Below are 242454 nucleotides of genomic sequence, written 5' to 3' on the forward strand. Positions count from 1 at the left end.
GGTATCTGCTCCACCGTGGACCTCCATGGGCTGCAGGGGGACAGCCTGCCTCACCATGGGCTTCACCACAGGCTGCAGGGGAATCTCTGCTCCGGCGCCTGGAGCACCTCCTCCCCCTCCTTCTTCCCTGACCTTGGTGTCTGCAGAGTTGTTTCTCTCACATCTTCTCACTCCTCTCTCCAGCTGCAATTGCTGCTGCGCAGTAACTTTTTCGCTTTCTTAAATCTGTTATCCCAGAGGCGCTACCACTGTCGCTGATGGGCTCGGCCTTGGCCAGCAGCGCATCCATCTTGGAGCCGGCTGGCATTGGCTCTATCGGACACAGGGGAAGCTTCTAGCAGCTTCTCACAGAAGCCACCCCTGTAGCCCCCTCGCTACCAAAACCTTGCCACACAAACCCAATACAGGCAGTAGGAGCACATCTTGAATTTTCTGCTTCATTTGAATGATCTTTTATTTAGTTTGAGAGAAAACACAGAGATTTAATGTAACAGGAATAAACAGAATACTATTGCATGAAAGCTAGAGAGGAGAAAAGATTAAAAGAGCAAGTTAAAATTAATTAGCAAAACTTATCATCTTCAAACCTTCTTTCACTTAGTTCTTGATTCCATAAATAAGTTTTTTCACTTGATTACAAATAGACAAAATTGTTATAGAGGTAGAAATCAAGCAAATGCATCTTTTAGCACATTCATAACACTTTGAAAACCATGTGCTTTGAACTGAGGAAATTTTTGTCAGGAGCTGCCAGGTAAGCCAGAAGTTATAGCAAACAGTGCTGGCAAAAAAAATATCCATCACCTAAGTGGAAAGGAAAATAATGCTTTTAGATGCTAAAGTGTGAAATAATTCTGTGACTTCGTATTTAATTTCCATCTACTGACCTTTTCCTATGAAGGGAATACAATCCAGTTTCTCTTTATCTCAGGAACTATCTTCAGACACTCTATTTTTAGCGTCTGTCTTGTAGAGATCTTTTCCGATTGGAATAATTTCATTAGAGAGGACATTCAACTTATAGCCAGGAAACCAAAATGCTACGCCTTAACTTCAGTTTGGTCTTTGGCAAATAATGAAAACTTGACAGCTTCAGTTATCCAGCTGTAAAAAATAATTTTTTTTGAGGCCTTAGAGGAGAATTGCAAGACATTAATTGTGTATATTGATTTATATCAGCTAAAAATAGGATTAGAACCTCTCCATTGAGCAAAATAGCTTGTTTCCCCTGCCTATTGAAAGGACCATTACCTTCTCTCCATCAATTCTCTCTTTCTCTCCTTTACCTCTTCATCACCTGGAGGACTCATCCTTTCTCAGTTTTGCTTATTCTTCTGCCCTCCTTTCTGTAATAGTGAACAGTGATGATGACGTTTGCCTCTTGAATTGAGGAGCAAAGGAAGGTGCCTGCTGGGAATAATGTAGTCCTTATCTGCATGCATAGTAGTTGTGCCCTCAGTTTTCATCTGAAAATTATTTTGTCTGAAAACTCAGTCATCTTCCACAGATGCTGCTGACATTTGTGCCTTCCTCCAGAGCAGAAATATTTATTTTCAAAATATTCAGACAACCTCATGAAACAACTTGGAACCTGTCATGTTTCATAACACAAGACAAATGTATTTTCACTAACTATATGGGAATCTCTGCTTAAGGTGCTTGGAGTGAGCCTTCCTAAAGCAAATAGAAGGTTTTGTGGAAAATGAACACATTGACCTTTAAAATCATATTTAGAAAACAAGACAGCTTTTGAAATAAATTCAGTCTAGTTACACCATGATTTATTTAGCTGTATAACCTTGCAGTACTGCACTATCCACTACAATTGTCCATATCTTTTCAGATATAATTGATAGGACTTTTCATTCACTTTATTGATGAATGTCCACTTTACAATAGCTTTGCACTAATGCCCTATTGACATAAATCAGGTCATCTTTTTTTTTTTTAAATAAAATTTTCAAATTCCAGACTACTTTTCTGTAAAAATAGCTGCAAAACAAAGCAACTTCTCCTCTTATACAAGTCATCTAACACGCCTCAGCCTCTCTTAAGTATCTTCAGGTCACCTTCCATAATCCATTCTCCTTAAGTCTGTTTGGCCTCATCCATTTTTTCCACTGTGTCCAGAAATACACTGGACAGTCAGTAGACTATCTATTGAAAAAATGTCACCACAGTTCACTTTACTCTCAAAACATTTTACCACTTCTCTTTTCCTCCAGTTTCAGACAAAAAGCAGTGGGAGGAAGCACAACAGCGAAGCTTCCTCAACAGCACAGTGTAAGAATTTGCACTTTGGTATTTGTTGTCTACACAGGTTTTCTGCTGTCACTGTAAAGATGAGCAGGTGTCAGTCAAGAGAGCAGGTGAAGAAAGGATGGAGCCTCAGAGAAGTGATGTTTTTCCCTTAAACCAAAGATGCTAGGGAAATCCTCAGGATCTGTTTTTTTCTACTACTTGTGAAGTAAACTGGAGATGCTGTGGCAGAAACCAGTCTTTCCAGGCTTCACCCAGCTGTAAAGTATACGGTACTCAAACACCTTTGCAAGCAGTGAAGCATAGCAACTGATATAAAGACAGAATTAATCTCCACCAGTGCTAAAGATGTCTTGTCTTTGATGCTATGCTTTTAATGCCTTAATAATGATGCCTCCTCACCTTCTCTAGTAACAGATTTGCCATTATGTATAGTACAGCACTTTTAGTTGCGAGTACAGACCACCCGATTCCTCCACAATACAGATGTGATTTCCATACAACAGAGTTAGAGCTGCTGTCTGACCTGTGCTGCAACTGTGAGCTGGTATGCTGTGCAAAGCAAAACTTTCTTCCTAGGCATCCAATCACCATATCAACTCTTCCAAACTCATTGCATTAAGCTCCCCAGAGTTTTTGACCTAGACAATATTGTCTATCAAACTTGTGCATATATGAACAGCAGAAAAACAACCTAATGACCTCAGCAAAATTTCCGTTGCTTTTAGAGAGCAAGAGACGGTGCATGTGAGACAGAATAAGCATGTTTACAACAATATGTTAAAATATAAAGTGTATTTCAGAATGAGACTAAAAATACAGATCAATCAATAAGCTGCAAAAACACCACAGACAGAAGAAATTCCCTAAAAGTCAGGATTAATAACTGTAACACCTAGTATTTATAAGACTTTCCTCAAGATCAAGAAGTAGGCACCATATAGATTGTCAAATAGGATATAATTGGCAGAGCTAGAAACCTAGTTCCATGCCTCAAAAACAAGCTCAGTGGAAACAGTTCATATAAAATTAAGTTTCTTCCCATAATCAAAAACACATTTTACTTCTAACTCATAGGAAAGTTAAGTTTATTTCTGGATTATTTTCATTTTCTTCAGCCCTACCAACAGAGCCTCTGTGGTACCTGCTCTGGATCCTCAGTCAATGTCTCGTTGTTGATTATCTTCCTCCCACCATCCCTGCGCCCAGGAGGAGGTTTCAGCCATCTCTTCTTGCAAGGATTTTTTTTTATTTTGTTTCAGCTGTTCTCCCATCCTAGAACTGAAACTGTTCTGAAACACTTGAACAGAGCAGTCATATCTCCACTTCATCCTCACTTGCTATCTAAACAACTTGAAGTCTTTTAGTATAACTCATCAAATATTCTCTCTTTTCCTGTAATCCAGTCTCAGTTTGAATGAATCTTTCTTAAGCAACAATTATAAAAGCAGCAGATACCATTATTATGTATTAACTGACATGTACAACAACTTGAATATTTCCTTGCCTTCACCAGTAATACTTCCCTTGAAATTTCCAAGAAAGACTTTTGCTTTTTCATGGCTGTATTACATTCTTGGTTGAGTAACTTTGTAAGTGAGGAATAGTCAAGTTTTCCTTTTCCTCTGCCATGAGTGTGTCCGGCTATTCCCACTTTATAGAGGACAATCAAATACGCAAATTTTTGCTTTGCTCTATTAAATTTCTTCCTCTCTTTATTATCCCCATGCTAAAAGACAACCAGTTCTTCTTTCATAATGTTAGTACTCTCTTATACATCTTTTATCTCTTTCTGACTTCTCTTGGCTTTCAAAAATAATTTTAAAACATGCATTAAAATAACAGAAATGCGTCAGTAGTTGTCTCAGGTAACTTCTATCCTTCTAGACCAGAGGTCATATCTTTGCTATATGTTAGCTCTAGTTTAGCAGATTTATTTCAGAACCAGCAGATGTGCACCTTAACATGCCAGTTTTTCCTCTGTGCTGGGGAAGAGCTGGAATCACTATGCCTTTCCTATAGATGAGCCTAAGGTTAGGGTTAGGAGAAAGAAAGTAGTTAGAAAGTACAACTCAAAGCAAACTAAGTGATGATGCTACTGTTTTCTCTGAGCAGTATTTAATCTCTCAGCAGAATGTGGTCCCTGGCCTGTAAATCAGCTCAGAGTTCAGGCTGAAAAAAAAATGAAAGTCCAGAGCTACATTTCTAATTGGGGATGGAAATGTGCTGCAAAATGAAACTGAGCTGCAAAAGTAATTCTGTGAAAAGAGACTGTCTGTTCCCTTTGAATGCATTAGCTCTGTATTTTAAATTTATACCTTGCTTCCAGCTGCAGCAGCATCTGTACTTTTATTTTTGTCTTTCTCAACAACCGCATTCACCCTTTCAGCAGGGCTAACTATCCCATCTTTAAGAATTATGACCATGCCTAAGTATTAAGTCCCTTAGTCACATCCTAAGTGGATTCAAACAATGCAATTTACTTGGGCATAAAGCCATCACTGTTAGCAAACTCTAGCTAATACAGGACACTGCAGCTGGTCTCCTCAACCACTGAAGCAATAGCAACCTATCCTTCACAATCTACACTGATTTGTCATAGAACAGAGAGACAAATTCTAGACCTGAGCTCTTCTACTCCAGGCACTTGGTTTCCCAAAACAGCCCAATTAAAAGATCACTGAACATCTTTGAAAAGATGTTTGAAAACTCTTACTCCAGCTCCTCATTTTAAGATATTCCTTAATGGTCCAGTTCAAATCCTTAAAAGCCAATGGAAAGGCTCCCACTCACTTTAGTCAATTTAACTTGTCCCTGGACTTCTCTTCCACAGTTTTTAAGCGAGTGGAAAAGAAAAATAGATGAATACAAATCACATGGTTGTACTAAGTAGACTTCCAAGTCAAAATAAAAAGCTGTCTGCAATTAAAGAAAAGCAACAGATAAACTGGAACTTTTTTGGAGTCTGGAGGCTCCAAAATAGCAGGACAAAAATGCCTGGGGCATTAGAGAAAGAACAGCCTAAACAGACTTAGGGAAACTGCTCTTTCTGGACCAAGAATGCTAGACAGAGTTTATAAACCTGTCCAAGTCATTTTCTCATAGGACTACCAGTGCAGGCTAGGAGTTTCGGTTCGGTTTTGGTTTTCAACTGTAGGCAGATTAAGAAAAAGCTTTCTCTCAGTGTATTTTATTGAAGAAAAATTAAATAATTCTTCTTAACACAATAACTTATGGTATTTCAGAAACAAATGAGTAATTTTAGAAATAACGTGAGAAATCTTAGTTCATATTACAAAAGTGCAGAGTAATAAAACTGTGCAGAAGTTCTGGGATACGGTCTTTGTGAAGCCACTTGCTTGCAGAAGCAACTCAACCACAGTGATGTGCTGAATCGATTTTTGTCTCTGGAAACAATCTTGCATGACACAGGTTAAACCCATCCCTTGCCCTAGCCCGTTTCCCCTTCTCATACTTCCATGTATGACATTACTAATATAGCTACCAAACAACTCAGGCAAGGCAGTGCCCAAAAGTTTTGTTTGGATTAGGAAACGGTAAGGTCTGAAAGTTTCAAATATCATGCAGGTTCTCCACTGGTACTCACATAAACCTTAACTTAAAAATGGACACATAGCAATTTATTCAACTGAGAATTCAGACATGTTGGTTTGCATTTAATCTTCAGAACATGTTTGTTAACAGAAACATCAAGACAGAAATTAGCCGAGAGCATTGGAAGGAAATCAGCAAATACAAAGTATAGATGAAAAGAGGACAATATAGACACAAGCATTTTATGCTGGATGTTATTGTAACTTAGTTCTTCTTTACTTCAGTTAGATTTACTGGAAAGAACCCTGAACTTCATTCAAGATAAACATCTGTTGTACCATAACTATCTTCCTTGTTAGGTGACAACAGTAGATGAGCTACACACAGAGAAAAAACAACATTACTGAGGTTGCAAAGCCAAACTCTCAAAAGTTAAGAAATACCAGATTTAAGGTTGCCTAATGCAGCTTCTGTATTATGATACAAGCTTTAACTATGCAATTGCATTTTTTTCCCAGACCTCATGCACTGTACAGGATGGGTAGTTCTTCTGGCAGAATTTCTTCTATATTATGTTTTATACATATTTTTTCCAACATCTTACCCCATGGCTTTACTCGATTATAAGGCCTTCAAATGTTTCATGAAATAACCTTTACTGCACTCTAAAAAGAGAGCTGTCATTTTACAATGAGAGGCACATTAAGAAAGGAAAGCAGAAAGGTTAAACAGCAAGAGCCAGACCTGCAAAGTGATTTCACTCATTTAAATAAATAGGAATTTAAGCAAGTAAAGTAGGCAACTCAAAATTAAATTAAGAAATTATTTATTAAAAAAACCCCAAAACAACAACAACAAAAAAAATCAGAGTATTTTGGGAACTTAAAAAATTAAAGTTGAAATCTACACTGTTACTTAAGGTGATTTATTCTAGCACATTTCTGGAAGAGAAACCATGTTATCTTGTTTTTAAGAGAGACATATAAGAGCTGCCTTCCCAGTGTGATTCAGTGCAGGAGTAACATCATTAGTTTTGTCTGTGGCCTGCTTCTGAGGGCTATTTCCCCTCTGTTTTGCCAGAAAAGTGACAGGTCTGAAGTATCAGGCAAGTTTAAAAAGTGTTTTTCAGGCAGACCAAATGGCCCTGAGACAGAATAGAAACCATACTGCTTTTTAGTTGAGATTTTGAATTCCCTTTCTTTCTTTTTCCAATGGTCAAATGTAGCCATATCTTGAACAATGCTTTGTACCTTCAACATTGAAATCTCTGTAGCCTTTAAAGACAAAGCCCGATGAGGCAGGGAGTCAATATTAGCCATTTGTTGATCTAGTGCTTCTGGCTGAGAACAGCCCAGCTGATCAAATGCTGCAGAAAGTGGAGCCAGAGTGAGCAAGGATGAAGCAGCAATGCATTTTTCTCCTGAAAAAGCACATTAGACCCTGTCTCCATCTATCATTTTGAGATCCATCTTACTTTTCACTTAAAAAAGCTTAGCAGAAGCAATTCAATACTATTACGTTAAGCATTTACAGTGAAGAAATAAGCCTTCAGAAGGTTATGCCACCTGCCAAGTTCTGATCTTTTCACTGGTCATGCAAGGTGAAGCAGTGAAAGAAGTTGGTGTTCTCGGGAAGGTAAACAGCTCATTTACCTTTCGCAGTAGAGGCTCCCAAGGTAACCATATCTGAATGTTTGCTTTGAATTCTAAAAGCTTTATATGTTATCAATAAATCAAGGGAATGGAATAAAGCAAGAAAATGTAACTGGGAAAATTATAACTTGGAAGCATATCAGACAATAATTTGTGGGTATGCTCCGCTCTTGCAGGAATAAAATCAGAGGTAGTTCTGCCATTGCAGTACTGCATGCATGGGGAAAAAACCAAGAAAAATGTCTTCTCCTGTTCTAAACAGTCAGTAGCTCTATTGGTTACTGATCTGATATTGACTGATCAGTCCATTGACTGTAAATGGGAGCCAAATGGGGCTAGAAGGATGCTGCAGCACTGTGCCTGCACATGGCAAGCAACGTACTTTTCAGTCAAGAGGTCACAGGGCAGGACAGCAGGCTGTTGACAGCTTTTTCCAGGGTCTGAAGTGTAGTGGGTTGTAATGACCACAGCTCCAGAGGGAAGGAAGAAGATCCACTAAGGCTAGGGGATATTAAACAGCTGTGATACAAAGCATTCTCAAAGCATTCACGTCTCACCATTTCTACCAAGCTACTGAGATTTTTGATCTGGACTATGAACAGTCTGGATGGCAGAGGTCACTCTTCTTTCTCAAGGCTGCCATATACAAGTGATAGTAAAGTAAGATCTTTTTCTTCAACCCAATATTAACTATACTACTAAGCACCACAGCAAAAAGAAAGGCTATCCCAGCCTTCATTCTGCAGAGCTCCTGCCCATGCGTGCAAGCACACTCTGTGCCTTCTCAAGTTCAGCAACAAATTCTGCAATGTCTCTCAACTGCCTTATGCTGAAGAACTGGAAGAGAATTTCCTGAGGGTAATACATCTCATTAATGGTCCCACCTCGGCCCCCACACAGCCCCCTGAAGAGGGGGAGCCAGCCCTGATGAAGAGCTGGCAGGGCGAGTGCACTCGGTGCTGCACGCCAGGGCTGCCTGCAGCAACAGCAGCTCCTCCAGGATGCTGCGGGAGTGAAACACAGAAGTATTACAAAGACAGCCAAACGGAGAACTTGGCTCATTTAGTTAACTCATTAACTGAGTTAATCGCGTGATAATGATTTCTTACCGTATCTGTATGGGTAAAGACAGATATGAAAAAAATAGCCTGCCAAGTGAAGCTTACACAGACAACATTGCTTGTCAGTTCATATTGTTTAGAGGGCTAAATGCGACAGCCATTTAGCTTGACTAATTAGCAATGAGATCTTACCTGAGTACCAAGTTGGGGATTTACATGGCCTTGTGCTTCCTTGGAAAAGTTTCCAAACCATATCTACATAAAATGAGATGATAACCACCAGTGCAAAGACGATGCTTTTCATTTTTTCTGGTAGCAAAAATAATTTAAAACCACTGAAGCAACGAACAAAAATAATGTGGCTTTGCCAAGTCTCAGCTAAAAAATAAGAAACCCACTGATGAAAATCCCATTGAAGTAAAGCCCATCCAGTGAGGGCAAGAGGGCCCCACAGACCTATAAAATAAAATTTTATATCCCTCAATTTGTATCCCTCTATTTAGAAATGCTTTTCCTGCTAATTGTAGTGAGTCAGCCTATCCACCTCTCTGTGTCACTTTAATTATTTATATTATAAATAATTATTTTCTTTTCAGATAAGTAAAGTATATTTGCACACCTGACTAAATAGGAAGCTCTGATTTATTGACTTTGTTGCTACATGAATATGTAGCACCATTAGAAGAGGGAACTAAGAAAGTTAAGAAAAGAAGAGCTATAAGACGACCAAGGAAGTTTCAGAGATATAAGCAAAGCCATTTTCTTTATACCAGCAAATTTTGTGCTGTATTTAAAGGATGTGACACTATGATTCAATATCATTGCCAAATTGGAATAATTATGCCTGTGAATCACCTATTTCAAAACATAATTCCTACTTACCTTGAAATGAAAAGAATGGAAAATCTAAACAAATAAGGGCATGTGGTTTCCTGGTATTTTTCCATAACATGCAATGCATTGGCAATCAAAAACTTGACAAAGCACAGGGACACAGAATTTAACACCGCCTAAGAGAACTAAATTTCAAATGGGCGTGGAGGATGCAGAGTCTGCCAGCTATAACCACTTGGGAGAACACACGTCCTTAACACAAGGCCTCTAAGACCTCGATATAATGGGATAACAACAAACTATAAGAAAACTCTCTTGCTCTGCAAAAGAACAAGCTGTTGTTCAGAGGGAAGGAAAGGCTGTTTGTTGTATTACTCAGAAGAGATGGACTAAGAGCTGGTAGAGGACTGTTTTAAGAGAACACCTCTACAGATGTTGTAAGAATTGTGGAAGTCACCCTGAGACTGTTTCTGCTTTTGCTCAGCAGAGTAAACAATCTTGCTCAGCCTGGTGTCAAAAAAAACCTGCACAGCAGGAGTGGTTGGTTCATCATACATTTCCTCTGACCCTGCTTGGATGTTTTTTAATAATTACTTTATCTACTGGATGTCCAATTTGGAATTTATAAATGGTTCTAGGAGATAAGCCGGGACTCCTACTTTCCCCTTGTCAACAATCCTAATTACTAGTGAGCTAGACTGTCCTTTTTTTTCCTTAAAAGTTGAGAAAAAAATTAATTCAACAATTTGTTCTTCATAAAACAAGTCACCTTCTAACATTAAAAAAAAAAATTTTTTCAGAAAAAAGAATCCACTCAAAAAATACATTGAGAGTAACTTTAAGGGACTCTACTTCATCTTTTAAAGACCAATTTCTGTATCTTCTTGATGCATCAGGATGAGGTGTTTCATGCTTTTCCAAGTTTTTTTTCCACAGTTAACTTTCCATAAGTTACCCTTATATCCACTTGAAAATTCATTTTCAATGCCTTCATGTAATCAAAAATCAAAGGGCAGAGTGGGGTGGGGTGGCTTTTTAAAAAAACAAATCAAAACAAAAAGAGAACTGTAAAAAATCATGCATCTGTTGCCAGAAGGGAAATCTGCTCAAAACATTTATCGTACCAAAATAAAAAAATCGCGCAAAAATTATTTCTGCTGAATCTAAGCACAGCTGAATAGAGGAGCAACATGAAGACAAACGACAGTCAATAATGGTAAATGCAAAGAGCTGTAGGTGAGGAGGAATTCTCACAATTACTTCTGCATGTTGTTGAGTTCTACACTGATCATAAGTGCATAGGCAGAAGATAAGGTCGTCACTGTGCACAGATTAAAGTATTTGCTCAGCTTGTACCAGGTATAGAAGGCAAAAAAAAGTAGGGTTCATAAGAAATGAGATAGCAAATACTATTTTTAATATTATAGTACTGTTATACAAACCCTCTATATTCATTATATACACCACTGTGAAATATTAGGAGGCATTGTCATCTAGCATCTAAGCTGGGTTGCTCAAATTAGAAGATCAGGTTCTCTAAGTCAGTTCTCTGTTTGAAATGGGCCTTAATAAGGTCGAGAAAGAATAGATGTTTACCGCAAGCACAGGAACATACAGAGTAGTATAAAACAGGATGGAAAACAGAAAAGATAACAATCCCTCACACCTTGTTCAAATTGCAGTGAAAGTAATGAACAAAGTTCTTTCATTTCAGTGACATTGGGACCAAGATGCAAAGCATAGATGAGCCACCACTAATTGACAGAGGACAGGAAGAACATCTCCGGCTTCCCCCCAGCCCTGCGCAAAACCAAAGTCACCTGTTGTTCATTATTGTTTACTTGTACAAGAGTTATGCATAGCTTTTAAAAAACAAATACAGGGCAAATTATGGTATTTCTCTGATCTGGTAAATCAATACTGTGCTTCACATGACTGATTCCATCTACTAATAAATAAAAACTTCAACCCGTATTCAAGACTAACACTTTTATTTGAGCTTGTGGTTAACTAACCGCATTGTTCAGTCTGTCTCTATGTCCTGGGTCTACCCAGAAATAATCCACAGAAATGCTATAATAAAGGTTATTCCCATTGATTATCTTTGATGGAAAATGCAATGTTCTAAGGGAAAAAAAAAACCCTCTAGGCAATGCCATTTAAAGAATTTCAGTGAAATGTTGACTGCTGCTCCACTCCCCCAAAAGAAAGCACATACCCAGGACACATTCACATAGCAGACCCTCTGCCAGTTTGGTCATGTCAGAAAGTTCCCTGGGAAAGACAGAGCATACATGGCCATACCACTCCCTTAGTGAGCCAAAAATAAAAATCTGAATAACTGCAGCTCCAGCATAAGCAGCAATAACAAAAGATTTCAAACTGATCTTTTCAGTTCTGGAGATTATCTGATTGCAGATTGAAATAATTTTTCAGTACTGTATAAATCTGCAATGAATATCATGTAATTTTCTTCAAATTTTTGTTCTATCAAAGGTATGAAGTCTGAAAAGGACCAATATGTAGAACTTAAATATTGTCACTGTCTGGCCTCCTCCATCTAGAAAAAAAAGCAAGCCCCAAATTTCTCAAATTAAATCTCCAATTAAGAAAAAATTATAATCTGTAAGAAATATAAATGAAATCCAACATTCCTTGACAATGTGTGAACAAATTACTGGGAACAATTTTACTGAACTCTTTCATCTTCCCATGTTTTCTTTTATTTGTTTTAATGTCTAACAGCTTTTATTAAATTCACCTCTAACTGCTATGCTTTTCATGATAGTATTTGTTTTCACTTGGAGCTAGCTTAAATTAATTCAGCAACTATTAAGTATTTCTAACCAAACCACATGTATGACAATCACACTTACTAAGCAAAGGGCCAAGTGGCAGATCCTACAGTCTGGTGCCGTTAAAACAGTGACTCAGACATGCTGATCCAGTCTAATTCCAGAACATTCTGCTTTCTAAAATCAGGGATGTTCAATCCACATTTCAGATTGCTTCAACTCACTAAGGAGGCATACAATCATTTTTATTTATTATAAAACTTGCTAAAAGAAGTCAGGAATTGGTTTTTCCTTCTTATTGCCACATAATTGCCTTAAGATGCATGTGCAACCTTAAAAAACATTCTTATCCATTGGATTTATTAGCTAATTCACATGAACCACAATTAAAATAAACTGAATATATTTCTAGAAATCTAAGTTAGGATTCCTGCTGCTTTTCATTATGAAAACTAGAGTCACAGTTTGAAGAAGGTTCAAAAGATCCATATTAAAACTTACATACCTTAAGTCTGCTAAATAAACTACTTCATAAGAACTACCAGAGGCCAGTTGAAAAGCAATCTCTATAAAGGGATAAGAAGATGTTTCTGCACTTATTCTTGTTTGACCCAGAATATTTCTTTTAAAACATTGGTTTTAAAATCCAATCTTGATTTTAAAATGTAGAAGGGAGAATCCATCAATGTTTTTTATGTCATAAGTGGTTAATTAACCTCAAAACTGTCAAGATACATTTTTCTTTGAATCTGAATTAACTTCGATTAACTTTATTCTTCTCTCATTAAAAAGTTTTATGTATGTTTTATCAAAACTAGACTAGCAAATCTCTTTGTTTTCTTTGTGATCAAATTAAAGGGTCTTCACTTCCTCTTTGATCTGCTGAGTAGGAGTTCCTAAACCTTTTAAACAGAGGAATAGAAGACAGACGCTCTCCTCTCTTCTCAGGTATTTGCCAATCTCTAAAGTATTGAGAAAAGTAAACATGTAGTCCATGAATAATTTAACATTTCTTTTCAAAAGGAGCTAAAGATTACCTAAATAGAAATAAATTATTCAATGAAAAAATTCTCATTGCCAGCAATTACGAATATTGCAAACCTACAGCATGTGCATGCATTTGGTTCTCAGAAAACCTGTGAATTTATGGTAACATGAACAGTTAGATCAAAACAGGCAGCATCATACTAAACTCATGACAAACATACCTCTTCAAGCACTCACGCTCTGTAGCCTTTAGAGGTCATGGACTTACAAGCAACTAGTATAACAACAATCTAAGAAATCTGTGTGCATTTCACATCCGATGAAATGGAAACAACTAGATCAGTATCGTATTTTGTGTGATTCCAATATACACAGCAATTGCTTCTGATGCTTAATTAGGACAGACAAAATTTAAGGGGCAGGTGGGTAGTCCAGCATTGATAGAGGACATCCAGAGGAACTAGGCAGTTTCAGTGTTAGACTGGACCTGAATTCACTGAACACCATTGAACTGATCTTTCAACCCAGTTCAAGAAAATGAAACTAAGAGACACTGGATGAAAAGTTAATGAAGAGTACAGTCACACAATCTGCTCTAGGTATGTCAGCACCCAGGGTTAGCAGGCTGCCTCTTTATTTAGGGAGTACAGGCTCCAAGCTTTGGTGTGTACCAAAATTAGCTATGTAAAGCTGGACAATCAAACTAATGACCCCTTAAGGAGCAGGCATGGAATAGCTGGACTGTTATATATTCACATCTGAGATTATTCCTATCTTCTTTACAAGATGTTTACGTTTAGGTCTAAATAAATGTTAAAAAAGAAAAGGGGCGGGTAAGGAATGTACCTAATCAAGGACAAAGCCTGTAGTCAGGAATAAAGAAAAAAGGCATCTGGTTGCAATAAAACAGAAAGCAGCAGTATTTCCAGCACCTGCAGAAAAAAGTAATCTTCATCTGAAGGAATTCAAGGGTGCAGAGAAGACAATAGTCTTCTGGTACTAAAACCGCAAAACAGTGAGCAGGAAGGAAACAGATTTCTTGGGGTAGAAATGAAGAGTATTCCCTCTAGTTGTGAAATGCTTGGCAGCAATGTCTCCTGCATGCTGAAACATGTCTAATTTGCAAAGTCCAGGAATATGCAAATGAGTGAGAGTCATTAAGATTAAATATGAGTTCTTAAGGCAACACAGGATAATGCTAATCTTTAAGAATTGCACTATACTGTGCTTGGAGTATCAAATGGAAGATATTTCAAGTAACTAAATTATGTGTATTTCTAACCATTAATTAACCTGTTCTAAATGACATTTCTCCAGTTAAATTGTTTTTAACATTTATTTAGCATAACCATCTCTTTTCCAAATTTGCCGTGGTTTTCTCAGTTTTGAGGAAGTTTTTCTTAACATCATCTTCATTTGAACTCTGCAATAGCATAGCTTTTCTCTAGTAGCGATCTAGTTTTTGTATTCCAATAGAGCAGAGAAAGCAAGCAGAGAGGAGCAGCAATGCATTAACGAAGTGTGAAATACTGTGTACATTTGCATTCTACTAGATAACCCACAGCAGCGACCTATGCTTTCCCTATTACTTAGCAGTATCGGGAGGTAGCTTGCGCAGGAAGAGCTTACAGACCAGCAGTTGCCATTACTCAGAAATCAGCTGTATGAAGCCACGTTTGTATTGCCTCGAGTCAAAAGCGCAATACTCCCACTGACGTGGATCTTTAAAATTGCAAAATGAATCTAGTAATTGCCTTTTTCATTATTGCCTCATACTGGCTGAAGACACATGAGCAACATTAAACACATTATCAGCTCTTAGCCTTATTAACCAGTTCAATGCAATAAAAGCAAAAGAGTTAGGGCCACCATTCCTTTTAGTACAAAAGCTAGAATCACAAAAGAGGACTTGAGAACTCTCTGTTAAATCGATATACTTTGGGTCTGCTAAAGAAATAATCCTTTCACATGACAAAAGTGCACAGACCAACCACTGAGCAATTTTTTGCACGATAGAAAGATAGAATGGATCGTTATAATCTTCCAGTCTGACCTCCTGAATAAATTGGGCCATAAGACTTTTATGTATTCATCTTGTTTGAATTGGAGCATTTCCTTCAGAAAAGCATCCAGTTCAGATTTTAAAATGTCCAATAAGGGGGAATTTATTACAATCTTTATTAAATCATTCCACTGGCAAATCATTCACACTTTTTAAGATGTGCCTGCTTGGAATTTAAATTGTCTAGACTTAAATTTAATTGCACGGATCTCATTATACCTCTGCCAGCCAGACAGGAGAGCTGCTGTTATCAAATCTCTGCTTCACATATGGTCAAGCTACTCCTTTATCTTCTCCTTAGTAAACTTTGCTGGATCCCACTGCAAGGAAAGGTTCCAAATCTCAGAGTTCTTCTCTTAGACTTCCCTGATTAATAAACTTCCAGACCTGCATGTAGCCATTGTACTGTGGGTAATTACAGGTTGAACAATTTCCTATTCCTCCGTTCAGGCAGCAAAAAAATCACCTTTATAATGTTGCACTGGGAGCTCCCTTTCCCTCAGAGTCCTTTTCTGAGTCATTTTTTCCCAAGACAGCCTTCCCTCATAGAAAAAACACTTCCCTGTTTTGTTTCCAGCAGCACGATTTTAGCTCTAACCATATTAAAACACATAGTTTGGCTATACCCAGGGCAAAATGCAATCGTTATGTGGCTGTTAGGTAGCAATAGGCCTGGCTGTACAGCCACGTACACATTACCTTATATCTGGGAGCACATGTCACGTTGTGCTAAGGAGAAGCTTCTCAGGGAAGCCATGCAAGGATAAAACCATGTCACCAAACAGTCCACATCATCCCAAACACCCACCTCTGCAGTATTCATCGTACTTTCAATCTTTGTGTAACCTCTCTTCATTATTTGTAATGTTTTCTACTGAATCACTCCTGAAATGTTAGAACCAAGGACTAAGCAGCATCTTTGAACTCACACAGCCACTCGCTGGCAGTAACGCACCACCAATCACACACTGAGAGGAACCAGCCAGCTCTTCATCTCCTAGTCCATGCTGTGCTGATTCCTCCTTTTGCTCCTATGGAAGGGGTGACTATATTACATCAATTAGTTTTCCCTTAATCAGATTTAGAGATGTAAATCTGCTGCACAAGAAAAGCAAGGAATACATCAAAAATTACTTGAGAAGCATGTCTTCCGTTTGCTGATGCCACTCCAGGTCAGACCTGCAGCTTCATAACTCTGCACCCAGGGGCCCAGCAGCGTGCTCAGGAGAAGAGGGGAGCTCCTGGTGAACAGGGCAGGGGAGCAGGAGGGAGCAGGGAAGGCAGCAGGCTTTGACATGTTATGGCTGTGGAAAACACTCTTCTCCTAGGTCTTTCCCTAACACTTTGGTGTAACCTCAGCAGAAGGGAAAGTTCAGAGGGTTGGAAATCTCTCTGATGAGTATAATGAGCATATGAGTGTAACTCATGACTGGAAACAGTATCTTATATAATTCTTGTATCTTATACAATGCTTCCTAAGCAGAATTTATTGTCCTGACAATATTGTACTGATACAAGATGATTTGGAAACAGCTGCAAAGCATTTACTAAAGATAAAGCCAAAACAAATAATTAACTGAAGCATGAGCTCACCAAGCTTTGTCTTCACAATTACAATCTTTAAAATGTAGCAGTCAACTGAAATACGTTTCTGCAAATATAGGAAAATTTATGGGGGGGGTGAGAGGAAGAATTTGGAAAGAAATTGAAGTATCTGCAGTACATACTGGCTGGCATTTTTGTTCATTACTTACTAAATCTCAACTTAACTTACTTATTTCAGAGTTTCAAATATGTTCTGATTAATGAATTAGCACTAAGAACACAGTCCTGAGGTATTTATGAAATAGCTAAATACCCGGTCTTTACATTTAATCAATGGTCAATACACTAGCTGTTAAAGGTAAAGCTGCACCGCATGTTAATGTACTTATACGTAGTCTTGCCTGTTAACATAGCTGTAAAAAAGAAGAGAAAAAAGACTGAAAATAGAAAATAAAAGGTTTATTGTCTTTAAACATGAAGGAGGTGTATATAGAATGGGCTTAAGAAGTAATCAGAAATTTCTGCAGATTGAAATGCCTGGAACACGAAGAGACTGTCACTCTCTACTACCATTTAAATTGGCTTTTATATATATTGTGTTGTAGATATCCACAATGTAATTTTGAGGCCTGACAAATACTGAGACCTAAAACACTCTCCATAAGTAATGGAAATTATTCTGTGGAACAGAAATACAGCTCTAATAGTATTTTTGATGTTCTTTTTCTTTAAGTGTTGATTCTGAGAGAAAATATTTAAAATATTCTAAAAGATTTAAAATCTTCAGCTTTCAAATAATTTCCAGCTTTTACCTATATAGTCTTGGGAAAAAATAACAGGGATGTGCATACCTGTGAGTACTTTTTGCGAGGACAGGGAGGGGGGTTCATATCCATAGTAAACAGAACAGCTGTGACCTTGAAAAGATCACATGAAAATGTACATCAGGACATACATCCTCCAGCAAAAGAGTCTGCAGATCGCAAGGAGGCTGCACAATAGCTAAGCAGCACTGTATTCAAGCATGCTGCTCTCGAGCTCTCTGGACTCTCCCAGTACGCATCCCTCAGATGCAGAGCACCGTTTTGGCCGTTCTGCTTTCCTCGGTGCCAGGGGGAATAAAGGGGAACATTCAGAACGAGCATCAGTCATTTTTCCCAAGTATAACCTCACAGCCAGCACAAGAGAAGATGAGATCCATTCACTTTAACTCTTCAGAGACAGGAATCCCATTTTGCCAGAGAAATGTATTGACTAATGACTATAAACAAAGAGGATCTGAACTTATTCAAGGTAAACAGCTGTTCAGCAGCCACACCTGAATCAAGAGCTTCCTCTAAGAATCACTTGGCTGTTTTTCTTCTGATTTTTTATTTAGATTTGGATTGTTTTGAGTAGTACATCTGATCGTGTTTTATTTAAACAAGGCCAAGAACAAAGGCATAACATAACCATCACAGATGTAGTTAGAAACTTTCAATTCACGTGTTCTGTTAAAAGCAGTTGTAGTTATACTTCTGGGATACAGGAACAGCTATACGTAAATGTAAGGTACCACAATAGAAGCACTATTACCTTTATATCATGAGACTTACACCAGCTTACATAGGAAGATCAAACTGGGGAAGACATTTCTTATAATAGAAAGAGCCACAAGGAAGCTTACAGTTAGGTCAAGAAACGGCACTTATGTTGTTTGAGGTTTTTTTTTAACTGAAGAGAATTAACCCATTAAAGCACCTTACCTGGCAACACAGTAGATCCTTCATCTCCTAAAGCCCTTTATATCACTATCCACACCTTTCAGAGATATGCTAAGAGCTCAGACAGAAATTATGAGATGGATGCGGGAATTACCAGATCAGTACTAAGGTGTTATGCAAGAGGCTAAAATTGCCCAACTTTCAAAAATGACTGAAAGTCATTTTATTGCTCTGACTGGATCCTTGATAGTATTTCTGTTAAGCTGGCACATTCAACGAACCAAATTGAAAAAATGGACTTACTTTTCTTTTTTTTTTTCTTTACATTTTGGCAAGCTCTCTGCTCTAATAAAAAACACACCTTTTTACAAACATTTCTCTCTCAGAGGCTAATACAGATTACTCTGTGTGGCAGTTGTTCAACTTATCCAGCCCTGTTATTAAATTGGTATGTGGTTCACTTTCACACATTTGGCAGATTGTCCTTTTTCCAGACCATATTTTTCTAATCGTCCTTTGTGTTTTGATGCTTCATATCTTTCTAATCTTTCTCCTATTTTCCTTTCCCTTTGTCAATGGTTTGGGTCCCAGCCTCTGGCTGCAGCATGTTCCCAAAGCTGTTTCTCGGAAGATATCCTGATATACTCCTGGGCTTTTGCCCACATAGTCTGCTCACATGGCTTTATAACAAGAGCTGGGTATGAAACTGTGTCCAAAAAAAGAGAAAGAAAATCAAAATTTTAATAGTATTTCTACTCTAAATTGAAACAACCCCAAGATCTGATAAGGGAGACAATCACATATTCTACCAACTTGCTGGGGGGTATTTGCCAGGAATATGACCAACCTGCTTCCAGACTCTCTTTTCCATGATTATGAGGTTCAGTTCCCTAATCAATTTCCCACTTTGGTTAAGTGCACATCTTAAGTCATTAGGCCTTCTAGGCAGATTGAGCTATTCTGCTTTTTACAAGTAATAAAATATTTATTTCATCAGCTTGACTGTGCACCTTGCAACGAAGTGATTGGCTGTTCTCTGGCTGAAGGAGTGCGTAACTCCCTGTATAAAAAAATATTTTCAGCTATCAAACTGAATCAAATGGTTTTAGAAAAAGTTTTGATTTTGACAAATTAGATTTTTCAGCTTAAAAAAAAAGTCTATCAGACCAGATTTATCAAAAGAATAAATCTAGCTTACGTGTAACCATCTCAACGATTATCATTTCAGATAGGGTACTGCAGCACTTAAGCATGTTTTCTAAATAGGCATTGCTGCTTAAGAATATGGGGAATTTCACTTACAGTACACAGTAGTTATCTGCATGCATTTTAAATATTCTGCTGCCTTCACATTTATAATCCATTTATAACTCATTTTGTTTTCCTATTTCTGGCAATATATTAATAATTTGGCAGTAAAAATTCATGTTTTACCTGCATAGAATAAAAGTGGCTTTGCCTCTGATTCACTCTGATTGCATCTGTGAGATTGTTAGTAGGCCATTTACTCCACCACTGCCTCAGCTGCATGACGTGTAGAATAATGATAGTATATAGCAAGATTTACTATAGAAAAGGACTTTAAGATTTAATAGAGAAAACATTTTAGAGGGCAAATTGTATGGAGTATGAATTTACATAACCCAGTGTTAAATGATGCATTTGTATACAGCATGTAAAATATTTGATCGATACTGCATTCATTCAATGGTAAGAGAGGTGGATGAGAAAGCATCCCCCACCACAGCAAAAAATGCTTTTTTGAACTTGAGTTGAAAAATCCTGTTCCTCTACTGCCACGAGGCACTGCCAGAGAGCAGACTACACCAGAAAAGACTGACGCAAAGGAAACAGGGAGTACCTCAGCCTTTCCCGCATCCTCCATCAGCAGGCACCCCCCACAGCCCTGCCCTCCCTCAGGAGCAAGTGTAAGGTGTGCAATCCGGTCACTCCAGTGGCGCAAGGTACCGTCTTCTGGAGCTCACCATCACCACCACTGCACTGAGGCAATCGGTCCCAAAGCGGTGCCCCCGGGCTCCCAGCGTGCCATTTCACATCAACTGCTGCACTAGCTGCCCGGGCCCTGTTTGCACACCCCGTGCACAGCGCTCTGGTGCTGGTGAATAGTAAGCAGGACACAAGTCTCTCTACCGGTCCCACACCCTGATTGCCTTCCCAGCTGGCTTTCAGTTCCCAGATGCAACAGACTCACGGCATGAACGGTGATTTGGCTGCACGCTCCTTTGTCCAGTGCCATGCTCCAAGCAGGAAGCCTAGGCACAAGCCCCACGTGGATGCAGAAGCCCAACATTCACCATGGGTTTGACACATTAACGTTTTCATTCAAAAACATCAAGAGGAATCAAATACATTAAACATTTTTATCAGAAGCTGGCCCTCCTTGCCACTCCAAGATCCTTGCAAGAGAGACTGCTTGAATTGACCAAAACACAGGAGTGCTGCGGTACGTATACCCCACCTGCACAACAGCACCCTTCCTCAGGTGCTCTGGACAAGGTCTTATAATGCTACCTCATGCTTTTCAGGCCACGTGAGAGCTGAAGCCACATCATATGGGAGTTTCCTTGTGAAAGAAGAAAAAAAAGTACTCCAAAAGATCTCTGTTGTGCAGATCAACCTAGTATAGAAGACTCGAGTTTTTTTTTTCCCTCCAGAAAAACAGATGTCATCAGCCATATTTAAAATAGATTCAGGCAAAGAGGTAGAAAAGTTTTACTTTTGTGAGCATGAACTCTTAAAGAAATAAGTAAATCCACAGAGAAACTAGAAGCAGGACTGATCTCTAGGAGAGGCAAGTGCAAATCAGGACACTGTGGAAGACACTGATGCCTCTTGCACTGAGACTAAAGCTCAGAGGAAACATTCATACAGTGGCATACCTTATTTTAGCCATTTTTGTACTTTGTCATACAGGCTTGTTGAAAAAAGAAAGGCCTACATTTCTTATTTTTTTATTTGCTTTTAATAATGTTGTTTTACTCCTTTGCTCTGCCTGGAAGAAAGACAGATATTCCACTGTGGAAAAAAAGGACATTAAAAAAAAAAAAAAAAAAAAGAGGTGAGATACCAGATTGAGGTTAAAATAAATGAGGCCCAGAGACGTCAGTGGATATATTAGCCAAGTGATAACTGCAGATCAGCTCTAATGAGCTGAGATTTTTTCCTGCAGGGTATGAGTTACTCTGTGAGTCAAAGGAATATTTTTAAGTGACAAATAAAATGCCACAGAGGAATTAATTGTTGCATTGTTAACTACTGATTACTCATACATATCACAATATGTGGCTGACTGATGTCATCTTTTAAACTCCCATCCCACATGAACATAATGAGGAGGCAATTACAAGAAGCTGGCTGGAAGTAATCTGAGGGAAGAGGCACGAAGCAGAAACTGCTGAAAAGGTTGTTTTAATCTTGACAGAGAAGGAAGTGTCATTCCACATTTTCCAGGAGAAATTCTTACCTGCATCTTCATGAACTCTGACAAAGTAAAGATCATTTCTTTGTTCCCGTATGTTTGTAAGCAAATACAACGCTTTTTTTCTTGTAAATCATACTGACTAAGAGTTGATCATACAGAACTGAGGGAAAACAGTCTAGGGGAAAAACCACTCAGGGTGAAGGCAGATCTGAGTCGTGCAGCTCACTCTGTCCAACATGTTCTGTGAGACACAGGCAAAATATTGAAAATCTTCATTCCCTGAGGCATTTGGAAAAAAAAAAATCTACTGTTAATCTCTAGTTTTCAGTTCCCTAGTTATTTTGCATTATGCTTTTGTCTATACATCGCTAGTCTTGGCTTAGATTATATGCTCTTCAGGACAGATGCTTGAGAGTAGATTTATGTACTTCCTCAGACAGTGGAAACCTGATATGAAAATCTAGGTTTACACTACAAACAATAAAGAAGAATTATTTTGCCAGACAAAGTAAATACATTCCTGTTCCATAAATTGAAGTGTTTAAATAGAAATATTTTTTTCTGCTTCCTTAACCCTGTCATCAATCATCACCCCCTTATACATAATTCATGGTGATGGGCTGTAGAAAATAAACTTCTCAAATTCATAAAATCTGCATTGTCTGTCTTCTTAAATGTCTCATAGGACCTGTCTTCTATCTGCACAGTGACAGTATCAGGTATAAATAATTTCAGTTTGGTTTTTAATGCTTTTGAGCCAGTTGCCATGGATTCTAAAGTACTTTCTGTGATGATTTTTGAGGGTAATGTTTTGAGAACTATTTATGACAGATGAGGATCTCTTGCAACAATTCAACACTCCAGTCTAGCTTAGTTTTTTGGCAATTTTTTCTACATGGTGAGATTTAAGAAGATAACAATTTCAGAAGATGCATAAAGAAACAGTATGAAATCCTAATTAATTATAACAAACAGATTTCTGTTACCCACCTCTGTTTCTATGCAAACTAGCAAACACCAATTTGGTAAACGGGAAAGCCAAGGGATCTTGGATGTGAGATCATGGGAGATGGAGTGGCACTGGGAAGAAAGAAGATTGCAATCCTGCTATCAAGTTCACAGTCCAAATGGTTCAAGGTTATTCATTATTTTATTCATTCATTTATTCAAGTGTTCTCAATAAGATTCAATTCTTTCTGCAGTAAAACAATTCAATAAAAGGAGTTTAATGCTTAGAGTAAAATGACTGAATTATGCACATAACACTACCTGTCTCATACTAATCCTAGCTGGCTTTTTTGCTATCAGGCCTTATTACTTACTCTGAATATGGGAATGACGATTTAATAAAACTTCCCAAACTCCTGCTTGCCTTAGAGCTGAAGCAGTTAATATAGCAGGATGGTAATTTTTTTTTTTTTTTAATCAGTCAACTTCCATGCTCCAATATCGAGATGACTTTTGCCGTTGCGTTTGTTATGGTGGAAATATTAATAGATACCAGGCAGTCTATCGTTCACATACAAGGAATAACATCTATAAAAATAGTGTGATAAGACCATTCTTTCAGACTCATTGGCAGGAACAGTGAAGCCCCAAATACAAGATATGGCTGGAAAGAATAGAAAAATGAGCTGTAGTGCAAAGTCTGACAAAAGCCAAGCTGGGTGGAATAAGCGACTCCCTTATTGTTCAGTGTTGTTTGGCAAGCTTAGATGCAGAAAGGAGAAGAATGAAAGCTGTAAGCAAATGAAACTGTCAAAGGCATGATTCTGACATGGAGCAAAGATGAAGAAAATAAAGCATGTTGGAGAAAGCAGTTTGGAAACAATGAGCAAAGCAACTACCCCCCACCCTCAAACCATCGAAATAAACCAGGAATTTACACACTTCACTCATGCCATCAACATTTCTTTTAAAAATAATGCTGCAAAGCTGTAAATACGCATTCAGGCCCTTCTATGAACATTAACCGCCTTCTTACTAAAACCAGCATTGACTACAGGCTTGTTCATCAAGCTTATAAAGCCATATTTTTATGCAATGAAAATTGTCGTCATTAAGAAATACTGCAAAGTGGTCAGGCTGATTATCACACATTCCACCTGCAAGTAATAAAGCAGCCTGCCTGCAACTCCACTCTCACATTTCCAAATGCCATATAAATAAGACATAACAATGATTTGCAACAAATCTTGAAAAATATTCTCTTCCCTATAAATACTATTGAGACAGGCTATTTTTTTGCATGTGTATGAACACATTTAATTGAAAACCCAAGGCAGCTGTTACACTGCTATTCATTTTATTATAGCCATAAAAATAATGGATGTTCAACACAGAGCTGAATACAGATTACAGCCAAAGCTATTTACTAATTCCTTTTCCCCTGATCATTCAAGAGACTAACCACAAATTTGAAAGGCCGGAAATACAGGGGAAGAACATATTGTAGTGAGTTTAGCAGGGTACAAATCTCAGATATTTTTGTATTTACTAGGGACTAGAAATCTAGACAATGGAGAAAATAGCATCCCGAACAACAGCCTACAGCACAACCAATGGACACTGCATCCTTTCTTCATTCAACCATAGCTAGAAGCTAAGCAGAACTTAGCTCTTCCCCCTCATATGTCCTGGACAATTCAGTGCCTACACCTGAATATTGCTGAAGACCAGAACTTCTCTCAGCTGCTCCTGGGGATAGAATGAAACCTTGGCAGACTCCTTCTCCGCACTCAAAAAGTTGTAGTGCTGGCTTTAAGCATAGGTCTAGGACAGTAAAATGACTGTAGTGCACCAAATCCATACAAAAATCAGTATCCAGCTGCGAACACCAAAGGAAAAGTCAATAGGACCAGTAGCTATTGGTGGAAGTGATTCATCCCGAGCCCCAGCAGGAGTAGCAAGCTTAACACTCCAGAGACGACATCTTCCCTTCCCTGACACTGTTCCCCTTCTTTTGGCACATAGTAGGAAAGCCTTGGCTTAGCCATCTCCCTCCACACCTTTGGAGCAGCAAAATCCAAAATCACCTACCCTGCTGAGAGACCTCAAGCAGACTTTGGCATTGCACTTCAGTCAAAAAGGCAAGTTCCTTCAGTCTTAAAAGACTCCCTATAATCCTACTTGCCTTTTCTAAACCTGTCCACGTTTAAATGAGCCTGGGAAAGTTCAAAATACCTGGTAATTCAACACAGCCAAAACAATTCTTGGGACTGGAAGGAACCTACTGGGGGATCACATCTTGTTTGCTGGTACTCCAGCAACTGTATCATATAAACTGTCTTCAAAAAGGTTAAAGTTCTGCCCTAAAACGAGCCTGGTTTTTGTCCCCATACTCTTCCATTGCGCTGTTCCATTTGTGGTTAGAAGTCCTCCTCAGTGTTTCCAGACTGAAGGCAGTTCATGGCCATGTAATACGCACCTGTATTTTTGGCAATGCAGTTGGTTAGCTTGAAGAACTCTTCTCTCTTCAAGATTTTTGCCATCCTAACACACTTTTTTGTTGTTTTTACTGTGCCAAAGAATGCAGGTTCTTCAGTTTGATCTTTAAAGATTCTCAGGATCACCTTATTAGGCCTTTTTTCTAAATCTGTCCAATGTTTATTTAAACAGGAGAAGCCTGCACTAAGCACATTGTTGCGGATAAAAATCTCACCATTGCCCTGGATAACAACATTACCTCCCAGCTTCTCCTGGATTTCGTCCCTGTGATGCACACAACAGTAATTTTTTTCCCCAGATGCAGCCCTCTGGTGGCTTACATTCTATGAATGACTAGTGCATCAAGGTATTTTTCATCTATCATCTCAAATGAAGAATTTCCCTCAGTTATTAGTCCCTGAAGTTATGACCTTTCATTTTAAACTATTAATATGCTATTAGTCAAGTTTTAAAGGCCATCTTCTTGGATAATATTCCTTTATTCTTTTTAGTTATGTTGTCTTTCCCAGTTTGTGTCATCAGCAATCTCATTAACATAAGCCTATTCTTTGTGCCAAGGTCTTTTTTTTTTTTTCCTTTTAAAAAAAGGAATCAGTCCCAAGATCAATTCTTGAGAAAGTCTTCTGGGAAACTCTCTAGCTCAATAGTTTGATGATTAGCACAACTCAAGAGTTGTTTCCCTCTCAGGCAATGCTTTAGCTGCCTTGGACCTTATGGACCAAACCACCAATGTGAGCTGAGTTTCATGAATCTTTCCTTAGTGGCAATTCACTCCAGCCAAGAAACTTGCCAAGAAAGTTACACATTCAATAGATAGTACACAGTTCACTATATTTGAACAGATAAGTAACATTAAAGTTATATTTACTTATCTGTGATATTGAAAGGTAAGTATTACTTATTCTTTACCAAATGAGAAAGCATTTGTACTGGTATCATGTTGATCTAGAGCTTCACCTCAATTCACAATGCTTCTGGTCCTGGAAAGAGGTCGTACTTGTAACTTTATAACATTTGTTTTGATCATAGTTGGTCCCTTTCTTTCCTGGTTCACTTTATAGATAATGAAAACATATCAACCATGAAACAACATGCTATTTTGTTTTGTTAACATAGAAAGGACAAGGTCAACCTCTACTTTTGTAGTCCTACAGTTAGAATTTGTTCACTACCAAGTTTGTTCATGCTAATGACAAACATCCATTGGGCATTTCAGGTATTCTTACCAACAGAGCTGAAATTTATGTCATTCTGTTGATCAGTTTCTGTATCTGATAATTAAAAATTTAGCTTGCTTAGAGATATTTCAAAAAGGCTTACTGGTTTCAAAACTTAAGCTTAGCAATTAAAATTATCTGTAAAAATACTCATTGGAAACAAAATCCGCATTGTGAAAATAAGGATGTTTGGAAAGGATGTGTGAAGGGTTTTGATAGAGATTTCAATATTGTGAATGCCTGGAGAATATGACTTGCAATGGATTTACCATGCTTTCTTTCCCGTTTCAAGCCAGACAGTGTTTATATGTATGAAGTACAAATTGGTGCCTTTACTGGAAGAGTTGTCAAGTGAAAGGATTAGACAAATCGTTGTTAGATCATCTGTGTTACAAGCACAACTTGTAACCGTAAGTCTGTCATTAAAAGCTTTTTCCACTAAACTAAAAGTTTTCCTCCCTGGCTGTTCACCATTCTGTAAACTTATTTCCTTATTAAAAGGACAATGAAAAAGATTTGGGACTATTTAATAAAACACTCTTTTCAGTAAGCAGAAACTTGCATTCTTAGATAATGCCAGGTATTGTGGTGCAATATGTTTCTTCAATTAGAGCTCATCTGAAACTCAAATACCTTATTTCTTTTACGTAGTTAATTAATGCAGTTCATGCTCCAAAAAGAAACATTAATAATAAAATGTTTAACCATTCATCCCAAAAGAAGACAGGAAAAACCAAGTCAATATAAAGCATATTTAGTAATCAAAAATTTGAACATTACAGTGAATCTTGTTTTCATTCCCTCTGCCTCCATGAAAAGTTCAGACATGCAACGGCTAGAGAAACAAAACAGAAAAGCTTTGGGGACCGTTGTTTGTAACCTTTAGGTTCAGACAAGTGTATCTCCCTCCAAAGAGAAAAAAAATTACAGTTAATTTCCAAGATAAAACACCCAGGCTTACACAACTCATTAGACATTAATTTATATGCTACAGTCATGAGCCCACATTCCTAGTAAACATTAACAGGGCAGGATAGTGGGTGCACCTTGGCAAGCAGTCAAGGAACCGTAGAAGCAGGTCTGCTGACCAAAACCGTTGGGGCCAAGGACCCAACATCCACACTAATCCTATATCAGGGATTTACTTTGAACTAGCTCTAGTCTAACCCATAGACTCAACTTCCCTTAGCAGAGGGAAAGCTTAGAAACTAAAGTATCCAGCCAGTGCTCTCCCATCTTTACTCGTTCATTTATACCCCAGCCAGTCTGGTGTTAGGAAACTGGGGAGAAGGAAGATAGGACCAGTTCCTCACATGTACCAAAAAATGATTATCCTCATAACTGCAATGGCATAGCACTTCATCCTATGCGAAGAAGCTCACTTTTTCTGATCCACTACCCTGCCTGCCCTGTTGTGAGCTCCTGTGCTTTGCACATAGTTTTATGTATCAATTTCCAGAGACCAGGCTCAGCAAACACCACTAGGACAGCAAGATTAAAGGAAGTGAGACGAAGATTTGGGAAGAAAGGTTTGGATTTGTTCCCATGGTCAGTCATGTTCTTCATTTGAGCTCTTGGAAAACTTCTACCTTATGCCACGAGCTGGGGTTACCTGTTGAGCTTCTGAATAGCAGTTATTCTTTTTTCCACAGTGATGATTTCCTAATAATTTACAAAGCATTCTCAGTACGTGGTGATTGTTTTGGCATGATTTTCAGACAAAAGATTTTACCAGATATCATCTTCCCTTTTACTCTTCAGCATCCTACACGCAGGTCACTGCAGCAGAAGTACTGCAGTAACGACTAAAAAGTGGAACTGCCAGATACCCTTTCATTTCAAGAAATTTTTTCATTTCAAAGAAAAGTAGACATTTATTTCACCCTGATTTTTTCCTCTTTCAAATACTATATAGTAAAATTAAGTTTATGACAACTCGAAAATCTGCATTAGTTCTCAGGAAACTGGGAGAACCCCACAGACTAATGATTCAGCTACAAAACCAACAGCTACATTTTTCTGAAAAAGCTCTGACATAGCAATAGAGATTTAGGTAAGGACTGCCGTTATTTAAAGAAAACTGAAAAAGCTGTTCATAACCTCTCTGTTTACAAGCAACAAGAGTTGAGAGATAGGGCAGCCTAAACACATCAGGAGGTTGCTTCTGTTCGATCCACAGACCTTGTGCTGTTCTATTTAAAGCCAGTGCATGTGTTTCAATAAAAAAAAAAGAGATATTTTCTTTACATTTACACCGTCTCAATCTTTTTCTTCTTTTTAGTTGTCATTCCCTGAATCTCACACATTGAATATACCTTTTCTGAGGACAAAGTCTGTACTGCAGACTGCATATTTTTTAATCAAAGAACTGTTACTATTTACAAGTATCTTGAAGAAATGCTGAGGATTTTCCCTGTCTCTGACTTCCAAGACTGTAAATTTGGTCATATTTTCATAAACTAAATCACAGCTCTTTCAAAGTATAAAACATCTAAAGGCAAAATGCCTTACAAACATAGGGAGTCAGAGAATTGGAAAAGAAAATACTGAATATAAATTTCAGATTAAGCTCTTATTGCTAGAGTTGAGTTCTGAAGTTCATGGCAAACATGCATTTGATTTCAAAAGGGCAAATAGTCAACACTCTGACTTCTAATTGTTCCGAAATATCTCCTGGCAGAAAGAAAACTAAGAGTGATATATCATTTTACTACAATATTCAGACTTTGGAATAGAAATTCTCGGAAGTGTTTTCATGAAAAACACTATGCAATTTGAAAAGTAGCAGAAGTTCACATTAAAAAGCAGGAAAAAAAAAATCTACAATTTGCTTTTTTGTCATCACAGCCAGCATTTTAAAAACTTTATACCCTGCTTTAAATCTTGCCTGATAGCTTTTTCTTAACAAAATATTATAAATTAGCTTAACTTTAAGATTAATATTTCACTCTCAAATACAAAGAACATTTTCAAAGCTTTATATTACATTTATCTAAAAAAAAGGAAATAGACAAATTGTGAAGAAAATCATACACAGAAATAAGAATATATGCATTACCAAATCAAGGTGCAAATCTGAATAGCAGACAGGATTTTCCCAAATACACTGATCATATTAATACCTATTTGAATAACAACCGCATTATGAATAGGGCTGCATAAAATCAAATTTAACTGAAGCAACATCTGGCATACTCAAGGTGTCACAAAAGATATATCTGTAATTTGCAAAATTAGTTCCTTTAAAAGTGTGAAATATTCTTCACTCATCATATTTTTAAGATTATGAGCTCAGAACTTTATGAACACCAGATTTCATTAAATCCCCTTGTTGCATCTAAAGACTATTGCTTACAGAGAAAAATAGTGGTGTATTTTCCATCATCTTCAATATAGCAGTAACTCTGGAAGTAAAGGCACAAACAATTGCATATATCTGCCAGCTCCCTGCAAACTGTGCACCAAATTGTAAGAATAAGGAATCAGTTACTTTTAGATTAGCATTCAGGCTGAGTTACTACCTTGTCTCATTCCACCTCAGATTTTGAGGGACCATTCACCAACATTCACCTCCACCTACAACACACACTAACAAGATGTTTATAGCCCTACTCTGATCAGCACTTACATTAACTAGAACTAGTGCTTCAAATGAATTTGGGAGATTTTTGTAGCGACATTTAATGACATTTGCACCCTACAAAGCATGCAAAGGCTTTAGTGTCGTTATTGACTAGGTTTTAAAGGGGTCTGCAGGCTGTATTTCATTAGTAAAACAACATTAATTTACTACACAAATCATTACAAAGAGCAAGAAGTATTTATCATACTTTATAAGGTAGTTTGATTTTCATGTGACAACTTATTCATGCATAGCTGGAAAATGCAAATAATCTACTAAATTGGCTAGTGGTACCATTATGTCTTATGTGCTGGAAATAGTGTATGCGTAAATGAGAACTCAGAAAAATTATTAAGATATATACTTTGTTGCAGTAAATGCTAGTAAAATTGCAATCGCTATTTAAATCTTAGTTCTGAAATAAACTCCACAAAGATAGGCCACTATGACAAGAGACAGCTCTGTGCAGAATTAGAGCTTCAGAGATTATTTTTATCTCGCTATTTTATCAGTGTAATGAGACAAAGTATCCTCTGAGGATAAATCGATTGAACAACATTAATTTCTTAAATTAAAATGAACAGCCAAAACACATGAGGGGTTATCTGCTACAGGTAACATTTCATGTATTGTTTTATAATACAACTCTTCCATAGTACATTTTTTTTTTGCTGTTTAAGAAGGGATTCTTAACTTTAATTGATTTTATAATCAGTGGCATGTTGGTTACTAACATTAGTGTACATAAACATTTCCGCAAAAATTGACATTTGAGTTTTATATAAAACAATTTAAAACAAACAGAGAATTCTTGACACCTCATATTTCCTTTTCACCTAAAAGAAGTTTAAAGAATAAATGACATGGCCCACAACACTTTAACTCTTCATTACCAAGAGTACATTAGTTAAAGTAGCCCTGTGCAAGACAGAGAGTGTGCTCAACTGCAACAGTCTGGGCTCAGACTTGCAATTATTAAATACAGAGAAACACTATCCACCTTGTGCTCTCTGTCCTAAAATTACACTCCTTTCTCAAAATAATACATCCTCATGGCCCCAGTTAAGCAATGGAATGTATAAAATTTAACCACATCCTTACAAAGTTTCTTTAATTTTATTTTCAAGTTTTACTAAAATTCAAATTTTCTTGTAAAATTATATATTTTTACTTCTCATAACTTGAGAATAGCCTAAATTTGTGTATCTATATGTATTTCTACATACAGAAATTGATAATGATCACACTTGTTTGAAGATACATATAGATTTAATCCCACACTGGTGATGTGAGGCACTAGTACAATTAAGAGAAATTTTGACACCTTTGAACTTCTTAAATACAATAAAATGTATGACCTCCATACCACTCTGTACTACTCATTTCATAAAAAGAAATATCTATATTATGTGAAAGCTTGTCCTTAAATCAGAGATACAAGAGCAAAATATTCACAACAGCATTTATAAAATTGGAAATTATCCCCATTGCAAGATCACTGAACAGTATCTTTAAGACTTCATGCAATATTTCATAACTAGAAAAAAAAATACTCACTTATTGTAACATGTGCAAAAGACTGAAGTGGAGTTTAGGAGCCTTCCTAAATAACATAGTAAAGAGAACGAGGACCTGTTCTTCCAATGATACTTCAAAGTATCATGGTTTTAGACAAAAAAAAGTAACTGACATAGAACGTGTAAAATTATTGGCATAGACTTTATTTTAAAGAGATCTCTGCAAGATGGTGAAAGACATTTTCCTCAGAAGAAAAGTAACTAGGCAGTGATTTAGAAAAAACTTTTGTAATACTTATTATTTTATATGCTTATGCAAATATAAAAATACTAAAAAGCTACGACACCTTCCCAGGTCAGGCCCCACATTCTTGTTCATTTTCAAGGACACTCATGACGTGTTATTTGGCTATAATAATCACTTGAAAGTAGCTTTTTCTAAATAAATGAGCAAATATCTGTCTTGATTAAAACCAAGCACAATAAAAACTGATAAAGAAACTAGTTATGAGTAAAAAAAAAAAACCTTATTTGCACTGCTCTTCATTAAATACAGAGTGAAGAGGAGGATAAATGCAGGCGTAGCAGATGTGTTAAGAGACATTTTTAATAATCTGATGTTTATTAGTAAAATATTATCAGTTAAAATAAATGTTTATGTACAATATAATTGGAAATCCTAACATCTAAAATTAGTTATTAATGTATTTTTCAGGATTTAGGGATGCATTTCATCCAAACTGCAATTGTTTGTGACTTTACAATAATATCATCCGGGTTTGAACACCTTCAATGTCTCTCCTATGTTGCCATGTTGAAAAAAAACAGACAAGAGGGAAACTCCATAGGATCTCAGCAAATCATTTAGCATATGCAAAGATCAATTAAGCACTTAGTCATACACTATAGTCTCCAGTGCCAGATCACAGATATTATTCAAATATATGAATAGTAATCAAAATTAACATTTGTTTCTTCCAATGCAGTTCCTATTGCAATAATATGGCATCTGAACAAAGCAGCAGCTTCCTGGTTTAAGCATTTCTACTATATTTATTCATCTCAGTAATACCCAGACAGCGTGTATTATGACTCAAATGGAAGCAAGTCTTTTTCATTCAAAGATCTTGGTTCTCATGTTTCAGAGGAATTTTTTTTTTTTCCTGAACCCAGGTTCTTCAGAAACAGAGTAGCTTCTTCCCAGCTCTGTCTACTGAAAAGACTATGTCCAGGCCAAACCGTAAGAAAAGCTAAGGCTTTATGTTTTCCACAGCCCTTCGTGTACGTGAATACATAAGGACAACAGAAGACCAGGGAACTGTAGCATGTAGCTAGATAGTTTTTCAACAATTTTCTAAACCTTTCTAAAGAAGAGATAAAATAATCCAAACTCTTTGTTGCATGTCTAATACTCTTCAGAATATTGATATCAAAGTGTATGTACAATAAAAAATACCTAATTTTCATAAAACGTCTGTATAAATATATCTCCTTGACACACGCCTCACAGTGATTTCTACATGTAAATGAAATGTTTGTTTTAAATGTGCAGTTGTCAGAACTTTGGGTTTATCTTCATATTTCTATTAGAAAACTTCCTTTGCAAAAGAAAGTCTCAGATAAGAATACTTATACAGAGCACCCTGGATTCATATCAATAAAAGTATTAAAATTCTGATGTACGTATTTGAAAACCATTTTGTATTTTCAAATAGGGATTGATAAACCGCACAGTTCTCATTCCAGTCGTCCTTGCTTAGCGTCACCTATTGCTCCCCATACATCAAATACAAACTCATCTGGAAATGCAAAGTCTCCAAGAGTTTCATCCAATGCCACTGCAAATTCATCTGGGTTTTTCTTGTCTCTTCCAGCTTCCACTATTGTTGCAGCTAAAAAGCAACAAAACAAAATAATGTAATTATCATGAAAGTGACAACTAACATATACGGCCAAGATAGTTTTTGAACGTCTGTTTTCAAAACCAGGTAAGGTCAGCTTAGGGAGATGTAAAGCTTACCTACTGAACCTAGGATTCAATAGGAATTATGTACTTAAATCCCCCCACAGTAGCTACATTCTGCTCTGATAAACAGGAGAGCTTCCTTGGAGTGCTCGTTATATATTCTTCTGTTTGTTTGGCAGAGGTTTAATTTTTAATTCAATGAACTTTCATTTTAATTCTATTAAATTATATTCTGTATTCATTACTGAAGGCACATGAAGCATGGGTGCAAAAACAAGGTTAAGCACAACTCTTCTGCGATAACAAGACCCGTGCCAGTTCATCACCAACTTTAGTGAGTTTGATATGAGCTTGCTGATCTAAACCAGAAGATCAAAAGGCAAACCTGAATGTTTTTTTCCTCTAAACAATGAAGAAAAGATCTCAGCAAGTCCGAATTTAAAGTGGCCAAGTTTTTCACACAAAGCCAAAAAGCATAGGGTTTGAACATGGAAAACAACATACAGACTGCATAATAGATACATGCAACCAAGCTAGCATGCATGGGCTTTCTAGCAACAACCCATGTTTTATGAGTTTAAATATTTAAATGTTGAGCATGACCTGCATTTAGAAAGGAGTAATGATAAATGGGCCTAAACAAAACACTTGAGTACCCTACTTTAGGAAACAAGAATTCAAATACTAGGCTCAACTAATGTGTTGTGTAAAATACAGAGAAAATTAAAATCTGGTTTGTTAGGTATTGGACACAGTATGTTTGCAACTGCCTGAAAGAAGTCGTGCTCTCAAGAAACTACCATATGAGCTCAAACAGATTTGCTTCATTTTTCAGCTTAACTTTATTTAATCTTAATTAGCTTAATTTTTTAACCCAAAACACACCTCCAGGTAGTAAAGAGACTGAGGCATTTATTGTGAGCCACATTATTCATCTGCTTGGATCTACATTTTTTTCCATGCCATCCAAACTAAGAAGTAACGGATTTCAGTGCATGAGTTTGCTTCAGTTATTACCACCTCCAGCTCTGAAAAGCAAATCTTTAATTTACAGCACCCTCAAGGCTGGGAATGTTTGTGCTTATGCCACTAGGAAGTGAAAAAGATCAAAATTATTTCTGGAAGTCTCGGCCAGGTGGTTCAAATTGTGCAAAAGCAAGGGAAAGGCCTTGCTGCTGTGCACAATAAAGCGGAGCCACCAAAGACTAGGAACATCTTGGTACCCAGGAAAGTTAAAGCAGAGAGGTCTGATACAACAGAGGTAGACTGATATCTTGTATACCCATGCTGTCCGGCATTTTCTCTAATACCCAAGTATCAGAATTTATCAAGTTTTAGACTTTAGTTTGGAAATGGCTACACTGGGGTCACTGCTTAGGACTCAGTCCTTAGCTGCTGTGCTCATTCCTCATCTTTAGCCACTGCACAGTTTCTCAGATTCTAGGATAAACCACAAGTCTATCCCAAACAACACCGGATGCTGGCAACCCAGGGATATTAGAGCAAATGAAAACTGTGAGGGCTCAAATCGCTGTCATGGCACCTGCACCTCCCTGAAGGATGAAAAGCGTCAGCACAGGAGTTTCTCCTAGTTAAGCGAGGCCAGGAGAACTACTGGCAGCAGGCTATCATGGTTTGAGGGATGCAGAAGGCTCTGTAAAACAGACTCAGCACAAACAGCACTGCTGAATGCAGTTTATTTTCTGAGCTGTGTCTCTGCTCCACAGCCTCTGTTCACAGTCACAAGAAATGACGGTATTGCACAATAGATGAAACCCTCAAAGTCTGCTTCACTTCATGATTACTTTACACACCTGCCTTAAACTGCAAGATGTCCTCCATCTTTTGTTATACATCAAGTAACTACCACTTTCTTCGTAAGCATATCAAATTCAAGTGTCACACTGAAGGATTTGATAGCTTCTAGCCTTTTCTCAGAGGGATATCCAAGTGGAAAAGATGTATTACAGTGCCTGAGAACGGGAAGGAAGTTCTGAAGCCACAGAAGACCATCTTCTCTGGGACAGTCTGCCATCTACTGCATGCACTGTGTTGTATCGACATGGCAAAATTTCTCTGACAAAAAGGAAAAGAAACTTCCTCTGTTCTGAAGTTTTATTAAATGTATTTAATATTATTTTCTTGACCTGAAACTCAACTCAAGTTTAATGACAGTTATGAACTTCTGGCAAACTGCGTTTGTTGTTATGCAAACTTATAACAAGCTGTGAGCAAACTTGAGCCATATTCCACATTGTAGACGTCAGCAACAGTAGTTCTGAAGAAATTTGACGTTTTGGTTTTAACTACGTTCAGACATGAGGCTCCAAACAGAATTGCAGTGTGCCAAACTACACAAAGCAGTCCAAGGAAAATTTACGTAAATCTTGACAAATAAACTGCTGTGATCGAGACAGTTCAAGTGTAACCCAGCTTCCCGGGCACCACTAGTGGTTCTCAAGGACTCTCAAGACCTGTTTCCCTGCCAGAAGAAACCCTATCCCTGTTGCGCTGATGCTTTCTGTGTCCCCTGTGAAGTTCCTGGGACACTGACTCAGAGCAGTCTGCACGGGAAACAGGCATTAAACAGGGGACTCTTGTTCCTGACAAGCCGAAGACAAATATTTGTCCTATTGACGCCACCCTATATCCCCTGACACCGTGGCATAAGAAGGTGCTTACAGAGAAGCAGCCCTGGAGGTAACAAGGTGAAGGGTGTAATTTAAACTTCACAGATTTCTGGATATGAACCAGGACATGAAGTTACTCTGTATAGACACTGGGAGAGGGTGGGAGGGAGAAGAGCTGTGCAAGGTAACACAAGAGCAAACGTGTCTAGATATAGTTACTCAAGATATTAAAAAAAAGTTGCCATCAACAGAGTGAGGATCTGGACAAGTGTTCCAGCAGAATGAATGGGAGCGAGGAATTTAGCCAGTTTTAAGATAAATTGGTCAAGATATATGAAAGAGCCATATGACACAGACAGCAGCGATAACACAGCATTATAATATAGTCCAACTGCCCTAGTTGAAACCTCAGAATTACATGGTAATAAACTCTGTCATTAACAGAAAATGTTACTTCAAACATAATTTTCTTTAAAGATTGAGCTTCCCAAATTATGAAATAGAACCTTAAAAATAGTTTATTATAGATTTACCAAACTTGAAAACAAAATCCACTAAACTTAGATAATCAAGACAACTTTCAACCCAGTCAAGCAGGAGTCAGAATGTCACTGCCGTGCAAAAGCAGCAGCCTCAAATAAAAGCGTTTTCATCTGTGTTCAGCAACTGTAATCAGCACTACCAGGGTACATTTAACGTGCTATATTTATTAAAGCACATTCCCCTTCCCAGATTCACCTGATGTAATGAAACACGCTTCTGTGGAAAGATTGCAGGATCCTCCCTGCTGGGGCGTACGTTTTCGACAGCTCGGTGCTGACCTCTAGCGTCAGCGGAGCCGTATTACCCTACAGCAAATCCCAGCGCAAGATGCACGCCATCCTTCCTCATCCTCACACCCAAGTTGTACCACCGATGTACACGAATGTGCAAAGCTGAACCCCGCTTCACTAGTTTCATACATACAGAAACACTAAAGCTGACCGGTCTTCTCTATCACCCAGTGTACACATTCTTGTTTCCCCAGGCAGTTAACACAGACGTGGGATGGCATCCCCTGGGCGGCACAGCTGGGCAGAACGTGCATGTTTACACAATGACATTTGCAATGCATAATTCCCAAGGCAAATCAAAAACTACTGATTGCCAAGGCATTTAGCAGATACTTGCCAACTTGAAGAAAACTTTACTGGTTCTCAGAGGGTGACAGCTCCATGCCAAATTGCCTCCACTCCCCTCCCTTTCCCCCACTGCTTCTTGTAACAGCTGCACAATAAGTGATTACAGGAATTTTATTCCAATAGAATATTTTTCCACACTCCAGATAGCCCCAATTGTTTTCAGATTTTTTTTTTTTTAAATCTCACTTCAGGCAATGCTCATACCTGAGAAATTTTTACATAAAATGTGAAAAGTTCAGCAAACATAAAAGTGACGAAAGGAATTAGAAGTCTTCTCAACTTTAACTGAGAAGCTCAATATCAGGCTCCCAGAATATGAACAAAGAAGTATGTTGGCTTTTTAAACCTAGTCCATTTAAAATAACTTCAAAGATCTTTCACAAAATCCTTATTTTCACTTTTGATAGATCACACACGGCACAAGACATGAAAGCTATGATCTGCCTGCCATTGTTATTATCTACCTTACATAGTGGTTTTGCTACCTATATCCTATCCTGTAACTTCTGAAAAAACTTTTTCAGAAGTCTTAACAGAAACTTCAATATTTATTTAGCTGTAATGCTATCAGAAGCTTTGCCTTCATCAAAAGTTAACAAGTATTATTATTCTGGCCTGACACTTTAAAAGAGCTAAAATTCACATTCAGCTTCCTTATGACATGACAGAAAATGAAGCGTGTCATCGCAGTTTCCAGTGTTTAACGTTACTTGATTTGAGTTTCATGTTGAAGATTGTCAGATCTGGCACTCAAGGAACCATTAGAAATATCTTTCTTCTTGTTTCTTTTTATTAAGTACTAATTCTTCTTGAAGCGGAGAAGTTCTCTTGTTAACCAGACTTGCTAACTTTCCCTTTTTCACAAAACTGCCATTATTCTCTCAGAGTAAATGAACAGTCATAAACAATATACCCCAGAGTGTATACAATAAAATCCTTTGGGAAAGGAAGTCTGGTGACAGAAGGAGCAGAAAACAACAGATTCAGGGAGAATAACACTTTAGTCAAAGCATTTCAAGATAAAAACATCCATCCAATATTGCTGGGTTGGATTAGTAAGCCAAGAGAAGAAGCTGTTAGGACATTTTGACTAGATGGTAAGGTTGAAAAATGAAGTCAAGAGGGGAGAAGTAGATTTGAAATTCTTCTAAACAGAGATGGAGAATATGCAAAGATATGTAATGTCTAACAATATTACAGGGAACAACAAAAAGGAAACAATCATCCAAAAGCATAAAAATAGAACAAAATGGAACAAAATATCGGTGGATGAAGAGCTAGCCAAAAGATGCTGAAAGAAAAAAGTTGGATGGGAAGCCCTTTTTGCCATCATTTTTTCATCAGTAGCATTCTGGGGTTGAATCCCACAGATCCAGGGTTCCTCCCATGCAGAATCTTTAGGATCAAATACAGTCCATAACAATTCAAGCCTCACTGATTTAAAAAATAAATGCCACCAGTATTTTTCACTAACACTGCTTCCTGAGTCCCTCCTATTAATCAACTGTTCATGTTCCTTTACCAGAAAGCACTGACAGGATTTAAAATAACCTGAATTATCTCTCAATGGCTCATTTATGTTTTAAAGAAGGCTGAAGTCAAGCCTTGGCCCAATTTCTAATGTGCCCATAAAATGGCTGAGGAATACATTTCCAGAGCCAAGTGTCCCTTCTGCAGATTAAGTCCCGTTTTCAGTAAAATGAAGAGGTAAAAAGGTAAAAGTGCATTCAAAAGGCAGGTATGTAAATCTCAACAGCATTTGGATCTCTGAAAATAAAAAACTGTGCCAAAAAAAAAAAAGTGCATGCATTTCCATTAAATGATTTCCAAGCATTTTGCTCCAACTTAGCGATTTGTGTGTAGATTTAGTCAGCCATTCTTGAAACTGTCAAGATACTTAACTATGCAAAAATTAAGGGCTTTATCTCATCTTTAATTCTGTCTGTAATTTTACATTATTTTTTCTTTCCTTTCTTTCTAACTTCTGGCTTAAAACTGGGGCACTGTTTTAGAATTCAATCACACCATGGAAGTGTCATTTTAATGGAGATGAAAGAGCAATATTAACTGACATCCAAAGCTTCTGACAAACAGAACTGCATGGGAGTGAGCAATGATTGAGATCTTAATCACTTGTCGGCTGTCGCATTGTGATGACTTGCATTTTCAACTAATCTGGCTTGAGTAATGAGTGAAATTTCTAGCTGAGTGGTGATTGGCATTCTCTGAATTAATCCTTTCCTCATATTTCATTTTTCATGGGTGACTGATCACATCCAGTATATGAAAAACTGACATGTGTTAATTGAACGGATTTGTGACAGGTGATTAGCTCTCCTTTCCTAAAGAGTCCTAGAGCTGTTTAATTGTTTAAAAATGATAAAACTTTATTTTTTTTCTCATCACCGTTGACTCTAAGATTTGAACTTTAGGAAATGGCTTCAAAGGTGCAAACTAAAGCTACGTGAACCTGTAGTCTTTGATTCCTGACAGTTTCTCTTTGTTTCACTGCCTTTTTGGGAGGAAGAGAAAGAAGAGGTGACGGGCAAAACAACAACCCAGTTGGGAAGAAGAGGGTAGCTCTGAGGACAAAGACTTCTTCCTTCTTTGAGTATTCTTTTAAGGCATTCTTTGAAACTTTCCAAACTACATACTGAAAGATGAAGGACATTAGATCTTTTGGGGGGGCAGGGAGGGAAATCAAGGAATTCATGGGAAAACTCTACCAGGTGCTTGGCAATCAACTCAGCCATACGTGCTGAAAGCTGAACTCCTGAAGTCTACTGTACAAGAGCCATCCTGTTAGGGTACTGAGAGCCAAAAACACAGGGAACACCAGTTCCCATGGGAACTTGCTTCCCTGTCCCAGAGCAGAGCATAACACCTCAACATCGCAAGAAACCATGCTCTAGCCTAGGATCTCAGGGTTCTGGGCTATGAGCACCAAAACCAGAACACCTATAGCTGCTTATTCCTGTAGGGCCGGGAGCCTGGGGACCTTGGATGTAACCTGCAAGGACAGGAGCCTCCAGAAGCCTGGCTTGAGCCAGGACTGCAACAGCTGCAGGACAAAAACAGCTCCCAGAGGGACGGCTGGCACGAGACTCGGAGCTTTGAAGCCTGAGCCAGAGATGGACCAAGCGGCAGAGGCTGCAGGAGAGTGACAGGACATGGGATCCTCCCTAACCTAAACAGAGGGTCAGCACCACACAGCGCTCCCGGGAGCACATTACAGGGCAGGGGCATCACATACGAGAGTTGCTGGGAACAGAATTTTTGAGAATTTTTAGTTTTCTGGAAATTGGAAAGTTTAGCTATTACCTACAAAACAGAATTCACAAGTTTTGGGCAGCTCCGCTCCCTCTTCTATGCCAGGAAGCCCACCTCTACCTTAGGCTGGGGGACAAATAATACTTTACCTACAATTTTTCCTGTGAGAAAACTAGTAGAAGCTGCCAATCAGATGCTTGCCGGTAGGAGCAGCCAACAAAGGACTTTGGGCTATTCAGATAAATCTCCTGTTGTTCTCATTCCTTTGTGCTAACTGCTGCCTGTCCAACCCTCCTGCTTTGCCCTTAGCTTCATGCCAGACCTATTTTCTCTTCTGCTTTGCCTCCTCCACTTCTCTCCCATAAAAGCTTTCTTTTCAAGATCACTTTCCATTTAGCTTATCCTTTCCTAATTCTTGGCTGATTTTTTTAGATATTACCATAACAGTAAATACCTTCCTCTTTGCCTCAGTATTAGCAGTTCCACAAGATCGTATGAGGACTACACCAGCCACAGCTGGCTACAGCGGCACTTCTTACTCAGCTAGACTGCAGCTTCTTCCCATACAAACAGAAGTTCCTATTTAGCTGTTGTCAGATTAAGAGAGAAGCAACAGCTGCAAGGACAAGTTTGGTGCAGTTTTAAGGAACTTATGACACTGGGGTTGAATAGTTTCTTTCATTATAAATTGATGATTGTGATAGCTAGTAAATATTCTGGAAAATTTCCCATGTTCTTCAGAACACAGGCTTTAGAGAATTTGATAAGTCTGTGCAATTACTCTGTCAGTTCCCTTGCTAAATAGTTGCCCTTTCACTGATGAAGATCTCAGATTCAAACTTTGGTGATCAACTTTGATGTGTCTAAGCCAAGGGGCAAAAGAGCAAAAAAGCAAATAAACATGCTTATCCTTAACAACCCTTAAATGTGGTATGCACAAGCTCCACTAGAAAATATATGCCAGAAAGAATACAGTGATGACAGTTAATAGCAAACAACTAAATAATTCATGCAATAGTGTATAGACAATGTGCAGGAAGAATAGAGGATTAATTAATTACATCATTAAGGCCTGTAGTGACAGATTCTTTCTTTTATCAGACACATATTTGCAGAAATACAGGCAAGTTTTTGAGACTGCAGGCTGGACAAATTTTGCTTCGCTTACATCCAGAGACTAAAATACTCAATAAATTTGAGACCACAGAAAATGAGAAATTATTTAATCTTGTAATAATGTATCTGTTAAAAACTCACCTAATTCGATATCTCTTATCCCCATGTATGTTTCAAGAAGCTCATCCACTTTTTTAATTGCTTTTTCTTCAACTTCAGTTGGCTTTGTTGAAATAAAGGGAGAAAAAGAGCAAAAGTATGATTATATCCATGCAGATTTCAAAATAACCATCAATTCACCACTGATTCTCCTTACTCCCATCCTAGCCACCTAGACTTAGAAAACCTACAAGTAAAACATGTTATTCCACTCTCTTTCCCTCTTCTCACAAACCTGAGCCTTCCTCCTAATGTCAAGCCACACAGCTCTCACATTCAAATTAAACAAGGGCCTTGCATCTCCTTACAATACAGATCTTCATCAAATCCTCATCAGCTTTAGAGGAACCCAGAATAAATGACATTTCTTCTTCCAAACCCTAATCCTGGTTTTACACATATTCATGTCAACATATGTTATTAGCCTCTCCTAACAACAACCCTTACACCAGCCCAGCACACTTCGCAGTGTCAGAAACAGAACCAACTCTTCAACCGTCCCCCCCGCTTTTTTCCCCCTTCCCTCTTTTCAGCACTCCTTGGTCTAATCTACCTTAAATTCATCCATGTAATCCATGACATCTAAATATAGGCTCTTTGTTTCCAGATTGCTCAGCCCTATCCTATCCCTGCTAGTCTTCAACTTTATAGAAGCATTTCTCCCTGCAGAAGGCAGTCATCTTCTTAAGGCCCGCAAGCTTTGTAACATCCAGATTTTTCCTTCCTACTTTACCTTATCAGCCTTGGGGAAGAATAAATCAGGTGCTAGATCATTAAACTATTCAAGGGTCTCAAGATAACCATACCATTTCCTCCACAGTAGCAGGGCCTTTGGTTCTCAGCCGAAGTGTTTCTCTCCCTCTGGAGATTTTAGCCTCTGGCAGAGTTCCACCTTTGGACCTTGGTTCCAGCTTTTCTAAAGACAAAACAAACAACAACAACAAAAAAAAGAAAAGAATACCAAACAAAACTAAGTATACAGTACATCAGAATATGATGTATCTGCTTTGGCTATTACATTACCTTCACTTTTTATTCTAATCAAGATCTAGATGTACGTAAAAGTTTAATTATAAATTAACTGTATTCTAAGTATAGCTTTGCTGACAATTTCTTGTCTTTAAACTTTGATAGCCGCTTGACTACACTGAAGCTAGGACTTCCATTGACCAATATATCTATGCAGGCCTATTGCACTCTACTTCATATGTGCACTTTGTATAATTTTATTTCCCTATTCTACAGAAAAGTAGAAGTATTTATTACTTAATATTAGACAATGGCTGAAGTCATCAGCCAAATGTTGATTTATCCTGGTCTTTACAGGCAGACTATGTAGAAGGTTTAGCATTGCAACATTTGCATCTTTCACTGATGCAACGGTGCAAACACTACTGCTAAACAGGTCGTGATGAGCCACATTGAGCTGAGCTAACAATTTGATTACTAGCAGTCACACAGGTGAAATGTCCGTAAGTAGATCTGCAGGAGTTTTTCCACTGGTTTCACCGAGGTCATGATTTCGCACCTGATAAATCTCTACCAAGAATATCTGGGTTTACCCAAAGTTTTCTTTATCTGAATTCAGCTTTCCTTGTTTAATCTTGGGTAAGGGCACCCCAGATAGTAAATGGAGTATGGAATCATTTAAGATTTGGCTTTCTTGTTCTAGGACATAATTTTACATTCAAGACTGGCAAGGCTTTAATTTACTTACTGACATGGGAGTTACATAGTTAATCTGGAAAGTGCTAGAAGAGAGGAAATAATTTTGCAGAACTGTTTTTAACTGTGCTGTTTTCTCTACCAGATTATTCCTCCTAACAGCAGGCCTTTCTAATAAGCTCTCCCTGAAGGCAAGACTTTAACATGCTATATTAATTTTGCCCAGGTAGATTCCAACTCATCATTCTTGCATAAGTAGTCAAAAATCCAGATTATTCTCCTAAAAAAATCTTGAAAAGTAATTTTTAATTGCTTTTATTTTAACAAATAGATATGGCACAGTCTCTTACATATATACTTAGGATCAACACTTTTCTTTAATCCTTTTATCGCTTCAAGGACAGTTTAAAACATCCTTAAGATTGTCATCATTTCTGCTAGACTTGTTTCAAAAAGTCATTCTAGTTCTGTCACCATTAGCACCTTAAAACTTATGATTTGACATAACCTTTATTTGCAATACTTCAGACCAAAGCTCTCTGGCCATCACAGAAACTATTTTTCATATTCATGTAATTTAAATTTAGAGTTTATGTTATGCTGCCTTTACTTTGTTTCTATTAATTTTTCACCAATTCATAGAGGGCCAGCTTGTGACTGGTAAGGACCAATCTTATTCAGACAAGTCTTTAATTCTGTGCTACAAGCCTTGCCTAGAGTAGCCGAGGCAGCCTGTGTGCCCATGGTAGAAAGATATCCGACCAGTAAATTATACTTATTTCGCATTCTGCTGAGAGGAAGAAAAACAAAAGTTAGTAATTTCACACAGAGGCTTGTCTCTTATTTCTATACCCTCACAAACTTGTGTTGAAACTAACAGGAATTCAGCACCTACTTGTCCAGCAGGATCTGGATCTTGTTTGTCATCTCCTCTGGGGCTATTCTCAGCATGCTGTAGCTTAAACACTATCTTGAATAAATTTGTGCCTAAAGCCTAACTGCACCTAAGGCTAGAGGCGGGATATTCTAACATATTGGGCACTGCAACTTGTAAATTAATTTCTGTAGGGTAAAAAATAATGTGCATCTTCCAAAAATCTGTCTAAAAACCTCTGATTCCCTCTCAGTTCAATGTCAGATAAAAGGTATTGCCACGGAATTAGCAGGTTTCCTTCTCCACATCACAGGCAAACTACAAGGTATCTTAATTACCTGACTAAAGTAATTACTATTAAATAATGGCTGAAGTCATCAATCAAATGCTGATTTACCCTGGTCTTTACAAACAGACTATGTAACACATTTAGCATTGAATACAAATTATAGACCCATATTAAAAAGGTGTTCCTGTATTACTAATTGCAATACTATACGTATGTAATACTACTTTAGCGTAATGTATAACACACGCATTTACTTAACAGGAGTATCAACTTATATCCAAACGCATTAGAGATTAACTCATAACCCTCATTCTTCACAGAAGCACCAAAAGCAAAAAGAAATCTTCACATTTCTCTCATTTTCAATTTCTGCTGCTATTCTGACACCAAGTGTCAAGATTGGTGTATGACAGCAGTTGTAAACTACTAACAGGTTAAAAAAGCTTTGAAAAATAAACATTTCAAACTTTTGCTGTGGTGAAGATGGTGATTTTGAACTTGCTGTTAGTGCACGTGTGCACAAAGACTCATACACACTTATAATTTAGCAGTATTTTGAAGTTTTTATTACAGAAAAATGCTACACAGTTTGGGGAGGGGAATATAAAAAATTGAGAGAATAAAAATTAAAACTCAGTCTCTATTTTGACTCCCTGAGCTACACCTAGGTTTTTTTGTTTGTTTACCACATTGATAAAAGTACTATACATAAGGATTAGCGGGAGGTATGCTTTCCGCCTATATAAGTATCACTTTCTCAGAGCGTGCAGGTGGTAGGTAGAGACAGAGCTTTCCCATACTGCTTTCTTCCAATTCTGAATATACCTGCTGTATGATTAGAGATCCACAAAAAAGTTGGGGAGAGGGAGAGCAGGCAGGCATGCAGCAAAGGAGGTGCTCTAGGGAATCCCAGACAGTGTTTTCTGCAGCATCCTTTTGCATTACAGAGCACAGTCACCAGTAAAGGGTACAGAAATAGAAAAATCTGACACACAGATGAACAGGGATTACGTAGCAACAGAGGAAAAGAGGAGGTTTGAGGATCAGCACATTAGTGAAGTGATCCATGCTTTAAAACTGTATCTATGAAACAATTCCTGTACTTATTTTGCATCATCGTGTAGTGGCAAAGGAGTGGAGCAACTGAGACTCAGGCTGAGGCAGCCCACACCAGGATGACTGCTGGAGAAAGCAAGATGGAAGAAAATCCATTCATAAGTTTCCCACTTCAAAGAAAACAAATGCACTTTCTTGCAGCTGTTATGTTACCTTGGGTGGACATCTGGCTGCTATCTGAAAACAAACTTAAAATGCAATGCAATGCAATGTTGGGATTTCGATATCCAGTGAACAAGGTGGACAGTCAGGTCACTCACCAAATGCTTTCCTAGGCTCTATCAACTCCAGCTTAAACATCTGACCTTTCTCCAGATCTTTTAGCATTTTGGCAACTTCATAATGCCGACGATCTGACACATTTTTTCCATTTATAGTCTCTATGTGATCACCCACACAGATCATTTTGGTTTGGTCCATAAGGCTACCTTCTGTGATTCGCTATTGTTTAAAAAAAAAAAAAAAAAAGAATTAGAAACATTTCTTTAAAATGTAAAGAGGCGACACCACAGAGTTTCAAGAACGTCAGTTAACAACATCAATACCATTGAGCTTATTATACCAGCAGTGTGTTTTGTCTATAGGATTTTTGTAAAACATATTTTGGAAAGCATTATTTTTCAAACAAAGTATTTTAATAAACATTGAATATAAAATCAACAGGGGAAAAAAAAGGAATGCAATCACACTTTAGAAATTAAGGCTTCTGAATGAGCTAATATTTTTGTGCTTTAAAACTGAACCCAAATGTGTCAGTAATGTGAATGTTTGAGTTTTGGATTTTTATTTTGATTTAATAGCTTGACAAGCATAGGAACAGAACTTTTCTCAAGTGTGGTCCAGGGACATAAAAAAATGCATGTGATATACTAAAAAATGACATACTATAAAGGGCTAGTCTTAATAAAACCCATCTATAGTGATAAAACTTCTACCATGTTCCTCATCATGCTATACAGCTGCATATTGAAGTATTTCCTCTGAAATAACAATAAAGAACAAGAAATTATTCTAAATGCCATCTCATGGAATACAAATACAAATGGTCTAAAGGTCATAAAATGTAACAGAAGTTAGTATTTATTGGTTTCGTGAAGTGGAATTTAAAAAGTGAGAAAAAAAATCTTTAGAGGATCTCTGTGATTTATCGAGTCAATTAAAGGACACTTTCAGTGATTCTGTTTATTGTTGTTATATGCTGTCATATTTGTTTATCATGTGCCTAAGTCACGTAAGCTGTTATCCTATGGCTATTTAATAGAAAAGCTACGACATAGTAGAATATCTTATATTTTGTACCAATATGAATTTCATTCTAATATCTTCCTGAATAACATACTTTTCAATAAAGACTGATGTTGTTCAGGCTAACTTTGAGTGAGATAACAGTGAGACAAGGGAGATAAACATATTACCACCCACTACTATAACACCTAGCCTAGCTGCATAACTATCTCAGAAACCTGCTTCTAGTCTATGTGCGCACGTCTGAGCCCACATATGTGCCTCCATCTGAGAGAGTCAGTGGGAAGTGTGATAGTGCTCAGTGTCCTATAATATACTGCAACAATTTTTAGCTTCAGGCTGAGTTTAACTCTTTCTAGTACTTTTTTCTTTAACCTAGATTAAAACCAAAAAGAAGCTGCATGGTGAATGAAGAGGGGGGTATCGTACACATACCAGAAACCAGGTCCCAAACGCATTTCTGTTACCAGGTGCCAGGATTCAAAAGCATGCCCACCAGACTTCAATTAATGTTTAGTCTATGTGTTGAATTAATTTTCATTTAGCTTTTCTTCTTCACTTGGATCCTAACACCAAAACTGTTTAAGTAATATTCACTGGCTATGTTATTTGTGTCACATCAAACATTTTTTTTCATATGACTTAGTTTTTATCATCACTCCAAGTCAACTGACCAGAGACAATCAAGCTACATTGTCACAGTAATTAAGATGCAATTGATATGCCTGTATTCCTAGTGCTTTACAGTCCATTTAGAAGCTAGGATCTATATTTCCTATGCAATGCCTAAAATTAATTGCGTCACCCCATTTTATAATGTTTCCTTATACACCAGTCAGTCATGCTTCAAGTTCTACTGTTATTCTTTGAATGGCTAATTTGATTCCATAATACATCTTCCCATCTGGCCATGTACCCAGAAACAAATTTGTGAAAGCAGAATGACACCAAGTTTTGTTCTTAGTAAGGCAAAACAACATTAGATTTCATAGAAAAAGAACCTGCAGTTCAGAGCGTCAGGTTTGAAAACTGGCTGGGTTATATATCAAACCTAGAAACTGCCCTGTAATTCAAAACGCAATAAAATTAGTACAGTCCATAACAGCTTTCAACAACCCACAGTTAGGTAAATTTAATATTAATTGTCAATTAATAATGGAACATAGTAACAATTTTTCAAGAAAAGTAAATATATAAACAAAAAGAAATCTATCAGACTTTAAAGTAGAGATAGACTCTGCTTAGTCATTTACCTAGACAACCAAGTATTAAAAAGATGCAGCTTTTACTTTTGCATATGTATTTTCTATGCTGTTTTAAAAAATCCATTAGCTAAATACGCAACAGCAACAATGTAAGCTCCTAGAAACGCCTTTAAACTGACGCATTCCCACGAAGACTGCACCATTTTCATTATACTGCTTATTATTAGACCAGTAAAAGGACAATGATCTATTTGTTCAGACAAGTTTTATACAATTTACTGGAAATTACAGCATGTCTTGCTAATGTGGTGAGGGTTTTCCAGTCTGCTCCAATTATGCAGTAGTCTATGTGATGGCTGTTCTCCCTCTCCATATTACCAACTAAGCACAGAGAGACTAACACTCTGTACAGTGCTGCACACGTGAACTTTAATCACTGAAGCACTGCTTTCAGTGCCTTCTTTTAAAATGCCACGTAAGCAGCAGCGTGACTGAATGTTACAGGCTGCATGGATGCTACCACTAGAAATTCAGAGTTCTGTGTCTATAAACATAAAAATGAGGCTATGATTTTGCCAAAATGCTTACTGAAACCTCCACTGCATCTCAACTTTCTCAAGCGTGATCTCAATCACGTTTTTCCACAACAAAGACAAGCAAACCTATTTCTAAACCATGTCTTGTTTTATATCCATGGTAGCTAAGGAATGAATAGAGAATACAACCTCTCCATGCAAGAACCTCTGTTTACAATAGCAATGAGAACAGCGATTGGGACAGCAGTAATCGAAGATAATTGCCAATGCCTCACTGATAATGGATAATTGGAGTAGATTAGAGCAAAGCATCTAAAAAAGGCAGAAAATGTGATACAGGTTCCTAATACCTAGTCTAGCAAGAAGGGTAGCACCATTTCGTCAGCCTCTACTCATCTCAAAACATACTATCTGGAGGTCATCTAGAAGATGAGGAGGAAAGCAATTATGATTAATATATTGTACATGTTACTGCCCATAGTTGCTACTCAACTTAATTGTGGTAAATTGTGTTAATCCATATCCTTAGCACCTTTTAATTCACCCTACCTATCTCAGGCAACAATATTGGAAAGCTGAAAAAGCACTATACTTGCACCTATTCTTATACAGCACAAAGACTTCTGCCCTGTGAACAGTCATAAAGACTGAAAGAACATGATCTCATTAACACAACTGACAGAGTTTCTATAAGCACCTAATCAATGACATTAGAAAATCACTTAAAAAAAGGAGGGGGCAGATGCAAGCAGTACCTAACACCTACCACCTCAGGGTAGGCTGGAAAACACAACGGTCACATTGTAAAGCTGATACACATTACAGAAGCAATGAACAAATGCGCTAATTTTGAACGACATGCAGTACAGAAAGAGCTGAACTAATTTTGAATGGTGTACCTAAAGAAAAGCAACTTTATTTTTTACTTACCATATATATGATAATAAAAGATTTTATGGTTCTAAAGGATCATTAAACCAATAATTAACCTGTTATAGTTACAGAAGCTTCTACAGAACAAAGTATTTCACTGGTAATTAAATTTACCTTTATAAACGCACAGCCAGTTCCGTTATCTGTAATGGTAAGCCCAAGCACATCATCAGTTTTAAGAATTTCCACTTCTTTTCGTTGTCCTTTTACATGGGCAAATATGAAATCTTCAAGGCCAATTTGTGCACCTAAGAGCTTGTCCATATCAGCTTTATGAGTGTTCAAAGTGCAAAACATGATCTGTGCAGGAGGAAAGCAAAGACATTAAGTTTAACGGTATATTAGGTTTGGTGAGCTTGATAGGAAGATAAAAGGAGAGCATAGTTCTGGCCCCTCTGACAAATCCATAGCTGAAATGATGATAACTCTCCTCCAGCTGCCCCAGGAGAGGTGATTGTCTCCATCCACGCACGTGACAGGAAGCATCAATAGCTCAAACTGTGCAGATAAGAGCTGGCAGGGAGCAAAGGCAAGAAACATATCTGTGTGAGCAGCCTCTCACAGCCTGTCTCAGCACACCAACTCTGACACAGGCATCTTGAGCTAGAGCAGAACAGCTTGTTCCAGACGTTAGAGTGAGCAAACCGAAGAGCCACCACCATCTTTTGCTTCATCGTTCACCCACCTCAAATTCCACAGGATTCAAACATCACTAGAGACTGCTTTAAAACATAACTGCTTGAAAGCAGTTTCATGGGAAAAAAAGAGAGCTTAGCAAAACAAAAGGGTCATGAGAGAGCATGAAATGTTTTATATTGCTCCATGTGTTCCCCTGTTAGCTCAGAGCACATTGCCTCCGATGGGTTTGCTTAGTTTCCTACCCTTCCTCCAGCATAAGCGGGGGTCATCTCTGTTCCAGCTTAATAAAAGCAAGGCTTAAGAAAAAGGGCAAATTGGTTCTTTATAAATCAGCCTTTCTGAGGGATTTCCCTTCAGCACCGGGTGTTAGGCACTCCTTTTTCTCCCTACATTTATGCTAGTGGTTCTTTAACAGGGAAGTTTATTGTCCTGGGCATAGGTAGGATGAGACTAACCCAGCTGTATTGCTCGGAGATAGAGATGATGCTTTTGCACGGTCTGCATGGTGGTGCTGCATGGAGGAATTTGGCCAGTCCGGGCAGGCTTTGGGCTTTCTGCTCTTTGAGTACAGGCTGTAGTGAACAGCCTAGCCAAAAAAGAAAAAAACAAACCCAGTGCTCCCCCTCACAGCTAGAGTAACTACACCTGCCTGACTCCTTTCCAAGCTGTAGCTGGAGAGGAGTGAGGGCTGAGAGAGGCTCCCACAGCCTCCTCCTGGGCAGCACTGGAGAGCACAGGGCAGCAGCCAAAATAGAGAAACTCTGTGCTACAGGAGAAACTTGGAGAATCCCTAACATCTACTTCACTGAGGCAAAGAGTGCTCCTAAAGACCATCTTTCAGGAGGAAGCAGTGGAAGAGGAGGAGACTTGCCACTCCATTTGGCCCTCCAGCACAGGTAGCAAAGCCACAGCTGCAAACCATCAGACAAAGGCTCTGCTGCCAGCAGTATGCACGTGGCTCTGACAGGACAAGAGATAAAAGTACATACTTTTCTACCCCCGCCTATATCTGCTGGACATTATTTTCCTTCAGAGTGCACCTTGGACCCCCTTGCAGCCCACTGCCCACACCAGCTCCACATTAGAAAGTGGAAAAAGTAGTGCCAACACATGAAAAGAAGTACACAGTGGGAAGCCAGCCTAGCATTTCAGAAAAACAGCAGCAGGATGTCGCTCTGTGTCCTTCATCTTTGCTACCGCTCTAGTGGCAGTCCCTGGGGAGCAGTGGGCCAGGCCAGCTGCCCCAAAACCCGGGCACAGACCTGTGCCCGCGGCCTGCCGAACCCCCTGGTGCTTCGCTGGAAATGGAGAGTCTCCTGCCTTCCTGGCTTCCCTCACAATGCCTGTAAAAGTTACCGGGTTTTCTGCACCAGAACACTTCAAATGCCTTTTCTTTCCTTCTGGCATCACTGGAAGACACCAGAAAAATTGAAACCAAATTCACCAACCTATTCAAATCTATTCCAGGTCAAATGAGGGGTGAATACTTTTCCTAGTGTATTTCACAGAGAGCATTTAAGTTTCTGAAGCTTTCTAGAACTTAGATTCTATAACTATGGGAGTTTTGGTTTTAAAACCTGAAAGTTTAGTAGTGAGATGGTGTTTCTTGATGAGGGGGGTCTTGTTTAGTAGTTGTTTTTTAAAACCAAACCAAACCAAACCAAACCCAAATAGCCCTACTTCAAAGGCTAGTTAATTGCTTATCTCATATAATCCATCAAACATCCACTGCAATCTAATGCCTTGCTTTAACAATGAGAGTCATAACAGCACACCCTTAACAGACATTAGTTTTATTCTCTCAGGTAATGCAAAGTTTTTCAGTTAACCAATACTCAAGCAGTAACGTCACCTAGAGAAATTCAGCTGGTTGTAAGTAGAAAATTACATTTTCTTTTATAAATAATGATCATCTCTAATCATCAGCTTTTTTTTTTTAACCAAGAAGGTTCAATTCAAACAGACTATATGAAGTTCACGTATACATTTTCAGCTCGCTCTCAAGCTACATAATAACTTGGCCAGCTTACAACTGCAACTCAGTTCTTGTTCTTACAATGAACAACAAGCACTATGTCTTTACACTTTAGACATTAGCATCCTTCATCTGACCTTGTCAGACAATCATCTAGTAACTACTGTCACACCTTTGAATAGATAAAATTGGCTACAGAGCAGAAATGTGATATTTAGAAACTCGATCCAGAGTTTCTCTTTTTAGACCTTCATCTGGATGGCATTCCTACTACAGCCTATAAGACTGCAGAATTTTCTGTGAGTCAGTTCTGTGCTAACCACAAGGCTGAGAGACCATCAGCCAGTCAAAAATAAAACTTAAATCATTCTTTATCCTCTTTAGTGAACAACTGCTTTTTCTCAGAACAGATATATGCAGAGTAATGTACTAAAGATGTATCTACCCAGGATAATATACAGTTACACCATCTATCAGTTACAGCACAGCTTTATTTGTACATGACTGAGACCTGTCAATCCAAAAATGATATTTTTTCGTAGCTTTTACGTAAGTTTAATATAGGTACCTAATAACAGCTTATACACTTAAATACTTAAACAACAGTTACTATAGTACACCTTCCAGTCACTCAAAGTTTGGTATATTTTTAATAGTAATTTTCTTACCCAGAAATGAAGCAAGAAAAAAATTCAATGTGCAATTTTCATTGTTAAGTCTTGTCTCTCTCTTCTTACCCTCAACCTTCATATGCATTTGATCTTTAACTCAGCATACCAATGCTGTGACATTTCATGCCAACTTTAGCAAGATATTATAAATCATAACTGTTACATCAGTCACAAAGTATCTAGGATACCTCCTTCACTAACAGAGTTATCTTGTGCAGCACACAGAACAAGGAAATTCCATTTGGCCGGCAGGGACTGGGGGCTTATGCACAACCTTGTAAAATAGAGTTGTCAGATAAGATTACTAACAGATTATTCCCTGCCTCAGTATTTTCAATAGGAAGAGACTACATTAGCCAATAAAAACAGGGTTACACTGTGTGTTATATAAAGAAACTGTATTAGCTAAGAAAAAGAGGGTTACACTATGTGTTATATAAAGTATATATGCAGTACCATATTGAATCTCCCATATACTAATTACATTCTCATCTTCCATATTAAGCCTACATCTTGAGAAGAACTAAAAAACAAGTTGAATGATAGATGACATACTCAGAAGCTATTAAAAGTGCTTTTAAAATCAGTAGATTTTACAGAGGAGATCATAATCACTTTCTCTATTTAAGAGGTGGGGAAATGGGAATTCTACTTCTGAGCAAGATGTAACACCCACTGACATATTTCCCTATGTAGACAGACGTCACTATATCATGAAATCACCAACGCATTTTGTAGGTACCTTACTCACTTTATCCTCCTCGAGGAAAACGTGGGAGCTTTGACTAGCTGCAGCAACAGGAAGCATAACCAAGTCCTCCAAGTTCTAGTGTGCTTTTGGTACTCTATCAGGTATGCAACTTTGCCTCCCCAAATACATTCAAAGTACTATAAAATAAGCATTCAGTGTTTTATTGGTTTTTTTTTAAATCCAAAGCACACAAGAATTACAGTCTAAGTTCTTCCATACAGCTTAAAAGTATTTGAAAAACAGATCATTAACACAGCAAGCATCACACGTAATACGGGTGTGAAATTTAAGCACTGCTTAGGGGAACAGCAAGCAAACAATTGTTGCCATAGGGTTGGGAGGAGGTGGTTTGTAGGGAGTGTTAAGTTTGTTCATTTAAAGTCTTCAATCTGTAGGCGAGATTGTGAGCAATTTGTTTCAACAGATAAGCATATACTCTAAAACTTCGAACATTCTGGTGATGAGGATGAGGATTTCCCAAGCTGACCCTTTTCTCTAATCTCCTAAAATACACTTCAGATTTTTTCTTGTTGTAAGGTCACTTTTATTCAGAAACCTAAGTTTCAGCAGTGGCTTATTTTTCAGTATTCTTTCATAAAAGTTTAAATTGAACAGGTTTAAATCAAATACTTCTATGAAAGTTTAATGTGTCACAGCCTCACAGTATACTTAACCGTTTAGCACCAGGAGGCAAGGCCCATGGAACAACAGCCCAGACACAAGCTCAGCAGCTGAACTCTTGTTACTGGAAGAGACAGAAGGAGCTGCATTTCTGCCTTTGGTGCTACTGAGAGGGTCTCCCTTTTCCTGTATTCCCCTTATGAAGCAAAATTCCTTCCACCGTGAAAGAAACCCCAACCTCCATGGGGCTGTGTGACAGACACACCCGCTGAGCATTCAACTTACCTCACCAGCCCCACCAGACTTCACCTTCCAAAGCAAATAAAATAATCAAAAGTGCAAATTATGAGTACACAAACCGAAAGTCCATATCGCTTCCGTGGTTTACCATTCCGTTCTCATCTGATCAAGAAATAGCCCTGCTACAGTTGCACTTTAATATCCACGTTCCCAGTGCCTGATTAGCTACTTTGAATACTTTAAAGCCCTACCATGTGCTCTCACAGGAGCACACCACCGCCAAATGCTTTAACAGACCCACATTGTCCTTTGGTCAGCGCTCATTTATTTATCATACAGGCTGCACTTAGCACCTTCGCCCTTACAGGGAACATAACATTCCCTGCTACATTTCCCGATAGTCACAGCGGAGTAGTAATCTTAAATGGCCAAGACCATATGCAAATACTTTTTCCGACTATACCCAAATACTTTTTCCAACTACTTTTCCTACTTCATCCTCTATAGAAAAAATGGGGGAGATATTTGTACTATTTCTGCAAGTAGAAACATACACATAACTGTGGATGGGTTTTGTTGGTAGTTAAGAATTGCATCTTTTTTTTTTTTTTTTTAGCTCCGTGCTTCCTTGTCGAAACCCTGTTGAAGAAATCAAGTTAAAAGTCAAGAACAATGTGATCTACCTCAAACAGCACTCATATTAATGATACAGGCAATGCTTTGCTAGAAGCCATCTTCACTCCTCCTCCCTGTGGAAAGAACATTCACGTTGGACCAGGAAAAGAAGAAATGCTGGTCATGGTAAAAGTCAGAGGGGTAGGCAGAAATGCAGGCTGAATGTCAGGTTCAAAAGGGATAACTGAGATACGTATTCACCTTGGAAGATGGATGAAGAATAAAATACCTAGACAAGAAAAAATGAGTACAGGAAAAGCCTCAGAAAGCTGCTGTTATGGCTCACTCCTTCAAAGATGCCTAGCAAACATCATAGGAGTGAAGGAGTGTCCCCTTTGAAGTTATACCTGTCTTGTTATACCTGTCTGAAGTTATACCTGTCCCCATCCTACCCTACTCATGATCCAGGTCTGCCCAGAAGTTTTTGTCAGTGTCTGTCCAACAAATACTGTGTTTTATACAAGCTTTCCTCTGTCACTGTTGGCAGTGAATCGCAGATCCTGGAAAGGATTCTCCAGCAGAAGCTAAACTCAGCTGGTCCTACGAGATGTGATACAAAGAGGAAATAAGGTGCTGTAACCATGCAGAGTCAAAAGGAGAAGTGACAGATTGCAAGTGTAGCTCATCCTTAACCATACTAAAACACTTCAGTAGGAACTTATCCAAGAATCCATACCCTTGCCTACACTGCAGTAAACTCACATATCATACTAAATGTATTCACTTCTGCAGCAGTTATTCAAATGCTCTCTACACTGAGCTCTTCCTCTCACTCCCCCACACTACTTTCCACCTCAGTCACTACAGGGCAGAGATCGCTGTGATAGTACCTGTTTCCGAAGGCATTCAAGTATCACAGTGCCCATAGGCTTCAGCATAGCTAGGTCACAGAAACTTTCCTAGACAGATAACACCTACAAATGGTATTTGAGTACCTCAGTGCCTTTCAGTTTGATGAGGTGTAGCTTCTGGCATTATTCTTTACACCCGACTGTCTGTCCAAAAGCAGCTTTAATTAATAGATAATACCATTTAAAATGTCTAGTCTTTCTTTACTTCCAGCAAGCTCAGTAGTTGCTAATATATTCACGTTTCATGGCACCCCTTGCTATTCACTGATCTATCCTATTTCATCCTGTCCATCCAAAATTTTGTTGCAAGACTCTCTGGTCCACGTTCTTCACTCTGCTGTGCCACCTTTACACCAGGAAATATTTTTGATCACTATTTTCATTTCATATAACTTAATTTCTTAAAGCCAACTGAATTTTTTGAGTAAAAGATTTTAAGTTCAGTGCCTCCAGCAATAATTTTCCAACCATTTTTACCAATAAACCACATTAAAAAAAACCAAAACAACCCAAAACAAAACAAAACACAAAAACCCCAAACAAATAGGAATGGGACAGTAGAGAGGAAAAGAGGAAAGAAGAAGCTTCTCTAGTTTAGCACAAGGCTGGCAATAGATGCCCGTGAAACACGTGTTGCTTCCTCTAAAACCTTTGGGGGTGTCAGATTATACATCTAGCAGGAGAAATGGGAGCGCACCATTCATACAAAATTAAATTTCCTGGTGAACGCTGTTCTTTCTCAAGTCGGTGGAGCCAAAAGATCAGCAACAAAAGTTCAACAGCGAAAGGAAGAAAACTAAAATAGAAGATAATCTGGCAATTATGAGAACTTGAGATTAAAAGGTATAACTGGACATGGAACAGAACAAAAGGGGAACAGCAGCTCAGTATGGAAAGAAAACAGAAGCAGAAGGTCAAAAAGCAGCTGGGAAGGTCTGGGACATAGGTGCATTGGCTGGCAATGGTACTGGTACTTCTTAGTTACTTAATGCAAGAATGACTAGTTAAACTGTATTCACTGCTACCGCCACTTCTTTTACAATTTACTGTTTGAAATGCTGCTAGGTCAGGCCACAGCAAACTCTCAGAACAAAGTCTGTAGTAGTAGTAGTAGTAGTGTTTACTACTTTAAAAGAGTCAGCTACAAATAAGAAAACAAGTAAAGCTGTATAGCCACATGCAGGCATAACGAAATGTTAGCGCTTTGTTTCAATTCGCCACTCAGAGGTTAAGGTTCATAGAACCTTGTAGGAAGAACTTGATGTGGCCACTACCTTTTAACTAAGAGAAAACAATGCATTTACAAACACAAATGAATCATTATCCAAACAAATGTTTAAAACTTGGCTCAGAAAAAAAGATCAAAAAGGCAGCAGGGTTAAAAAAAAATCCTGTTACAGATTTAAATAACCTCACTTAAACAGTGGGCCTTTTAAAAGTAATCACCTGGCAAAGAAGAAAACTTTCCAAACATCACATTCAGTTGGAATTTTAAAATGTAGTCAGATTTAAAGCATTTATACCCCCCCATTGCCTTCATCCTGGGTATTTAGCCTCATGAATGCGTTGATTTTTTTTTCTTTTTTTTTTTTTGAAACTGGAACGAATCACTACAGTCAATAATTCCTGCACTGGAAATAATTATTCCACTCAACTGTAATACAAATGTTTTGACCCAGTGCTTAAGAGTTGTGTTAAACAGCCGGCTGGCAACAGGTTAACCGAGACACTAGGGATATTTTGGTGAAAAGGACCATTGTTTTTCCGTGTAAAAGTTAAATGCAGTTATGCTCATCTCCTTTCCCGTACGGTAATGCTCATTGGGAAATAGCAAAAGGAACTTTTTCCCCCCCAAAATGGAAAATACCCACGTCCACAAAAATTTGCAAAAAAAAAAAAACCTGCCCAGGGGCAGTTCCAGCGCCGAGCTGCCCCCAGCTCCTTTTTGCGTCTTGCGAGGCCCCCGTCCGAGCCGCAGAGCGCAGCGGCACGGCGCCAGCACCGGGCGCGGAGCCCCCGCCGCACCGCCGCGCCCGGGCAATGCCCGGCTCCCGCCTCGGCGGGCCCTACCTCGGCGGGGTCGATGCGGAAAGCCTCGCCGATCTTCGCGTAGAGCTCGCGGGCGCTGCCGAAGCCCTCCACGCGGCCCGTGGGGCTGCCGTGCGCCAGCTGCGTGTGGAACTGCAGCCGCGACGCGCTCGCTGCCGGGGCCGCCGCCGCCGCGGGGGCCGGGGCCGCCGCCTCGCTCTCCACCAGCTTGAAAGTCTCCTTGGACTTGTCCTTCTTCTTGCTCCTCAGCCCCAGCGGCATCTTCCGCGCCTGTACCGGGCTCCCGCCGCCACCGCCGGCCACCCGCGCTGGACTCTGCCCCGGCGCCGCCCCGGCCCCGCGCGGCCATACCGCCGCCAGGTGAGGCCCGGGCCCGGCGGCCGCCCCGCCCCGCCCCGCCCGCGGCGAGCTCCCGGCCGCCTGCCCCGGAGCCGGTGAACGGCGGCGGACGGCGCTCGGCGCGGGAGCTGCCCGGCTGCGCCTCCTGCCCGACCCGCTCTTTCCCCCGCTCCCCTGACAGTTCGGGAGGGTACCGGGGCTCTGCCCTGCCTGTGCCCCCACCCCTTCAGCCTCGGCCACAGCGGGGTCGCGCACCGAGGACCCCCACAGCCTCTCCCCCCCGCGAAGCCACAACCGGCCGTAACTGAAGCAGACGAACACGGACTTGGGGCAGAAGCTATCCATACAAATAAATAATCCTTCCTGCCCATGATATTGGTTAGAAAGGGTTTGAAGTTTTTTTCTTCTAAATGGAAGCCAAGGGCACTTGGAACTAGACTGGGTTTGCCAAAGACTGGTACGGTCCATTTTCTGGCCAATGCAAAGACACCTCTTCCACTTTTTTCTAATTGTGTATTATATAAAGTGTATACTGTAAAGTGTATTTATATACCTTTAAAGTGTTTCCCTCAATTGTACACAAACCCAGATTGCAAAAAGTTTACCATCTTTCCACTCACTAGTTCAGTAATTTCTACTAATAATGAAGTACTAAATATTGATCAGAATAGGTTTATATCCAGGATATAAAAGAAAACATGAAGTATACAAGGCCTTCAGCCAACTCTTGCTTATCTACCACAATTGTACATAGTGTACCTATAAACCTCTAAGGATTAACAAACTGCTTATGTGGCTATTGCTTTAAGAGGCTTCCTATTGAACTGGACAACAGCTTTGAAATACTGAGATTTAACATATAAATATTTGAAATGTGTGTTTTCTAACATGTAGTAGATTTAAAATGTTTCCTTCTCCACCGTGGAAGAGAGAAATGTATTCTATAGAATGAGTTAGATGTTCACATGTTACAGAAGCCATCTTCTGTGCTCCAGTGTGCTCCAACACTCACCTCCGTGGAATTGCTCCATTTTCACTGGTGTACTGAATCCACTCGAGATGTGAAGAGTGGGAATTTCATGAGGCAACATCCAGCACTTCTAAAGGAATCTGCTATAAAGCTGCAGAGAGAAGCAGCATTGCCTTACCGCATCTTCTGACTCTCAGAATAAAAAAGACAAACCACTGGGGGGGGGGGGGGGGGGGAGGATTCTGGCACATGGAGTCAGACCAGGTAGGCAGAGAGAAGTGAATTACTAGGAGGCAGCCCAGAGTCAAAAGTTCTTAGCATAGCTAATCAGGGAGTACCTAGAGCATCTCAGAAAATACATACAACTTTTAAACTGCTCATGTTGTGGGGAAAAAAAGGCTTGAAGCCAGCTGGATTTCAGTCTTTCCAGACAGCATGTGGTAGATTGAACTGAATACTCAAAAATGCCTAACTTCTATCCAATTCTAATCAAAGACAATTGGATTCAAGATCGTTACTAATTTTCTAGTCATTTCCACCAATAAAAAAAAAACCACCACAGAATAAACTTACCATCACATTTTAATAGTTGACTTTCCAGTCCAGTTTGAAACCAGAAAACTGAAGATTTCTCTGAACTTGGAGAACTCTGTGGACTTTTTCCCGTTATTGGAACGCAATTCAGACAGCATCTTGGCATAAATTGGATGAGATTGCAGTGAGATGAAATGACATAGGTTAAATAACAGTACCAAACTGTTGACGTTCATTCTGATATTTAGGGGTTTTTGCTGTTTTGCAATTTTAAGTGGGCAATTTCTTTTAAAACATGCCTTTTTCCATTTACTAAAATGTATTACAAAGGAATTAGTGACATTGACAAGTATTTATGTCTTGTCTCTACCAATCTTGATCTCTACCAACTCATTCCTTATCTTCTGGTAAGATAATTGAACCAATGTTAAAAACAGTAAATACTGTTTACGGTCATTATTGATGTTAACAATTTAGTTAATGTAAATGAAAAGAGTCAAGTTTCCATATAGTGACATACAGAGGTTGTGCAGATTCATTTTATTCTAAAAACTCGTGGACATTGACATAGCCCTAACTTAGATATGTTGCAAAACTTTCTTCCATCTTTCATATGGAGATGGATGGAAAAAGACAGCCGAAGTTGTACAAGAACTATGCTGATCCTACTGACAGGTTGGAGCAACAGCATCAGCTTTTAACTATGGAAAGAAAAAATGATGAGACCAACAGAGCTGACCAAATAAACTGAAGATCACATCGTACTGTTTAATACAAACAGTATGGAGCATGTATATGCTATCATTACTTACATGATGTAACAGGTGAAATTAAACCTTTTTGTTGTCGTTTAAATCAGAGGAAGATAACATTGCACATATGCTAAATTATTCTCGAAAGCCAAACCTAGAACAGCATCTACATGAAATTGTCATAGCAGCTCCCAGCTTTGGCAAGAAACTGTAAAGAAGTGTTCAACACTCAGTTTCACCTGTCCATTACTGCTACATGTACTTATTTTTTGCTAAGCTGCAAATGCTATTTATTAATATTGCTCTGATCATGGATTAGCAGTTTCAACCATTTAGACTTAACCAGCATAACATAGTGTTGACTGAGTGATCTGTAGAGCTAGAAATGAGTCAGACTGCTGAGAACCTCAAAGAATAAAAGCCTATAATGGACATAAGACATTTTCTCCAACTACAACCAGTCCTGCTCTCAGGCTTCCTTGAATGTGTACCCACTAGGGAAATATCTGACAACATTAATTAACACACATCAAAACTAGATCATGAATCCAAATAAGCCTCCAGCAATTCAGGACAGTTAGGATCCAAAAATTACTTAAATTTCACTTTTTGTAAGTGACATTGTCAGACAGTTAACCATTTAAATAAAAATGTTAATAATCCATTATTAGCCTTGGTTTTAGAAGGAAAAATAAACCATGTACTAAAAAAAAAAAAAAAAAAAAAGGAAAAATGGGTTTCAGTCCTTTTATCCTGTAAGTATATTGCACACTGCAGTTTATCACATTCTTCAGTTTCTCAGCCACAGTAGTTGGGATGCGAGAATCGTGGCATGCAACAGCCATAAAGTTTGTGGAGAGAGTATGTGGAATAGAACAGAGTCATGTTACTGGATATGAAATGCCACAGTGCTATGCTGCAAACTATCAGTATATAAAATTGTTTCACTACACAAAATCTCTCTCTCTGTGACTTAGGCAGCTCTTACCTGCACCATATTATATCTTTCTGGTCATCCGTGTTCCAAATGAAGCAAGTGCTTAAAAGAATTACTGGTATGACCAGAGAACGAAGAGCTTCTTTTAAGATATTTCAGGACCTTACCTTGTTTAGTCTAATGAAAATAAGACTGAGAAGAAACATAGCTGGTGTTTATAAGTATCTATGATAGCATTAAATTGATACAAACTATCTAAACAAAAGAATGTTGATAAAAATAAAACTGAAATTTCCTACTCATAAATAATGTTAAAAACTATTTTTTTAAACCATCAGAAGATGCTGCAAAACAAGGCCCTTCAATAAGATTGTATTTCCTCCTCTATTTTAAGACAGGAGTTCAAATAGGACTGCCTGTGATAGGAGGGGACCAAACTCCATTACCAAAACTTACTGATACTCTGAGAGTTTGTCCATACTACATTAAGTATTCATATTTTGGCTTTGACACGTGAAAAACATCAACTGAAAACCCATGCAGCAGCAATAAACTCACTTTGCACACTGACATCAATTTTGCAATTGTGACTTGATAGGGAGCAGAAGGGGATCCCAGGGATTTTTATCCTGCTTCCTATTACTTTTAAAATCAGTTTGTTGGTATATGAGGAAAATACAAATACATGGTTTTCCTGGATTGCTCTCAGAAGTGGTTCTAGGTCCTTGTTACACTTGGCCACAGCTTTTCTGGCAAGGGCTGCTTCTCATTGAACCCAGTTTATCAGCCTTTCTTCGGATATAAATACAAGCAGTTGAGACACTTCTCTGGAGCATGCCATAAAGTACTTATTCAGGGAAATGCTATATGGCATTTCAGGAGCTGGCTGGGTAGGGATTTTGTTTTTTTAATTATGTAGGGCAGCAGGAGCGTGAAGATGATAATTTGTCCCTGATAAAGCAATCAGACATAACCGACAAGACTGTTGTTGTATAGCTCCTCCCTTCGGTAAGCCAGTAATTCCAGGGGAACAAAACAAGCACAGGTTAGTTATACCTTCTAGACCCAAAGGGAGCAACAGTAGACCTCTACTTTCACTCTTTAAATAGTAGAACAATTAATTGGAGGAGCCTGAAGGAAACAAATCATGCCATCTAATAGTCCATTGCTGAGCAATCTGACAAATGAAGAGCTGAGATTCTGTACTTCATGAGGGGATTAGTACTGCCATTTGCCCAGTTTGCGTGCCAAACAGTAAGTGAATATATGAATACCCTGGTTCTATAGGATTTGTTCAGTAAGCAATATAGTAAGAAATATTAATGTCAGCTGCAAAGGAGGACTAGCAGTTACTGACTGGAAAAGGAAAATAGTCTCAATGATATTTACAGTAGCATGTCCATGTCCTGTATTTTTTAGGTCTAGCATATGAATTCAAGTGCACAGAATTTCATGCTGAATCATAGCAAATTTCACTGGTGGGGTAAAGCCTATTCTACCCCCAAAGTATGTTACTAGTGAGTCAGACTGGCACATAAGATGTGCACGCTAGAAACGAATGGAGTGCATTTAGTTTGTCGGTTGTCTAGTCACCTCCAGACCTTCTTAGAAGCTTCATCAACTACATAAACTAATAAAGTGGGCCAGGAGAATCTGTCAGCACAAGAGCTGCCATAACCACTACGACTTGGAGCTCTGTAAGTGGATCCCCATGGGACTGATACTGTTGAAGTCAGGGGAAGGGACTCTGGATCTGGCAGGGAGTGCTTTTCAAATGCAAGACTGACCAGATCTTCGCAAACATACTTCTGTTCTTCTCCACAACCATATAAGTTTAGTGCCTTTCCCCTCCATTGTGCATTCCACTCTTTCTGCCATCCGATACTACAGATACCATTCAGTCACGCACATAATTCTCTCAAACCCCTATCTATGAAGTACTTGCTACTGGATAATCCTGTCAGCCAGACACACAGGTCATCATCAAGCACAGAAGTGCCCAAAGCAGTGAAATAACAGTCTGTCACGACAGGATGACAGACATTATGATTAACCAGCCTAGCACTTTTTAAAATCAGTTGTCCATGAACAGAGCAAAGCCGTTACAAAGGCTACAGACTTCACTCCTTTAGCTCAGTAACACCCCAGATACACAGTTCCTAGAATCACATTTTAAGACTGCATCATCACATTAGTGAGATCAAGTCATTGAGGAGTGTCAAAAGCATCTTAAGGGCTTAAACATCTGGGGGTTTTCTAGGACTAAAATATTTTGAAAGACTCAAGGGCTATAGGCTAAGAATAAAAAAAAGATTTAAATATGTCTAGGATCATACAGCCTTAACTAAACGCCAAGGAAAATAAGGTTTGGAAACCACTATTGTTTTCCTCTCTCAACAAAAACTTAATGCCAGCCAGCTGCACCCAGTATGTCTCCAAAAAAAAAAAATTAACACAAAGCATGACTCATTAATAGGGGAAGTTTAGTTTATGCAAGCATAGGGCTAGTAGCACTTACGAAGGAGAACTGATTCTTGGCCAAATACAACTCCCTTTCCAGACTGCTGATTTATTTTGGAATGGGCCCTCCAAAAAAAAAAAAAAAAAAAAAATCCACAACTAATAGCAGATTATCCAGTCAAGACAATGGTCTCCTCCAGTCTCTAAGCAAAACTATGCAAGGTCAAGAATTTCATGGCACACTGATACCTGTGCACAGCTCAACCAGGGTCTTTAAAACCAAGCCAGCTATAGACCTTTTCTTCACCCATGCTTTGACTCTTTAGCATTGAAGGCACAATCGGTACAAGAGCTTGATTCATTTACTGCACTATGCATCAATCTGATGGATGCCTCCTCCCTATGCTTGGATTTTTGAGAATCAGACATGGATACTGTTTTGAGCATTTACTAAAAATACTAGGACTATCACATCTGAGAATTAGAACACTGATAATCTCATTTGACTGATGATCATAATACATATCGCTCATATTCAGCACTGTTTGTGAGGTTTGGACTGAAGGTCATATTGAAAATAGGGGTGAATACTAGAAGAGGACATACAAATGAAGAGAAAGCTTCCACCCTATGAAAGGCAAATGGAAGTGAGTACATACAAAGTTACAAGATGAAGGTGGTAAGAACAACGTGGACACCCAACCCCAGTTAGAGAGTCTGTTACTTCCATAACAAAGTAAACAGGTAGGGACTCAAAACCAACCCAAACCCACAACATCTGTTCAACACACCACAAATAGGCTTCAACAAGTTTTCAGCATAGATAATACAAAAAAGGCTCAGTGGAAGAGTGGAATACTAATATCCTCATGACATCAGAAAGCCTGCTCTGCAGCAATCACAGAGTACCACTGCATGGCAGAAAGGAGAAACGGTTGTAATGTAGCTTGCCCTGCTCTTCCAACAGCTTGAGGTTACCCTAAAGCTTGATGTTGGGGAGACTAAAAAAGGTTCTTTAGAAGCAGAGGTTTTCAAAGACTTGTTGAATGAACTCCTCCAAAGTAACCAAATGACTTTTACTTTCTATGGCACCTAAGCAACCTTCAGGAGATCAAAATATCCTCCTCATCCCAACTTCATGAATGTCCATTTTATTTCCATGTATTTCAGTAGTTAGAGATATAGTAGCTGACTATTTGCCGCCTCCTCCCAAGTAGCCTTTATTAAATAATCAAGTGGTTTTTAAAACATAGCTTTTAAGCATATTTTTTGATTATAAAAATATTATTTTTTGTGAATCCTGGATTAGATAGATATTAATGCTCCCTCTCATATTTTGAAGTAATTCCACATGCTATTTTCTGAAACATATACTTTGTTACCTCTCCATAAGAAAAGAAATACAAGCATTTCATACTAGTCCTATAGTTCTGTATTTTGAGCATGAAAACAACTGGAAAAGTTTAGTTTGCTATACATATATATACACCTCTAAATACACAAGATACTGCAATTCCTCAATTCAACACTACTCCTCTTACCTGAAGATGGTTACAAAAAATAGTCCTAGCTGCTGTAACTTTTGTTTTGTTTTTACAAGTTCAACTGTGGTTACAAGATCCTGGATTACAAAATGCTCAATTCCATTAACTTTTAAACTGATAAACAGGTACTTTAGGATGATATGCTTTTAAAGTTGTGTAGCTTATAGCATCTGCCATCATAGCAAAAGATAAGAGAAAGTTAAAAACCAACTTTACACTTTTTACTGAAAAACCACATAAGAAATGCAATATAGAACATAGTGAAATGGGAATTTTTTGAACAAACAATATATACTGTTAACAATATGCGTAAGCACTAAGCAGCAAACTTTTTCCCTTTGTGATATTGCTCCAGCAATTGTTTAGTTCCTTGTAGATTTAGGACTACAACTAACTGACACTGTATAAAGAGATCTGCAGTTGAAAAATTTACTTGAACAGTATCTGCCAGAAGTTCTATTCCTTTGAGTAACAGAAATGGGATTCTCCTTGTGCTCATTAAAAAGTTATTGTAAATTAAATCCCAACTTCCATATGATTTACTTTCCCGCAGAAAATCACATATATGAAGATAACACTGCTATTTCTTAAGCTACCTAACAGAGCAGGTAACTACTAAATTTCCACAGGCAAAAGGCTGACAGCAAATCTTACACATTTTCTTATGAATTAAAAAAAAAAAAAAAACCCAAACTTTGAAAGTGTTGTTAAAGCACTGTATTATGGTTTTAAACTCAAGTAATAAAGCACGCCCACAAGGCATTTCTTTCACCAAAATCATGCTGCAATCAAGGGAACCAGCCCTATTACTGTATTATAAAACTAGACTGTTGCAGAGGGCTCTCCATTTCCCTATGAACCTTTTAACTCTAAAGACAAGTAACTCATATTCGTATTCAAAAAAGACTCAATTCAAGCATATGAAAGTTTATGGGCAACCCCTATCCCACTTTGTGTCTTAAGCAAACTTTCCTTTAGCTAGGACCTGGGCTTTTCCTTCTTCTTCATGGGAGTAAAGTTCAGCTTTTGAAAATAATGAATACTCGAGATCAGCACGATCTTTAAATACCTGCGCTAGCCAAATGCTTTTACAGTGTTCTTTGTGCATCTTTCCACTCAAGCATAGACCTACTCCCTAGGGATTCAAGCTGTCACGTCAGTACCACCCATCTTTGGGCTAAGCCTCATTTGCAGAACATGGCCCATAGCACTGTCTAATGAAAAGTGCTAAGTCCAAGTTCACAGAATCATTTAGGTTGGAAGGAACCTCTTGGGATCACGTAGTCCAACACCCCTGCTCAAGCATGGTCAGCTAGAGCAGGCTGCCCAGGACCACGTCCAGTCAGGTTTTGAGTATCTCCAGGGATGGTGACTGCTCAACCTCTCTGAGCAACCAGTTCCAGTGTTTGACCACCCTCACAGTAAAAAGGTATTTCCTTCTGTCCAGGTGGAATCCCCTGTGTTTTAACTTGTGTCCACTGCCTCTTAGTCCTGTCACTGAAAGCTACTGAGAAGAGCCTGGCTCGCCCATCTTCATTCCCTCTCATCACGTATTTATATGCAGTGATAAGATCCCCCACAAGCCTTTTCTTCCCCAGGCTGAAGAGCTCCAGCTCTCTCAGCCTCTTATACATGGCCCTGTGCTAGACCCGCTCCAGTAAGTTTCTATCTTTCTTGTACTGGGGAGCCCAGAACTGGCCTCAGTACTCCAGATGCATCCTCATCAGTGCTAAGAGTAGAGAGGAAGGATTGTCTCCCTCAGCCTGCTAGCAAAGCTTTGGCCTTTGTTGCCACAAGGGTGCATTGCTGGCTCACGGTCAGTTTGTTGTCCACCAGGACCCCAAGGTCTTTCTCAGCAAAGCTACTTTCCAGCCCGTCAGCTCCCAGGGTGTACTAGTGCCTTGGGTTCTTCCTCAGGGAGCAAGACTTTGCATTCGCCCTTGTTGAACTTTGTGAGAATACTCTGTCCAGTTCTCCAGCCCGTTGAAGTCCCTTTGAAAGGTGGTACATCATCTGGTGTTACCAGCCACTCCTCCCAGTTTTATATGATTTGCAAACTTGCTGAGGATGCACTCCGTCCCATAATCCAGGTCATTAATGGAGATGTTGAATAGTATTGGCCCCAGTATTGAGCCATAGGGTACACCACTACTGACGTGCCTCCAACTGGACTTTGTGCCACTGATTACACCCCCCTGTGCCCACTCATTTGGCCAGTTTTTAATCCATCTCACTTTCCACTTATCTAACCTGTACTTTATCAGTCTGTCTACTAAAGTCAAGGTAAACAACATGGACTGTTCTCCCATCATCCACAAAGCTAGTCACCTCACTGTAGAAGGCAATGAGGTTGGTCAAGCACAATTTCCTCTTTGTAAACCTATGCTGACTACTCCTGATCACCTTCTTGTCTTTCATGTATTTGGAAATGCTTCCCAGAAGGATTTTCTCCATCACCTTCCCAAGGATTTAGGTGAAGCTAGACTGGCATCTAGCTCTCCAAATTTTCCTTCTTGTTTTTCTTGAAGATAGGAGTGATATTTGCTCTTTTCCAGTCCACTGGAACATCTCCCAGTCTCCATGACCATTCAAAGATAATTAAGAGTGGCCTTGCAATGGCATTAGCCAGCTCCCTCAACACTTAGGGGTGCAACCTGTCAGGCTGACAGACTTCCAGTTTAAGTGCACCCTAATCTGGTCCTCCACCACTGAGGTTCCAGACTTCCCCTCTGGTCTCAGGGGCCTGGAATTCCTGAAGGCTTGTTTTACTGGTAGAGACTGATGCAAAGAAGGCACTGAGTACCTCAGCCTTCTCCATGTTACTTGTCACCAGCTTCCCTGCCCCATTCAACAGCAGGCCCACCATTTGCTGTTTATGTACTTGTAGAATCCCTTCTTGCTCTTCTGCCTGAAGGCCGAGTAACTATCCCATAGCAAATGGCTACCCTTGCTCCTCGTGCGACATGCCCTTTGCTAGACTCACAATGCAGTCCTCACACATTCTGGGGCAATAAACAAAATACTTTCATTCCACTGGGGAGCGGTTCAGGAGTCCAAGCTGATTTTTCCCAGCCTATGCTTTGTGCAGTGGAAGGTAACATACCAAAATGGTATCTTTCATGTTTTGCTCTTTAAAATATTTATATATTTGTGTATTTCTACTACTATTTCCAATTTCTGTATAAATGGGTAATGTTATAGATAGGGTAGGGATATAAGAAATAAAGTACTTGAAGGCTAAAGTACTGTATCAGAAAAATGCGCTGACTTTGTAAAAACCGACTACATTTTACGTTAGGCAAAATAATGAATAAACTTTTCTGATGAGGAAGATGTAAAATAAAATGAGTGGTTTTCCCTGTAAATTTTACTGCAGAAGTCATCTGTATGACTTGTACTTAACCCTTTTCTTCTCATGCAGCATTACAGTATTCCCCCCCACCCATCCCACAAAACAAAAAAACAAATATTCCACTAGTTGTTACAGATTGCACTTTTAAAGCACAGACTTGCCAGTCTTCTGCATTTCCAGTGTCCTATTTAAACAGTTGACATACACAGTCTTCGTTTTATGAAACTGGAAGATTTCGCCTAAGTACTTCTTTTGATGCTGGAGAAATGTTATCTGGGAAAATTACTTCAAACTCTATAATTAAGTCTCCACGTTGGTCAGGATTTTTGGGAAATGGCAAACCATATCCTATAATTCTTCTTCTCATCCCAGGCTTTACAACTTCGTTTACTGTCATGGGTATGGTTCTTCCTTCTATCGTTGGCACATTGATAGAGCTGCCACACAAAGCCTAGAGAAAGATTGTATCGTGAGAAAAAGAAATTGGTCAGAACTTTATTTGTACCTACAACTGAATTTGGATTATTTAGAAAAGACTAGCATTCTAAACAGTATTTCCACTGTGCACTACTGAAATGTCAAAATTCAAATACAGTGTTCCTCTCTTAAAAAGGGAAGGCTTCAATTTGTCATTGAATATCATGGAATTTACCAATCTTATGCATGGCCACTGGAGGGTAATTAAGCTTATACATCCTTCAAAGACTTTATCAAATAATAAAGTAGTTGAGCACAGAGTGAACTCTTCACTCATACTTCTCTAGAGATGTCCAGCTTCTCAGTTTCCATTGGAAATTTAGAGTCCTGTTCCATTTTTTGATTGTTTATATTGCACCGGGGTTTACTCTAATACACAATCAACCTATATTATATCAAATTGCAGAACAACATTTAAGTGTCTATAAGCAGAGGCATATCAAATTTCATAGCTCTCTGAGGTGAGCATTTGTGATGCTCAAAGAAAAGCAAACAACGATTTTGGTGCACCAAAATTAAAACATCACAGACCTTCTCCTGCTTTATCCAATAGTTTGTTTTCATTACTAGGATCTCTGATAATAACATTTTGATTCCTCCAACTTCACCTGATTCAGCACACTTAGTCTATACTGATAATGTCCAATTTACATAACAATGCAATGAGTCTAAATAGGCTTTTATCTATGAAGGAACTATATTACCCGCCTCAACATTAAATATTGTCTTGTCCCTCTCCTTCATCCTATTTTAGGTGCTTCACCTCACTTCAAATGTATTTTTAGTTAAGAATCCTTTAAGAAGGGAATTCATAACATACACAAAGAGCTTACAATGCAAGCAAGAGTTTATTTCTCCACCTAATGCTAATTAAGAAGAAAAAACACATCACACACTCAGCTACATTATCTTTTCAATGATGACCATGTCAAGGCTTCAGACCCTTAAGAACTCTGCTCACTTGTCTTTCTGATTTTTCCTTTTGAAAGCCAATGTGTTTTAACTTGGAACGGAACTTAAAAAAGCTATACCATTTTTGTTGTTATATATATAGCTCCTATAACACCTGTTCACAATAATTTATCCTCATGAAATCAATCTCTATGTACTTTGAAATCACACTGAAATAACTTATGACATAGAAAGGCAGGCTTAGAATTTGTTGGCAGTGAAAATATTTAAGACACTTCTACTTTGTCCTACAGAAGTAGCAGTCACATCACAGCAGTAAGGAGCATGCTATATTGGATGTACTTGTTAACTGTATTTGTGTTTGTTACTTCAGCCTAATACATTTTTAGCTAGAAAGGTAAAGTACGAACATCTAAGACATATCAACTCTTACTATTACCCTTCCACCCTCATTCTCTTCCACCTCTATAGTAAACAGCTTGAAATAATACTCCATTTTTATCAAAACAGCTATTGCTTCCACTATACATAACTGTGCTTTGCAGCCACACATTGATTTTACATGAGTGAAACTCTATTTAAAAAAAAACAAAACAACAAAAGTTTATTGCTGCCATACAGCTTGTGCAGCGTAGCCATTGTGTCATATTGTAACAGGTTTAAACGTTTAGAGTTCTACCAAAAGAGAAACCTACCTCCCTTAAGCTGATCTTAACAGGATAGATAATATTTGATCCATCTCTTTTGAAGTGAGAGTGAGGTTTATCTTTAATGATAAAAACAATATCAGCTGGAATTGTGTTGGGTGTTTCATCGCCTTCTTTTGGAAAAGTGATTTTGGTGCCTTCTTTCCATCCTCTTTTTATCTCAATAGTAAGAATTTTGTCCTCTGTTCGGACACTTCTACCATCTGGGTTAAGCCTTTTACGTGAAATCCTCATCCTTTTTGTGCAGCCATGATAGATCTCTTCCAATGACACTTTAAGTTCATGGATTACAGGGGGATCTTGTTTACGACGTAATTGGCTACCAACTGTATTTCTTTCCCTTGGAAAACCATTCATACTAAAACTAGTGAAGGATCCAAATGGATCACCATCCACTTCCATGTCTTCAGTGTCTCTGCCACCAGGCATCCTCCTTCCAAAGAAGATCTCAAAAGGATTTGTGCCACCAAAGAAAGCTGCAAATGTAGCATGTGGGTCGCCATGGAAGGAGTACCGGAAGGTACCACCCTGTCCATCAGGTCCTCCAGCTCCTCCTTTCAGACCTAAATAAGACAAATAAGCGAAGTTAAAAACAAATCAAATATTAGTATAAGCTTTCCTATTGTAGAGCACAATGATATCAGAAGCGATGAGTCAAAAAGGTCTTTGCAGTAGAGTGAAAGTTCTCCTTTTCAATCAGGACTCACCATCAGACTATGCAGTACCAACTAGTAATTCAGTAGCTTGAACAGCAACAAAGTTTCTGAAGCTCTAGAATGACTTCTGCTTCAGAAGAACAAGTATTCTGACACTGCCAATTTTATTTCATATGATCGAAGCCAGTTATTCAAAGAATTAGCATCTTAAAACAGAAGACAAGTCTGCTTGACTTGATCTTTTCTTGTTCTGCAAAGTCTGTTGGGAGTTGCATCCCTCCTCAAGATCACTTCTGGGGAAAATTATGCAGTATCATACGCAACATTTTCCATAGTCTCCATAGCTCAGCTTTAACTCAGTGTTAATTAGCTCTACCTCTGTTTTCCTGCAATTCAGTTTGAGTAAAAGGTAACATGCCAATACTCAAGCAGCCATATGCTTCCTTCATGTTCAATTTAGAATCCCAAACTTACCACAGCTTGTGTTCCTATGATATAAAATAGGTAAGAAACCTGGGAACTCTTTTCAATGCAGCCACAAATAAAAATAGCTTGGAAGTTCCTAAGACCCATTTGGGTACAAAAATCTTGTATATACTGTCACCGTCTCAGTGCAAAAAATCAGAATGTTCTCAAATAGCTTTGTTCTTTCTCTTCCACAAGGAGAGATGTACATCTCATTTCTTCCTGATAAGATTTCCCTTAGAATTCTCACTGGACAGTCCCTTGTACTTCCTGCTCTCTCATTCCAAACCCAGCTAAAATCAAATTTCTTAAATGCCTCTTTCCCAATAGGTGATCTCTAAGTATTTCCTCATAATAGTTAGTGCTCTCCTGCACCGACCATTTCAGGATACCTTCTCAAACCTTTACGATGAAAGACGGAAAGTCTTCTTAAGAGACTTTTATTTCTAAACTTACAATGTTTGGTTATTTTATTTTTTTCAATCTTACAGCAGCTCAGCACTACAGCTGCTATCCTACTTCCACAGCCATAAAAATGTGAAGGCTTACATTAATGAAGCATGCATTCCCTAAATTTGAAAGAGGGTTCTTTGGTTTGGGGGGGGGGGGGTGTGGGGGGGGGTGTTGGCTCAGTGTTTTAGACCTTCTATGCAAAAGCTTAATACGGGTTATCAACAGTAACCAAGCAAGACAGAATTAGAATGCTTTCCCCATCTCAATACTAGACCATATTAAAAGTACTTAGCAACATGTAGTACAACCTTCTGTCACAGCACTGTTAATGTCAAACAAGCAGATCAGTGGATTCAATCTGTGATAGCAGAAGGACACCTCCTGGAACAACTAGTCAAAAGTTATTGAAGGTACATCAAGCTCCTGGCTGTAAAAACACTGAGGTTTCCTCCTTCCTCCCACCCCACCCCCTGCCTTTCCCTCACAACTAGTAGTTACACTCTCAGATGCAACTGAAGAGCTTAGAGAGCAACTGAGGCATCAGGAGGTATCTCCAGATTCACCATTCTAAAAATTCATACTTTGGTTTAATATTATGCCTCAGATAAATAGAAATCTATGTTTTGAACCTCTGTCTTCAAGTATGCAATACTAGGATGCCAACGGCTGCATTGCTTTATATGCTTTACTTCAAGCTGTTTGGTAGAAGTGATTAAAATGGTATTTTGGGAAAGCAGTTAGGATGAGCTGCTGCACAGGAATCTAAAATGCAAATGAATCCACAAAGTAAATGGGTTTATAATGATATACAGAAAGGAGATAGGGAGTGAGAAGGAAGAAGTGCAAGCAGGTAAAAGAGGCAACAAAGGCCTCTGGTATCTACATAAACACTTTTTTCCTAGAATGTTTCAGTAACAGCACTAAAGCTTTGAACGCATGCAATGGAACAAAAGACCAAAAAAACTGCATCCTCTGTAGAAGCTGAAGGTCTTCTACATAAATTTATGGATGTTAACACGTGTATTAAGTCCTACGGATGACAGAGGACCAAATTTTATTATGCATTCACAAGAACCCACAATTTTCCCCAAAGTACTGCTATTTAAGTGTCCTCCTTTATATTAATAAAAAACATGGCCCTGAGTGAATGGCAATGAGTGAGTGGACCTACTTGTCACAATGGAAGTAATTGTTTAATGGGGAATTTCTGATACCATACATTACGGGGAGGGATGTTAACGACTTCCTCCGTTGCTCAATTATAAGACTGAAAGTCATGTTGGTAAAAAAATAAAAAAAAAGGCATCCTCTCCAGATAACCATTTTAGGATAAATATGACATTTCTGAGGCCTCATTCTCTTGGCATGTTATCACTGTTTACAATTAAAGCTAAAAAATTGTTCTGGTATTTCATGACATCAGCCAAATTCTTTCCTCTCCAGGCAAGAAGCCAAGGACAACTACAGACTGGACACCTGGGCTTCTGCTCAGAGGGGTTGCCCTGCCTAGATCAAGCAGACTGCTCTTCAGCAAAACTTTGAGAACAGAATACATCTCTTTTCAACTGCACCTCAGAAAGTGCTATGGCAAGGCAAGACAGCAGTAAGAGATCCCAGAAAGCTATTTATGGGTCATACAAACTTTTTCAATTCAGTAACTTTTTGCCTGTCAAGTATTTGGGATTTTTAAAAAACAATAAAAGCACATTAAAATAAGAAATTAAAACTAGATCAGCATTAAAACTCTGCAGAACATTTTACATTAAAAAAGCTGATCAGTCAAACTTCCAAGCAGTACAAATACATTGCCTAAAAATCAACACGTCATGTTTTCATGCATCATCTACGTTTATTTTGCTTCATTCAACATAATGAAAGTGACCGATCAGAGTACAACAGAGACTTACATACCTTCCTCCCCAAACTGATCATAAATGTCTCTCTTTTTGGGATCACTCAGCACTTCGTAAGCTTCTGCAATCTCTTTGAATTTTTCCTCTGCGTGGGGAGATTTGTTCTTATCTGGATGCCATTTAAGCGCCTGTTTTCTGTAAGCCTTTTTGATGTCCTCTTCAGAAGCCCCTTTTTCAATTCCCAGGATAGAATAATAATCTTTCCCCATCCTGAGTGTTGGAGGAATTCAGATTTTCCTTGCTATAAAGAAAGCAGTGTCCAGTGTCTTAGCAACGTAGAGATGCTAGAGAAGGAAAAATAAAAATCAAATTTGAAATTGAAACAAACAGAACTGTTACAAATCAACAAACTCTCCGATACATTAAAGAAACACTAGACAGCTTCTCCGTATTTCATTCCTTCCCCTGTTGCTCATTTATAAATAATTATACACACTGGACAAGACACAGCCCTCTTTAGAGTCCTCCCATCTACAGTACGTGTCTCTGCTCTTTCTAGAACGACAAATAATACAGGACGTCACTTCCCTGACTGCCCCAGCTGAACAGCCTGCACAGCTTTCACTCTCTCTCACACGCACGCGCGCGCGCGCACACACACAGAGAAAATGCTGAACTTCTGTTTCCTCCCTTCTCAAGCAACTAGAAGGTTTAAAGGTTTAATAGTGTGATACAGTGCCTTTCACCACCAGGGCTGAATCCAGTCAGCTCTAAAGACATAACTGCCCCAACAGAAATGCAGTAGCCCTTATAAAGTAATTATAGCATTTTACTTCACAGTTTCTACAGAGACAGCTGTACATATAACTGTTTTCCAAATATATCAACACGGATTTGTACCCTTTCCAGCAAAGTCTACAAAGTATTTTACAGCCAAGTTAACTACAAAGCTTCAGAAAGCGTAACTTCATTTCTTTAAAAATAAAATTAAGCCACCCTCAACCACAGCTGACTTAAGCAGTAAGAAATCAAATCTGAGCAAAAAATACCACTCAGTTTACCACAAGTCAAGCCACTCATTTAAAGCAGACCGAAACTGTTACCCCCTGCCCTGGCCTCCTTCTACACAAGAGGCAATATCAAGATTATTATACAAGTACGGCAATATATCAAGCAAATAGCTTTCATTTGATGAGATGTTAATAACAGAAAAATACCTGGTTCCTACACATTTGTTTTACAATACATAGTGCAAATTTTACTATTGAAGTATTTCTCATGCTCTGCAGAGGGAATGGTATGAAGTTTCAGCCTGCAAGACTTCTTTTGGATCTTAGTTAAGAGCTGTAAGTCCAGAAATTATCCCTACTTGTCAGTGTGGCAATAAACTTCAAGACTGATTAGCATAGTTTGAAAAATAACTCCTCCCTGTAGAAAAGTATTAAAATACACCAGTTTTGGTCATATCTAGAAGTTACCTGCATGAAGACATTTCTAGGCTCAATTATAAAGTTACTTGTATGAAGACAATTAGGCTCACTTGCCTTCCTTCTAATGATAAAAAAGTTTAAGAAAGGCAGCATATAGCAGCCAAGGGACCAAACTCAAGTGGAGAACACTAACCTTCTGATTCAGGGAGCATTATACTTGAAGTTGTTTTCCAGAACCTGCTCTAACTTAAAAGGGGGCTGGTCAGAAGAGACAGAAAATTTGTCCTTAACCAGAGAGTACTAGAAAAAGATTTGGGATTTCCACCCCCCCTTTTTTTTTTCCGTTTTTTCTTTAAATGTATCATCCCCCTATTCCTCACATCATACCTATTCTTTTCCAATTTCTGCAATAGAATTGACTAGATTGCCTCAATGTATCCAGGATTTGCTTAATTTTTTAATTTTTTTTTTTTTACATTCCCCTTGGAATAGGGGTGGGAAAGATGAAGACAGAATAAAGACAAGATTTCATCACAATATTTGAGAAAGCAAGAACTTTTGCCTATCTGTAGTTATTATTTCAAATGTAACAGAGGCCAAAGGGTATTGAAAGAAGGAATTGGCTCCCCTTGCCACCAAATCTCTCAGGACTTACTTGCATTTTTGGAACACTGGAAGCCACAAGGTTACAGAATCGATTATCTTTATAGCTGAAGGAGGAAGCTGTTGCTGAGCTCCACATGGAATAAAGCTAGTCTTTTACTAATCACCCTTTTCTTTTTATCTTTCTTTAAAAAGGGCTACTTTTGTTAATTTACGATTAGTACTTCAGGTAAATTCTTGTAGACCCATATCCTAAATCCAGCATTTTCTCCACTACGGAGTTCTGAAAGCAGTAGGTACAATAGCTTGAATTAAAACGGGACTTCAACTGATTTCATGTAAGATATAATACCACTCCCTAAGAAGCTTCTTTACTTACACATGTTTTAGTAGGCAATTTTAACCTTACTACGCTCAAGAAATGGTTGCAAATATGACAAATCACCATCCAAACCCAGCAGTTACGATACTCTGAACTACAACAGCAAATAAACTTCATCACTATTGACAGAATAGATTTAGAGCAGCCTTAAATTCTGTTGCAAAACTAGCAGTACAAGTACAAGGAGTTGTTATGCTCAGCTGTGCTCCCATGGTATGGTTTGAGCAACCTCTGGTGGGGTCATAACTTACATCACTTGAAGTATTCCCACCAGTGAGTGTCCAAGAAGGACCCCATGATGTTTGTGTCACGGTGTTGTCATATAATAGAACTGTCAGAACAGTAATAGCTCAGACTAGTTTCAGGACTGTATTTTTCATTACGTTTTCTAAAACCTCTGGTCGATCGAAGCGGCAGAGGGTGCATATGCTAGTTTAAAAAACAAGGTATAAGAAATTTTCCCCTTTGAGAATATTATATTAAACACTTATGTCTCCTTTTAAATATCAAAAGAACACTCAAGGAGCTGCAATTAGCAAGGCTTACCGCTCCCCTCCTTCCCCCATTTTGTAAAACATAGTAATTAATTTCCCAGGTTTCATTAAAAGACCCAATAGTCAGGATTTCTTCTTAAATCAAAAGTTTCTTCCCCTCGAATGGCAAAACTTACAGAACAAATTCTGGTAACAACAAAAGTTACACTGGGACTTCTTGCTGACAATCACAGTGAGTAAGTGTTCAGGCATCCTTTGCCTCCCTACAGAGGGGAACATGCTATTCTGGCATAAGCACCAAGTTATATCCTAATTAGACAAGTTATTCCCTAAAAATGAAATTACTTAAGATTCTGAGCAAGACGTACAGCAACGACTACATTACTTCTACTTCCTGCCCTGCATGAGATCTTCATGTCAGAATGAATTTAGAGATTCAGTCTGGAATCTCATGTCTTCTAAGAGTTAATGGAATAACTGGAGCACCTCCTTCCAGAAAGCATGTTCCTTCTTTTTCTCCATGCTGAGATCTTCCTTTTATCATATAATCAGAGATCTTTTGGAAATACAAGTAGGCTGCAGTTCCTCTCGCGTGCTTATCAAGTTCTTTAGACAATTTGTAATAGATTGAGAGATATGACTCTCTTAGAATTAGTGAAAACATTAGTAGTAGTAGTAAAAGATTAGCATGTACAAGATGAACATCTAGTGATCATGCTAATGATCATTTGGGTACATCCAATCACACCAGCACTTCTTCAGACAGTGAAATCCATCTGGTAAGTGTGATAAGTTTTTACATCTTCCAATCTTCTAGTATTAGAGCAGTTTCAAGGACAGAATGAAATGAGGCACCTGCACTGTATGCACACCTGCTCACACACAGTTCTAATTGCAGCATACTGGGATGCGTCCTCACCCTCTATTTGGACTTTTACCTTTTACTTAAAGGAGGGGTGGTTGCTGTGATTTGATTTGTTTAGGGAGCATTAACAGCACACAACCCAATAGATCCTATGTAGCCAAGGCTGGCCTCAGCTGTGACAAGCCAGCAGTAGTGCATCCTGCAACTTACTCAAGCCTCCCAGAAGCAAGCCACTAAACTAGGTATCTATAAAATTAGGAAGGCCATAATCTAAGACTTTGGTTAAGAGTACTCAGAAACTTCTGAGACATACAAATCCAGTAATGCACTTGGCTGTGACGCCACCTCAAAAACACAACAGATAAAAAACCCCACCATCAATTAGCTACCTTTCTTCCTCATTCTACCACATCAACATTTCTCTGACTGATATATCACATTATGAATCAATTAACCATCTATATCATCAGTTCTATGTTTACACAGTCTTCAAATACAACAGCGACATTTCATTTCAGGTACATAGAGAAAAAAGTTTTTATCATCACTGTAGTATCAAATGGTATCTATGAAGCTTCTGCTTATAGTCAATTCTGTAAACCAATTTTCTGCCAAACTACGCAGTCTCAGACGTGTCTTCCTGTTCTTGTAAGCTACTTTAGGGTACTCTTATTATGCACTGAGAAAGTTTGCAGCCTCTATTTGTTCAGCACTTCCTTACATCAGTGTTATTTGTTACAGTCCAAATTAAAAACCACATACCTAAAATGGGAATTTCAGTTCAAGCTTTTTAAAGTTGACTGGGGAAAAAAATTGGTGCATCTTCAACTGTAACAAATTACTAAAAAGCCGAATAGATGATTTATTAAAAAATTTTATTAATTATCAGGAAGACTGAATAAAATTTTGAAATCATACAGAACTTGCCTAATATAAGCCCACTCTTTATCTACAGAGGATTTTCTATGTTCTTTGATCAAAAACAAGAAAGTGACATTCACTTTTGTAATACAATACTTTTGCTTTTTTAATCTAAAAATGTTTATGAAATATACACTAGGAAGCTGAAAATTGTTCCTTCAACAGTTCACCTTCACTTCTGAGACTGAGTTTGACTACTCATATTCAGCATTCCACTTGAGTTAGTATTTCAGTGAAATAATTGTTGCTTTAAAATATCTTTCCCATTATTCTCTCTGAACAACTGTAGTTTAACTCACATACATATGATGTATACATCATAAGCTCGGCAGAACAGTAGGAGCAAGGTCATACCACTTCCAGGTCTTAGAATAGTTGTATTGATAATACTAATTTTAAATGAGTTGTTTTCTTTAAAGAAGCCTTCATAAGAACAACTGAAATAAATTAAGGGAACATTCACAATAATAGTTATACTGAACTCAAATTCTAGATTAATCATAAATTAGCACCAGTATAAGGTTATTTTAAGGAAAAGCTTCTAAGCAGAACAGTGTCATTATTCCTTGAAGTATCTGAAGTTGAATAAAAATGCTCATTATTTCCTTTAAATTAAGCCATTTCTTCTACATTCCTCACCTATTAAACCTCAGAAACAAAACTGAAAAAGACAGGACTATATCACAGAACAAGTTAAAGAGCAAACAAAACCACAAAGGCAAATTCCAGACAGATCACAACTATAAATACACATGTGCACCTAAATGTCAAGGCAGAGGAGCCAAATCCCTCCCCAGAAAAAGCTCTTCCACAATTAAGTATCATAATATTTGCAAACCCACATTAATAAATGGAATAAATCGACATTTGTCTACAGTAGTCTGAAGAAAGCACATCCATATACAATAGTAAAATTTCCTCTAAGATCATCCATTATTTTCCCAGAGAAAAAAAATTTTGACAGTGACTTTTCTCCCCACCGTCTTTAACTGTATGTAGTCGCTGACTGAGCTACGTTTATACTTTTGGACTGTGAATAAGACCTTATACATGCAAACCCCATTCATGAATTCATTAAATAGAGTTTCATTACAGAAATATTCAGTAGCTGGTCTCATATACAGAAATAAATTTTAGAGTTTACAACAGAAGTAACAAATAGTTGAAATTTTTTTATATATCTAACAGAAAATGCAAAGTGAAACCTGCAGAACGTAACAGTTCTTTCTAATCAGTCAATGGCCCTAAAAGAAAAGCTTCATTTTGTCACACACTTCATACCCAAGTAACTACCCACATTTATCAAATTTTTACTTCAGTTCTCTGCAGAAACATGCTGCTACTGTGGACGTAAACAGTCCATTGTACATAAGGATTCTGGGGCTGACTTTACACCCAAATAAATCATAAAAGAAAGTGAAATACCACATAAAAACTTTAAAAAATTAATAGAATTACAAAGTTACAATAGACAGTGACATTAACTTTGCTAAATAGCGTACTTGAGTCACTAGGCACACTTATTTTATATTTTCATATTGCATATATTGTGTCTTTGAAACACTCTACTTGTAAAAGATTCAAATTGAAATGCACCCCAAAGTATTTACCAGTTTGTGTACTACATAAATCATAATTTCTTTCCTGAGGCACATGCAACAGTGCAATTTAATGCAATTCACTGACAATTGCAGTTTACATTAAAAAGACTTGTTGACTTTTGACTTCCTCACAGATTAAAAAGGAAGAAATGTAGTGGGATAGGTATAGTCATGCTTTACAAAAATATCTGGCTTCCATTAGAGAGATATCTAAGTCACTGTGAAACAGTACTTCATAGGACACATACCTACTATACTTTCTATATTTAAAAGTCGATAGTATTGTCCAGAAAGATCTGGTCTGATTATTTTTGGTTCAACAAGAGATACTAAACGAAACTGCAGGATACAAAGTGATCCAAGACAATTAAATTCATTATATTTAAGTTATACCAGCCCTAGCTGGTATTTTCTATTATTTTCTATTTTATATTGGTAGTATCTGCTTCAAAATAATGTTTATAATATTACTGGCATATACATGAAGTTATGCTCCTGCCAACAGGCCAAAGGACATGTTTTTAAGGTCTTCTGTGGGAAAGCTTACTTTAAATATACATTCCAGAGCCAACATGAATTTACAGCTCAAGTTCAAATGTTAAATCTCAAAACGCATACTGCGATCACCCAGAGATATACTGTTACCACTTCTGAACTTTCAAAATTAATTTTTAAGCCTGTGATTCATGCAGCCTTCAATTTTATTTGGAAAATCTACATGACAAGACAGCAGGCACTGTTAGCAATTTTTTTTAAATTAGTTTTATTTTTCTTTTTACTTTTGTAACAACAGGCCAAAAGCTAGAAATGCTATGCACAACTGAAAATGTCCATCATACTTTCACATTAAAACTTACTATCGTTTATTATATATCAAGTTACAGGGTCGGGTTGTTCTCTTCAAAAAATTATTATTCCCACTATATTATGACCTATGTAGAAGTACATACAATACTAGAAAAAGAAAATACACTGATCTAAATCTCAAGTAGGTTTTATATCAAACTTGGTTACAACTATCTTCAAAAACATGACTAGGAGACTAATAACACATGCACACTGATCCGTCCTCACAACATACCAAACTTATATGTCATTAACATAAAGAATTGCTTTCTCATACCTGATTCCTGTCTACCAAGTCACAATCTCTACTAGAGCTGATGAACAAAAATACACTTGGAAGAATTTTCCAAATTTAACTTTCCACTGCTGAGAGGGAATGAACATCGTCTTGCAAGCAGGCAAAGTTCTTAGGACTCGGCTATGATGTATTGCATTGATGAAAACGCAACTAACTCCCCCTTCACAATGATGTGATTAACTACTTCAGTCAAGTACCAGACTGCACTTAGAAAAACAAAAGGAAACATCGGAAGTATGGTCACACAAAGCAACACACACACAAAGTATTTTCATCTACAGATTAAGGCTTCCCTCTTCTGAAAGAGTACAGATTCCACAAGTGCTTTTCAATTCCTTACTTAGATTCAGTGTCCATTTCAATTCCCACCCACACAAATTTCTGTAAAAGGACTCTTCTTCAAACAAGTTGATTGGTCAACCAGGAAAAATGCCAATCACGCAAAACTTTTAACAGGTTCCCTCACATTACTGACTACGCCTATTTACCACACTCACTGTTACAAACTTCAAGTAATTAAAGACACTGTTGCCATACACACTTTTGTAAACATCTATATGGAAAAGTCTACTGTGTTGGTAAGGAGAAATATCTTCTCACTGTTGTTACCAAAAAAAATCAAATTCATAAGGAAGTTGAAGTTCTGTTTCCGCCAAGAAAATGTTCTGTTTTGACAAGTTCTCCACAATTTACTAGTAAGTTACCAGTTTGGGGCAAAGAAAGCAGAAAAATATAGTAGTCAAAGTTCCTCCTTTCAATTTTACATATAAGCAGCCTGCATTTTTGTCCTAACTACTTTTGGTTCTGACTGCTATCACTCTAGGAATTTATCCACGACTCAAGGAATTCTGTCCTGAAACAGCCCATATGCAAATGAAGAGTTAGACTTAATCACACATTTATCACCCTGTACCAGTCAGGTTTCTGACTCCCATGCCACCAACCTTCCCATGTTGGTTATATAACAAGATATTAAATATGATGAACAGTTTAAGGCTTCATAATTGTTCCCTGTTTCCCTCCAACACTAGTTGCTTTTTATTTGATTGTATTAAGTTGTATAGCCTTTCCGGTAATTGTTTTAAGAAACAACATACTGCTGCAGTACAAGTCTTTCAGATTCTTAAGTGCTAACATACTCAGACCCTGAATATGTTTTCAATATTGTCACATAAGAGTATTTTATTGGTTACACATATGCTTTATACATATGCCACAGGCTTCCATGTTACACTGTTTTCTCAGCATGAACAGTACACCACATAACAAAATAGATATTGTTTACAAAAGCTAAAAAAAGTACTGATTAATTCTGATCACTGTCAAAAAGAATACAAGATTGCTTGGTAGTCAGGAAAAAAAAGCAAATTAAGTGTTAGAACGTACTAGGAAAGGAATAGAGAACAACACAGAAAACATTATTACAGTATCATATGAACAGTACAGTACCAGTAGTACATCTACGCCATAACACTGTGCAGTTCTGTTCCCCTCAACTCCCCAAAACCAAGTATAATTTTTTTTTTAAAATGTTCAGAGAAGGACCATGAAAGATGATCAAAGATATGCAAATGCTTCCACATGAGAAATAACTGTAGAGGTTTGAGTTCTTCAGTCTATAAAAAAGACAGAAAGAAGTCACAGAGGTCTACAAGGTCTACAAATGATGGAGAAAGGAGGAGGAGGCATGAACTGTTCATGGTTTACTCCCATCTAAGCCAGAGCCACTACATGAAACTAGCAGAAGCCGGTTTCAATAGAATTCCCTGCCAAAGGACACTGGAAACTCAAAAACGGTTTCAGTGGGACACTGAAAAAATACTATAGAAGAGATCGACTGCAAGTTTCTCGACAGAGAAGCCAGAGCAGGAATTCCCTGAGCTGCAAGTATTTGGAAGCTAGGAAGGTGGAAAAGAGGACCAAGTGTTTGCTTTATTCTAACTTTCCCTGAAGCGTCTACTCATGGCCACTTTTGAATGCAAATTACTGGGCTAAACAGACCACTTAATGGACAACCAGTTCAGCATTCTCTAGATGAGCACCCTCACTAGATTCATTAAAATCTCAATATAATGTAATTGAGCCACTTCCACGTTCTAAAGAATGAACACTTTCTAACACAGAAGCTTAAAATGTGAGCATTGGCAGTATGTAATCAACCTCAGCAACACACAAATGCTGTCCAAATGTACCGGTTCAGCCAAGTGCTAGAGGTCTGCTCCAACTAACATATTAAAAGAAAAGTGTTTGAGTACCCTTTATTCTAGCACGCTTCCTTGTCATATAATTGGAGTATTGTTTTGCATATGTTTTCAAAAAAACATCCAACTCATTTATTAGTACTGCCAAGGAGGACTGGTGGGAGCTTTTTTGTTTTGGGTTTTTTGGGGCTTGGTGTTTTGTTCTGGTTTTTTTGTTTTGCCTTTTTTTTTTTAATGTACATACACTAGAGGCACATTACTTAAAACTGACTTGAAATTACAATCCAGGGTACCACTTGCAACCATGCTGCCTCCTCTTTCTCTCCTGCCATCTCTCCATCTGTTCATATGAAGCAAAGTATCAGTTGCCTATAGGCTCTCAGAAAATTCACACACACCAAAAAAAAAATAAAATTGAAAAGATGTGTAGACCTCTACCCTCATGTTCCTACCTGCAGATCTGTTTATTATACAAACCTTGGAAAATAAGCAATGAATATTAAGTAGATCTGTATTGTTTTCCATCTAAGTGAAATAGAGAGGGGTGTTGTTTACAATAAACAGACTTTTTAAAACAGGTATTGAGTAACACTTGTAAAGATGTTTCTAATATTCCTGTTTTCAGTAAAAGTGAGGCTTAATTCAACATTAACATTCAATCGATTCAGCCCCACTCTTGCAGCACAGAAGGGGCAGAAATCTCCCTAAAAGTAGAGAGACAGAATAGCCAGCTCATACACTACTCCTTCTGCAGTCCAGCATTCTCCACCCGACAGACCAGGGCCAGCTGGCACAAACCAAAGTAACATTTGCTCTGGGCTAGCTGAGACTGGACACAAGGCCAGCCAGCTCAGACCCTGGGAACCGTGATTGGCTCCCTACCAGTTCTTCCACCAAATGAATCCTGGTGTAGGAGAACTTCTGTGACCTAATAGTAGTGCTATGTACTGATTAACAGGAAAAGGACAATGGAAAAATAGTGCTAGTTTCCATAATAACCCCTGCTGACTTTCCTTCAAGAAACTGGAACAGAAAAAAACTTTTTTTTAAAAGGCATTTTAAACGCTTTTACTTCAATACCTTACATAAAGTTAGTTATCACAACCACCTTATCACCCAGGAAACATTAGGATGGGCAGACTGTTTCATTTAATACCTGTTTCAATGGAAGCAGCATACAACAGCTCCTCTTTTAGCCTTTCACCTGTAGAAAAGGGAGGGTATCTGCCACCTATAACAATTTATTGGTGTTTACCTTAACTATGGTAGCAATTCCTTCATTCATAGCAAAGGAAACCTAAGGGGTTTCTTCCACTAAACAATATAATTAATAACCTGTTGTCTCAGCAAAGAGGCAGCAGCAGAGAATTCAGGGCACCTGTAGAATAAAGATAGTCCTTACAGGTTAGCTCTTGCTAAAAATCTCTGGGAAGTTGGCACTGGCGTGACTCAGATGTGACCTGATCTGAACCTGAAGTCTTTCTTTCCAATGATTCTCAGCCTATCACTAAGTATTTGGATTCATTCTATTTTAAAAAAACAGCCCAAACACACTGCCAGTTTGGAACATTCATTAGTGGAACATAACACATTATAGAAATATTTTCCTAACGGTGAAGATACTCTACAGGTTTATACTGAAGACTGATAGGCTCATATAGAGTTTTATCACTACTTCAGTCATGTTCCATAATTAAGGAACAGACAGAAGTCATGTCTGCAAGTTATTTTTTCTTATTGCAAAAGTATTACATTTTTTTTCTGACATAATTAAAAAGCTGTCAGTAAACAGAACAGCTGAGAGAAAAAAACTGAATAAACATGATACTGATCATAGTTATGGGTGACACGTAAGAGGGGGAAGGGTAGGTGGAAGATGCCTGCACAATCCCTATCCACAGTGTACTTGGTTATTTTTTTTTCCCGTAATAATGACAGAAATTAATAGTTTCCCGTAGAAAATAAACTATTTTCTCAGTCTTGATGAAGAGAGGAACTGCAAAACAAACAAATCCACTTGGAAAAGCGACTCAGCTACATTGCATTGTTTTTAATTGCTGTTGCACTCAAACAAGATGAAGGTTATTAACGCATTACCAAATAAGGAACTGCACACATTTTTGCTGTGGACATGTGATCACATTGTTCTTACATAAGCAAAAGGAGACGGTCACACTAGATGCTTTTTCCAGAGTGCGCTCATCAAAATCCCACCCAGCTGCTCTGATTCACGCAGCTAGTTTTACATGCAAGGCTGAAAACACACGCACTAAACTGTTGTATAAAGACAGGAATTTGAAAAGGAGATGTCGGAACAACTCTAACCTGAAAGGAGAACATATGTCAATAAGAATGTACTTCTGTTCACCTACAGAAGACAGAAATACAGGCAGCCCTAATTATATTCATCAGAATCCGCTGTAATAGAAGGCAAAATAGTTGCTCATTAGTCTTTCAAATGTTTCAACCACATCCCATAGCTCAAATCAGGTTTCTTAGTTCTTTCTTTCCCCCTTAGTCAACCTCGAAGAGTTTTGGGAAAAGAGGATGGAAGTGGGGAGTTTAAGAGATTAACTGCAAAGTAGGTCTATTAAATGACTTTATTCCTCTAGATTAAATGGTGCATGTCTAGCTAAGAGGTAAAGAAAGTACAACATGGAAAGATGAACAATTAAGCAGAAGAATGTCTAGGTGTTCTAAAGCAATTATGTTTTAAAGCGATAGCAAATTTCAGCATCTATTCTACTAACAGGCTATAGAAATTCTACAGTTTCGTCAAAATTTTCCCTCAAACTCATAACAAAAGTTCAAACTTTGCATGGTAGCAAGTCCTAGAAAGACATTTCACTGTCAAAAGTGACGTATTTTCTTTTTAATCTTTTCCCTGCCCCTTCTGAAAAAATGCAGTAAAAAGAACAATGATGAATTAGAGGACATCTGCAAACAAAATTTATCATTTCCATGATCATTTCATGAAAACATTACACAGAATCAATTCACTCATAGGACATAATTCTAACAGACAACCACATGTACGAAGGAAGTAAAAGATCTCCTCTTCATATTCTCTGCAGAAAATACCAATCCATAGTCAAAAGGTTTACAAGTGCATCGTTTTTTGTTTGCTTAAGCTAAACTTATGGAACCTCCTGTTTTCTTGCTCTTCACATCAAGTCATATCATGACATCCACATCACTGATTTTTTTGAGTGATATCTGAGATTAACCCAGCAACATTCATCCCTTTCCAAGTCTATGCAGCATTGTTATTGAGGGCTCATTTTTAAATGCAACTGGGCTTTTGATGATTACACCAAGATACTTTTAACCACCAATAGATACTGAAGGGGCAGTTAGACTACAGATTTCTCTAAGGTGCCTTTGGATACTGATTTATTAAAGAAAAAATATCCTTGCACATTCACAAACTTCACTGCAAACATTTACTTTTCCCAAAACATGCATGTAATCCTTACAATAAAGCTTAAGAGGATTTTCAGTTTAGATAAGCTTGTCATAATCATGGGTTTATGGGCTGAATGGATTAGTCATTCAGAGCTTCTAAGCCATCTCTTCCATTTTGCCTTCCTCACCCTCAGAAGAGATTTACCTTTCTATGCTAGTTTTTTTAATTGACACTATGATATATGCACAATTTGGTTAAAAATAAGGTGCTCTGACTCACAAATTAACAAATACAGTTGTTAGCTGTAATTAAACAGTATCAGAAAGAATACTACTAGGGATCAGGCCTATGTAATAGGAAAGTACACTAATCTCTTTAAAGCAATCAAGCTTTTCCCACTTCGAGATTAGAATTCTGAACATTACTGCCTTAATTCAACAAAATATGTATTTACACTTATTAACAGGACTTGAACGCACATTCTTCAGTGCTGTGCTGCTAGAGGGATACAGTAGACACTTCTATCCTCTACAGCTACTACTGCATTAATTATTTGTTCTCCCTTTCAAAGTCCCTCAGTCTCCATCTCTGCCTTTCTTAATCCCCACTCATATGCAACTTCCATGCCTAGCTCCATCCACCAACTTATCCCAAGCAAGGCCTTTCACACTTTTTCTGCCCCTCATTCTCCCCCATCTGGGAGGAGTTTTGCAGATGTTAACAGCAAACAAATTCTCTGGGCTCTCAAAGCTTTCCTTCCCATGACATCCACACAAAAACATCCAACCCCTTTGAACAAGCCGGATGGTGAAGGCTGATGACCACATTATCACGCTGACTAATATTATCCAGCTGCCTTTTTGCACTACATTCTTTCTATATGGTGATCTGCACTGTCTCGTTGCGTACTTCAGTTGTATTTAAGGAAGAAGTGCATGTTCGCTGATTTATCTGTCTGTATTTGTGACACACCTAATGCAATGGTGGCCTAATGGAATTTGATAGCCTTCTATAAGCTAGGCAAAATTTTAGAGGCTAGGTCATATTAATCTTTTACTGCTCAACTGTCTTCAAGTCCAGAATCAAATTTGCTGGTGGACCTCAACAGAAACCTTGGGGCACAGACCCCTTCTCCCCTTTTAAGTTTTACTACTAAATTTCCTTTCAGCAGCTCCAACCCACTTCTAGCTTTAAACTAAATACATATGAAACAAGATTCACAAGAGTAAAATGTGCAAGACAAGTGCTCTAAAGAATCTACAATATTTACACAGCTTTTCTTCAAATACTTAATATAGTAAAACTTTTTTGCTAAGAAAAGCAGCATGACTAAATGTAAGCCAAAAACCCCAAAGATTTGGGGTTTTTTGAAACTTACTATATAAAAGTTGGTACACAGGAGACCAGATATGGGCTTAGGGAGCAAATTCACTCTTGCCCTTCCCCCAGAAGCCAAGAGGAAAGCTGCATTATCATCACTGAGTGAAGGCAGATGTGACAGCAGCAGCGCAGGCTGCCCTTCCTCTTCAACACTCCCATCCTCTCCCACAAATACTTTTTCCTACCCCCTCCAATTCCTCAGTAGCAACCCATGCCTCTGCATTTGTCTGGAATGAAGCATAATAGGAATATTTGCTGACTAGGAAGACACAGCTGGCCATCACTTGGATCATCCTGGGTAGCTGAATTCTGCACAGTAATCCTACTATTTCAGTCCTAAAAACTGTTCCCCTTGACCCTCACCTCTCTCAAAAGAGAACTTAATTATGAGCATTGTATAGATTTTTTTAGACAGTTTAAGTTACGCTTTAATATTACGTTTTTTCCACTAATACGTTTTCTTTCAGATCCAAATTGTGGATCTGAAATTTGTAATTACTACTTCAGTGCACATGTAGTAAATACGAAAGCTCATGACGGATCAACAGTTGTTTGCGTATGGAGCACATGCTGAATCTTCTCTCAGCAGTTACTTAAGGAAGTTTTCAACTGATAATGTTGCAGATCCCGGACACCCTTTGCCTGTGCAGGAGCACCAACTGACAGTTAGGATCTGAATCAGTTGACCTAAATCTCCCAAAGTGATGAAATCATCAGAAACCAATTGCAAATTTCCCCACACCAGCAATGACTTGCAGAAAGCATAGCGGGCAGATGTGAAGCTATCACAATGGTTATCCTTCTCTGAAAGTAAGAGACCATAATCACTTTTCCTATATATGTGTTTAGTGTACTAAGGCAAAGCTAAACAAAACACGCTACCCAGAAAGTTGCAGAGGCAACTTTATAAGAAATGTAAACCTTTAGTTTATGACCCTGTGAGAGGTCTCCTTACCTGTACTACAAACCACTTCTTTCAGGACTGCCTTACCCCTTGGTCTGGTCACCACAGATCAAAGTTGAAGTCAATTGTTAAAGAGAAAAAAACCCCAAACAACCCAACAACAGAACAGAACTCAATGTAAGCATGCACTGAAGTGCCTTAGCTTATGCAGAGGACTTGGGTCAGTTCCACACTTCTACATCTACGCTTTTGCAATATCTGAACTAGCTAATTTAAAAATACCCTGAGTAACTTTTGGTAGAAGTAAGCATTCCTTCATACATACAATATTTAATTAAAAAAAAAAAAGAAAATAGAAACGTGGTTTGTTTATGGGGTTTTTTTCCCAGAACTCTCCATTACTTAAGTCTGTGACAATCCACACTACACATAAAGTTTTCTGACTTGTCAGATTTTTCATTTAAACTAGGTGTTTCTCAGTAATTACATCTACCAGAATGTTCTAGTCTGATGATTACTGAAAAAATCCAACAACTATGGCCTGAAAACCATGAGAGATGTCATTATCTAGTAAGTTCAGTTACGGGAGACACCTTCCTCCAATCTCCAAAAGAAATACTGAAAGACATTTTAAAACTCCATATTGTCTGTTACCTCTTATGTTGTCTGCTATCTAATCATTAAAATTCTGAAAGATAAGTGGTAGATTTCTCTACTATAAATCCTTCTTTAGTAAGAATGAGTTACTGTAGAAGTGAGGCTTATTTTACACTGCAAAACCAAAGTTCTCATGCTCTAGCAGCACAGTGCAAACATTTGCTTACCAATCTACTACATTTAATTTCTTAGAAAGCAGATTTGAGAAAACAGGCAATGAGTAATTTTTGCAAGTGAGAAAGCAGAATAATCTGGTGTATACTGCTGTAACAAGTCAGCAAAACACTTGAAAGAGTATTGCAGTTAGCACTGTTAAGGGGTTAGATCCTCACCCCACTCCATTAAGAGATTAAAGAGAAGGAATTAATCCCATAGGGATAATTTTCTCAACAGAAGTATCATTTAATAAAGGGAAATGGAGATAGAGTGCTTAAGAGACATACGTTTCTACAGATAGGTTCCAAGTGCCATCATGGGAAATACAAATAGAAGTAACTCTTTAACTGTTGATAAAAGTCATTAGATCAGCTTAGGAACAGTGAAAATAAAGAGCATAATATTTAAACAGTACATAATATTTAAGATCTTATTCCTCTCTAATTTGCTAAATTTCATGTTCTAACTATCTGAAAGGCCTAAGAAATACAGTGACTTCAAGAATTTGGAAGATTGAGGAATCATATATATACTAAATATCTCTCAGCTTTCAAATGAAGCGTCACCTCAAACAGTAGTAAAAAGCTGGTAAAAATTCCAAAATCAACATTCACTTATCATTAGTTGTTTATGAATGCAACTAGAACACTTACAGTACCACACAAGAGTGTTTTCATTAGCCCAAGGCATAACAACTGCTTAAAAATATCATCAGTGTTATACAGCTACTGGCTTGTCTCGCAGAACTTAGCAAAGAATCATTAGCCCATTTCATAACAATAAAAAGCAAAGTATATAGACGCTCCATATCTTTTAGTAAGCGAAGAGCCATAAAAGACATAGCCAGTAGCCAGTATTAGCTTCAATGCATCATAGTCAAGTACTATTCTCAACTTATTTATTTGCATAGCATGGCTGGTATACATAGCCAAATTCTCAATAACAAAGGAAATGAAAAAATAGTTCAAGGTCAAATTATTGTTTATAAATAGCAAAGAGCCAAGCATAAAAATGAAGTTTCCACTTTCCAAACCTATTTTTGCTTTTCCCCCCTGCCCCCCAGCTAACACAGCTACATTAATGGAACGTATATGCTAATTCTTCTGAACAGGCTTTTTCACTGCAGAAGTATCTCAGCAGCAAGTTTCACCTAGCTCTAATTATACACTGTAATCTGCCTAGAAGCATGCAGAAATTTTACTTTCGTGGAATATATTAATCTTAAAACCCTTCCGAGCTATACTACTTCAAAAGTCTTATACAAGGAAAAAAATCTAGCAGATGTTTTCAGCTTCCTTTGGTGGAGTTATCTGGACTGGAGATGCAGGATAATCTGACCTCAGCAGCAGCACTGTGTCTTAAGGTCTACTAAAATGATCCCATTTATAAACGGCGAGAACTGAAGGGACCAATGAGAAACCAGGAACTTCTTAAGGCAGTATGAAACTACAAGGCTAGCCAAAAGAGAAGACAGCAAGATGCATTTTCTTATACAACTTCAAGAGTTGCTCCCTCCCTGCACATAGCCCACAACTAGGCAAAGTCCAAAACAACAGTTCCTTCATTAAAAGTACCGACAACAGAGAAACACAGACTCATTTATGTTGGAAGAGACCTCCCACACTTCAGTTTAAAAGCACATATGTTTAAAAAAAAGCACGATATTTATGTAATCCAGGAGCCCATGAAGAAGCTACAGTTTGATACATAAAAACAAATTTAAAAAAAATTGCAAAGTATCTCCTCAGAACAGTACAGAAACCAGTCGTACAGCTTAGTTCCCCTTCAGTATTATCTAGTCTCTACTGCTATAACTAAGTAGATATTCTATGACCTTATCTAGATGTGAAGCCTTTGCAACATGGTCATCCATATTCAGCATGACAATTCATCCCCACCAGGTCACAGGACCTAAACAGGGCCCAGATTAAAGCATTACTAGCTCTAATTTTTCATTAAAGCTTGTGCTTGCGCAGCCAAGAAACCACCCCCCAACTGTAAAAACTGTACAGTAACAGCGACCATTTTCAACTAAGAAATAAACAATCGTGGACGCTGCAGGAGCAGGCAAGTGAAGCTCCCTGAAGGGCGAAAGAAAAAAGCCTGCCCCGTTTCGCGGGGCAGTGGAACAGCCGAAAAGCCATCCAAAACAAGCGACAGGCCACGCCTGAAGGGACATAACGGGGAGAGTGCCGCCAGGAGCGCGGCGGAGAGGACAGACCAGCACCCCGCCTCCCCGTCCCGGGCGCCGGCTCTGCCTCTCCGCCGGGCTCGGGAACAACCCCGACGAGGCGCCCCTCGCCTCTCCAGCCACCACTGGACTTGCACCCCCTGGACGCCCGGACTTAAAGCCTGCACCACTGGACGCCAAGGTTTCTCCCCCGGAAACGGAGCTTGTATTATTTTCCCTAGCTGTCCCGCCTCACACGGCGGGCACACCGATAGCGCCAGGCTGCCGCGCAAAGCGAGGCACCGCGCACGGCATCACGAGGAGCCCCTCCACAGGGCACTGCCGCACTAAGGCGGGAAAAAGGTCCGGCTACCCCCTCCGCCCAGGGCTTAGGACAGCACCGCTGCTACCCCCACCGCCCGGTCCTCAGCCAGCCCGGGAACCAGTCGGGAAGGAACAGAGCCACCAGAACGCCAAACGCCTCCCCAGGCGCAGTCTCACACGGGCAAGCGGCCAAGCCGCAGCCGCAGCGCTGCCGGTTGCCCTCGGGCCCCCTTCCATTACCGCCCTCACGCACTCACCCCACTGACGCCGCCTCAGACGCCCCCCGGGCCAATCTTGCTCCCGACAGCCTCCGCGCCTCGGGCGCAGCTCCCACTCGCGCACCCACGGCTCGAAACCAAATCACGCGAGATCTGCCCGCAGCGCCTCGAGCGCAGCGCTGCGCTCCCCCCCGCCCCGCCCCACGTGACGCTGCCAGCCCTATCAGCGGGTGTCTCTAACCACTCGTGCCGCTATGGAAACATCGCGAGCTCGCTGCCCGCCCCCCCGCCGCTGAAGGGCACCCCCGGGGGCCCCGCGGCTCGAGTGGGAGGGGTGGGGGAGCGGGGCGGGCGAAACGCCGCGAGGTTTCTTCGTCGTTCTTCGGCACCCCAATGAAATCTCGCCCGAGGTCTCGCGAGGTTACGCTGCCTGCCCTCCCCCCTCCCCGAGCACGATGCCGCGCAGGAATGTGAAAGGCTCCCGCCCGCCGCCATTTTCTTTCTTTCTTGGGAGGCAGCGAGCGGGGCAGGAAGCGGTGGCTGAGCGAGTATGGCGGACTATTCCACGGTGCCCCCTCCTGCTTCGGGCGCTCCCGGGGGAGGCGGCGGTGGAGGTGGAGGAGTGAACGATGCCTTTAAAGACGCGCTGCAGAGGGCTAGGCAGGTGTGTGTGTGTAACGTGGCTCTGCTAAATCAATGGGCCCTCGGGTCCCGGGGCCTGGAGGCAGCAGCTGACCAGGCCGCGGCGCCTGAGCCGCAGGAGGAGGTAGCGGCCTGCGCCCTGACGACGCTCGGCTCTGGGGAGACCTGAGGAGGGGGGCTCCTCCGCCAACATGTGTCTGTGGGGTGTGGGGGGGAAGGTTTGTCCCGTCCCCTCACCCACCCCCGCACCCCCCGCGCACGCCGTAGCGAGCGCCCGCGCCGCCCGCCCGCCCGCCCTCCCTCCTCGGGCAGTGAAAGGTTTTTCCAGTCAATCCCCGGCTCCCTCCGCTCCGCCATTGCCTGCTGGTAGAGTGGGCCCCCGCTGTGCCCCGGCTCGGCCTGAAGTGATCCGCGCCATCGCGGGGCGGCGGGGGTGAGCGGAGCGGCGCTGCGGGGTCCCTGCCGCCGGCCTGCGGGGAGGCAAAATCTCGGCCGGCGACTAGCGGCGCGCCGCGTTATCGGGAGCCCGGCGCCTTGCCGGGCCGCTCGGGCGGCGGAGGGGCAGGAGGGAGGGCGGCTCCGCCGCACGGCCCGTATTGTGTTCCCCGAGGCGCCCTCGGTGCCCGCTAACCTGTTCAGACCGGTTGGGAAGTGCTGCGGCCTGCGGAGCGAAGGCGGCGAGGGCTGTCTTTTCGGAAGTTATTTATCCCGAAGTTTTATTTGTAGCTTTTGCACCACGGGCGATGTTTTCATTATTTCTCGGGCAAAATTTTCGCCTCGTCTGGTAATCAGTCGCGGTTTTGGCAACATTTGAAGACGCGGTGTAGTCGGGACTACTAAGGTTTGAAATAGTTTTAGCGGTCACGCCCTCTGTGAGATACCGCAGTGTTTCGTGAAGAACGGGTAGAAAAGGAAAAGCCCTTTTTAGAAAAAAGTTTCTGGTGTTTGAAGGGCAGGGTTGTTTTTTTTTTTTTTCTTTCAACCGATGAAGAAAATGTAGGAAGCTTTGCTGTTGAAAAATGAGCACAGGTGTCCTTGAAGACATTAAAAAATAAAATTTCTGTGAGCAGAACTGTTTCTAGCAGCAGCCTTTATTTACTTATTTGAGATCATTTTAATATGCATTGTCTAAGTCACTCAAAATCGTTTAGACTTGGAATAAATGAGGGCTGACTGAATTTTTTTTTTTTTCCGTTTTACTCACAACGTCTGCCTTTTGTTTAGATTGCAGCAAAAATTGGAGGAGATGCTGGCACATCAATGAATTCAAACGACTACGGTTATGGAGGACAAAAAAGACCTCTTGAGGATGGAGGTATGCACTCGTTACTGCTGCATTTATTTTTGTTGAGTATGGCCACGGTGCCAGAAAGATTGCAGGTGGTTTTTTTGTTTGTGGGTTGTTTTTTTTTTTTTCCATAGCACAGCATAAAAACATTTTGTTCCCTTTATAGCTCATGACATGCTTTTTCATTTTCAGTTTAATGGGGAAATATGTTTTAAACCATTGTGCTCTAACCTGAAGTGAATGTAAACCTGTTTTAAAATATTTTAAATGTGGTTTAAATGGTGTAAAGAGGAAAATGTATGCCGGGGAGGGGGGCAGATAAATTCATGGTTGAGAAATGCTTACACAGGTATGTCATTTAAGTCTCTTGTTGTGTAGGACTGATTACACTTTGTAAATTACAATTGGAGTAGGAAGTGCTCACTCCTTAAATTTGATTGTTTCATATACTTTATTACTGCGCAGTTTCAAATAAAAGTATTAATGCATTTCATTGTAAAAGCATAGGACTTTAAAAAAAGACAGGAAAGTAAATTTTCTACCTTGTAGACACTTTTGCTTAGTCTAATATTTAAGCCTATAGCATGTGTGAACCCTGATAAGATCATACTTAAATCTTCTAACTTGTTGCAGCTTTTTGGATTTGTCTTATACTGCACTGAAGTTTTCTCCTGAAATGTGTGTGTGTGTCGTCTTCTGTCTCTTACTAAGCAGCCAGTTTGAACTTAACAGGGTTTGATATGTTTAATATACACACAAAATCCTGGCTAAATTGTGGAAAGAAATCTCTGAACTCGTTGAAATGTTCTCATAGGTCTCACAAAAGAGCAATGCCTTTTTTTCCTTTAAGAGGATTGAAACTCAGTCTACAGAATGTAACTAAGGCTTTATATCAGGAGTTCTTGTGTCCTGTAATAAAGTTTTTTTTTTTCTATTAACGGTGAGGTTTTTAATATACAAAAATGAGCTAATGATGCTTCAGATGATATATGTAATGTATTCTTTTTATTTTATGTGTAGATGGCTCTTGGACAAGTCCGAGCAGTACAACACACTGGGAGGGAATGCCCTCTCCTTTTAAAGGCAGGAATTTTTATTTATTACCTGTGTTTAGTATGTAAACATGACATAAACTAGTGGATCTTTCTGGATTGACACAGATATTTCTTGGAATATGTGTCTGAGTTTTTGCTGCACATAAATTATGGTGGTTCATATAACCTTTATTTTGGGGTGGGAAGGAAGCATCTGAAGTCTTATCTTTTCAGATATAGGTTAATTATGACTTTTATTCCTTTACTGTACGGAAAGGATTTGGATGGTAGTGATGTAGTTGCTTTGAATCTGCTTTTTTTTGAAGTTTTATGCTATGAAATGCTTGATATTTGGATAGGAATTTCATATCAACATTCAGATTGAGATTGCATTGTCATGTGATACTGTTGTATTTTCAGATGTCTGATCTAGATTTGTGGTCATTGTCAGAAATTTTTTTTCTTTAAATCATTGTTGATTTTTGTATGGATTTGATTTTTTTTTTTCTTTTTTACTATAGAAGCATCATTAGCTTGAGCAACCAACAGAGCTAAACTTTGTTCCTTGTCTTAGTTAAGTTTCAGTGACTGGCTATCTATGAACAATCTACAGTGTGTTCTGAAAACTGCCTTTTGTTAAACTACTGAATAGATATATGGAAAACCCTAACATCTTTTCAGCTATACTAACCAAGTGCTGAGTGTTCGTGAGATTCTTTCTTTTATTCAGATGATCAACTCCCTGAAATTGGAGGAGAAAAAAGAAAGAAAAGGAAAAAAAAAAAGGAAAGGGGGACTAAAATACACTGGAAAGTTACAATTCACACTAAAAGGTGTAAACACTTCTTGAATTTCTTGGCAAAAAAATTAAAAAAATCTTAATTTTGCAGATCAACCAGATGCTAAGAAAGTTGCTCCTCAGAATGACTGTAAGTAATTTTTATTTTGTTGCCAAAAAAACCTAAACAAGTGTAACATTGTCAGAACAAGAATTTGAAACAGTGTTCTGGTAGGTGGTACTTGAATCAGTAAGATCAAAAGAATGGCTGGGGTTTATGTCTTATTTTCTTGAAGCAGTGTGAGTCTGCTTTGTGAAACTGACAATGCTGTTAGCAACAGTTGAGAATCTTTTTAGCTGTTTTTAAACCTCTTGATAACACTTCTTAAAGTCAACTTGGACAAAAGTTGATACAATTAAGTTTTATTATTAAAGGAGAAGCTTAGTTGTAAATTATACTAGTTGTTTGAATTTAATTTTAACAATATTTGTTTATAGCTTTTGGAAATCAGCTACCACCGATGCATCAACAACAAAGGTAAGAGTTACACTACATCTCATGTAGAGTTTTTCTTTTCACTGAAAGAAAGCAGTTTCAAGAAATTTTTCTGAAAAAGTGGTATCAATGCATAAAGCAATTACTCTGTATTTGTGTGATCTGTTGAAATTTAGCTTCAGCAAGTCCCAAGCCAAACACTTAAAATGCATCTACATTGCTGTCTCTCTGTTTCTCTTCACAGCCTAGGCTGTGCATCAAGCTCAGTAAAAGGAAAATGCATTGCTGATTTTTACTACTTGAGCATAGGTGGCATAAGCAGAACTTGGAAGCAGATCTGAAGGGGAAGGGGCTGACACTATCTTGTAAACAAAAAGGAAAGCTAATGGATTAAAAAAAAAAGAGAAGAAGGAAAAAATTAAACAACTTAGTAGTTTTCTCCACTCATTTCTTCCCTAAACAACCACATCCAACTATTATGCTTTGGCTGGTTTTGGTAGATGAGATGCTGAAATTTGTGTATTTTCAGCATACTTCGATGGATATACAGATGAAACTTAAAATGCTACACTGGCCTTTTCTGTACCCCACATCTGTTAATAGTGAAGAGGACAAAGGAAAACTTGGATCGATGTGGTCACTTTTGTATATCGTCAGTTTACTTAGTACTGTGCTTGCATAATGACTTTTAAAGTTAATGGGAGGCAAGTAAGCCAGGGTGATGGTGGGGACGCTAGCTTTTAGTTTAATGGGAGAATATATATAAATGTAATGCCAATTTGGTCTCTGAGTGGTCGTTGTCTTTTGTTTGATTTAATATTCTCTGTAGGTCTGTGATGACAGAGGAGTACAAAGTTCCAGATGGGATGGTTGGATTCAGTAAGTAGTGTGGATGTGATCTTGTAGTATAGTGAGGGACGTTAGCAGATGCTGTTAATACAAATAAACTTTCTGTGTTTTCTTTCTCCAAGTAATTGGCAGAGGTGGAGAGCAGATCTCGCGCATACAGCAAGAGTCTGGCTGTAAGATACAGATTGCACCTGGTAACTATTTGTGGGTTTTTTCTTTGTTTATTTTGGTGGGGTTTTGGGGTAGAAAGTTCAGAAGGCTGATCATTGCTTCTAATTGCCTGAACCTTCATTTAAGGTATATTTTAATGTTTTGTGCTAATCGCGATTATCACGGTCTAAATGCAGAATGTTGTGATATGCTGATTATTCTACTTCAGTGAAGTTCCAGTAGTTTGCATATTATGTTTAATTTCATAATCTCTTCCTGGCTTAACACTACGGCTAAATTGGTTTTATTTTATGACCGTAGATAGTGGAGGCCTGCCTGAAAGATCATGCATGCTAACTGGAACACCAGAGTCTGTTCAGTAAGTAAAACAAATTCCGTGTGTTCATATTTAACTGTGCAATACACTTCATTTTTTTTAGACCTAAATAGACTATCTAGACAGTATGTTTATAATACTATGCTTTTCCCCTGTTGAAGAGGCAGTCTGGTGACAATTAAATGTATATATAAGAAAAAAGGCCCTGAACCTGCAGTCAGATCCCTCAGCATACTTGGAATTTTAAGACAAAAATATGGAACTTCAACTTTTTCAAGTCAAATCTTGTTGTAGATAATACTTATCTAACCATGCACTGACTTCAGCTTGAGAATGAAATGTGTGAATGTGTATTAAAAGAAATGTATGCTGAAAAGAAACTCTTTATTAACCGTAAATTGGAAGATCACAGGGAAAATGTGGAAAACCAGTAATGTGTAAGTAGGAGTTACTCAAAGCCCGGCCCATCAGAGTTCTTAAATGTCTTTGGTATAAATTAATGTATACCAAAAGTTATGAAAGTGATGTCTATGTAATACCTATCAGCAAAGTTAACTTTTGCCTTCCTGTGTTCAGGGAAGAGGATGATAGCAATGAAATTTTTTTTTTTTTTTTTAACTGGCACAGAGGTTAGATAATCGTTTGAAGACCAACTTGTCCTGGCTTTGCTAGGAAAGATCTTAAGCTTAGTAGTATATTTGGTATTACCTCATTTATGTTAGCTGCTCCCACTTCATGTTTGCAGGTAAGGCCTGCAGCTACACATTTTCGTTTGGGAAAGTAGTATGGCATTCTCCTCTTATGTTGCAGCCAAGCAGGCTGCTGTTCATGAAGTCATTCCTTTATGGGAATTTTCTTTCTAATTATAGTTTATTCTGCTCACATATTAGAGGGAAGAGTTTTTTAACTGATGTTAGTACTGTAATCATGATTTTACTCTGATGGCAACTGACTTAACGCGTGTGGTGAATATATACTTGCTTTTGTTCACTATTCTGGTAATGGTTACAAGTACAAATGTCCTTCCTTTGCATGCTGAATCAAGCAGCAGCTATCATGGTACTCGGTGTTAAAGCTAGGTTTATTTTACAGTCTGGGCTTTTTTGCCTTTTTATAAAACTTAACATAAAATAGATCTGCCTTGAGATTGGCTGATAGTAGATTAAAGAAAAATCACTGTCAAATGAGAGGTTACCTGAATTACTACTGAAATTAAGCAAAGTTAGAAAAAGCTTTCTGTCTGGTGATTTTATTTTTTTTTTTTTAATGCACTGAAAAAGGTAAATTGTAACAATTTCAGATCTTCTAATTAACATTTTTTTTTTTTAAATATTTTAAAGGCCAAGGTTTCCATCTTTTGTTCTGAATTAAGGTTTGATCAATGTAACAATATTCAGGGATGATGGTCATGTTTGAGGAGGTAACTTTTACTTATGTGTGTTTGGTAAAGAACCACCTTTTGTATTCTGACATTGGGGTGGTTTTAGGTCTACCACATTATCTTGCAATTAGTTTCTTAAGTTACTGTTACAGATTTACTGAGTTTGCCTCATATTTCTTAGTGATAGTAATTATATTTCTTCTGCAGAAACTTTTCAAGTTAAAAAAATAAAAATTTCCAAGCAGAATAGGTGTGGGCAAGTGATACTTGTAGGAATAAGTGTATTTATAAATGTATATATTCCTTCACAGATCAGCAAAAAGATTACTTGATCAGATAGTTGAAAAGGGAAGACCTGCACCTGGCTTTCATCATGGTGATGGACCTGGAAATGCAGTCCAAGAAATTATGATTCCAGCAAGTAAAGCAGGATTAGTTATTGGAAAAGGTGGAGAGACAATTAAACAATTACAGGTATATATGTATATTCTCTTAAACGTGATAATATTGAACATGTATTGGAGTGGGTATTGACCTCCCTTTTGTCAAATAGGAGCGGGCAGGTGTCAAAATGGTCATGATTCAAGACGGTCCACAGAACACTGGTGCAGACAAGCCCCTTAGGATAACTGGAGACCCTTATAAAGTTCAAGTAAGGAGTCCTTCAGAATTCAGGGCATTTTTAAATCCATTCTGATGTTGCAGTACCTAAATGAACTTTCATTCTTCTTTTAGCAAGCCAAGGAAATGGTGCTGGAGTTAATTCGTGATCAAGGTGGCTTTAGAGAGGTGCGCAACGAATATGGGTCAAGAATAGGAGGAAATGAAGGGATAGACGTAAGCATGGTTGAAAAACTTGTTCACTGTATTTTAAGATGTTAACATTACAATGTTAAGCTGGGTAATACCACTGAAAGCTCTTAATCAGATTCCAAAAGTGGTTGTGGTATGTAAGTATTACTTGATCATTGCTGAAATTATGTCTTTAAATGGTGTGCGGCATTCACTTTGCATTACCAGCAGTTCTGAACAGTTTCAGCTAGCTGGAGGTTTTTATGAAATAATGAAACAAATTTGATGGCTAAGTATGTAATGCCATTATAGAAATTGGAGTTTGGCCTTTACAGAAGGATATTTAAGTCCACCTATTATGCACGTCATGAGCTTATAACTGTTCATCAGCGGTGAGGCCGAAAGTTTGATCTGCTAGAATCTGCATTTTAGGCCCATTAGAACTTTTGTTCTTTGATTGTGAGAAGCGTAATACTACTGAAATTGCTGCCACTATGAAACTTGTAGTGCATAGAATCTCTTTCTTTTTGATACTTTCATGCAGTGTTTGCTAGGCTTCTCGCTTGATATTAAAAAATTCACACTTCAAAAAGCCTGAACTGGCATAGGGCCGGCCCTAGTTTACCATTCTAATATGTGACCCTTTAATTGTGTGAATTTGGTAGGAATATTTGCATCATTGACTTTTGAAATTTTTTTTCTCTTTAAGGTTCCAATACCACGATTTGCTGTAGGTATTGTAATTGGAAGAAACGGAGAGATGATAAAAAAGATACAGAATGATGCTGGTGTTAGGATCCAGTTTAAGCCAGGTTGGTAATATGTCCATAAGTTTCTGTGAATTGAGTGTAAATTTACTGGATGACATATACTGGAATAGTTCATTTTTATTCCAGATGATGGAACAACTCCAGATAGAATAGCCCAAATCACAGGGCCTCCTGACAGATGTCAGCATGCTGCAGAAATTATTACAGATCTCCTTCGAAGTGTTCAGGTTAGGTAATATGTTGTTTACCATTTAAAATCTCCTGCCTGACTTTTGAAAAGACTTAAAATTTTAAAAATGAGTGTGTAACTAAAGAAAATCATTTAATGGTACCATTTGAATCTACTTCAAAGTTCAGTCTGGAATATGAATGTTTGCTTTTACAGTTACAGTTTTGCAAGTGCCAGGATGATAATGATAATATCGATTCAAAATCATGGCAGTTCTTGATCTGGCTGGTTTTAGAGCTGCTTATTATGTTGTCTTGTATTAATAGCTGATATGCTGTTACTTTTGATTGTAATAGGTGTTTAAAAGATGGTTTAAATGCTTATTGTGAGACGAGCCCCATCACTGCATTTACAGAAGGCAGACAGAAATCATATATTTGTTCATGTGAAACTTTCTGCTTTCTTCTGTATCCTTTCCTTCTTCATCTTTCATATGCAGAGTTGTACAGAACATCTTTTAAAATGTAATTTAGGTCTTCTGGAAAATATACTACTTTAACTATCAAAACTATCTGAGTAGTAAATCAGTTTTTTCTTAACAAATGATGTGATGTAACCAGTTGGCACTAATAATTTGTTTGCAGTAATTTTTATAGAACATGCTAATTTGTTGCTTTTTCTTTTTAGGCTGGTAACCCTGGTGGACCAGGACCTGGTGGTCGAGGAAGGGGTAGAGGCCAAGGCAACTGGAACATGGGGCCTCCTGGTGGATTACAGGAATTCAATTTTATTGTTCCCACTGGCAAAACTGGATTAATCATTGGCAAAGGCAATATATCTTATATATATGTGTGTCTATACGTAGTTAAAAAAACTCTCAGCTTTTCTATTTGTACAAATAGCCATACTAGAGAGATGTTTCAAGAGAAGCCTTTGCAAATAGTTTCACGTACGGTAGAGCAACATAATACTGCTAAATCATAACACTCCTAATATTCTTTTCTTATTTTCCTCACCAAAACACATACCCTAGTAGTTAAAAGTCAAGAACCAATCAATTTATCTAACCCGTTTTTTTTAAAGTGATGAGTTACATTGGTAGTGTTTGGTAGATTCTTAGATGATGTATCTTATAATTAACTTGCATTTGATGCTGCTTGATTAGCCTAGTGTTATTGCATCTATAACTCTTAAAACTAATTTTCACATATTCCAGTGAAGATCTTTTACAGTGGAATCCTGTAACAATTTCTTATGTGTGTGTTTATTAAAATAATTACTTCTCAAGAATTTTGTTTTAAAAATAATTTTACTGTATGCTTCTAAATGAAATGCTTGAGTTATCTTAACCTTTTGTTTGTAATGTGTTTTCCAGACACAACAAATAGGCTGACGTAGTTCAGTTCTTGACCTGGAAGGTTGATTGGTTGTTTGGGGTTTTTTGTTTGTTTTTTTTTTCATGCCAAATGACCCCTGTTTTGAAAACTTTGTGCCTACTAATGATACAAGTAACTTCTCAGGATCTTATAAGAGGAGGAACTAGTTTAGGGAATTTAATTTTCTGGTTTTAGTGTCCTGCAAAAAATGTGGACTTCACCATGTGGTCAGCTTCTGGGGGTTTTTTTGTCATCTGTGCTTGCCTACTGCTTTATAGGGAGGTTAGGCTTTGAGGTTGTATTTACTGATAACCATGGGTATTGAAATGTTGTTAGAATGTTCTTGTGTGGCTTATGAGAATAGGTGTCTTTTCACTTCTCTATCTTCAGCTTCCATGCAGTTGACTTCCTCTGATTTGAATCTTAGTATTTTCATTTTAATGCATGTCATAAAAGCTGTATGTTGCATTGTAGGTGGTGAAACTATTAAAAGCATAAGCCAGCAGTCTGGTGCTAGAATAGAACTTCAAAGAAATCCTCCACCTAATGCGGATCCAAACATGAAGATGTTTACTATCCGTGGAACACCCCAGCAAATAGATTATGCACGACAACTTATAGAAGAAAAGATTGGAGTGAGTGTATAACTATATTTTGGTTTACTGTTATAACTAAACACAATAGGAAGCGAGTCTCCTTTGTGGAGACTTTTCTTCCATTTCACTTCCAAATTACTTAATCAGATAATAAATTGATAATAATAAATGGTAATCTGGGTTTAAAGTAATATAAACATAATGTGATGCACCAAAAGAAGCAAAAACTTGAAATGGAAAGAAACAGTTGCTTTCTTCAATGTAATATAGTGTATTTTTTAATTATGTGTTCTTGAAGATGCCCACTTAGTGCATAATGAAAAATTTGACGACTTCAAAGATACCCTTGATATTCTTAATGCTACTAAACTGTATGTTTAGTTTTTCAGTCTTAGTGTGTTTAAGTAGAGTTTTAATCCAAGTTTACACTCTTTAATTTCACTGCACTTTTGTTTGCATGTGTATGCATGTAATCAAATTTACTACCTGTTTTTTGTACCTGGTCTTGCAAACAGATTTAATTAGCAAGATTAGCCAGATTTAGATGTATCAGTTTATTTTAAAACACTGATAGTCTTGTTTTAGTTTGTGGGTTTGTTAATGCAACTTGTGGAAAAATCTATGTTTATTTGTAAAATTCTTTATTTCCTCAAGAACTGAAATAAATACAGCTTTTTAGTTGCTAATAGCAACTAAATAGCGACTGCTTTTAACTCTCTTCTTTAACTAGCCATAAGCCTAATTAATCTTCAAAAAGACTGTTTTCTCCAGGGAAATGTCTTTATTTAAAAACAATCAAACCTTTTAGATTATATGCTTAAAGTGTTCAGATTTATGCTTCTAAACTGCAGAAAAATGGAGAAGCTTTATTTTCATCTGTGTGCTACTCTTGTTACAGGGTCCAGTAAATCCATTGGGTCCACCTGTTCCCCATGGACCCCATGGTGTTGTTCCTGGCCCACATGGACCTCCTGGGCCACCAGGTCCTGGTGCTCCCATGGGACCATATAACCCAGCTCCTTATAATCCAGGGCCTCCTGGCCCTGCACCTCAGTAAGTACTGCTTCAGCTAGCTTCCTTTTTTGTAGGGTGATCCTGGGACTGGCTTTCACTGTATGTGTATGACTTGATCTTTTATAGTGGTCCTCCAGCTCCGTATGCTCCACAAGGATGGGGCAATGCTTATCCACACTGGCAGCCACCAAATCCACCAGATCCAGGTAAGAAATGTCACAGTTGTACCGTAGTATGGATATGTTTTGAGTACATCCATTTTGTCCTTAGAAGTATATACATTTCACAATTCGTGTTACACTGGTAAATTTGAAAAAGCTCCTATTCTTCAGGCTTTTCTTTACTGATTGTCAGTTTACGTATGTTTTACACTTCTTACATGTTGCTTGTGAGATGTTGAAATTCAGTTGTTACTGTTGGAATATGCTTCTTTACTAAACGTTATCATAAATTGGGATGCAATGTCAATACTTCTTGTAAGACTCTTCGTTAACTGATTTTGTGCAAATCAGTTTGGTTTTTTTACAATGGATGTTTTTACGTAGAGTTCTCTATTGAGGATATGTTTTCTTTAATAGTCAATATTTTATTTTAAACAGTGCCCCTTACAATCTCACTGATCCTGACTTTGCACACTTTATGCTATATTATGTATTTCTAGCTTTTGTTGACCTGCATGAGGATTGCTTCTCTGAGTCTGATGCAAATGTATTTTGTTCAGCCCTTTTTGAGGGATAAAACTTCTGTTGAACTGCTGTTAATACAGTAAAACTAATTAGGATTCTGTGTTTTGAGCTTTTGCTTATAATAGTTTTTCTTCTGAAACCCATCTTTGTAGAATCTGTTTCTTCTATTTCTGTTTATCTTTGTCAAGACGGGGAGTTTTTACTTAATTACAACTTCCCGAAGTTTTAGTGTCCTGCTTTTCTTTGCTTCATCCTTTGGTTGGACTAGAGCATGTGGGGAAACGGAACTGCAGTCACAGAAGGCATGGTAAGGCTAGATGCTCGAGTCCCTTGTACCTCATTTGTTTGAGGTAGAGCTTCTTCAGAACTTCAGCCAGAAGGTCTCAATTTTATTTTTGTTGTAAGTGGAATAAGTATTTTGTGATAGCCACTGGTCCTGACACAAGTTCCATTAGTGAAAAAGGGGAGGGCTTTGAAGGATGTCACAATCTACAGAGAGTTCTGTTCATGTTCAAGTCTTTTATATATCCTTTCTTGGGAAAGAACCATCTCTGGTTTCAGTTCCCAACTTTTATAAGAGGTAGCTCTGCATGCTTAGTACTTAAAAATGCTTATTGTCATTATTTAAAATTAAAATGATTCAAAGTGACTTGAAGTCTCAGCATACCAAAGCGTCATTTAATCCAAAACCACTGCCAAAATGTTACAACCTTTTTCATACCACCTTTTCATTTTTTATAAAATAATTTATCTACATAAAGATCTGTAAGAAAAATGGCAAATGCTCATCTTGATGATGATTTTATAACCATTTTTTGGATAAATTCTCCTCTTAAAAATCTAATGAAGTTTTCCTGTGTGCAGTTGAAGTTGGTGTTTCTTTCGACTAGCATTTATTTGGATGAGTTTTGTATGGTTTTCCACTTCGTTGCTCATTTCAGTGTAACAAATGGGTTATCTTAGTATTTTTTTCAGAGGTGCTTTCTCCAGAACCATGCTTGCCTCTTGTCATGTGAAAGTGGAGCTAGTTCCTACAGTCAGATTTCTTTGGAAATTTAATGATTCCTGCTCTGTGTTCTTCTATTCTAGAGAAGTAACTACTAAGGGGAAAGGGGGGGAACCGAGCAATGGCTTATTTGATATTTGCAGGTAACCTTAGAATATAGTACATGTTAGTTTAAATCCACTGTTGTTGATGGAAGCAGTGTAATTTAAAAAGGAAGCAGCGTGTTAACATTGTTTTCTGTATGCTGATACTACTGTGTGCATTTGAAGTGTTTACATCTGACTTTAATGCTAAATGAAATACTGTAAGAAATTTGTTGTGTTGTGGATTTCTTCTCCCTGAGTGCCTTTTTCAGGGGATTTCTTCTTTCTCTTCCATTAGTCACTGTCTTACCTATTTTGTGTTCGGGGAGGGAATATACTTCCATTCCCATGTATAGTTATTCTGAAGTATCAGTTGTGTCTGTGTCCCTATGTGAAGTTCTCTCCTCAGTTGGCTGCATTTATTTGCGAATATTTTTGTCCTTTAAGGAAGCAAATAATGTTAAAGGATGCTGGTTGTGTTACAGAACATTATGTTTTCTAATAGTAGATTTGCAGTTTTTGTGGATTGCCAATCTGGTAATATAATCAATCTCTGTGATTCAACAAGAATAAGGCATTCCTAAAGGCTGTATGTGAAAAACGGAGAAATAAGGCTCTAGGAAGCAGCGTCATTGGCCTACCTAGATGTAGTTAAAACTAAGGGAAGCATGGAGATAGCTGCAGAAGATGCAGATGTGGCTATTATTTGTTATACTAAAAAGCTGTAAGTAGACAGTGATGCTTTATAGCTATGTATGGGAATTCAGGTTCTTAAAATGCTATGTGTTTCTGCATTTTACTGTTACCTTAAAGTTTAACTGACAAGCATTGCAAATACCTAGTAAGATCTGTATTCTTCTGTTTCAGAAATACGTATTTGGCATGCCTCCTCCGCCTGTGCCAGTGTCATTAGTGTGAGGTTATAAGAAAAATAAAACCACTGAAATTGTTTGGTGCTGGAATGATTCATTGTTGCTACCGTTTAGTAACATGACTGTTCATTTAAACTGGAAAATCTGTTTCTGTTTATCACATTTTAAAATTAATAAATGACATTGTAGTAAGGGTTCTAGAATGATTTTTATCTCATCAGTCCTATGAAAGTATGCTTTGTACTTGTCTGAAACCTCATCGAACGTTTATGCTAGAAAGAAAAGATACTTACAGGTTGTCCATGGTTATTTGGTTTAGATGGATTTTTCCCTGGAGGAAAATATGAGTGCTTAGGACAGGGTTAATTGAGGACAGCATTCTGTTCATACTACTTTTTATGAATGCTTCTGTTTTGTTTTCATAGGTAAGCCAGGAACAGATCCCAATTCAGCAGCGTGGGCAGCTTATTATGCTCACTACTATCAGCAGCAAGCACAGCCACCACCCGCAGCCCCTCCTGGTGGACCAGCTACAACCCAAACTAATGGACAAGGTAGCTATTTAGTAAAATGGTTAAATTTCTCATTGCTGGGAGTGTGGATACCCCATTATTTTTTATTGTTGTCTTGATATATTGGGTAAATTTATTGTAAGGTAGCTGGTTTTCTTGGAAAACTCTTGCTTACAGCCTTCAACGTTGCTTTTCTTAATTTCAGCAGTAATAAGGGTAATGTATTTATCTTGTAATATACTCTAAAGAGAATTTTGCTGCAGCTTGGGCTGACTTAATAGTGCATTGTTCATATTTGTAGTAGCTTGTACCACATAGGTTTATAGTGTCAGATTTCAGTGATGTTATTTGGGAGTGTTACTGAAAAATTTAGCTGATTATTTGTAAATTGTTCTATGTATGAAAGAAAATCCAGTCGTTTTATTTTGACTATTTTTAATGTGATTCAGGAGATCAGCCAAATCCAGCACCAGCAGGGCAGGTTGACTATACCAAGGCCTGGGAGGAGTACTACAAAAAAATGGGTACGTGCGCATGTTTTTTTTCCTGTTGTTGCGTAGTAGAATGTTTTAGGAGACTTGCGTATTTCGTTTGATGAGATGGGGTTTTTTACCCCCAAAAAATAAAAATGCACAATCCATATGTCTTCTGAACCATATACTGCTAGAGGCCCTGAACCCTGGAGAAAAATAGACTTAAAAATTTGTGTTGTGTTTAAGGCATTTACTTGTACGCATGGTAGTAATTAGCTTTGCAAAAATACTTCATGCCTAATGAGATGTCTATATTTGATCATTGGGAAACAACATCTTTTAAATACTTCAATCAGTATTTTTAAGTGTATTTTTAAAGTATATTTCATAAGTTTTGGAGTTCAACTTTGATCTACTTTATGAAGCTGTTGTTTGTCTTGTTTGGTAGTTGTTTCCTAATGCTTTTAAGATTAGAGATTTTTTTTTTCTTGTAACTTGCTTTCTGTGTTCCAGGTTATTAAAGCATCATAACTAGCTTTCATTTATATCATGCCCTTTTCTAAATAGTATTTGCTTTGCAGCCCTTAAGAGCTGTGTTTAAACTGCAGGTTATATGTTGTTGCTAGCTTTTTCAAAATATTTTGCTTGAGCTGACTTACAAAACTGAAATGTATTTGCTTGTTAAGTTGATGATTTCATCGTTTACTGAATAAGGAAAGAATATGGGGTCTTGATGCATTGGCAGAAGGTGCTGTTATCTTTTAAATCATGGGAATGTCTTGCAGGTCAGTGTTTTGTCCACAGGGTCCTCCCATGGATGTTATAGTTGATGTAGATTTGTGTAGTGAGGACTAGAGGGCTTATGAATGCCAATGCTTTCCCTGGTATCTCTGTTTGACCAGACATATAGCAGCATCTAGTTTGGATTTTTTGTTTGTTTGGGTGGTAGGTTTTGGTGAGTGTTTTGCCCTCTTCCAACTGCACCCCCTTTTCTCATGGAATATTAAAAAGCATTTGGAGTTTAGATTAATAGCGTGTTTAATTCCTCTTACCAACCTTCTACCAGGTTGATCTCAAATTATTTTACCTTTATTCTTCTTTATTTTGGCACAGCATAAGTGATGAAATGAAACAGAAAATATATAATGATGATTTACTTCAAGAATTGTGTATCAGACTAAGAAAATTGCAAGAGAACTAACAAGCGTGATTTTTAAGATGTGTTGGCCTTTCCATTTCTCCTCTTCCTGTTTCCTTTAACTACTTTTTTTCAATTTGCTGTCTCTGTTACTTCAGCTCATGTTCTTCAATGCAAAGTTATGGGGTTTTTTCACTGCCTTTTTAAGAATAATGTAATTTGTTGGCAGAGGCTCTTCCATCTTTTTAATTTGCTATCTCTGGAAAGCAAAGTCTGGGTTGCAGTAGGCTTGCATTTGCTCTAATTAAGTAATAGCTAGTTGTAAGGTATTGGAATAGAGTTTCTGGGAGCAAGTCCAAAGAGGAGTGTGAACCCAGAAAAGATAGACATTGGGAGATGTAAAGAATTGCTCTTAAAATGTAAAATTAAAAAATTCCAAGACAACAGTCAAATAAGAGGAAAAACAGAAGGGCAGTTCTGATCTTCATTTCTTCTTCTAGTTCAAATTGAGTTCTTTGCCTGAAGGAGAACTCTTGATGTCTGGACCTGCATAACTTGACTGTGTAAATCATGAGAACTTTTTGCTTCTTCAGCATGTTGAAAATCTTGATATGGAAGATATCATTTCTCTTAAGATCCACTTAGAAAAGAGGAAGAACTGACCAAGTGAGGTTGAAGGGCAGAGAATTCACCTAGAGTTGATTTAGTGCTACATGGAGGTGTTTTTCCCCACCTCCATAACAACAGTGTTAAGAAGCAGTAGATGATCTGATGAACAGGAACGCTGTCCATCAGCAGGTTCGTGTGGTCTCCTGGCTCTCAAATACAGCTACTACTGTTCGTGCTTCCTACAGTACTGTAATGCTTCTGTTCCCATTAACTTGTGCAAAAGGGAGAAGGTAGGAATTAAAAGTCACTCGCTCTTTGACTCTTATTTTGGATTTTTCACAGCATGGATAATTACACAAACAGTTGTTTTGGAGAACTGAATTGAAACTTGGGACTTGCTGAGCCCAAGCAGTTTTGGTTTTGCTGCTGAAGATGACTGCTTTGATAATCCATGTGGCAAGCTTATGAGGGTGGCAGTACTGAGCTAAACAAATTGGATGTGATACTGCAATTGGTGCTCTGGATTTTCTCATACTTTGTTAAGTATGAGTGATCTGAAAACTCTAAAGCACTCCTGAATATTCCCATCAAAACCATAATACTGTTTTCCAAAGTGGCTTCCTACTGGTGCAGTATGACTTGGCTAATCACAGAGAACACTTTCCTATTTTTTTCATTGTATGGAACAGTGGCTTGAAAATCACCTGGTTTTCAACTCAGAAATACAGTGGCAAAGTCCATCTCCTTTTTCAGACTCTTGTTTTGGTCAGGGACTATTGCTTTGAGTAGCAAATACAATTAAAAATAAGGCTGAAAAGCTAGTAAAATTACTCATGCACACTGGTAAGTCACTGTACGTTGATCTTGTAGGTGACCCAGACCATGTATTTGCTTGGTACCCTACTTCATAAATTCAGAAAATTTGTTTTAAATTTCCCTTGAGTATTACTAGGTAACAAGACAGTAGTTTAGCTTTTGAAGACATATAGATGCTGTTATCTTGAATTGGAGGCATAGTATTTTTATTTTCTCTACAAGAGCTGAAATAAAGATTTGCATAACTGGGCCCTAAAAATCTCCCGAGGATAACAGTTCCCTCTAAACATGAAATGATATTTTAGTAAATGATCTATATGTCACCATAGGAGTTTGTAAATTTATCATTTAAAGTCATTCTAATATATTGTGGGCTTGATTTATAGTTAAGGGATTCCATAATAAAGTAGTGGAACTGTTCTTTAATGATTCCTCAGCATTGTAGTGGGAAAGAGGACAAAGAACAGTTTTCTCTTACTAGAATCACCCTTGATGATTTGCGTAGTGGAAGAACTGTAGAATCATCTGGCATTTTCGTAGCCTTCCTTAATGGGGAGGTATTCTGTGTTTCTTGTATTTTCTTTGTATGTAGTTTATCAATCTTACTTGTTAGTGTTCCAGTTGAATCTGAATATTAATGAGCATGTACTGTTTCAGTGCAGTTCTGTACACTGAAAGGAAGTTTTGACTAAACTGTTGAATTCCATGTGTAGGTTCAGAATTACTTGCAGTAGTTAGTAGGGGAATGATGCAGCTAAAATACTTTGAATTTTTACTAACCCATTTCAGGACAGAAGTCCAGTTTGACATCTTTGAGTAGATGTTAAACTTCCTATATTTATTATTTGAATTTCAACACTGCTTTGGGATACCTGGCTGAATGTCAGAAGATTCTTGGGTCATAATGCACAAAAAATGCCTTAGCTTTGACATTCAACTGTGCTGACAGCTATGACAGCTAAACAATTTGTAAGTAGAATTATTATCTCATAAATTAATAGTGAACTTGCAAAAAGTGTATCCTGGGATAATTTGTAGCCATATTAAAGGTCATTTTGGTTAAAATAATTGATCACAAGTGTAAATTGCAAGTTGTGGTAAATTATAAGTACAAATTGTAAAATGTTATTTCGGCTCTTAAGATTTGAAGAAATTTAAGTAAGTTTTCTAGGAAAACTATTGCTTTACTGTATAACCCAAAAAGTGATGAAGAGGGTTTTTTAATGTATCTACAGTGTAAGTGGAAAAACTAAGTTGTGTAGAGGGTTGGAAAATGGAAGATTGTATTTTGAAGACATTCAGGATAGTGCTTTGCCAAATGTTCAGATTCTCTGCTCGTGCTATTTTTGAGAGGATTGGGAGAATACATATATATGTAAGAGGAATGTGGATAGCTAGTATTCTTCATGTGAATTTTCTGTGTAAAACTATTTAAAAAACAAACAAACCCAACCTTCTCTTTGATACCCTAGAAAACAGTTCATTAGAATCTTGGATACTCATGTTCCCCAGAAGGTTGCTCAGTGGTCTTGTATCCAAATAAAAGGTGAGGTGGTTTCAGATAGGATTGAAAACTTCCAGCCCTCGTCTTGCGGAAGCTGTCCGTTTTTCTTGATAGCAGAACAGAAGAGTAGGTGCACATGGAATTGTACAGGGTGCAGGCTTGCATTTTGCTTGGATTTATTTGATGTGGTGTGATTGGATGTGGTGTTGTTTTTTGGGGGTTTTTTTAGTATCCTAGAAAAACCTTGGGGAGGTGGTGGTTTTTCGGTAGTATCCTAATTCTGACTGTAAAACTTTAATTTGAAAAAAGTAACCCTTTAAAAATGTAGATCACAAAAACGTCATATCACAGTAGTAATAGTTGTTCTGTTTTGGAAGTTCAAGAAACTTAAAATGAAGCACTCCATATAAAACCCTTCTGTCTGGATGCATGCAGGCATGAGGACAGATGATTGGATAGAGGATAGAGAGTGGTATTCTGTTTATAGTCAGGTACATTCTGCAGTGCTAACTGCAAAAGCATCTTTCATATAAAAACTTGTGAAGAAGATAGTGGTAATAAGTGGAGTATGTTTGATGTTTCTGAAATAAGAGAAGGGAAAAAGGAAGTAAAGATGTCTGAGACAAACCTTCCTTGGAAGAACAGCATGACGGAGGTCCTAAAAAGTTGACTGTAATTTTTTTTTTTTAAATACACTCAAGAGTTCTTGTGTATTAGTCTATCGCCTTAATAGAGTTTTTAAGCTGCACGTTGATTTTGTTGAAAGGACTGGTAGTTCTCAGCTGTAAGTCTGGGAGAGTGTGTGTGTGTCTACACGCTATTATTTCTAGAGTATCAGAACTTAAGCAAAGGTTGGAAGGAGAAGTTTCAGGACTATTCTGTGGGGGAGTAAATGTTTGCAAAAATTAATGCTGTTTTTGAAAAATGTAATCTGCAGTAAGCTAGCAATTGCATTAAGGAGGCCGAAATTGGGGGAGTGAATGAATTGGCATCTGGTGAGTTAATTAATGCAGTCTGTACAATAAGATAAAGTTAGTGTAGGTGGATTACAAAAAGTAATCTCACCTGTTGTCCTGGTTTCAGCTGGGATCGAGTTAACTTTCTTCCTTGTAGCTGGTACAGTGCTGTGTTTTGGATCCAGTGTGAGAATACTGTTGATAACACACTGCAGTTTTAGTTGTTGCTAAGTAGCGCTTATCTTAAGTCAAGGACTTTTCAGTTTCCCATGCTCTGCCAGCAAGCAGGTGTGCAAGAAGCTGGGAGGGAGCAGAGCCAGGGCAGCTGACCCAAACTAGCCAAAGGGATATTCCATACCATAGAATGTCATGCCCAGTATATAAACTGGGGGGAGTTGGCTGGGAGGGGCGGACCGCGGCTCAGGCATCGGTCAGCGGGTGGTGAGCAATTGCATTGTGCATCACTTGTCTTTTCTTGGGTTTTATTTCTCTCTCTTTTTGTTATATTCCTTTTCATTACTGTTATTATATTTTGTTGTTGTTGTTATATTTTACTTTAGTTATTAAACTGTTCTTATCTCAACCCACAAGTTTTACTTTTTTCCCCCCCCAATCTTTTCCCCATCCCACTGGGAGGGAGGAGGAGTGGGGGAGCGGCTTCATTGTACTTAGTTGCTGGCTGGGGTTAAACCAGACACCTGTTGACCTGTATTTTAATGTAAATGCTACCAGTTGTTCAGGTCAGTTTAGGTCAGCAGGCTTTAAAGGCTTTTGCTGTGGAGCATGATTCAAGAGCTGGAAAAAACTGTCCTTATGGTTCCTCAAGTTTGCTTTACATGGGAATCATTACATTAAAGTACTAGGATGAGTGGTTAGGTAAAAAAAAGCAGCCACAAGATTTTTCGAAAGCCTCAGAGGAATATTGCAAGAAGCTAGGTAACATTTGTTAGGCAGTGAGATTTTTAAATTTTCTCATCTCTGTTGCAGCAACAAAGCTATATAACTTTTATTACTTGTAGGTCAAGCAGTTCCTGCCCCTGCTGGGGCTCCGCCAGGTGGTCAGCCAGATTACAGTGCAGCATGGGCTGAGTACTACAGGCAACAGGCAGCATATTACGCCCAGACAAGTCCACAGGGAATGCCACAACATCCTCCAGCACCACAGGTATAAAGTTTAAGTGTTTTTTGGCTGGCTTCCATTTCAGTGGTTATAGATATTTTTTTGCATGTCTCCTGCTTTGTTACCTTTGGAGTATGCATCCTTTTTTCTAGCGAAATAACTATCAGAATAATTAACAGATGACTTTGTTTACCTGATAACTTGAGTTCTGTATCTATCCATATGTTTGGTGATTATGTTTTTTTTAAAAAAAAAGAAACTTTCTCCTCCCAGGGTTTTGAAAACCATGCAAGAAGCCACCACCATTTACATTAACCAATTTTTCTTTCTTAAAGGCTTCACTCCTGAGTTAGCTCAATTTAAAGGATTTTCTTTAACTTTTTGTGTATCTCTTATGTATCTCTTCTGCACAGGGCCAATAATAAGAAGTGGACAATACAGTATTTGCTTCATTGTGTGGGGGAAAAAACCTTTGTTAAATGTATGGATGCAGACGCCTTGATGAAGATCTTAATTTTGTTTGGTTAAAAAAATAGTGTTTTTGAAAATGTACAAAATATCTATCACTACTGATAGGAGGTAATATTTCTGTGTAGAAATGAAAAATGGTTTGTTTTTAGTATTAGTGTAGATGTACACATTCCAGCAAATGTATTTGCAATTATGTGGTCAATGCTTTGTGATATAAATGTACTTTTTCAATGTATACTTTATCACTTTTAAAATGCCTGTTTTGTGCTTTACAATAAATAATATGAAACCTCCTGTGTCGGTAAGTTGGATATGTGGGTATATAAAGAGTTATAGGATTGATTTGCAATGCTGAATGAAGGTACCTGTACACAAACGAGATTTTTTTTTCCCCCCCCCATGGAACCTTGTTGAGTTTAAAAACTGGTCATTAGCATGTTTTTCCCCTCTTGCAGAATAGTTGTAGATGGAGGATCTCTTTCATTCATTGTATTTTGCTGCCTAGCACCAGTAATCTTGATACCTTAATTTTCTTTCTATTTGATTAAAACTGCATGTGTTTAAGAAGGTGATCTTTTGGCATACTTCCATTGCATTAACAGTGAAATTTCCTTTTATACGTGACCACTGTTTCAGACCTGTGCAGCTGCTATAACAGATAACTTTTGTTCTTAATTGAATACTTCAAAACTGTTCCTGCATAACTTCTATGGATTTTTTCAGACTAGTTATAAAATTTATTTTAAGTGTAATGTGCGTAAGCCTTCAGTTTAAAGTAGTCCACTTCGAAGTTCAGTGTAGAAAAGTCAATGTGGTATGCATAGTAGTTACAAAAATTGCATCTGTCCGTAAAACGCTGTTTTGTTTGAGTGGTGGGGAGTGGTTGAGAACTTCCTGCAGAGCAGTTAACTTCTGTTTTTGTAAATACTCAAGTATTTGAATCAATTGATTATTTTTTTTATATATACTTGAAACTTCTTATTGCTCTAATGCTCATACTAAAAATCTGATTCTCTTGAAATCCTATGTTTGATCTTTGCATATTTATTGGCTCTTTGCATATATTAGACTACATGCAATACAGTCTGTCTTGCCATTGTCTGTTGAAGTGCAGGTTTGATCCAGCCAGTATAGAACTAGCTCTATAGGGGTGAGGAGGACTGTGCTGTGTATCATCCTTGATTGTTCCTTCAAGGAGCATTGCACTGTAAGTACATCAGAATGACAAATTGATGAACTGCAACAGTATCTTTTTGTCAATGTTCCACATAATGAAAATGCCATACTTGTGTGACTATTATGTTGGAATACAGTGCTGATATCTTAGGAAATCATAATTGCTTCTTAATTCAGAAACATAGGTTTGCGTATATATATATACATACACATAATATGAGCTTTGTGGGTAAGTATTCCTGAAACGTTTAGCAATAGCTAAAGAAAATCATGTTTCTGTTTATCTGAGTAATAGTTTTTTTTCATTAGTACTCCTGAGACAGCTGTATCATTCAGTGTTTTAAAGTATGCATATCGTAACATTGAAGTCTTTGGAACCACTTGTTAGACAGAAGTTGTCTTTGTCTTCAGATAGTTTGCAGATATGTAGTGATGTAGGTATGTTTTAAATAATTCTATAACTGTTACTTGCTTTATCTTTTGGAACACCATATTGTTGCTTTGAGAATAAATTTTTTTAGGGTGGCTGCACAGAGAAGTAAAAGTTAAGGCTTGAAAATTGAAGTAGTTTATTCAGGTAATTAGCAATGTATGTATTGTGCTGTAGAAATAGAAGGAATTATTTTTATCCCTTTTAAAATTAGGAATTATTCTGGTAGCTTAAAAAAGGCTAGGACAGTATTTGCTATCTTTAGTGTAGGGTATGAAGTTTAATAGTTCAGATATTTTGCATGGTATTTTGTAGATAACCTTTATAGAATGGTGCATTTATTATGTACTAAACTGAGCAAAATTAAATTCACTGGATTCTTTATCATTCACAAAATGGAGGCTGTTGATTTTGATTCATTTAAGGTATAAAATCTTTATTAATTGCAAACAGTGCAATTATTTATACTTCACAGTGCCTTCCCAGACCTTCCACCTTAGGTTCTGCTGCAAAAAAGCAACAGGTAAGCACAACCTAAGGAAGTATATAAATTAATATATTTCAGTACATTAATGTTGTCCCTGTGAGATCTCTGTGGTTGTGTATTGAAAAGCAATCTGCTGCTTCCCCAAATGCATTGTTACTCACGGTTCCATTTCAGTGGAAAGTCTTTTAAGTTTTTAAACAACTGTTTATATTTCTAGGTAAATATGTATTTTAATTTTTTTTTTTAAGAAAAGATGAGTAGATTGCAGTAATTAAACTTGATCAGAATAAGTAATTTTTGTTATTTTTCCTCAAATAGCTAATTGTTGCAATTAAAGAATCAAAACCTTTAAAATATGCAGGGATTACTTTGGTTAGAAACGTCAACAGCCTTCACAAATGTTTTTTGTAATAGGGCACTATTCCCACTCAAACCCGTAAGACCTAAATATAAAGAATATGACTTGTTGTTATCACTGAACTTGATAACTTGTCTTACAGTTACAGTGTTTTAGTGGAATTTTTAGATAATTTAGTTTGCTTATTCATACTTGACATGGTAGGAAAACAGATTCTGGAGTTTCAGAGATTAGTATGTTTTAACTGAAAAAGCATGTGCACCAATTAAATGTTAACAGTACAGCAAATAATATTTTATCTATATAGCAGTCAGTGTATCCTGTTTCTTGATACTTTAACTGAATTGCTGTATATTTTGATAGTTTAAAATGTTTGTATGTCTTATAGATGGTCTGGTACAGGTTTTTGTTTCTGGTTTTTGTTGTGTTTTTTTTAGCTTAAAGTAAAGCAGCATCTATTTGGTTTTTTGTTGATTATTCTGTTTCTAAAATGTGCTGCTCCTCTTTCAAAAGTCCTGCTTATCTGTACATCAAAGAAAAATATTCAAAAATACTGCCTTCATTTTCACACACAGTGCTGAAGATGCTGCAAGCACCAAATCATAGCTCATAGAATCAGGTCCTGAGATAGTTACTACCAGTAAAGAGGAATCCTTTGAGTGTATGCCATTGGTGAGCCGATGAGCATGGACCATAGAAGGGCTCCATGTAGAAGGTAAAATTGGCAAAAACATAACAGATTTGAAATGTATCCCATACATAATGGTGTAGGGTATAATTTTTGTTTTGATCACTTTTCATTCTTTAAAGTATTATTTGTTTGACCATAAATGTTCCATAATCTGTTACGTTTTTTAAACTGTGATTTAATAATATAAACCATCTATTTTACTTTATATTCTTCTAAACAGCCAAGCTTAGATATATTGAATTTTTGAACTAAATTAATAGTTGTGCTTCAGTTTCTCAAGCCACTTAATATTTCATCTGTAGTTTAATATGTAACTTCATTTTTGACGTGAGAAAAGGTTAGGTGTGTACCATTTGGATTTTGATACTGTGAATTTAGTGTTGGGGTGAGTCATTTGTTCACTTCCTTTTACATGATACTTTTTTCTTCAACTGTTGTTCCTCAAATATCTTGAACAGTCTTTCAATTGTAAGTTTAGCCAGTGGGAGGAGATAGAGAAGAAAAAGCCAGTTTATTGGAATGTTGCTAGTGTGTGGAAGATGAGATGTCCTTGTCTGTAGCATTTGAGGTGTATTGACTTCCAGCTTTCTCACTGCTGGGCTTACAGGCATGCTATTTTGTGCTAAGCATAGTGTTTATTTTTCAACTCTGTCTCCAAACTCATAGTTCTTAGGAGAACAGAAAATAGATTATTGGAGTTATCCTGATCCATAAAGATAACTGGACTTCCTTAGAAATGTAATGAACTTGTCCAAAAGGTATCTTTAAATGTTTCCTGCTTTTTTTCCCCCCCCTTAGAGTACCACAAATTAAGTAGAATGTGAAGAGTACAAAAAGTTTAAAAAGGAAGCATAATGTTCAAAGTAGGAAAAGCATTTTCGTATCACTTTCTGCAGCCTATACTTCAATAGGACATGAAATAGAATGTCAGGTGGATAATCTTCAGTCTAGCATGATAATAAGTCATCTATTTAAGTTGTCCAGGCAGACAGGATCATTATTCACTTGCAGAGCCTATCTTGAAATATTTCATTTTTTTACTAGTGGTATTTTATTGGATGATAGAAACTGTTTCTCCCCTGTTCTCTTCCAAAGTAATTTTTAAGTTTTCCATTGCATGCTAAAAGCTTTTTATTTTGCTTTTTTTCTGGAAGTGGGGGGAGGAAGGGAGGACTGGGCTTTTCAGAAAGCATACAGTTGACAGGATTCCCTCTTCCCTAGTAATAGCTTATAAAACTCTTATGTATGCACAAATATTTCTCTTGCGTGCATGTGAAATGCCTTTTCGTCCTGAGAAAAGTGTTCTCTGCAGAAACTACCCGTGTGTAAAAAGAAGATTGGCTTTAAAAGACAACTGTGATGGGAACAGTGTCTTAGGGAGATGCAGCTTGGACTTGAGGTAAATTGAATGCTTTACAAAAATGTGGTTTTGAGCTTGCATTGACATTGTATGTAATATGGGTACACGTTAACTGTATAATGTTTTTTGTATGGTTTTTCTCAATAAATGTAAACTGATGGATAATAATAGCAATGTTTTTGTCTTTTTTATGCTCCTATCCCTGCCTTCGTTAGTTTGAAATAACAGCTTCATAGGAAAGAGATTGCAGCAACTAGTACTTCTGTGAATGAACATCACCCACATGAAATGAAGTAAAATATATTTATATGGCTATTAGGATAAATATTCATTCAAACATCATGCAGCTTATTACCATTTTTTCCAAGATGTTTCTGAATTTGTAACTTTTATTGAGGCAAAAGAGTGACTTCCAGTAGGTAACTGTACAAAGAGCAGTCAGCAGATTCAACCACAGGAAAATTTCTTTTTGAAATTACTGCATAAATCTAATTTGCTGCAGCTTACCTTGTGTTTATGTTCAGGCTTATACACATGTTCTTTAACTTAAAATGTGACTATTGTTTGTAAAATTACTCCTACAGAAGCTTAAGCTGAACAATTCAGATGGTGTTAGCACAATGATGTTAGTGTTGATATCAAGAGGTCTTAGAGAAAAATAGTACAGTAGCCTTAAGAAGACAATGTTTAGAGATGCAGCAATATATTTATTGCATTAAAAGAGAAAAAAGATTGAGACGTTAGGCACTTTCTGAAAATATTTTTCTCAAAGCTTGCTTCCTACCAGCTTAGCTATGATAGGCTCATACTTTGTCACCAACTGTTCCTGTATCATTTAAGCAAAGAAAAAGAAGTTTTACAAGCAAATGTTGGCACTGTAAAGACTACTATAAGCCTTACTGAGATTGTTTTTACTTTTGGGTTATCAACTGTATAGATTGATAAGAGCTTAACAGTTTAAATGCAAGCCCATTTTAAAGCAAAAGAACTAATGCTCTTTGAAACAAACAACAAAAGTAAGCAGTTATGTAATCTTTTATTCTTTAAAAATAGTACACTGGGGTTTTTGAAAATCATCAATAAGTATTTCCTTTTGCCAGTTTAGTGCCTCTGGGATAAAGTAAAACAGCTTAAATATTCAGTGTTCATGCAAAATATACCAATAGATTTACACTACTACACAAGTTTCCAGATTGTGTATTTAGCTTTATACTATTACATGACAGTTGGTCTTCAAATGTGGGAGCACTATTCAGCTTTTTCCTTCAGTTGATCTTTCATACATCGATTCCTTCTTTTTAGCCTTTAATACTAGCTTTTGTATTGAGCAAGGAACCTGGACACTCTCACAATTTGAAGGTTATTCTTATCTGATGCAGGAATGACAAATCAATGCATATCCTTGCTTTCTTTAGTTGGCCCCATCAGAGAAAGAGATGATGCAATAAGAAAGTTTTGAGGGGAAGAAAGATTCCAGCTAAAGTAGAGCATTAGTAGTCATCAGCTAGAAAATAAAAGGGTTAAGAGAAACAGATAATTAGATTTTCATAATAGGAAAGATGCAAGAAGACTATTTGAGAATTATGCAAATTAAAATGCTAACTCTTACTTTCAATGGTGAGAATACAGGTGCTAGCAGATGTGCCTCTGTTGTTGACAGCTTTACACATATATTCCCCTTCATCTTCTGGGAAGGTTTCTGGCAAGTAAAGGCAATAGGTTTCTCCTCTTTCAATATATTGATAGTCCTCAGAGTCCTGCAACATTTCCCCTTCAAACCACCATGTAACTTCAGGTTTTGGTTCTCCAGTAATCTTAACTGTAAATCTCACTGGCTCGCCGTCAACAACTGATGTGTTTTTCAGTGACTTCTTGAACCAGGGAGCTCCAGATCGAGCTTGATCCTCCTCATCTTCGCAAGTAGAACCATTAATAATGCTTCCCTCTTCGTCTTCTTCCTCTTCCCTTTTCTGTTTTAAAATAAGTCGTTTTAGAACATTTAAAGTGGCAATAGCAGTATGACCGCTGGTGATACATACTTGATTACAGAAGAGTTACCATGTTTCTGAGAAGGGGAAATGCCACACCTATCCTCACTAAATAACATAATGCACTGAATCTGGATATGGAACAGGCAGTAAAATGGATTTAAATGAGGCTGGAATCTTGGGGTAAAATACAGGCATGACTGTAGATTCCATTTTTAGACTATTCAAAGGATACAATGAACTTTCAGTATCTCTCATACTCTTCAAGAATATGTGAAAACACCAAAAGCAATTTTCCATTATTGCAGCAATTCACAGCAGCTGTTACGACAAGTATAAAGTTCCTTTTATACCTCTGGCAGTGTTGCCATCAGTGGTAATCAGATGCTAAGCTAAATGACACTTAGGACTGAAGAAAAGGGACTTTGTAATTTATACCTTCTGTAATGCCGCATCAATTTCTTTTTGTTCAAACTGCATGCGTAGTAGTTTCTGTTCTTCAATTCTCCTCTGCTCTTCTTCTTCCCTGGCTCTTGCCATTTGCTCAAAACGAGCCTTCATGTTTACTTTATGAGTAAATGGAGCCTCAGATCTCTTGGCTGGTCTCACATCTACTTCATCATCCTTGGGGGGGGGGGAAATTAAAAAATAGGACTTAACTCACTACTTTCTAAATGTGTATGATAATAAAACTAGTTTTGTAGAGCAGTAGTTTTTCTTAACTGAGCAAAGCTACCCAGAGTTCTGTTTTTCTCAGAAGTTTGTCTAATGTTGGGTTTAGGATCAAGTCTCATAATAGTTTATCCCAGGGATAGGGCAAAATACTTGCAGCAGTAATTTCAAAAAAGTTAGGTAGAAAAATACTCCTAAAGATTTATTTTCATATAGAAGTTGAATACTGTCTTGTGGCAAATGGTAAATCCTTAGTGACTTGACTTTCATGCCATGATGTTATGGTAGCTTCAACACCTAATGCAGGTTGACCTTATAGAAAGATAATTACAGTGTCAGTCATTAATTTAAAAGCTCAAAAATAAAAGATAGGCTTTGAGCTGATACTGAAGTGACTGACTACTGTGGATAGGAACCTCAATGAGGCTCAGACCAGGCTTACTACTGTTAAAAGTTTCCTGCACTGCCACATGACGATGTCATGAAAGCTCACATTGTTTGGGATCACAGAGCATAGTGTTGATTTATTGGTTAGACTGATAGCTTCATTTCTTGTTTTTCCCCTCTGAAAAAATGTGAGCGGTTCCAGTCTGAAGCATAGATAAGTAGGCATCCTCTGCTCTACCCTGAGAAATGAGTAAAGATGATAAAAAGACTTCATCTTCAAATTGTATTGTTTGGTTTTGTTTGGTTTTTTTTTCTTAATTCATACAGTGGAGAATTAATCAGAGTTCAGAAGGAGACGCAATTCATGTGATGATTAATAGATTAATTCTCAAATATGAATGTTTCAAACCTTCAGGCTGGCAGGTTTCAGGTTGTTAAGATGCTGAATTGAGGACTTCGAGCAGAAAAACAGATCTCTGCTTGACCAGATGACTGATAATAGACTGGTGCTGTTTCCTTTAGGGATGCTGAGGTGAGACTTCCTCATGCATCCAAAGGAGGGAACAGGAAAGAAGGGAGAAATTTTGGAAATACAGCAAACTTTGGTGAAAGCAGCAGCATTGTCCACTCCTGGATCATTAGTGTGCTGGTTAAGTATATCATTAATACATACAGAATGCAGCTTACCTCTTGGAATTTTTCAGCTTCCCTTTCTCTTATTTCTTCATCCATTGCTCTTCTCTTAGCTCGCTCTTCTTCAATCTTCTTCTGTATTTCTTCTTGAGACAATTGTCCTATTTTTTCAAACTTGCTTTTTAAGTTCTTTGCCTGAATAGAACCACTTCTTTTTAGCTTTATTAATTCTTCATATTCTTTGCTTAGCTCAAAAGTTTCAGACTCTTCTTCCAGCTGTTCAGAAATTACAGAATGTGTAAGATGGAAAATGCCCTAGTTATTTTTACTACCTGTTCTCCCCGCAGATAGGTGTAACTTAATACATTTGAACAGTTCTCTTAGTTATTTGAAATCAGCACGGAGACCTTTTCCCTCTAATTTCTTCTTTTTCCTCGCTATTCTCAGGATTACTGTGCCTGTATCACATCTAAACTAGATAGAGATTTTAAAATATCTTGCTTGAATATACCCTTTGTTCAAGGATTGCTGTCAATAAACCACCCTTCACAGACTCGGAAAACCAGACACCTGGCAATACGAAAAACTTAGTTATCCTGGATCCATAATTTACCTCTCTGACTTACTTGCAATATGATATGAAATAATTTTCTGAAATACAGCTACTTTGTTAAATGGAAAACTATTACTTTTTTTCTTTAATTCAGTAAAAAGCAAATGAGATTTCAGGATGTCATGGCTGGAAAAGAAATGGCAGTTCTGGATCCTCTAGTCAAACCATGTCTGAAGCTGTAATTGTTGATATTTTACTCCCTCCTGTACTGGGACTGACAGTAAAGACGTATGTGCATTTTAGTTGGATGTCCCTGTCTCTCCCTTCTTCCCCAGCATGTAATACAAAATTTACTTGAAAAGTTTGCAAGCCAGAGCCTTTATTACTCACTCCAGCTTTGCTTAACAAAAATAAATAAATAAACTTAATGCTCTGACATTCAAAAGGGAATAATAAAGAATTGCCACCCACAGCCAAATCAAATTGAAGTGTAAAGTTTGTGAACAAGATGTTTTAGACATTTGGTATGCAAAGCAAATTTTGTGTGTGATTTTTAAAATCAGCTGTGACAGTCTTCAAACCCTTGATACGCTGATTAGAAATAAGTTGAGGCCACTGTAATTCTTTCTTAATTAGTTAACACAGCATTCCCTTGAGGAAAAGCAAGAATTTTGCTCTTTCCTACTTTCATTTTTGTATTTTCATTTGGGAACTAGATGTTTCTGTTCTCCCAATATTGTAAATATTACATAATCGTTTTAGTAATACTGTAGAATTTTCAGAAGTGACTGTAAAATACAATTACAAATTTGAAATTGCGTTTTTACTTTAAGGGTGGCAAGGGATAAAAGCATTTTCCTGGTAGATTAGTGATAAAAATATGTATCTTACACAATGTTATGTTTTAAAAATTCTTTTCACATAATACTGAAAGTATTGATTTAAAATTCCTTTTAAAGGAATTTTCAGTTACAGTCTTAAACTTTGAGATTTTAGTAATTAACTGAAATTATCTACTATTTTTATTCAGAGCATGCTTAACATATCCTTTGATATACAAACCTCTCCCATTTCTTGTCTTAACTGTTGAAATTCTTGCTTTTCCATTTCCAACTTTTGCCTACGCTCTTCTTCTGTGCGTCTCTTTTCTTCTTCCATTTTTTGTCTCAGCATCTCCTCAAAATTAATTTCCAGTTTACCAGGTACGAGGGATTCTTGAGAAACCGTTTTAAACATTTCTGGTGATTCATCGTCCAGCACCTGCTGGAAATTCAGAGCGTTAATGATACATCCTGAAGGTACCTGTGATGAAGTCACAGCGTTGCTCAGACACTTCTAGTATAGAAAGATTAAGTACTTTGCCACATCTGCCACAGGACAGTAACATGCAATATCACAATGTGGGTATTCCTCTAGTGTTTTGGGAGAGAGTGTGTTTGGGGGTTTTGTATTTGACTTTGGCTCTTTATTATTACAATGCTAAACTTTTATAATGAAGATTTTTTATTAAAATGCGGTCTTTTTTGCAAGATGATGGAGAGGATGTCCTCTACATGCAGCTTTGAGACCTGAAACAATTCATTCCTGTTTACTTCACAGACTGTCATTAGACGAAGTGCTTGTGTTTAAATGTCATTGCTCTTAACACTGAAGTACATATATCTATAATCTTTTTCTAAGCAAACTGAATTATATTCCTGTTCTTAAGCAACATTAGTATTCTCAGTAAGGATAACCAACAGAATTTTCTACAAGAAACTCTTCTTGTGCACAAACTGATTATACTAAGTTGTGTTGCCAGTTCATTGCTTTGTACAACCCAACAGCAAGGGTTTCCTCCTTTCCCTGTCCTTTTCTCAGGCTTCGCAGTAGGGTTGGGCTTTGATGGTCATTCATGAGCAGTTTGCTTATTTTGTAGACTAATTCGTAAGAAGGTGGTAGGGCCTAGGAAAGGCAATTTTCATTACTTCCAAAAACAGGAAGTGTAAGAAATATTTTATCAGACTGAATTTGTTGAAGTAAAGCATTACTAAAATATGAAGCTGTATGATACAAAAATGGCCAGGTAGCATGACAGTCTGAGTTACACAGGAAGATGTTCAAATAACTTCTTGATAAAACCTATATAAATGTATGTTTGTGCATGTAACTATGTAAACTTATTAACAGATTGTCTCAACAGGAACATTCTGTAGATAAATGTGTGAAATGAGGTCAGATACTGATCTAGAACTGTGTGGTGATGTGACTTCTGGCACTTTAATCAGGGCATGTTTGAAAAGCCTTGTGGCAAACATTGAAGAGCCTGGTGTGCCTTAAATTGTAAGCATTCCCAACAGTAATCAGTCAAATGCTAGAAAGACTTAAAGGAGCAAAACTTTCATTTGAGAAAGTGTTTTGACTAGCTTTATAAAGAAACAGAAAATAAACATTTTCTAAAAGATTCTTTGGCACTCCCTTTTCTCTTTATTGCTACTTACTGCCATTGTAACTTACACTTTTCACTGCTCTTTGTGCCATCTTAGTTTGTACCACTGTCTTGACCTACTTTGCCCATATCCTTTTTATTTGTCGCCACTCTTTCAATAGTATTTTTTGGCCCAACCCCACTCAAATACTGCTACTCACTATAGATTTCCTTCAGATTTTCCCTCTGAGTAAGCTTACAGTTGGAATTCACCCCCACCATTCCTTCCATTCTTCATTCGTTTTGCATAATATGAGCATACTTGTTGAAATTGTGTTACGGAGAAGTAGAGTAAAAAAACAAAGCTGTAAACGATTCCCTTTAATGAAAACAATGCACAGCCACATAGTTTTCAGAGGCTAGCCACAGCTAAATTAGCAAAGAAATGTGAAAGTCTCTTGCTTGTGATGCATTAGTTCATATGCTCATCGCTTCTAGAAGATACAGAACCTATGTGAATAGGAGAAGCATTAATTCAAAATTTACCAATGCATGTATGTATAAACTTAAAAAAAGCTGTGCATATGAGCAAACACTAGCAGCTGTCTGCTCTGTATTTTTGAATCAGCAAGTTATGAAAAGACAGTAAGCCAACTTATTCCTGGTTAAAAAACACAGGAAAAAATTCAGCTGAATTGTGTGATGCACAAAACCCTAGTGGTTAGTTGAGTAAATATTTTAGCCATATTTTGTGAAGTGAGACCATACTTTTTTTTTTCTGCAAAGTGGGAACAGATGGTAGTGGGAAACAGTCCTGTTACAACCCTAGTTTGCAGCACAGTCAACCAATTTTCAGTGGGCAGTGACTGATACAAAGTAGAATGGTTTTTTGTTCGTGCTAAGACAGGTTCTTTATGCAGTCTCTAATGGGAAGAGACTGACAGGGATGAAAGATGAATGCTTCAGTCTGAAAGCGATCACGTTGATGGTGGGAAGCATGGAAGGATAAATGTAGCACAAGTAAATGTGAAATAGGGAGATCCTTCCAAAAGGAGGTGGCGTTTGTGTTTTCCAGCAACAATATTACTACTTGAAACATGAAAAAGGTTCTAAAATAACTAGTTAATTTAAATGCATAAATAAAAATTGAGTGTGAAGTTTTACTACTTCTGAAAGAGATGACTAATGTTCTTAAAATGTTTAAAAGCACATCTGCATTGCTGCTACATTGTGTAGCTGTGGAAAATAGGGAAAGCACAGGCTTATATTTTCTGTTATAAGTAATAGAAAATGCGGTGTTCATATTCAGGATACTAATTAACAGAAAACTTTCAAACATATATATGCTGAAAATACATTTTCAGTTATTTTTTTAAATTACTGCATGTCTTCACTGTCTGCAGTTACAGTGGAATCATAGACTCTGTGCTGCATCTAATGGATTAAACTCTGTTTAATCAGTGAGATTTTTCTTGCCCAGACACTTGAGCTTAGGTTCTTGCTACATTGAGGCAGAAAAAAGAGATTCTCAAGAAAGCAGAAAAAAACAGAAGACAGCGCATACTTTCTTTGCTTTCCTTTAGTTGTCTGCTGGCTTTTCATAAAAATTGTAATGGCAGAAGTCCAGTAGCACTCATTTATTTTTTTTTCTAGTGGCTTTAGTTTCTATTTTCTCTCTTTGGAGGTATGGACAGATGCTATTTTCCATAATTGCTTACCAGTACAATATCAAATATAAATTTACGTTGTAGTTTCTCTAGGTAGTCTTTCAGCATATAGGTCTTGGCTTTGGCCCAATTTTCAGGCAGAGGGAGCACTGCTAGCAATATTAGTAGTCATACAAAGTTTTCATTTGTCTCACAAGCATTGCTTTGAATGATGAAGAAAATGTTATTAGGCATGCAGTTGGTCTTTCCCAATAAAACCACAGAGGGGAATGTAGGAAGACACTGCCAGATGAGTGGGTTATTCCACAGTTCAGTATGGCATGTCTTGCCCGCCCTTTTGAAACAGTTTTAGTTGGTATTTGCGTAATTTAATACTGTATTTCCTAACATCCACCAGTAAGTAACTGGCTTATACCCAAAAGCCTGCTGAAACTTGAAGTCGGAATAAGCATGAAGAATACAGTGAAAAGCTCCAGGCTACTTATTTTTTATAAATAATGTTGTTGCCGCTCTCTGAAATCAGGCATCTTTCTCTGCTTTCAGGTAGTGTCAGTATGTCAGTCCTAGGTCCCTGAAAATTTGTCTTCAATATAATCTTAACTCAAATTTTAGATGACATTGCATGTCACAGAGATCTGTATTTGTCTAAGGAAGTTCCATATTATGAATTTTTCTCATGGTAAATGCCACAAGTTACTTCTTCTGTTTCTCTGAACAAGCAATGAAATAAAATAAAAACATCAATTAGCTGAGTTCAGCCTTCTTAATTTTTCCTTCCTAAAGGGCCACAGATGACTATAAAATTTGTACTCACAGTGAGCATTTTTCTAGTATGCTATTAATTATGCTTTAGCTAGTAAGAGCTGATTGGTGGGCACCCTGTAAAGGTAGGGACATAAACTTGGAGAAGTAAAAAGAATTGCTTCCCCCCCCCCCCCCCCCAAAAAAAAACAACAAACCCTCCTTGAGAAAACATTTTGCTTTCCCAGTTTGTTGCATCTAGCATAATAATACCCATTGGACACAATATCTGGTTTTGACCAAATTATTTTAAATCCTTTCTAGGCTTGCTCTGAGGAGGGATTGTTCTGTGATGATTTTTGGTAAACAAACGTGATTAGTTTACCCCACTACCTTCTAATAAGTAGTGAGGTAAACTAATTAACGAAGGAGCTGAAGCATGCATTCCTAACTGTATTTAAAGCTTTTTCCCAGAGCTGCTTTCCAGTTCATTTGAGACTTAGGTAAAAATTAAACTATATACTGAACAAAAATGCTATACCATGTTCTTCCTTGCTTCAGCAAATGCTCTTTTCTCCTCTTCTATGCGTCGTCTTGCATCTTCTTCTGCTTTCCTCTTTTCCTCTTCTCTCCTCTGTCTTTCTGTCTCCTCAAAACTGAGTCTGAGTTTACCAGGACGGAATTCTTTAACAGAGTTTTCAGATTCTTCATCACCACCTTCATTTATCTTCAGAGAAGAGGGAGAGAAAAAAATAGAAAGGACTTATCCAAACATAAAAATATTCTTTATAGTAAATAAATACTCTGTTAATTCCTTTCTGATCTTTTATAAATGTTTTTTTCTCCTGGGGGGAAAAATATATCAAGAGTTTAGTTCCTATCAGAAACATTTTAATCTTGGTTTTAGCCAGGGGAGGGAGAAAGGAAACGTATTTCAGTATCCTATATGGAGCTTCTGTAATTTTTTAAAATCCGTTGAGTGTGTAATTCAAAGAACAATGTGTTATCAGGAAAAGACTGAACAATTAAGTACATGTTTTGTGGTCTCAGGGTTGGATCGTTTACTGTAAATCACTCCCTATTCACTTTCTTTACATCACTTTCATAGACCTTTATACCATCAAGTCTTTTTGTTTGTATATAAATTGTTTTCACCAATGCACTTGCCAGTTAAAAAAAAGCTGTAGAGTTTTATAGCAAAACTAAATCAATTAACATTTTGCTATTACACTAGACTGAGATTTTTGTTTCTTTTCTTTTTAGACATTTAATCATCACTGAAGAAAGGGAATTGAGATACTCTGATCTCTTCACTATTGCTTGTCTCCAGTGAACGCTTATCTGCTAGGAGAAGCCTGTGGTTTGCAAACTGCAATCAAGAACAGAAGAATGAACCATCTTGAGAAGACATCTCGGAGTACTTTATTTGTTAATGGAGGAAATGGACTGAGAACTGTCAGAGTACTGATAATCCAGATTTCTGTATACTGCAGGCAGCCCTGGGACTGGTATGTGGGGTAGCCAGTTAAGGGAATTACAGAAATCTTTTATTTGGAATTCATAGGGAAAAAAGAAAGAATTGAAGGAAATTAACTGCTGAACTCTTCCTTTAAGAAAACTTTGGCTTCCAATTTTGACAACCACTGATAGCAGATAAAACTGCATGTTAGAAAATTTCTTTTGAAGTAGAGAATTTGTAAATTACTTTATATTACTTGGTTAATAAATGCATATACATAAGGGTGGGAGACGTGAACAAAACTTCAGTTAGAACGGCTAGTGACTCCATGAGGTTCTCTCCCCTTCCTGTTCTTCCCTCTTCTCCTTCACTAGTATCCCCTGCCCAACCCCAAATAAAAAGAAAAAAGTGCATTATTGACATAATGTCAAGGTTATTGGTGTGGAAATGTTAAGTGATTTATTGGAGGTGGGGGTGGAGGAGTAAACTACAATTTGGGGATCATCTGCCTAAACCTAGAACCCTCTCAATTTGGACCAGTTGGGAATTCCAGTGTTTCAGCTTTCTGTGTTGTTTTTTTTTCTGGAGAATATCAATTTCTTGAATGTTTTTGAAATATAGTCAATATAGTGATCTTGAGCTGTTTGTCGAAGAATGTTCATTCATAATTATACTCTGTTTAAGTTAAAGTTAGCAAATTCCTAGAAATAATATTTTCAAAGATTTCATGGAAGATTAAAATCTCGTTTCTCATTAATCTCCTTTGTATGTGAATTGACGAAGTCATAATCATCATGATTGTACAGGGGAAAGATATTTAAATACAGAACTTAATGCTTTTGGAAATGGCGTGTGGTAAAGTGAGGAAATATAGAACTAAACTATCTGGTATATCATCTGTTAATACTAAGAGTATGATTCCTTTAGTATGATCAAAGAACAAACTATAGTGAGGTCTGTTTATAGGTGATCTAAAATAAGTCTGGCTTATGATAAAGAACGCATGTGGAAGCAGTTTTGCAAGTAATATAAAATAGGAAGTGAGCTACATTTCTGACAATTTGGGGCTTAATCTAGTAATTTCTAGTATATTGTTTATGTCAATACATACAAGAGAGCTGACCTGTCTTTCTTCCCTTTCTTCATAAGAGGAAAGTTGTAATTGGTGTGTTTATCATATTTATAAATAAATATGGGAATAAGAAACAGCATTCTGTTACTACAGAATGTTTTCATCAAACACTGGTTACAGAAACATCTGAAGCACTATTTAAGAACAAAACAGACAACTAATTATCTTCTTGAGGACTTACAGCTTAAGGTACTACAAAGTGTAGATACAAAACCTGCTACGATTGCTGGCAAATTTAAAACACATAAATTTCCTGGTTTTACTAAAAGAATGTCTAAAGCATCATGCCGGTGTGGTTACTGAGTTAGAGCTAAGGTCAAAAACACATCTTTCAAAAATTAATTTTCAGACTCTTAACAGCTGGAAATATAGTTAAGGAATAAGAAAAAAGAAGAATCAGATACAGGAAAGAATGTAAAAGCATATCCTGTGTGAAAATTCTGTAACAACATGAACAAAACATGTATTTACCATTCGCTGTCTAGCTTCTTCAAAGGCACGTTTTTCCTCTTCTAAACGCTGTCTTGCTTCTTCCTCTGCTTGCCGCCTTTGATTTTCCTGTCTTTGTCTTTCAAGTTCTTCAAATGTCACTTTCAGCTTACCAGGAGACAGAGGCTCTTGTGTTTCATTGTCTTCATTTTCACCCTGTGTAAGAAAAATTAAATAGTTATATCTTAAATAATAGATACTTATTTCTTAGGTATTTTTAGATGAGTGGTTTACCGTGACAAATGAAAGGCACTTGGTTTCCTTAAGGAATTGGTTTTGTTCCTCATATTTTAGCTTCATTTCTTCATCCTGTCTCTCTCTTTGTTCTGCTCTCTCCTTTCCTGTGTTCTCAAAGTTTATTTTCGTCTTCCCAGGTGTTTTGGTGGGTTTTACAGGCACTACTGTAACTAGCAGTGAATCATCCCCTTCCTGTCCAAAAAGATATTTATTATATTTTCATAAAGTTTGACTTCTAGATAGACTCATTTCTTAATGAAACTGCTGTTTCTACATTTGTGCACCAAAGCTTCCAAAAGAATTACTTGTATTGAGTATTAACCACAAGAATAAACCCATCTGCCCGTGGCAGTCACTAGTTTTCTTATAATTTCTGAAGAGCATCAAGACTGAATTATATTTTAAACATAACTGCTTGCAAACTCCTTCATTTCTTTACATATTTTCATTAACTGTTAGTTATAAATATTCATGGTTTCGAGAAGAACAGGTGCAATTTTGAATGCATAGCAATTGTAGCCACACTCTACTTCCAGTCTTACATTTACTATGTAAAGGATATACTGCGGTTGGAATAAGCTTGTAGTTCTAGAGAGCAATATGTAATTTGTCAGGCAGAGTAATTTCTTTGAAGGATGTTGCTGCTTCAAAGCTATTTGCACAACTTACTTGCCAAAATACATTTTACCCAGGTTTTTTCACAAAATACCATGATTAACAACGGGGATACTGTCAAATAACTTAAAACTAAGGTTTTTTGGATTTTTTTTTTCTTTCCAAAACTGTAGTAGGAATGTGATATTCTCGTGTTAGTGAAGGACAATAGGACCTTTGGACCTAGCTTTTTGAAATGAAACATTTATTTGCAAGACTTAAAATCCAAACCCATATGGTAAATTAGTCAATTAAAAAGAAAGAGTTAATTAAGGTGTTCAGACATCTGTAAACTCTTCGAGTTTAAGGCAAAGAGCTTTTAAGATGATACTTTCCAAAGCCAGAGGACTTCGAATATCATTGCCAGTATACCTCAAATCATTCTGGTGGCTTTGAATATTTACGTTTTAGATGTTTTTAACTAACCACAAAGTATTCACAGTGCAGACTCTATTTCAACCTTAAATAAATTGGCTTCAAGTTCAGACATATAGTTCTGTATACTTTAAAAATTTGTTAGCTCCTTGGTTGAATTTTAATTAGGTATTTGCGTGCTGCTTTCTAAGTTTTCCCAGCCCAAACTACAATAATAAAACAAAGTGAATAAAAATGTAGGTGAACATTTCTTTAAAAAAATCTGATTACCTCAGCTGCTGAGTCAGTTCCCGTATTGTTAAAGTCATCAATCTATTAAATGAGAATTTCATATGATTACATTACTTTGGCTCTTTGCCTTCAATTTGCAAACATAGAACTGGAAATTCTTTTTGTATCAGTGATATGTATGTAGCACTTCAGTTCACAGAGATGATAATGATTGAACCTTTGTTGGAATACTTCAGGTAGGTTAGCTTGTTCAGGAAGAGGGAACATGACATAAAACATCATACAGAAAGTATGCTAAAGCATTCTCAAGACTTCAGTGATGAACTGAGTACTTTAGATGTCCATTCTTCACTGAAGCATTCCAGAATTGTGTAAAAAGAAAAAAAGCTAAAGCAAGCTCATTGATTATTTCCGATGCAAGCGACATGTCTTCCCCTCAACTCCTGCAAAAAGCCTATTGCTGTATTTGCTGCATATGGTGTCTTTATATGTTACTGTCTAAAACTAACATACTTTCTAAAGTTCTACATCGTATGTACTTCTGCCTTTCAGAGCAGATTAAATATATGCTAGATACATTTCCAGTTAAAAGTACAGTTTTAACAATGTTAAAAGTCTTAGTAGAAAACACTGTCCAAGTCCTTGTTGAAAACTGACTCCTCCTATAGCACCGTGTTTCTTTTCTTACAACAAAACCAAACCTAAATTAAGTACTGCTGTCTTTTGGTTAAATAAAAATTCGCTTATGGTTCTAGTCTGTCATTTAGGTGTTCACTCTCACTGCAGTATTTGCAGCACTGAATAAAACTTACAAAAGGAATTAAATATGATACCCCAATGCAAAATTCTACAAAAGACAAAGTTTACCTTATTGGCATCAACAAAAGTTGGAACCTGTTCATATATATATGCAATAAAGATTCATGAAGTGGCAAAGGAATAAAACATGATCTGGATCTTCGTGATTTATGATTTTTACTGCATTAGTATCTTCTCATTTTTGCCTGCCGATGGCATTTTCTTATTTCTTCATGCTCGCCTTTTAGTTCATCTACCACTGAACTGTATTCACTAATGTATAAGCAAAAATTGTCTAAAGTGAGGGTTGGTAAAATATAAGAAACAATTTCAAATTAGTTTAGTAAATTTATAAACTCTTGTATGCGTATGACACCAAAATTTGTGCCTGATTCACATTCCTACCAGGTTTATGCCTGCCTGGTTTTATCTGCAACTCAAGTTTAGTGCTTAAAAAAATTGTTACTTTAAAGAAGTGAAGATGAAGCTTCTCTGAATGTTATTCTCCATTTCTATCCCATTGAGCATCTCCCATGTAAATTGCTACTATCAAAAATCTTAAGATTGAATTTTACTGATCAATACAAAACTTTTTTTCTTGTGTTGATTGTTACAATTATATCCTGGTATTGTGATCAGATGAACATACCTCCTGTGCTTTTTTTGCTAATTCTCTTTGAATTTTTCTTTTCTCAATCATGTCTTGTTCAATCCTGCGCTTTCTTTCTTCTTCCATTCTTTTTCTTTCTTCTTCTTGCCTTTGCTTCTCCATTTCTGCAAACTTGCCTTTAACGGTTCCTGTGAATATGAAATACACAGTTCAGTAGTTACATCTAATACGTATCTAGTGAATTGTGTGGCCTGTAAAATCAGGCCTCTTACCTATTAGCTTTGGAACATAACCTTTTTCTATTTTAGATAATTTTGCGTCATCGTCTTCATCAGATCCAAGCAGTTCTTTCATCTAGTTGATGAAACACAGAAAGTAAACTGTCTTTATACCTTAAATAAAATTCCAATATTATTGTCTTAAAATAATGTGAAAAGATTTTCACATATAATATTGAATATTAAAATAACACAAAGTATTGGCAAAGAAAATAACCTCCTGCTTTCTCCTGTTCCATTCTCTCTCTCTAACATATTGTTCTTTTCTTCTTTGCTTTTCATCTCTAGATCTCCTTTGATTTCTTTCTTCCCTTGCTTTCTGCATAGCTTCAAATTTATCCTTTACATCACCCTTGTGAAGCTTGGGCACATAGGATTTTTGGACGGGTTTAGATGAAGAAAGCAGAATCTTGGTGAAGATATAGAAGAAATGAAGATAAGAAAAAGAAAGTTGAAACAGATGGACAGAAACATTCTGATAGACTGGATTAGAAAGAATGCAAGAACACAAAACAGAAGTGCATTTGGGATTATGAACTTTGTGCCACTAGCCATCATCAATTAAACATCAGTGTATTTGCTCATAAATACCAATAAACACTAAAATATCCAAAACAACATTTAGCATTGTATTAAACTTAGGCTATAAGTAACTGTAATGAATAGCTACATAACTAAGTATGTGAACTATGTGAATGTACATTTTCAATTACTAGGGCTTTAAAAATTAGATACAAATTTATGTTATTGCTTTCAATCATAAGCAGTCACCAAAGAGCCTCTCTACCCCTAACATTTAAAATAGATATAAAGACATAGACATATAATACAATATGTATGTTTTCTTCTGCAACACTTCAACAGCCATATATGGTTTTTAAATAACTAGTATTATTTGTTCATTTAAAACTTCCAATATGTTATATACTTACTTTTTTAATATTTAGAGAAACTCAGAAGTCCAGTGATTTTATGTTATAAAGTGCCAAGATCACTGGACTTGCAGGACTCTGATACTGATACAGCTAATGGACGCTTCTTTGCTAATGCTTGCTCTGTGTGTGTCCAAACAGTAAGAGAAGTTCCCACTTGCCAGAACTACTGTGAAGTTTTCTCTCTTTTTACTGTAATGACTACAGGAATGCTCTCAATACAGAAATGCTGAGAAAACTGGCTGAAAATGTTCCATGTTTCATATTTTCCACCTAAACCAACAGGTTTTGTTCCTGCTTTTGGTCCTGTTGCTCAGTGAGTCTACATAGAAGAAGAAATGTTTGAAGTAGCCTAATATTTACATTTTAGAATTAGATGTGAATGTTGCCCTGAATTTCCCCCCCAACATTTGAAGTTCCCTCATATTTTGTTACCTTTATTTTGCCTTCCTCCTTCATTTTTTTTAATAACAGTAAGAATATATTTCACAGATTCCATCAAATCAGATAGTTTCCTTAAGCTACTTTCAAGTGCCCTTCCATTGTCTTACAGTAACAGCAATACAGCAGACTTCCAGTATAATTGTTTGTCTTTTACAATTGTTTGTAATTACTCTTTTTGCAAGCGTCAGTTGTAAATCACTACATTACTTTGATTGCTTTAAAATTGGTACATACCTCAGTTTTCTGTGCGATGTCATTCATGGCTACTGTATTGTGCTCTGCACCTGGTCTTTTTAGATTGCTTTCAGTTTCTACCTGAAAGAAACAGTTGTAGTTATATTCCTTTCTTTTCCTTTTAAATGATGCTTTAACTATCTTCCTGTAAATAAGTTTGCATAGGCTGAAATCGATGTATCACAATTTCATTTGGTCCTTTGAGGCTTTTGAAGACATCAATAGGTTCTAAGTATGCAACAGTAATTAAAAGAACAAGCTTATGATTCACTATTCATGCTCATAACTCCTCTATATAGTCCTAGATACTGGTTTTCAATTTCAATTTAAAAAAAAAAACCAAAACAAACTTGGAGCCAAGCTCTGGCTGCCCTGGCTGGTGTGTTGCAAACCTGTTTTTCTCAATACTCATGCTAGCAGAAAGGAATGTGCTCTGCACCTCCGCCGCTCCACTTCAGTCTGATGTATCAGGCAGCGAGCTCAGGTTGCATGAAGTTTGCAGAGTGCTCAGGCCAAAACCCCCCAGCCTCCTGGAGACGCTGCTTCGCCTTTACACAGCTGGCAGGAGGAGGGATGGCCGGGTGGCTGGGGGGACCTACCTGCCTTTCAGAGGTGCAGCTGGATCTCCTGCCTGGTGAACGCTCTTGCTGGAGTCTCAGCCAGGCTGGCAACTCTCTCAGCTCTTCACCCAATATGGGAATACAAAATAACGCTTTCCTTTCTCCTAGGGCTATTCTAGGAAACACCAGTGCTAAAAACTATGAAATAAGTTAGGTAAGCCACATACATACCTTAGAGAAAGTATTTATATCATTTAATTGTGGGCTGCAAATTGCACTGCATTTTTCAAGAGAAAAGTGTTACAAATTTTAAATTACACTGTTAGGAACCTAACAGAAAGGCACTTCAAGTTCAGGGCAAGCCTTTTTTTTTTTTTTTCTTCTTCCTTTTTTTTTTTAAATCATCAGGTCTATCAGAGCTTTTGGGAGGAAGGAAATAATGATGTGACTCCAGTGCCATTGCTGTCTGATGTACCAGTGCCATCCAGTGCCATCATGCTGTACCGATGCTCTGAGTCCCAGGCAAGCCTAAAAACTCAGTTTGTCAAACATGGTGCAAACAAATGGGCTCAAAGGCTCAAAGTAAAAAGCTAGAAAAGTAGCTTACTACTGGAAGGGACTTCTCACTTGTGGTTTAGAGGAACTGAAGTCAGGGCATTTCATGATATGGAAAGTTCAGTTCTTAGTAGTTCTTAACCTTTTAAGTTCTCTAATTCTTTATTACAAACAGATTATGAACACGGGAATTTTTATGTGGTGTTAAAAATAATGAACATTAAGAGTTGTTTTCATATAAGCTCTTCAAAAATACACCAGCGTCATCGATGCTCACTGGTGCTGCCCTAGCTATACTGATTGGATGAGATTCTTGGATATCTTGGGAAGTTTTTCCCAAATGAAAGCAGTCACAACATATGAAACAAGAGCATTTAGCTACCAATCCCTGCCCTGATGTACAAATTCCAAACTCTTCAAATTCAGCTTCAACGGAGATGTTCTGGAGAACACTTGGGTGTTCCTTTTCAACAAATGAGTATGGAAAGTCATTCCCCCCAAATCGGAGTTGACAAATACCTCATTTGTAGGCTGATAGGAATCCAAGGCATTTCAGTTTGTCACTTGTGAACACATGAACATAAAATTACGAAGTGTTAGTTCCTATTTAGACTGTTTCAGAATAGCGATAGCATGTTAAAATTCTGTTGTGTCTAGAAAGGCAGATAACTTCACCAGCATTCATGTGGTCTCAAGGTCCCTACACCCTTTAATATGCATTTGTATATTGTGCAGTTGGGTTTGCGCATCTTTGTAAGCTTTAGCTTACTTCATGCATGTAAGTAAAATCCCCATTGTGATCAGTATAACCTTAAAACTAGTTAAAATCCTTTGACTTCCTCATTTTTCTAAGCAGGTCTTAGAGAAGTTCTTCTCTGTTCTCTTCTTTTGCATCTCTGCTTTTTTAATTTCTTCTTCCTTACTTGTGGCTGATAGCCTTTAGCCTTGTACTTAAAATACAGAAGCTGAATAAAAGGTTTACTGCATGAACCCGTCAGAAAGCAAAAGAACGTCATGCATTGGTACAATTCATGCACTGAAGAAGCCTGGGACATAGAGACCTTCTAGCCTTCATACAGGGCTGGAGCAGAAAAGTCAGTCCCAAAGATAATCTTTCACAAGGAACTCCGTTTCGCCTAAACAACTCAAGTGAAGGTTACTGCTAGCCTTCACTACAGCAACATGCCCTGTCTATATGGGTTCATCTTAAAGTCATTTGAAAACTGACTATTCCAAAGTCTGATTTGCTTATTATGTACAATTAATTGTAGGAAGAAGATTATGTTTATGAGTCTGAGAATACAATTTAGCTTTTGAGCTAAACCTTTGTCTTGAACCTTTCTGATAGCTCCAATTACCTGAACCCCTTGACAGTGTCACCAAGATTGCCGACAGCAGTGAGACTAACCCTCCAATAATAAATCTGAAATTTTCTTTAAAAGTGCAATTGTTGGAAGAAATTTCCTTTGCAAATGCCTGCTGTCTGAACTTCCAAAAATGTGCCAGTCCAACAGGTTGTGGGCCTTCAAGATGGCAGATACGTTTCTGCCATTTGGAATACTGCCATATCTGCTATTCGTTTAGGCTACTTTCCAGTTCTTTGGCTTCACTAACTCTTAATATGCTTGAAGGTTAGCCAGCTGGCTCTAAGACATTTTGCATCTGCAAGTCATCCTACCTCTACCTTTGATGCTAAAAGATATGGATATAAAGCAGTAGGGCATTACTAAACATGATACCACCCATGTTTGCACTTTCATCCCTCTCCGTGGCAGTTAAACCTTGAGCAGGAACAGCAGCAGGACCCTGCCTCAGGCATCCCGCAAGGCAGATGAGTAATTTCCAATAAAGACAATCCAGAATCTTTAAGAAAAAAAGAAGCACTCTTTGAGTTCTGGCTTGGGTCTGTGAGGCAGTGACCACTGCTTCAGGAGCAACAACCGCGGATTGAAGCTCCTTTGTACCATCTGCCTTATCATTAAGAGAAGATCCACACACTCAATGTATTGTTGCCAAGAAAACCAAAGTGGCTAAGTCAAGAAGTCCTGACACCTACAAATCGTGGAACAACAGTGCCTTCATCATCTGCTGTTAGCTTTGCACAAAGTATGTGGTAATAAATTTTCCAACCCAAGAAACGTTGACCTACTAATTCCCTTTTGAGATGAACTAGTTATATTTTTAAGTTGTATATATATATATATATTCTTGTTTTGTAGTAAGAATTTTCCCACAGAGTTCATCTAATACAATAATGCTTATTCTTTGAGGCAACAAAAGCCTACTTGTATATGTACTTACTTCAAAAGAGATTTGTCCTCCTATTATGAAGCTGTCCAATCTTAAGATTCAGTCTCATCTTTTCTTTTATTTCCTGAGATCAACATATCTCAGGAAAAGCTGCAAGAGCTCCTCATTGAAGCTTCCCACTCAGAAAAATCCCAGATGATAATGTCGAACATAACCATGATCAAAAAATGAACTTGGCTTGTTACTAGGCTTTTCTTTGCCTATCCAGTCTCATCACTCTAGCATTCACCTCACACTAGTCTAATTTTTTTTTGTTTCTCTCCACATCTTACCTTTCCTATGATTAAATGAAATATCTCAGGAAATGTTAATCTGATGTTATAATGTTTATACCGAAACTACTACACTGCAGTTCCACTTTCAAAGGTCTACACTGAGATTTTTCCTAGAAGAGAGATTTAACCTCCATCCTTTGATCAATGGCCCTACCTCTGGAATTGAATGAAAGAGAAAATGTCATTACTGGAATGACTTGACTGGCTGTAATGCAGAGAGTGATCTCTAAGAAGTTTCAAGTGGAATTCTAATTCAAAACCAATAATGCGTAGGAAACTAGGCAATAGATCAGAAATACTCTGTAAAAAAAAATCAACTGTTTTCACGCATCTTATTTGTTTGCTGTAAATGGGTAAGCTATCACCTCTGATATGTCTTGATTTGTTATGATCATAGCACTTTCTCAACTTTTCATGCAGAGTCCCTAAAACCTTACTTTAGGCAAAATAATCAAAGTGAACAAAGAAAACCATTAAGGGGACACAGAAGGTTTGATGGCTCAGAAGTCCCAAAATCCATCTCCTTAAATTTAATTAATTTCCATTTCTGAAAGGAGGTCAGAGTCCTCAATTGATCAAAAAATGTTGTGCAGCTTTAACCAGATAAAAAGACCTCCCATAAATAATAAAATTCACCTTCATTAGAAAACATAGAAGTTCTTGATTTTCAGTGGCGTGATTAACATCCTCACACGAGACACAGAAAAACACTAGTGTTTTCCTGAACTGAATACTACTTTTTACAATAGGAGTACGAAGCCAGGACTTTAAAAAAAGTCTAGTTCCTCTGTGATTTCTCCTTTCGGGAGGCCCCCCTGCTGTCCTATGGCTACTGTGAGTTATAAATAAGCCCTTCACGGCACAGTCTAAGTTACGTTTACCATCTGTCTCCTCTTTGTGATCTGCTTGCAGGAAAGACTCCATTATATAAGAAAACCATATTGTGAGAGCTGGAAAGTCACTACTTGCAGCCAAAGCACTTAGGAGAGGAAAACACAGTCCACAGTGTTAAAATATTTAATGAAATATTAAATAGAACTGCAAAGAGAAGGGGAAAGAGAGCGATGTTCATCATTTATGTCCTTACTATAACTCGTCTGGGATGACACTACCAGTTGTTGTACTAAATTACAGATACTAAAGTAGATGATACTAAAATTATCATGCATAGGGGAAGATCCTGAACTGGCATAAACCGTCAGCTCCACTGAAGCCAATGAGTTATGACAATTAACACCAGCTGTCTAAACTTCACATTTTGTAAAATACAAAATACAAAACTACTTCCACTCACTTCTATTTCCTTCATTAAGTCTTTATAATTGAAGACTAGAATGCTTACTGACAATTGACCCAGATAATTCAATTTCATACACCATCTTTTCCTCAATCTTTGAATTTATTGCACTTCATTTATTGAGAGTCTCATATTATAGTGGAATAGTCCTTGCAGATATGATGTTATTTATAAAAACATATTTATTATAAAGGATTTTGTCTATGTCTGTTTATATAACTATAAATACTCTTAATGTGACAGCACCATGCAGTCCAACTGCTGTGTTAAAAAAATAAAATCACCCTTCTCCGTAGAAAAGGTCTGTCTGTTAATTCCTTACTCTTTTCAGGTACAATTACGGGGTACATAGGCTCCAGAGCAAACGTAGTGGGGGCTGAGAGGTGGCTCTGTTATGGGGGAAGCCCTGCTGAGATCTTCTGGCCCATGATTTCATGTTCGAAGATATCTGCTGATCCTAATCATGGGTGGCAGTAAATTGTGAACCGAGGTGCCCAAGAGAAAAATCAGCGTATTTTGCCCCATGCCATAGTTCCTCCATCCCTTGCTGTGTCACAGCAGCTGAAGAGAAACGGGATGATTTGAGCTCAACACTTGTTGACTTCACTGACAGGACTTCAGAGATCAGGGAAATGTGAAATAAAATACTGGACATGAAGCACTACTACAATTTGCTTCTTCCCTTCCCCGATGACAGGACACAGCCTATCTATCTGCCTCTTCTCTGAAATCCTCATGGTCAACTCAGACTGAACACAGTGGTGGTCACTGTGCCCGTGCTATGCCTCTGCCGCAGAGGAGAGGTCTCCTGGCTTCCTGGAGATAAGCTGCTGCTTCCACTTGACCAAATCTACTCTGCTGGTAGTGCTGATGCCCATGAAAACCAGATCATGTGTAATACCTTCATCTGAGCGGGTATGGCTGCCTTCCGTGCACAGCAAAGGGGCACTCCTATTGCTTCCTGAACTGCTCTTCCACCGTCGTTAACATTCTCCTCCGTTTTCCCACAGCTAGCTTGCAGAGGGCTCACCATGGCGCTGTTCCTTGTTAAAGGTGTTTCAAAGCTGAATATCCAAGTATGGTAAATGACAGATTGTCTGACTTCTTCCACTGAGGAAACTACTCATTTAAAATATTCCAAATGCAGTTAGAGAGCGTATTCCTTAGGCATGTCTTAAACCACTTACTTACCCAGTTCTTGTATTTCACCAGACTGTGCTTTCTACATATACTAGACATACTCTTACACTTCTGTATGTTCCTTAACACACTTGGCCCTCTTGTAAGACTAACTATTATTTTACAGTTTCATTTCATTGCACATTTTTCTAAGAGATCTAAGGTCTCTTAAGACCTGAGAACTAAAGTTAAGAGTAATATGTTTCCTAGCATGCAGCTACTTGCTGATTAATTTTTTAAATACTAATATGTTTCATTGAACTTGCTTTTCTTCGCAGATGATTATTGTGTTAGCGGAAGCTCTTATTTACCTAAAAACCGAAAAGTGATAATAAATAGTTTGTAAGCTGTCACGGAAGCCCAATATTTTCTTCCAAGCCACGCTGTCTCACAGTCATCACTTTAGGATGAAGCAGAACCCATAAACGCACTCAGTATGCCCTTGCTGCTGAAGACCACACCAACAAACTAACGGAACTCCTCTTTATGTCGCGATACGTGGTTTAGAAACGTAAGGGATTTTCAGATAGATAACTTTTATTAAACGCACATCGCTGAGAGGCGGACTGGCCGGGGAGCACACCGCACCTCCCCGCACACACCGCGCGGCAGCTGCCCGACCGCCGCTTTGGCTCCGAGCTCGCCCTGGGCCGCCTTTGCGGGGCAAGTGGAAGCGCTGACAACTCCGGCGGGACTCCCCGGTGGGCACAAGCCCTACCTGCAGTAATTTCATTCAAACAACTCAGCTACGAGTCGCACCCGCGGCGGGCGCAGCGCCGTGCCGCGCCCCAGGCCAGCCGAGTCCCGGCCCCCGCCCGGCGCCCGGGCCGTGAGGGGTCCCCCGCCCCGCCGCCCCCGGGGGAGCCCTCGCTGGCGGCCGCCGCAAGCCTCGCTCGGCACAGCCCGTCACCTCTGTCCGCCGGGCTGCGGCTAGCCACCCTCAGGCGCTGCCCCGCCGGCTGCCACCCCGGCCGAGGGGGCCTCGGCGGCGGCCCTCGCCCACCGCGCCCTCCCCGCCGGGACCGCGGTGCGAAGGGAGTCGCTTCTCCCGACAGAGCGCCGGGCTGCCGCTCGGCCCGGCCACCCCCGGGGAGAACCGGTCCGCCGGGGCTGTGAGGGGGCGGCCGGCGGAGCGGGCTCGCTGGCGGCGGAGGGAGACGCCGCTCCCGCGGCGGGTCCGGCCGAGGGGCGCCGGGGCGGGGGAGGCAGCGGGCCGGGCAGCCAGCCCAGGCCCCGCCGCACGAGGAGGGAGCGGGGCAGCAGAGAGGGGCGAGCGCGGGGCGGGCCGGGCTGTGCGCGGCAGGGAGCGACGCGGGGCGGGGGAGCCCGCCCGAGCCCTCTCTCCCACCCGCGGCCGGCGGAGCCGCTCTTACCTGTGAGCGCTGCCCCGCCGCTGCGGCTCGGCGTGGTCCCGGCGGGCGGGCTGGCGGCTGCGGAGCGCCCCTTGGCTGCGGAGCGCCCCTTGGCTGCGGCCGCCGCTCCGGCGCTGCAAGTTTCCATAAAAGTCGCGACGCGCGGCCGGCGCCCGCATTCCAGGCGAGCCCCGCGCCGCGGCAGCTGTCCCGGCCCGGCCCGGCCCGCCTCGGCCCCGGCCCTGCGGCGCGGCTCGGCACGCCATGCCCGGCCCCTCGCCGCGGCGGGGGGCGCAGCCCGGCCGCGCCGCCAGCCGCCCCCACTCCCCCCTCCCCGCCGCGGACAGCCGCCCGGGCCAACAGGCTTATTTTGGGCTGGAAGCACCACGGAGCTATAAATAACCGGGGGAGGGAGGCCGCCCCTCGGCTAGCGCGTTCCTGGCCGCGCCGTCCCTGCCGCAGGGCAGCGGACGAGCGGCGGGAGAGGGCCCCGCGGGCCGTGCCGGCGGAGGGGACGGGGACCCGCCGCCCCGCAGCCTCCGCCGCCCGCCCGCTATTGACCTGCCCGCGGCTGAGGCGGCGGCATCCCGGCTTTTTCACGGCCACATCCCCAGAGATCACCGCCTCAGGTAACGGCAGGGTTCCGCCACCCCAGCAGCTAATTATCACCACGTACTTACAAGTACCGCAGCCTCGGCAAACCGCCGCGCTCACCTCCCGGCCCCAAACCAGAGCTGGCGAGAAGCGGGGGCCACGCAGAGCGCGCTCCACCGCCGCTGGTTCATGCCCTGCCAGCGGGGAGGTTTTATACCCACGGTGGTCAGGTCCTAGGTCGTTTTATGGCACATGGAGAGCAATCAACTAATAATAGTAATGTGACAGTTAGCTGATGGAGCGGAGAGGAATCTAGCTGGTGCCAGACCTGTGAGACGGAGAGCGCGTTCAGTTTAAAGCAGCTCATTTCTCTGGAAACTTTACAAAGCAGAGGCAGAAACATGATTTTATTACATCTGAATACATTCCTTTTCCTGCTTAAAGATGACTTGTTTCCTACATGTTCAATTGGAAGGTCTCCAGTGCCGAACTTTCTTCGTCCTATCTCAATTGTACGGTGTCTGGCACACTGGAGCCTAACTTGCAGCTGGATTATAAATGTTAGGACGATAACTACATGACCTTAGGCTTTCCAAATCTGAACAACGGCCATCAGAGTTAAAACACAAAACGTGTTTGCCTTTTGAAGGACAGCGCAGGAACTTTCCCCCAGTGCCACCCTCAAAATAGCTGTACTCGTATTTCTGAAGCAAAGGCACAAGATTTCAGTTAAGGTCGGGCTTTTGACTCAGTAAAATAACAGTTTTCAGCAGATGAACACATGTAACACATAAAACAAATTTGGGCAGGTCAAAGCATATATACATTGCTCTTCTACAGCAGTAAGGATTAGACATTTTATGTTCTCCATTTCATTGTTTGTATTACCCCACAAAGGAATTCTTATTCTATGGCTGGAGCTCACTATAGCAGTTTAGTTTGGAAATAATCCTGAAAATACCCGTCTCCTAAAACCAAGAAAAGAGACAACAGCTTGGCATAGAGAGACGAACGCAATTAAACCATTCTGGTTAGCACCACAGGCAGGCATCTCGCCAGCTGACCAACCACTGCCTGTGTCACACCACCTACATCTACTTTGCCTGCATCATGCCTGCAAGCCACGGCAGCCATCCTTAGGTTGGGGGTTTCTTCATTTATTAAGGTGTCTGGCTGAATCACTTTTTGACTTCCAAGACTAGAAACACCAATATTTGGCTTTTTGGTGGATCACTGGCCTATGTGTTGAAAATTTATCAATGCTGTGGACCATTGAATAGAAGCAAAATTAAACAGGTTGACAAAACCAGTTCAAACGGGACAGTTCAAAAGCTGTTCCCATTCAATTTTTTTAAATGTATATAATAAATTTTGTAATAGTTGGTTTTTGTTGGATTTCAGGGAGCAAATTCCAATTTCAAGATGACTAACAGGTATGAAAACACCTGCCATATTAAATAATTTTGCATTACATTTCAAGAATTGTGTAAATTCAAGTTTTAGATAGAGTCATATGAGCAACAGTTGTTTCACTGAAATATTTTATTTAATATACACAGCTGCAGTTCATTTAGGCAACAGAAAGTTCACAAATACGCTTACTGACACTTGATTTGACACGTTTAGTTTGATAGAAACCAAAGACTACAAAGGTGAAGTATAATAATAAAGAACACATTAAAAGTGAGATTATTATTACAACTAAATTACAAATGATATAAATATTTGATTCTTGCATAATGCCTACACATTCAACATTTCTGATCTTAGGAGTACAGTTATGGCAGAAGAGGATGGCTTTTAAATTCAGCTTGTTCTTACTAGCATGGAAAGTGGTATTCAAAACTATTTAAAAATTTAGAGATTATAAACTAAATTCTGATTTTTATTATGAATTCCCTAAAGTAGAATTGCATCATACGATCATTGCTTGGGTGCAGCTCTGGCACTTGTGTTTTCAAAGATGGTGGACTTTCGAAATTCTTAAGCCATGTGGCTGGTTAGCAACAGATACTGTTAATACACCTTCTAGCTAAGGTGTATAAACCTTAGGTTATAAGAGAACTGATTCCAGTTCTGTGTTACAAGGAGACAGCTATCTCCCATTTAAATTTATAGCTCTGTCTCTGGAGTTAGGAAGGAGAGAATATATGAATGCTTTTTGGGAAAAGGTCCAAAAGGACCCAGATGAGATCAAAAGCCTACCCACACGTACCTGCACATTTCCCTCTTCCTCTCTCTTTTTCTGCCCCCCCCCCCCCCCCCAACTGTTTCTGAATCAAATATTTGTTGGTGGTATCTTACAGCAACCAGATACTGTAATTCTTACTTTGGATGGGAAATACATCAGTCCAATTTCCAATTCGATTCTATAGACTTTTGAGAGCTCTATGAGTGCATGGAAGTGCTTCTGTTTTAAAGGGACACATTTGTTTAAGCCAGATATTATCAAGTTCTCATCCATTTTCTAAATATTTTGGTGTTTCATTAGACCTTTCTCATTCTTCTGTTTAAAAAAACCCTTGCCGTTTTGACAGAAGATCAACTTTTAAATTATCTGGAAACATTTATAATCTCATGTGCAACGCTGTTGCACCTTCTTCAAGAGCTTTTTGTAAATAATATGAAAATCGCTCACTTAAATATACATTTACTTCTGTGAAAAAGTGCATTTCTGTTTTTCTGTGATGAATGTTAAGGTGTAATTTTCTTCATATCATTTTATTAGACCAGACAAACCACAGCAGACAGTTTCCTTTGAAACACTGCAACCTCCAGGTAGTACATTTGCTGTGGAATATGCCATTTACTTTGTTACTTCTATTTCCAGCTGTTCCTATTGATTCTGAACCCAAGGAGACATCTTACTGTTCCACATAATTTCATTCATAGACTTGCAAGATACAGATACTTTTGAGCAGATTAAGTATGTTTAAGCTAAGTGAGATGGGTGAAAAAAAAATTCACATTCCGGTATTGAAGACATACTTTGCAGAAAAAAAAAAGTATAGCACGGAGCATGGTGCCAAGTTCAGCAACTTGCATGGTGGAAACAGGCCAACAGCAGCATTTGGAATTTCTGTTTTATTACACATAGAAGTATTTTAATAAACTATAGTCAGTTGGCATTTCACAAGTCTATGACACATTTTTATCATTTTTGTATTTATCATATAAGTACAACAATGGAGCAAAATGTCGGCTTCAGTAAAATCTATGGAATTACACAGGTCCTCCTTTTCAAATCTCATCAATTTGGGTTGTGTTTGCAACAAAAGTTGAAATGTTTTTAATCAAAGTTTGTTTCAATATGCTAGATTTTAACAACATGCTTCTCAAGTGTCTGAATATTTAGAATTATTCTGTAATTACTTACGCAGTATTACTTGACACAGGATAGATTCTTGTGGGCTGGCTTTGTATGGCAAAGCGTATGTAAGTGTAGTTTAAGAGCCTAAGCTAACTATGAAATATTGTTTCAGTTTACAGAAATTCAAAGATTATAGATCATCTGTATTTATTACCTCTAGCACAGGAAAAAACATTACTGCAAGTTCCCTCATGCCTTCTTACTGTGCTGTGCTCCTATCTAAAGTTCAGGGTTCCACATCCTGAGCCACAGTTTTGCATTGCACATAGATGGCCACAATTGCTTGAATTTCCTCTTAAATAGACACCTGACTTCCTACAAGGAAGGGAGGAAGACAGAAATGCTTTTAATTATAAAACACTGCCTTCGATTATGTTTCATGATTAACAAATCTCATAATACATCCTTATTTAAAAATATATTTTGAAATGCTACATATGAACTGAGAATGGTATTAGTTTATTTACCACCACCATATAAAGTAGTAACAGTTTTAGAAAAAGGAAGTTTTAAATTAATTGGTGAAGCTAGCATAGCTTTTTGAATATAAATAAGTGCTCTCAAACACCTTCATGATGATTAGATATTTTGAAACAAAATGAAGTAAAAAATCCATACTGGAAGTCATTCCTGCCCAAATGGTGCCTGCATTTCCTGCATCGCTCTATTGCACTGTAGTACAAAATGACTGCTTACACCCACACAAACGTAATTTCAGGGCAGCGGCCACATGTTCAATTTTGTGAGCGTGATTACTTTATTGCATGTGTCACATGAATCAGAGACTGCATATACCCTAGTCGAAACACCTTCTAGATCTAGACACACAACGATTTGGAGAGTCTGTAATGAACATTTTGTACTACAAGCCTTTAAAGGAAACAACTCTATCAGCTTCACTTACAAATTATCTGTGCAAAAGTACAGTATTTCATAAATAAACTTTACCCAGATATTACAGAAAAAAGCTTTGGGATACATTAAGTATAAATACAGTGACAGCTGAGCTGCAAATTTAATTTAGGTATATACAATAATATGCTCACCAGTTCTTTTCGTAGATGTACATTTAACCTCCCTGAGTCCTTTTCCATACTTAGCGACACGATACATTTTCAGATGCTTGCTCAGTAACAACAACAACTTCGGCATTAGAGAGAAAGGTGGGAAGGACTACGTCAAAGTGCACTCCATTTCATTTGTCATGGATTTTAAGCTTACTGTACTTTTGCTTCTAAAAGCCCACTGGTCATGACATGCCCATGACCACTTACGCAAGCACTGACATGTCTTAGTGAATCTGCTCCAAGATAGGCCATTAAAAGTTCAGTGTGCCGGATTAATAATTGCATAAGATCTTCAGCCAAACTCTCCATAGTTGAGTATCTCACCTTTTCAAAATCAAAAATGTCTTTGAGGAAGAAAAGCACTTGATCCTAGTGGGGAAAAAAAAAAAGGAAAAACTTGTATTCACTTAGAAGAAAAAAAGTACGCAATGCTAGCTATTTGTTTTACACGTTTCCTAAAAACATCCATTTATGTATTCTTTTGGTGCTAAGATAGAAGTGCACTAAAATAGACTTTGCAAAACAGTTCTAGGCTTAAAAAAATATTTTAATATTTTCATAGTTTCTTACTGTTAGTCTTAATCTTCGGAAAATGCAAATGTATGCCTATAAATAAGATCCTCATTTCTTTTAATCTGGAAGTTTGTTTTTTTTTTTAATTAAGATAAGTGGTAATTAAAAAAAATTGCAAACCTTGAAGAAGCAGCATAGGTCATAAAGGGAATTTCTAGGGCCCAAAAAGCCCCATGCCAAAACAGGGCTGATATGTTCACATATAGCATAGAAATGTGCAAAAAATCCATCAGGCACCTAGTGATGTAAAAATTGTAGACAAAAGTTACACAGTAAATTTAGTATAAATCTCTACTATATAAAATTAAGTCTTCAGAAAAGCCTAAACCACCTACTACTTCAGGGCTGTGGTAAGTTGAACTCCTTTGAGTTATAGGGCAACTGTACCAAACAAGTGTCATGATTTTTTAAGACAAGGTTTTTACTTCAGTGGTACTTTGTATTTTAAATATTTTAAGATTAATAGGCATAAGCCCAAAAAGATCATGAACAATCTACTTTGACTCCCATGTGACAGATCAGATAATTTTATTCAGTTATTCCTGTTTGAGCCCCTATACACTATGCATAGCTGAAACTTCCAAAAAAGTAAGCAAACTGCACAGTTTTGAATGGAAAAAAATTACACCTTACAGGAATCCATCTTTAAGTCTAAAGAAAAACATAAAATATCTGTGAATGTCCATCCTGTTGTTACTTTTACAACCTACAGGCACTCATAAAATATAATATAGTATAAATTTATATATCATATATGAATGCACAGTTCATTTTATATACTCATAAACATATTTATAATTTTACAACAGCAGTTACTTTATAAAAATAATAAAAAAGAAATTAATCATAAATTAAAACATAAAATGCTGCATAAAGAACTGTCCATAAGTAAATCTAAGTTCATCAAACTCCTTGTGGTACAGTTAGTCTCTCCCTTGCAAAGACTTCCACGGTGCTTAACTTTATCCACTTTTGAATGACTCCAGCAGCACTGATGAAACTAATCCCAAGGAGTAAAGTTACTCACACATTTACAAACTTATAAATATTGAGACTTCAGTATACAAAGGAACTACAGAGTCAGATAGTTGTGCATTGAAATAGAGATGAAAATAATAGGTTACTATAACATCTATTTTGGAGCTATAATCCCTTGATATAAAACTAGTGTAGAAAAGATCTATTTATGTAAAATTCCCAACCATATTGACACAGGGATGTAACATCTCAAATCTTAAGACATAATGGTAGTTGAGGACCTTTTACAAAATACCAACTGCTTACCTTCATTTGCTGTCTTTTCTGCTTCAGTACTGACCAACAGCTTGAAGCCACAGCCTAAATGTAAAAAAAAAAAAGCCCCAAACCCTGCGTAACTTCACTATAAGAGAAATTATTTTTCAACTCAAAAGAAGTGATCTGCAGAATACTGTATTTCTATATTTTGGGGATTTGTATTTTCTTCAGTTTCAATCTTGTGATAACACAAAGTTTAAGACTATAAAATATCAGCTGATACAAATAACTAATTTTATATGTAGTTCATATTTGTTATTTTCAGATCTTACTTTGCAACATTTTTTTCAGTTTAATTCAAATGTAATTTGGCATCCTTGACTGATTTTACAGTTGCAACAGTTAGCAACATTCACTGGGTTTAACTGAGGACCAGTCTCTTACATACCAAAGCTGTGCTCAGACATAAGTAGCTATTTTAGATATTAAGTAGCATGTGAACACATTGAAATGTCCTTTTTCATTTTAGCAAAAACATTCTTGCAATAGCTTCAGATTCAACTACAGAGTTTTGTCCAAATATGGACCTGTGAAATACAATATACCGATATAGGTACTAGGCTTTCTCCCCTCGTAGCTTGTAACTATCCTCATCTGATTCTCCTTCAGTACCGCAAGATAATTTACTACTCACAAAACACAATGTTATCACATAACTACAAAAATAAATATATGCATGTTACCTTTTTTTTTCCCTCTAGAGGGAACATTTCAATTCAAAGACAAAAATAAAAGGAAAACTGGCAGTTTATAAACATAAATGGATGAAATGACAGTAGTAGCTCTACCAGCTGACCATGGCAGTAGCCTGCATGTCTGTAACAGAGGGATGATGAGATCTATTTGACAAATAAAAAGGCATATCTGAAAAAGTGTGAAATGTTATCAACATTTGAATGCCTGTATTGTATTAATTTACTTTTGTTTGCTTGCAACTTTGTGCCTTATTGCTAAATCTCTGGTATATGAACCAAAATCTGTATCTAAGATGTGGCTAACAGAAACCTCCCTTCTAAAATTCTACTTCCTCAGAGAAAACTCATTTTTGCAGGACAAGTTAAAGTATTTTCTCTAATACATTCAATCATTCTATATATTTTGGGCCCAGACTTGTAGCTTTTAAATTGCTATTATGAAAAACCTGATAACACAATCTGTTTATTTTTTCCTGAGGAATATTTCAAGTACATATTCAGTTACACTGGAAGCTGAATTAGACTTTACAGTGAAGGACGGTGTAGTTTCTTTGCTTCAAAATTAATGCTATTATCAAGAAAATATACACAGTCTTTATCCTGCAGTTGTTGGATTTATTCTCATTTTTACATTGTGCTTTAAGAATATAAAGCACAGATCGACGGAAGAACAGTTTCGGCACATACAGAAATTTTATATCAGAATGCTCACACCAATGTTATATTGATCATACCATCTACTTATTGTAACATACTACAGAACAATGATTATGAAAATTACAAACAAATACTTACTGTTTCTTTAAAAGAGGAATTTAGCCACCGGTTATTTACTACATTCTGTATAGATATTGGTGGATTTTCTAAATCTTCAAATGAATCCATTAATATGAAGTCCAGAACAACATCATAAAAATTCAGGTTTTTCACCTGTATTAAATCAGAACATGATCTAAGTAACCTCGTTTCTCTTTTAACAGTGGAATTCAGCATGCACCATATTCTAACTGTATTAACATGCAAATTTAGAACTGTTTTTATGAATATTAAAGATACTTTGTCAGTAAAGGAGAAGTTAAAAAAAATATTACATGCTTTCTGGTACTAAGCTGCAGTGGTGGATGCCATTTCTCTAAATTAGCAATGTAAACAGAAAAGAGTTGCCTTTCCCACAATTCTGAACTGTACAAGTTTATTTTTAGATGCTATGGTTTGCATAATTAAGGGTAAAAGCTCTTTTCAGAAATTCAGACTCACTCCTCTAGCAGCAAGTTCCATTTCAGTATTATCCCAGTGATCTGTTTGTTCCAAAAAATATATCATTTCATCAAAGACATCTTCAAATTTCTTTGGATTCTGTAAAGTAAAAGCAATGAGTATCAAGCAAACTTAACAAGAGAGATGGTTTATTTACACTGGAAAGTGAATTCTGGTAGAAGTTACATTAACAATAAAACATTAGTTAAAAAAGGCTTTTACCTTTCGTGCTCTCACAATTAAAGCAGACAAAATTTTTCTTCCACTTTCAGCAAGAAATATTCTGTTTGCTGTTTCTGAAAGAATTATCTAGAAAAGGTTTCAGAAAATATAGACATATTCATTCACAGGTTATACTAAGCGACCTTAAACACTTCAATCAAATTTAATATAATTAGAACCACTAGTATAGTAGGCAAGTTCCTAATAAGCCTTTGCTGCAAAGGTTCCAAAGCTAATCACAAAATTGGGACTCCTCTGCAAATATGTCCCATTTTAGAATTATAGAAATGTAAAAGCAACAAGAAAATATTTAATTACAGAATATGTTATAAAAATGCTGAATAGTTTCAATGTCACATACTTTAGGCTTAACAAGACAGATAAATCACTCTCCTTATTATTTACCTGAAAAGCTTGTCGAATACAGTGAAGCTTAGCAAGGAAGTCACTGTCTCCTAGACATTCAAACATTTCAGTCCTATATAAAATAGAAAAGTTTTCAAAGACCATTAAAAAAAGAAGCACAAGAAAATTCAACTAGGTCTAATTCCTAGAAAAAATACCTAGTACAAGTAGCTTCTAAAAAATGAGTTCTATATAGAATATTTAACTTTAATTCTTGCTTTTCTTGGAAATAATTAAGTAGACATAAATCAATACCTTAACACTCGTGAATAAATTTTGCCTTCTTCTGCTAAGTGCATAGCTTCTTCATACAATGGGCAATGGCAAAGGGAATCTAGACCATACGTATTACGAATCTCTCTGTGCTCTGTAAGCTGAAAAAAATTTTTTTTGAAGTTCATTAAAGAGCTTGCTAACATAATTTTTGTAAAGATAAAACAAATTAAAGAAGTTTTCCCAATATTCTACTGAAAGATGTATCCTTTTCTGCATCTGCTTAAAACAAAGGGACAACACACAAGTAGTAAACAGAAGAGTAACACCATACTATTAACAAGACTGTTACTTCGTAACTTTTAAAATCTGAAAGCTACAGTTTCAGGTTTCAAGTTTCCAAAGTTTAATTAATAAAAGGAGGCAGCTTAGTTTTGTTTTTAATTTGCCTAGTTAAGTTTTTAATTTTCCTAGTTAGATCTAATGGGTCTCAAAGCTGTTAAAAAAAAAAAAATTGTCAGGACACAAAGTACAGAATGATTGCATCATGCAAATCTTTAAGAAGCTGGAAATAGTAACATCCTCCCACTCCTGTTTTTGTTTCACTGGTAAATATGTCTGCAAGTTACCAAAGCATACCGTATGAAGCATGAGCATCCAGCATTTTACTATAGGCTCCCAAAAAGGTTTTCATTATTGGCAGTTTTAATTTTGTGGTTATCATATAAATTAACGTGAACTCGTAGACATTTTTAGAGCAAGAAAAAAACAAAACCAGATTAAGAAATCAAAGCACATAAATAATACAGAGAACTCGTGTTTACAGGATATCATATTTAATCCACAAAACAATGGCTAGCTACAATTTCCACCACAAACATTACATCATATTATCAGTGATCCAAAAAAAAAAAAAAAAAAAAAAAAATCAGAGGCTTACACATCTTTCAGTTTAGTTAATGACCAGAAAATAAATTCTCACTTTTTCTTTTATCCTTTTTTTTTTTTTTTTAAATATATCCTGCATGGAGGAAACAAACCTGTGCTTCTAGGCTATAAAAACAGAGACTAGAAACATCTTTAAAAAATAATTCTCACAGTAATTGAACTATATAAAAATAGTTACCCTATATCTTAGAGAGATTTAAAAAAAATCAGATTAAAATATAACTTTATGTTAAACTTCCATTAAAATTTTCAAATAAATATATGCTGAAAAGTTTTTCCTATCACTGAGGACATACAGGCAACTGCTGGCATGAGACTTCATAAAGACATTAAGAAGTGTACTTCCAGTGTGTCTTCTCCACAGACTTTAGTTGAGCCCATTACAGCAATAACAGTTTGGCCAAGTAGGCTTGCCTGCTAAAGGGAAGAATATAAGCATGTACCAACACCTATTTTTGTCCAGGTAAACATTTAGGCACATGAATAAGTTACAGAGATTTCAGTACAGAGTTGGTGTTCTGACAAGCGTCACGCCTTGTTAGATAGTATATACTTGCTGGTACTCACTGATGTTTTGAATCACTCATACCAGTATCCTTTTACTGTAAGCAAATACATACAATTCCTTTCATAAAATTGTCAGGTTCCATTTTAAATTGATTTGTTTGGGTAAAAAACAAAACAAAACAAAACAAAACAACAAAAAAATCTGTATTCCTATACAGATTTCTACAGAGTTCTCGAATTGAGACTCAGGTGACAAGATGATAGCTAGGGAATAAGTGAAGGAATAGAAGTTTTAAGGTCAACAAAATGTTATACTTAAATGAGTAATATACACACTCAGAATTCATCTAGCTTGAAAGTATTTCCATTTTAAAAGTACATATTTGTTTATCAGTTGTTTTGCTTGGAAGAACAGAGTAGAATAAGCTGACTTCCTAAAAAAGATTTACAGCTATTAAGACCAAAGATTTTATTCCAATTTAACAATACTAATCATAGCACCAAACTGTGTTTTGGATTCACTAATCCAAAAAGCCCACCTGAAAATTTATGTTCTTACTAAACAAAGGAAGCCACACAGCTTTTAATTGAAAATATATGTGAAAATATATAGGAAGGAATAATTTAACCAACTGGAAGAAACAGGAATATATTGATTTCTTTCAGATATAAGAAATCAATATACATACAGACACATACATATATATACACACATGTATATATAGTGTAATAGGCAGAACAGGTATAAACAAGAAAAAGTGAAAAATCTTTACTCCAGAATTTGTTTTTCTACATTATGGTTAAGAAAGTATTAACTGTGGAACAATACATATGTATTTTCCAAAATAAACATCAAAACAGAACACAAATAAGTATACTAATTTATTTTTTACCTGATCCAGCTATTACTGAAGCCATAAAACTTTCCATTTACTTTATTTCATTTGCAAAGCATGAGAAGAAATAGGTTGTGAACACATGCACTTTGTAAACAGCTGCCCCTCTCTTGGTTATCATTTCTGTGGTAAAAGGGATTATATTAGTTTTCTCCAGTGAACTTCAGGCAAATCACCTTCTTCAGATATTTAGGCAAACTGACTGACTGTGACTGAATTAGGACTCGTGATTTCTACAGTTAGATGCAGGTAATCTTCATCTGCCACCAGCAAGCCTGAGATGATAACATCTTTTGCACTTGAAGATGCCTGATCATAGCCTTTGTGGTTACAGATTAGCACAGAGTCTGATATCTTTGAGTTGGGTGAGGTGCTTGATTATATTTAGCTTTTTTGGTTTTTTTAAACTTCCTCTCATGCTAGCAGATGAAATAAAATAGCTGTGTTACTGTTGTAATGCGTATTATTGAGCTTAAATGAAGAAAGCAGTTAAATCAACCAGCTACTAAGCAGGGTGTAACTATTCTTCTGCTGAGAAGATGGTTTTGATTACAGATCGAAGTTAGTTCCAACCAATAACGTTTGGAAAGGGGGTGCAAATTCCTCTATCACTGACTTCTCTTAGCATGCAAAAAGAGGAGAGGAGAAAAAACAAAACAAACTAAAAACCAGAAACTAAAATGACCTCTGAAGTTTAACTAGAAAAGGTGATTTCCAGACAAGCTCTGAAGCTGCACTGTAGTCCTCCTGGAGTCATCATGGATTTTCTTTTGATGCTTTCTAGTATTTAAAAATATATTTATATATAAATATTTTATATATAGATATAAGAATATATGTATGTAACACACAGTATTATATTTTAAATGGTCTTGCAAACATTCAATAATGGCCATTCTTTTTGAGATGAAATAAGCTGAAAGCTAGCCTATATAAACATCCTGGTTCAAAACAAAATTAGTTGAAGATGCTTGGAACACATATCCACATGTCTAACATAGCAGAGTTCAGCTATTAGAAGAATAGACAAATCATATACAATGTTTAACAACATGCAGAGCACACAACATTTTCTAGACAAGAACTTCTCAAGTTGTCATCAAAAGGAAAATGAACTCTTTGTTGTAAAAGTCTCCAAGGACTTCTTACCTTTGAGGAAAAAGGTGGAGAGAAAGGTTAGTTTTAAATGAGATGGTTCACTATAACTGCCTTATATGAATTGGCATGCATTCATGATATATATTCAGGTACCTGCTTTTTACCCCACTATGTATCCCTATGCACCACGTAACTTTCCTCAACAGTTGCTCAGTATTTATCAGAAGTTAGCAGAAAGCCCCAGCATCCCACATCTTCCCATCACAGGTAAGTTGGACTCTTGAAAGCTCCTCGAGTCCTTTCTTGCCACTCTGTAGCGAACACTTCTTTGCACAGCCACTGCCATTCTGAAATGCTTAACACACCACTAAGGATGAAAAAGCGCTGCATGCACAGCTACCAAAAGTGCTGGTAGTTGTGAGTAACACAGAGGCTTTTGGTGATGGACCTGACATGCCAGCCTCTAAATGTCTGCTATTTCCTCAGTGTCATGTGGGGTTACATGAAAAAGAATATGAAAATGCAGACAAAGAAGAGACGAAAAGATGAATCACCCTACAGCAGCAATCTAGTCTTGTAATGCTTTACTTCTTTCTATCCATTCAAGGCTCAAGAAAGAGATAGTAGTTGTTGGTGACCACTGTGCAAGACATTCATGATGACTTCAGTGGATACCTAACTTCATTGTGTTGAAATAATACGTAAATCTTCAAAACTCCAAAGCTTGTAGCGATAACTTGCGTCTCTACACGCAGCACTGCAAAGCAGCCTCTGACGATTACAACATGGATTGTTTTTGTTCAGATGCTAATCAGTTTTCTCTGGACAGTTCAGATTTAAGGCTGCATCTGCTAGTAAAGAGATGCTGAAAACATTGTTGTAAAGCATCAAATCTCTGCAACTTGCAACAGTTTTTAAGCCTGGGATGCCCTGACTGCTTTGGTCTAATGAACAGACTCAGTACTCTTATTTGCCACCTACAAGTTGTTTCTTAATAAATAGAAAAAATTCTCAGCTGTGCATCAAGACCTTGTTGACTACCAAAATAACCACCTATATGAATGTAACAAAAATAAACAATGCTAGACCTTTTAGGAATTCTTGTTTGCTCCCCCTAATAAAATGGTCAATTTACTGGCACAGTCAGCATTCCTTACATTCTGAGAAACTATGCTTATCCTATATTAAAGAGGCTGCCGATGATCTCTTTCTCTGGATATCTTTATCTTTTAAAAGATTTTTTTTTTTTTTTAAACATAAGTAGCTGCAGGATGAGTGTGAAACGTTTTGGGAGTTGGAAGATGTGATGGTGATTACTAACTAAAACATCTGAGATGGTACTTTAATAAACCAAAAGATAAAGTGGTGCCTTCTTCCTAATATCTGGAAGAAAATAGAAAGGAAGTTCATGTATTTTCAGGAACTCCTTTTATACTTACTTGTATATATTACAAGACACCTGATACATTTTATTTGAGGAAAACACATTCAGAACATGATTTTTATCTGAATTATTGCTCCAATTTTATTAATTTTAAGCATAATGAAGAATGTGAATTCATGATGTTGTGTGCGTCAGTGGTAGTACTACTCCTTGCCAGGTGGAATAATCCTAGGCTATGTGCTGTGTCTGGTACATAGGCTTTTGCCTCCATAATACCCACATGGAGGTATTATGGTACAAAAATTAGTTCAGTGCTAATATATGGGAGTTGTTACAAATGTTACATATATTTTCTACGAATTAAAAACTATATGTATGAGCGGTCAGCATATAGGAACACACTGGCTATTAGATGAAACTCCTCCTTGTCCTAGAAGTGAAAACATTTAATATACTATGCAAATACCATACATAGCTAAGGTTTCTGTTAGAGGACAAGGATCAATGCCAGATTTTTTTATTTTATTATTATTTTTAAAGCTTTAGACACCATTTAGTGACTTGTTGGCCTAAGTTTTCCTATTCATAGCCATACAGCAAACAACCACAGCTGTCCTTGGAGGGAATCAAAGGAATGTGGTTCCCGTTGACCACTCTTCATTGTCACATGGAAAACTTTTCCCCACAATGGAATTTTTTTAACTACGGCTACATCTATTTGGATGCAGAAGACAAATAATGGGGGGGGAACAACACAAATGAAGCATGAAGTTTGAGGAATTTGTTAGAAAGGACATAGGAATGGGAGGTGTTTCTTAAAGTGGAACAGAATTTTTCTGTTGCCTACAACACCACTGACATTTATCGTGAGGTGGAAAGCTTCTGATGATGAGATGAACAGACAAGCTTTACTACTGGATATTGTGCTTCACTGGACACCATGAAATCGTTTGAGTTTGCCCAAAGTAGTAGGCAGTGGTTAGTGGTAGTTCAGGTACAGGTTCTTCAAAGAAACAGTATTACTGTTAGCAGAATGAAAGACTTCAGGGATTAATTCTTTCCTCTCTTTCTCCATATGTTTTAAGACTATAAATATAAGGCACCTTCATACCTCATTAGAGTTGTTAGAATAGGGAGCTCCTTACAATTTGCTACCCAGGGCATGCTAGACTACAGGACTGCTGTACTACATTTGTTTTTGAGGTAAGACAGTAATCCATGTCAAATTGGCAGATGACATGAACATGGAGGAAGTGACCAGGATGAGAACAATAAGGCCTGAAAAGATCAGATTAGTGATTACGGTCACACTTCTGAAGGCAGTCAGAACACAGGAGGGCATGTCTCCGATTTTTGTGATCAAACAGGAAAAAACCCAAACCAAACATCTCACTTACAAATGCTGTAGGAATACACCTCACTATTACTTGCCAACATTATTCCCTCTGGTATTCCCTATTTCAGGAAAGGAATAAGACATCTATCTGGAAACCAGGAAAAAGGTAACCCTACCTTTAAGTGACAGGGCTCTTTTTGAGCACTTTCTCAACCTAAAATTCAATTTCAGTCACTTTGAAGGTTTTGGTGCCATATACAAATAATTACAGGCGCACAGAAACTGGTGTTCTTTCCCTGTTATCAAAGCCTGCTCCTTCCTGCATTGTTTTGTTTTAATAGATTTGAACTGAGAAAAAGACAACCTTAGTAAAGGAATTACTGATAAAAAAAAAAGAGCAGCTAAGGCTTTATCCACAAGTCTAAAAAAATCTCCTAAGCTTTGGACTGAGTTAACATTTTAATAAAGAAAGCAAAGTTTATTTGATAATAGAACTACAGATTCAGTTCTAGTCAAGATATGAAAATAAGACATGATAAATGCACATGTACTGACAACGGAGAGGCAGCAAAGCTCACTGTCAGGGAGAGCAGGAAAGAGCTTCTATTGGAAAGATGGAAAAGAAGCCAGGAAAGAGAGGGTGGAGACCTTTATCTGGCACACTCACTGCTATATTCTTGCCAAAGGTGGTAGCTATTTTGATCACACAGTAGGTGAGATAGCAAGAATATGAAAAGGATACTAACCCTCATAAACAAGTTGATGGCAGACAGTCTCAAATGGGGAAGAAAATACCATTATTTATCACAGTATATAGTATCAATAACTTAATTAGGGCAAATGGTTGTGCTTACCATCCCTTTTGCAGTGCTTCTGAGAGCCTATGTGTGTTTAGGAATAGAAGTCTGTCTGGGCTTGGGGATGGCAACCGTCTCTCTAAGTTATCTTTATAAGGATTCAGGCACCTGTGTATTGTAAGTGTCCAGACTGGCACAATTCTGTATGAGAAGTCATCAAGTGCATGATCCTCAGCATCCTCTTGATTATCGGCAATAGCCAAGATAAAGTTTTGGCATACCCTACTGCTATCCTGCAGAGCTCATCAAAAGGGCATGTGATTTAAACTCTGCCAACTGTCCCAGTTTTGTACAGTTCTTTTCTTGAAAACCATCTTCCTATGGTTTGTCCTAATATAACACAGCACAACATTGTTGTTGCCTCCTAAGCAGTATCCCTATCAATTTCCATCAAAACATCTGTCTATGTCTTGTTTTAGGATTCCCTGTATCTTTGCTGTTATCTCTCCTGAGGGCAGTGAACTAAATTTGACTTGACTGTGTGTCAGCACTGAAACATGAAAATAGCTTCCAGTCTCTAAAACCAGAGTCACACAAAATACTTAGCCCTGCTCCTTGGGACAAGATGCAACATAGAAGGAAGATGAATAACTGTCAACATACAGCTTGTAGCATGATGTGACCACAAAAAATGCTGCTACTTTGTAATTTCCTGGAAAGTGAAATTACTAATGATTCCAGTAGGGCAAAATCACACAGCAGTATGCACACATATATGAATTTCAGATTTAAAAACTTTGCTAAACATTTCTATCAGCACACAGAGTTTATGATAGTTACTAAAATTGTAACTGCAATCAGGGAGCACAGGATGAAAGAACAACTGCCTATTTGCCCATTAGCTGAGACAGAGCCAAAGCTGGAAAAGCCTCAGACCTCTGTCCTGGTTTCGGCTGGGACAGTTAACTTTCTTTTCAGTAGCTGGTACAGTGCTGTGTTTTGGATTTAGTGTGAGAATGATGTTGATAACACGCTGATGTTTTAGTTGTTGCTAAGTAGCGCTTATCTTAAGCCAAGGACTTTCCAGTTTCCCATGCTCTGCCAGCAAGCAGGTGTGCAAGAAGCTGGGAGGGAGCAGAGCCGGGGCAGCTGACCCGAACTAGCCAAAGGGGTATTCCATACCATGGAACGTCATGCCCAGTATATAAACTGGGGGGAGTTGGCCGGGAGGGGCGGATCGCGGTTCGGGAACTAACTGGGCATCCGTCAGCGGGTGGTGAGCAATTGCATTGTGCATCACTGGTTTTTTTCCTTCCCCCCCCCTTCCTTTTTTTTTTGTTGCATTCCTTTTCATTACTATTATTATTACATTACATTATTACTATTGTTAGTATTATATTTTACTTTAGTTATTAAACTGTTCTTATCTCAACCCACGAGTTTTACTTTTTTTCCTTTGCTTTCCTCCTCCTCACCCCACTGGGAGGGGGAGGGGGAAACGGCTGCATGGTGCTGAGTTGCTGACTGGGGTTAAACCACGACACCTCTTAGCCTGAAACATTCAATTCTAATCCAGTGACATCAAAGTGATTACTGTTCTCTACTAATAGCTAAAATACACTGGGAAGTAGTTATTACTCCTTCTCATTGCCATAGTTATTTACAGTACTAATTTAAAGCATTTTTCCCCCCCAGAGGATGGGCAAAACTTTACATCAAGGTAACACTATATTCATAAGAGAAGACCAATTCACAGCTTTATTTTACCTGCACCACACAATGATGCCCCAGTAGCTACAACTAGAGAGCTAACTGGCCCTGTAGTTTAAGCCTAGTGGCTCATATTTAATCCAGAATTTTGAACACCGAACTTCAAGTTGCTTATGGCTTTGTTAATCTTCAGGACGCCTCCTATCAGCTGAGAATTTTAATGGATTCTTCAATAAACTCTGAGAAAGGAGATCAGAGAGCTTGTTCTATTGGCAAAGGCTAAAACAGCTGGAAAGGAAGAGAAAAATCTTCATAACTTTGTTCTGGAAGCAAGAGTTGACAAAAGTGGCTTTGAGGTATCAAAATGTGGAGAATATTTTCAGGATACGTAAAGACAATTCCATTGCCAATTTTGACTCAAACATTTCTTTAGCAAATACTGAGACAATTTAGCTTCAGGATAGGATGGTTATTCCACTGAGGTGATACATCCTGGGCTTAAAAAACAAAAAAACAAAACAAAAAAAAAACCCCCCTAAACCCAAGCAACACAAATGAGCATAGTGGATTGTTCCCATCTTCACATACTTGCAAAAACACTAGGAAAGTTCATGGGGGGGGAAGATACAAAGTTTACAAACTGTAGTGGTTTACAGCTCCTCTCAAGAGCTGACAGAGTTGAAGCAAGCTTGAATTGTGGTCTTGTCCAAATTACAGCAAAGAGTAACCAGTCTCTATAGACACAATCTTTGTTAGGAATGAATGCTAGGCATACCATCACAACTTAATGTGAATTACTAAATCAAGGTAATTGTGTTATGGAGAAACAAACCATACAATAGACAGTCAAAATAATAATTGCAAAGAATGTTCATGCAATTCTCTCTCTTTTTACAACTGTCTGAGTTTAGTAGCTTAGTTGTAGTGCATATATGATAGCAATATCTAACACAGAATGTATCTATTGAGACCAAATGCCTTTCCTGTAATTTGGAGAAGAGTGCTATTCGAGATCACTTCAGCTCCTGAGAGACTATAAAAGGAGACATTCCTCATTCAAATAAGTGTGTCGCTGTATATAAAATTCTTTCAAATACTTCAAGGGAGCTGTAGCAGATTTCAGCTAATAGACAATGCCCTGTTATCCAAAGATTATTTCTTTAAGTATCCTTTGTGGTCTTATCCAAGAAGATTAGGGAAAGTTAGATGAAGTATATTATATTGTGCATGGAATGTACTAAAATAGGTAGCTGTCAATTTCTAATTATTTCCTCTCCAAAAAACCCAACTCCAAAAAAGACAAAGCCTTCTTCATATGTCTTTATATTACGGTAAGGGAATAGGAAAAAAAAAGAGAATAGAAAAATACAATTCATGGTGAAAGGAACTACTATAGCCTCAACTATTTGTGCTTCTTCACTCATGAAGATCTGCTATATTTTTCAAAAGCAACGTCTTTTTAGAAGGAGTTGGGGAAACATTCTGCCAGTGCACAAAAAAAAAAAAAAGATGATAAGTAAATTGATCCCAACTTCATTACTTGAACTGCTAGGAAGCTGGTTACAACTAAGCAAAGAAAGCTTCTTTTTTTCCCCCATAAGAGAAATACATTTTGCTTACAATAATCAGCAAAAAATTAAAATTCTTCTGTTCACTGTTCAAATAGATCAATGAATCTTTAAAGAAGCAATCTTTATGAGTCTTACCTCAGCTGTGGAAACAAAGGAGTCTGTTGATGCAATGCTTAATGTATCTCGAAGGCAGAAATCATCCGTATTATCCTTTACAGTAATGTCTGTATTTTTATCTTTAAAATAAATTAAAAAAAATATAAAAGCCTGATTATTAGACTATCAGAAAATTCCATTTAAATCTTGAAAGTGTGTTTCATGCATACTTTAATGTAGTACTTCATTTGGAAGATATAACATTGTACTACTATGACAGTAAATTCTCCTCTGACCTGCTAACATATATAAAGGTGACTGTATTTTTCTGTCTTTAAAGTGGACTTAAAAACATCATCTGCAATAAACAGAGAGAAGAAAAAAATATTTCCCCAGGGGTTTTGCCTTTTCTTTGATAGACTTCTGAAGATCTCTCTATCTAAAGATATTACTTTGCTATATTGATCTAAATCCTCTGTTAAGTTTTTAACTTGGCCGTGTTATATAACAAATGCACAATGTTTTAGTAACCAAGAAATACCGTTCTAAATAAAAGTCCGTTAATAAAAAACAGGTTTCAGCTTCACTTGAATTTGTTTCATTTTCTACTTCTCATGCCTTTTTTTCACTTGCTCGTTCTTCAGGAGAGCAAGTGAAGTTTTTAATCTTCACTGTATCCTCTTTCCCCAAAAACCTTTTCCATTGAAATAACACATCCAGAAGCATTTCCTATACTACTAGAATTCTTAAAGCCTTTAAAATAACTGATATTTTTTGCTTAAAATCATCTGCAATACAGTTTCTCTGTTTTCCTTTATTTTATTCTCAGATTTCAACTGTTGCACATATTACTAGCACACACAGTTTCGTTTTCACTGTACAGAAACACTTTCACAGAAGGATTAAATGCATAAATCAGTAAATCAGACTTTGGCTTGATGTGCCCCATACTACATTCTCAGTAGAGCACAGGCATTTATTTTGGGTTACTCTACCTTCAGACATTACATATGTGTTGCTAAAAGTCTGTTTTATTTCCAACAGTCAGCAGCAACCAGCTACGCAATGTCATCCAGATCTGTTGCTACGGCAATACTTCATAAAAAACACTATTACATAGCAAAGTGGCCAAATGCCAATATACTGGAATGGTTTACTCATCAATTGAAATGCTACAAATCCACACAACTTAACTATTATTTCAGTGGTTGTTATGGTTTTATTAGTTACGGACTTGGAATGACAGCTCAAAAATTGCACATAACAATAAATATCTGCCTTTGAGACTATTCACTGAGGGAAAAAATTATTAAAAGTTTGGACAAAGATTTTACTAGATTGAGTTAGGCAGATTCCTACTTGTAATCACAACTTCACCAATATTCATATGAAAGTCTCTGATTTTTTCAGATCATTCTTAATAGTTTGTTCTTTCTTTTGACCTCTTAAAACCAAGAAGAAAAGTACAGCAGCATCCAAGCTGGTTGAGCAACAATCACATACTGGAATCTGAAGAGCTGGAACAGAAAACCAAACTGCGGTTTGTAAAGCATTTGCTTGAGGTCTGGTAAGAGCAGATGGGTAACATGATGTTTCCTTCTTATTTCTAGCTCATAATTTGCATTAATCCCCTTCTAATATTACATTAAATGCTTTTCTAATATCACTTTTTCACATAAGCAGTTGCTGAAACTGCATTAATACTGTTAAACATAGGGTAGTACAGGGATGTATAGCCTGGTTGCAGATTTTTCTACTGAACCTCTCCTTTTGGCTAAGTTGTTTTCCATAATAAATTTGCCATTAAAACAAAAGTTTCTACATCTCACAGTTAGAAAAGTCCTCTAGCACCTGGTTCAAGTGCAATCCAAAGAAATTATTTTCCTGATGCTCCCAGTCTGTAGGCAACATGCAACACTTACTTCATGAGAAGTAAACAGCTACATTCACAAGTAGCAATGCAAATTACAAACTCGGACAAGAGTAAAGCGTGGGCCATACTTATAAAGATCTTACTGATGGCTCTAATTAAGGTGTTAAGGTAAGGACCCAACTCTTATGTACACAAAGTGCAGCTGTCAAGTAGTCTCATATATCAACTTATTCACAATCCAAGAACGTCTCCACCACCCTCAGGGAAGACCCAACTATACCGTGGACTGAAGACTCAAACCCTTTGGATACTTTCTGATAATTACTGTGCTGTTGCTGTTATATGCGAGTTTATAGCTCAAGGACAACAATATATCCCCAAATTGACACTGAAGTATTTAACATTGGGCTATGTGATTGATTACATATAAATGTGAATAATGCTATTTAACTAAAATTTATTCTGCATATATATACACACTAAAAAAAATAAATCGGTGTAAGTGAAGGAACCACAGAGTTTCCAGCCCAGAATACCACAGAATCAGGGGTTCTTCTGTAGAGTTTGCATTCAGCCTGCTACAGATTAAATGAAGCTCTAGAGATAATAAGATTTTGAATACATCTGTATTTGCTGAAGAAGTCATAATTCCAAGTTTTCTAATACGGGCCTACAACTGTCACCTAGCCAGTATATTTTTACCATGTTAGATGAATATGGAATATCTGTGTTTTCACTCAAAGAAAATCCTCACTACTACAAAAAAAGGCACAAAATTTGCATGTTATGACAAAAAAAAAAAGGTTAAAAAAAGGTTGGTAATGCTGAGTGAAATAATACCTTTGGCAAGTGATATGTGCATACAAAGCATAGCTTAGCCAAAGAAAACAAAACAGCCTTGTCAGCTATTTCTGACTTTCTGGCCACCACCACCCTAATACCCTAAAATACCCTTAGCCAAGCAGGTGCTTATCAATACCCACGCTGTGCAGAGAGCACACTATTATGAAAACGTTAGGGTGAAAATTAAGTTACTGCTGGAGTACATACCATGCAAGTACCAGGAGAACATTCTTAGACACAAGAACATGAAAAAAAAGAGACAGCAGCACAATGAGACTCCTGGAATGAACAGCTGCAAGAGGAACCCACCCACCAGCGGCTGCAACTGCTCATACAGTCACCCCTAGTTCTTATGTAGTCTAATACCTTCAGGAAAGGAATACTAGTGAGTATGTGAGCTTCAAATGTACTTTACTTATTTGAGAAGTCAGGGAGTTATTTTGGGTTCATTTATATTTGTAAAGAGGATGAAGTAGAGTTTCAGATGTGACACTGACAACAGTAATTGCCATCAAGACTCTTGGTGGTAGTGCCTTAAAATGCATACATGGTTCTAAAGTTAGATTAAGGGCATTAAAAAAAATGGAAGAATATAGAGTATTGCTAAAGCTCGTGAAACTAATCCTAGCTTTACAAGATTTTGCAAATAACTATTTGAAACTAAACAAGCTAAAAAACCCAAACCAGAACAAAGCTACTTTCACATCTATTCACAGAGTACTAATCTAGAATATTTATTTGTCTTTGCTCTGGTAGGTTCGTGTGGCAAGACTGACCACAAAACTAACCTTCTAAACTCTCAGAGCAAAATCTGACCTTAGAGATGGAACTGCACACAAATTAACTTTTTAGCATTCAATAGGGAAGTATTCACCTTCACATAATGTTTTAAAATTCTGAAAACTGCTTATATGTTATGTTCCCTCCAACCCTGATTGAAATATGGCATGAGTTTGCAAGTGAGTTTGACACTTACGTGCAGCAGTTAAAAAAGGAAAGCACTTACCCACTGGCAAAGAACTCCCTGGGAGTTAAGGAATTTAGTTCTGAGTGCCACCGTTAAAGCCATGGTTTCCTATTCTCCCCAGCCCTCCCACTTCAGTGGAACACCAGTGCAGTAACACATCACGAGCAGGAAAGCAAGATGAGAACGGAGAGACTTGATAGACCCTGAAGAGGAGAAAACCTTGCAAAGGAATCCACTTATGAAAAGTCAGGGTACCCCAAGAGCAGCAGGGTCCCAGTATTCTGCCAGGCTACCACACAGACAGCTACTGTGTTGTGTGCTAGTCAAGCCCCTTAGATGTGTGGCTTCATGCCTAGACAAAGGAATTACAATAATCAAGTTCAGAGAGCACAGAAGCATGAATTACTACATAATTCAGTTTCAAGAGAATGTGTCACAGTCTTGTAGCTAGTCACAAGCAGCACACTGGTTTGTCACCACTGTTGCTGAAGCATCCAACATCAGCTTTATTTGTGTTTATAAATAGTCATAACTCTGAGAGTGTTGACTGAATATTCATTAAAAAAATCATCACTCCTACCAATTAGCTACTAATGTACTATGTGAAGTCTTACAGGATGCACCTAGAAAGCAGTGAATATTACTTCATGTCATATTTATAAAAAGAAAACAATCCCAAACTTCAGATGGCACCATCTGATGACTGTGTTGTATAGCTACAGGTTAAAAAAAGGCAAGCCAAGAATGGAGCAGGGTGTCCACACAGACCATTCTGGATTTAACAGTTATTGTTAAGTTATGTGTTTACATTCTCCAGTAACACAAATATCTGGGTTCAAGAAAGTGCCTACAGTTGGAGGCATCTCGCCTCACTGTATATAAACAAAAGCTGTTATTGACTTCAGCATAAAAACATATTTCAGGTCAGGGTCTTTTAAAAATATCTAACCAAATCTTGTACTCTACCTGTATGTCAGCATCTATCACAAGTTAAACATGTCTCATGGTTCTCTGTTGGGACTGCTCTGATGCAAACTGAAGTGACAGATTCCTTTAAAGAAACCAAAACAACACGCCTCCCACCCCCACCAAAGCTACAAAAAGATACTCCAGCACTGTACAATCATCCAGCGTGGCTGTCAGTATGTGCTCACACCTCCAGTAGGCCCCTGTTGTGAATACACAGCTTCTGCTCACCAGTATTTGACTAGGAACTCAGCAACCAAAGCAGTGGTCTAATGGAAAGGAACAACTGGCAAAAACGGAGTATAGGACAGCACCAAGTACTCAGTATTTGCAATTTCACCTTCCTCCTAGTACTCACAGACCTTTTTTCAAGGTAAGTTTTGGCTGAGCTAACTGCTGAGCCTTCAAATTACATCCTTAACAAATACTTTAGTAGTTTTCATGCAGAGAATAATCTTCTGTTTTTGCGCAAACAGAAGGCCAAATCTTACTTTCTCAGTAAAAGTTGACTCAGAGCTTTCATGTTTCCAAGTACAGCTATAATCTTCAAGGTCCACATAAAAGCCTTCCACTACAATACTCTCACACAGGTATAAAAAGGCCCATTTTCCAAGACACTGGACACTCACCTAATTATCATTATGCAAAACACAAGATGTTCCTCATTCACACTGTGTTCTGTAGTTACTACTTTGATGTTATTCTTAAGACAAAAGGAGTCCAGCCAATTAAAAGCTGAATTAAAAGCATGTGTATAGATGACAGTAATAGATACTTCATGCTTAAACATAAATAAGTAGAGAATGCGTATAAAAATTGAATAGTACAATCCATTAAGTTTACATACATAAGCAATAAAATCCACCTGAAAACTGAGATGTACTTATTTGCAATATTTGTCATCTGGAAAAAGATGCAACTTTCCTAAAATAACCTTATAATCTTCAAGAGATTTTCCACATACTTTGGAAAGAAATAATAGCAATTTCTGGGATGTTTACAATAATTTGGTTATTTTCAGACCTTGAAGATACTGATTTTGTCCATAAAGTTATATTATCTGCTGAGCACCACAAGTTTAATGATGTATAAAACAAAACATGGCTACTGCTTTTATATTCTGAAACAGTAAAATCAAGCACCTTGAATGCTCTCATCTAGCAAAGGTAAAGACAGCACAAAATGCCTGTGCATAAGTAATCATTTCAGTCTCAAGTAAAAATCAAATATACCTAAGAAAGGAATTTAAGTATAATTTATTTCCTGTAATCCATAGACACAGGTACATTAAATAACTCAAGAATATTAGGAAATATTATATAGCTTTGATATTCTGGAATAGTGATAAATCAAATTTCAAGATTTAAATCTCCTAAACAACTCTTCCATAAATTTGACAACCTAACTGGAACATTTTCTGATAGCTGCAATTTTTTTTTTTTTAAGTGAAGAAATTATCAAAAGGCTAGAAATATCATTTTGTTATAGAGAATGTGACCTGTGAAAGTTGTCCCTGAATCATTGTGGCATGCTTTATTGTAAAACCAAAATCTCAAAATAGAAAGACCTCACCATGAGGAACTCTGCAATTCAAATCTCAAGGAAGAGGCAGAGTAAACACATGTGGTGCTACATTGCTGAAATCTGAATTTTAAGAAAATAAAGCAGCATCTATTGTGTATTTTATAACCTGAACTAACACATCATATATGCTGACAGCTGAGAAATCAGCTTGGTAAACACAAAATAAATGTATGCATAATGTGCACTTCTCTGGTTTACTACTCTGACTCTCTGCTTGACATAGACATATGATCCTGAAACAGATTTGAGATGTATATCCTGTGTAAACTATGTGTCACTGTTAGGGCTCTCCCTATCATACAGCTTTTCATTTCTTTGAAAAATGTAAACTTTGATTATTCATAACTGCACATTATAAGGTTCTACATTTACACAGGATTACAATTTTCTGCAACTTTTCTTTACCCTGAAGCTAAACATCAGTGGATCTTCCCCGATTTTAAGGTTTAAAATCCTATCCTTTACAGAAGAATTTGATTTCTGACCACCCTCCTGTTTTCAAGTCCAATAGTTTAGATAACATTTTCTGTACTTGTATTTGATTTGAGAGAGAAGATCTGGCAATCAAGTTTGCTCAGCTGTCTAATCTGGACAGAGTCTATTTAGATGGATGTGCAACACAAAGTTGTCACTGTTTCCTCTTCATAGGAGTAGTCCATTCTCCTGTAGTTCATAAAGCATCACATCTATTTTGTCCACAGCAAAGTCTAGTTTGAATTTCAGTGCTGCTTATTTTAAAACGTAGGCTGTCTACTGGGGATTTATAGCACAGTACTGTGAAGACTGCCAGATACCTTAGTCATCAGATCTGAACGTCACTGCCTTTTCTTAGTTCTTCACATCCTAAAACCAAGCACAACCTACCGCTATTTTTGCACAGACACTTTCTAGTGACAATGGAATGGTCTGTTCAACCACATTCAGTGTGATAGTAAGTTAACTCATTGTCATGCAGAGCAGATTCAAAATGCAATGTCATATTTACAGGAGAAGGAAATACAAGGTTAACTTTGAGGCTTACACTTCTAGAATTAGCTCCTTTCCTACCTTTCCTGTGCCAGAGGCCTCCATAAGCAGGTTAGGTAGAAAAGTCTTCTCACCAGACTTGAGGGACAAGTCTCAAAAGTAGGTGAGCTTATCCCTTTGGCCTCAGTTCTACTACTCCTGTGTAAACCTATTGAAATCAGTGGGTACTTAAAGCAAGATGTTTACACAAGTGCATTACTAGCAGTATCCCTTGCTTCTTTCCAAGGCAGTTCACTGCCTCCTTCTTGGCTCTCCCACCATGTATCTCTTCATAGAAGAGCAGATAGCAGCACACGCAGTGATGAAAAAGGACAAGAATAACCAGCAACTGTTGTTCAGCTCCTGAAACTTGTCGCTTTATAAAGTTTCCTAATTTGTTATATAAAAAAAAAGGAAAGAGTAAACAGTTTAGTATGCTAGCATATAGACTATTTTGCTGGACACAGCACAAGGGTATGGGACCATCCAACATGTTCTCTTCAAAGTAAGATTTTAAACACAAGACTGCTGGAAAGGTTTTTCTTTAGCCACTTTTATGCTTCAGGGATGCTGACATTTCAAAGCAAGTAAGACAGACTGACAAAAGGAACCTACATATTCATTTGTTCTTCCATTAAAAGAAAAATATACTGTCTAGCAGTTGGTAATTCTTCTTACATGTATGACAGTATCAGAAAAGATAGATTGATACCTTTCTATCCCTGGAATTAATAGAAAGATAGAAAGACAGAACCAACTATATAACTGATGATCCTCAGTGAAATAAACATCAAAAGATGCAAATATATATATTTGATTTGGACTAACATTTGGATTCTGTATTCAGAATTGAGACTCTAGCATGTTTGACACAGGCAAACTCTACAGGCACAGCATAATAACCCTAGTCTTCATTTGAATTTCAGGGCAGAATTGTCTTACAGAATTCTGCAGACTCCAGTGAAACTGCTCAGGAATGTGACTGGCTTCTGCAAACCCAGCTGCATACAGCATACAGTTTAAGAACCTAAATTAGCAAGACACATGCTTAACTTTAAACAATAAGACTTAAAGAATATCTTAAGTGCCCTACTGATTGGGGCCTGCTTGCATTCCACTTGCCCCAGAGAGTAGGAAAGAATGAGATAAGAATCCTTAAAAAGTTGTAGTGAATGAAGAGTTCTTCCTCTGGACCTTTAGTTTACTAAATAACACCAGTTACCAAACTTAAATTAAAAAACAAATTAATAACACTATAAGGTTGCTAAATGCATCAGTAACAACATTTTAATACTTGAATTATGATGTAAGTAATGATCAGTGCAACCTGACCCTGGAAGATAGCTTGACACTGATTAGCAGCTACTTGAACAGATGTAGTTAAAGCTGCTATCTCATCAATATATTAGTTATCTGTGGTAAATTAAAGTAAAATAAAGCAAAGCTTGAATAATAAAGAATGTACATAATTTAGGCTATCTGGAAATACATATATGTTTACCTTTAAATACTTGCAGCATATCTGCATGTAGAACAAGGGCAGCTTTAAATAGCAGTAGAGACAATAAAGCCTGGTGTGATCGACATGTGCTCTTGAATCAGCTACACTACAGCACTTTGTAGCAAACAGGATTATTAGGTAAGGTGGGACATAGTACATAGACCAGATATCCCACAAAGAATTAGTGAATTTACAGTAATTTATTAAAAAAAAAGTTTAGCTTGATCCAGCAAAAGGGAGATAAAACACATCTCAAACCCAGTTAATTTTTTGTAAGTTTTAGTAATTAACTGCATAAATACATGCACAAGAGAAAAATGACACAGAAACAATAAATTTTACTCCCTCTGTTGTACTGTTCACAGAACCTTTTGCTACAACTTTCCACAAAAATGGATTTATTCCCATATATAGGTTCAATTTTGAAACGTTTCAAGCTGAAAAAAAAGTTTAAGAAAATTGTAAGATATAAAAAGGCCTTTAGGAATGAAATGCTTACACAAGCTACTTGAGCCTCCCAGCTACAGGAGGGGAAAAAAAACCCCACAAACTATATGCCTGGTAAATAAATGTGTATTGCTGTAGCATTGGGGTATGCTGTAGCATTGGGGTATGGCTAGTGCTAAGTAACAAGCCCAGTACACAGCAATCGTTGAAGACTGTGCTATGTGGATATGCTACAACCATTTACGCCAGGCTGATGGGTCAGAGCCTTTGACTTAAATGGCAGCAAGATTTAAACATAGTAGACACATTAGTTAAGAAAAGTTGCCAGCTTTTGTATGCGTGCACACAGACACAATGTTTTCATTTTAAGCCCTTTAAAATAAATTGCAGATAGAAGTTTATCTATTTTAGTCCTAACCAAACTATTGGATTAATAAAGGAACTATAATGCAGAGAGCTACATTTGCTGATTTTATACGATTCTGTCAATATTCCATTTTGATATTGTGCTCAAAAGCAATCAGAAAAGCTCAAAATGTTGTTCCTGCACTTTCAAGATTAAGCTACAAAGCTAAGAGAGCTGATTACTTCTGAAGTCTTTTCAAACTCTAAACTGTCACTGTCTCTATCTCCCCCACCCCATTCTGGCTCTCCTTCCTTCATTTTGCCCAAGAATGTTTCAGACAAGCCTCTCTTAAAAATAGACTTTAATGCAAGAATAAATTGTTTTAGTAGAAGTTCTAAAGCAGGAATTAGCCCTATGGGCCAAAACATGTTCTTGATCATCAGTTTATATAACCTCATACTGCGATACTCCAGCCAGAAAAATAAACACTTATCCCGCCCTCACTACTTGCCATCTGTCTGGTATGATTTTTCCTCCCTCTGGAACATTTATACTCACAATGTATATAAAAACATAGAAGTTAAGTGTATATACATCCTTTTTAGTAAGAAAAAGAATTTGTAAACTATAACTTGTTAAGAATATACCACAAGAACATGCGAGAGGAGAAAAAAAAAAAAAGCAGCTTCCTGCCTTTGGAAGGCTGTTTCCACTTATTCCATACACCGCTTTTGAAAAGCGTTCAAAATTAAGGCAAGAGGTTATTAAATCAAGCCCTGATGTGTGGGGAAAATGATCACTTTTCTTTACACAAAAAGAAGGTAAATATGTGTACTTTTTTAAAAGGTTTAAAGAAAGCGGAGAAACTATTGACTAAAACTAAGCACTAGAATGGCCAACAAAAAAGATGCAAAAGGAACACTCAAAAAAAATATGCCTTAGTGTTAGTCATGTACGTTTGCTGTTATGGGGTAAGTGATAAACACACAGACAATACAGCATGCGTTAACTAGTCCTACTTGAGTAGTATTGTGGGGCACTAACTGCATAGACTGCTGTACAAATGTTCCTTACTCATGTAAGGAACTGGAACAGCTTCATTGTATTTCCCGCTTTTTATCAGGGATTTAAAATTGATGGGCAGAGAAGAAAGGAAAAAGAGGGAGAAAGTAATTAGAGTTTGTCCGGTAACTATGGGGAACCAGGAAGCTCACGCCAAGAAGAGATCTAGGGAAAGAGACTACTGCAGCTGCTCACATGTTGTAACGAATGAGCAGAAACAGTCGAGAAATAGCAGACGGATTTTGTGCTAGGAGGACTGAGCCGGGAAGCACAGGAACAGCTCACCGAACAAAGTTTGGGAAGTTAAATCAGGTGGGTGGATCGTGGCTCAATTATGAGCAGCCTTTAGAGCTAAAGGGAGGAATAGCTTGTATTTCATTTGAAGAGAAGCTCCTGTGGGAGAGAGACGGCATAAGGGAAAGGAATAATCTGGTCAGAAAAATGAGCAAAGGTGATTTTTATAAACAAGAGTTAAGTCCACATGAGAGAAGCAAGTTTTAAATGGACAAGGCAAGACACGACAATGTGGCAGGAGTCAAGAAGTGAGAGAGACAAGGGCTTAAACAGGAGTTTTGGTGTGGACAGAAAGAAGACAGGTTTCACTGATGCCATTTAAGGAAAAGCCACAAGGTGTATAAATAGCCTGCAAGGTTGGATCTAAGAGCAAAGCTGTTGGGCAAATGGTAACAAGGGTCCTCAAAAATCAGAAACAGTCTCTCTTTCAGATCTTATTGGAAGTGTTGTCAGAAGTTTCTATCCATATCACCCCCACAAGCTAATATACAACAAGTGACTTTGAGTTCTCCAATGCTGGTTCAGTGTACAGTAAAACAGATTATCTTGAGCCACGGCTGAAAAGACTTAAACTAATCTGTTTCACTATGCAATGAAATGGCATCTAAGCTTCAGCTTTTAAGATAAACACAAACATACACTCCAGGTTATCAAATACCAACATAAAGACACAGATTATCAAATACTAATCTTTTTCAGTACCAGTAATGTCACTGCAGGTCCACACAAAGCTATTTTGTGTTTTTAGTATAGTACTGCCAAAATTAAAAGTATCACTGAGAAAGCCAAGAATTATAATCTTTTCATGGACACAACATTTGCAGAAATATTTTTGCTTACAGTTTTAAGTTGCACTTTTAACTACCGATCTTACTCGACTATTCAACATTGTGTTTAGGTGCTTTCCGGTAAAGAATTTTGCTGAAGGCGATTTAGAAAGCAAGTGTTATTAATATTGGACAAATATGCCTTTAAAGAAAAGTCTTAACTATTATTGATAGCAGAACACATACTATCCAATTCAAACATCTGCCCTTTGAGTATCTGTTGTGAGTCAGAAATAAGGAGTTGCAATACAAGAGACCTCACAGTAAAATGCACTAAGCTTCAGCAGTTACTGAACTTCCACAAACTGTAATAGCTACATTATGTTCAAAATATGCATTAATTTTTTAAAAATAGGATTGGAATAACTTTTCTGCGCATTTCCCTCAGACTTAGTAATATTGTTTTCTTTCCGTTATAAGAGCATTTCTTCGGATGAATATATTTCCACACTTTAAAAAAAAAAAAAGCCATTGTTTTCTTCTGTTTCGATTTCAATTCTGTTTCAGCCACTAGAAAAATATTTTGTCCTTCTCCAAGAAATGAAGAAGTCATTTAATGTAAATTTATCTTCAAGGAACACAAAGCAAGCATGTTTTCAAGCTATCATAAAAAGTTATGCTACTTTGAAATTATTTCATAGTATGTACTACTAGAGCACACCTAAGTGAATTATTACAAACTGCTCACCTCCTCATTGGAGCCTGAGAATTATAAACAGAAACGTTTCTTGTGCATAACCAAATAAAACACAATACTCTCAAACTAAAATTTTTTCATTAACATTTCAGAGGCAGGAAGGAAAAATACAGGCCCTAGATATTCAACCATGGACAGTAAAACATTATAGAAGTCTGTGTTAATAAAATATATAAAAATGAGCTTTCAACAGTTTCATTGATTATGCAAAGATTTTTTTGTTTTGTTTTGTTTTAAGAGCAGCTGGAGAAAAGGTTTCTAATATGTAAATACATTTTCCAAAGAGTTTTGTCACTAGGTTAAAGGCTGTCCTTATTCTCTCCAAAATGCCAGACATATCTTTGAGTGTGAGAAGAAAATTAAAAAAAGAAACAGACAAACCTTCCAACAAAACCATCCAACAACACAGACGTTTGTGAGAGATCTTTTACTGCAGTAGCTCAAACAATTAATTTTTTTTAAATTGTATAATTAAAATAAAAAATAAATATTTAAAATAAAAATGTAATCAATGCATAGGTTTTAATATTATTATCAAAAAGTTTAAGGGCCAGCATACACAAGTCACTATTATAGTTTGAGTGCCGCCATTCCTTTTTACAGTAGAAATCAAAATAATGATATGAAGTATTAGGAATTCAGTACTGACAGGGAGCCCTACAATTTGAGAATTTTCTCCTCTGACCTGCAATTCTGCTCGTAAGTAAAGCTATTGTTTCTCTCCTAACTCTTTGCATTCCTCCCAAGTTAGCTGGACTAACATTTCAGTCTGCTAGAAAAGATCTAAAAAGAAAAGAAAAAAAAGATAACTTTCTTCAAGGACAGACTACAGAAAGTATTGGAAGCTTTTAACCCTCTACCCCTTCACATTTACCACTCCGAAATAACAAGATGAATATTCTTGTTTCACAGTTTTCTGCCAATTGTCTCCTTCCTGAGTCAGTGCAGCTTACGCCTGCCTCAGGAAAGCCTGTTTCTAAGCTTCCCATGTCGTTTCACAGTCCTAAGAGGATGAGCATAAAAACCACAGCAGTTTAGCCCTACATATTTGTTTTAATTTCATGTCCAGAAATATTTCTGCTATAGAAATCCTATTTTAGCTTGCTGGTTTATATGATAATTCTGAAAGTCCAGTGGAGAATGCAACAACAATGAACATAATTGCATTCCATTATTTCATCTATTTAAAATGCAAGTCTTTTCCAGGGCTGTATTCATTGTTTATAACTCAACAATAGCTTACAGAGTTGAAAATTATTATTTGCAATTATTTTTATTATTATTATTAATAGAATTCTACCCACAGGGAGAAAAGGTATTTATTTATACCTGTATCTTCTGCACTGCTAGAAGTTGAATATTTAGAAATATCTGGAAGAGAAAATATTTAGTTTACATATAACCAAGGGAAGAAAAAAAAAGTATTTGGAGGTGCTAATTTACACAAGAAGAATCAAACAAAAGGCAATTAGACTACAGCATGCAACCACTTCAAGTGATGATTGCCTGCTCTGACAAGTCACCTTTTACCTGTCATAGCAGACAGAAAAGAAGCATGTCAGGCCACGTCATGAAAGACTGTTGTTACAGTGACAAGCTATTGTATTCCAGCAGGGTCCCAGGTAACTCATTCCTGACTCTCCCATGCAGCGTGTTACCATAGTCTCCTCCAGAAGGCTGCTTCTCAAAGCTGGTTGGCAAATTGTTTATCATGCCAATCAACTTCAACTGGTAAGTGGGATCACAAAATGAAAAGCAAGTCTGTGGTATGACTGATCAATGGCAGCACTAAGATCTTAATTTGATTAGGTAGAGGGAAATGATGACCTGGGAAGAACAACATTTAAAGGTTTTGGGAAGGAGCAACATCTGTGACTAGTAGACAAGTAGGGGACAGAGTGGTTTCAGGAGCCCCAGAAGTTTGACAGAAGATTTTACAGAGAAAGCTGAAAACCAGAAATTGATGGAAATTTTCATCTTTGCCAGTTTCCTTCCTGACCAAATTTGGAGCTCATTATAACCCAGGGTTTCTGAATAAGAAGTGCTAGTCAGACATTTACGTAGCAAGTCTTTTGATAACACCTGATAGCATTTGTCCAACTGTCAGAGCCCTGTCTCCAGCTGTGGCTAATTGCAAGTGTTTCAGATGGAGAAAATGGAAGAAAAATCCACAAACTACATCTAACCATTATGTGTATCAGAGAAAAAACAAAGCAAAACATTTTCTGATTACCATTGTGGGTCAACAGTTGAAACCCTGAAGCATAAGAGCTTGTTATAAGCATTCTAATGACAAGCTGCAAGCGTTATGAACCTATTAAGGACAACAAAGGCTTTTTCTTGTTTGTTCCAAGGCCCATGAAAGAAGAAAAAAAAGCAGTAGTAAGGGGAAATGCTTAAATGCCAGAAAGACCACAATGACCATTTAGCCCCAAGTCCATCTCTTCCTCTCAAACACAAATAAAAACATCCCTCATAACAGCATTTAAAAAAAAAAAATAATCTTTGTCTAAAACACTGAAATACCCTCAACAACTTTCAGAGGTAACTCACTTCAGAACTCAACTTGTTTCACTTGAACAACCAGAAATTGGATCTAGTTATGACTTTGACAACAAGGTCTACAAATCCCCCAGCACCACATACTTTTTCCATGTGTAAGTAGCTATTCAGAACAAGTAAGTCACCTCCCAGTATTTTCTTCAATAAGGAGCTGGACATATGCAACTTAAACCACATATTAGCTTGTTTTTCCAAAGCATGGATCATTTTTATGGCTTGTTTTGAACTGTCTAGGATTTCCGTATCTTCTGAAATATGAACAACAGAACTTGACACAGTATTCTAAAAGCCATACAAAACCAAGATCGTATCTCTGCCTCTATGCTGATGCAGTCCTTTTCACATAGCCAAAGATTAGCAATGGTCTTTTTTCTACAGCTGAGAACTTATGCTGACTGTGATGCATAATTTTCCTAACGCATTCCAAGAGTGTTTCTTTATTATTTTTCTTTTAAAATCTCTCATCTATATGTACAATCCATACTTGCCTGGATTCAAATGTAATTTGTTAGACTGTAACCATTTGAACAGATAATTCAGATCAGTATTGCTCACCTTCCCTTTTCATTAATTCAATGCTTTTAATGCCCTAAGTGATCATTTTTTATCAACTTCCAGCTCTACAAATGATTTTATCATCAACTACATAGCTGATAAAATTACAGCATTTGACCAAACATCTTCTTTAGAAAGCAAACCTTTCCCTTAACAGTGGGCAGAAGTATAAACAAATGTTCTTGTCAGTGAGCTAATTGATATCATCTAATGTATGCTATATCAATCCCCCAAATTGCAGATCTCAAAAACCTACAGTCCAAGAAAAACTACCTACCATGAAACTGTATCAACTGGCACTAATTACACCTTTTATTACGTTGTCTGTGGTAACAGAACTGCGAATTAGCAACTCTTATTTCACAGGCATGACGCTTGACTTGGGTGTTGGAGTTTTGGGGTGGTTTGTTTTTTAAGATTTGGAACTAAATTGGTGATTTCCCAATTATTTAGAACATTTTCCACTTTCCAAGATTAGTGAATAGTAAGTGATGGATTAAGGTGCTTTCTTCATCTAGCTTCTTTAAGAAGTTTTGAGTATAAATCATCCAGGACTACTGATTCTGACTTAGCAGATGCTGCCTCTTTTGCCACAAATGATATGCATTCCTACAAAACAGAGCCACCTTCATGTCTGTTCCTGTTCCTGTCATTTGTATTTTGCAGTAGGATATTATTCTTATTCTTAGTAGTGTAAAGAATGCTGTACTATCTTTATTTCTTTTGACCACTGGGATTTCATAATTTTCTTGGACTTGCTTATTCTTGTGGTTCTTGAACCTTTCCATTCCTGTTGTTGCTAATACATGCACATGTGCGCACACACACAGAAAGGAAAAAAAAAAGATCAATGTTTATACTAGCATACTTCCTAGAAGAGTAATACAAAGCTTTGAATAGAAGTGAAACAAAGTAAGTATTACATGTTAACATGTACATTTTGAGGTAGTAAAGGAAAGTCTGTTGACAGCAGCTTTCATTTTCTTTCATTAGATTACCAAATACAAGGAGAAAAAACAGGGGGGAGGGGGGAAATAAACCCATGAGAGAGCCTCTAGGATTCTCCCAGACATACTTTTCTGTCTCTCCCAGGAAAGTTACCAAAAAACTGTCAATCTCAAAAACATTATACTTCAAACATTCATACACTACACTCACTGTCATATCCTACAGGAAAGTAAATTATCTAAGAAATTTTGAGTGATGAAATGTTTTTATATCAAATATTGAACAAAAACATCCTCTGTATTAAATCTTTCAAGCAACACAGTGCTTGGGAGCAGATGATGTTGTTCTGTTTTTGTTCTATAATATTCTGGAAGAGTGAAGCATTCTTTAATATATTACTTGCTGTTCAAGCCACAAATTCAAGATAATGATGAAAAAGCCCCAAATCCTGAACAGTGAAAACACTACTCACTAAACCACTTCATTACTTGTTTTCCTCACTCATCTGGGCCAGCACAAATAAAATTCATAATAAAGTAACAGACATCTACTCAAGAGATCACAAATGATTTCTGCAAAGAACATTTGAAAGGAGTTCAAGTCTCAGAACATTCTTGGTAAACAAGAATCCAGTTATCACATCTAAAAAAATAAAATATCAATTTAAAATACTTCCAGAGTAATCAAGCAAAACAATAACTAAACACATTGAACATCACATGGAGTCCTTTGAATACCATTTTATTAATTTTGCCTGAAGATAGAAATTACAAATAAACTTCTAATTTAATAATGGATATACAATGCAACTTTATTTAGGGCTTACGGTTGCAGACACCAAAATAGAACATTCAAACACTTTTCTGCTTTAAGAATTACATTAACAGGTGTACACAGATATGTCAGAAAGCCAACTCTGACCTAAATTTAATTCCCACCTTACTCAGAGCTGTATTTAGTAGTTGCAGGAGGGCTAAGAGATGAGAGTACTGCCACCTCGTGCTAGTCAAGCTGAAGCCTAACAAACAAGACTACTGACTAAAACTAATCCCAGAACATGTTCTGCCTTTAAAGTCTCACAGTTATTTGAGATCAGATGCTTGATCTTGAATTATGAAAGAGACTAATAGCATCAGTCTTTAAGAACATCTTAAACCAATTCTTTAAATAAAAATAATCAAACTATCTGTACTTAATCAGCATGTCTGGCAGCAACTACTCATTATATTTGCCATTTTAACATCCTGGTTTTAGTCACTCATAACTGTGATAAATTTCAGTCACCAGGGATAAGAGCTTTGGTAATGTATATCTGTTTCAGACTAAGTCTTTCCGGTTTGGTTTTGGTTTTTTGTAAAAAAATTAAGACAAAAAAAAAAGTACATGCATACACAGTTTGATAGTTCAAAAGACATATAAAACTTCTTTTGAAACGCTTTAATACACCCATGCTATAAAAAGGGTCATATATTCTTACTGCATAAATATTTAAATACCCAAGTCAACATAAACTTTAGAAAGTTGAGAACTATTATGAAAATTCTCAAGTATACTGACAAGCCACAAAGAAAAAAAAATATCCTCTCAGTCCATTCTTATCTGAAATACAAGCACTACATCAAACATTACATAATAACGTAAAGAACCTGAATGTTTTTCTGTTTGTTTACTGATAAATATAAATTCTGCTCAGTGGATATTTCAGTGACTTCCCCCTGCCAAGAGTCATTATTACAAGCAATAAAAATGTAAAATAGGAGTACTCACCAATATCATTAGCTAGAGAAGCAGGATCAGAGGCCCCAAGGGTGGCTTCAAACTCCTCCTGAAGACGATAAGCTCTTTGAAGAAGGGATTCAAGCTTATGAATGAATTCAGCACTGATGATATCCTGCAAGACAGACATTAGAAGATTTTCTATTTGTTTACAGTCGGTAAGATTCCTTTGTAAAATCCAAGAATATTAAGCCTTCAAAGAGCAAACCATGCCACATTAATTTCCTACAAACCGCACAAGGACACTGTCAAATGAATACTTCAACATCAAAAATATACACACTTCTCTAAACATACACATATTTTATTTAGTGTAATAAAAATAAAATCTAAATTTTAAAATACAATTATCTGTGACGTTTACTCCACTAGAAATAATGAAATCCACACAGGTGTATGTTTATTTCAAAATATTTTTAGCATTTAGTTCATAAGAACAAAGGAATACAAATAAAGTTCAAGCACATTATTTGTGAATATTCACAAATTAATCATCTTTCCCAAGGCCTTTATCTTTGCTAAGCAGATCTCCTCTCACATAGTCATAAAAGAAAGGGATGACCCAAGGGATTTTGTGCAGAGAAGCAGCATGCTTAGTAGCTTGATAATACCATCCAGAAGCAAACACTGATGCAACAGCAATTGCCAAAAAATAAATAATGCTAATTCCCTCCTCCCGCCCTCTTCCAAATAACCAACCAAAAAAAATCAAAAGGAACAAAGTTAGATGTCCTTTAAATGCAATACCACCAAACTGGAAATTTGAATTCATTCTCAGTTTTGGTAATTGAATTAGAAGTCAAAAAGATTCAGGTAACAAAATGCAACAAATTGTCAGGGCAGCAACAGTAGATTATAGATTGAATATACTCACTTCTACGCTTTCTTCTGCAATTGCGTCTCCCGCTCCCAGCTTAATGGAACCACAACTTGCTTCATCTTCAACTTGCCTGTTACGGAAAGTTAGCGCCTGCTCCCATCGGCGCAGTGCTTCTTCGAAAAGCTCCATACCTAGGGGAGATCAGGAATACCTCCATTCCATCAAACACACAGCTTCCATGTGTATTCACATTTTAGAGCTGCAGGAAACTATGTAGCTAATAAGCATGATTATAGCAGAGATGTTTTTAAAACAACAGCAATTCCCAGTCTAAAAAAAACAAAAAAAGAAAAAGATATCTGCCTTTTTAATAAGATAAAGAAGTTCACAATATGATTAAAGCAACAATGTTCAATGTATTTTTTCCTATTTACTTTTAAAAATAATTTTATGGATTACTACTACAAATATAGGAATAAAAAATATGTATTTTGAAAAACTAACTCTAGATCAAGTAAGACCAATCATTATTTTATGGAAATGTTCTCAGACACATGCCAACAGGACACTGTGAAAGAACACCACAATAATATTGTGTAAGTGTCACTTTCCCGTAAAAACAAGACATTATTTACATTCATTGTTGGTAGACGCTGAATATTCTTATTATAACTTACCCATCAAATATAAATTTTCAGGTGTGGTCACTGGAATATTGACAAGCTTAATATCATCTTCATCTGCTTTATCCCAGGAATTAGAATTGGCACAAGCACAACTGTGACAAGAGGTGGCACTCTGAACCTTAAAAAAAATAAACAAATTTTGAAGTGTTGTTATACAGCGTACCCTTAAAACTACATTCCTGCCAGCATACATTACATCCAAGCTATCTGCCTAGAACCTGTTTTTACTATGTACTAAGTACAATGGCCTTCTCAGCATCTCTACCCTTCTGTGCAGCTTGTTCAGGAAAGTTGTTTCAGCTCAGTGAAACCATTAGGTGCATATTCAGTGCAAGTTAACAGACATTTGAGAGCCTTAAAGCACTTTTACTTACCGAGGCCAGGCTTTGAACTGAACCAGAGTATTTACTGAAAAGTCCTCCATTTGCATAGATACAAGACTGAGATCCTTTTTCCTTGGCAGAGCTCAGAGAAAGAGTCAAGTTTTGCCGACTACTGGAACAACTAGAACCTAAGAGATACTGATTTTAAAGCTGCTGTAAACTCAAAACATTGTATCTTTCGTTAGCAAGACCTATCAAGAATTGCATTTACTCTTTTCAATAAAGTCCAGTCTAGAAGCAAACAAAAATTATTCTTTTATTTAGTTTTACATGAGAAACTACAAATTAGAACAGTCAATATCTATAACAATAACCATGCATTTGAGCACAATTATCTTCCCATCCTATAAAAAATTAAATCTGCTTTTCTCAATATTGAGATACATCCACAAGAACGGCAAACCCCATTGTTGATACACTATTGATAAAAAAAGTTTTAATCAAAATTCATGATTAAAATTTCACCTTTGAGAACAAGACCAGCTTATTTATAAGACACTATAAATTTGTTCCTAATTTGCAGAATCTCTACTTTAACAATTCAAACCTACTCAGCATTAAAGGAAAATAGTTTGGTTTACTACTGCACACCCATCCCCTCACACCCCTTTTCTTTCCCTCCAAGAAAACAAAAAAAACTTGGGAGTTCCTTCATGTACCTTTTTCTGATGCAGCTGCTTTGGTACACTCTAATACTAGATGACTTGGTTCCCATGGTGGCACTTTGTTGTTTTTCTTTCCACGTCTTCTTTTAAAGTGATGGGCCAGAAAAATAACAGATATTGCACTCACTGCTGTTACCGTGAAAAGCTTCTTTAACCCAGGGGAAAGCTTTATCTGAAAATAAGAGAGTGTGACTTCATTGGAAATATATGCTCCTTAATTCCCACCTTTCCTCCTACCCTCCTTTTGGTGTGTTCAACCTACGCTATAGCTTGTCTGAGGGAGATAAGAGATGCTGCTCTCACGTAGCCTGAGAAACAACCAACTCCGAGTAAGGACACAGACTAACTGCTTCTCTAAATTTGTGATGGCCAGTAGGTGAGAGAGTTTACAAAGGGCCTGGCGCAACAAAGTGACTGGCTGCACTGAGAGACATACCACAGCACCAAGAACTATAAGGTATATTGCAAATCCATGAACTATGGGGATCTAAGTAAATGACTTTCAGATAAACTTCTTTTTTTTTTAATTTCTTTTTAATGCAGGACAATGCAGGGCTTCAATTAATTCTCTAACAGCAAAAAAATACTGAGAAGAAACTCACCCTTCACAACTAGACTATTTCTTGCACTGTGAAAGAGTGGAGGATCCAAAAGCTAACATTTGCACAGTGTTTCAATTTGGGAAGAACATGTATTTAAACATATTTCTCTAAATAAACCTTTTTTTTTTTTTTTAATTGTTACATTTTATTTTGGATATAGGTCAGTCATAGGTCTACAGATGTTTAAATTAGCAAATCAGAACCACATATAAAAGCAACTGGAATCAAAATCCATTAACAAAGTTTATAAAATTCAAAGTGACAAGATATATAAAGAAGACAAGAGCCATCCAGCTGGAAATTAGAGTCCACATTCACAAAATCTTTAGGAAATCTATGCTGCTTGAGAAACAGACTGCTGGGAGAAAACCAGATCTGCAGTCCTTGGGGCTAATATGGTGTTTCTGTAACTCCTTGGGGCTAATATGGTGTTTCTGTAACTCCTTGGGGCTAATATGGTGTTTCTGTAACATGTTTCCTCATACAAGAGAGAGCTAGCCACACAGAGTACCACAGCACTCTAGCAGTCCCTGGTTGCTGTGCAATTGGTTAACACTATCAGAGCTGTGTAATTTAAAGAAGCATTGAAAGCTTTGCTCTGCACTGAGTTTGCAATGAACAAGTCAAACACCTTTGACTTGAGAACCCTATCCTTAGTGGTACTGTATCTTGACCGAGTCTTGACTGAGGCCAAAAATCCAGCATTATTCTGCGAGGAAAAGGAATTCCCTGAAACACAGCACAAACACATACTTGCAAAAGACTATTGTATTTCACAGAAAAGAGTTAATAACCAAATAACTGAGATTAAAAGTTCGAAGCTCACAGAATTAAATACTAGAACTAAAGTTTCAAAGAACTGTAAGTGGATTTTTTAAAGATTTGTCTGTGCCTACAAACATGATCATAAATAAATTATGAAATTAAAACCTCTAAGGAGAGGAAAGTTAATAATTGCACATAATGAAGTTGCACATGGTATTTTAAAAGGATGTGAATACGCTGCAACACAAAAGAAATCAGTGATCTTGCAGTGAGAATTTTAAAGTGTTCTACACACAGAAAATTGTGAAAATAATCAGACGCAGCTAAGGCTGAGAATATCTCATTCTGGTTTTATATGCAGTAAAACTTTGAAAAGCATTTACATGCAAATATGAAAAATGACATAGCTTTTGCTTACAAGCATCTAATTCAATAAAAATAAAATACAGTCATATTAAAGACATGGGTTTTAAAAGCAGAACTTTATTAGGAACTGCTAATATCTATTTTTTAAAAAATATTATTGGCATTCCTAATTATAAACATTTTTTTTTTCTTTTAGTTATCCTTGTCAATGATTTAGCATACACAGAATAGAAAAAAAATCTACTGGACCATATTTTGTACAGCCAACTAGAAACTTTTTTTTTCTCCTGTGTATTATGGCATCAGAATATGGCTCACTCTTCAAGAAATTTATTCTCTGAGGGATACGACTGAAGCCTTAACATTTTCTCAAGTAATTCTGATTTATTTCACTCTATCATTTATCACATGTGTAGTTATAGGCAACTAACACCTCTCTTCTCTGAATCTCTATAACACAATTACGGCTCCTCCTCCTTGTCTTTGACATGAAGATGTTCTAGGGACAAATCTTATGATTCCCTGCAGAAAAGGAGTATCAGCTTCACAATACTTCCAGCTTTTGTCAACCTGAAAACTAAGATCATAACTCTTCGCCCAGATTTGAGTGACAGCTATCTATGTTGCTAGTGAAAACTAGCCTATACTATCAATGAAAGAAAATAAAAATAAATCACTCCAGGGCCATCTGTAAAAGGAAACAGTGTGATTAATAGAGCCTTAAGATTTTCTTTGAAGAAGATCTTTCCGTAAGTAAAACAAACAAACAAACCAATCCAGCAAAAAGAACTGAACTGGTTTAAGAAACAGCCTGCTTCTAAAGAATCACTGCCTTGTTCTAGTCATGTGCCACTTAATCAAACAGAAGTGACTCAAAAACTAGAAGAAGGATTTTTGATTTACATTAATGAATTATCATTCAGATTAACTTGGTGAGTGGTACTGGCAATCTAGAAAGTATTTCAGACCACACTCAACACTATTATTCAAAATATAACGACAGTTATGTTTAGTTTTTAAATATCTAAAAAATTCTACAAAAAAAAAGACACTGTGAGGATTTTGATATTTCATTTGATAAGAATCATTGTGCTGTTGCAAAATGAAGACATGTAGACATTGCCGATAAAGCAATCTCTTCAGTCAGATGTATGATGATGCACTAAGCGTTTATTAGCAGAAAAAGACCAAAAAACCCTGCTTATTTTAGTTCAATGTTCTAAATAAACCAAAAATCAAGGTATCCTGTACAAATTTAATTCATATTAAGCTCAGAAGAGATACTACAACATTGCAATTAAACTTCTAAATGTATATCAAAAGTGACAATGTTTAGATAACGTATATATTACCTGGTTAAGAGAATAATACCAAGAAAGGGGAAGATGAAATACCCGTAAAGCTACCGTCTTTAGAGAAAATCGTGCCTCAGTAACAGCTTCTTCTGACATGGCTCCTTCTTTCCCATAACCTCATTAAGCGGCACTATCTTGAAAACAGTCACAGATGGTCTCTGGAATACTCTGTCAAATGAAGGATACATACTAAATTACACAATAGAAGCCCAGGACAGCTTTCTTCTACAAGCTCGAATCTCTTACATAACAGGTACATGACTTGTTTGATTGATGTTTCTGAGTAGAGATAAGACACGTGCTTAATGAGGAGACAGCAAATTTGCTGGCTCAGCTTAGGCCCCATGCCTTCTAACTGCTCTGTGCAGAGACCTCTATATGTATAACCACGATCTACAGAGGACTCAGTCTGCTTTTATTAGCTGGCAGCTCACTTATTATATCCTCTAAATCATGCATGGCAACAACCCTGTTTCTAAGATCACTACTGTTGGAAGAACATATTTGCCAGCTAAAAGACTTGAGAGCAGCCAGAAAGAGTTGATCTCATTCAGAGCTTCAATTTTTTTGGAGACACGTGATGAGGAATAAATAATATAGCCTGACGTAATCTCCCCCATTAAAAGGAACATCCCCCTTACTCCCTGATGCTAAACACAAGGCGAAGACTCTGACGTGTGACATCCAGGACCGCAACCGTGGCACGGAGTGAGGTGAAAGAAAAGGGCGGGCCCGCACGCCGAGGGAGCGGTCAGCTTTCACCACCGGCTGTTTTCCCTCCGCCGACGTCTCCGGCCACAGGCGGGCTGTGCTGCGCCAGAGCCGCTTCCTCCGGCAGGAGCCTCTCCCCGCCGCGGGACACGGAACGGGGCCCGGCCCGCCTCGGAGGGGCAGCGAACCCCGCCCCCGCAGCGGGCCCCCTTGGGGGCAGAAGCCACCTCGGTCCGGCCCTGCCGAGCCCTCCCCAGGCAAGGCAGCCCCGGCATCGCGGTCGGGGGTGCCCGAGCCTTGCGGCAGCTCGGGCGGACGACGGAGAGAGCCGGGTGCCGGCTCCGCGCGCCCCTCAGCCCCTGTCCCCGCAGCCGCCCAGGCAAAGGCGGGCGCGCCTCTCCCTGGGCCCGGGCCGGGTCCCGCTGCGCGGCGGCCCTACGGTTGCTGCCCTCAGTTACCTGCTGAGCACCGGGGCAGGCGCCACGGCCCCTCGCGGCCGGCTCCCTCCCCGCACCGGTGGCTGCTAGGAGACCGGCAGGGGATCTGCTTCCGGGCTAGCGAGAAGCGGCCGAGGTCGGCCAGGAGACAGCCCCTGTCACTGCCACGTGAGGGTGACCCGCTCCGCTAGGAGTCCGCGTCGGCCATCTTTACACAGGGCAGCCTTCTTATGCGGACGGCCGGGCAAGGTGGAGTGAGAGCCTGGCGCCGTCATCTTTGTGCGGGGCAGCGCTCACGTGAGCGGCGGAGACGCTCCGCGCGGCCATCTTTGTGCGGGGCGCGCCCCGCGGCCGGTGTTGCCGCAGCCGCGGCCGGTGGGCGTCTGCCTGTGTGAGGAGGCGCCGGCGGAGCCGCGGCCTGGGCGCGCGCCTTCTCCGCCACGGGGGCCTTCCGCGCTGTTGCGTTCCGGGCGGGGGAGCGCTGCCCGCCCGCCGGAGCCGCTGTCCCCGGAGGCTGGGATTCGCCATCGGTACGCTAAGCGGCACGGCTTAGCTCCGGGCTCCGCGCACGGTGAATCTTCCCGGCTGCTCCGGTAAAAGGGGGAGAGTCCCGCCGGCGGCGGGGAAGGCGGGTCGGGTATGGTGTTCATGAGGGGGAACAGGAGGGCGGCGGGCGGTGTCTCCGGCCGGTCTCAAAGTCCAGGGTGGCTCGGCCCGCTGGGCGCGTTGGCACGGTGATGGCTGCCGCCGGCGGGAGCCGTCTCGGCGGCCGGGCGCCGCGCTCCCGGAGGGCCGGGCGGGGGCCGGGGGCGGTGCGCGGCCTGCCTCCCTCGCCAGGCCGCTGAGGTGGGCTGCGGGGCGATGGGTCGGCGGTGCCCGGGCCGCCCGCTCCGAGTCAGCGGGTCGCGGTGCGAGGCGGTCGGCAGGCGGGGTAGGTACGCCCGCCTGCCCGCTGGAAGCGGCCAGAGAGCATTGAATCGACCTCCGCAAATACCTGCTAAAGTTGCAGCTATGCGGCGACGGTATTGTAGATACGATGCAATTTCTGAAAACAATAATTTACCTATAAATTACTCTGTTCGTTCCCTGAGGTATTTACGCGCTTAGATCGCTGTGTACGAGGGATGAAATAGACTGGAGGAAAAAAGTCTGGTGTAGCACCTAGTGGAAAATCACTATAGACTTCTCCTGTGTGCAGGCAAAGCCTGAGTTAGGAAAATCCTCTTAGAAACTTAAAGGTCAGCTAATGGGTTTCAGAGCTGGGATTTAAAGTGGTGGAAGAAAGAAATGAATGGGTAGTCTATATACCCTAAAAGACAATATAAAATGAAAAATGTCTAACCCTGTAAGAGGATATACCCTCAACTCAAGCATTTTTTTTTTAATGTCCTTTCTCTTTGGAAACAATACTTCATGACAGAAAAAAAAAAAATTAATGAAAGTGACTTAAAAAAATGGTGTCTTGCTTGAGTGGGTAGCTTTTGGTGCCTGAAGAGAAGGACCAGGTATCTTTCATCAGCTTACTGAGTGTGCTTTTGTCATTAAGTAGGAAAATGCCAGGTTTTATTCTAAATAGGTAAAGTAAGTTCTCTACCGGAGTTAGGACTGGTGGTGTCATTTTTTCAAGAAAATGGGATACTCTTGTTTAGAGTTGATAGATTAAAATAAGGTAGAAATAGGGAGGGATGAGAGATGAAAATCGAAACCACCTACTGATTAACAGAATATAAAGAAACTTAGTGTGTGAAATTAAGGTTAATCTTCCCTATTTCTTGACCTAAGAAGACTATTCTCAAGTTTGGTAACAATATTATTCATGTACATTGTTATGCTGAAGTAATTTCTGTAATAAATTGTCAAAGAATCTAGTAACGTTTTTAAAGAGCAACACAGTTCTTTAGAAAACTGATAGAAAAATGTACATCTTAAAAATCTCAATACGTATGTCTAAGGCTGTAGCTTCAATGGGCATGTATAGTTTGGAGTGAATGCTGGTGGCTTTTTTCCGAAGTGTGAAGAATATCTATATGACAAGTAATTACTGAAGTTCCAGAGCTCTTTAGTATTCTAAGTAACTAAATGTTCAGATACAAAATTGCACCCCTGTGTCACTCTTACTTTGTTGCTGTAAAATGAAAATAAATGTTAAATGTGATTGTTCCAGTGCATCACTAGTAAAATAACTGTCAGTGCAAATAAGAAGCCTGAACTTAGAGCTTACTGGTTTGATATGCTGTTATTCAGAGCTGTACAGGCAAAATAATAAAAGCCTGTAATGAAGATACAATTACTGCTTCAGGTAATTGCTGTGTTCAGAATAATCCTTTTATTCTTAAAATCTTCTACCAGCATTCCCTTACTGAACCCTGTAAAATGATCTGATAAATGGCTCCATATTTAGGGACATCAACGGAATAAAGATATATATTTGTCTATTTCAACAGCTGTTCAAGTCTTAACTACTGTAACTAGGCAGATGAAAACATTAACTTTAATTCAAAATTTTTTTGAGATAATTTAAAATCTATTATGTTTCTTTAGGAAGTATTGGGCTCCCTGCATGAGCCTAAGATCATTTTCAAGATAGTTGAATTCTCTTAGTGTTTGAGGGGATTTTTCTGTGTGTGTGATAGGTCTTCCATGGTAGGCACCACACAAGTCTGTGATGCGATGGAATTCTGCTGAATAATAAATAGGTTGCTGGTCATGATGCTTTAAATTATGGTTCACATGTCTCTGACGGCTCACATGAGCAAATGTTTTTTTTCTTAGTGAATGCAAAGAACAAACAGAAACAAACAAACAAAAAGACTGGAGTTCAAGATAAGTGTTACAGGCTTTTTTTTTTTCTTTGAAGTATGAGACTCTATGCATGCACTAAGCAAAAATGTGTTAATAAGTCCTTCTGAACATTAAATGGTTCACTTAATTGAATGATGTAGTATGATGCATTGAGATAGGTGGGCTGAAACAAACCTTTCAGTGGAAACAATGGAGAGAGCTAGCAATAGACTGCAAAGTTCTCTCCCAAATATATGGGAAGCATTTGATGAGAAGCTTGTTGCATGAATATGATCATGAACAGTTAGTGTGAAAACTTGAGTTCTATTCCCAGTTAAGTTTTACTTCATTCTTAACCTCATAGTGAAACAAAGATGCTTCTTGTATCCTGTATATGTAGGTCCATGGTTTTCAGCTTGTGATTTTTCTAAGGTTCCTGTGAGACCACAGAATACTTCTGAAGGGTCCATGAAAGGTGACAGAAATAGTCTTGTTAACACTGGACACATGATTGCTGTCTAAGAATTCCTGTCTCAATAACAATTTTTTAGAATTCTGCAACATGACGAAGGCTGAAATTACTGATACAGATCCTTTCCAGAGCCTTTCTCTGTCTTTCTAATATATAAACTTTTGGTTCAGAAAACCCCAGAGCTAGAAAGGATTCAGGGAACCTATACATTCTTGAGAAATTTTTATTCTTCTGTGGATGTCTTCTTTTGGTCAGTGGTGGAAACAGGATACTGAGCTAAACACACCTTTCATCTGACCCAGTAGAGCGGTTCATATGAGATACCTAGGTACTTTCCCAGTACACACTATCACGTATCACTGGGATCATGAAGTGGAGATATATTCCAGCTTCAGAAAAGGAGTATAAAATGGAATGCAAGAGAAACTACAAAACTAGATTTTTTTTTTTCTTTTTTTTTTTTTTTTATATTACTGAAAATGCGAAGAAGTGACTTTTGGACGAGGTCAGTGCAATGCAGAAGCTTGTGGAAAAGCAGATGTGATAATGAGATACATCAGTAGAGGAAGATAAGCAATCTTTTCAGATAGAGTAGGAAGTGGTGAAATGGAGGAAGGGCGGTGAGCGAGGGAGGGGCTACCCTGGGCTTGCTAGGACTTAGAGAAATGAAGGATGAATCACGGTTTTGAAATTAATTTTACAGTTTTAGACTTTAACATAAAATTTTACAAAATGTGTTACTGCAGCTAGGTTTATTAAGCTACCAAGGTTATGGCAGTACAGTGAGTTATCACGGTTGCTACAGGATGGAAGGAGGTGTGTAAGAATTTTGTTAACAAAAGGTGAAAGAAAGGCCATTCAGCTTTGCCCATACAATAACATGTAAAGAATCTATAACATTCACTAGACTTCTACAAGGGATGTTCTCCATCTGGACAGGAATAGGGACTATATCCATAGGACATGAGTTTCAAGATGTTTTGGTCTTTCTGCTGATTATTATGAGAAGAGAGATGCAGACTGCACCAAGAAATAGAATCTAGCACGAGCAGAACTCCTGGGTTTGGGTTTGTTCAGGACTGCAGGTCTGGATTTGCACGGTTCCAGGTGTGAAAAGTAGCTATTAAATACAAATCTGGTAGCACAAGGTGAGGTCTCCATTCATTGCTTTGTATTACTTGGAATAATGCATTCAGAAAGCTTCTTCCATAAAAAAATTAAGCCTAAAGCTTTACTAATCCATTATACCAGTCTTTCTAAAGCATTTGTGTTAAATCAGCATTAATTCACACTGAATTTTTTAAGGTTGTCAGGGCTTTATTTGAAACTCACTTGTCCATTTTTAACATTTCAACAGACCTTGCAAAATGTGCAAGATGAAACATACATTCATGTTTCCATTTCTGTTCTGAAAAGGAACTTTACAGTTCAAAGCAGAATTGCTAATATGACTGAAGTTGAGAAGGTTTGGCCAGAGAAACTATCATTTTCATGTTTGAAGTGTCTTTCAGCAATACTGCACATAGATTACAAATAGACACTGAACTGAGGAAATACTTCTCCAGCTGCAGCTTATATTTGAGAGTAATGCTTTTTAAATGTCATGCCATTGGTCCAGGAAGAGAATTTAGACCTCATCTTGAAGAAAATCCTGAATTATTAATTTACTGTAGTATTTGCAGTCTTGTGAGATAAGTTGTTAAATATTTTATTGAACAGCTGTTAACATGACATTCAAAAAGTGATACACACATATACTTGAGTATATGTATACACGTTATATATATAGTAAATATCTTGTATATTATTTATATTTAAATAACTCCTTATATATAAATAAAACATTTAAGTATGTATATGCAGGCATATACATGTATGTATATAATAAATTATATAAAGTATTATATATTATTCCTATACAATTAACATATAATACTTTAATAGTATTATTTGTGTAGCAGTGTTTATAGGAATAATATAGACTATTTATACACATACACACACACATATATAAAAACCCCTTTGATAACCAAAGGGAACTGAAATGACTCTTGATTCAAAAGGATCTTATTGCAAGGCAACGAAAGTAAAGACCAAGTCAAAGATAACAAACTGAAAGTTTACTAGGAAGTGTGTCTGAGATGCCTACTAGGCAAGGTTTGTTTTCCCCCATGCCGTTAAAGCCCTAGGTTACTTAATATTCAAAGGGGTGATTGGTTGTATAGTGGAAGGAACAAACCTAAAGCTGCCAAAGCCAACAGGCAAAGTGGAAAGAGATGTTGATAACAGTGCTAAAGGCTGCGAACAGATCAAGGAGTGTGCATCACTGAGTTAGGATGGTAGTTTAGTTGCAAGTCTTGATAAAGGAATGCTAGATTGGACAGGTAATAATTGGGCAAAGAACGCTTAGGGTTTCTTGGGCTTTAGAGAGATTGCGGCATCAATAGTAATTGTTTAAGTGACAAAACTGGAACAAAGTTCTTGGATAGCTCTTATCTGCATGAGTCAATTGGAGTATTTATGTAAAAAGAACATTACTGAGTTAATTTTTTAATTTTCCTTCTGTAAAGCATCATAGCTTTCTGTGCAACCATCAAAATAATAATGACAAAGTGATTGTATTTAGCATTCTTCATTTCTGATAAGTTTCTGTGTCTGCATCAGAGACCTTGGATGGACTGAAAGAACTCAAACAAGAGAAAAGCTTGCTGAGTGTTCAGTACTACATGTGAGTTACAAGTTTCAGTTTGCTTTTGATATATAATATACCTGAATCTAGAATGTGTCTCTGTAAATAAATAAAACCAAGGTAAAGTTTCCTTCTTTGACAAACTAGTCATGTGCTCCTGCATTTTAGCCTTCACAGCTTCAGCACACTTCAGCAGTGTTACGTAAGATCCCTTTCCAGAATATACAGTCAAAGCCAACATCAGTTCTGGGTAGGCTTGAAAACTGTAATTTTTATGTTGTTGGGGTGCCATGGTAGAGGCCAGGAAGTTAAATAATTAATCCAAACCAGCTCTGCTCCGCTCAGGATTCTGTTAGTTTACGCCCTAAAAGTCAGAGGATTTTGTTTTAGATGTCAGCTGTGTTTAATTTGGAATATTGGATTGTCTTACTGTTAATAAAGTTATTTATACTAACTTACTTTGAAAAGGCACATTCTTTTAAAAGTTATGTATATGTTGCATATTAGATATCTAATATTGCAGCCTGCTCTAAGGAATTGGGTTTTACTGATACTTACTTCTGTTGACAAGTGATTCCCTGGTCTTGAAAATCCTGGCTACAGGATCTCAGAAAATACAGCTTCTGAAATGTCATCGCCCGGCAGCAATTGCCCACACTTGGAATCAGTTGGTGAGATAACAAAAGAGGAATTGATACAGAAATCTCATGTGAGTCGTAGCAGCTTACTTTCTTCCTATCACAGTTAACTCTGATCGCTTATTTTAGCTACATATCTTGTCATATATTATTAGTTATAAGATGCATTTAAGTGTTACGCATGGGTAAAATCTTCTGTACTGGACTAGTAAGGTTTAAACGAAGTACGGGAAGAATTATGGACTTGATAAAACTGAAAAACTATTTTTCAGTACTGAACACTTAAAGAGTACCTTTCCCAGCAGTGTTTTCCAAAGCAAGTGATGTTTTAATGGAAATATTAGTTAAAAGAGTTATCGTAACACCAAGCTGAACTTTATTTTCAGACACTGCCATTGTAGCAGTTAGTTATTTGGAATGTTAATGTAATATACTATAACTGACTTGACTTCAAGTAGAAACTGTAACAAAGAAGTTTATGCTTAAGTTTTTCTGGGAAAACAGTTCACTTTTTGATGGAGGAGCCACAGTTTGAGAAACTGCCCCTACCTGAATTCTTGGTTTCCAGCTAGTATTAATAAATGGAACAAAGAAAGATCTTATAGCCCATTTTAGTAGCTGGGAGGAGATGAAAAGCCAAACCTTTTCTGTCCATGGTGCTAAATTTCTTTGTCTGAAAAACGTAACAGTTGATTTGCTGCTGAGGGCTATAGCATTTCTCTAATGTTGCATCTTTTTTTTGTAAACCTTTGCAGGTAGTGTTGACTGTCTGCAAATAGGAATATGCAGTTATTACAGTTCTATCACTTTCGTTTCTTTTTATGTTAAATTTATAGGAAAGACCAATTTTGAGGATTTTAATAATAATGTGATATATGTTTATGCTTTATTTAGAAGAACAATTTTTGGTTTAAGATGAAAAATCAGAGAGAGAGATCCAAGGTTTTAGTAGAAAAATATGCTGATTTTAAGATTATGTGAAGCAAAACAAAAATTGGGTTGGTTATCAACACATCCTTTTTTTGTCTTAAAATTATTCAGCTAATACTGAGCTTTACAGTATTTTTTTCTCATTTTGTCTCGAAGTTGTGGTTTACTGGTGAAAGTAAATGAAATAATACTTTGCTTGTGTGTTTAACTTTAATAGGGCGCTTGTCAGGACTGTAAAGTCAGAGGACCCAACCTTTGGGCATGCTTAGAGGTAAGTTGTTCTGTTGTTCCATAGTAGAGTCCTTTTCTAGTAGTCTGTAGATAAAGTTGGTAGTATTTTTTTGTAGAAACAACTATAATGAAGTTCTTTTAAATTAGTTTCTTTAAGTTATTATTTAAAAGCAAAACCTCTTGTACAGTTTACTATTTTTAAAATTATTTACCCTCTGTCAGGTACATATTTCTTGTAATTTAAGAATACTGTGTTTAAAATGAGATTTTTTGGATAAGAAGCTAGCACATTAAGGTTTCTTCTTGAGTTATGATATTTTTTAGCTCTTAAGATTTTTTTTTTTAAATCTTTTCCCCAGATCTGTAGATCTGAAAAATAATATATTATTCCTGAATTAATTTAATTTTTGTAAGCCTCTCAGCATTTGTACTAATAACATCTAGCAGTAAATGCTGACTTTTTACAGCATAAGAATACATACTCTGACTTTTTTATTCTTAAGTAAAACAAAGAAAAAAAACTTATTTTGAAACTTTTAGAAGCTTATATAAACTTTCTTCAAACTTTATACGAGTTTTGTACAGTCTTTACCCTGGGTATAGTTCTTTCTTAAATATGCTTTTGCCGTATTCTTCTCGCTGTCTACAAAAACCATAATTTTCAGTGTATTAAAAAAAAAAAGAGGTTCTGAAAATGTTGCTTCTGATTGATCTATGATACCAACAGGAAAGTATGTAGCTAATTTAGTTTTTAAAATGTTTTTCAGACATATAGCTGTTTGCAGAGATTGAAATTTTGCTCTATAGGCTTGACTTCATTTCTTGGCAACTTTTGTCTAAGTCCTGTCAGGAAGATATCCAGACTGAGATGCCAACCTTTAGGTGTATATATGAGTATTTTTAAAAATCTACTTCGTTAGTTTCCTTTTAAGTGGATTATGGTAACAGTTAAGAGATCAGTTTATTTTGCTCCTTCTATCAATAAGAGATAGAAATGAAGGGGGAAAGAAACAATGTTCAATGTCTTTTTGTTAGATGGCTTGAAGCTTAATTACGTATAAAAACCCTCTTGGGAGTAGGAAGAGGTGTTCAGGGATGCATCAACCTGGCAGGTGGGGAAATGCTGTGAAGCTTAAAACATGTTTTTTATTTCTCACTTAGAGGTCTTAAACTCTTATTGAAAAACTCAATTTCATACCAACATTTCCATAGGAGAGTTTTGTAATTGCAGTAGGACACTTAGTGTCATGCTGTGATGTATCTCCTCTTGGATGAATTGGCATCTTGCCTTCACCTTTTTCGGTAGAAAAACATGGTGAGATCCCAGCATGTTAACTATCTGTAACTTAACAAATATCTGTGATTATTTAATACAGAAAATTGACTGTGTTCAGTTGCTATTTGATTTATTGATTAACATGCTTAGAGACTTATACAGATAACATGCTGTGCCCTCTTATGTGATTGTCTTGACTCATGCAAATGAGGAATTAATGAAAATTGCTTGAAGATTGGCAGCTGCAAGATTCCACGCTCAACTCAGCCAAATGTGTTTTGCAATTAGCACAATTAAAATCAACAATTATTTTGCATGTTATAACTAGAATGTAGTAAGTACTTAACCATATAGTGCTGGAAACTGTTACTTAAAGGTGAAAAAACTAATTAATTGTGAAGTAATACTCTGATAAATAGGCAATGAAGATAGGGGCATACAGGCATTTTTGTATAAATGTGTCATGTTCTGAGGCTGTTGCAATTCAGTATTTTAGACACAGAGCTAACTTTGTATTTTCTGTAACAATCTCTACCAAATCATGAATTGTAAAAAAATACACGTTGACCTTAATCTGAATAAATATATCAAAATGGCCAAAAAAATTATATTCCAAACACATTAAATGTCCAACACTGCCCACTAGTGAGAGAAGTTGAGTTAAATCTTGCAGCATTCTTATTTGCTTTAGGTGATACTTATTTTAACACTTATGGTGCATGTCTCTTGGTTTGCGTAGGACTCTGCAAGTTTGAAATTTGAGTGAATTTTAAAGGGACTGGCAGTATATTCCTATTCTGTAAACCCATTTGACACCACTTTTTAATTCTGTATACTTCTTCATATCTTGCTCAACAGAACAGATGTACATATGTTGGCTGTGGTGAATCCCATGTTGATCACAGTACCACCCATTCCCAGGTATGTGTATTTGCTAGTAATGCAGTTACTTGAAGCAGTGAAGTAGAGAACTTTTTTAACTCACTTTGGTGAAGTCAATAACCTGTGTTAGCATACCTGTTTGGAAATTTGATTAGCTATGATTGTTTTTCAGCTATAGAAGCAGGTCTTACTAATTTAGGAGTATGTGAGTTTACAGTCTTTGTGCAGCTGCATAATTATTTATGTAATTCTAACATTATTGTGCTCCTTAAAAGAACATAGTGAAAATTAAAAAAAGAACAACAATTACTGACGATTTTCAAGATGCATGGACAAAAGACTTCTTGAGTACTTCAGCTTATATGTAGTACTTCACTACTTCAGTCTAACTTTTTAGGATTGTGGCTGCCTGATGGACAAGAGGAGGGAAGGTGTAAGATAGGAAGTATAAATTACCAGAAACAAGTGCTTTGTTTCTGCATTATGCTCCCTGTTCCAGTGGCTACAGATGAAGAACCTGTAGGCTGAGCTGAGCGTATCCTTTCCTGCTATGTCCTGATTTTGTGTGCACTATGTTCCTCAGCATGCCAAGTTCTGGCAAGGTTGGACAGCTTGAGTGCATCTGTTTGGGTCTTAAACTCACTGTCTGTTCTGTGCACACACATGTGCAAATGGAACACTTGTCAAAATGAAGCAAATAAGATATATCATTCTCTCTTAATAAATGTACTGGGGACAGAAGGATGGCAGTTTTATTAACATGTCATTTCAGAATTGCTGACTTTCTGATTAAATCAAATTCTTGCCACCAATTTACAGTTCATCTGTCAGAAAATACATCTAAGGTTCCACACTGAGCAATTTTTGGTCCCTAAAAATACTAAAAAAAAACCCCTGGTGAATATTAAAATGAACAAATAGTATATTCCAGGGTTTTACAAGAAGTATGCTTTATGACTGCATTTTACCACCACTCCTGATTTTTTTTTTTTTTTTTTTTTTTTTTTGGAAGCAGGGCCTTGAGAGGAGTGCATATTTATACAAATCAATAGTGCATTAATATAAATCTATATAAATACAATTTTTTTCCCAGCTATTTGAGATGAATCACAGTTCTAAAGCCTTTACAATAGATATATAAATGAGGTCCCTGAATTTCTTGCCTACAATTTTTTACCTCTTGGCTTTCTATGGTAGTTTATTCCTACTTTACATGCTGTTTTAGCAATGTTATGTACTTGCCAGGTAACAGAAAAGGAATGGATAGTTTACTTGCTGTCAGTGACATCCTTGTCTTGATTTTCTTGTTACTTAATTTTAATTTCTGGATAGTAAGCCCTCTTCTGGAGTTGTTTTCAGTAAAAATCTCAATAAACTCACTAAAATGAGAGAAACAGGGTTGACATGAGTCAGTTTATTTCTGCTTACTCCAGTTTCCACCAGCAAGGCTCTGTGTACTGCAAATAAACGTGTTCATTGTGTCCACTTCAAGAAAATTCATAAGCTGTTGCTCTGGAGACCTAATTATTTATGCAGCTGAAGCTGCAGAATCAAGCATATTGTCATGATTAAAATTGTCTGAGATATTTACATAATCTGATATTTCTGATTTTTTTTTTTAGTAGGGGGAGGGCTACTTAATGAAATTGTAGCCCACAGTTTATATTAAAAACATTGTTCTTGTACAAGGCCTTATTAAATGAGGGGGGCATCCTGCAGCACTTGTAGTGTTTTCCTAATTTCTAGCAAATCGCTCATTGTCTATAAACCTGGCTGGTGCCGACATGTAAGGAAGAAATATAGGAAGGATTGGTGGAAATATTTGGAGGATAATAGCAACTGTGTACACAATCTTACAGTAAGCAAAGAGGTTAAAAAAAGAAAGATGAAGATTAGAACAGTAAAAATATTCTCCATCTGTCAAATTTTTATGTTGCTTCACAGTATGAAGCAGTCAACAAAAGAACTGAGTCTAGAATGTTTGTTTTGGTATGAGCACCTCTTACTGTAACTGAACTAAAAAATCTTATCTTACTCTTCTGATTGATTGTTAAATAGCCTGAATTTCCAACAGCAAACCAGTAGAAATAAACACTGCCCTTACAGTAGAGGATGTGGCTGCCGTTATGACCAACAGCAGACATTCCTGGAAAATTGGTTTGTTGTGAATTGTAACACTTCTGACAGTAGGCTTTCTTATTTTTGTAATTGCAGAGGTATGTCAGATATGACAATGGCTTAGATTCTGATTGTACCTTGTTGCTAATTTGAGTGACTTGTACTAAAAATGAGTGTTGGATAGTTTGTGCTAAAATTTCAGTAATTGAATTGCTATTTTTTAATATTCTAATGTACGTATTTGTTTCATTGTTGAAAGATCTAGAATTTTAATACTTCTGTTCTAGCTTGCATGTAGCAGTATTTAATTATTCCAAATTTCTGAATCACAGTTTTGGTTTTTGTTCTTTTTTAGGAGACAAAACACTGTCTAACTGTCAACCTTACTACACTCCGTGTTTGGTGTTATGCCTGTAGTAAGGAAGTATTCCTGGATAGAAAATTAGGATCTCATTCTCCACTACCAAATGCAAGACTGTCTCACCAAGCACAAGAAAATAGTGTGCAGGTATTTTTTAGCCCAATGAAACAAAGGCAGCTGTAGCTTTGCAGTAAACATTGTGTCTTCTCTCAAGTCTTTCCTCCTTTCTTGTGCCTGAACTTTCTATTAATTTCTCTGTTTTTATAAAGCTTCTTTAAAAAGACGGTGCCCAGCTTCTATGTTCTATCTCTGTGTACTGCATGCTTCCTAAGAATGCTTTTTCATCTTATTGTCTAATTGTTTGTAATCTACAATAAACTGTAAGGTACAGAAAAAGCACACGGTTAAATTTAAGCTTACAAGATCGGAATAGTTCACCTGTGCTTCCCCATTCTGTCAGCTCTTGAAAATGTTATTTACAAAACTCATTACAGTAATTGCTGGCTAACTTTCAGGGAGTGGCAGGATGCCTTAGTATGTGTTTATGGGTACTTGCCTGAGATGCAAATTCATTCATAGAAGCACACTACTTTTAGAGAAATATATGCTAATTGTTAACCTCATTCAGCTAGTAATATAAGACACTTAAAGGGATTCCTATAGCTTAGTTTCTGAGGTTTAAACATGTCTATTTTTCAGTTTTGATAAATGACTGAAAAGGTCTTGATTTTTGTGTATGTATAAGTGTGTGGGAAAATATTTCCAGTGGAGTGGTGTACACACAAACGCTCCTGAATAGTTAAGAATTTAACTACTATGCAAGAGTTTACCTTGCAGTAGTAACCTGCGTATATTCTATATATGTGTGTAATTTTGGTGTAGAATGACAAATATATTGTGTTAGATTCATGTGAAAAATATCTATCAAACTAGAAATCAGGGGAATGCTATTAGTGTTCTATGGCAGTTAGGATTGCCAAGAAGTATAAGTACGCCAAGGAGAAAAATATGGCCAGTATCTGGGAAGTTCATATTAGTCGAGTAAAACACAGGCTTAAGATTGTAGTGTTTTATATGATTATGGCATCAAAGACAAGACTTTGTAAAAGTGCTTAACTGTTCCTAACTCCACATTTATTAACAATTAACATAGTAGCTGAAGAGTAAGATAATGAATAATGCATTAGCTGGTATTGGAGACAAATTAGAGGAAAAAAAATGAGCAAAGCAGACGTTATACAGAGAATTTGCAAATATGCTGTTTGCTTGTCTTGTTCTTCTGCAATTTCAACAAGGTTTGTTTAGGTTTGGTTTGTTGTTTTGTTATCTTCTCCTGGTTACATTAGTCTTTACTGGCATCAGTACTGTTCACTCTGATAATATCTTTTCTAGGTAAGTGTTGTCTTGGAGAAAGTTATGCTGCAATTTCTTAAGTGTAATTGTTTGGCATAATGCATGTATCTGAAAAAAGGTGTTATTTCTTTATTGCATATTTAATGTACTTATATAAAAATGACAGGTAACTCGGTTAAAACTGACACAAGTACAAGTACGGTGTTTCTAAAATTGTTTTGCTTGAGGCATAGAGCTATGGGAAGAGATACCATGATGCACAGGTTGGACACAAAGATAGGCAGTTTTTCAATGTATGTAGAGAGGAAGTATCCTTTAATATTTTCACTTCAAAGTTTAGTATTTAATATGAATGTAATCTGATAATTTTCTCATAAAATGCCAGCAGCTCAATTGGAATAGTACCATTGGAATCCCCCCCCCCCCCCCCAGTTTCTGTTTTCCGGAAATTCTGGTGATTTAATATAAAACTGGGTTCAGACTTCTGAACTTCTGTTCTATTATACTTAACCTGTTTTAATCTTCCAAGGAAATGGGTATAATATACAGAAAAATCAGTAGAACTTGAAGTCTGTCAAACATTTTGTTTAGAATTTTTATTTATGTGCGCACAAAAAGAGCTTGTCATGCAATAAATATCTGCCTGCCTAATACTTTGTTTCTCTATTTGTACATTTTACTTCCAACAGTTTAATTTGTCTTCGTTAAATGTAGTGAGCCATCTGGTGGCATATCAAAAACATATACACTAACTTTTATGTGATGACTACTGTGTTAGCTTTTCAGTGCTGGCTTACTGTTATCCAAGGGAAAGAAATACTATAACTTGCTTTGTTTTGACTCTTCAGCTGTTGTCATAAAATCATGCAAAGTTGTCACTGCTAATCTGAAAACAAAAACGTGGTTTTTTCTTAGATAACTTTATCAGGGTAGCTATGGAATCATATTATTTTTACTTTATGTGCAGTGAGATTTCAAAATGCATTGACATAATTTTCAGTTCCTAGATTTGTTGGTGAAAATATATGTAAGCTTAATTAAGAGGAAAATTGATAAATACAAGTAAATATACTTTTTTCTTTTTCTCCTTATAAGGATTTTAAAATACCTAGTAATCCCACACTGAAGATTCCGCTAGCAGCTGTATTTGATGACTTAGATATAGAAGTGGAAGAAGATGAGTTAAAGACTAGAGGTAATAAAAGCAAAATCCAGCGCTTTATTGCCCTTTATCGCATGTGTATGTCTCCAAGTCTGTTCTCCAGCTATATACGCGTTCTCTTCTAAGTGGAACTGTTTCCTGTTCTGCTCCACCTAAGATCTTTATTTTTAGTTTCACCTTTATTGTAGCAATCTTTACTTACCTTCAGAGCAGGGGCTGTGGTGATAAATGTAGTGCACCTGTGCAAGCAGCAACAAAGATAAGAAAGCATGTTGGAGTAATGTTTGGTGTAGCTGGTGTTCTAGCTGCTCTGGTAAAAGCAGTTTTTTATAAAATCTATTCTAATGTTTTCTCCTGTCCTAAAAGGTTCCTGATTTGAATGCGTTCCTGCATTTTGGGTAACCCTTTTCTGAGCCTGTAGTATCCCAGTATGGGTTTTTGGTTTTTTTGTTTTCTCCTTTTCAGTAATGGATTTCACGCACTGCCAAACTTTCTGGTATAAAAGGTTACCCGACCCCACTATTAAACTAAAGGTGAAAATAAGAGTGGATGAAATCCCAAACAGTGAAGCCTTAATTTCTCATTTCAGAAGAGAACATAATTAATTATAATTATTTCTTACAAGTCTCAAATTGGTATTGATGATTTTTAAAAAGATATGTGTATTTGTTAGTAAAGAAGTATTTCTAACTACCGTTTTCTCAGAAAAATCTGACCAGCAGATTGTTAAGCTATTGGTTTTGAGATGCCAGTGCATATGTCAAGGCAGTTTGTTTTCCATCAGTGATGATAAGAGTTATTCTAATTTATCTATCTCACTTCTCCTTTACTCATCTACTACCAGCTTTCCTTCTCCTAAGTCTGCTGGCATTGGCCAAAAAACCTACTTTGCCCCTTCTGTTGTCTGGCATGGTCTTTCTGGATATGTCACCACCCCACTAATTTGCCATCTGTCCTTAAATCATTAAACCATGTTTTTATTCCCCGTTAGTTTCTCTTACCAATGTGTATATTTGTGTATCTTCTTGTCCTATTAATATTTTTGGGAATGTAACTTATATAGAAGTAATATACAAGTAGAATTGCATTAAAGTTCCCAGTAATGTTGATGTGACTGTGTTAATACATTTCTCAAATATAAAGGAAAAAACTTGTTCAGCTCCATTTTGACTTTGTTCGTAAAATTTCTTTTGAAATGCTTTTGATGAAGCAAACATTAGAATATACCTTTGCAAGAAAAGACATCTATTCAAAAGTTTTACTTGCGACACTGCAGGCTGGAAAACTGCAGTGAGAGTTATCTTCCTGATGTATCTTGTGCTGTTTAAAAAAAAATAAAAAAAAAATTAAAAAAATCCTATAACTGTTCTTACTTTCCTATTTCAGTAAGAATGACTGTCTTTTTTGTAGCAGAAATTGGAAGGGCAGAATGCAGGTTCAGATGTGGGAAGCAGGACTATATTTCCATTCAGACAGATAGAAGAACCTTTTAGAACTTAAAAATGAAGTTCTGTGTATTAGAAAATTCAGCTGAAGTAACCAAACTGTTTTTTAGATGTAAAAGGATTTTCTTAGTAAGTTTTATTTTCTGCCACAGACTAAAATGATTGGAATAGTTCCTATACTTCAAGGATTGCATAAAGCCAACGGTGTTGATTGCTAAATATTTTGAGTTTTCCAGTTTTATTGATTCTTTGCTTATAAATGTTACTGTTTTCTCATACAAAAGCAATTTTATTTTGGAATTAATTACTTCCTTAATTTAACACTTTAGTAGCTATGAATAGCAAGTGTTTGAGATTAATTTTTTTAAATTGAGATCATATGATAATTATGACTTGGTTAAATAGCCTCTCCTCAAATATTGAGAGAGCATTTTTCATGACTCCATAATCACTGAAAGAATATCTGTTAATTGTAACTTTTATGTGTGTGGAAAAACTATGTGTGGATATCAGTAAAGAAAGTAAGCAATCTGGGCTTGAAAATAAATTCTGTGGGGAAGTCTAAACTGAGCAGTCTATGTATAAAAATAAGGGTATATAATTGGCATAGAAAAAGACTGATCGTAGGTAATTATAATTCTGATTCTGGGATAATCACATGTTGAATAGGTTTTGAATGTTTAGCGTAATCTGACTACTAGCGTGAATTTGAGACAGAATAATGAAATATTCCTTGAGAAGCTTTTGGTCATATGATTAATGGTTACGAATGCAGCATAGCAACAATTTAACTGAACAGGTAAATCATTAAGTTCAAGTAAAACTTAAGTATTGATAAACATATTTTAAATTACAATCTGCAGCTGTCATAAAACATCAAAAGTTAGTAAGATGAAATACAGTCTACTTGTCTGAAGTGTTTTAGTCAGCCAAAATCAAAACACTTAATTACTTCTTCTAGTTAGATTAGTATTCCTTTAGGAGTCCTATGTTTCTTTTAGTTACAACTCTGCACTATAATTGGCATCAGAAGTGTTACACAAGTATTTTAATTAGTACATATTTTCTAGGAAGTATTTTCCTTAATATGTCTTGTACTGGATTAACAGACTTGCTGAATATTTGTTCTGTTTTTCAGGTCTAACAGGATTAAAAAATATTGGAAACACTTGTTACATGAATGCAGCTTTACAAGCTCTTTCCAACTGGTAAGGAAAATGATTGTAAATGTAATTTTATATTTGCTTATACATGCATTTTCTCAAGATGGACTTAAGGATTTTGAAGGGCTGCACTACCACGGAAGAAGATGTGTATTTGTTAAATCTCAGTCTTACGTGCTACAAACGATTATGTCACTGATAGGAGAAAAAAAAGTATTATGGTATATGGGCTACTCAGCTTTTTCCCTGTTTCAGTCTGATTCCTCACTGTCCTAAATAAAAATACGTGCGGTTCTAGAAATTAGAAGAAAATCTGATAAAAGCTATTAAATTTGTGGGTTGGGTTCTTTTCTGCTACAGAAGAAATCAAAGGAAATGCATAAGAATAAACCCTAATTAAAAAAAGAGACATGTTAAGATCAAACGGTCCAAATTCAGTCCTTACAAACAATGCATCTGGGACATTCTATGCTAAATCATCCTAGGAATGGCTAGAATACAAAATCTTGTCATCCCATGGGGGATACCAGACAAGTTCATGAAGGAGAAATCTACAAAAGCTGAAGAGATAAAAATATTATCCAACTCTGAAGTTTTTTTCACTAGAAATGGTTAGCTGGGGACAGTACTGGAACATATATCATATATGCTTACTGTATGCATCTGCTTTTGGCTGCAATCCAAGACAGGATACAGGGCTAAGTAGACCTCACTGAGATCCTTTGTTGGGGGAGAGGAGAACTGAGGCAAATCTCTCTAGAAGGTAAAGAATTGGACAAGGCATCTAATCAAGAGGAAATGATTCTGTTGAGAAATGCCAAATTTTGCAAGTATGCTGGTATATCTCCCTTCTTGGATAAAAATAGGTCCAATCTGTATGAGGGATTGTGACTTCAAAAGGGGGGTTGAAGGGAGAGAAGTGAGAAAGTATGTGAGTTGGCAACACTGCATGAGGTAAACAGATAAATAATCATTTAAGTATAAACTATTTATGTACAAACATCATGTGGCACTACTGGATTCTAGAGAGAAGATTTGTTTAAGATGCTATTTCTGGACTAGGCTTATGCTGATTGTTGCTGTAGTGGTACATGTGTACTTCTGTGATGGCTAGTAGGAATTGCCTTGAATTTGAATCCAATTAGACAATTCTGGTGCTTTAACAAATGTCAGAATATGTTTGAGGAACAGTGTTGCTGTACTGCTGAAGTAGTCCTACTAGGAAATGTTTGGTTGCAGCATTTAAGGATGTAGGAAATAGAATTGTTCAATTACATAATAGTATTACTCCTTTTTTTTTAATAATCTTGTATGAAATGCAGATTTCTTCTTGTATTTTAACAACCTGAAAAAAAATACTATTTTCTTCTTTTTAATCAGCCCACCTTTGACGCACTTTTTTCTTGACTGTGGAGGCTTAGCCCGAACGGATAAGAAACCGGCAATTTGTAAAAGTTACCTCAAGCTGATGACGGAACTCTGGCACAAAAGCAGGTATTGCATCATTTTGGTGATGAAATGATTATAAATAAACTCCAGAGTCATGAAGGATGCATTAATCTGTCCTAGGTTTCTAACTTTTATTTTGTGTGTATCACAGAATTACTTTTATAAATTAAGGAAGGAAAGACTAACTTGCAGGATTTAAACACTCCTTATAATCTGTTCTTTTCCATATCTACCAAAGACAGGACAAATAATTGATGTAAACTGTAGTAAGGAAGATCTGACAAGAAATAGATGATAAACACTATACAAAGTAGCATTAAGCTTTTAGAAATAAGTTTATATCTGCTAGAAATACATCTAAAATGTTTAACTACTTTATCCTCTCTGTGTCCTTCATTCTGTATCAATGTTTTATCAATTTCTGTTATTTCCTTATACGGAATTTCTGTTATCTCTGTCTAAGAAAATACTTCAAAATATAAGTATGAAGGTAAAGAAACAGTAATTGTGCGTAGTGCCAAGAGTATTTGTCATCTGTGTCTCTGACAAGAAATGTGGCATAAAAGGCCTGATACAGTTTCTATTTCTGTTGGATGACAGATTTAAAAAAAATTGTATGGTTAATAATTCAATAGCGATATTATATTTGGTTAAGATTAATATTATTGGTTTTAGACATGTTATAGTTCAGTTGCAGGTAAAATTATGATCCCAGTAAAGATACAAAATTCCACTTAAACGCTTGCTTTTTTAATGTGTATTTATATATTTAAGACTTTTTTTTCTTTAGGCCTGGTTCTGTTGTTCCTACTGGTTTATTTCAAGGAATTAAAACTGTTAATCCAATGTTTCGAGGCTACTCTCAACAGGTAAAACTTTCTGATGTCTTTTAAATCTGCCTAAGTCATAAAGTTGTCTCTTATTTTTAAATCTAATGCTTAAGATACCATGCTTCCTCTATTTGTTTAAAGCAAATGCAACATAAACTTTAGTTTATACGTTTCAAATGTAGATCATCTGAAACAGAACCATCAACAGTTAAGTCAGGTTTTATGTTTGTTTATATCAAATTCTTGAAAGGCCTTCAACTTCTGAGAATAATTCCTTTTCCCTTTTTTCAGAAAAATTAAAATAATACATATCTAAAACTTTTCCTTTGTGTAAAATAATACTGCTAATACTTGAGCAGTCCCAGAAAACAAAATAAAGTTGTTCAAAAATAAAAAAAAATATAATACATTTTTTTTATATTCATCTACAACTTAAGTTTTTTAAAAAAATTAAATACACAGTATCCAGTTTTCATTTAGTATCTTTGGGAAAAAAACCCACCGCTATGTGTTTCGTAAGCAGTATTGTGGGAGCCGTAAGTTGGTAACTTGTTAAATAGACATGGATTATTATGTAGTAAAGGCATTCTTCAGTTGATCCTTGTTGTGGTTTAACCCCAGTCAGCAACTCAGCACCACGCAGCCGTTTCCCCCTCCCCCTCCCAGTGGGGTGAGGAGGAGGAGGAAAGGAAAGGAAAAAAAGTAAAACTCGTGGTTTGAGATAAGAACAGTTCAATAACTAAAGTAAAATATAATACTAACAATAGTAATAATGAAATATAATAATAATAGTAATGAAAAGGAATATAACAAAAAAAGGAGGGGGGGGGGAGGAGAAAAAAAAACCCAGTGATGCACAATGCAGTTGCTCGCCACCCGCTGACCGATGCCCAGTTAGTTTCCCGAGCCGCGATCCACGCCTCCCGGCCAACTCCCCCCTGTTTATATACTGGGCATGACGTTCCATGGTATGGAATACCCCTTTGGCTAGTTTGGGTCAGCTGCCCCGGCTCTGCTCCCTCCCAGCTTCTTGCACACCTGCTTGCTGGCAGAGCATGGGAAACTGGAAAGTCCTTGCTTAAGATAAGCGCTACTTAGCAACAACTAAAACATCAGCGTGTTATCAACATCATTCTCACTAAATCCAAAACACAGCACTGTACCAGCTACTAAAAAGGAAGTTAACTCTGTCCCAGCCGAAACCAGGACAATCCTTCATACAGTATCTTGCTGCATTCATACAGTTTGCAGTACTTTATTAAAAGCTTTTGGGCTAGAGGAAAAATTTAAACCCTGTAATTAGAAAAGCTTACTAATATCTTCCAGGAATCTGCTGTTATTCAAAGGAATTTTGCTGTTTCAGTTAGCATGTTTCATATTTGTGGAGAGAAGGATTAGAACATGTTTTGATGTTCAAATGCTGCATGTAGCTGTAAAGTAAATGTTTAAATAGTAATCTCAATGTTTTTTAATTTACTCATGAGTCTCTTAAGAGCCACATGAATTTCTGGAAAAGTAGAAAATCAATCTTGATAACCAAAAAGAAACTGTATGGAAACTTGGTTCTCGCAGCTTTGAACGCTGATGAGAATGTCTTTTTCCATGCAGAGCAACACTTAATGAGAACCTTTTTAGGTTCTGCCTGGATCACACTTGGGTTGTATGTTTAGTAGGTTTCATGGCAGCAATTAAAACAAAGCAGGTCTTTCATGACCAATGCTCTCCTATTGCCCAGCCTCACAAGCTGGGCAGCCAATTGGGCAGCCATGTCCAGTCTTCAGGGAGAAAAAGGAATTCTTCTGCTCAATGAAGAATGTTTACCAGTTAATCTGTGTCTCAAGGTTTGAGTTGTCTTTTTTCTTTTTTTTTTTTTTTTTTTTTTTGGTGAAAGGATTACCAGCAAATAGGCATATTAGATTTTTTTCATTACCCGAAACTCAAATTTCATAGTTGTAGTTTTTAAGAAAAAGAATGTTTTCTAGTCAGCAGTTTTGAGCTTAAGTAATTGCTATGATGGATGGGAATGTTGAGCAGCAAAAATTATTATTATGAACAACCGAAATATGGAAAGGAAAACAGAAGAAAATAGAAGCAGTAATAGTTGTCAAGAAGAGGCTATTGTTTGCTCCCATGCTTGGTTTATTAGATATTCTCTATTGCCAGGAACCAAGCTTCTGCGTGGATTGTTGAAATTTGGTGGCTTTTAAGATATTTCCAAACACGGATTAGGCTTATAGTAATACTTGAAAGCTCTTTCTGGAAACACTGATAGTTGAGGACTTGTCCAGGCTTGAGAAGAAGAATTAAAATCTTGTTGACAGTATGATGCAATTGGAAAGACGGGCTAAGTACATCGTAATACTTTTTAATAAAGTGCTTCCATGCACAGTGAAAGTAAGGCTCTGGTTGCTTTGCTGAAGATGCCACATAAGGTTTTAAAAAACTGTCCCTAAAACATTCCATTACCAGCAAAGCTGGAGTCTGACCACACTGTTGGTGGTTGCTTGAGTTACATTTATCATTTGTGTAAGCTATGGCAGTATTTTTGTTGAAGTTGTTGAAATAAGCTTTTTGGGAATTGAAGTGTTTTGGAGGAAACTTGTATGATAAGATTACTTGTGACATGCAAGAAATGGATGCAGGAAACAAATATGTGGTCTGGAAATGAAATTTCTTTTGAACATTAGACCTGGGACAGAGGAATTTACCTTATTCTTTAACAGCCAGCTGTAACTTTCGTTTTAGTTACCTGTATCTTTTCCTGATACAACTTTAATATCTTCCAAATATAATGGAATAATATTGTAAAACTTGTTTAAAATCCTAGGATGCACAAGAATTTTTGCGTTGTCTAATGGATTTGCTTCATGAAGAACTTAAAGAACCAGTTGTAGAACTGGAAGATGCTCAGCCTATGAGTGTTGAAGAGAGTATGGAAGAAGACAAGAGCCAGTCAGATGTAGGCTTTCAGCCCTGTGAATCCTGTGGTACCTGTGATAAAACAGAAAATGATGCTATTTTCAAACCTGTCTTAGAGGATCCTGCAGAGACAACCATGTTAATTCAGGATGATGATAACAACTCAATCACATCCAAAGATTGGCAGAAAGAAAAAACATTAAGCAACAAGCTTAAACGAGCGAATTCTATGGAAGACTTGGAAAAAGACACAAACACTGCTTCAGAGACCACTGAATTTTTAAATAATCAAGGAACTGTCAAAGTACAGATACACAGCAGATTCTCAGGTAATACATTACTAATGTGCAATTGAAATAGCCAAATTCTTAGCCAGAATATCTGTGAGTGGAAATGAGTTGTAGAATACAGTAGAGACGTATAGGTCAAATAGGGTAGGTGGATTTACTTGTAAACAGTGCACCTTCTTAATTTATTTTTCCAGTTTAGGTGTTCTGAATTCAATTTCAATTCTCTTGAAAAGCTAAAGATTTGAACTGGGTAAGGTTTCAGATAACCCAGAAGAGCGGCGTTTTTTGGTTTTGTTCTTAACTTAAAAGGTACGGGAATTGAAATGGTGCTTCATTCCTAAACGTCTAGTGACCTGACAGTGTGGTTAAACAAATTACATGACCATTGTGTCTGTTCATTCTGCAGTAAATTTTTGGGTAGAATTTGTGAAATAATGCAAATATTAATTGCAGAGTACATCAGTGATGTCCACATGAATGATATATCTGCAGCCCAAATGCCACCATCAAATGAAGGGATGAACACACGCTTATCAAACAGTCCTCCAAAATCATTCTCATCGTGCTCTTCACTGGCACCAGTCCACAAAAAAGGTATAGGCCCTTTATTTTCTCCCTCCTGGTACTGAATTGCTCTGTATTACAGTATTTGTTTGTTGTTTCTTGTGTCTTGCGTAGCAATGCAGTATTGTTCTTAGGGGGTTTTTATCCCCTATCCCTAGTGGGGAGAGGGAGCATTATGTAAGCTGGATATATGATAAGACTCCCTTTACTTCTGTAAAATTCTGATTCTTTTGAAGCATGAATAGTATTTGCCTCTGCTTTGGGAGGATGGAATAATATTTTTAGACAACTTTCTCAATTACACTAGTTTGGAGAGAGGGGAAGCGTGTGAGAAGTTAGAAAGGTGATGCTTTTCAGAGAACAAGCACATTGGTTCTTCAGCAGAAGTTCAGTAAGTCAACATTTTAGTCCATTAAGTCAACATTTTAGTCTCTTTAAGGAGCCACATGTACCTATACTGTAGATAGACTTGTAAATGCTAGCTGCTTTCTGGTTGTTACTGTCTCTGCAGTGTAGAGTATTTCTTTTGGCACTTTCCACAGTAGGATGCATTTATCAGCGTCCAGAATGTTTAGACTTTTACTGCCTTTAGATACAAGACAGTGCAGCTTTAGGGCACAGAGAACAATATATAATTTTTTTTTTCCCTTATTTGTCTAACAGTAGACTATTTTAATAAAAGCTCGTCTTTTGGAACATGCTTTTAAGGCTAGCATTAAACCAAACCAAAACAAAAAACTCCCACAACTTTAATATTGTGATCCTCTTTCATTCAACAGGCTGTCCCGGATAAGTTCTGAAAATGTTCATGTTATCCTTTTAATGCATTAGCATTGATGTTGAATGACAATGATTTAATGGACTTAAATAATTGACCTCCTTGGTTCATTTGTTCAGCAGTTTTGACACTGCATCTGTATTACTGTCTCCAGTTTTGGCTTCACCATTACATGAGGGTTTTAGACAAACTGAAGTGAGTCTATCAGAAGAGGGACTAGGTGGCTGGAGCCTGTCATGTACAAGGAGAGACTGAGAGAGCTGGGTTTGTTCAGCCTGGAGTAGGAAAGGCTAAAGGGGAACTGTTGCTGCCATCAGCATTATGGGTGGTTATAGAGAAGGCAGAGCCAGACTTTTCTTGAAGCCATGCAGCAAATAGAAATGGAAGCAAGTTGCAGAAAGGAAAATTTCTATTAGATGGAAGGAAAAAAATCTTTCCAATGAGTGGTTGAATACTGGAACAGAGGCAGGAGCCCAGAGGTACCCAGAGGTTCTTGGAGATGGATATTCCAAAGTTCAGCTAGAACTGCTTTGAACAGAGACTGTACCAGATGATATCCAAAGGTCTCTTCCAATCTAGACTACTGATTTTTGTCACTTCCCAACAATTGAACTTTTGGTCATCTTTATTGAGTATTGAGGGAACAGATAATGTATGCAGTAGAACTGACTAGGGGAGTAGTGTGGCAGCCATTTGCAAGCTCACAAGTTGTTGTTTTTCTAATTCTCCATAATGCTAGGGGAATTCCCTAGTGTGCTAGGACTTGTGTCTGGGGGCTAATACCTAATTACAGCACACCTATTCCTTTCTCTTCCATTTCACCGTTGCTGAAAGCACATGGTGTATGTTGGGTGCGACAATTCTAAGATGCCCCTGCTTGTCAGCATCTTCCATTTCTTCCTGCTGTTTGTTAGTGTGGATAAGTACAGCACATCCTCCACATCACTGATAAATAAAGACTTTAGAACCATCTTAAAGCAGTTTAGTGACAAAATAAGTGATTGAAAGGAACCTTAGAGCATTCTGGGCAAAAGGCTCTATGAGGCAGTTTGTGTCCATGGTAAATAAAATATATCTGATACATTGTAAAAAAGAGGATTTTTCAGATTACTTCTAGCAGCCATTCTTTCTGCTGGAGATACTTTTGAATTCAGACTTTTTTATTATTTTAGACATCTTTCTAGGTATGAGATGATACAGAGACAATATATAATACTGCTGGACAGTAAAGAGACATGAGTACTTGCTTACGGGCAAACTTTTTATGTACAAAGGAGCCTTGGGAGATTGTGTTCTATGTGAAAAATTTATTAGAGTAATTCAGTTTCCTTCTCACTGTAATTATTTCCATGTTTCACTGCCTATCATGTTACTGGCTGCCAGCATTTTGACAGAGTTCGCCTTTGACTCCTACAAGACTTTTGAGTGGTCTCTCGGGTAATACACTGACTCCAGAAGAGGTTTTGTGGTCTTCCTTTTAGCTTACCATTCTGGTAATCTATAGAGCCCAAGAGACTGCTCTGGTGTGTTTACCTAATTAGTAGTGGATTGGGTGGGGAGCACGTGTTATTGGAGCTGCTGTTAGGCTGGACTCTAGTAGTACATTTAGTCTACTTCAACCCCCTGTCATCAGTGTTGTGATACAATAAGCTTATGTATGAGCTCTTCAGCCCAACACGGTTAAAACTTCCTGGAAAGATGTGATCAAATTAAATGTCAGATAAAATGTGCCTTTAAGTTTATACTTTGGGGGATTCCTGCCAAGATGAATCTCGTAGCAGTAGGCTGTAGATTTCAAGACTGGCAGTTTGAGTTTTACTTAAACAGAGGCAAAATTTTCTGGTGTTTGTCCCCCGTAAACTGCTTGAGGAACCTACATGAATTGCCTGGTACTAGCAGTAATCTGGTTGTGTAATTTCTAAAAAATATTTAGTAAATAGAAAACAGGGCTTGGCATCCTAAATATGTGTGATCTCATATTATGCAAAGTTGAAGGAAATCAGAATCCACTGTATCTTGATTTACTTTCAGCATTTTATTTTTGTCATTTTATAGTTTCAACTGTATCATCACCAAAAAGGAAGAAGCGAAAAAAGTACAGGAGTGTTATCTCTGATATATTTGATGGGACTATAATAAGCTCAGTACAGTGCTTGACTTGTGATCGGGTGAGTAAGGAGGGGAAGTTCTAGCTTTTAATACAGTTTTTTCCCCCCAATACAAACTTACGGCTTTACAAATACAGTCATTCTCTGGTAACTTTATTCTTTTGTGGCAGATTTCCTCAGAAGCTTAGGTTGTTTCATACTTGTTTACTCAAATAGTAATAGCAGCTACTACCAGCACTTTGTGTTTAGACTAGCTTACATTCATTGAGCTGGATATTTACTCAGAGCTGAAAAATAACATTTTGAGAATTGGTTTACAGCAAGGATGGAGAAAGAGGCTTGCTCTTCAACTTCATTTAGGTATGATTAGTTTTTAGTGATGTTCTGAATATCCTAATGCATACCTGCGACTGTTGTAAGTTCTCAGGTACATAACGTTACAAAGAAAAGTAAAAGATGGTAGTCTAATCATACTGCTATAACAGTCTTATCAGGTAGATTGAGGCTAAGAAAATTCATGTCTTTCAAAAAATCCAAGTAAAGCCACTTACTTTTACAGGTGATATGAATCATTAAATACTTTCTGAAGTTGTCCTCTACTGCAAGATGTGGTGCAACATAGGAACAGTTGATTTTTTTTCTGTACTGTTTGCTCATAAAATTACTTGGAACAGCACACATGATCATTTAAAAAAGACAATTGTCTAAATATGTTTAGTGGACCACTTCAGTTTCACAGCAATAGTATTAAATACTGGATATCCAAATCTTTGCATTGGGGACAAGTTTCTCAATATAAGATTTAAACCTAACCATGCAGTTGCATGCCCTTACTGCTTCCCTTGTTTTAGATCTAAGAATACTGAGACCTCAGGGAAATTTGGTGAGCAAGTTCAAAAAACAAATAAAAATTTTTAAAGTTTGCTTGGTGTTTTACTCTGTGACTATGTGATCACTAAATCCAGCATGGGAGAAAGAAAATGCACAGCTGGGTCTCTTTTGCAGCAGGTCCAGTTACATCAGGTCAAGATAATATCAGAGTAAAATACTGTCAAAACAATGGGCTGAAGCTTTCTGAAACTAGCTTGTGTAACAGGAGCCTGAGGCAAAAATCATAGTGCTTTGTATGACTAGTAGGAAGACAAATAATTAATAATGACTTAAAAAAAAATGTCAGTGATAACAATGTGCAAGTTCACTCTAAAATGTTATTTTTTTTCTTCCTCTTTTTTAGAAAATGAATTCTTACATCTCCTTATTTATAATTAATTTGCTACCGAGTGGAATTTTTCAACTAGACAGTGACTTAGTAGTTACTGGTGAACTTTACAGAATTCAATTTAATTGCTGTTTCTCTTCAAGCTTAACTATTTTGTTTCATTTGTTTTCTTCTTTAGCTGTCTGTAACCCTGGAGACCTTTCAGGATCTGTCCTTGCCTATTCCAGGTAAGGAAGATCTTGCTAAACTGCATTCTGCAAGTCATCAGACATCTCTAGTCAAGGCAGGGTCATGTGGAGAAGCATATGCCCCCCAGGGATGGATAGCTTTTTTTATGGAATATTTCAAAAGGTAAATAATATTTACCTTGTTTCATTTATTTATCTATTTTGAAATTCCAGTTTCTGCTCTTCTGGCAGAACATTTGTTGGTTTTCTTTCTTTTCTGTCAATGATGTTTCAGGTTTGTTGTCTCATGTGTTCCTAGCTGGTTTTGGGGTCCAGTTGTAACCTTACAAGATTGTCTTGCTGCCTTTTTCGCCAGAGATGAGCTCAAGGGTAAGAGGTTAATTACAAGAGCATATTTCTTCTGGGTTTTTTTCCTCCTATCACAATAAGATGATGAATATCTTCTTAGCTTCATGCAACTGAGCAAAGGCCACCTGTTAGACTGTAATACAGTCATTCCTTGCTCTTAGCGGATCATTCATTTCAAAAAGGTAGGCTTCTCACTCAGCCAAATATTTGAGGCAAGAAATGCCCATGAAAGCTGCTTTAGAAATGTCAAGTAAATCTGAATTTGGTTTAATGAAATGGTATCAACTGAAGGTTCATAAAAATTTCAAAGCCCACTATATTAATACTCATTCTCATAACCTTAATTTGGACTTAGTAAGTTATTTCCCTTTTAAATTATATAGCATTGTCTCTTCAGATTATGCTGTACTGCTTCATAGTTGAAAGCATAAAACCTAAGAACCTTTCTATTTAGTTGCTATGTCAACACTCTTACGAGTGTTAAATATTGAATGCAACCTAAAGATAAATTCCCTTGAAACTTTTATGTATCAAATATATACGCTTGAAGGATAACTATTTGGATTTAGAGAATAATGGCTGTTTTTCTTCTCCCTGATATTTGCAGGTGATAACATGTACAGCTGTGGAAGGTGTAAAAAGTAAGCTGGCTTTTACCTTTGTTTGTTTTAACTTGTCTTAATTTGAGTGCTTTAATGCTTCTGTTAGTCAAGAGGCATTTATTTCTGTTGGATATGTTGCAGTACTATTAATCTTTTAATACTACCTTGTGTTCTGGCTGTCAGAAATTTAGTATTACAAAGGTGCAGGAGTCAGGAAGCACTGACTCACTGTACCATATTGCAAACCAAATGTGCTTAATTCTTCTTCATGTTCCTTACAATTTTAGACCTCTCTAAATTGTTTTTGATTGACAAAATAAAAGCTTTTAGCCCTCTATATTACTAGCAGGTTTTCATTGATATGCAGTATGTCACTTCAGTGTGTTAAAAATAAATAAATACTATGGCTTTAAATACTAAAGAACCAAGAAACAGAAGTGGTCTGAAGACTGCTTGAAGCCCTTTATGGAAAAGGAGTGTTATTTCTTGCTATATAACTGGTGATCTGCTGTAGGTAATTTCTTAAAAATAAACTTAGTTTGTTTCTTTTTTCTCTTTTGCTGAACAATCAGCTTTCATGAAGCTTAAAGTTCTTTCCTTTATGCTAAGAGAAACTGTTAGCTAGATGGAACTTGATTATCTGTACTTGCTGCTTTGAATTTTTCAGCAGTACAGATTGTCTTTTCTTCTGAAGCATCATTGTTTGTATCATTTTGGCTACTCCGTGTCTAGTCTACATTCCAGAAATATTTTGGGTTTACTAATGTTCAGCTTAGATTTTTGCTGATCTAGCACAATAAAATAGAACATTTTCAGAACTAAGGATTGGTTGTTTTGTTTTGGTTTTTTTTCCTTTGCTTAGGTTAAGAAATGGAGTGAAATTCTGCAAAGTGCAAAAATTTCCTGAGGTACTGTTCCTACATGCACTTTAAAGCACTTTTTCTGCATGATTAGGAATGTGGTAAGACTAATGAGTTGCATGGAGTAAATTGTGTTTATAATGTTATATGATGAAAGCATATCTTCATATTGGCATTTGCTTTACTAATGTGAGCAACGTTTGATTGTTCACCCTGTAAGAAAGTGAACCTTGTACATGAAAAATAGAAAAATGGGGTTTTTCTATGTTGTTACTGTCAGCCTGCAGAACTTATACTGTAGATTATAGAAAAGATTTCCAGTCTGGCTGTGGTATTTAATTCTATGAGTAATGCTTGTAACTTTACGTTTTAAAAGTAATCCAATCTTACACTTCAAAACATGAGTTGATGGCTGCAGTAATCAGGAAGAATTAATGTCCCTCATGACAAGATTGTGCAATAGGTGCTTTGAGGAAGAGAAAAGGTATGTTGTTCATTGCTGCATCAGTGTTATAACTGTTCAGGACTTTTTTAATACTGTCAGTAAGATAAGTCTTCGATAATTACAAATTCATTTCTAACTCCTTGAGCCTCAATTGATTTAAAAAAATATCTGTGGAACATGGAGCTTGTGATAGTTGCCTCAGGCCATAAAGAAAAGTGATCCTTTGGGGAGGATAAAAGGAAAAGATGGCATGCACAGTGTAGTTACTAAATATCAAATAGTAGCATGTATAGTTCTTGAGTGAATCTGTCGATCCTTCTTACAGATATTGTGCATTCATCTTAAAAGATTTAGACATGAACTTATGTTTTCCACAAAAATTGGGACCCATGTGTCCTTTCCCTTGGAAGGCCTTGATCTTCAGCCTTTCCTTGCAAAGGACAGTCCAGCTCAAATAGTGACTTATGATCTCCTGTCTGTCATCTGCCATCATGGAACTGCCAGCAGTAAGTATGAGGTTGATTGTTTTGTCTTTGCAGTTGATATTCACATCAGCACTTCTGTGTAAGGATGATATCCATGTACTGAAGGGTAAATGAGATGCTAATTATAATGTGAAAGATAAATGCTGTGATTTTTACCTTGAACTATAAGATGGCTTGCTTGCTCTTAAAGAGTTGACACATCTTTGAAATTGTATAGCGTACCTAAATAAAATTGTAAGTGGAAAAAATTAACAGATCCTGGAATATTAAGTAAAAAACCTATATCCACTATTGAAAGGGAACAGTATAAATGTACAAATAATATTACATGCCAGCAGATGACCAATTGATCAGCTGTTCTACACAGCTGCTGTTTGTCTAAAGTTTTGATGCTTTGTATGCCTTACTTTTTTGGAAAGAGTTCATAAAGCACCACAAAGATGCCAGTAACTTTTTTGAAAGATGTTCTCTTGGATGACCACTGCCAATTAATCCCCAAACAGGCAGTAACTGCTATTTATGGGTAGTGATGGGTAGCTGAATAAATGTCTTATTGCTACATGTGAAGCTCGTTTCTGCCTAGGTGCTTTCAGTATTTATAAGATTTGGAAAATAAGAGAAAGAAAAGTTTGAAGCCAGAAACTTCATAGATTTTTATAGAAGTTACCCACCCCTTTATACTCCTCAAACTTGAGGTATCTATTGTTTAGATGAAGTTGTTTCCATTTTTTCTGGATGCTTTTTCATCTTCCATTTAGTGCTTGCTGAATGATGCTTCTCATAATCAGTTTAGTAGATATTTGATTATTTAATTATTGGTAGTTGAATATGTATGTAGTAATAATTTAAAATGTATTATGAATAGTCTTCAAAACACAGTTAAGTATGGTCTTGATATCATGTAGCCGTTACATATCTATGCTAATTTCTGTTATAAAGCATACAAAGATTTGAAAAGAGTTCATTGTGGAAACTGATTAGGGTAAATTGTTCAGACAGTCTTACTCTGATTTGAATATCATGGTTCAGGAGTGCATTAGACGACAAGCTGCTTGAAGAGTTCAAGAATATGCTGAAAGCAGTGTCCAACTTTCCACTAGCTGATAGAAATTCAGGAAAAAAAGCTGGTCCTGAGTTTGAGAGAAGTTAATATCCAGGTCGTGTCTGCTAATGATTTAATGTTTGTCCCATTTAAGACTTGCTTTTTTTGGACTTACTTCTTTTTCATGTATTGCAGAGTAAAATGGGCAGCTCTGGACACTTTTTAATAACTCTTGCTTCTAACACTCTAGGTGGGCATTATATAGCTTATTGTCGCAACAATTTAAATAATTTGTGGTATGAATTCGATGACCAGAGTGTTACAGAAGTATCAGAATCCACAGTGCAAAATGCAGAAGCCTATGTTCTCTTCTACAGGTAAGAAATTAGAAGTACAATCGTACACATACAAGTCAGGTATGTAAATAACTTTTTAAATTATTTATTCAGTTATGTCCTTAACACTTGTTCTGTCACTGCTAAAACATGTATGGAACTTAAAATGAAAGTTAAATCTGCATAAATAAAACCTAGTAAGATGACTAGAAAGAGAACTTTAAGCAACTGTTAGAACTAGCGGCCAATTACCTCATTTTCAATTAAAGGAAAGGAATTCTGCACAAGAGGAGGTTTTGCACACGGACTCCTGACTGTTAGAGCTCTAAAGGGAATTGTGGAAAGTCTTTAGCAGATGGGATGTGGAACAACAGAGGTTTTACTGTGTTGTAATTTAATTTCAGGGAATTTATAGGCTGGTCTTTTCTTGAAAGTTGAAATGAAAGACAAGAAGTCATGTTATTATCATCTTCAGTCTAAGGAATTTTTGTACTTGAAATAATAAAAGCAACTTAACTCAATTTTCAAATTCTAAATTTCTGGTACTAAGATCAAATTTCCACTAAACGTTGACTGCAAAATAGATTGTGTCAGAGTTGCACAAGAAATGAGATGTTTTCTGAGAATGTTTTAGCTTTCATTAGGAGCACTCGTACCTGCCACTGTCTGAGCTAAGCTTGTGAGTCTGACTCAGTAGGTCTTTTAAAACGAATGTGGAAGTCACGCTGTATTGCGAAGAAAGAACACTGTACCTGATTGTGGGCAAACATATTAAAATAAAAAATAAAAGAATAGCATTCATAAAATTTGGTTTTAAAAGAGAATATACCCACAAAACACTGCCACGCACACAAAACAGATGTTCTTTCAGCACGTTTTAGAAAGCTTAGTGGAGATATGTATGCATTTTTAAATTACAGCTGGAAAGTGAACTTACCTACTTGAATTTCATTTTCAGACTTTTAAGGTTTTTGTTAAATAATTTTGATCTGAATTTAAACAGGTAATGTGTTTTAACTGGGTTCATAGCATTTGTTTTTTACTACTCTTTCAGTCTTGTTTTGCTATACTATAAATAGCCTTGTTGCTGTAGCCATTAGGTCTACCTGAAGCTTTTCTATCAGCTCTTTGAATCAACTTTGACTCCGTAAATTAGCTGAGGTGGCCCAGCTTTTGTGTGATGCTGAGGCAAGTTTTGGAGGATGGAATGAATGGTTCAAACCTGCTTTTGGAGAAGAGAGAGTCTATTCAATCTAAAAACAGGAGAGCAGAGATACTTCCAGTTGGACAGCAGCAACAGCCTCAATGAGAAAAGTAGGGGGATACAGGGAAAGTAGGGGAATTACCCAATCTACTTACTGTTCAACCTTACTTCTGAAGGTAAGGAACATCTGCCCAAGGAGTACAGCTTGCAAAGCTTTAGCTCAAAAGATGCATAGAGGAAGTGGGCAGATTGGCAGAGCCTTATCTCCTCCTGTGGTAGTAATCACCTCTGCAGTATAGTCTGCTGTCTCTGCAGTCCAACTATTTGCTTTCTCAGGCTGGTAGGTTGAATAGGAACTCTCAGGGGTCTTTGAGTTGCTGAACTAAGCAGGCAAAAGTTTTCTTGTAAGCATGATAACACCTGTGCCATGGCTTGTTAGAATGAAGGACAAGCATAGGTTTAACAGAGCAGGTGGTCTTTGCTGCCCTTCCCGCTCTGTACTAACTGTACTGACTCCTGTGACACATGGTTCTGTAACGTGACAGTCCAGGTTCCTGCCACACATTTAGATGGTGGCTCTGGCTGTGCATAAAAGGTGAAAGTTTTTTCACATGCTAAGTCAACTACTTCATGCTAGTGGAACTTTGAAGTGTAGACATGGCCCAGGTAATTTATTTGAAAGTAGAGTTTTCTTTTCACAAAGTAAATTACCTGCACTGTACACAAGGATATATATTTGTTTAATGATTTCTGTTTCGGTAATAGAAAGAGCAGTGAAGAAGCACAGAGGGAGAGACGGAGGATATCAGGTCTACTGAATATGATGGAACCAAGTCTTCTGCAGTTCTATGTTTCCAGACAGTGGTTAAATAAATTCAAGACTTTTGCAGAGCCAGGACCAATTTCAAATAATGACTTTCTCTGTATGCATGGAGGTGAGACTGTAACTGAGTATCATTTAAAAAGAACTTGTCTGTCGACTTGTAGCTATATAGGGATGTACATTTGTTTTAATTAAAGGAGTTTGAATATAGGAAGTTCATATTATAACTTCTATAACTTCTTAGGTAAATTAGAACTATAACTTCTAAGTAAATTATTTCTCTCATTTTAGTAGCTGACTAGTTGGAAATGATACTGTGTGAAGTTCACCTAATTTTTTTTCCTTTCTCTGCACATTTGATTTTGTTTATAAGCTTTCTTGGTTCTTAAAGAGGAACAATTTGGCTTATCTGCTTGCTTCCTAAACATGTATATTTCCATTTTTAAAAATCCTGTCACTTTATCATCATCCTTAATACTTTGTTCTGCCAATCTAAATCTTTTTCTCAGCTTCGTGCTAGAAGCAACAAGAAGGTTTGAAAGCTGCGGCACAAGAAATTGGTCTGATGCAGAGTATCCAGTGCATAGCAGTGTGAAAATAGAGCAGTAATTTTGTATATTTTGTATAGGAGCATAAAAATTTTACTTTGTGCTAAATGTTAATAAAAATGAGAGAATTTCATTAAGCAAAACGTATTTTGGGAAATACCCATATTTAAGTGCTAACATTCCAAGAAATCATTACTATGTGGTGTTTGTATACCTATTTTCTGATAAAAAATGCAGGTGTATTAGATTAGCAATTAGAGGTGCTGCCCCTGTTGCTGAATCAAACTTTTAACATAGGAATATTGCGCCCCTGTAGCAATTTGCAGAGTGTGTACATGTAAGCCCTTGTGGCTGTGGCTCTCCTTTTGCAGGGTTACAGCAGATGACTCTTGTTGTACGAGTGCCCGAACTACTAGATTTTCCCTATTCAAAAGAATTCCTGCATAGCACATTGCTGCTTACCGTGTGCTTCAACTCAACACTTCGAATTCTGCAAGCCCCTCTATTTCTGCCTCTCTCAGAATTGCGCTACTTTCAAGCATTCCTGTTGTTTGAAGTAATTCAAAAAGGTCTACAGCAAATAAGTGAATTTTGAATAGACAGCTTGCTAATGCGTTTACATGCATAAAAAATATTTAATCGCTCTTTAACATTTTAATTGTATACCTTAAGAAGCATTTTGCAATCAGTATCTAAAAAGGATTCTAGCCCTTTAATTTTAATCTTTCATGTAGTTTGCTTCTGCTTTTTATAAACTTTTAAGCCTCATAAAAGACTAATATTAGAGTGGTCTCTTTAAATACAGCAATGGGTTATACTGTGGTAAAACTTGTTTCACATGATTTTTCTGAATTCATTGAAAGGTTGTATTATTTTTTAGAGACCTCTAACATAGTCTCTCCCCCCCCCCCAATAAAATCCGCAAGTCTCTTTTTTTTTTCTTTTTGTTGCTTCTGCAGGCGTTCCTCCACACAAAGCTAACTTCATAGAGGACCTAGTTGTAATGCTACCTCAAAATATATGGGATAATCTGTATAGCAGGTAAGTTTTGTACTGTAACTGGAAAAAATCCGGTGATACCGTTTGAGAGCAAATATGTGCCAAGCAGCAACATCAGACTTTAGAATTAGTGGCTCAGAAAAATACATATATACTCTAGGCACAAAGAGAAGTGAAGGGATTGCAAACGGCTGATTTATATAATTCGCTTGTGCAAAGTAATGCTAAAAGCCTACATAAAGTAGTGTGTTACTGGGATAATACTAGAGTATTAAACCAATGAACATGTATGGTATGTACAAAATGACACAAAGTAGGTCAGCAAAAGTATGCTTTGTAAGAGGTATTTTGAAAGAGCTCTCTGTATCAGCTTCCTGTTCTCTTGTTGGCTGGAGACAGCTTTTCTTTTATGTTGGCTTTGAATCCATAGCCTCAGCTGCCAGTACTGCTTCAAAATAACTTATATCTAAGCGTTCCATACTACTCCCACTTTTTAATGTAGGTCAGCCTTAAGTGCTTGCTTATAAAGGAGGGATTCTTACAAGATGTGTCTCCTTTTAAAGTAACAAAAAGCTGCAGAAGAGCTTTGCTGATGACCTTAAGGACTCTATTGCACTTGCATTAAATATTTTTAGCTGTTAATTTCGTGCCACCTAAGCACTATAGCTAAAGGGTTGGGGTTTTGTTTGTTTTAAAGTTTCAATGAACACAAGTGAAAAATAGAAACAATACTATTTCCAGCTTATTTCCACTTTCCTAGATGTACTGAATTTTTCTTCTAACCGACAAAGGCATTATCCATTTTCTGTATGCAGAAGTATTTGTCACATCTACAGAAAAATGTTTTTAAACTTCTTATTAATTTCCCTTCTCTATAAACTTTTTTAACAAGATGTCAAACTTCAGTCATTTGATAGAAAGGTAGAAGTCCCAGAGATGATAGGGTCCTCCAGACTTTGAGAGTAATCTACTAGGTAGAAAAGAGGTATGAATTGTTATTGCTAAACATTTGTCTGTTCTGGCTGGCTACCTGACTGGCGCATGCACCCTTCAACACAGAGTAGCTCTGAAGCAACCATGTTTTGCTTTTTGTCTTGCTGTTATCTGGGAATTATGGGAGAGTACCATGGCTGCAGTGGGTGAGAATTTAGGGTGAGGAAGCCAAATATGGTGGAAGCTGACTTTTACTGAGAATAGTATTAAGGAAAAGGAGATATTAATCTAGGATGCCAATTGCCAGTCCGTGTCCCAAACATATTTATTTTGCTGCTCACGTGGCACTACTCCCAATTCCAAACACTTTGGGGTCAGAGTTGCTTCGAGATACTATGGTATAATCCATACTTGACCTATTTCAGTTAAAAACTTGCAAACTGATCAGTGCAGTCTAAAGACAAAGTGTCATCTTCAGAGGTGCAATTTAAGTCATAGGTGACCATTTTATGAAACACGTCTTTGTTAAGTTGGGATGATTGAGTATATACCAAAAAACTGGTATGTACAAGTGCGGTTTTACTGAAATAACGCTTTAATTTTCAGTTAAAATACAACACTTTTGTATTTGGGGGAAAAAAAAACAGCATCCCAAATTATTTTTATGGACTGACAAACATACAAGTCTAAAAGGGAGGGGGGAAAAAAAAAAAGCAATGTCTTCCATTGCAGATTTTTGTTTAATTTTATTCACTAAGTAAACATAGTTATTTTTCACTCTTGCTTAAGAACTTTCACATTTTGAACTTTAATTCATGTTGCTATACTTACAAACACTCTCTTTTATCTCATTTAATGTAAGATTTTTGGAATAAAATCTGAAGTTTTAGAAGAGAAACAAAATTGGAAGAGAATACAGCTCTGACAAAAATTATTATTCAACTAGGAAGTAGAACCTGGAATTATCCTTATCTCAGTGCATATTTTAACCTGACCTTTCTGTTGTAGTAAATGCATCTCTTAAGTCTGCTAGTCATTCAAGAATATTTTCTTTTATCAGGCTTGTAGTTTCCAGGCTACCAAATGTTGCCCATGTTCATAATGATACATATATACACACACATATATATCTCCTGTGTTTCTCACTAACAGTGCCCCCGAAGACTTCCATGTATGCAGCTTCACACAAGGAAAATATGGAGGGGAGGGTCATGGAGAATAACTTTTTACAAACAAAACAATAAACAAGTTTAGAGGCTGGTGTCAGGGAGGTAGCAAACTGATGAAGAGCCTGCAATGGAATAGAGGAACATGTTTAAGATAGAACTGGCTGGAACATTTCCGTAAGCTGTTTCTTAGAGGCCTTTAATAAAATCACACATGGTGTATATATAACAGAATACTTGCTCACTGACATGTTCTTCCCATATAACGCCTTTTGAAGTATGTGATACAGTAGAGTTTGACATGGTTTGTACTGGCTTTAGGCAGTCAGAACTTGGAAGATGATTATGTCTTAGGATGGAGTAAAATTAGGTTTTTAGGAAAATAAATAATGACATTGTGGATCTGTGTGACTGGCATGTATCAGACCTCTGTTACACGTTATAAGAAGCTGACACTTGCCATGTTTACAGGTGCATGATCTTTTTACATGGTGTTTTTTACTTTTACTGCAGGTATGGAGGAGGACCAGCTGTTAACCACCTGTATGTTTGTCACACCTGCCAAATAGAGTCTGAAAGAATTGAAAAAAGAAGGAAAAATGAATTGGAAATGTTTATTCGGGTAAAAAAGTAAACACTTATTCATTCTGCTTTTTGACATCACCTAATATTCATGACTTGACCCAAGGGGTTACCAGAAGTGCATAGGTGATTCCCGTAACAAATGGACTTTATTAAATATCTGTATACCTATATAGAATCCCTCCTTTTCTGTTGGCAACAGTAATGTTCTTGTGATATCTCAGATAACTCTTTATATGGAAATGTACTTAGAGAAAATATTTAATGCGTTTCTTAAATTGCTTTTTTTATAGTATGGAAACAGAGTGCAGCCACATAAGCAGTTGTTCTTTATACGCTGCCAGTGATCTGTTCTGTGCAGTCTGATAAGGTTTAAGTGCAATAATACTGTGCCAGCAAAAAGTTAATCATAATCTTTAGTTCTAATTTTAAAAATATCATTAGAGACATAAACAAACATAAATAATTCAGTGTGAAGTAAATACCTTAGTGTTGTAATGGATCTGTAAATTTAGTATCAAGCAGCTGCTATATTTTCTGTGAGTTAGAGATTATGTGCATGAGTCTGAATGGTAAAATAACTAGTAGCAATGATTTTGTAATTCTTAAACCAAAAATGTGTTTTGAAGTTTTCAGAGAAAATAAATGCAGAGATATTGGAGTCCCATTTCTGCTATCTTAATTCACGAGAGGGAGAAAAATAGAATTGCAGCTGTTCTTTCAGTTCTATCTGTGCTTTAATCACACTTCAGAGATAGTGTCAGCTTTTCTATGTTTTAACTGCTATTTGAACTTTTTAGTAATTGATTTTTCTTTAGTCTGGGTTACCACTGGATAGTAAGTATTATTAACAACATTGAGTCAATCTCTTTTGCTTTAGCAATCAGTATTTTTCCAGTATAAACAATGATATGTGCACTGTTGTGCAAGTATTGTTACTGGTTAGCAGAGAGAAAATTCTGTTATCCTCTATAAAGATTGCTTTAGGGAATGATTGCAAAACTTATTCTATCTGAAACCTTAAGAAGTTGTGCTGATGCTTTAGGTTCGTGTCTTCAAGAAGGAAGTATAGCTATATTATTACAGAACTAAAAGATAATGGTTTTAAGATTTACGTGACTTTTTGCATGTTTCTTAATAACACTGTGAAAAGATCTGTAGTCTCTGAAAAAGAATAAAATGTTAAACTTCCTAACATCTTAATTATAAAAAAAAAAATATGTTTTTACAATGATAGGAACAAATTTATTTAAATGCAACTGAGACTCTTTACTTAGCTGGTTTTTGTAATTTATACAGTCACTTACATTGCCTTGCAACAGAAACTCAGAAAACCAGAATGTGATTTTTTTTTTTTTTTAAATTTCTTTTTAAATTTTAAAATACTAGGAACAAAAAATATTTTGTGTTTTTTAAACTGAAGCAAAGAAAAGTCCTGAAAAGTCCTAGTGCATTAGTTCACCGTGCCTTGCTTGGAATCGTATTGGCATCTGTTCAAAGTATTAGGGGAAAAACAAACATAGATGAAGATACAGTTCATCATACCAAGAACCTTCCATAAAATTATGGAGCAAATCTTTCAAAACACTGTTTTACTTTATTTTACAAAAATAAGTTTTCTGCTTTCTTTTGCTACTTGAAAGTTCAGCCTTCACAGTAATTATCCAGTAGTGTTTGATGGGTAAGCACTTGTGCTTAAGAAGAACTTGTTGCTGTTTTCAGGAAAAAAAAAAAAAAACCAACAAATTCTCAAGTAAAGAATAAATCATCTTTTAATATGAAGGCTGCCACTGCATCAAAATCTCACCTTGGGAATTCACTAGGTGTTTACTGTTCTGATGGTCGGTAGTTCTTTAAAATGCTCTGTAGCAGTGTAGTATTATGCTGTTAATAATTGCAGTGGTTAAAAGAATTCAGTAGTTTAAAGAAAAAAAAAAAAAGGCAGAAAAACACAGATTCTTTTTCCTTTCAGCTTAATAGAGCATTCCAAGAAGAAGAATCTCCATCAACGTTTTACTGCATCAGTATGCAATGGTTCAGAGAATGGGAAGGATTTGTAAAGGGTAAAGACAGTGGTAAGTTGTGCTACATTTCAAAATATGGGGAATCTTTTCTTTTTTGTTGTCATGTAGTGGTACTGTTTAAGTAAATTGATTCTGCTTTGGTAGAAGGCTGTAGGAAGAACAGATAGAGAAGGCTCTTAAAACAAACATCTAAGACACAGGTTTTATAGATTACAAATATATCCAGGAACCAAATTACAGAGTATAGTCAAATAATTCACAAGAACGGGTAATGGGATAGTTGTGGAAAGAATGTTGCTTGTTTGCAGGCTTGCTGTTAGCAGCAGCAGAAAAATTGGATCTAAGTACAAGGGGGGATGGATTTTGTTGTGCAAACTGATAGGTAATGCTACAGGTTCTGGAGGAAAGGTGACCTCGCTGTCACAACCTAAACTCATAGATAACTGAGTAACAACTATAATAATATCACTTTAGCCAGCTTTAGGTGCCTCTAAAGTTTTGAAATGGAAACACTGATGAAATGTTCTACAGTCTTGTCTGAGTCTGCTCTAGCACAATTTTGCTAGGGGTAAAAATTAGGATTAATTTGTGTTTTACGTTGCTTGAAGACTTACTATAATCATGAATGCTTTAAAAAACTTGCTTTTAATTAAAATTCTGATTAGGTTTTAACTACTTAGAACGTACTGTTAAGCAGTACAAGAACAAGCAGTAAACAAACGAGCTATTTTTCCTTCCATTTGAAAATAGAACCTCCAACCTGCTGTTTGTTTTCAGCTCTCCCAATTTTAATCATCTTTCTGTCACACTAGATCCTCCTGGTCCTATTGATAACACTAAGATTGCAGTAACAAAATGTGGAAATGCTGTGCTAAAACAAGGTAGGTGTCCAATACTGCTGCAGCTTTGGGCTCCTTATGATGTATTTGCTGAAGGTTGGAAAATTTATTACAAATTCTTTTTTTAACTGTTATTTTAAAATGGTAATTCCTAGTGAATCTGTGTTGTGCCCATTTTGGGGGGACCAGCTTATTCTTGTAATAAAGAATTAGTATCTGTAATAGACTAATCCAAGTGCAGACAGGAGTGTAGAAGGAGGTGCAGAGTAACTTTAGAATGGTGAAAGTGTGCTTTGGCTTTGTATCACTTGGTTTGATTTGGGTTTTCTTAACGTAAATTGGGAGATGCTTGGCTTTTAGACTGTGTCATATATCTGTATGTAGTTATTTGAATCTTGAAACCTAATTTGAATTGAGAGCTACTTCTCACAGAGGGAAATAAACCACAGTAAGTAAATGCTGTTGCTCATTTTTCTGCAAGTTATTTGCCACTGTACATTGCAAAAACTTCTCTAGCGTGCAAAGATACAGTTTTCTTTGTTATTCTTCACAGTCAGATGCTTAATACCATTTATTTGAAATTCGTAGGTACAGAGAAAAGAATTCTAATATGGCCTGCTTTATGAAGACTTTAGACTTCCTATGAGTATTTAAATTCATTGTAGCTCAGCTTAAAAAAAAAATTTGCAGCATTAAGATTAACATTTATTTAACTGGATTTTTTCTCAATTTAACTTAGGTCCACTGTATGCTGAGGCATTATCAATGGCAGTTCACTGGAGGCCACTAGGCCCTGCATAAATCTCACCAATTGTAAAATGTCAAGAGTGCATTTAAAAAAGAATGAGTTCTTGCACTCATGAGTTTTGCAGTACATTTTAAGGATTTAAGCGCTAATGTAGAATTCAAATACAAGGTATAAAGCATCTGACTGACATGTAGCAAAAAAAAAAATCATTTTAGAATCAATAATTGGTAGCAAACTAGCCAGTTGTTGACTTACCTTCAGCTACATTGATTCAAATTAGAACTTGGGTAGAAATGAAGATGGATAGGCTGTGGAAAATTTGTCTCTTAAGTCATGAGAGAAGAGGTAGGAGTGCCACTAAATAGTGTACAGTATTACATATTTCTGTGATCCTGATCCCAGTTTATTAGTTCGCTGTGCCTGTTCAGTTAAACCTGACCGTTAGAAAATCTGGAATCTGGATAAGGGAGTGAAGATCTACTCCTGTGCCTACAGAGATGGAGTTGTTTTTTGAGAACCTGAACCTAAATGAGTGAAACTGAGGCCTAACGTCATTAGTACTGGCATAGGATCTGCATCGTAACTTCCAGATGAAGCTTTGTATGGTTAAGTTAGTGTAGGTAAACAAATGTGCAGCTCTTTGTACCCTTCCTCTTTGGAAACTTTTTATACATAAAGTACAGTAGTAGGCCCACTGGAGCAGGTGGTGAGGACAGAAAAGTATAGGAGGTAGGGGGAGAAGTCCCCTTGTTAGGGCACTGCAAGTTGGGGGAAACTTGCTGCGGGGCAGGTTTTTAATGAGTTGCTTAAAGAAGAGGCGTTTTATTCTGGTAGAATAGAAATTTGTCCTCTGCCTACGTTAGTGTGAGGAAATCGCTTCAACTCTATTAGACAGGATCCTTGTGTTAAAACCTAGAGGGGCAATGTGCTGATGCTCCCTTGCCCTTTGCCACTACAAAAGGTTATGGCAAATCAGAAATGATTGTTGGATGCTGACTTGAGACAGAAGAGGGACCTCTAGCCAGAGGAATGGAATCATAAGCAAAGACTTTAATCACTGAACGCAAAGAAATCAGGCTGACCCATCAGTGCTACATACGAGGAGCATTAGTGGGGCTGTTAATGTCCTAACAGCAAGTTCTCTCTGGGGTTCTGAGAATTTCACTGTGGTTTTTACACTTCTGTTCTTTACTATCAGTATTAATTTCTTTGATGAAACAATCCTGAGTCCTTGAACTTTACTGTGTAATTGATGGGACTGCATGTCCTTATATTAATATGCATCATTGTTTCCTGTGTCCCAAGAGCTACCAGTTGTCAGCTTCATTGATAAATATCAGACAAGATGTTTACCATAGAACCTTCATGTGTTTTATGCTTGAGGTATGTTAAGTACTGGATAATGTAGAGCAGGTAGTTGTAAGAATCAAGAAGTATAAAATTAACACAAAATATGTCATTGGGTTTGGCAGTTGGTGCAAGATGAAGCACAAATTTAGCTTGGGCTTTTAAATTTGAACCTATATTCTTTTTTTCTTTTTGTATATGTTGGGGAATTCAAAGAAATCATGAAAGAATTATTCTAAATAGTAATTAAAATTTTAAAAATGTTTTCAGGTGCAGATTCTGGACAAATATCTGAAGAAACATGGAATTTTCTTCAGTCAATCTATGGTGGAGGTCCAGAGATTATACTCAGACCACCTGTTCCTCCAGTAGAACCTGATATCTTGCAAACAGAGGAGAAGATTGAATTAGAAACTCATGGTCTGTAGCTATTGATAAAAAGATGAACTTGTAAGAAATCCAGCTTCCTTACAAAATGCCCAAAATTACATTCCTAAAAGTTTTATTCTTTTATGGCTGTTGGAAGCACAGCTCACTGGGCATTACATTAACTACAGAATAGTAAGTTGAAATATGTATTACAATTTGTTTAGAGGCTGTTTCTGTTTTGGAAGGCATGTGGTTTGTACATTTTGGAGTGTTTGGTCAATGGAAAAAAAATGTAATTTCTAAACTTTTTGGTATAAGTCAAAATCCTGTTATATCCTTAGACTTGAAAAATGGGGACAAATTTTAGAGATGTTCAATAACCCTTCTGATTCCTGATTGGGCTTCTGATATCTACAAACTTTTGCCTGTCTTAATTGTACAGTCTTGACAAGCCTAGGTATATGGGGAGTATATTTTAAATGGATTGCAATCAATGATAAAGAAAAAGGATTTTAATTTCCTAAATGCTCAGGAAAAAAATTCTCACTTATTTTGCACTGTAAGTATATGAAATGGGTAGTATATAATATCCAAATACTTATTGTATTTGAATGGATCAAACATTAGTGTAGACTGAATATTGTTTTGGTCAGCAAATGTCATAACTTATTACCTACTAAATTTTACATCTTATTGTAGTCTTCTGTAACTCTATAAACCTGGCTAGTGTCTTTAATAGTATATGTGACAAAAAGATTTAGTCTTCTCTAGGGTAACGTTTGAGAGCATGAAGTGTGAAATGTAAAATGATTATGGACATGAGTGATATAAATTTCAGAAATTAAATTGTCTGGTCTCTTGAGTTACATTCATAAACAGTTCCATTTGAAGGATTTTATTGTATTGTTAAAAACTTTCATTGGCATGATGACCTATAATGTCAGAAGCTGGATAAAATGTATATATTGCAAAACTTTACTGAGTGATTCATATTGGAATGCAGAATGGCACTTGCTCTTGTTTTTGCCTGATATTGTTACCAAATAAGCAGCATTATTCAAGGCTGGATCAATAAAAAAAAAAAAGTGGAAAAGGGGGGGAAAGCTTTCCTAAACGTTTTTCATTTATTACATCAATACAAAAACTTTTGAAGTAATGCTGTGGTACTGCTCTCACACACATCTAACTGTATTTCTTGACCACTTTATGTTTAGGCAATGATGTTGACAGTTCTAGCTCCAAAGTAAGAAAATGCTGACATAACATTCTTCTGGATAATTTTATATCTAGTATAAAATCAAACCGGTTTTGAACTTTGTAAAGCACTTAAAGCCATTCTGGTTAAAAAGCCACCTATAAGAGTCCTAGAGAAAGTGTCCTCTAACCTTAAGTACTTGCTAATGTGCCATGTAGGAGGAGTCAGTTCTGTCTGAAGGTAAATCCCAGTATTTTCCTCAGCCTACTTGAGAAGAACTAGAGCTAAAAACACAGCAGTGCAAATAAGAGGGGTAAATGGACAGCAGTTTGAAGCCAATGATTATATGGCTGGTACATAAGGAAAACATTTTTCAATTTTAAACTGTATTGCAGGTAACTCTTAGCCAGCCTGTTAAGTTTCTGAACTTTCATGTAAATGTTCTTTAAATTCCAGAGGAGGTCATGGGACATCGGCAGCTGAGAAGCCTTGCATATACATAGGTGTAAATGTAAAGAAACACTGAGCAGACTTTTAATGTCTGACAATGCATTTGGACAATTTTATATTAGTACATAAGGCAACTTGAAGTTAATATCAAGTTAACCCTGTACATACAAGGTAAACACATCAGTTACTACAGACTTGTCTTACTGATTAAGGTGAAGTTAACTTGCTTATGAACAGTCAATAGTAACTTGCTGACCTTGGCCTGTGGAAGGCTGTTCTGACTTCCCACCTCCATTTTTTTTTTTGTCCTTTTTTTCATATTAGGGTGACTAAACTAAACCTGGATTTATACTGTCTTATTTTAACTCCTTTCTTTTTTTGGCTAAGGTTTTATCTTATTTAACCTATTGTTAAGGTTCGCTAACATACTAAAGCTAAATAACAATGAATAGATCTGCATACTTTAGGAAGGATTTTTCCTACATGATGTTCTTAATTGGAAACTTGGGAAATACTTTCTTGGTTAAAGCACTGTATGGTGATCAGGTTTACCAATTTATTTAATGTTTTCATTAATAATCTGGATGGTGGAACAGACTGCCCCTGTAAAACTTGCAAGAGAAGAATGGATTGAGTGTTAGGGACATCAGCTTGTCAGGCAAATGAAGCAGTTCTGTGCTAAGTATTCTGGATATTATAGCAGATCAGACCAAGAGTTAAAATCCAGTGATACCAAAACAACACCTTTTCTGGGTAATAGTAACAAAAGCATCAGATGTGAGGCACAGGAGGTAATTATTCTGCTCTACTTGGTGCTGTGCTTGTTGTGAGATCTCATCTGTACTGTTCCCAATTTTGGATGCTATATGACGATAAATACAAGTTGAGGAGAGGTTATTTCAGAGAAGAGCAACAAGACTCAGTGTTGAAAAGGAACTTGTTATCTCGCTTGCTGAAGGTGCAAGACTTCTATGTGGAAATAATTGCTGGATAATGGTGAACAATTTTTCCTAGATGAGTAGGGGTATTTGCCTCAGCTTTAGCAATGGTGACTTGTGCTGGGTTTAGGTAGCCTGTCAGAAATCTAGAAATCTTTTAGCAGTTTTGTCAGTCTTTTCCACTGAGTGTCTGGGAATCCATAGGCAAACGTAATCTTAAACTGTGATGCACATAGATCAGTAACGATACACTTTAGCAGAGTTCGTGAAAAGCCTCTGTCACCGCAGTAAAAGGCATCTTCAGACTACAACTGTTTGTCATGCTTTAAAAAAAAAGAAATCCTGAGTTTGCAGAGATTAAATAGATGTGTTTGTGTTTAAGACAGTTGCAAAGGGATGACTGTTTTGCTTTTAGCCCTCTGAGAGCTCTACAAGGGATTTTATGCCCCAGAAATGGAAGTAGCCTTTTAAAGTAAGATAGTGTGGGAGAACTCCAAATGGATGGCTGGTGTATGCTGAAGGGAAGGCAACAATTCAGGGAATAAGTAAAGGAGAAGCCTTTACTGTGAAGAGCTGTCTGATTCACAGCAAAGAAAGAATGCATCTCAGGAAGGGGCTGTGGAAATTATTTCTTTCCATAAGCCTTTCACCAGACTATTTGGATTCTTTGTTCATTTGTTTCCAGTTGAGGAAACACAGCAATGTGTTTGGGTGCCAGGGAAGCTGTCATTTCAAGAAGGGAAAAATCCAGTGGAGTCCTTGTTTTAGGCCTGGGAATCTAGATTTGAGCTGTTAAAAGCCTGCTGTTCAGTCTGGTAACTTCAGTCTTCTCTTCTGGAGAAAACTGTATGGGCGGTGTGGGGGACTTACCAGCTCTAAGCTTGATTTCTCTAAATTTTTGAAGTTTTTTTGCAGGTAGTATAGCTAATTGTTCATCGGAACCCCCAACATCAAGGAGAGTGCTTCAGATACTGTGTGATGTAGCTGAACAGTATAATTGGAGGGAAACAGATTAGTGCAAGAACTACTGAATTACTCAGTAGTAAAATAAGGTGCTTTTATAATATGCTTCAGAGGTGAGAGCTAAATAATCTGTCTGCTTAATAAAGCAAATAAAAATGACCTGCTTGTTAGCTGTAAAATATTCCCATGTTATACTTTTACTGACTTAAAGGCCAGTCTCTTCCTTTCCTGTGACTGGAACATTAGGAAATGAAGGAAGTTCTGAAGACAATTCTGTGATGCAAATTCATTGTTTAACTTGGGTAGTCTAGAAAGCTGTTTCTGCAAGTATAATCTAAATTAGTCCTGTGTCTAGGGATAGATAGATAGATATATATAAATGCACATAATCTATTTCTCCAGTCTCTTAATTGAACTGTGGCTGGAGGCACTACAGTAATTATTTTTGGTTCTATGTTGGAATAGTGATCTTGAGTAGATCCATCCGATAAAGGTTGTTTTTTGTTTTCAAATAGATAAACGACACTCAATTGACTGCTGTAATGGGTGTCAGCCTTCCCATCAGTAATGGCCTGAAAGTTTGCTAGGTAAGTTAGAGACTTCATATACTGTTCAAAAGTTGTATCAAGATAAGATGAAAAAGGGCAAAAGCTATTTTTTATTAATTCATATCAAACTCAGAACCATTTTGATAACTCTGCATATTATATTTGAATACTGTTGTCATTGTCAGCTGTTGAGCTGCCTGAATGCAGCAAAAACATGTTTTAAGGTATCCTCTAATACCTATTTGACTAAAACTGCTGTAAGGTAAGCTCTCTGTGGTGAGACACTACAAACCTGCCAAAATTGAATTCAAGGGAGAACAGCCACACGCATTGTTGCTACACGTCCCTGACAGCCATAAAGAGATCTTGCATTTGAATTTTACTGCTCTGTCTAGATATTGTACCATGACTTGCAAACCTACTATATGCAGCTGGGTCAATGGAAGCTAATTTATTTAGGGTTTTTTAATTAATTAATCTATTTCTTCTCCCTGCTGATCTCATATTTGATGTGGAAGCTCTAGTCTGTTTAGCTTTGCTTGGGAGTCACATAGTCATGTGGGAATGCTTACCGTTCTATGTACAGAGCTATGCTGATAGGAATTAACTTCTGACCAAGCTATCCAAGTAGAGATGTCAGAAGTCTGGAGCTAACAAGTAGTAGTGCGTTAGTCCCTACTCTGGAGGCTAGATGATAAGGTGCTGTTAGAAATCTGTCCTTCCAGCAGAGTGCAACACTCAGTGACATCTGAAAGAATTTATATTTAGAGCCTTTTGTAAATTCGTATGGTCCTGTATTTTGGTAAAGATTGCCCCAGAGTAGGGTAATCTCATATAAGTATCTGTTGAGTTAGCGGTATGTCCCACTGACAGTGGGATATCAGCATAAAGTGTTAGAAATATGTTTGGCTATAAAATATATTACGTGGATGGAACAGTTTTCATTTGTGGAGCTAAAGTTAAATACGCCCATCTAGGCCTGAATTTTTCTTATGAAATCTGGTGTAATTTGATGTACTATGCTAATGCATTATGTAAGAATCCTGCTGCTCAGATTCAAAACTGATAGAGTGATTGGCTTTTTCTAACACAAGATATGCTAGGTTTTTAAAAGGACTAAAGCCAAAAAGTTTCTTTCAAGTTAGTATTATAGGCATTTATTTATAATAATACTGCTAACATTTGATTTTTTTTTTTTTAATTGGTAGATTATTCTGTTATTCATATAAGTTCATTTGGAAAAGCAAACCTGAGATTTGGAAAATTTACAGGAAAACTTACAGATTATCTGCTTAAAGGGGCAAGTTTCTTCATATTTGCCATACAACTATTTTATACTGAACTAAGAAAATTCTGTTCCATTTATTCCTTTTGAATTCCCTATATACATCTGGCTTAGTGCAGTCTAAGCAGTTTTCTCACTGAAAACCTTTCAGCTCTTGATTTTGCCCAGGAAATGAGTAAAACAACTAGGCTTTTTCATTCTTCCAAACAGATGGCTTTTCTGGCTTCCCTCTATACTTAAGCCATCCAGAGCTGACAATTAGTAGCAGGAAACAAAATAAGAGTTCTAGATTTCTGAAGTGTCACAAAGACAAATCACTTTCAGCGTTATTTCACAGAAATTATCTGGTTGCAAACAAACTTGGTTTATATTAGCCTTCAAAATCTTAGCAGATTAGAAAATAGCCTTGTTCAGCAGAAAATTTTGAAAGCACTATTCTCACTAACAGTGAAAAGTGTAACTTGTTTTCTTGAATATATTCTATAACATATAGCTGTTTAAAACATGACTTAAGAATAGCTTCAGCCTAGCTTTTAGCTGTTCAACAAGGTGACAAGGCTGTTTCTCCATAAAAAACAGTGCAAACACTGCCACACAATAAGATAAAATGTTATCTGTTTAGAATACATTTAATATTACACGTTTGCTTACAACAGCAGAGTCGTGTTTTTCATAGAAAGCTGGTATTATTTACTCTATCACAGAACTTTTCTCTCTTCTAACTGTGTGTCAGCTGAGACATGCAGCTAGAAAAAGAAGGTCCATTTGTGAGAAACATATCACCGATGTGTCTGATAGGTTTTATGGATTGTTAGTGATACTACATGCCAAGTCACTTGATGACAAGTTTCCTTATAAGGGTCATAGATGGGTAAATGTGTAGACTTAAGAAAATGCAATAGGAACTTGATCACTCAAACAGGATGTTTGTAAGATAAGCAAGAAATCTCATTTTCTGACTTGTTCAAGATTGAGTTGATTAGCTAAAAGGGTAAAATACAAGTTCTGGTTGTTGAAATGAGTGGACATGAGGAAATACAGTTGAGACTTGACTTGCTGATTATATACCATTATGAAATGAACTGTCAGTAAAAAAGTAAAGTTGGAGTAATAGGAATACACTGGTTATTTGTGCAGTTTTGATACGTCTTTATGCAATGCTAGCGCATCTCAAATAACTTATTTTTCTTACTAGTCATTTGTTCAGCAGCATGGGAGGTGCAAAAGTAAAGCAGTCACCATCTACAAAATGATTCCATAACATAAATGAAGTTGAGAAGATTTCATTTCCAGATATGTTCCTCCTTTCTCACTTGGAACTCACAAAGAACTTACTATACATTAAGAACTTTAGTAAGATCCATTTTTGGAATAACTTACCACATGAAAAAGTAAATCTTAAAGTACTTTGTTGAGAAGAATAAAGAGGGCAGAGGAGAGGAGGCATTTGATTCTTACAAGTAAGAAAAACCTTAGCTCAAAATAAATTGTCAGCTGTCAAAAATGAAAAATAGCAATTTTTGTCTCTTATCTCACAGGACAATGCCAAGACTTTTTTCATTTTTATTGTTCGTGAATAGTTTTGCCCAGAAATGAGTATTTTTCTAGGTGACTAATTTCGTTCTGTCCGGTGTGGTTTTTAATGTACATGCTAAAACAAGATGTCCTGGTTACCATGGTAATACATTGCTTCCCCCCCCCCACTTCCCCCGGGTGTCTGTTAAAATGCCAAACCCAAATGAACAGAGACGCAGCACTTGCTCATGCTGTGAATGCATGTTTGTTTCCACCAATGCGCACACCTCTTTAGGACCAGGAGTAAGATCAGTTTGAGATTTTCAGCTGTAACAAAAGAAATGCACTCATTCATGTCAAAATGCTAATTGATTGGCAGCTATTAATTCAGTTAGACAATATTTTCAATTAAATTTCTAGTCCTGTACTGAGGTTTCTATATTTAGATTGGCTTTACAATTCAACTGCAGAAGCAAGAAATAAGACATTTATTTAGCTATGAACTCTTCTTTGGTGTCCCACCTTCTGAATAATTTTTAGTGAGGGAAATGTAATCTCTCTTACCTCGTTTGTTTGTTTGTTTGTAGTATAATTAATTTGCTTTCCAACCAAGCAGGGTAGTGGAGGTAATTTTTCCCTTAAACTAGACCAGTAGCAATCTGAACTTCATGCGTGACCTTGACTTTGCACACTCAAGTGCAGAGGCTAGTCTTCCTGGCCTCTTTCTGTAGATACTGAAAAAGATACAGGTTATGGAGGCACTTTCTGGGCTTCTGCTCTGCAGGCCTCCTCCAGAAGATGTTTAGTTTCCTGATCGCGCTGTTAATCTAAATCTGAAAAGTGCCTACCCTCCACTCTGGATTTGAGCCCTGAACAGGGATCTCTCCTTCTTAAACTGTCAGTGGTGCTGGTGTCCACTCCTGTGTGATGGCAATTAGGTTTAAATAAAAACTCAATCTTTCACATCCTGTATGAGAGGGCCCTAATCACAAGCTAGGCTTGTCTTTAGAAAACTTTTATGTTTGGGAAAAAAAAAAAATGTGCCTAAAGGGTAGGCAGAAATGTGCCAGGTCTTCCTTAGACACCTATATCTTACTTGAAAACTTCTAATATGTGTTTTTTCTGGTTACATTGAACATACTACATGCTGTTCAGTTTGAGTAACAATAGAGCCCTTTATTGTGGTCTAGGACCTGAAGGAATATGCAAGGTAGTCAAAACAGTAACAGGGATAGTCCATGACCTGACACATGTTTATGTAGGTTCTACATAATTCCAAGTATTAGTGCAGAACCACTAATACCTGAGAGTGCTCCATGCACGTAACAAAGGGAAGTTTCTAAAGGAGAGGGGAAAGATAAAAGTGATTGTTTGGATAGGAGTTCATAACATGTGTAAGGGATAAAACTCCTAGAGTAAGCTAACTAACTCTTAAAGTCAGTGCTGATGTGAACACTTGCGTAAGGTAACTATTAATATGGACTTCAATTTTTCAGTAGCCTTAGGCAAAAACACGTGTGCCCTTATAGGTCCAGCTCCCATTCTAGTCCCATTTAGTCAAAACTTCTGTCTCACATACGTGAAATCTTCCAGAACCTGGAAGTCTCTGGACTGTTGTTTTCTTGAAGCCTGAGTCAAAGTTTATACACTAGAATAATAACATGCTCAAAGTAACTGAAATAAAGCAAATAAAAAAATACATGTGATTGAAATATTTTAGACACCAATATTTCAGTTTTGAAATATAAAACCTCACTCTGAGCATTAAAAACTAAGAAGTAGAATACATTCTGAAAAACAAGGAGCGTCCTTCTTGGTATACTGCTTTTATGTTTAATGAGTTCCAATCTGGAACTTTTAATAGTGCACTACAGTCTAGCTATCATTTGATATCTACCTGACTTTGAAGCCTCCACTGAAATTAGAAAAAGCCATTTAAATAGGAACACGTCATGTGTGAGGAGTGGTTATACATTGTACTGAATATAGTCTAATTAATTTAATTATTAAAAATAAGTATCAGATTTACTTAACTGCAACTTTTTAGACAAATTTGGATTAGATTGCCCCTGCTTCAAATATACAGGCATAAAATGGAAATAAACTAATAACTTCCTAAATGCATTTAACTTTTGTAATTGGCAACTTGCTTTTTCAACATGGAATATGACATCTTTCAGCAACCAAAGCCAACTCTGCAGCAGTCTGTGTGGGTTGTAAGATCCCTAAATTGTCTAATGTACATATCCTTTGTCAATGACTGGAGATTGTTCTGTTTAATAAAGACCTAAAACTTTGATTTCCCCCTGCCTTGTTCCCACAAAAAAAAAAAGTGTCATAAAAACAGGCATTCTAAATTTACGGCTGGAGTGGATTTATTTTGGGTAGATATTAGACCAGATGACCATTTATAATCGTGTGCAATTTACCACAATTGCATATTTTT

General features: G+C 37.3%; 6 protein-coding genes across 37 annotated transcripts; 2 read left to right on the top strand and 4 right to left on the bottom strand.

Annotated features, from left to right (window-relative positions):
• Positions 1-32989: 32989 nt before the first annotated feature.
• GIPC2 (GIPC PDZ domain containing family member 2) lies at positions 32990-58616 on the bottom strand. Its single transcript, XM_050901097.1, has 6 exons — positions 58377-58616; positions 49998-50183; positions 46225-46405; positions 42827-42936; positions 42003-42084; positions 32990-33590 (listed from the first exon to the last, which is right to left on the bottom strand). Exons 1-6 carry the CDS (start codon positions 58614-58616, stop codon positions 33436-33438), a joined length of 954 nt encoding a protein of 317 aa, XP_050757054.1. The 3' UTR covers positions 32990-33435.
• A 10728-nt stretch (positions 58617-69344) lies between these two features.
• On the bottom strand, positions 69345-93693 carry DNAJB4 (DnaJ heat shock protein family (Hsp40) member B4). Its single transcript, XM_050900857.1, has 4 exons — positions 93662-93693; positions 74825-75110; positions 71328-71902; positions 69345-69694 (listed from the first exon to the last, which is right to left on the bottom strand). The coding sequence occupies exons 2-4, from the start codon at positions 75033-75035 to the stop codon at positions 69461-69463; spliced, it is 1020 nt and encodes a 339-aa protein (XP_050756814.1). The 5' UTR covers positions 75036-75110; positions 93662-93693; the 3' UTR covers positions 69345-69460.
• Positions 93694-94089: 396 nt separating this feature from the next.
• FUBP1 (far upstream element binding protein 1) lies at positions 94090-130419 on the top strand. 16 transcript variants are annotated; one of them, XR_007766856.1, is made up of 23 exons: positions 94091-94286; positions 95489-95579; positions 96573-96635; positions 97477-97515; positions 97863-97902; positions 98690-98739; positions 98832-98903; positions 99181-99238; positions 100889-101051; positions 101131-101229; positions 101313-101414; positions 102079-102181; positions 102266-102366; positions 102996-103137; positions 104159-104319; positions 105179-105333; positions 105421-105500; positions 108367-108495; positions 108903-108977; positions 114969-115114; positions 116650-116747; positions 117622-117669; positions 118567-118581. XR_007766856.1 is itself a non-coding variant. In XM_050900927.1 (22 exons), the coding sequence occupies exons 1-22, from the start codon at positions 94173-94175 to the stop codon at positions 130369-130371; spliced, it is 2001 nt and encodes a 666-aa protein (XP_050756884.1). In that variant the 5' UTR covers positions 94090-94172; the 3' UTR covers positions 130372-130390. The 16 variants fall into 16 exon arrangements, 14 of the variants coding, with proteins under 14 accessions (XP_050756884.1, XP_050756893.1, XP_050756879.1 ...); XM_050900927.1 differs by lacking the exons at positions 116650-116747; positions 118567-118581 and adding an exon at positions 130354-130390 and having other exon boundaries at positions 94090-94286; positions 101313-101366; XR_007766855.1 differs by having other exon boundaries at positions 116650-117669; positions 118567-118588.
• Positions 121060-145224, bottom strand: NEXN (nexilin F-actin binding protein). Of its 12 annotated transcripts, none has more exons than XM_050900938.1 (14): positions 145172-145224; positions 136964-137044; positions 135571-135762; positions 135348-135429; positions 135115-135263; positions 133707-133748; positions 132405-132599; positions 132153-132326; positions 129632-129817; positions 125338-125538; positions 123777-123998; positions 122469-122654; positions 121652-122012; positions 121060-121546 (listed from the first exon to the last, which is right to left on the bottom strand). In XM_050900938.1, the coding sequence occupies exons 2-14, from the start codon at positions 136988-136990 to the stop codon at positions 121533-121535; spliced, it is 2031 nt and encodes a 676-aa protein (XP_050756895.1). In that variant the 5' UTR covers positions 136991-137044; positions 145172-145224; the 3' UTR covers positions 121060-121532. The 12 variants fall into 12 exon arrangements, with proteins under 12 accessions (XP_050756895.1, XP_050756897.1, XP_050756896.1 ...); XM_050900940.1 differs by having other exon boundaries at positions 136964-137040; positions 145172-145191; XM_050900939.1 differs by having other exon boundaries at positions 145168-145185.
• A 2131-nt stretch (positions 145225-147355) lies between these two features.
• Positions 147356-189678, bottom strand: MIGA1 (mitoguardin 1). Of its 4 annotated transcripts, none has more exons than XM_050901251.1 (17): positions 189591-189678; positions 188419-188589; positions 185328-185505; positions 184660-184796; positions 184277-184403; positions 183654-183790; positions 182771-182894; positions 164566-164666; positions 154226-154344; positions 153971-154043; positions 153566-153652; positions 153344-153442; positions 152882-153016; positions 151380-151433; positions 150216-150332; positions 149730-149891; positions 147356-148770 (listed from the first exon to the last, which is right to left on the bottom strand). In XM_050901251.1, exons 2-17 carry the CDS (start codon positions 188515-188517, stop codon positions 148675-148677), a joined length of 1845 nt encoding a protein of 614 aa, XP_050757208.1. In that variant the 5' UTR covers positions 188518-188589; positions 189591-189678; the 3' UTR covers positions 147356-148674. The 4 variants fall into 4 exon arrangements, 3 of the variants coding, with proteins under 3 accessions (XP_050757208.1, XP_050757211.1, XP_050757209.1); XR_007766879.1 differs by having other exon boundaries at positions 148710-148770; positions 149502-149891; XM_050901254.1 differs by having other exon boundaries at positions 148707-149891; positions 188461-188589.
• A 349-nt stretch (positions 189679-190027) lies between these two features.
• Positions 190028-234087, top strand: USP33 (ubiquitin specific peptidase 33). Of its 3 annotated transcripts, none has more exons than XM_050900594.1 (25): positions 190028-190162; positions 195487-195550; positions 196083-196220; positions 197297-197350; positions 199445-199507; positions 201942-202094; positions 204396-204495; positions 207046-207115; positions 208451-208564; positions 209310-209388; positions 212177-212597; positions 213012-213152; positions 215956-216068; positions 217406-217578; positions 217690-217784; positions 218371-218404; positions 219228-219273; positions 219996-220176; positions 221448-221574; positions 223502-223671; positions 225067-225148; positions 227719-227827; positions 229760-229862; positions 230624-230692; positions 233016-234087. In XM_050900594.1, exons 3-25 carry the CDS (start codon positions 196140-196142, stop codon positions 233171-233173), a joined length of 2736 nt encoding a protein of 911 aa, XP_050756551.1. In that variant the 5' UTR covers positions 190028-190162; positions 195487-195550; positions 196083-196139; the 3' UTR covers positions 233174-234087. The 3 variants fall into 3 exon arrangements, with proteins under 3 accessions (XP_050756551.1, XP_050756549.1, XP_050756550.1); XM_050900592.1 differs by having other exon boundaries at positions 196115-196220; XM_050900593.1 differs by having other exon boundaries at positions 196115-196220; positions 217714-217784.
• Positions 234088-242454: the final 8367 nt, after the last annotated feature.

This window comes from Gymnogyps californianus, chromosome 8 (genome assembly GCF_018139145.2).
Source record: "Gymnogyps californianus isolate 813 chromosome 8, ASM1813914v2, whole genome shotgun sequence".
NCBI lineage: Eukaryota > Metazoa > Chordata > Aves > Accipitriformes > Cathartidae > Gymnogyps > Gymnogyps californianus.

Bases quoted from the DNA above. Each gene is read 5' to 3' on its own strand.
- GIPC2 (XM_050901097.1), bottom strand. From the start codon at position 58,616: ATGCCGCTGGGGCTGAGGAGCAAGAAGAAGGACAAGTCCAAGGAGACT. The intron at 46,406-49,997 runs GTAAATTTAATT...TTTAAACAATAG, and splicing joins CTGGCTGTGCGTTTATAAAG to CGAATCACAGAAGGTAGCCT. The intron at 42,937-46,224 runs GTGAGTGACCTG...TTTTGTCTTTAG, and splicing joins AGAGCCTAGGAAAGCATTTG to AAAAGCTGGAACCAAGGTCC.
- DNAJB4 (XM_050900857.1), bottom strand. From the start codon at position 75,035: ATGGGGAAAGATTATTATTCTATCCTGGGAATTGAAAAAGGGGCTTCT. The intron at 71,903-74,824 runs GTATGTAAGTCT...TGTCTTATTTAG, and splicing joins TGATCAGTTTGGGGAGGAAG to GTCTGAAAGGAGGAGCTGGA. The intron at 69,695-71,327 runs GTAGGTTTCTCT...ATCTTTCTCTAG, and splicing joins TTAAGATCAGCTTAAGGGAG to GCTTTGTGTGGCAGCTCTAT.
- FUBP1 (XM_050900923.1), top strand. From the start codon at position 94,173: ATGGCGGACTATTCCACGGTGCCCCCTCCTGCTTCGGGCGCTCCCGGG. The intron at 101,230-101,312 runs GTAAGGAGTCCT...TTCTTCTTTTAG, and splicing joins GAGACCCTTATAAAGTTCAA to CAAGCCAAGGAAATGGTGCT. The intron at 115,115-117,621 runs GTATAAAGTTTA...TATACTTCACAG, and splicing joins AACATCCTCCAGCACCACAG to TGCCTTCCCAGACCTTCCAC.
- NEXN (XM_050900938.1), bottom strand. From the start codon at position 136,990: ATGAATGACATCGCACAGAAAACTGAG. The intron at 135,264-135,347 runs GTAAGAGGCCTG...TCATATTCACAG, and splicing joins TTATGTTCCAAAGCTAATAG to GAACCGTTAAAGGCAAGTTT. The intron at 123,999-125,337 runs GTTTGTATATCA...ATTTCTGAACAG, and splicing joins TAAGACAAGAAATGGGAGAG to CTGGAAGAAGAGTCTGAAAC.
- MIGA1 (XM_050901251.1), bottom strand. From the start codon at position 188,517: ATGTCAGAAGAAGCTGTTACTGAGGCACGATTTTCTCTAAAGACGGTA. The intron at 153,443-153,565 runs GTAAAAGCCTTT...TTTACTTTACAG, and splicing joins TAATTGTGAGAGCACGAAAG to AATCCAAAGAAATTTGAAGA. The intron at 150,333-151,379 runs GTAAGCAGTTGG...TTACATCACTAG, and splicing joins AGAAAAGACAGCAAATGAAG to GTGCCTGATGGATTTTTTGC.
- USP33 (XM_050900592.1), top strand. The intron at 207,116-208,450 runs GTAAGGAAAATG...CTTTTTAATCAG, and splicing joins TTACAAGCTCTTTCCAACTG to CCCACCTTTGACGCACTTTT. The intron at 217,579-217,689 runs GTAAATAATATT...ATGATGTTTCAG, and splicing joins TTTATGGAATATTTCAAAAG to GTTTGTTGTCTCATGTGTTC.